The 240333-nt window shown below is 37.6% G+C and overlaps 3 protein-coding genes across 4 annotated transcripts; 1 reads left to right on the top strand and 2 right to left on the bottom strand.

Annotated features, from left to right (window-relative positions):
* Positions 1 to 7993: 7993 nt before the first annotated feature.
* PIGK (phosphatidylinositol glycan anchor biosynthesis class K) lies at positions 7994 to 72813 on the bottom strand. The gene is made up of 11 exons (XM_054165566.1): positions 72710 to 72813; positions 71022 to 71075; positions 69131 to 69222; positions 67687 to 67822; positions 66345 to 66456; positions 65952 to 66048; positions 64958 to 65075; positions 64055 to 64165; positions 59741 to 59913; positions 31232 to 31307; positions 7994 to 8212 (listed from the first exon to the last, which is right to left on the bottom strand). The coding sequence occupies exons 1-11, from the start codon at positions 72800 to 72802 to the stop codon at positions 8096 to 8098; spliced, it is 1179 nt and encodes a 392-aa protein (XP_054021541.1). The 5' UTR covers positions 72803 to 72813; the 3' UTR covers positions 7994 to 8095.
* A 15539-nt stretch (positions 72814 to 88352) lies between these two features.
* AK5 (adenylate kinase 5) lies at positions 88353 to 178879 on the top strand. The gene is made up of 14 exons (XM_054165607.1): positions 88353 to 88483; positions 90162 to 90348; positions 91292 to 91459; positions 96942 to 97111; positions 97232 to 97345; positions 112160 to 112351; positions 135999 to 136089; positions 141693 to 141769; positions 156027 to 156069; positions 156916 to 156960; positions 165738 to 165901; positions 166903 to 167019; positions 171501 to 171674; positions 178404 to 178879. The coding sequence occupies exons 1-14, from the start codon at positions 88424 to 88426 to the stop codon at positions 178512 to 178514; spliced, it is 1713 nt and encodes a 570-aa protein (XP_054021582.1). The 5' UTR covers positions 88353 to 88423; the 3' UTR covers positions 178515 to 178879.
* Positions 178880 to 182291: 3412 nt separating this feature from the next.
* On the bottom strand, positions 182292 to 239967 carry ZZZ3 (zinc finger ZZ-type containing 3). Of its 2 annotated transcripts, none has more exons than XM_054165605.1 (13): positions 239919 to 239967; positions 215912 to 216046; positions 212409 to 213967; positions 200215 to 200353; positions 198853 to 199000; positions 198652 to 198770; positions 198283 to 198354; positions 198030 to 198131; positions 196722 to 196817; positions 191347 to 191499; positions 186107 to 186241; positions 183406 to 183506; positions 182292 to 183052 (listed from the first exon to the last, which is right to left on the bottom strand). In XM_054165605.1, the coding sequence occupies exons 3-13, from the start codon at positions 213914 to 213916 to the stop codon at positions 182908 to 182910; spliced, it is 2718 nt and encodes a 905-aa protein (XP_054021580.1). In that variant the 5' UTR covers positions 213917 to 213967; positions 215912 to 216046; positions 239919 to 239967; the 3' UTR covers positions 182292 to 182907. The 2 variants fall into 2 exon arrangements, with proteins under 2 accessions (XP_054021580.1, XP_054021581.1); XM_054165606.1 differs by having other exon boundaries at positions 198652 to 198767.
* Positions 239968 to 240333: the final 366 nt, after the last annotated feature.

The following is a 240333-nucleotide window of genomic DNA, read 5'->3' as shown; positions in this document are numbered from 1 at the left end:
TAGAATGAGATTTTTTAGAGAGATTCAGGTGTGCTGACAGCTACCCCAGGCTCTAGCCAGGAGAACATTCACTGGCACTTTCATCTATATACATGACCAGTAGCATAAAGGATAACGTTCTGCAGGAGGTGCTTACCTGGGTCATGTCCTGCAGTATTTGCCAGACAGACTTAATATGAAAGTAAGCGACTTTTACTCAACTCTTAAGAGGCAAGGACACAATAATCTAAAAATAGCTGGAGAAACCATTGTGAAATGGGGTGAAGGGACTCTAAAGTGTAAGGAAGAAAGAAATGGCTTGTGCTGTCTAGATACATTCCCCTGGAATATGAAGATCAAAGTCGGGCTGGAGCTGACAGGAGTGGAAAGTTTGTGCCTCCACAGCTACAGCTGTCCTGCACAAGTCTCTTTAATATTCGACCAGCTGATCACATGCCACAAAAAACTTTGAAAATTGCTAGCAATCAACTCTGACTAATAAAAATTAATTATTTGATTTGATGCAAGGAGAGGCCATTTCCAGTTCAACTGAAAACACGGTTTAGGGATTGAAAAAAAAAAAAAAAGAGAGGAAATAAATGGTTAAAACCGTGAAAGAGTAGTGATGAGACAGGCAAGTGTAGTTCAGAACAGAAAAAAACGTACAGAAACCTTAAAGGTATCAGTACATCAGCTGTCCTGAGCCATCAGATAACACTCATCACTTTGAGTTTCCAGCTGCCTACTGCAGAAGCACACCTTGCATATCACAAGGGTAAGATTTTATAAGGAGAAAAGAAAGGAGAGGAGAAAAATGTAAGGGCTGGCTTCTTTTAAAAACACCTAGGGAATGTGAAAGGGCAAGAGTCTAAGGTGGTGAGAAATATCCGAAGCAGGATAGTATAAAACTCAAAGGGTGTTTTATAAAATGGCTGTAAAATGGCTCTGCTGATGGTAAATACCATTAAAACTGCTGAACTGTTAAATGCGTTCTACACTGAAAATTACAACAGTCTGAAATGTCAGATGATATCCTTTGGCCACCATGGGGATGGATTTTCAGTTTCACAGTGGAAAAAAGGTGGTGAGTTTTATCACAGCTAACTCTAGAACAAACTCCATGACAAACGCAGAGGCTGTGAACCGGCATTCCCTTGCCTTCAGTGGCAACCTTTGGGGGCTTCCAGAAAGAATCACCCTTGCACCCTGAGAGCAAGGGAGCACACAGCTTTCACAGGGAGACACCTGCAATGTCAGCAGAAGAGGGAGACATTTCTCTCTTTATCTGTCCTTGAACACCAGACCAAGCCAGATGATCAACTACTCAGTAGATGATAACAGTGTCTTTGTTCTCCATGGATTACTTTGACCAGGAGTTGTAAGGAAGACAGAAAAGTACAAGACAAGTAATTTCTGCAGCTCAGACAAACGGATGGAAAACTGACAACAGAATTAGCAGTCATAAACACTGGCTAAAATGTACTGCAGCTTTTGTAAGAGAAGTCATGCCTTGCAAATCTAGAGTTCTTCAGAGCAAGTGGACAAAATAAAAGATTCAAGTGATGAATCCACTTGGAGTTCCACAGCCAGTTTTGGAATGTGTCTCTTAAAATAAGACTCCCAAAGAAGCTACAGTACCATGGGATATGACACCTACAGAACTCATCTGAACAAAGGAAATAAGACTAAGAACAATTTAAGATTAGAAACAGAATCAATTCCACAGGAAAATGTCACAGTGTGTTTTCTCTGTTTTTCTGTACTCTTCCCTTGGCATCTACCATAGGCAGCTCCTAGACACAGATGCAAGAGCTACACTGTCTAAAGAAAGGCATACATTTTTAAAAAATATTAAAAAGTCTATCCAATGAACATCAGCTTGTGCCCTAAATCCCAGTTAACAGCTTGCCATACTCAGTGTGCTGAGCAGCAACAAGACACAACAACAGCAACTGCATCCTCATTTTACTGACAGTAGTTCCAAAGGATTTAGCTTAGATGGACCCTTTTTAACAGCCAAGGAAACTCATCTTAGCAATTTGGTTTCTCAGAACAGGTTTACCTCCTTTAGGGGATGCCTAGTGACGTCTACATCTGCCAGCTTCTTTACACAATCCATACAACTGTTTAAGATTACATCAGTTGGACACTAGATACTTAGTGAACTACAGCCAGGTATAAGGTTTTAGGACTTTGCTGACTTTGGCTATCAGATCAGCTGGAACCTATTAATTAGCATCCACACATAGAGCATGATGTGGGTCTGTTAATAGCAAAATGAAAGAAATTCTGAAAAGAACCATTTGGTGTGGCTGCATTTAAGGCAAGAGCTCAGGTTACGCTTATGTTTCAACAAAAAAGGCAAAAGAAGGGAACAGATTTATAACCTATGAGGATGTGTTTCTCCTCATTGCATCCCTGCTGTAACCAAGCTGCACACAAAGACAAAATTGAAAGAGGTTACTGGTATTCAGTGGGACTCTTCATTTGTGTTGGACAAAATGGGAACATTTCCCACTACAGTATTTTTTTCCTAATGTGGCTATACATCTGTAGACAAGTATTACACGAAGCACTAAAAAGCTATTCCTCATCACTCTGTTGCAAATGATACTGCAGAGGATCAGCTACAGAAATGAGCAACAAAGTGCAGAAAGCCGCCTATACACACACAAAGTAATAAAAAATGCAAAGAAAGGGACTCCAGCAGAGACGGGTATGTAAAAGAGAAGTACAAAATACAAACCTAGACTGCAGTGGTACACTGATGGCCCTATTAGCCACTCCACTTGCATTATAAAGACCAAAGGACGTAAGAAACCCTAAAAATCATCACAGTTGGAGCCACAATATTTTGAGCTACAAATTTAACCTGAACAGAAATGCCAGTACAGAATAAGTAACTTAAAAAGCAGACATTAGTATCTAATGCTTAATGATGCTCTTCATTGGCAAACCTCAAAGAATTTGGCAAAACAAGTAAGTAAGTACTGTTATACTGGAACAAAGCCTAAGTTTAAAATGCCCACTCCATACTAAAGCAGTGAACCTTGCCAATTACTTACTATATGATAGCATTATTGCAGCAAGTTCTTTTGCAAGCAAGAAAGACATTTTGTCAACTCTGATACAGGAACTACTACAGTGTGACATGAATATCCTAAACAAACCAGAGCTCAGTGGCCTAGTCTCCACAGAGATGTGTCACCAAAACTATGTAGTGGGCAGCAGTATGAAAAGACTTCATGAGAAACAGCACCTTTACTGGAGCTTTGCCAGCACTGCCCTTTACACCATGGATGCAGTCTGTTGCTGGCCTAGCACGTTTGTTCAATGGACGGCTGTAAATGCTGCCGCCGAAATAACTTTGTCTAACAACTGGCATCCCTATTAAGCCTGTTGGCCAGAGCAGCAAAACTGGCTCAGATATTTGTGCATATTAAAGAAAAAAAGTTAAATCCAAAATTTGCATGGGGGAGAAAACATGGCACAATCAAATGTTAATTGATGTACATCCTCATAAACTTTGAACTGTAACCTTAAACACCATAAATTTAAACACTAAATCAGGCAGAAATCCTCATTAAGGGAGAAAAAGTAACTAATTTTAAAGAGCTTGCAAGTGAAATCAGTGCTACGAAATGCTGCTTTCAGAGTATGTTATGCAGCCTATACAAGAAATGCATTTCTCTACAGCATGTTGGTGCGTTTTTTTAAGTTCACAGCAGAAATAGCACACAGCAGAGGATATGAGCTTCCACTAGAACCACATTTCATCATTGGTTGGGGCTTTTTTCCCCCACATTTGCCTTTCACCACTTCAGTGCAAAAGTTATTATGCTCATTATTGCACAGAAGTGTTGAAGTGATGACTGAGAAGAGTTTTTATGGTACAAGTGAACAATTCGGAGAATACCAAAAAGAAACTTCTGCAGGACAGCCATTGCTATTGAGCCACAAGTTTTCACCATCAGCCCCAGCCTAACTTTGATCTTCCTATTCCTGAGGAATACAGCTTAAGGACACACTTCCATTATCTGTGCTGCTATTTTTTGTAGTTCATAACTTCATGGATAGATTAGTCTCTTGGGTGAGATTTTTCACTCATGTCCTCAGTCCAAAGGTGAATTAGTCTGGAAGCACAGTAAAATTCTACCAGGCCCCACAGCACTCTGTGCCACAGACAGAGCTGGAAGGTCTGTACACACAGACATTGTGTTTTCTGTCCCCCCCCCACCCCCATCTTTGTCTGCAAATTGTATCATAGACAAAGGTTGTTGCTTTCCAAATGCCAGGCTCCATGAAATGCATCATCCCCGCTTTGTGAACTGCCTTCCACTTCATCTATTTTTCAAGGCCAAAAAATCCTGAACTCGCAGAAGTTCTTGTTCACACAAGAACTTGTTCACAACACAACAAATTACTGGATCAAATCTAACTTGGAACTGGCAACATCTTTTCCCCATTTATACTGAAGGGGTAATTAGCTCTGGTTTTGGAGGTTTTCAGGAGGGAATCTTCTTTTTATTCCTTCCCTGTAAGCATTCATCAGAGAAGAGAAAGTAGAAGCTCTCAAGCTTCGGAAAAAAACCAACAAAACTTGAATGGCATGCTGTTGGTGTCAGGAATGTAAGGGCTGCAGACTTTGCTTGTCTGCCTCAGTGGAACAGTTAGTCTTTCAAATCTCTCTTACAGAAATATTGTACAACACCTCTCTGTCCTTATCACTTTGCAAATCCTCTCCACCCATGATAAATTCACAGCTGAGACTGGTCTTTGTCCTTCACAAATCACTGATTTAGTACTATGTGCAACTCATCCCTGCTTTGATACCCCTCTGATGGCACATTAGACCACAAGATCTGTTTACTTCCAGTACACTTTGTGGATAGAGTACCAGAGAATGGAAATCCCCAACTGCTGAAACAAGAGATTGAAACAGACTCAATTTGCAGATGCTCAGCAACAGATTTAGAACCAGATTAAATTTGCTTTTCTGTAACCAGTAATGAAGACCAGCTTTTAGGGGGCAAACAACCAGCCAACACTCTCTACAAGAGACGCACTAATGGTATTTGCATAGATACTTTTGAATATTTTGAACAGTCTGTGATCTTTGCTTATGCCAAGAAGCAGCATTTCATGGTGATAATCACATAAATACAAAAAAAGATTCAGTTGGCACAGACCAGTGAAACACTAATTGTTTCATCACTGCTCAGGCTTCCTTCTCCATTAATTTTTGTAGGAAATGTTATGTCTGTTACGGAAGTGTAGCTTAGAGTCCTATTTGTGTAAATGTTTGCGCATGGTCATACGAAACAGTGTTCTCAAATGTACACAACGGTCCACAGACAGTGCAGAAATCAAATGAAGTGCAGAGACATGAGAGAATGTGTGTAGGAGTATAACCCTACTGCTCACTTACCGTTTCTTCAGTTCAGTAACAGTAATGCATTTCAATATGTGAGCTTGAAAGAGCTGAAAAAAATGAAATGAACCCACTCACATTTTTATCATCTATGAGTATTCTAAACAATGAAACCCACTGCAAGACCTGTCAGTTGTATCTCAGAGTACAGACAGGAACATTTCACAAGCATAGGCATGCTTGGATCACCAACCTATCTACACAGAGTTCCAAAATGCTGACATTTAATTCTGCTCTAGAAGTTTCTATGCAAAGAAAAATCAAGAAAGCATAATCTGCCTTGTTTTCTGGATTCCATTACAAAGATCACAATAGAGGAAGCATCTACACTGCTTTAGCACATTGTCTGGCCTGCAAAACAGAAATGGCGTGAGAATAACCTGGCCTGGTTCCCAGAGCCCAGATCCCAAAGTGAGTTTGAAGAGCTCTCAGGGAAATTGAGAAGACTACTATCAATAGATACCTACCTACACAAAACACATTTACAGATAATTCTGTGACACTTCCATACTTGCTTTCAGACTACAACTATTCATGAAATAAAAGTTATCACAGTATAGAAAATACTGTCTTGTAAGGATAGCAGAGACAACTTGATGATGATTCAGAACAATCTATCTCAACTTCACATTTTGATGACTCAAAAATATTAGGAATGCCCAAAGCAGTTTGCTGCATTCCAATCAAATTGTTCCCACAGGCACACTTATTGAGTGCTTGCATTCATAAATTGCATTTTAATAACCTACCTAATTGCTTCCTTTTGCCCAGGCAGATAAGACAGCATCTTTGCTATCATCTGCTACTCGGTACAGCTGAGTTGTGTAGATGTTTCTATCTATCACTTCCTGCAAAATGTGACTGAAAGTGGGGGAAAAAAAAGTATTTAATATGACCTGTTACTGCAGCTGAATCAAGGTACAAAGCTTTATCAACTTCTCTTTAGCTGCTTCTAAAGTGTGGCAAAATTTGCCAATAAATATGTGATTAAAAAATTCATTACAATTGAAAAAGAGTATCAAATGAAAGCTAAAACAAAAGCTAAGTAAATCCTCCAAGAAATTCTGAAGGATTCATTTCTATACCATGTCTGTACATATCTTGTATAATGTCTATTTCTGTACAACAGATCTTAGCTGACTCTTGCATTAGAAATACTGAGGGGTGTATCTATCACAGAAACAGAAGGACAGTGGTGTAGGAATGCTTTTGTTTTGAATACAGATTAATTCCAAGTCCTGCTGTTCACCAAAAAGCACAACAAAGAGGTGTAGCAGGCAAGTGTTTACCTACCTTTATCCTCTCCAAATCAAAAATATATAGGGGGAGGTGAAGTTTTAAAAAAAGGTTTTAATACTTAAGAGTTATACTACACTGCTGTTTTATTGTTCTCTGGCATCACACACTAAAACCAGTTGGAAGCTTCAATGCCTGCCGCCTCTGTAGCCCTTCCAGTCAGTCTTTGACAAGTACACTACCCCAACCCAAGACTAGGATGCTACAATCAATTTGAAGGACAAGAAATAAAGACAACAGCAATGTTTACGTACTCAGATTAGTAAGTTCTGTGCAATATGAAAATGCTCAATATACCTTCTATGAAAGGCACATTGGCTCTATCATTTGGATTACAGATAACTCTTCCTAACTTTCAGAGATACATTATGTAGCATTTACACCAAGCAGGCATCACAGAAGCTTTATTATAGTTAAGCTAGAGAACAGGTTCCAAAAGACTTGTTTCTATACATGCACAAATTTGCTCTTCTCTTCACTAGTATTGATATGCTATACGAACAAAAACCTTTTAGCACACATTCATCAGTAGATATCCAAGAAGACAATAGGCCAAAACAGAATTTACAAAACCTACGTGATAAAGGGCATTTCCCACGAGCTCAGAAACTACAGAACACAACAGCACAATTTATAACATTTTTCATCCTCATACCAGAATCTGTTTTCTTCTGTGCAAAAAAACAGTGCATTGAAAACCCTGAAAGTATCCAACTTCATATTGCATGGACTCGAAGTAGGACACCTAAGAAGGGTTCCACATGAACACTGGTGAAGCTGTAATTTCACTTTTTTAGGGTATTTGTTGAAGTAGATTCAGTGAGGTCATCATATATTTTTAACTTTCACCAGCTCATAGAATCCTAGACTTAAAACTGCTTAAGGTGAAGGGACTGATCTAAGGGTTGTATTTAGCGGGGAAGGAAAAAAAAAATAATCAATATATTCTAGAGTGTTTTTATTTTTGCGCAGAAAGCTTTCAATACATCATGCCAAACTCTGCAAAGTGGCTTAAGTTTTTATTGACAAAATGACATCTTAAATAACACTCTGCACAACATCTAGTTCTTCAGTGATAGTTTGGCTACTTCTAAGATTTGCATTGAAGTATGGGGAAAAGAATTTGCCCATTTACAATTCATAATCAATCTCAGAACTTCTCTTACTGTGTTTATGCCTCCTTTTTTAAAGTTTAAACAGAAAGAACTGCTCAGAACAAAACATTACAATGTTTAAAACAAGACAAAGTAATAAACAAAAAGTCTATTATAAAATCATGTTAGAACCTTTAAACCTTTTCACTAACATCCACAATACACATTTGGAGAACTCAAATGACACCAATGAATCCAAAGTAGCAGCCAATGCAATCATCCTGCTTGCTCAAATTCAGAAGATGTGTTTCATGTGCTTGATTCCATATGTTTTGAAGAAAACCATGATGATCAATGCCCAGAGTCCTAAAATAAATCCTCCAGGAGGATGCCAGTCCTTTTGTTTTGGTTTCTGAAAAAAAAAAAGATAAAGAAAACCAAAAAATTCCTACTCAATTTTCACAATAAACAGACACCGTGTTTACCAAGTGCAAAACAAAACACAGGAAAACCAACAAAAACATCCTTGCAGGAGAGAAAATACCAATAAGCTGTATTTCTTCATAAAGTAAAAGCATCTTGATGTGGAGAGGCTGATGGGAGGTGAGCTGCAACTCAAGAAGGGAGGTCAAGTACCATGAAAAGTCCACTAGAACTGTGCCTGAGACTCCACGTTGACAGCATGTATCCATGTTGTGGGACACATTCGAACTCATTTGTTTGGACAGAATTTCTCACATCTGGTCTCATGTTAATACAAGAGAATAATGTTGTGAGTATGAAAAAAAACCCACATTCCTACAAGTGATAATGTGAAAGAGAAAAAAAACAACAGAGTTGTTTTTTCCACTACGTACAATGTTTTCTACAGCTCCTTTTGTACTTAGAATTATGTGAATAAACAGGTATCTAACCACGTAAGAAGCCAAGATTATTACAGGAATATCATAAAACAAAATAGGATTGTTTTTAATGTCAATCACATTTCCCAGGGGCCTCATTGAGTCTAACTGCCTTTCCTTAATGTAGAAATATATTCTGCAATTCAAATACCAGTCCCTTCAACAATGTTTTATCTTCAGTAAAAGGCAATACACTGCAATTTGTTAAGGCCTTTTCTATCTCACAGTTAGCAGTTAAGACAAGATAAAACTTGTCTGTCCTCTTCCTCCTCTAACACAAAAAAAACCCTCAGATACTCCATATTCAGTGCAAAATGGATTGAAGAATCTAAGCGCTGCTATGTGCTCCAAGATGTTTCTCTGGGGCTAAGAATAAGGTGAACCTAGATGAGCGTTTGTTGTTTTCCCCCTCTGGTTATCATGGCCAAAGTATCGTAATTGCAGTATTTAGTATTGTAACTCAGTCCTTCATGCTTGTGCCTACTGTTCTTGCCCTCAGCAGGTATGTTTTGTAGATCTTCTAGGCAGAGAGAGATGATTTACTATTGCAATAATAAATACTGAAGTGTTTGCTGAGCTTTATTTCTGCCTTGCTGAAAGATTTGCACTATTTGTTTCCTGTATAGAGTGAGACACAAAAGGCACAGAAAGTATTTCAGTTGTTTTGCATTTAAGTCAAATTTAAATTTTCTTTTCCTGCCATGTGAATAACTATTACAAAAGGTGGCATTGTTTCAATTTATGTGGAAATCTGCGTACAGAAACTTGTCATTCTCCACTAAAAGTACCAGGTGGCTGGTGAACTTTAATGCAGTAAGAAAGCAGTTTGCGGTGTCTGTTCTTTCACAACAGCTTTCCTATCAACAAGAAAACAATATTTCTTGATTGCTCAGCTCCCATTTTCTCAGCTACAAAGTCTTAGCTTTAAGAATGTTCTTTAGATGCGGTGCTTGCAATTAAAACACGTAACAAACAGCCACATCACCTGAGACACCTGAAGAACTCTGCGCTATGAAATATTAATGATTTTACTCTGATACAGGAATCAGAGGCAGCATTAGAATTTGCATCGACAACGAAACCAAAGACACGAGCGGAAGATGGTGTCTATATATGCAAATCACTCAGTTTCCTAAGAAGCACTCATCAGCTGCAGTGTACATGCTGCTGGTAATCTGCCACCTCGCTGCTATTCACAACCACACATCTTCATCTAAATATCTCAGGAAATCAACTCCACACATTCAAAAAGGCTGCCAAAGCCACCTCGCTTCTGGAAGTAACAGCACGCGACACTTCTCCACATAAAGGAACTTTCTTGTTTAAATCCTCCTAATTAACCTGTAACTTCACATGCATATTGCAGCGCCTCTTTCATCAGTCTCTTTGTACTATCAATCTTTCTTTTCTTGGATCTCAGACAAATTCCTTACCACAAAGTGGCACCTGACCCCTTCTAGACAAATGACTTCAATTTGCAGTCGGTGACACTAAAAGCCTTTCTCTCCTATTTTGTATAGAACACGCAATTTAATTTCTTTAAAGAATTTATATGAATAAATATTTATAAGGTGATCTATGAGTATGGTTTTACATTTTGTCATGCCATCTACTGAAGCCTCCATGGAATTCCACGAGGAAATAGGCCAGTGCAGCAGTGGCTCCACATCAGGAAATCGAGGGCATGCATAGAGTTGGTTTAAAGCCATGGGATACAATGTTAAAAAGGGAAGGATTTAAAACATGAAATCAAGCAATACGTACGAGGCTGTCTATGCAAGAGTTACATAATTAGTAATAAATAAATTACCTTAACAAGGAAGATTTACAGAACCAGAAAATGAAATTTACACATAAATATTAAACCACAATAAAAGGGCAAAGAGATGCAACTCTGCTGTACATCTGTAAGTCAATAGTGAGGTTAATTGAGCACAAAATTATATTGAAATATGCCAGTATTTTCCACTAGGGGCATACAGCCATCAAAACCTTATGAATACCTAAATGGGATTACACAGAATCGTGTTTAAACCCACGCAGTATGACTGCAAGAGCTGCAAGAGATAATTTCCTTTAAATTAACTTGATCGTGGATTCCCAAGAAAGTTTGTCACTGAATTAAAAATATAATTAGCTGTCAAAGCAACAAGTTTATCCTTCTCAAATCATAACAAATACGATACAGGATACTTCAGTAACACCTCTTTGTCCAGCTGGACACAGCAGTTAATCCGCAAACAGCGCTGTGAAGTTCCTTTATGAAAAGCTGCATTTTCTGCCTGTGAATCACACCCATCTACCATGAAAGGTGGAGCTGCTGCTTCCAGAAATTATGTCAGCAAATTGTACTTGTCACACAGGCTGGCAGAGAGCTTTCAGCCAGCACCATTGTAACAGCAGACCCAACAATTCTGCCCCCTTGGCCCAGTTCTGTCAATATCAAAAGCACTGCCAGTGTACCTGTGTCAGCAAGGAAGTGTGGTATCACTCAGCCATCACAGCTACTCCAGCAGTGCTGCCTAGTGAAGTCAGGGGCCAAGGAAGGAAGCCCTTCCATCAACAGACATGAGCCTCAACTGCACTGCTGCAGAAGTTGCTTTTACTGTTTTGTGCAGGTATGTGGAGAAAAGTCATAGAAATCTCTAACTGGATAAGCCATTAGAGTAATTTCTTCAATAGCAAATGAAAGTTCCCCTAGATCCACACATTGGAAATCGGTTTAGAAAAGGCAGAAACTCTTTCTATGCTTATACCAATCCTGTGGATATAAAAAAACCCTCTAGATAAACTGTCCCTTTATATCAGTTTTAGGATTGATCAGAAAGCATTAGTGAAGATAAACTTTTTCTCATATTCCCCAAACCAGTATTTCAGTATTCATCCTATGAACCTTGCCTAGTTCAGGGTATTATTCCAGAAAATTTCTGTAAAGGGCAGTTTTTGAAAGTCAGGCATTTTCTCATTTGTGAAAAAATGCTAAATGAACAAAAAGAACCAAACCCTTAAGTGTTGCACTATTTTAATTTGCAATTAATTATGTATCATTATTATGCTGAAACTGATATGAGAATGTGTACTATTAAAAGGCTACAGATTGGTTGGTTTACTTACAAATTATGCATAACTTTCTCATATTTGCGACTGAACTGTAGAGGTGACTGCTCTTCTGGATCAAGTTATTCTGCCTTTCACTATTGTGGCTTCCACCTAAACACTCAGCACACCCAGCACTGCCTCTGGCACCCACATGTTTAGGTTTTGTCATTTACAGAATAGAATAAACCAGGTTGGAAAAGATTTTAGAGATCATCAAGTCCAACCTATCATCCAACACTATCTAATCAACTAAACCATGGCACCAAGCACCCCATCCAGTCTCTTCCTAAACACCTCCAGTGATGGTGATGCCGCCACCTCCCTGGGCTGCCCATTCCAATGGCCAATCACTCTTTCTGTGAAGAACTTCTTCCTAACATCCAGCCTAAACCTCCCCTGGCACAGCTTGAGACTGTGTCCTCATGCCACAATAGGACCCCACTATAAATGCCCTCTTTTCCCCCTACAACAACAGCAGCATATAAAACTGTACAATGTGTCATGAACAAATACATTCAGCAGCTTCAGGGCTAGTCGTTACTGAATTGCTGGAGATTCCGAATTGGAAAGATAGGTAGCTAAGCAACAGCAAGCTTCCTCCTGTGAACAGTCTTCTGTTGTAGCTCTAGTTCTGGTAGATTCATTATCCTGTGGAACTTAAAAGCAGTTAACAGAGAGTTGCTCCAAGTACTGTAATTAAGGAGAGGATAAAACAGTGTATTTTCAAACTGGATGGGTCTATAGGGACCTGAATGGAAAGTATCCAAGACTTTCAGTGAAGGTGTTTCATAAAACATACAATACTTGTTACTCTAATTTAAATTAAAGGGGGGGGGGGGGGGGGGGGGGGGAGAGACAAGAAAAAGTTATTAAAGATGAAATGGTTCTTAGATTAAGAATGGTTTCATTTAAAATGTTGCATTAGAAAAGCAGATTTAAATCACCATGTATTGACACTTCACATGGAAAATGCTTAAATATAATCTAACCAACCCTCTAAGTCCTTTTCCAACAGAACTCCCTTTGCATTAATGTAATCAATAAAGATAAAAATAACAGCACAGAAAGCTTTGAGTGAAGTTCAGAATCCACACTTGGATGGTAACAGTACATACAGTCAGGGATAGTAGTAGTTCCCTCATGGAAAAGGGATATGCAAATTCTTGTCTCCTCCAGCATCTTATTCCAAACAGGGCTTAAAGAAAGTGGGTAAAATCTTAAAAATTAACGTGCACATCATCCTTATTATGGGGGATGTTCTCCCCAAACTGAGGCAGATGGTGTGTGTTCGTACCATGAGTGCAAGATATCTATATGCAACTGCACAAACCCAAAACATTAGAAGTGCTGTGTTCCAACAAGTCCATTAAAGTGGCAGCTATCGTATTTCAATTAATCCTTCAAACTGTCTCTCCAGTGCAAAGTGCCCTACACCCAGTTTTGGCCTATTTATGGCAGCACACATGGTACAAAATATCACCCAGGATTCTGGAGCTGCCTGGCAGACAGCAGCAACTACAGTATGGGGGCAGGGGAGAAACCCTGACCACAGTCTTCTGTGGAGTTCTCCACCTCTACTACCCTTGAGGAGTCAACAAGCACTCAAAGGGAAGTGAGGCATTCTTGCTGCTTTGTCTGGCAGTGCTCACCATCATTACTACATCATTTGGGTGAATTTTGTATATTGTGGGGTGTAAATTTCCATGTTTTTTTCTTGGCTGTTCTCCATTTAAATGAACTTTTCTATTTCTCCATTGCAATAGTAAATGTTTCCTTTCTTGTTTCTCAAGATAGTTAACATTAAGCTAGGGTCTGCGTTACAGAACAGTACTGATATCTGAAAAAAAAAAAAAAAAAAAGATAGATAGATCTAAATTTCAAAACAGATCTTTGAAATCCAAGTCCAACCCCAGATCCAAACTTGAAACAACCCACTTGCTTCTCATCTCAGGAAAAAACTACTGATCTCAAACCAAAGCAAAAGAGAACTCTTTGGGAAAGCCAAATCCTGTGTAGCACACTGTGCCAAAATTATCTGCTTCCTCGAGGTGCTCCACAACAACTCAGGTTAGCGTGCAGTTAGACTTTTCAAACTGGGTAGGTATCCCTATAAATTCTTATGAAAAGGCTCACAAAGTTTAATTTCAGAATAAATTCCTATGTATCACTAGCAAATCACAGCCCGAAGTATGTCCTCAAAGCTTTTAGTGGTCACTATGTGCTTCTAATTTGTCAGTTACAGTTTGGATTTGGGGTCCTTGTGGTGGGGAAGGAAATCAAACAACTCCAGCCATCTTGTAGCAGTTTAATCTTCTTTTGTGTCTACAGCAAGATTGAAGTCATAGGAGAACTCCAACACAGATGCTGCCTGTTAATCTGCAAAAAAATTTAAAGCACCTTTGTCTAATCTCCCAGATTCTTAACTATTTTATTAATACTGGACATATTGTTAATAATTACAAAGTCCACTCATTATCAAAAAAAATTCATGAAAGATACCCAGAAAGAGAATCAATTAAACTAAATTAACATACCAATGCCAACAACTACATTTTAAAGATTTACCTTGAAACTGAATAAGCACCCTAATATAAACTATAACACTGTTAGGAGAGCTTCAGCTTTTCATTTCCTTCTCAAATATATACTCTATAATGGCTGCTTAGAAATGAACTTTGACTTGTTCTCTACTTTCAGCATTATCTCTCAGCATTACATAGCACTTTAAAGTGCTTTTAATGCATTAACAATCATTTTGAATAGGCTGCCCAGGGAGATGGTTGAGTCACCAACCCTGGAGGTGTTTAAAGGTCGTTTAGATGAGGTGCTTGGGGATATGGTTTAGGGGTGAACTTTGTTGAGTAGGGTTGACAGATGGACTTGATCCCGGCAGTCTTTTCCAACCTGAATGATTCTGTGATTCTGTGGTCTATTAATCGTCCAACCTGTGACACAATACAAATATTCTTCCACTTGTCAAAGGGAGTTTTCCCAGCACTTGGGCCCAAGTGCAATTCAATTCCCAGACAAGCCAGCACACGGATCAATGATGCCCACCTGGCAAACACAATGGGGATTGTACCAGGGGGCCTCCAAACCAAGGTGTGTGATTTGCTACTCTCAAAGCTAACAAACACAGCTCTGTACTGGCAGCTGTAACCAGTCATACCCTTATTCCACTGACTGGCACAGCACAGATCTTACCTCTTCTGAGTTCTTACATGCTCAGCCACCAGTGAGTTACATTATGGAAGTCCTGCATGCTTTAGGGTTGTATTTAGAAAAAAGCAAACCACCACCCACTACATCTATTTAAGGTATATTAAGAAAATATTTTTAATATATTTGAATCAAATTCATACTTTCATATGAAGCCATGATCATGGTTTTCCACAAAAGGGCACATATCTCCACAACAGAAGACAATGAATTACATTTGCAAACACAAAGCTTTACGCCAGTTGAGGCGTGCCAAAAACAGAAGATCAGCAGCTTAAGTAGGCTCAGTATTGAAAACGTGGCCACCACTATTCTGAGAACCACCTTTTTTATTAACGCATTTATAATCAATTAAACAAGCGGAGGATTATTAGCAACAACAAAACTAAAGGTGCCACACCACAGACAGAAAAATAAACTTCTTGAGGGCCTTACACTGCGGAAACCAAGAAAAACACAGACTAACAAGGCAGCCCTCAGTGCAGAGGACCTCAAAACTCGCTGCTACTGAAACTCTGGGTAAACCAGACATCTAGCAGCTGCAAAGAACAAAGGAGGTGAAAAGGGTATGTGGAGGCTGATAGAGAGACAAAGGTATTTTGTAGTCGCAATAATAAAATCCTGTAAATAGAGCCAAGCTATTATCAGAGCACTATTTTTCCATGCAGCATGTACTGCTCACTTTCCCCTGGGAAAAGATTATCTCAAAGTGTTCTAGAGTGCAGATCTTATTCATTCCAATATACCACATTGCTAGTGGGAGCTGAACCAAAACCAGTCTCTCAGCTCTGCAGAGACCAGGCGGTACATGCACATGTGGGCTCCTGCCTGTTTTGGTCTGGGATGATTACTCCAAGTACCAGCCTCACTCAGCCCAATCTTTCTTTGGAGCACAGAACTTCCTCCTTGGAAATCTAACTTGGATTTCCCATAGCGTATCTCTGGACCTCAATGCGAATCCATTCAAATACTTCAAAATCAATGTGCTCTCAGGTAATTTTTTTTCCCCATAATCCCCCAAAATTAATTGTGTGCCTTAGAACTTCCATTATGAAGTATAATTTTGATCATTCAAATTCAAATGAAGTTGTTCCTGTTTATATGGAGAAACCATTAAGTTCATAAATTATTATGCTATTCCTTTCAAAGTAGCAGTGATGCTTCTAACCACACAATTTTTTTCTGCATATCCCATGAGTATCTATTCATTTATTTCCAGGTGACAGGCTGTATTAACAACAGATGCTAGACAACATTAGATCTTATACTCAATATGCCATACTGAGTACAAAATCTAATCAAATACCTCAACAGCTACAAGAAACTGGATCCAAATAAATATTCCTTATTCACTTAGTTTTTACTGCTCATTTTAAAAAAATCTCTACAGCTACAATCTTAAAAGTTCTCCTTTGCCCTGAGCTGTGTGCTACATTATACATGTGTGCAGCAGAGCTCCACATTTTCTAGCTCCAGCTTGTGGAACTCGAAAACAACACCACATTCAAGAGACAAGTATGAAAAAAATGGAGGATGAAACAGAGCTAAGGCAAAAAGGTGCCTGCATCTTTATATGAGCAAGATCAAAATATGCCTGTGTTTTTATTGCAAAAAATAAATCTTCATTTTCAGTGCGAAATCAGTGTACTACAGCTGGTGATCAGATGCTCGCCACCACCACCCGGCTTTTAAAGTCAACTGTTGTATTCAGTAATTTCACAGTCAGGCCATGCAAGTATTCTCACCCAAGTTTATGTTGCATCTACTGTCTCTGTGAGTAGCAAATAAAGGAAAAGGAAAAAGGAACTTTTCTGAAATATCAGCCTAATGCTTCTGCCCACTCTAGCTGCTACACATGTACAAAAACAAATCATAAAGCACGGACATGGCAGTAATACAGACACTTATTTAGTGGTTGCACCTAACTGCAACTACACTAGAATATCACACTTGGTATGTTGAAGAACAAAGTCCCAGCCAGCAGTTCCATTCCTGCAAAAGATTTTTGCAGGCAGCTGCCATTAAGAAAGAATGGCAGATTTATGGTATCATAAACATTCACTGTTCCTACATGACATTTGCATGACACTAGGTTCATTTGTTGAATGCTACACGGGGCTCAACAAAGACCATCTTTCCGGAAGAATAAGTGAGTGCAGCTAAGTAAACACCTTCTCAGATGACCACAGGTAGAATGTATGGTATCGATGTCTTTACAAAAGAGTAAGTCTTTACACTGGATTAAACCACAGATGATCTTATCTAGTGGCCACTCAGTTGCACCTTTCCTGCCTACCATCTAAAATAAACACACGTTACTGTCATAATGATGTCACGTTGTCACTCATTCCCCTGTAAGTACTACTCCTCTGTTTGCCAGCCATATATTGGTAGATGGTCTTCCGTGATAAGAACTGCCCCCCTGAAAATCCATGACACTCAATAATTCGCTAATTCCCCACCACTGCAGCCAGGCTTTTCCAGGAACAGAGTCAGAGAAGACAGCTGTCAACGTACAGGGCCTTTCACTGTAGGGGAGGAAGTGGAGAGGAGGAGACAGCTGGCTATGGCAGGGTGCCACACACCAAGCCAGTCACTACAGAAGTAATCACTTGCACAAAGCTGAATCGCAACCTCATGCGAAGAACTGCACAGGAATGACTATACAGGATGCTGTCTTGTCTGTCCAACAGCATGAACTGCTCCATTACTGGACTCTTCATTCATTTACCTCTTCCATTCATTCTTTGAATGGAAATGATTTCATCAAATTTCAACCCTCTGAATTATTTAAGGAAAACAATTCCAGACAGTGCACTAGAGAACAGTCTGCCAATATCCCTGTCTCTGGCCATTCATCAGTCCTGTCAAGAGCTTGTGAGTTACACTGTTGTACTCCTCACAGTATGCTACTGAAGGATAAACAAAGCATAATTAACAACATTAAAAAATAATACCAATAACACTACAACTACATGGTTAAGTAGGAGCTAACTGCGCTTTCACCTGAGGAAAAGTGTTCAGAAAGGTGCCTGCCATCACAGCCCTGAAAAACATGGCAAGATAAGATTGATAACATTTATATTTTTCCCTTACCAATGTGAGCTTTTTGGTAACAGTTACTTTTTATGCTGCGTAACCTCAGAAGAAATATAGACAGAAGAAAAAACTAGCTAAATTGTTACTCCTGTTTTACCACTCACTGAAATACCACTTAAATAAACACTGTCTATCAGAGAAGCTTTCATGTGTAAACAATAAAAAATAATTATTAATAAAAACTACAAGCTTATGTGAGAAATGAAAACGTTCCACAACACTGAACTGACACCAAAAAATGAAATTAAATCTTGCATTTTGGACAACCTACTATAACATACTTCAGTAATCTGCTTTATCAAGAAAGGTCCTGATCCTGCATGTATTTAGTGGCAGTAACACAAAGTAAGTCCAGAATTTCATCGTACACTCAAACAACACATGGTGACACACACAAATGCTGTTGTTTCTAAGCCCAGTGCAATCAGTATTAAGCAGTAAGGAATAACGACTACAAAATACTTTGCCCTTTGCCTAAGGATCTAACATGCATCCCCTCCTTTCCCTCCACTCCACACACACATCCATGCACGCACTTGTCTCGCTGGCATTATTATTCCAGGGACACACACACATCTGTAAATTGGAGAACTAACTTAACAGCCAGAATGGATGCTGACCCTCCTATCCAGACTTAAGTTTACAAAACCTGCACAATGTTATTGTACTTTTAGTGGGGTAGCTCCCATTCACAGCTTTTGGGGAAAGAATCATGGCACTCAAAGCTGCATGTTAAGAGAAAGTGTGACAAAGCGACAGAAGCCATTTAGCACAACCAGGACAGGTGACAAAGCAGAATAGGGCTCATCCCTGTAATACAGCAGATCTGTCTTTTCACCAGTTTCTGCTGCAGACAAAGCCAGAAACATTCTGAACAAGTTGGGCATAATCTGGGGATGTCAAAGGCAGTTTTTCCATAGCCTAAAGAGGCTTCTGCGGAACAATCAGCTGAAATGCTAGAAGAGAGGACCATCCTCTGCATATGAGAACAAGAGTCTTACTAATCAATGACCACTGAGAAGTATTGCTTACATTTGCCAGTAAGTCTCATTCCACATGCAAAGCTTGTGCCAACAAAGGCTCCTCCTACAGAACAGCAAAATGAAAGCAACTTTGCAACAGTATGTCTTCTGTTAAATACTCCATCTACTAAAAGAAAAAGTGCTTTAATTTCCCATTAAGCGGTTTTGCTAAATCAGTTTTCCCTTAATTAGGGAAGTCCTAAAATATACCTTAGGTCAAGCATAATTTTTAAATTACTACCCTGGTACTTTATAGGCTTTTATGATACAGAAAAGATTTATAATTTTTTAATTAAATAAAGATTAACAAAATAAATGTAGCAGTAGCTCTTCCTTCCATATTTTTGGCTTTTAATTTACATTAAAATACAATGAATAAAGTTATTAAGTCATATTTTGGGGGGGATGTAGACTTTTGCTATGTAGCCTATTCGCTATAATAATAATAATAATAATGAACATGATAGTCTCTACAACCTCAAAAATCTACTGCTAGGAATTATGCTTTCTCAATAAGGCTTCTGTGGCTTAATTGTCTTACTGTAATATTAATATTTGGTACTTAGATGTAATTAAGAAGAGGGGAACCATTCTTAGAATACTATTCCAATCCATTAGGCAATTTTTCCTCACTATGATATGAACATTTTCATCTACTTAATTAGCACACCTACCTCTTCCAAGCCTAAGTGCACCTTATGTTTTATGATGGCCCAGGTTTAAACAAAAAAAAAAGAGAAACCACAACACATCAATTATGCCTCCACTCAATTGTGTAACTATTTTAAAATGTGTGAACAGTCAAGACAAAATTGAAAAATTACCATAATAGGCTTTTGATACTTCCCTGCTTAAGCAAAAATTAATTCTAACTCCCTGTTTTTATGCAAAGCCTTTATAATTTCTCTAATCTCAAGTTCCCATGAGAGAGAACACAATACTTTCAAGTACAAGAGTGTGAGCCTTGGCATCTTCCCTTTTTAGTTATGCAGTTTATTTGATGGAAGTCTAAACTGCTAAGCCTCCCTTTGTGCTTAATATAAGCCACCCTCAGTGGAAACACAAGTTAATTTAAGTAAAATTAAGTTTTAGGAAGAATGTATTCTCTTGCACAGAAAGCTTCACTAAAGCAAAGCTATTTAAAATGTAGCATCTGTTTCCTGAACTGCTCTAGAACCTGTAATAAACTAAAAAGAAGCACAATTTTTAAAAGGTACTTTTACATGTAAAACATCATAAAAATAGTCACAATGGAGTAACTTATTTATCATTTTACTGTATGTTTTTCAGTTTCATCTTGCATAGAGACACTCTATCAGTGTAACAAATTGGCCTGTTCTAAGTGTAAGACATTAAGCATCTTCTGTTTTATTAATGGTGACTATTATTAAAAACTACTGCTTATGTTACAAAAGTAAATCAGCTATATTGCTGGCATACACTTCCATACACTGTAAGGTGTATGGCTCACATACTAAATTCATTGAGTTATTTCATTTATTTCTCTGCCCTGAACAACAGTTGAAGTATTTGTACATCAGATACTCTGCTACAGCAGCACATGGTGTATTATGATGCCCACAAACCTATTAAGGTCACAGAAAGCTCGTGCATATATTTAGTGTATTCCCATGTGAGGCAGAGGTATATTATTTGCATACCATTATGCACTGAAAATCTACTCAGTTATCCCCAGTGGAGACAACTCACCACAGTGACCTAAATACTTTTTGCTTTTCCAATATTTGAAGGAATGGCAAATAAATGGGACCCAGTGCAGACAAATCCAAAAAGCCTCAGAGCATCTAAGAATCCAGGTTTGTAACTAACAAATGCAAATGAATGCAGACCCCTGTATCACACAAAATCTCACGGAAGAAAAGAATGATGAAAAAGAAGTGAATTATATGCTTAATAGAGCACTACAATGTTGGGAGTAAAAATGGCTGGAGATCATTTTAGCTAAAAAGCTCCGACATTAGCCAAGTTTATTATGACCACAAAGGAGAGCAAAGAGTCTCAAATCACAGAACTCACTTAAAAATAACCTGCTTACATGCACAACAGCAGTGGCAGCTCTAATACTTGCCCAAAACAAAGTGAGACAGTTACTGGTATTTTATCTATAGCACTCTGCAACAATTCACATGATGTCAACAATTGAGATCCATGGGACACATACATACTGCTTCATCAATAACAACTCTAATGTCCTGCATAGTTTCTGTAATCATATATATGTAGTAGTGGGTAAAATTGTTCTCATTTTTATTCTCTCCACAATTACAATATTCTGATTATACATCTACCAGCCACAACTCATTCCTTCTTTTCTAGTTACCCTGTCTGATTTCAATGCACCCACCAAGAAAGGAGAATATAAAGTATCTGTGTACTTTGTGCAGAAAGTCAGAAGAGATTAAAATAACAGTCCTTTATGACCTTTGCCTACAAATCAGAATCTCTCCCTATTAGCTTTGCTTTTAGCCAACATGCTATGTGAAGTTTACTTTCAGCTGTAAGCATTTTTGAACCTGTCTCCTTCTGTAAAGCTCTGAGCATAGCTGCAGCACAACAGAAACAGTCTTAAAAACCATAGTTACGAGCTGGTTGTAAAGCACACCAAAAGGAGATCATGGCACAGTCAGTCCAAATGCAAAACAAAGACATGGAAAGATGAATCATGCATATGTAAAGGTTTGTGCATACAGGATCTTCAAACACATGGCTGATGCAGCTGAAAAAAGAAGCACAAATCACTTTTTTGACTGTAAGAAATACAGTAATTTTCAGAGTTCATGATCATACAGCTACTACCAACCCTTCAAATGCAGCTATTTGAAGTTCAGATGAGCAAACCAGAAAGATCTACAGCACTCACTATAACACCTGACATCTTACAGTCTCTTCCTTAACCTCTTCTTCTACTTTACATCTTAGGTAGTGCTTATCAAAAAGAAATTATTACAGGAAAGACCTCTTAAGGAAGCTGCAAATAAAACATAGCACCTTTAACAATTACAGCTAATACTGAGCCAAGGCACCTTTTAATATATTTGTTCAATAATACATCTGACAATTCTATACGCTGGTGAGTATGAAACTGATGTTCTTTAATCCTTGAAATGGATGACACTACATACATAAATAATGCCTTATTTTACCAGTATTCTCAAGTGCAAACGGAGCACTCCCATATGCACTAAAGCCTTACATTTATTTCAGCTTTCCAGAGTAACCATTATTTTTACTCAACTCTCACCTGCTCTTGGGAAATATACACAAAAATTTTCAGGGAATGTACATACGTTGTACATACATTTTTAGGCTTGATTGTAGAAAGAAGTTCTTCACAGAAAGAGTGATTGCCCATTCCAATGGGAGGTGATGGGGTCAAGGTTCCTGGAGGTGGATGAGACTGGATGAGGCACTTAGTGCCATGGTCTAGTTGATTAGTTAGGGTTGGGTGATTGGTTGGACTTGATGATCTTAGAGGCCTCTTGCAACCTGGTTGATTCTGTGATTAGTTTTGGCTGATATTACCTATTCTAGTTGGCTTTAAAAATTCTGTAGTCACATAACCACTCAGCCTGAAAAGTGCTTTTTTTCTTCTTCTTTTTTTCTTTTTTTTCCTTAAGCCATATTTTTCAGCTCACTGCTGTGCTGAATGGGCATAGGGCACTCAACAGGAAGTGGGAAGAGTGGTGTGTGGGCAGCCCCTACTTAAATTACTCAAGTTGCCTGTCAAACTGATCTCCCATCCTGTGCCAAAGAAGGATGGAAATACAGTGCCTGTCTTCAAACATAAGAGTTTTCATAGGTCAGAGAAAGACACAGTTTCAGAAGAATGAATAATACGGTGCTATACTTCTTTGCCCAGGATCTGTGCAGCCTAAAATTGCCATTTTAAAAACACTGCCTCAGTTTCATACATTTCTGCTATTGCCTTTCCCCAAAGAAGTGACTGTTTTGGAAGGAGAACATGGTCCAGGGGCTACTGTCACCTTGCTGTGTGCCACTGCTGTGAAGAATTGATAAAGTCACATTCTGAGACATGACAGCAAAGACTGGACCCTGATGATTTCCAGAAACTAATAATGTACCTGCACATCAAATGGAACATTTTGGTAATTGCTCAGCTAAGTGTTCTGAACAGAACTGTGTAATAGTAAAAAAAAAAAAGAGAGCATTCTCTTATTGGTTTTGATATACACTTTTGTTTCACTTGGGAAAAAAAAAGGCAAGGAAGGAGGTAAAAATTACATGTTTTAAAGCATAAACAAGAAAAAGTCTAGACCCTGTGTGCAGCCATCCTGCATCCCATGTCTCTGGGCAGCTGGAAGAGGCCATGACAAATTTTTTTCCCTTGTCTTTCAGAAAATGTTCAGTGTGGTATTTCTAGTAGGAAATGGTTAAAAAAATAGAACCCACTCCTGACCGTTTAGGTTCCTCACACAACATACTTATCCATTTAGTTATTCAATCCCTTGTATTCCATTAAAATTGGAAGAATTTCATACTACATTCAGTTCCCCTGTGATGTTTGGTCAGAAACAAAAAGTCCTCATGCTTCTTTTCTAGCTCTGCCAAGGAGTGTTCTGTGCAGACAACAAAAGAAGAGCTTGCCAGTCATTAATTTTTCAGTCTGTCCTCACAGAAATTTAAGTTCCACATAATTATTGCTAAAGTTTTAAGATTCAAGAGACAGCATTTGAAAGAAAAATAATTCAAAGATGCTTATTTTTATTGTGTCTTGAAGACTAAGAGAGGAGCTTCCATTTAATATTTCAACTTAAAAAATAAAGAAGCAAAACCTTCCCTGTGGTTGAGAAACAGTAAAATAATGATCCTGAATAAGCAGAGAGTGATCACCCACAACAGTCCTTTAACAGAAAGACAGAAGAAAAGAGATTGCTTTACTAGGTCTGTGCTTCCAGGGAGTTTCCCCTCATGCTCAGATGAAAAACATAACAAAAAAGCAGCTGTGCCTTGTCTGTAAAAACAGATTATCACTAATTTATGCTAACTCCACACCACTGTATTTTGCAATTGGAAAGAACTAACAACACAAACAACAACAAATTTTTAAAAATGTCACTTAAATCTTTGGTAACACCACTTTATGCTACACTCAGAAACATGCTCTATTTCAGAAATGCTATGGCTTTTTTTTTTTTTAGATTCATAGGCTAACGTGCTACTTAATTTTGAATATGAAAAGAGAGAGACGACTTTACTGTTTGTGTGGACTACTAGCTTGCACACAACGGTTCTGAATGCTATCACTGACTCTGCAGTAGTTCACTTGAATGAAAAAACACTTGAAAGTGTTTCTGGTTCAATGTTTTACCAGTAAAAGATCTGTACCATCTACAACCAAGTAAAAAATGTGTGGTTTCTTGGAATGAGCCAGAGGAACAGGGGACTATTCCATTCTTAATTTATCATAGAAAACTATCAAAATCATTAAGAACCCATTCTCTAGATTTAAATGCACACATTGCATACATTACATGACTTGCACAGCAAGACTCTACTACTCTCATCTTTTTTTAATCAGTTTTATTATTAGACATAATAGGGAGTGAATCTCAAAACACCTATGTGCACCAAGCAGCACACAGTGCTGGCAGGAGTATCTTTACTGCTCTGTGACGTATTTGGATTGGTGGTTGGTAAAAATGCACAGTAATAGCTTTTCACAAAAGGCTTGGTTTGCTCCTTTTGAGCACCAAGATTTCTATTAGGTAGTATTCAATTTAAAGGAAGTTCAGAAAAATTAAAATAATTTCTAGGTTATGCAACAGTAAGAGAAACTCAATCCACATACAGTACATAATTTAGGGGAAGAAGCAAATTCTTATTTACTGGGTAACATTCAGTCCACTCGAGACAACTTCCACTAACAGTTATAAAAAGCAATCAAATGTGTTTAATACATGAAAGGAATTGGGGGGGGGGGGGGGGGGGGGGCAACCAACAAAACAACTTAGTAAAACACACTAACTTCTTTAACTCCCATACATCCCAAGTGCCCTAGATGATAAAAGGCTGGTTCAGCAAAAGGTGTGCAACACAACTGGGTTTAGCTCTGGACATGAATATCATCAGAATGCCTGAGCCCCAAGAAAGGACTTTATGTCAACTAGTGAGGAAAAGAATGTTGACAGATTTCCATGGCATGCATCAGAAACAGCTTTTCTCATCTCTAGTCTGGAACAGACATAAATGAACCTTGCCAGAACAGACTGCTGTTCTCCATGTACTCCAAAGCAGCCACAATAAGTGGCAGTGATACAGGGAAAATATTGTCTTCAGTAAGTTGCTCAGAACTGCAAAAGTAAAGCCTGACCTGGCAAGTGTCCTAATGCATGGTGACATGACAAAAGGATTTTTTGTTGGGTAGCCATGTAATGTATTTTGCTGGAATAAAACTGAATTCTGAAGTGAGAGTAATATGAAAAATCCAATTTTTCCATCATCCTGAAAAAGATCCAGTTCTGACCAAAAAAAGCATTCCCAAAAAGACCTGTGTCTGTGCTAACAGATGCAGCAAAATTTGGGTGTTTCATTGAAAGGTCGTATTTTATCTCTGACATCTAACTGAATACCATGACCAGAGTTTTAAACAGCAAGCTATGCTTTGAAGCTATTTTCAAATGCAGCTCCAGGAATGGATTTTCTGGAAATGTATAAATAGCTTTATCTAAAACTTTATACATCCAACCTGACACATCCTAAATATCACAAGTTACTTTTGAACTTTTTAACCTGTAAAGACACAGTACAATGCAAGTACCACTTTAAGTACTTAAAAACTTAATAAATTGTTACCCATAAACCAAAGCTACTGTCTGCATTAAAAAAAAATTTAAAAAAATTTAAAAAATCTGGCCTACTGCTGTGATAATAAACACCTTCCATACTTGACCAAGTTTCTAAACACCACCAATGGTTTTATATAACATAGGAACCAAGACTTCACCACCAGGACAGCTGTAGACTGAGTGCAAGAGGACCTCTTCAAATATATCAGCTGCCAAAGGGTAGCTACAAGCAATGGGCAAGGCATCAGTGTGATCCCTGAGTTTTAAAGTTATGCTTTCAAGACTGTATCAGCATGTGATGGGTTGATTTTCCTATCAAGCATTTCACAAAGACTGTAAGCCAGACAAAAACATTTTAATTTAATGTTTGTGAACACATTTAAGTCTGAGAGCTAAAATAGTTGTGCTATAGATAATCCAAAATTACTTCAAAAAAATCTATACAACATAGTGTGTGCTATTTTCTTAATACTGTTTCAACAATTTCTGCCAAATGCTGCTAAAGAAAACCTCTCTCAATTAAATCAGCGTGAAACAGGAATAACATCAACAAATGCAACAAACTAACACTTCTCTACTCTGTGAGAATGAGGTCCCAAGAATGAATAAAAACTCATCTTCAAATCAAAACTGGGGGAAAAACTCATTACAGAAGCACAGAAATTACAGAATCTAAGACCTTGTGAAACTCAATACAGAACTGCAACTCTGCAGTCATCTTTGATGATCAGCCCATGCACTTTTAAGTCTGGAGAACAGTCTCCCATCTTCTTTCTTAAATTTCTTATTTAAGCTCCCTTGTTGTGGACTGCAGTCAATACTAGACTGCATCAAACTAGACTGTATGTGGCCAACTCCCTCATGTCCTCTGGTCTAAAGTCATCAATGCTAATGGTGCTCACACAAGTTGTTGAAGCAGAATTTGGAATAGAGAGATGTATTTACTCAACAGGGTTACCATGACCTCCTAGTAATTTCCAGAGATTACAGAAGACATTTTGCACTGAGGCTCTTACAGAGAGGCTACAGAAATCTACTGGTTAAAAACGCTACAAAAAAACCAAAATCTTAAGACATGCCTCCAAAACCAACACTCAGTCTAATTTAATTAGAAACTATATGTAACATTCACCCATGCATTCCCCTACATGAGAAAACACCTAGAATCTCTTTCTTGTTAAGCAAATGTGCAACGTCAAATGTTAAGTAAACTGCAATTGCAGCTATGGGCTGGAAGTTAATTTCCTGAAAAATAAGTGCACAGGTTGATTGTGGTCTGAATTTTCCATTCCATTTTGTTTTCAATTATAGCAACATCAGGAGATCAGGCATTTATTCACTGAAATGTGCCTTTCATCAATAAAACATTCTTCCATCAGCAAGACACCTGTAACAATTTAAGTTTCTTCAATATCCTAAATCCCAGTTAGGCAAAATACGTTCAACACATAGTGACATTCAGAGCATGAGCACTGGCACTGAAGTTAGGTGCCTTTATTAAAATGCTTTGCTGAATTGGAAGGCCAGCTATGAGCGTCTTTTATGATAAATGAAAACAATTTTCTCAAACACAGCATCCCCTCTTCTTTCACCAGAGCCGTTTCGACTAAAGACAACTGCAGAATCAAAGCAGTCTCTCCTTTTTCTCCCTCCACTTCTTTTTTTTTAAACTTAGTATTCATAAATTTACTCTAAGTAGCAGCACTGCATACACAGCTGTACACAAAGAACCTCATTAACAGGTTGGCTTAGGTAGGCACCTCTGAAAGCTTAACTGCTGCCATTTTAAGACCGCATTCATTTCGCAAAAACAACTGGGTTTCTAGTTCAGTTAAAAGCATACATGTTTTCCTTTTTGTTTGTGAGAATGGAGAGCCACTTCATTTACAAAAATCTGATTTTGGTTTGTGTCTAAAAACTAGAGGCTTAAATGTAGGCATTTGCTTTCATTCTGCTATTTATTTTCATTTCTTCACATTTGTCTTTTTAATTAACCATGCTCTAATGAAATAAAAATAACACATTGCTGGGAACTGGAATTGTGAACTTTATATGGCTGTTACTTTTTCATTTTTATACTGCTATAATAATAAATAATTGCAAGTGCTATAAAGTTTAAGATCAATCCCAAAATCAAATTCCTGGTCTACTTTTGCTAAATAGTTTAGGATGTACCAAGCCTTGTGGAATTTTCTGGTGGCATAATCTGATTAGAAATCAAAAGGTACTTTCTGTTCATTAGTGCAATTATTTTTTTTAAATACCAGAGCTGAACTGCTGAAGAGAATGTTAGAAATCACATGTAAATGCACAAGGAAAACGTGGACTTTTAGTAGTGTTCAGGAGAATAAATTTACAGTTAAATTTGGATAGAATTAGCAGCCATGTTGGCTACCAACTATAATTAAAAGGTACTTTAGAGATATACTGCTTTAGGACACCTGTCTACCATTGTGAAATTGATGCCTCTATTTGATGTGAAATCACGGATGCCTTTATTTCTTCCTAAACAAAGCATTGGTTAACACAAGATAAATCCTACATTTGATGCAGAGCTGACAACAAAGGCCATACTAAAACATTTTGATAAAGAATCATGACACCACAAATACTAACCAAAATCTTAATTTCTTTTTTTTTTTCTTAATCTCTTATAATTCCTTTCTTTCTTCTAGAAGTAAGAAAAATATTTGTTCATATAAATTTAACATGGCATTTGCACTATGTGTCCCAATTGTCCCAGGCACCTCAGAAACAATACATCATAGTCTTTGCAGTACTAATGCACCAAGACACTGGTGCAGAGTGTGCTCAGCCGATTACAGCTCCCAGAGGCTCAAAAAGGGCATCACCATCATACAAAACCAGGGCACAATGCCCAGACTGCCTGACACGATAGCTAAACAATGGTCCTTTTATTCTGTTTCTCTGCATCAAAGTTATCTGCGGTTCTGTGGGGTATGTTTCCTGCCTTCTGTGGACCACAGCTCTGTACTACTGGTAAATTTGTTATAGCAAACAGATAAAGAGTACATAAAAAAACAGATTTTTGCTTTTCCACAGAGCAATATCCTATTGCACTGTAACACCACAGCCAAATGAACCCCTGTGGTTATTACCCACCTAATGTTGTAAAACTATTACTATGACATTTTGTCTGGTCAACCATCTTAAAGGTTAATTCTGTTTCCTATTTGAGATTTTCCTCCAGGTGAGCCATTCTGAGCACTTTCTATTTACTGATTCCAAACAACCCCCAAACTGTTTCATTGCTCACTCTCACAGTTAAGAACATATTGACTGGCTGCCTGCTCTGCTGTTTAATTCATTTATGCTGAGAGTCAGGCATGAAGACAGAATTTTAAATGTGACATTTGCAGGCTGTTGGGTCATTTGAAGCTCTGACAACACCGGGGAGTTCCTGACATACAAACTGGTCCTGATTTCCAATCTTCCATGTTCCGAACACATCAGAGATTCTTCCTGGAGGTGCAGATTTCAGCCAAAAGTTTTTAAATCCCTTGTGTTTACATCTCACAGAACAGACCTGTACACTTTAAAGTTTTAAAATAAAGCTTCTGTTTCCTTTAAGGGGAAACCAGTACTGCCTGCAGCGTGCAACTCAACTGCTTAAAAACATGGATAGACAAAGGTACTTGAAAAGACCTACAATAATAATAATAGGACTTTGTAAGCAACCTTGACATTTAGTGGACTTTTATTTGTTCCTGTTGATTTTTAAGCATTCAAAACCATCTCAGACTGAAACCAGTCTTACATTGTCCATCTGGTTTATTGCTACCCTGACCAACCCCAAGTCCCAGACGTGAGGTTGCAAGTTTCCATTATCTCATCTGAAGGCAGTGAATGGACTGTACCATTTTTCTGTGTCAAGCCACTTTCCATCACATTTGAGAAGTCATGAAAATCTGGTGAAGCTCCTACTGACTGGAAATGGGGAAACACAACCCCCATTTTCAAACAGGGAAAAAAGGAAGCCCCTTACAGGCCAATCAGTTTCACCTCTGCCCAGCAAGATGATGGAGCAGATCCTCCTGGAAACTCTTCTAAAACATATGAAAGACAAGGAGTGACTGGCGGCAGCCAATACAACTTCACCATGGGCAAGTAATGCCTGATAAATTTAGTGGACTTCTATGACAGGGTCACAGCACTGATGGACATGGGATGAAAAACTGATGGTGTCTACCTGGACATGTGCAAAGTATTTGATACTGTGCCCCATGACACTCTGGTCTCTAAATTGAAACACAGACATTTTATAGGTAGACTGCTCCTCAAAGGAATTCCATCAAGGAACTGGCTCGATGATAGCTCATGGAGTGACGGTCCATGACTTGATGTCTCAGTGGAGACAAGTGACAAATGGTGATCCTCAGGAGTTGGTACTGTGACTAGTGTTGTTTAACGTCATTGTCAACACCATGGACAGTGGGCTTGAGTGCACCCTCAGCAAGTTTGTGGGTGACATCAAGCTGTGTGGTACAGATGACATGCTGAAGGGAAAGGATACCATCCAGAGGGACCTTGACATGATGTTCAACAAAGCCGAGGGCAAAGTCCTACATCTGGGTCAGGGCAATCCCAAGTACACATACAGGCTGAGCAGAGAATGGACAGAGAGCAGTCCTGAGGAGGACGTGGGGGTCCTGGCTCATGAAAAGCTCAGTATGAGCTGGCAGTGTGCACTGGCAGCCCATAAAGCCAACTGAATCCTGGGCTGCGTAAAAAGAAGTGTGACCAGCAGCTCAATGGAGGTGATTCTGCCCCTTTATCCTGCTCTTTTGAGACTTCACTTGGAGTATTACATTCAGTTCCGGAGCCCCCAGCACAAGAAGGACATGAAAATATTAGACTTTAAAGATGAATGGAGACACTAAGTCTCAAAACTCACATTAAACAGTATACCACAAGTTTCATCTATGTTATTTTGGCTTTTATAAGAAAGGGGAACACTATTTTGGTCAAGATGCAAATTCAAAGAAATTAATGGAATTTTTTTTTCCTTTATCAGTAGATAAAATTTTAACAGCAACTTCTGAAGCATTAACTGTGTCACACAGCAAGCATCTTTTCATTGCCATGTTCATAATGACTTTTCTAATTTAATAGTTGTTATCTGAGTAAGAGTATGTTGGTTTTACCTACTTCCAGCATGAAGACATTGATAATGTGTGTCCCAGAAAAGCAGTTTAAATATTACAGATATTACAAAAGAAATATTTTAAATAGAAAGACATACCTGGTGTATTATTTGAGCTACAGGAAGTTGTTCTGCATATTTTAGTGGTTCTGCTGCCAACTCATCCTTTGGAAGCCTGGGAAGAAATGAAGTTCACATGTATCAAAGCTTACAACATTTTCCACGTTAAAATACTGAAATTCAAGAGTTTCAGGCACATTACTTTCAAAAAACTGTGGTATATGGGAGATTTTTTTCCTTATTATGAACAAGTGTATTTTAAAACTTAAATTGAATACTTCTTATGAAGTTGAGTGAAAGAACACACATATAGTAACAGAAATGTGTGTAACATTGTGGATTTTTTCCCTGACCAGAGCACATGAAACATAAATTTAGCACTAGAAACCTTTAAATTCTGTTTTAGGTGAATAAAGTGTTGGTGAAAGTTGGATTAAAACTCCCACACAAAGTCTCATGTGTTTACAGAGCACATTCAGGACTGCTATTGATAGAAGCTTCTTCACTCAGTTCTGCCAACATAATTCAAATATGATCATCTCAAAAGGCAGGAAGGATTATTCATCACTTCCCATTTTTGTTGCAAGTGTACATCAGTGTTCAGATGCAGTGGAAGTTCAAGACCACAAGCATTTGGGCACTTGCCAGCACAGTTGTGTGTACTACTGATTTTTAAATGTGATGAACTAGTGAGGAAGAAAAAAAAAAAGTAGACTACTTCACATGGAAAATGCATCATAACCCTTTAAACTTTGAACAAACTGTAGTTGAAACTGAAAATTCAGAATCCACAAGCAGTCTCTTAATGATAGTATATTAATATGAAAGGATTTTTTAAACCCTTCAACCATACTTCTTTCATCTACTGGAACTGCACAGTGTGCACCACATTTTCAAATATCATTCAAGATTTTCATCAGCCATTCCTCTATCTTTCTGAGAAGTCCAGAATGCAGGAATTTGAATAAGATGACAAGTAGTGTCACTTGTGCTAATAGTTTTTAACAGTTTTAAGCACTACAACCCCCTTTGAAGATGATTATATTACTATGAAAGCTCTGTAGACTCATTTTCATTTTTCAGACCAGTCATGAGTTTACTGGTTTAAACACTTGTATAGCAGGCATTAGGCAATTTCTCTCTAAAGTTCTTTTTGTTTGTTTTATCTTAACCACAAAGCCTGTTCCTTCTAACAAAGGTGAGAACGGGATGATGCAGTAAGAAATTATTATCCTATAAGCAGCGCAGAGGACAACACATTGCATGCAAAAGGCTTCCATGAAGCATCCATCCTTAAAGCTCCAAGAACAGGAGTGAAGTCCAGACTTGTGTGTTCTTAGAAAAGGCTACTGGAGCTCAAAGTCCCCTGCAAGTAGGCACAGAGACTATACTTTAAACAGTTTTATTAATAAGTACAGAAACAGCTCACTGCCAGTAAAATTAAGCAACATGACATAGCTCACAATGACATGGCTGAATTCTCTCCCCCAAAGCAGGGTCTCCATCCAAATATGACTGCTCACAGGCACATGCTATGTCCTGAATCACGCACAAACGCTGTCCAGCACTAGCTGCCATGAGCCATAACAGTATCGTGGACCATGCTAAAATTAAACATTTTGACTGCTAGACAGTACATCAGTCTGCATAGTTTACAAGCACAGAAGCAGCCTCATATTGCTTAGCCTGGAGAAGAGGAGAGTCAGGGGTGACCTTATTACTCTCTACAACTACCTGAAGGGAGGTTGTAGACAGACGGATGTTAGTCTCTTCTCCCAGGCAGCCAGTACCAGGACAAGAGGACACAGTCCCAGGCTGCGCCAGGGGAGGTTCAGGCTAGATGTTAGGAAAAAGTTCTATACAGAAAGAGTGATTGCCCATTGGAATGGGCTGCCTGGGGAGGTGGTGGAGTCGCCATCACTGGAGGTTTTCAGAAGACTTGATGGTGTGCTTGGTGCCGTGGGTTAGTTGTTTGGGTGGTGTTGGACTGGTTGATGGGTTGGACGCGATGATCTTGAAGGTCTCTTCCAACCTGGTTTATACTATGTATTCTATGTATATTCTGTCCATAAAAAAATTACATTGGTTAGCTTGGTCAGCTTTGCAAGCAGACCAAAGAAACGGCACAATCAGGACAGTTAGTACCAAGGAGAAAGAAATTTGACGCATAACTGCTATTTCATTTTACACTAGCCCTAAAACTAGTAGGTCTCTGACATTGTGCCTTCTAAATGTAATTACCTGTAAAAGGCAATCCCCTTCTAGAAAGTCTAAAGTATAAGAAGGTCACAACTAAGAAAAGAGAAAAACCTCAACACAGAAAGGGATGTTCCACTTCCTCCTCTTCTGCAGGGGTTAGGAAGTAAATAGGTCAGGAGAAAGATCACCTCCATTACAGTCATCATGACCGTGCCTCTCCCTTTCACAGAGGGACAAAAGTAAATTGGTTACTACTCTTCTTCCAGAGATAACTTCCTGGGATGGCATTCACTTTTGCTCAAAACCATCTATGTTAGAAAAAAAATCCAAATAATTAAAAAAAATAGAACTAATCTCAGTGGAATTTGTGCTCAAATCATGTGTGGCAGTTTGAAGCTGTAAGTTCAGAAAATTAGATGACCTCACTATTTCATTCATTTATATTTTGACACTTAAACCTTCATAAAATTAAAGGCATACAAATTTCTTTGTATGTTTAATTTATTTCAAAACAATTACAATACAAAACCAAAAGTAATTTTTCATTAATTAATTTCCCAGTAAGAAATGGTCCTTTCTGTCTCAGTTGAGCATGACAGCAGACTGCTGCCAACAGTGCCAAAGCAAGCTAACACAGTGGCATATCAGCATATACAGCATCACGCCTGACAGCTGGTAATGCACAGCATAAGGAGATCTTGATTTTCAGGGAGAAGACTAGAAAGAAACATTAAATCAGAAGAGAAGTGGGAAGAACTAAGAGATAGCAGAAGAGGATCTTGAAAAATTCAATTTAAAAGTTATTTTTATACTGCCACTGTGGCTGCTCTTAGATGAAGGAAAGTAAGCATGAAACAGAAACTGTGGAAAGAGGATCTAAATCCAGTAAAATGTGTCAAGATATTTAGTGAAAAATCTTATTTGTTATTTATATTTGCATGCTCGCTCTTCTGGGAGAAATCCTGAGAGACTCAATGTATACTAAAGAAAAATAAATCCTTAGCATCAAGAGGTGGCACATTATGCCCCAAGTGCTAATCCGCCCCACAATCTGATGCACAGAATAGCTGCAGTGGCTTTAGGGCAGAGATAAAATGCATCTCATGCTAGTATTACAAAAATGCAGGGGAAAAAATGAGCAATGTTGATCAGTAATTGGTTTGTTCATGGCAGAAAGGGGCTGTTAAGACAGTGAAAGAGAGAGAGGAGTCTAGATAACAGGACAGGCTGTACACCATGGGTCTCTGGGCAAATATAAACATTCACTAATTATAGATGCAAATAGGACTAAGGCTGGTAATTTTTCCTTCCTATTCAGTCTCTAGATTTGATGGTTTGCACAACTCACAAATTCTTTATGCATATGACCCATGCATAAGTAATATTGCACCGCAGAAACTACTGTTCCTTGATGATAAGTCCTAACATATAATCACCTCTCCTGGAAACTACATAAAAGCAAAGTCTGAGTGTGAACTGGAAAACAAAGAGGTAATCAGAGACAAAAATGCATTATGGAAAAAGGGGGCCGGAGATGACATAGAATAGATTAGACTAGACTAGACCAGACCAGACCAGGTTGGAAGAGACCTTCAAGATCATTGTGTCCAACCTATCATCCAACACCACCTAATCAATTAAACCATGCACCAAGCACCCTATCAAGTCTCCTCCTAAACACCTCCAATGATGGTGACTCCACCACCTCCCTGGGCAGCCCATTCCAGTGGACAATCACTCTCTCTGTGTAGAATTTCTAACATCCAGTCTGATTGACTTGCTGTAGAGGTGCAAAACACACTGCTCTGAAATGCAGTATGGTTTGTTTGACACACAACTTCTGAACACTGTGACTGAACATACGGGAACAGATTGGGCAATTTGTAAAGGGGGCTCAAAAGCAGAAATACTGCAACTGATCAGGCAGACAGTATGTGACTGAAGGATGCAAATAACATAGCAGTGGCCTAAATCAGACACTCCAAGCTGAAAGGCTGACGTTCTTAATCTAAACCCGTGTATAGCACTGATAGCTTTATTGACTGTAAATACATGAACATGTTTGCATCTGGCAATAAAAAGAAAACAAAATACCAGAGCTTTATGCACCACATCAGGAAAGTTATTAGGCTTCCTATTAAAGAGAGGCTGAAATGGGCTATGTCAGGTTTGAGTGAGTAGTTTTAAAAATTGGCCATTGAGAAATTTATCTACCATATCCATACTACAGAAGATTAAGAATTAGTCTTTGGATTAATGCCAAGTACTTGATCTATCTGCTAAATCCTAACTTCACACATATGTAAGAATACAGTATGTTTAAACATCAGAAAAACTATATGCATGGAATATGCAAGTGTTTGAGAAGAGACCACTGTTAGCTCTGTTCTTCCCCACAAAGTGTGTTAATAAATCTTTTTCTTTTTAACAGAAGGCATGATTTGCATATAAGCATGCTTACCACGTGGACAGTCATGAAGAAGAAAAGTAAACACCAGAGAGTGTATTCATTCCAGGGAACTTTCTTACAACATCCTCATAGCATCAGTTTAGTTTCTTCAGTTAAAGGGTCAAAGCAAGCCTTTTGGCAACTTAAGGAAGCATTCAGCATACGTTTTGTTGCTGCGACCTTTGCTTAGGTGATTGCGGATGTCCTCCTTCAAAAGTCTGATATATTTAATAATGCAGACAAATACACTCACTACCAAAGTACTAAGCTTTGGTAAGCTGGACAGCTGGCAACTTACCTTGGGAGACCTTGCAGGACTGTCTAGCAGAATGCTAATGTGCATCTTTTGCAGTTCATTGCTGTGCTATCAGTGCATATTCAAAGATGAGGAGGGGAGAAAGCTATGTCTACAGTAGAAATATTCAAGCATTTCACAAGTACAGCCAAGGACACCAAGACTCTTTGGTCCATGAATGCTGTGACCTCTACCTTGTCAGAACCTAGCACAGCAGTTGCCATACTATCAAAGATGGCTTAGAAAGAAGATGGCATAAAATTCAGAAATACACTATGGAGATAAAGCTGAAAAAAAAATAATCAACTGAAGGAAAAAAATAATTTTTGATCCAATGACAAACTAATCAGGCACAATCAGATTTATAAGGATCTAAAGAAGGAAGCTACTGACTTGCAACAAAAGAAAAATTATTTTCAGTGTGCTTCACATACTGAAGTAGAAATCCCTCTCTGTAGGAATCTCTCCACAGGAATATCACTCTCTAGGTTAGAAATGAAAAATACTTCCTGTAATTTGTTCATTCATTTTGAAATAAATGTGAAATATTCTGACCCAACTTAGATGCACATATTTATTTTTGTAGTTTAGAAAATACCCTAAGCCTCTGAATGCACAGTGATTTCTGTTGGAGCTGATCATAAATAGGTCTCCTGATGTTCCCAGAGTTTGCCAGACACAGAGTTATAATCTGCTGCTTCACAAGCTGGACAAACTAGACTGTAACAATTAGTTCCTCAGCTTTTCCCTAATTCACACAATTTTTTAGATGAAAGAATTTCAGATTACTTAATTATTGTCAAGACACTTGTTCTTAACCATCTCAGGATCCCAAAAAGAGGTAACAGAAGTCTGTTGAGTATTTTAACAGAAGTTGACCAATATTGTCCCTCTGCTTTTCTCTAGTCAGTAACTTTTGTCAAAGTATGTTTGCTGCTGAAGGGATTCTCTGTTCTTCCTGCTCCTATTTTATACTTAGGCAAGACACAGGAAAGGAATTAAAAAGAATATTAGCTTAAGTAAGCAGAACAGACTTTGCTGCTACTGGAAAACACATGACCTGTAGGGCTTCATTTTGTTATCTCAAATATTACACATTTTAGGTAAATTGGCAAATCTCTTTTGAATTAATTTAAACTTCAAAATGAAGATGCTGCTGAAGCACAAAATGCTAATCAAAAATTGGAGATTAAAAGACCAGCTAAGTCTCTCCTCTATCACTGAAAAATCACCAATTCACCACTTCACCACAGCTAAAAGTAGGCACTTACTGCTTCACGTTAATTCATTCTCACAGGCAGAATTTTGCAGGGGAAAAAAGAAGTAACGGTTACAAGCATCTCCATCAAATTTTCCAAACTTGTCCTATACAGACAAGACCAGCAGCATCAGAGGAGCTTCTACCTGTCGTTCAAGCCAGTCTAAAAAGAACACTACTCACCTAGCTGAGCAAATGTTAAATCTAATTTGAAGTGTATAAATGCTGTATCTAGTACCTGAGGCTTCAGATTGCCTCCTTGGATCCAGTCCTTCCTAATTGCATGGGGAAATGTTTAATAGAGTGGTTAAAGAAACCCAACCCAAGTTATTATCTATGGCTAGCAGTTTGGAAACCCACCACTGAATTTCACAGAAATCTCAGTGCCTGATCTTTACATAGACCAACTGAACACCACCTGCCAGTGCACAGAAAGTCCAAAATCAGCAAGATGATTTTAAAACAAATAAAACATGGAAACGTGCCAGGATAGCAATTCCATTATGCAGTAGCCATAATCAGTCTTTATAGCAAAGTTCACATTTGTTTAACACTACTATTCCTTCCTGCACATGCTCAAATTCAACAATGTTCACATTGTTACACTGTTCAGGAAGCCTCTTCCAAAATTCCACATAAAACACACATTTTAAGTCCCAGTATTTCTACACCTGTGGTACATATTTCTGGTTTTTTTCAGTTCATGAGTCATGTAATGTACCATCCAGCTAAATTTCTCATGAGACTGCTTAGTTCACTACAAGAATCTGTCAAAACAGCAGTGGCAAAGTCTGTTCTCTGCCCAACACTATGCTCAGACCTACTTTACCTCCTCCTACTTCAAGATTCCTACTTTATCTTTTTGCTCCTTTACTCCAACTAATCACAGAGATTTACAGAAATATTGTTTCTAAGGGTCCTTCAGATGTCATCCAGTTCAACCTCAGAACATCAGATCAAGTCAGCCATGGCTTTGTCTACCCAAGTCTTCAAAACCTCCACAGCCTCTCTGGGTAACACTCCAGTGCTACTTGACCCGTTTTTTTCAGAAATATTTCTCCTAACTTACAGTCTGAACCTTTAAAGCCACAACCTACAGGCAATGTCCCTTGTTATCAAAAGATTTTACCTTCACCCTAACTGCATTTCAAACAGTTGCAGCCTGCTGTTACATTTCCCATCTTTTCAAGGCAAAGTAAGCCCAGATGTCTCAACCACCTCTCACAGGTTGCATGCTCTGGGCCATACTTCTCCACTTTCTAAGAATCTTTCTTAAGTAGAAGGCCAAAAGCCAGACACAGTATTTCAGGTGAGCCTTCACCAGCATCAAACAGAAACAATAACAATATTGATAACACTACTGCTCAATCTGCTAATCTCATTTCTCCTCATGTAGCTCAGTAGGCAGCTTGCCTTACCAATGATGATGACACTGCTCACTCATATTTAACTTGGGTGTCCACCAGCACCTCTAGATCTGCTAATCTCCAGGGCTGCTAATCAGCCTGTCAGGTTCCAGGCATTACTGGCAGAACAAGTCACCAACTGAAATTATTTATACAAGTGTATGAAAGGCCATATATTAGTACCACTAATAGACCCAGGTTTTCTTGAAAGAACTGTGCTCTACACTGGGGGATCACAAAAATAATCATAAAAATTACTGTTCTGGGCTATTTGCAATCAAGTTTCCCCTGAAGACAAGACATTGTATTTGATCTTTTGGGATGCAACATGACCACTAAGATATCTCCATAAAGCTGACAACCAAGATACACTGAGAACTGCAAAATTCTGTACCACAAATGGTAGCCAACTGCTTTCCCTTCTTTCTCCAGTACCATTCCTCTCTATGACAGAACTGAGAAGCATTCCAATCAGGCAGCACTAAATGCTTTAAATTTCCTGCCAATACATATATCTAGGTAACACTATATTGCTAAGCACATTAAAGAGGGCTCTTTACAGAAAACTGCACAGAATGTATGCAGCTCTTCAGCTTTTTACCAGTTTTGTCTTCTGAAGCGTGATTTTGGTTATTTATAGATGACATGTGCACTTTGTCTAGATTCTGTTGTTTGTTCTTGTTAATAGCAGATGAAACCTCAAGTTCAAATACACTTAGCGAAATTATGTTCTCTAAGGCCAAGGTACTGCAGGTTACCAAGTCTACTAATGTTGAACAATGAATCTGTTATGACTGACCCTGTAAAGCAGTCATTCTTTTCCCTCATACTGATATTTCATGGCCTGCTTTTCTGTTATCAGTTATTTCACAATATTAGAACCATCTCCTGTTCACCACAGACCACTGCATATTAACCATAGTGTCCTATATTAAGGTTCAGTAATTTTACAAACTTCACAGCCTTCAAGCACGAATTATTTTAGTGGTCTGCTTCCAGGATTAGAAAAAAAAAAAGCAGCAGCAAGTCATACTTTACCTGGGTCAAGTGCACAGCACACCACTTGCCAAGTTCCCAACAGAATACAAACTAGGGAATTTCCTTGACTCTTCAGGCAAGCCACTAGGTCTGTGATCTGTGAGACAGAGACACTCTCTCTTTACACTCAAATTCAATGCTGTAGTAGTATCTGTCAGCAATACCTGTACAAGATGTATCTGGATTTGCAAGTTACTCCTGGTTGCAAAGCCAAACATTATGCTGGACAAAACAGACTTTTGGTATGTTCCAAGATGATTTCTAATCCAAATACTTGGCACAAATCCAGCATCTCAGACACCTGCCAAACCAAGATTTCCTCTTGCTGGGAAGGGACAGATGCAGTAGCTCAGAGTATGCCACAAGCTATCAATTCCTTTTCTCTCTGTAATCTCCAAGGCACAAGGCTAAAGCAGGAAGAGAAGTCTCTCTCAGGGCTACAGGTATGTCCCTCCTTAAGTTATCTTAAATTCTTTCTCAGTTACCTTAAATTCTCTGTAGAGTTTTCTTTATCTTACTGAAAGAGTGAAGATAAAATTTCTTAATAAAAGGAAGTTGGCTTTTTTACAGATGGGTCAGTTTATTTCCATACCTATGCTGATATGAATTCTGCAAAGTTTTAATCATCAACATAGTAAACACTTAAGCAAACAAAGAGCTTTATAATGTAATAAAAGCTAAAGCTACTCCTATAAAACGTCAGGTTCCTAAAATACTGAGAAGTACATTTCTCAAGAAAACTTGTATGGGTTGGAGCTTGCCCACAGTGAGAATAATTCACAAGTTAGCAGAACTATAATCCTAACAAAAATTCTAACAAAGACTAATATTAAGTAGCTATTTTTGAAAACAGGACTTTAACTTTTAAAATTAAACTTTCAGCATTCAGTCAGAACACGCCCAAATTTAAGTTGACCATGACCTTCTAAGACCGTCTTAAGGCAGTAGTATATGTACATTAAATGGGTTGATCTGATTTTACTTTCCAAAACAAACAAAAAACCCAAACAAATATCCATTGTCAGAGAATTGTTCATACATTTAAAAAACAATAATGTAAGGGTTGACATAAAAGTAATTTGTAATTTTAACTAAGAGTGAAGCCCTAGCATTATTAGCCTAACCCATCCTTAACACGATTTGAGTGGTAAATTCTTTCATTACTTAAAAGTTATTACCCGCAAACGTTCACCATCTTCAGAAAGTTGTACCAGTAACTCTGGATGCCAAGTATGCATTTTCAGTACATAGTACCACCAAAAGACTGCATAAAGTACAATGTATCACACTACCAGTTTGTCAGTCAGCTTTTTGAAACTTCAGGCTCTCAGTGCCTTACATAAAAGAACAAAATCTCCAGTGCTGCTGAGGCCCTTCACAATCCTACACATAAATATGTCTGTGTATCTGTATACACATATGCATAAAAGGCAACTATGAAACTAAGGCAAGAATTAAAATTTTCTTGGTTCATTTAGTACAGATAATGAGGTCGATTTCTCTTTCACCACCTACATATAGAATAACTATCAGTTATAGAAGCAATGGAACGACTCCAATTCCATAGCAAAAGAGCTCATGAAAATAATAACAACCAAACAGCCAGTGAGGGAAGCACAAAGACATGCAATAGCAACAAGAAGATTTCTTTCTACAAACTTTTGCAGCTACACACACTCAAATAAATGAAGTGTAGCCAAGAGTTTACATTTTGTCCTGCACCTCATGAGTGGGACTCCTATGCAGTACTGCAACAAAAGTAACCAAAACAATAGGCACCTTTTTTTTCTGTCAGAAATGTCAAAATATTTTTAAATGCATATTATGAAAACCTTCTACTTGCATCAGCACATAATTCCACTCTGCTTTTGGTGTTAATGATAATGAAAAGTATACAATGGCAATTGAGTATGCGGGTCCTCTAGGAAATGAAGGACAAAGGAAAAAACTCAACAAAAAAACAAACAAACAAACAAAAAAATTATTTCTGTGGTTTGAGCCTATGACCTCTGCAGCAATTTTTCTGCATCTACGCTACAGAGGTTATACATTTTAACAAAATCTTACAGTAAAACTCAGAGTATGTGACTACTTGTGGCTAGCATACATACTCTTTCTGGTTGCTAGTAAACTGAGATTTAGTGGGTATGGGCCTTTTATACTTGAATGTCTCCCTTCCTTATTTCCTTAAAAAAAAACCAACAACAACAACAAAAAAAAAAAAAACCACATCCACCATAACAACCCAAAACACAAACCTGAAAACCTAGTTCTACTTTATTTATCAAGACAAGGATGAATGCGGCAAGCACACTCATCTCCATCAATGAACAGGTAAGTCTTTGAAATGAAAAATTTCCCTTTCAGTTAATATACTGCACTGTAAAGTACTGAACTTCCAATGGAGAGCTGCTTAGTGATTGCAGTTGTCTTATTATGGAGTCCTGTACTCAAACATGATAATGTCATAGTTATGATGCACTATATTCATTGAGACAAAGTCCTGGAAGACAGATATAGTGGGGAAGACAGCAGTAAGAACACCACCTGCTATCTCAAGCTGACAACTAAGCAGCCAGTAACATTTGCACTGCAGCACTTGCCCTTTAGCACAGGCAGGGGTTTCATTAATATCATGGCAAAACCATGGTGCCATCACCTCTCTCTGAAGAGCTGGCAGCCTGAGACCCACTGGGAAGCCATGCCAGCTCTGGTAAAATGCAATTTATACCACAAAAATGACAGTGCTGGTGGGTCTCTGTAAGTGAAAAACCCCAGGAATTTCTATTTATCTCAAGAACACAGGGGTTTTGTTATTCAAATATTTTTTTTATGGATCCTAGGTCTATAAAAAGACACTATTGGTCACTGCATCTTTACTAAATCCATCATTATACAAGAGGTATTTTCAGTGGGGAGAAGAAGAGAAAAAAAGTTATAAAATGGGCTTCTGAGAGATTATATAGTCTGAATTCAGGACAAACTGATAATGTTATATTATAGTCAATTCCAGCCATACAATGAAGGAGTGTTCTCAGGTTTGGGGGTTTTGTTTCGTGGTTTTCTCATTTGGTGGTGATTTTTCATGGTGTCTTTTTTTCCTGTTCGTTGTTGCTGTTGTGCGTGGGTTTTTAAAAACAACAAATAATAGAACCACCAACCTATTAGACATGCTACATTATCACTTTCAGACCAACTACATGCATTATGTCTCAAGAATTATTTTCTACTGGAACTATCCTTTTATCTATCAGGACAGTAAATTGACAGTATGATGTTGCAACTTACTGTGTGAAATCTCTTTTTCTTGGAAACACAGCACTGCTGTAAAGGTAAACTCCAAAGTGAAACTGGCAGAAGATAAAGCATAAGAGAGAATTTTCCAAGCAGGTAAGTCTGAAAATGCCTCACTAAGCCCCCAGGAAGAATATTATTTCACAGCAGGCACTTCTGATAGCACAGCAAAACATAATGGAAGTCCTCTGCTACTTCCTCTGAGAGCCACCACCCCAGCTACAAATACAGCACCGTGACACCAGCCCGCACTATAACAAATGCAGACACACGAATGTAAGCCAAAAACCAGAATGCGCTTTTTTATTGCATGTGGAAAAAGTACTCCGAGTTAAGTTTTCATAACTATTGTATATGATCACAAACGAAAACACAAAGACTGTATTTTAATTTAGTGAAAGACACCCTTTCCCCAAACGTACTCATCTCAAGAGATATTTGCAAGGTGATTTATTTGCTTGCACCACCTAGTGGGCTTTACTTTAATTTACCAAAACAGTCAGAGTTCAGTGGTTTTCCTTCCTGGGACATTAGTGACAGACCACATTTTCTCACAACACGTTTAATATTTCAAGCCTGCACAACCCACTAACAGCACTACACTTCTAAACTATAAAAACATAGCACCAAAAAGAATCCCTGCCTTTCTTGCATTACATTCTGCAGGACCTTAACTGAGATGTGAAAGAAGTGTTTCACAATGTAATTAATTTCCAATTTAGAATCATAAATCATAGAACAGTTTGGGTTGGAAAGGACCTTTAAAGGTCAAGTACATATCAACAGTGCCTTGTTAGAGCACAGCACACATAATTTCAAGTGTCTTAACAGATTGTGTTATGTGATAACAAGGCCACATACTGATACTTGGAAGATACCTGCAGGGCTTTTGGATCAACCCCCTGGCAGAGGCAGGCACACAGAACAAAGGGCTCCGTCTGCAGAAAAGAGGGATCATCAGGGAGTAGCAACCACCTGTGATAAAGTGCAGCTGCAGTAGGAATGAGCACCTATGCCACCTTTCTCCTAGCAGTTCCTGCTTCACTCTGTGCATCTAAGATAGCTGCTTTAAAATGCATTGCCCCAGCACAGAACTTAACTATGTCAAGTCCAGCCACACTGGAAAAGGTCTTTTCTCAGGTCAAACCCCAACCCGGTAATAGACAAGAAATCATTAAATATACCATTTAGTGCTTGTATTTAAACATTGAACTGACCCAGAACACTTTTTTTCCTCATAGTTATTCCTCAGGAAAGACTCACGTATTGCAGTATGAAGTCTACTGCATTTACTCCAGAGCAAAAATCATCCAATAGAGGCACCATAGATTGTTTTACAGATGGGGCAAACAGGACAAAGTGCCAAAGTGCTCCCAGATCTCCCACCTGAAGTTTCTAGAGTACAAACCTTAAGCATTTACAGGAATTCACGTTGTCCTTCATTTTTACAACATTTAGCATGATTTCATCCTAATCAGTTTCAGTTCTCACTTCAAAACAGACATATATTTGTAACTCATACAGTATCAGAGAGAAAACAAAACAAAACCAACCCTGTGTTCATTTTACAATAAAGAAATCATCACAAATGTTTTATATGGATTCACTTTGGGGAATAATGCAAAACTTTCTATCCTTTTATAAACTTCTGTACAACAAAAGGAAAACATTTTCCTTTCACAATGGTTTATAAAATAACCAGTCTGTTTATTCACAAACAATGCCTTTTTTTCCCAGAAGAAACAGAAACTACTGACAACTGCACTGACATGTATGCAAAGCCCCAGGGCTACAGTACTCTCCAAGACAGTTAAGTTCTATCTACTACTACACAGTAGAATCATATTCAAACAATATAAGAAGATAACTGTGCTGCAGCCAAGCAGACACCAATACATTCTTTCAAAGAGAAGGCAAGAAGTGAGTCAGTCTGCATTTTAAAGAAAGGATAAAGTGGGTTTTGTTTCCCTTTTTGTACTCAGACTTTTAGACTGTTTCACTATCCATTCAAACCACCCTGTCAGGATAGAACATTACAGTGCATTTATCGTATTTTATTTATTTGCTTGGGCCCTTTTACTCTATGATGGCTAAGATTAAAATTTAAGACTTAAAAGACAAAAAAAAGGCAAAAAAACCCCAAATATCAAAGCTCAGCCTTTAAATTAATCACTGACAGCATACATTCAGACACAAAGGCAACTGACTATATGTGTTGTTTTATGTAAACCTGTTATGTAGGGGCAACTAAAACACCTACATAATACCAAAGCTGCTTTTTCTTGGAATCCTCATGTCCAAGCATTTGAGTATTTGGCTGCCTTTGCCACTCCTTTACTGTTACATAGTCAGCTGACCCAATGTACCATCCCATAAAGAACTCTTAGTATTCCCACTGTGGGACCATGTTTATTAGGAAGACTTTTGGTCATGTTTATACTGTGAAAGGCATTTTCAGAGCCCATTCCATCACACAGGATAAGACTGCAGTTAAAAAAAAAATCTGCAGAGAAAAAAAAAAACCAAAAACAAACCACTGCAAAACTCAAAACTTTCACCCATTTTTCACCAAATCTACTGAAGTACCTCCTTAATAGGGTCTAACAGACATGAAAACACCTTTATTAACAGTGGTTCTCATATTTTTATTCTAAAGACAATCTGCTGCTTATCAGGGATTTCCAAGTGATAAAAGACAAGTATTAATCATATTTGCTTTAACATTCCATTTTCATTTTTTTATGCTTTATTAAATGGCCCTCATATTTTGTTACATTTCTCCTCTTTTCACTTAGCTTCTGTCTAAAGCACTGGCAGTTGCTATGGTAACTTTGGCTTTTTTCCCCACTGCTCATGCAGGTTTTCATCAAACCAAATGATTTTTCTTTTAATCTCATCTGCTCTATAACAATAGTTCCTTACTAAGGTGCTGTATATTGTACCAGATAAGAATTGTAGTGTTTCACAGTAGTAACTTGAAAAAAATCTTAGTTTTGAGAATTTAGCAAAACTTAACAATTGAAGTGGGGGTTCAGAGGGGGTTCTGCTTGGTTTTTAGATGTCTGAGTACATTTCTCTCCTCTAATCTGAGTATTATTCAGGTGAGATGTACTAACTGACACACCAGCAAATGCAAGACAAAGCATTTTTTTAATAACAGAAATGCTTAAGGAACAAAAGACCTTGTGTGGCAACTTTTCCTGAAAGAAAATTAATCACCGTTGTTTCACATAGACTAATAAGCAGGACATAACTAAACAAAGTAAGAACTGAGTTTTTTTCTGCAGTACCACTGCAGATTAGCGTGGGTCACAAAAATAAATATTTCAGGTCACTCCAGTAAAGTATTTCTTAAGTTTTGCACATAGTCTGTTATCAAATTGGTCTGTAGCTTAGAGGAAACAAACTGCACATGACAAGAATCAGATGAAATATGTACAAAGGATCAAGCCATTTCCAATTACTCTTCCCTAAGATTCTATTTTAAGTTTATTTTTCCAATATTTAAGTTTAGGACTAAATTCTTCACTGCAGTTCTTCAAGTTTTCATTATCCTTGAATTAATGCAAAAGGAGATACTCTCTTCATGTTTTCTATGGGACAATGTAATCTCTTTCTGCTCCAGATAGGAAGCACCTCTCATGAGCACGTAATCACCTTTATAAACGAAAAGTAGGGAATCTATTCAAATGCAGGGATTCTGTCAGACTGAGCTGATCAAACAATTACACAAAAATCCTCCAACACACAGAATGAGCATTAAAAACATAAATCCTTAGGGAGAAACAAACAGATTAACTACTTTACTCACTAGATAAAGTCCAAAAGTAACATTCCTGGACTAGTTTTACTCAAATATGACCCCTAAAAGTTTACTCTGTAATGTATACATGCAGGGCCATTTGAAAGACAGTTTGGTCCAGTTCGGTAGAGAAGGCTACTGAAACAACCTCTGGAAAAATTAATTTACCTTAGACGCTGTCATTCTCCTAAGCAGTACCATTAACACAAGCCAAAACATAGAAAGGCTTTTAAAAAATAAGTAAATTACTATTTCATAAACTTTAACCCTGAGAATGATTTTGCATTAGTTTGGGGACGGGTTGCATTCAGTATCCATTTGCCTTAACAACAGTAAGTCACCTTTTTGCCATATGCTATGGGTATGGAAATTATCCTTACTTTCAGGTTGTATAACCAGAAATACATTATTGTTTTTAAGTTGGATAGATGACTATTACTGGTATTTCTGACCATATTGATTTGCTGATTCCCTCCTTTGCTATTAACTTTTTTCTCTCAATTTAGTTTGAAAGAAAGCATATCTAAAAATTGCTATTTTATTTGACAAGGACAATTAGCAGTGAGAATGGAAAAAAAAAAATAAATCTACAGTTTGCCTCACTTTGCTTTAGCAATTTTGTTTCTTTTCACATTTCTGGTGATGGTAGCTTTATTACAGAATTGCAATTTTTTTACAATTCTGATTACATTTAGCAAAATAATCTGATTACTAGATGAGCACAGTAGGCACAAAATGCATTAATATATTAATTATTCCCTGTTTTGAGCTTTATTGAGACTTCAGTTTGTTGCCATGTGCAGGATGCATACTCATTTGGCACATTAAAAGATGCTGGGACTTCCTCAGTAGGTGGGGTATTTTTTCTAATGGTAGCCCTATCAGTCACAGCTTCCTATAGCTTTCTCTTATGCTCGCAGCCAGATATGTGCAACAATTGCATAATGATTAGGTCTGTCCCACAGCTACATTTTATATAATCACTGACATAGAAAACAAGCTTCACCTTCCCCTCCTCTTATTTCCCCCCCCTCCAATGTGCCTTGTAAAGGCCTTCATATTACATCCATGGGATGTAATACGAAATGGGAAAGAAACAGTTAGGAACCAGTAAGAAACAATTATCTGGGGTATCTAAAAACTCAACTAAGTACCTCTTGCTTCATGTACTACCATAAATAAATTCCATATCACACTACTAATCACTATCGTTCTAAGGCATCTCTTGCACCTATTATTACCATATATAAAACTTACATATATACACACAAAATTCAATACAGTGATAATGATAATCTTCTAAGCACTGCACTGCAATTCTAAATGTTTTATATTTAGTATTAGCTGAATTTAAGAACAGCCACAATCCAGCACATAATTACCAAATTACTCATGACTCTGTCATGGTGTTAAAGAAAATTATATTTGCATAAAACACGCATAATACAATATAATTAGAATTGTGACCAGCAAGGGAAGCCCTCTGTTTGGAGAACATGTACACCATCACTACAGCTGTTTTTTCCTCACACCATCACCAAACGGGAAGCATATCACAGGGTCACAGGATGTTCGGGGTTGGAAGGGACCTCCAAAGATTGAGTCCAACCCCACTGCCAGAGCAGAACCATAGAATCTAGCACAGGTCGAACAGGAATGCATCCAAATGGGTCTTGAAAGTCTCCAGAGAAGGAGACTCCACAGCCTCTCTGAGGAGCCTGTTCCAGTGCTCTGTGACCCTCACAGTGAAGAAGTTCTTCCTCATGTTGAGGTGGAACCTCCTGTGCTGGAGTTTATATCCATTACCCTTTGTCCTATCACATGGTGCAACTGGGAGAGCCTGTCTCCTCCCTCTTGACACCCAGCCCTCAGATATTTATAAACATTTAATAAATTCCTTCCTATTCCTCTCTTCTCCAGATTAAAGAGTTCAGGTCTCTCAGCTTCTCCTCATAGGGCACATCCTCCAGACCCTCAATCACGCTGGTAGCCCTCTGTTGTACTCAAGTAGGTCCCTGTCTCTCTTGAACTGGGGAGCCCAAAACTGGATGCAATACTCCAGGTGTGGCCTCACCAGGGCAGACTAGAGGGGGAGGAAAACCTCCCTTGATCTGTCTCCCTCCACAACCTTTCAACAGCCACCAGTGCTGCAGGAAGTGCCTCTAATAATGGCAACTGAGGAAGCTGTTAACATGTTTGCTCATTAGTAATGTAACAGACAAAAACACCCCTTAAAATACAAAAATTATTACTAAAATATATGTAAAGCAAACACTGATGTAAACCACTTTGGAATCTATGGTTTGAAAAGTCTCCCTGCCACAGCTAGCATAATACCTTCTCCTGTCCTTCCTAAATTAGTTTATAAATCCACAGATTAATATGAAGTCTAATATTTTTCAATAGTAACATTAGATTCACAAGCCACATAGAAATATTCTGTTATAATGACAATTTTCCATCTAACTACATTTTGTGTGTGCATACACAGTTTCCAGTTTCAAAACATCAGAGGAGTGCAGATTTATCCATTTTACAGATACACCATATATTTTTATGGGAACTTTTGTAAAAGCTACTAAGCAACTAATAAGATAGAAGTTAGCACAGAATATTTTGTAATGCAGTTTTTACTAACAGGGACTTTATCAGAGGGAAACCACACACAAAGAAAAGGAACTAGGGCACTCTATTTGACAGCTACAGAAGAAACTGAGGTTACGTCCTTTATGGCTGAGATTTAGAGCAGTTTCACTTAGTGGCTGTTCTGCTCCAATTCCCCAGATAAAATTTAGACCTACAGCAAGAAGTCTTCATTCCTATTTTATTCTAGTAGGAAGTCATGGTTCAGATTCTTAAGTAACCAATAGGAAAAGAAAAATACTAGTCAGTAGGGAACTATGAAGCTTAAGTATTATGTTACAGTTAAAATGAGATAAACCTTACAGTATCTACAGCCCTCATTATATTCTCACAAATTAAAATGCGTCATAAATGACTAAATATGTAGAGATGTAACTTTTGTCCTACCACTGCAAACAGAAGAATATTACTGAAATCTATATCTGAGCAGCCAAAACATGCCCATGGCAATGTGTCTCACTTGCAGGTAACACAGGAGCAGAAATCATGCAGGAATACAAGTAACCCTTTCTGATTCTTTTATCTTATTTGAATTATTTAATACAATATTATATGCACTATCCCACCTGTGAAATTTAAATAGCTACTGTGAAACTACAGCAAAATATACTCTTATCTGCTTCTTTCACACAATTTACACTTAGGTAATCCTTTAGATTGCATAGAAAATGTACCCATTCCTACCCTGATTCAGAGCACTGTGCTGCTCAGGAGGAAATTCAGATGTATAATGTACAAGCCAGATTTGCCCCTAGTTTAGAATAGCTTCTGCCAGCAGAAATGTTGCCCTGGACAGCAGTTCCAGGAAGGCAGCCATGGGGAAAACATATTGGCATCAAGCAGCCCCAGCCCTCCTGTCCTTTTAAGAGCCCATATGGGGTCTGTGCAAACTGAATAGTAAGTCCTGCTGTCCAGCAGGATGCCTTCAGCCACTCTGGCTAGCCCTTCCCAGCCACAGATTAACTCTGCCACTTCCATGATACAGTGCCCTCAGTGAGGAGCTGAAAGACCATCTGTTCTCTCCTTGCAGTTAATCTCCCTTCCAGCGAGGCAGGATCTGCTATGCCTGCAGAGTACAAGTTAAACAAACTACCTGGGACCAGCTATGGTAAAAATAAGTAATGTGAGATACGCATTTTAGTGGCTCGCTCTGAAGACAGTGGGGCTTTTCTAAGCAGCCTAAAGGAGCCCTGCTTTGATTCAAGAACATGCAACATCCCAGGGTGGCAAAACTACTTTCAGTAATGCTTAACTTGCTAGGGATACTCAGATTTCTGATGTTCAATGTGAATTCAAACTTTTTTGCAGAGTAAGTACAAGAGATAGCCCACTTCCAGAAAATGCCCTTCCACACACCATCCGATGCTGTATGAATTCTTTTGTCATTTATCACTGCAAACCCAATAGTCTAATAACATTTTTAAAAGCATTTAGATAAGAAACAGTGAAAACATGCCATCAATTTAAAGATTCTAATCCCTTGAAGATTATTCTGAAATAGTTGCAGATTTTCCTTATCCTTCAATCAGAATGTCTAAAAGTGTACCAATACACAGGGAACATTACTCAGATTTTTTTTTCCTCTGCATCTGGTCCCAGCAGGATTGATTTTTTTAATTTTTTTTTTTTCTATTTTTCACACAGCAATTACACAGAAAATACTACTGTAAAATTAAAAATCCAGCAACAGGAGGCAGGAAGAAGGTGCAACATCATTAATTGTTTCCATTTCTGATCAACTATTCCCTTAGTGTTGAAACACATTTGTACATCAACTAGACTTCAGCAATACATTTTTTAACCAGCAGGACTAGAAACTTAAAATAGTTCTTATACAATTAAAGGAGCATATGCTAAAGCAACTGTGTATACCAATACTCAACATTTATTCTTCCTTTCTTCACAGGAAAGGGAACCCTAGCATCCATTGTATCACAGTATCACCAAGGTTGGAAGAGACCTCAAAGATCATCGAGTCTAACCTGTCACCACAGACCTCATGACTAGACCATGGCACCAAGTGCCATGTCCAATCCCCTCTTGAACACCTCATTGCGGTCTTGCCCTCTCATGGGAGATAATGTATTGAACTATTCGTGCCTGAACACTCAGCAGGGTTGAGGGGAGACAAACTCCTTCTCCAAATTCACTTCTAAATCTTCATTTCTGTCAGTCACCAGAATGCTACTTAGATAATACTACACCTTCACTAATTCTGTACAATAAGTACAAAATGAAAGTGGAATTACCTAAACAATACTGGTGATTTCAATTGGCATTTTTTTGGGAAGTCAAATGATTTGAACCATTTCCACATCCATAGGAAACAAAACTTAGTAATTTCAATCTGCAATGAAAATATATTTGCTCCATTTACGAAAATATGTTTGTTCCATTTATGATGTGAGAATATGCTGCTTTCAGTGGTAGTAAATTCTGGTGCTTCATTACAAAACATCAACATGCCCCTCTGCATATTTACACAGTAGAAACTTCCAGTTTATTTTACGAGATACTGCCTGTCTTTATGTTCCAAGTTAGATGTGACCTCTAGGTAAATGATCGAGATGTTCCTATGACTTTTAGTTCTTCTACAATATTATGTGAAGTCGTAGCCAATGTAGTCTTACTTTACAGCAGCAGCTGCCACAAAGGAGATGAAGTGTCACCATTTCATAAAGAGTGACCATCCAGAGTTGCCACTATATTCCCTTGCAGCTTCAGGAAACTAAGTAGTAATTGGAGCCAACTGAATTAAGTTTTCTAGGATTCAAAAGACACTACACATCCAACCCCTAAATAGCTTTACCTGTAACTCCCTTTGTATCTCTTTCCTCTTTTTCTGCTTCAAGGGATGCAAAGCACTCTATTTGTATTCCATTATTTTTTGTTTGTTTCTCTCAGTATTTACTAATACCAACCTTTTGTGCAATCGTGGTGCAATGCCTGCAGAAAATGCTGAATAAATTCCATTTTGCTGTAAGTTCTTTCTTTACAGAATTACTTTATTTTCTTGAAAGATCAATTTCACCACATAGATAATATTCTGCTGTCCTACAAATTTTTTACAATAATCTTAGCAGTAGCTTGGGCACTTTGGTAGACATATTCTGCATCTGTTATTTCCCCTCCCACAGTTTCTATAGATTTCTGATACACCTGACCAAGCATATAAAACAATCTCACTTTGTAAAGTAATATTAAACCATGTTCAGCAAGTCCTCTGTAAATCCACTTCTTTGTGATGAGGATTGTCTTTTGTAATCACCTCTAGTTTTCCTTCCATCCTTTGTTGTGACATCCTTGCTCTCCCATTGCCAGAAATTTGCACTAGTCTATTCAAACAGCTATCTGGATAGAAGAGATGCCTAGCAATAATGCAATGCTTTTTTTCAGGGGAGTTCAGCTCTTCCCAACTCACACTTCACTTTTTTGATGAAGAACTAGGCTCTTAGTACACTCACTGTAAAGCCATCTCTGAGCCTTCAGAAATCAGCAGTGCAAGGAAAGAAACATCTTACTATCTTTCAGCCCATTATGCAAATTACCAAAATCAATAATAGAGCTTCAAGGATTTAAATTTAAATAATAAATTTAGTAGCTCTACAACAAGAGCTTTGGTCCACCAAACATCTGAATTAGGAAGTCTACCCTGTTGAGAGGGCTAGGAGATGAAGATAGAGATCATTTTTATAGTCTTTCAGCCATCAGTTATATAAGTGTTACGAGGGCAGAACGGCCCTTTCTCTCTCACAGCTTTGGATAAGGCTTAAATTTTCAGTGGCAGAAATCTCTGACCATCTGGAAGGTAAACCCTCAGCCACTCAAAAAAAAGTGTAAGCTTTTTCATAATATGGAAACAGGGAAAGACTAAGAGTGTTTGCATATGCCTTAATACCACATTAAAAAAAACACAAAAACCGCCACAAAACCAACCCAGCAGTGTTGCCTGAGCCCCAGAGACTTAATAGTTATGTGCCCAGATCCATTTCTGAGGCATATGGAATGTCAGTATATGCTTGGCCATTAAATTCCAAAGACCTAACAGTCCCAGAATCTCTGCTCCAAGCTGCCTGTTTGCTCTTTGCCCTCAGTTTTTCCACCTACTATAAATCATCTTCCTAATCACACAAAAAGTGTATCCTAACAAACATCAACAGTAGCTCCTGTATTTTTGAAGGCAAGTAAATAATAGCAATAGAACATCACTGAAATGATCACGCCATCTCAAAGCATGAAAACAAAAATATTTCCTTGTCAGACTACGCCAAGCTCTTTGCACAGTCTTCTTGAGCAGCAACATTATGCAACTCCAGACATACCTCTAAGAGCAGACATTAATTTGTATTTTGCACCTGGGCAGCAAAGCAAGAAGATCAAACCTGGACCTCAATAAAAAGAGCACTAGAGATAAACAAGCACTTCAGGAGACTAGAATTACAGAGCTGTCCACTCAACTGCAAAAATAATAGCAGGTAAAGATCATACAAGGAAGAAAAGGTGAGGAAGACATAACAAGTCAAAATACGAATGCTACATAGGCAAGGTGTAAAAAGGAGTGGGTAAAGGAAAATTAATTAAAAAAAAATAGACTGGACACCCTATGATTTCTGGATATCCTCAGCTATCTAGAGGACACTAAAATCTACTAGATTTACTTAAGAGCTGCCTCTAACTTTGCTATGCAATGATTTTAAACATTGGTTATCCATTACCTAATGCTATGATGTGGACAAGTCAATCGACGTAAGCAAGTCACTTAAGAACATGCAACTTCTGTATTCAAGACCTCAAGTTAATGAAAATATTGCCACTGACTTGCTTGTGCTTCACAGCACCTCTGCAGACCAAGAGATTTGGTTTTATGTCAAAGCCTGTTAAAATTATATGCAGGAATGACTATATGTAGGCTCAGCAAAGTAGCATTCTGCTGAAAACAATGTCAAATGATAGAAACACAATCTGGCACTAATAGTTGAAAGCTGCTCGTAGAACAACTGCAGGATGCTGCACAAAACCCCACTACACGTTGATGGAAAAGAATGGGGGGGAAATTCATCCAAGACCAAAAGAAAATTTGACCCAAGAACAATAGTCTCATCCATCTTTTTAAAATTACTTCTAGGCTACTAAAATACAAATGGATCAAAAAATTCACACTTATAAATTTATTCTCTTATAATGGTAAGCCATTAGAGGAAAATACACTACATGTGTAACTGATTAGCATGCTTCATGAAAAAAAAGAATTTATTAAATTCATCTGAAGATGTTTCCAGAAAAACAACACTACCCAGAATTAACAGCTCATAATCCCACTGCCAATTCTGCACAGATTAGTAGTGCTGCTAATTTATAAGTACTTTTTCTATTTATACATTACTCTGAGACTGAAACATATAGCATCTCCACAAGGTTTCTGTCCAGTGAGAAGAGCAGAAAAGAGAAACCCCTACAAATTTACTCCAAACGAAGTTCAACTTCTCCTTTCCTTCTCTGTCTGAAGGAATTTCAAACCGATCATATAAAGGGGAGCAGGGAGCCATAGCTCCCACCACAGCCAAGCCTGCCTTTCTATGCCCAGGACGCCTGAACCCCCGCCCCGCTCTGTTCCCCTCGCTCGGGACAATGCTGACACCTGCCGGCGCCAGCCCAGTGCGGCTGACAGGCTCCGGCACCCCCGCCCGCCCGGGAGGCAGCCAGCCCTGCACACCAACACGCTCACACGTTCATTTAGTGGTTACTGGCAAGTGCTCAGCTGAAGCTGCCTCCTGATTTGTGAGAAGGGCAGCCCAAACCCACCTCTGCAGACGGAATAAATACTGCAACTTTTGTCTCTCAAAACCTTCACTTAAAGAACAGGTGGAAAATACAAAGTGGAGAGGGAGAAGAAAAAAAAAAAAGGCAACTGAAGTGAATTTATTACTAACCTAACAGCAAATCAGATTGCAAATGAGAACTGTGAATGTCTCAGAGAACAAGAGCATACAGAATTACTCCTAAAAATTATGTAAAGCACTTGTAAGAATGACAAACCTGAGGCATCAGGTGAAAAATGAATGGTGATCTCAGAACAAACTCAGCTTTTTTTTTTTTTTAAGGGAAGCACACTGAGATAACAAACTCTACTAGTCAGAAAAATTACCTATCGGTTTGCAAACAGGATCCCTGGGGATTCAGCAACACGTAACAGCAGCTTTACTTATTAAGCCCCTCAAACTGAAAATAACTGGTAGAAAAGAAAGGCCAGGAAAGAGAAAAGAGTCACAGAAAAAATAGATTGAGAGAACATTAGCTATTAATACACTGCAAATGAGCCAATTACTCACACTTAGTCTCTGTTACACAAGCATCTTTCCTAACACAAGTGGCAAATTAATTTATTTTTAGGAAAACAGTCACTGCCAGCAGTACCACAATAATTCTTAACAGAAGTTTTAAACACAAAGCCCAATTCTCAAAAGCAATGAAACTAGGATGGTTTTATATGATGCTATCTTAACTCACTCCTTACTACCCTCAAGAGAAACACTCATCCCAATTTTTACCAACACTTTCCAATGATATACATCTTTTCCTCATGATAGAAGCTGAAAAGGAGAAAGTGTTCCAACTACCTGTAGAGTTACAATCCAAGTTTAAGAGACACATGCCTAATTTATTAGATGCACTAAATTCTACAAGGCTCCTTCTCCAAGATTTCCTCTACTCCTTAAGGTTTGATTTTTTGCTTTTTCATGGGGATTTAGACAAAATATAATCAGCTGAAGTCCCAGAACCCCTGGACTGTCAGTTTTTCTACTAAAATTGGCATCTTCAAACCCAGTCAGTACTGTGGCAGCTGCAGTAAAAGCCCTTTGAAGTGAACACAGCTTAGATAAAAACTGCTATAAAGAAAGAGCAAAGGATTTTTTAAATTTTTTTTTTTTTAAGCATTTACTCACAAATATTCACCTACTGCTACATTCTTCTTTGGTTAATTAGTAGTTGTTCTTTGTACAAGTCTTAGACAAAGCCAAAGGAAGCTTCAAAGGCCTCACTCATCAAATGTCACAGCTTGTGCTCAAACATGAAACTGCCAGTTCTGATCCAGTTGCACAGCTATAGCTCACCCCAAGCTTGGGAGTGGATCTGTATCGCCAGGAATTATTCAGCAACTGGTGTAACAACAGAACAAACTTTGCTGTGGCAGAGGCCCAATACTTGTTTGGTTTTTTTAATGCCCAATTATCTGTACATATATGGCACTTGCAAGTCTAAAACAAATCAATCTAACACAGACTACTTAAAAGTGTGTCAGAGTTGAGGTCTGTATTTCATTTTTTGGTCATACTCTGTAACAGGAATATTCTGTAGCATTCTACTGCCACCAGTGTCTGAAAGGAGAAAGCTATCATGCTAACATTGAGGGATGAATAAAACAAAGGAAATGATTCATAAATGAATGAAGCCAAGAGTCTATTCAAATATTAAACCAGTAAAAAGCCCTGCAGATTATCTTTGGGGGGGGAGGGGGGAAATGGAGAAAGTAACTGGAATGCAATACAGAAAAAAAGGATTCTGCATAGATTTTCTCAGAGTTAAAAAAAGATCTGCACACTCAGTAGCAAGTGTAATACATCTAAATTTGTATTAGTGGTATATATTTGTGATCTATCATGTGTTTCCTGGTAAACACTTTCTGCAAATGCTTAAGGGGCACAAGTTCAAGTCTATATAACTTTTCTTCTTTGCAAAAGTTTTTAAAACAGTATTGGACATGAGCAAAATTATTCACAACTAATTTGGAAAGATTACAACTACCTGAAGGGAGGTTGTAGACAGGCGGATGTTGGTCTCTTCTCCCAGGCAGCCAGTACCAGGACAAGAGGACACAGTCTCAGGCTGAGCCAGGGGAGGTTTAGGCTGGATATTAGGAAGAAGTTCTATACAGAGAGAGTGACTGCCCATTGGAATGGGCTGCCCAGGGAGGTGGTGGAGTCACCATCATTGGAGGTGTTCAGGAGGAGACTTGATGGTGTGCTTGGTGCCATGGTTTAGTTGTTTAGGTGGGTTGGATGAGATGATCTTGAAGGTCTCTTCCAACCTGGTTTATTCTATTCTATTCTACTATTTATTTCAAGGAATTCATCAAGCACTTCACATTGCTGTCTACACAGCTATACTACAACTTCCCAGCATTTTTCTACAAAGACCATAATTCCTTCTTCATTAAAAACACACTCTTTATAAACTCTTCCAAAGTGGTACAAGAAAATTTCTTTTTAGAACTGTCTGAATATAGTGCAATGAATAACTTATAGTTTTACATGAGAGCACTTACAAATAGTCATACACATTACATAAGGCAGTATTCCATAAGCTGCCCCTATGTGCTTCTGTTTCTAGCTGTACATGTTCTCCAAGACTCTCAAGCTAAAAGACAGCTATTCAGCTATTAAAACCAGCACATTCCCATCCCTTCTGATTTCACAGATTTAAGTCAACTGGAATTGCCATGACAATGTAATAGAGTTTTCATTAAATGGAACATTTCACAAGGATAAATATTCCTCTCTGCATGAGTGCCTGTTTCTCAATACTGCTTCCATGTGTTCAATTCAGTAGTGTGTCAGATACCTAAAACAAACCCTTGTATATTGGCACCAAACTGGCTCAAAAATAAAAGCTGAAAAGCCCAACCAGTAATTTCCTCTTTCAGAACAGTAAAGTCACCTTAACTTATTTCTCCCCTTTGCACTGCCCACAAATTAGAAACCCACATATACGTTTTTATCATGTTTTTTGACTGGCAAAACGTGTTATTTGCTATAAGCTTTTTTCACTCTTCAGAGAAAAAGCATTTTGTATCATTTGAACTATTCTAAGCTGAAGAATCACAAACTTAGCTTAAGGTGTATGTGGTTAGCACTAATGTGCATGATAAAAATAGAAACACAGTATGAAAATGTGAAACAGACTAAATCATCCAGGATATTTTTAATTATGAGGACCAGAGTCAATACTATCTTTAGAATACACTAAACTATTTGAGTTGGAACAGACCTATGACTGTCAGCCCTGAATTGGTCAGGCAAAAAGTTAAGGACATAGTCCAAATGACTCTTAAACACCGACAGGCTTGAGGCATCAACCACCCCTCTTGAAAACCTGTTCCACTGTCTGACTATCATCTGGGCAAAGAAATACCTCCTAATGTCCAGACTACACATCACCTAACTACTTTAAAAAAAAAAAATAGACCTTCTATCCACTAACTTATTCTTTGAGCAACAGTAAAACAAGGTAGACAATAATTTACATGAACTTGAGTTGGAAAATACTTCACTTCTGGTACAGCAGACTACTAGGAGTCGTCCCTGACTATGGCATGGACTGGGAACTAGATGATCTTTAAGGTCCCTTCCAACCCAAATCTCTTCTATGACTCTATTTCAACCCATTTTATTTCTTTTCACTTTAATTTCACCCTAGAGAGCAGTACCACAAAACAGAAAAAGATGCAACAGAAATGGAAGTACAATGACAAATTCTACAGTACAAGCACATCCTCCTTTACATGTTCCCAATAGGTGGCAACAGAATACCAAAAATACAAAGTAGTTTATAGTTCTTTCTTCATCCACAAAGTAAGGGGAGATATGCTACAGCTTTTATCAATGAACGTGCAGCAACAATTTTATTCAAATGAATCACTGAATCTCAGGACAGTTCATGTAAAAAGCCAGAGAATTCACAGAATGGAAATAAAGGATTTACTAAAAACCTAGTTGTTATGAAACCAACCGACAGCTTATAGTCAGAGCTTATCTGAGGGAGTAAACCATTACAAGCAGGAATTTACTGCAACAAAATGTTTCTGCACATTAAAGAATAAATGTTAAAGCAGAAAGAAAGCTTCAGTCTAGTGTATTTGATGTTGACTTCCATAATGTGGTGTGCAGTATTTATTTACAAGACTGAATAAAGGAGTGAGAATTCTAAAATAAATAGTTTTTCAGCTGAGAACCCCCAATTTTATGAGTAGTAGCAGGTCCACACTGCTCCCTGATTCTTTGTAAGAAATGATGGGAAATAAGAGTGTTCATTTCTTGACATTTACATGACTACTTTGTTTCTGTGGCACAGAGCTATACAAATCAAGTCTAAATAATGACTACTTACTTGCTTTCAAAACCAGATAGGTTGCTCTCCAAAGAAACTGTCTCTGATGTAATCTCCACCTTTCTCACACTGCCAAAGAAATCTGTTATCAGAACATCTCGTGGGTCTCGCTGAAAGAGATCAGTTCGGTGTCCAGGTGTTGAAACGCACAAACTTTTTGGACAGACCTGAAACTTGAAATCAAGATGGACAATCATATTTCACCCCCTGTTCATCAAGTCTCCACAAATTAAATTGTTATGAAAAGACTGATAAATGCCACACAACTTGCACTAATTTTAGTACAAGCTCCACAGCTGGAATAAAAAAAAAAATTGACCAAAACCATTAAAAGTATAAACATCTTAATTATGCATTTCAGAAAACCTTTATCCTCACCATTATGCCATGGAGCTTAGAAATGTTTCCTTGAAAGCCAACCACCAATTACAGCTAACTGATTAAATGCACAAATCTATTGCTGAACACAGACACGGGAATGGTGCTGATTTTAACTCCATTGACCACCATTCCTTGGGCCTGTTTGCCCAGCCAGTGCTTTATCCAGCAGGGTGTGTTTTCATCCAAGCCATGAGTAGCCAGTTTGTCCATGAGAATTCTGTGGGGAACAACATCAAAGACTTTTCGAAAGTCTAGGTAGACAATTTCCACGGCCTTTCCCTCATCCAACAGTCAAGTCATCCTGTCATGATGAGCCTAGAAAGCTGAGTTCACATCTCAAACCATTAGAAGGCACTTCATAACCAAACGCACAACCCTACTAGACAAAGGAGCTACACACATCCCTGCTAGACAGAGTCACTAGTTCTACAGTGCTCTGGACAGGTTTTTGTCCATTCCATTATCTCATGGGAAAGTCATGGACCACAACAGTATATATTATGTAAGTCCTTCTATGTTCCAGCAACAAAGAACATCTAACAGAAGAGATTCATGTACAGGACGACAAAGGATACTGTCCACATGCAGGCTCATGTTTCTTAAATTCTTCACGCTATTTTTCACAAACAGGTCCATTAGTCACTAGATCTAGAGCTTATATACCTAATTAAAAACATAGGTCAGCTCTTCAGAGTTGCATTCCTAGGACAAAATCAGAAGTCCTAATTAGCTCAATGCAGATGCAACTTCAATTTTGCCAGATTATGACTTACAAAACCTGCAATTTTCAATGCATACTTCCTAGCAGAAATTCTGTGCTTAGACCTATATAAAATACATGCGTTTGTGTGGCTCCTTTTAGGACAACAGAGCCATACATTTAAAAGGATTCCCAGAAAGGAAACAATGTATGTGACTTTTCTATCTCCCCATTCCTCCTTTCTGCTCCATTACAGTTTCTCTTTCATACCTTATCTCTTTTGTCTAAGCCTGTAAGCATATGGCATTTGGCTGCTAGTCCTGGGAGACTTCACCTCACTTTCACCTTTACCTTAACTGAATAATACAAGCACATATATCCACTGAGCTCTTTTTTAATGATTCCCATTTCTCCTGTTGGCAGAGTATCACACAGCTGCTGAAGAAAAGATATGGTTAGATCAAATCTAACTGTTATCCTCCCTGTGAAGTGAAAACGAACTTGACTCCTGAGAATCCTGCTTCCCATACAAAGCCACCTGTCAATGCACACAAACTCTAAGTTTCAGTTTCACCACAATGCAATCAATTTCTTGAACTCTGCTCCAACTGAGAGCACAAACATAAAAACTAAGTCTCTGATGTAAGCTATAAAAGGCTAAGTATTTGTTTTAATCGCAGTATTTGATGCATAGATCTATACCTCAGTTATACCATTGTCTCCCTTCCCAGCTCTCAAGGGAGCACAAATGTCCCAAAACAACTGCATCAGCACTGAAGTTAGGAAACAGTGCACCCAACTATTTCTGATTTGTCCCACAACAATTTGCTACCATAGGAAGTTGCGATGAATCTTGAATAAAAATGCACATTGGCACTGAGAAGACTTCAGAATCTACTTATCCAGTACCAGTGTGAGAAAAGAACTGCAAAGCAATTATACCACAGCAGACTAACTAATAACTGAAGTCTTTTGACAAAAAAACAAAAGGCAAGTGCTGGCTAAATGAAAAGTACTTGTTCATGTGCCACTATTTCCAAACTGTTTTAAATAAGATACTACTCAAATAAAGCTAAACAATTGCCCCAAATTGAAACTTGATCTTGATTTTTCTTAATATTTTCAGCTGGTTTATGACAAATGATATCTCACTTTGAAATTTATTTGAATCAACTGTGTGACATTTCAATTTAGTCCTTACTTTTTTGGAACTGTGATCAAACCAAAAGTCAGTCATTTGCACAGCTTTATGCTATCCCTTAGCAACACAGATGGAGCAGGTGGGGAGTAGGTGGAGTGGATTATGAAAAAAGATGTCTCATTCTTTGCAGGAATGCAACAACCAAATCTTAGGTGCAAGTGAAGAGAAGCTGTTTTAAGAGTAGTTGGAGAAAAGTAAAGAGCTAATGGAATAGAAGTGTAACAAACACGCAGTACTTCTGAAAGAGCAGACATTTGACATATCAGAAGATCAAGTAACTAATCATTAGCTAATAATTTTAAATCTAGGTAGTGAGCCACTTAATACAGTATCCTGAGTTTGGAAAGTTTGCTGGTTTGTTTTTTTTTTAATGAGTCTTGGACAAGCAGCAGGTCTTTGTTCTTAAACCAGTACAACACTAACAGTGCATTCAGTGCCAAAGTATCCCATATGTAACATGTAATTTTGAAACTCTTAGATGAAGTCCTGAAAAGCACAGACTCAAAATCAAGAAGTGATAAAGTTTGTGTATATAACACTCAGTACATGATCATCATACATCACTATATATTTGGGTTCATTATTCTCTCTTCCCTTCTCTGAGCAACAATAAACAGATTGACATATGCTAAGATGACTTAGATGATGTATGGAACTTAACCAGTATGGGATAACTTCCCACAGAGCTTCCTGAGTATTTGGTATATCAGCAAGACCCAAGAACAGAAGGGAGAACATTTTAGATATCTTCTCCAAAAAGCTCAAAAGGTAAACTACTTGGCCAGATAACTTCACAACATCTGGATTAATATCTAATCGGCTACACCAGTTATATCATTTCCCAGGTGGTGTGTTACACAGTACAAACTACTGTTCAGGGATTTTTTTTTTTAACATAAATTCATTTGCTGGTTTACAGAACAGATTTCTAAACTGTGGCACGATAAAGAACTGGCATATTCTTCTTTAGCAAGAATTTTAAATAAGTTACCTGTATGTCACAACCAGAATGCATTAAAGGACAGAATTTCATTCTCATGGTAGTAAAAGCATCTTGAATCTTAGTCACCAAATCAATTCTGCCTCAACAAAAAAAAAATAATCTGTCAAGTGTGGGCTGTTAGAGTGAATTCTACTACACATCTAGCAGCCAGGCTAATACTATCCTCTGTAGACAGAGGGTGGCATAAAACTTTTGAGCAGCTGCTCCTTCAACAGAAATGAATCAAAGACAATGTGTTGTGTGAGTGGTAGCTCTTAGACCACCATCACAGCATGTCAGGATTTACAGCTACAAGGCACCAAAGCATAACGTATTACTACAATGAAACTAGTACTGGAACAGCTATAAAGGGTCAGTAAATCAAATACAGTTACTTTTTATACCATCTCACCAGTGTATACATCTAACAGCCACAGAAGCATTTTCATAGGTTAACTGGTGTCTTGTTGTGGTTTTTTTGGATTTAGCCTGGGGTTTTTTGTTTGGTCTTTTTTATTCATTTACTCCTGCCTCATTCCTCTAACTCCAAACACTGATGGATTTGTACATATCTTGTCCTGGAATCTAAGCAGATATACAAAGCAATCAGTCTCTGCAGGCGTTTGTAAGCACAGGGTTAGAATTTTAACTGTTTAATCATCTGTGCAAAACAATATCCACCATCTGCAAACTGCCTGCTATCCCTTTTATTGATTTTAAAAGCTTTATACGATCACTTTTCATGCACAAATACTTCATTATACTGAAAGGAATATTTAATGAGTACTTCATTCATTTTTCACTTAATTAAAAAAAAAAAATCTGCTTTATTTTGTTTGTTCAGTAAATCACTTTGACACTAAGGACAATCCTTGAAGTGTTAAACTACAACTACATTTAGTAATGGCAAAAAGACTCTTCAACAAAGGTGCTCCCAAGCAAAACAGCAGGAGAAGAGAAAGCATTTGAAGAACCCTACAGACAAAATAAATTAGTTTGGAAACTGCTGAAGTCATTAGCATATTCATGAATGTTGAGTATTCTACTTACTAGGTCATTCATGTTTGTCTGACTGGCTGGATGAATTTCTTCCAAGAACTCTAGTACATAGAATGTGTATCTGTCCATAAGATGAACGCCAATCCCAAGATCAGGTTGATGCTTAAAAAAACACAACAGTTATCGAGCATTTGCAGGAGAGAACTCAGTATTTAGGAGAGTAGGAGAGGGAACAGAGTGCAATAACATGTTACAAAAAGTTAAGCCCATTGAGTTTTCATCCTTGGGCAAATTACACAAAGAAAAAGACTAGCCATGAAGAAACATATTGATAACAAGCTGAATAATAAAGTTTACCTTTTTTTCTATTTTTCTAGACTATATTCTGTTAATCCCCATGTTTGCTAAAAATCAGGGAACTCCCTCTTAATGATCCAGTACAGATTTGGGGGCTGCCCCAAGCTTCTAAGTAATTGGAAAACAGGGCTAGAAAAGGCAGCTATCTTAGAGCACTGCACAGGTTCAGGTAATCCTGACTTGCTGCCTTTGGTCTGGCTAAGACCTATTATATGTTGTCTAATTCCTCTGGGATATAATTACAGCAGATGAAAGGTAGTGGGTTGAGGCTTTCTGTCCTCCCCGCCCCCCCCTTTTTGGGTATATCAAGTGTAAGAAGTCCTAATTGAATATTCTCCACATATCTCCCAGCAGTCTTCCCATATAAAGGCAATGCATACATTGACCAGCAAGCACATAAATTCATTGTTATCCTGGCTCTTTGGGACAGGGCACAAAAACAAAGAGGAAAATTACAACTTTTGTCAAAACTATACTTTGTAACTAAATACCTTACACATTCAGCAATTATAAATGAAAATTTTAGTTAAAACTCAACAGGACCTTTTAACTCAGGCATACTGGAAACTGTTTCAAGGATCACAAAAATATACTTACTGATAAGGAATCTTCTCCTACTTGGCTACTAGCCAAGGCCATTATATTAGGTGAGTAAAATCGTTTATACATAGATGCTCCTTGACAAGTATCAATAATAAACAACAATTCATTGTACCTGAAAGAAAGAAAACGGCTTCCTTACCCTTCTCTCTTTAGACAACAAATATATACTTTGCTTTTTAGTTACGAGGACAGCTGCTGAACCTAAGGAACACTGGTTAGGCCGCACCTCGAGTACTGTGTCCAGTTATGGGCCCCTCAGTTTAGGAAAGATGTTGACTTGCTGGAACGAGTCCAGAGAAGAGCAACAAAGCTGGTGAGGGGTTTGGAACACAAGCCCTACGAGGAGAGGCTGAGGGAGCTGGGGTTGCTTAACCTGGAGAAGAGGAGACCCAGGGGTGACTTTATTACTCTCTACAACTACCTGAAGGGAGGTTGTAGACAGACGGATGTTGGTCTCTTCTTCCAGGCAGCCAGTACCAGGACAAGAGGACACAGTCTCAGGCTGCGCCAGGGGAGGTTCAGGCTAGATGTTAGGAAAAAGTTCTATACAGAAAGAGTGATTGCCCATTGGAATGGGCTGCCTGGGAAGGTGGTGGAGTCGCCATCATTGGAGGTTTTCAGGAGACTTGATGGTGTGCTTGGTGCCATGGTTTAGTTGTTTAGGTGGTGTTGGATTGGTTGATGGGTTGGACGCAATGATCTTGAAGGTCTCTTCCAACCTGGTTTATTCTATGTATTCTATGTATTCTAAAAGTTCACACTGATAGACTGCAAGATGCAAGTTTAGTCAAAACAATACATTTGAGCAACTGTAACTGCAGGAAGCTAAACCCAAAAGTTGAAATTCCCCTGCTGTATGCAAACTTTCAAGCAACTATATGGACATCACATATTATCACTGCTGAAGTTGAGCGCTGCCTACCAGTAAGACTCAAGGCATGTTCACGAAGTATGATATTTAAGTTCTAAATAATGCTTCTTTTCATACCTTCTTTTCTGCCACATTTGTTCAAAGGCATCAGCAAGTTCTACGTTTGTGATTTCTTCAGAATCCTGGAATTTTAGGAAACCATTTCCACCATGGCCTGACAGGAAAAGTCAGAAATTAGAAAATGTAAGTTAAATGAAGATATTCAGGAAAAAAAAACATGCAAACACAACTCTCTTTCTCCAAACAGACTCCTGCAAAAGGAGTTATTAGTACAGTAATAACAGTGCACATACATAACTTTGAAATGGAAACTACTTGCTAAGTACTGCCTTACAGGATTTTTCTCAGTATGACATGCCTAAAACACACCCCAAAAAAACCCAACACAGCCTTTTATTGATCTGTTTGTTTGGACTCCTGATGGGATTATATACAGAAACTTGTAATTACCTGTCATATATATTAGAATATTGCTTCTGTCATCAGAAAGAAGACGTTTAGATCGTGGTGTACTTGGTGGGATTCTTCCTGTTAATACACGCAAGAAATTTTCAACAGTAACCTATGAATAGAAGCATAAAGTAATTTTCTGAAGAGAAAAACATTGATTATGGGTGACTAAGTAATGCAATACTAAAACATGCAGTGTAAATATTGCATGGTATAAACTGCATAAGTAGACATTTGCTGTTGAAGGTTTTACTGCAGTTTTACAATCGTATAGTGTCTTTTACTTTACTCCACTAACACCACCCTGGAGCTTTTTTACATCTAGTAAGCCTATTATCGTTATAAATACATTTTCACTGATCTGAAAACCTGCCAGAATATGGCTTTATTCTGCTAAAGCTGCTCAAGTACTCACAAAATTCTCCAACATTAGTGCGTGCTACCATGGAAAAATATGTTTTAATTCCCTCTGTAACTTAGAAAAGGAAATACAAGATCAATTTGGTCATCTAAGTTTTTGAGTTATCAGGTAAGACCCATCTGGATGGCAATTGTAAAACATCCTATAAAGCTTCCTCTTCAGACAGATGCACCCAGCTAAAATCTTAGCAATAAAACCACACTCAGCAAAAACGTAACAAAACCAGAACATCACTACATCAGTGCTTTATATTCATGCCTTTATGCAAATCTTCAGAGAAAGAAAACATCTACTATATACTTAAATATGCTCCTATAAACCTTTAATAATGATTACATAGCACAATTAAACCATGCAGTTGTCGAATTTAAGATCAACTGGTAAAGACACTGCCTGTTCTAAGGAATATCATCTGAAAAAGAAAAGGTGATAGAATACATATTTCTATACAGTAATTATTTTACAGCAATGATTAGGTTATGGGTTTTCTTTTCTTGTAATAAAAGATATGCTTGAAATGAAAAACATAAGTAGCTCTTCCTAATAAACATTTCACTTGCCTGCCAAAAGTTTCAAGTTATAATTTGTGTTTGCAAGATGAGACACTGAACAGTCATTCTCAAAGAAGAGACATTTCAGCAATGTGTTTACTCCTAATGAATGTAAGGAGCTCCATATATTAACTGTGGAGATTCCATTATTTAAAATAGCCAATACAGAACATGTGTCTAATATAATAAACATCAAATACAAACCAAACTATCAAGGGGGAAAGGGTGTGTATTTTAAACCAGTTGATAATAAAACCCCTGCCCAGTCCAGTAGTGTGAACAGAAAGACTTCCTCAGACTCCACAGATGTGTAAATCTTTAAACCAACACTCAAAACAAAGACCCAGTGATTTAATTAAAGCACAGTCACCTCATAGCTTCTGTAATCCACTTCCACATCATCACCATAGACATTTAGCTCCATGTTTTTATGACTAAAGACAGTAGCTGGTTTGGGATTTCTGGGATTACATGCCATATCATCCGCCAGCATCAGGACAATGTGGCTATGGAAAATAAGACAAAAATGTTTCAGCCTACTTTCACATAACAGTCAGAAAGAAATAACAGCAGTGTCCTATGATTACAACAGCCACATACTCCTGGAAGTCTAAATGGAACTTTGCTTAGTTACATCCCGTTTCTTTATGGACATCTTCAGTATTATAGAGATACCGCACATGGAAATGCAGCTAGCTGTTTTTTACCTAGAGGATAAAGCTAGGCCAAAGATGGGCATGGGAGTACCTGACATCAGTAACTTTGTGACACAGACTTGCCTGGATTTAGGCTAGCAGAACTCTTTATGAAAAATCTGGAGATTTTTATAGGGCACTAAATAATTTCATGCAGCTCTGTGGAAGAAATCACAGCCCATTTGCACCTCCCCAGCCAGATCAATTAAAGTCATTATGACCATTCTAAATCAAACATGAGGAGCACCTAAACACTTCTTGAATCATTATCATATAGTATATCATATACAGTATATCATCTATATCACATACTGCATCATCAGATGCAGTATAAACTGTATTAATGGAATTTTCCTGAAGAATACAAATGGGCTGACACCAGACATTTGGTTGTCTTCATAGTAGCAAGAAGAAAAAAAACAAGACCCAGCATGTTATAAAGGTATTCCAACTTCCATGCAACCAAAGATCTACATTTCACCTGGCAGGGTAAGGTTTGGGTCAAAATATAAAACAGCAAGTACTAACTGCAGGCTGTGATCACTAGAAAGAATGTGCCAGAGATCACAGAATCACAGATGTCTGGAACAAGGTAAAGTCAGATACAGTTTCTCCTGGACTGTGATCTTTGTGTTTTCCAAACAATACTTACAAAAGGAAAGCTACATATCCTGCAAAGAATGCTGCTAATTCAGACTCTCAGAATAGTTGCAGATTTGAAAGGTTTACATTTTAGTACAGTTAGGGTTCCTAAGATCTTTACACTGAAATGAAATTGAAGTACAGCAAAAGCTGTATCTTGGAATAGTAGTATTATTATTAATTTATCAATTTTCACATTATGCTTCCACCAATTTACTAAGTGGTACAGTTTAGTGGCCAGATAGCTCCTCATGTTTTTAATTTAATTAGCTAACTTCCAACTGGAAGCCTTATTATAACTTGTTGCTTTTTCTTTCAAATAACATTGCCACACTTTTCAATGCACTGCTGCAATCACTTCCTTCCTTTTTACTTTTATCTTGTTGAATTGAGAAATGCATTTTTATTCTGCTTCAAAAAATAAGGGACATTTAATAGCACATTTGCAAGGAACTGTATTCACCAAGATCCCCTTACCTATCAGGAATGCCCAGTCTCTTGACACTTCTATATACTGAAAGAGTATTTGCCACATGACGATAATTAAACCAAAATCGAGAGGTACACACCTTGTGGGGGGGAAGCCAACATATTAAATAGTGTAAAAGATGCAAACAGTCCTGGCATGCTGTATCAGAAGATTGCAATTACAGAAGTACCAACAAACTAGTAACAAATCAGAAAGAACACAGCAACACCAAGAAACTCATGATATAAGCTATATAAATCACTGTTGTGCCAAAGGAACAAATGCTGAAAATAAACATTAAAAACAATGTCCTTAAACATACTGACACAGGAAAAATATCATCAAACCCAACTAAGAAAGTGGCACCTTAAGGAATAATTCAGCAATAGTAAGTGAAAAAACTAATTCTTTTCACTTACTTTCTTCATATCAAATGGTAGAAAAATCAAAGGAAGAGTTCTCATCTCAACAGCAAACCCATTCTGGGAGCATTCTTATACAAAGGCATCAGAGAATTGATGCAGAAGCCACAGAAAGGAAAATACACTGAGGAGTATATTTTAAGGAGTCAAATTCAATAAAGTAAGAGCTAAGTGAGCTCTAACCAAAATGTGAATACAAATTGTCAGATTTCAAAAAACTTCAGGTTTCCAGCAGGCAAAGATCAGCCATTCCTGTACTTCAGTTATTCTCCACGTCAGGTATTATTTCATCTGTCCTCAAAAACTTCAAACCAAAGAGATTTCAAGAGCCTTCATAGGCAACCTGCCATAGTTTCTTACTAGCTTTATCATTGTCCTTGTGTTTCACTTCAGTTTGATACTTTGTTCCACACCAAAGACAGCAATTTTCCTTTGGAAACAGATTTCTTTCACTTTGACAAGTCTTTCAAACAGATAATGGAAAAAGCACTTTAGAAGAGGTGACTTTAAAACAAAGCAACAAAAAAAAAACCACAGAGAAACAGGAACAATCATTTAAGACATCCCAGGCTTTGAGGCGCCTGACAAGCAGTAAACCCCTCTGTATTTTACTAGTAGCAATTGTTATAGAGCTCAACCATGAACCACTGAGGGAAATATAAGCAACAGAGAAACTGAGCACAGAAAGTGTTGCTCCTTGGTCCTAATCTTCCACCTTCTTTGTGTGTTTTTATGACTACTAATAAAAGCACCTATTTAAGTAGAACTTAATGCTTAAATAGTTTCAAGTTTGCACATTGCAGAATATAGAAATTATTCTTTCTAGTTCAATTAATTACAGTTAACTTTCCTTTTATACCGTTCAGTTCTATTATCTAGAAAACAAACAGCTGCTACTGAGTAATTACAATAGTGTTCTGAAACAAACTAGTCATTAAGACCTGAATTGTGATTAAGAACCAATTGCACAGCATGATTCAAAGATAATAAAAGATTCATGGCAAATCTAAAAAAAAACAAACAAAAACCCCACCACACACTAAAAAGTGTTGATCTAAACATTATGTTGACCAAACTTATTTTATTCTAAGCCTGTTATCACAAGTTAACAGATTGAGTAAGAACAAAAATCAGATGTAAATCATACCTTTCTGGTCAAAGATACCAGAATTATTGTTTTTTCCCCCAATGTGCAGCATGGTAATTTAACTTCTTCAGTGCTGTCAGAACTTTTGTTTTATTAATCCTGCTATATATCTATACATTTTGAGTGCCTGCAATGTGGTAACACTGAAAAATCATTTTATTACAGCATAATAAATCTACAGCCACTATGTCAAATGCATTCATTTTCAAGCCTTTACCTTTCCACTTCTTTCAAATGAACAGAGTTCTTGAGGGACTGCTGCAATTATGGCCATTGATTAAAAAAAAAAAGGCAACTTTATGGGAAGAAAACAACCTGGACCATGCTTACCAAAACTGCCCAATTATTAGTGTGTCCACTTCTAAAGAACTGTTCCGCTTGATCCTGAAAGATAGAGAAAATATTACATGTTTTTCAGCAATAAGAAATGATCAGTCATATTTTTGTTGTTTCCACAAAACAACATTCAATGCATTTCTTTGCCACACTTCAGCACACAGCAAATCTACCTCTCTTCAAGTTTCTGTATTCTTGCACATTTCATGCTAATTAATTGCTTCAAATGCTTCCCTGGAACTTGCTAAATAATAAAGAAGAACTATTAGTCACTTGCAGCTTAATTAAAACAAAAAGCCCACACATCTCTAATCCAAAGAACACCTTGAGAACAAAATAATATGATTTATTGATCTATTCTTTCTTCATTAAGATAAAAGGGGCTTAGATTAATTTCTATTCTCACTGTTCCTCTCATCTTTTCAAAAGCAGGTAAGTGGATATACAATTTTAGCCCATTTTAAATCCAAAGTGGTTATAGTTCTGTTCCAAAATCAGGAGTTATGACAACCTGCTGTACAATCTGTGTTATCTACAGTTCCCATCATGCTTTGCAGAGGAGAGTGCCATTTTTAACTCATAACATAACTAAGGACACAGAATGGGGCCGAGACTTTGCAGAAGCAAGGGTACATGTCTATCACAGCCTAAGAATCCTGATTTCATGATTCTTACTCAGATTCTGTTAACTCTCAGAGGGATACTAAGAGACCTGCAGTCTCACGCAAAACATGTAAGCACAGTGTTTGTTAAAATACAAATAATGCTGTACTTCAAATAGCAAAATATCTCCAAATAATTAGTAATCCAAAGACTGTTAAAAATGTTTCTATTGGTGATTTATTTTTTTACCCTATTTCTAATTAACTCCTAGTATGAACAAAATTTTTATAAAGCAGAATTCAAATGCAAACAACGCTCCAGATGTAGTGTGGGCACTGTGGAAAGCAACATAATTACTGAAATACGAAATTACTCCCACCTGGGAAAAAAACAAAACAAAACAAAACAAAACCAGTATTGACGGCTTCGGTGTGTGAATGCTTCACAGCTGCGCCAAGTGAGGTGAAGCCGGGCAGCCTGATATCCACCCTGCTTTTTCACACACCGCTAAGCCAGCAAATGCCCGGAGAAGGAACACTGATTACTGAAAGCTGCATTTCGCAGCCAAAGAGAAATTGAGTTTCAGAAATCTGCACATGTATGAAAAGCCAGGGTTGTTTACACTCTAAACAAGTTACAGGTGCCTGAAGAGTCCCATTGTCTCCGGTATATTCTGCATATTCTGCTCAAGTCACTAGACCCCGAAGACGAGCGGGCAGCCGCCGACAGCCCCCCGCGTTACGCCCACGGGGCAGGGCGAGGCGGGGCCGGGGAAGACGAAGGACTGCCCGCCCGCAGAAGGCAGCACAGCGCGTATCACCATCTGGCCGCTTGGGACCTCTCCTTACGGGCTGTGCTCACCAAAACACAACCGTTCCCAGAGCAGCACCAGCGCCCCAGGCAGCTTCACCGACGTGACCCCCGACAGCGGCGGCGAAGCGGGCAGCCAAGGGCGGCAGGCGCGAGCTCTACTTGAGGTGGAGGGGAACCAGCAATATAGAGCCTGCGGCACAGATAAGCGCCGCTCGCTCGCTCGCCCGCCCTCTCTCCCCGCCGGCCGATCCCTCTAGCCTTCGTACCTGGACGCCGCTGGCGAGCGCTGCGCCGCAGCACCCTAGGAGCAGCGCTGCGGCGGCGCGAACCCAGCAGACGCCGGGCATCGTGGCCGCCATCTTGCCCCGCCTCCTCCGCAAGGCTGTAGCTGCCTCTACTACCGGAAGCGGGGAAGTGGCCTCTGCGCATGCTCTGTGCCACGGCCGCCGCCTTAGGTTGGGGAGAGCTGCTGAAACCTCTGCTTGGTGTTTGTGGTTCTCTTTCAACTCTTTAGCTAATAGAAGTCGTGTTCTGAGCTGTGACTAACGCCTGCTCACGTATAGGAGCTCCCTCGGCCTTGCCAGCCCCTGGAGAGCTTCTTTGAAACTCGATTTTTACAGAGCCCTGGCACTAGTGGTGGCAGACCTCACCGTTGCTTTGAGCGTACGCTCTCGGTGAGACTGCCCTGAGGTGCAATGCCAGCCCTAGCCTGACGTCCATCCGTTGGACAGGTTTGGCTGGTATTAAAAAACACTCCTGCTTGTCAGGCTCCTGAGAATGTAGTAACAGCCATGGTTTTTCAGCCGGTTACCAAAAATAAGCTCAAACTACCGCGTTTCGTTAAAGTTGCCATGAGGGCACAGTAAGGGACATGGTGAGCTGTGGGTGGCCTCTGTCCTGGTGGCTGCAGGGTAGGGATTTGGGGAGGAACCACCTTTGGTGGGGAGGAGGGAGAATGTGAAAGGCATGTCAACATGCCTTGCTATAGCATTGCCTTTGGTGCACACATCCCTCAGAGCTAATGAATCATCAGATTTTTATTTCAATCTATTGAAACACTTGATATGATTGCTTTATTTCCACTAACTCATCTTTGTCATCATCTTTGTTCAGTTGCTTGATGCCTTCCATTAGTGAAGATTCAGAATTTGCCCTGAACCATGGAAGCTATTTTGTGCTCTGTGTATTTGCCATCAGTAGTGACTTTTTCAGACAGGCGCTTATTTCCATGTATTGATGTTGGAATTTCAATGGCATTTACTGTTTGCAAGCATCACTGGTTTCCTCAATAAAAAAAAACAAAACAAAACAAAACAAACAAACAAAACCACAAAAAAAAAAAAAAACACCACCCACCACCTCTAAATAGATTGCCTTTTCTTTTTTGTGCCTAAAGCTAATAAACTCACTACCTTTTGAACATTTCAGCCACCAGCTCCTGTTGTGCCTGGATGTGTTTCCTGTCTGAGACACTTGGGAACCTACTGAGAAGTGCAGTGGGCATCTGTGTCCCTTGATGCCTGCTTGTAAGCTGCACAATTTATCTTCTTCCTCCAGAAAACTAATGAATTTAAGACTAGAGCCAAGATTTAAGCTTTTCCCTTGTCTTTTCAAATGCTTCCACTTAGGTCTCTGATCATTCTCAAGTGTGTTCAAGATGTGTCAGTGATTCCAAAGGATAGGCAGCTGTCTTGCAGAGCATGCTGATTTATACACTGATGAGTCAATTTCACACTCATTGGCTTGGATAGCTCCTCACTACCTTTCAGCCCCCACGTGGAGATGTTCAGATAGCATGTGATGGGAGGTCTCAACCTTTCAACTTTATTCTGTGATTCTGTTAAGCTAAGTTCTCTGCATATATTATAAATATTCATACTTTGGTATCATGCATTTTGGTCAACAGCTTTTCCTATAGAAATTATGTCATCAGCTGTATTCTCCTGGTGCATCTTTGAGCCAGGCATAAGTCCTGATGTTTGTACCAAATGGAAAGTTAGGTCAAATGCTAACAAATGGTAACTGAGAATGAGCATCTTCTCTATGAATGAAACTTGAAAGTTTCATGATCACATAAAAATTCCTAAATCTCGTGAAATTTGTGTCACAGGTAAACTTAATTTTGTCATTCTCTGGAAAACTTGACTTAGTAGTTTTAATAACATTCTTTATGTTTACTGTGTATTTGCTACATAATAATTTTAAAAAATCATAATTTTCTGTCATGTAGCATTGGAATGATGTAAACACAGGTTTTCACCTATGGACTGTACAAACAGGCATCTGCTACTTGTGATGAGCAATTGAAGAAGTGTAGCAAATTTTCCTTACATGAAAGATCACCTGTAGGGGATGACACCTTTAAAATACCAGGTATCACCAATACTTTAAGCATGCTTATCCAATCCATATTATTATTTTTCATGAGCTATATGTAGTTGGTTCTGCAATCTACAGGAAGGTTTAGCTGGCTCTTGATGAAAAAGCATAGCTGCAAACTCATCTGTCTTGTGTCACATGCTGTCTGCTGCAGTGTGTGAGCAATATTTGGATCAAGTACAGTCATGCTGCAGGAGTTACTCTGTGATTGTAGGTGTTCAGGTTATATTGCTGTCTTTCCATTCCAAGGCAGAGACAGTATAGAGTTAGGGCAAACTCAGTCTCACAAGCTCATTGGAATATTCCAAACCAGTGGCCATTATTCCTTCTGATTTATCTGTTGTGTAATACAGTGCGTAGTTCACTTGTTTTAGGTCTGTCTCTCGTTTGGCTTCTGGATTGCCTCAGTCTGTTTGAGTAGTAGATCTATTTCTTCTTTCGCTTTTGGCTTTTATTTCCTTACAGTCTCAGTCTTTCATGGACTTTAGTATTCATCAGACATACCTGAGTGTGCCAGTGCTTCAGGCATTATTCTTGGAGGTGGTATCACTTCTCTTCCCCCCCCCCTCCCCAGTAAGATAGTACCAAAAGCTTTGTCTTAATTTTCTTTCATCTTTATTCCCTTAGGCAGCTCTCAATACAGACTTTGTGTTTGCTTCCATGCCTGTAGAGGATTATTTTTTTGTCTAGAAATAAAGCTCTAAACTGTCTACTATCTTTTCATGCAAATCACAATGTTTTTTCATGCTCTGAGTCTCCTTAGCTTGACCTTTGCCACAGTGTTTCTTGTACCTCATGCTGAGTAATTAGAAGAACACCAAATTTGTATCCCAAAATGATTTGTAATAAAACCAACCGTTTAAAAAGCTGCTGTAACTGCAGTTGAAATTCACATTGGTGCATATCTTGGTGCCCTTCCAGATTCTTTCCTCCTCTAGCAGGTTGCTCAGGCCCTAATCCTCTAATCTATCCCCTCTAGAAATTGCCCTCTAGGAGCCATCTGTCATCTTGTTCCTGTTCCGAATGCAGCAAACAAACCTATCCTTCCTCTGAGGAGGGGTAGCAATCCCAAGTGCAACACCATAAGCTCCTAAAACAGGGATTTGTGCCTGCTAAAGTTTCCATGACACTTTTTGACCACTTTTTTGGTTACATATATATTACCTATATGTGTCATCTCTTTTATATCTTTTCTTTCATGTTCTTAATCCTTGTTCTATATTTCTTATCCTGTTTTTAATCAGCTTTGTACTGCCTGATAATTTTCTTCTGCAGAACATAAGGAAGTATCTCTTTGGCTGTATTTATCATGCTTACACAAAATCAAAAACAAAACAACAAAAGCACAAAACAACAAAAAATTAATTCTTGCAATGAAGTTAACAAGATGGATTCTTAAGGAATCATCAATAATAGCTCAACTGTACCATCTCAATACAATAGACAAACAGGCCTGCTACAGTTTGATATCTGAGCTGATAAAATGGCTCTCTTCAAATAATGAACCTGAATGAAACAACAATAATCAAATTAATGATTTACCTTCTTTGTTTGAGTATTTTTCCATTTCTGATAGTGGAAGACTGGCTTGGCTACAGAGTGTTTGTATTTTGTAAGGGTTTGCAATAGCAAGGTAATACCAATTAAAAATCAGCAAAAAGAGCATATGCTAAAAGTATGAAAAAAGGAAAATATCTCAAACAACCCAATATTTTTTACTGTTGTTAACAAAGTGAGATTTTAAACCTATTTTTTTACAGTGTCTTTTGTGGTCAAAATAAAGGACAGGCAAAAACCTTGAAACCCACAATGAAATTCAGTTGACATTTATTTGTGATGAATTAACCATCTACCTTGTCACAAGTTCTGTTCTGTCATTAATGATGCAAATATCACCAGACATGGAATTTCCATACTGTTGAATTGTGCAATAATCCAGCATTTCATCTGCAGAAGACGTGCGGTTATAGACCATTCCAACAGCTTATTCTATTGGTAAAATAAGTAAAACGTGAGAAAACAAAGTATGAAAAACCAGTAGCAGATTGTTTACATGTGTTTTTAGGTATAATGTTAGTCATGAAATATGAATGTACATCACATCTGATCTCAGTGCATCAGTATCTTTCTCAGTAGAAAACAATGCTGGAAATGTCTGTCAAAACATTCTCATTTATTAAAATAATAAAATATGTGAAAACCACAGCAGCTAAAAAAAAAAGAACAAAGAAAAGAAAAGAGAGAAAAGAAAAGAAAAGAGAAAGAAAAAGAAAAAGAAGAAAAAGAAAAAAGAAGAGAAAAGAAGAGAAAAGAAGAGAAAAGAAGAGAAAAGTAAAAAGAAAAGAAAAGAGAGAAAAGAGAAAAAGAAAGAAAAGAAAAATGCCTTCAGCTTTTAAAGCTACTCTCTCCATTTTATTTCTCTATTAATATTTCAAAAGGGTTCATTCTCAAATAGGAAATTTGTGAGCATTTTAAATAGGAGCACAATAAGAATCTTAATGAAAGTTCCCTAAATAAAGCTAAGTTTATAACCATAGTTTTAATTTCATGGAATGGATATTACACATTGTGTCTTAGAATCATTAAGAATTCATCATTTTTATTCTACTACTACTACTTCTGACATGTCCATGATATATCTGTCATGTGTCCCAAACACACCAAGTATCTGAATGTCTTATGCATGTACTCTCTGTAGAGACTGAGTTGAAGTAGTCTCAGCTCTGCTACTTGAATTAACCACTTAAATTATTTATCTCAAGTAAAGGACCATGTTGCTGATGGACATATTTTAGCTCCCAAACCATTACTTAAAGCTATTGTGTGTATACTTAAGACTTCTTCTGCAGCCTGAAGAAATATTCAATTTAATATTATGAAAATTGTACTAGAAATAAGATCTACAGTGAGCACTGAGTCAACTCTAAAAAAACTTCACTCATACACCAAGTAAAATAACATTGCTTAGCATTAAATATTTAAACAGTGACTAAAACTTTATCTAGTTCTGTAGATCACTGTGTGATGAATCCTGAAATTTTGTTAGAACTCATTAGTGGAAGACTGCACTCAAGAAGCAAAATTTAAGACAAATCCAAAACCAAGCCACTAAGAAATTTAAAGAACTATTGTGAATGGAAGAAATAATTTAATTTTTAAATGAAGTAAATATGGACAATTACTTCTGATTTTCCAGGAGTTATGGGGGAAGAGAAGATCAAAACAGCCCAAACAATTTTTTGCACAAAAGCTCACTTACATTTTTTAGGGTAGCTGCTATGCTGTGAACAAAAGTGGCAGTGGATGAGTAAACCACAATTTCCCTAACTACTCAAACTGTGTAAAGGATGATGGGTTGGACACGATGATCTTGAAGGTCTCTTCCAACCTGGTCTGGTCTATTCTATTCTATTCTATTCGCTTCTCTCTAGCTTCATTAAGCTGCTATGGCTCCAGTAGAAAATATTCATGCTGCACTAAACATGGAGTATCCTTCAACATACCATGAATACTAACTCCATGCTCTTTGAAGTTAAACATACCTATTTCTTTGGCATATTCACTGGAAACTGCTCCCAAGTAGAAATGGTGGAATGACTTCATAAATTGAAATCATAACACTTGGGAGCCAGATTTTGCTATGGTTTATAAAACTGCAGTCTTGAAATTTTCTTCTGTGTGGGCCACTAAAAGGCCTTTTTTCCATTACAGTGCTGGCACTCAGTGCAAAGTGGAATGTTTTTTTAAAAAATTAAATGGGCTATTACTAAGCAGAAGGTCTGAATGAAACAAACAACAAAAAAACCCACACCACGTTCAGCAGGAAAGTAAACTGGTGACTAGGCAGTCCCCCAGATTCTTTCTTTCTTAAAAGCCACACTGTGTGGCCTAAGTTGATAAGGATATTGTGCAAACCAAGAGGAGAAGTGCCCACACAAGAATCCATTCAGTTATGGAATCTCTGAAAGTTTTTCCATATTGTTCTGCAATTCTGTCATGAATTTAAAAAGAATCCAGATACTTTCTTCTTACTTGTCTTTATCTTTGTGCTAAGGGGTGCATCCTGACAAGATTTTTCTAGCTGACGGAGACCATAAACAAAAAATCACCTAGTGATAACAGGAACTGTCAGTACAAGAATATGTGCCTTGTTGTTTTTATGTACCTGTCCTGTTCTATGACCTAAACTAACTGCTTTAGCTGCTAAATATATATTACATGAAAATGTAAAAGGTATATTTACTGCAGTTAATGACCTTTTACATTTTAAGATAGACATTCATATTCACATGTTCATTCAAGGTGATTGATCTTTATATGGAGAAAAGGCACCAACCAGTTAGTCAGTTTCAACTCATCATGCAATTGCAAAAGTATTATCTCAGTGAAAAATCGCCTTCCTGCACTTTTAATTCTGACATTTATCAAAGATTTTCTTAAACAAAAATTCTCTGGTTATAACATTATGTAAATCCTGGGAGCACTTTAGCTGCATGTTCATATTAAATATGTGTCTCAAAAACATAATATATATATTTACCAGGTACAGAAATGTACACTGAATTTGGGGTCTGCACGAATTCTGCACTGAAGTTTCATGAACAGTACCTTAAAAAGAACAACGACATCAGAGTCATGATATGAGGTCAAGTGTACAGAAGTTTACATGTTACTTAACATTGGGGTAAAGAGGATAATCATTTGACTTTGTTATATATGAAAATAATTAATGCCTTACATCCATACACCACCTTCTACTGAATGATCTCAAAGCATCCAGTGTAATTTCGTGTCATCTGGAAACTAGGAATCTTTAAAATTTTGGGTGTTGCTACTATATACTAATTTTTCCCTCTTTCATCTGATTCAGTTTTCCTGCCTATTTCCTCAAGATAAGGAAAGTAACAGCCATTTTTTTGATTGCTATAAATTATGATGTTGTAAGAAGTGTATTTAAAACACATTATTTTCCATGGATAGATTTTTATAGTAAGATGCTAAAGGAGTATTTAAAAATAAGGAAACTGAACGCATTTTGCCTGCCTTACACCCTCATCTAGGAACCAGACCAGTGTAAACCATCTTTTTCAATTTCCTTCAGTAATTCTATATCTAGTTATGATGATCTAAAATTGCCATATTGGTTTCAAATCCTTTTGTGGAATAAATTCATCCATTTGGCTATTTATCTGCTCAGAATTCTAGAAACCAAATATATTTTCTCTCTCAGAAGAAGATAATCATATGTTCATAGGTGAAAATTTTGTTTTGGAGAGGGAGTATGTCTGTGTATTTATTAGTACTATTGAATGGTAAAATCCATCTTTTGCTAGAAATTGCTCATAACGCTCTTGCCATAAAAGAGCGCAGCTAGGAAAGCTGTGCAGTCTACCTATAAAAGTCATGATTCATTTTTCCCTAGCCCAGAGGCTGAGGGAATAAAAAGTTTCAGCAGAAAGACAGGAAAATGAAGTAGAATCTTTAACTGTCAATCAATTTATATAGAACAATAAAATGTCAGCTACATACCTGTCCAAAACTGATGCGGAGGTGATTTAGCTTTATAATGTAGAGAAAGTAGTCATTTAAGAGTTCTTTGAATATTCAAATCTTTTCCAAATAGTACCAACTCAGCTGTAAGTCAGCATGAAAAGGAACAGCAAAGACTGCCTGAATCTGATTAATTTGTTATACAGAATATAACCAATATGGAAATAATTTTTTAAAAATACTTTTTTTCTGTTATTGCTAATAAATTAATTTGTTTTATCACACACAAAGTATTAAAACACATTGTAAGTCAATAACATCTTCGCTTCTCACTGTCCCACTGCAATCTGAGATCTGTGAAAGACATTTTTAAGACTGCAAACTTAATACATCCATACTTTCAATTTTTTTAATAAATCAGGACAAGGAACATACTAGTGATTCCAGTTTTATAAGATAACTTGAATAAAAGGAAAAGGTAATGACAGGGCTTGCTTCATGAACTCACTAAGATCCTGAATATACAAGGAAAGACATTTATTAATAAATATGAAAACCACAGCCACAGAGTTTGTCACTTGCACAGCTGTGTCACTTTATAGTAACCTGCCTCTTGAGACAATGTATTCACAAAGGAGCAGAGCTTTGTAAGGAGTTCTCCTGAAAACAGCTATTCTTAACGAGCTTCTTCTGAACCCTCCTGGCACAATGACTCCACCATCCTGCCAGGGTGTATTTGCTTTCCAGAACACAATTGCCCCTTCCCTGAAGAGATATTAGTAAAATCAGGCCAAGGGTCATCCAGCTGAACAGCTATTTAGTTTTGTTGGATAGCATGGCTGGAAAGAAAGTGTCTTGCTGATGATTATTAGTAATTTCAAATGGTAAAAACTATTTGGTATGAGGATTTATCCAATATCAGGATAAACAATTTTATTCCATTTAGCCAAATATTTTCAACCCATGCTTTGCTGAAGCCAAGTTTGAGTTCAACCATCATGTGACAGTTTCATCAACTGTTCCATTTTCTTTGCTAATAAGCCATCTGGCAGGGTGTCATCTTCTACTGAAAACAGGTGTTTGATCCAGTTCTCATTTGTTCTACTGTCAAGAAAGCATTCACTGAAGTTGGTGACTAAATTCAGGCAATGTTCTCATACGTCAGCAGAAAGTCAGGATGAATTTCAAATTACATTAAAACATTTCCATGGTTAAAACATTTGCCAATTTGTCTCACGTCTCTCAGCTCAACTCATTGTATCCTAAGATGCAATTTATTTATTTTTGCCTTGTTCTGTATTCTATTCTATATTCTATTCTGTATTCTATTTTTAGCTATTTATTATGTAATGTGCATATTTTAATCCCTATATATTGCATTCTCTCCATTGCAATGCAGGAATAAAAAGTTAAGCAGGTAAGTTCAAGAACCTAAGATCATTGAAAAACTACTTACCTTAATCAAAATCTTCTCCGCAAAACCTTTGTTCCTTGCAATAGACTTGGAGTTTTGAGCTAATACCTGCTTAAGTTACAGCCTTCCTGGGTGTAGAAAAGAGGGTTTGGGCAGTCATTTCTCACTTTATTATGAAATACAAAAAAGAGACAGAGCTTTAGCTCTAAAGAAACTTAAGTTAACAACAAAATCTCAAAACAGTGGCTGACCAACATTATGACAGCTATTGCTTTGTGGTGAATACTGAACACACACTGAATATGGGAATAAGTGACCCTTCACTTTTTACTAGAACACTACAGTTGTTGCCATGATCACTCTCAACAAGAGCAACATGACATTATCCCAATGTGAATCCTAACTATTAAAAAAATAGCCATGTCACAAACCAAAATTCATTTTCTTAACATTTATTTCATATTTTGGCATACATGCACAACCTGTCCAAAATTAATAGTACTTTTGTTTGAATACAAGGGTTGTGTGTGTGGGGGGGAATCTTGTGTTTCTAAGTCTCATATGGACTTTTTCCTACATGATAAAAAAGACCAGCTGGGAATTCTTCTTGACCCTAGGTTAAAAAAAAAAGTATCAAATTAACTTTCACTTTTTCCCTAGGACTTGACATTGCAATTTACCACTGTAAAGATCCAAACAGCAAAAAATGTTGAAGGTTTCTCACTGTGAGCAGTGAGCAGACCCTTCTAAACCCTTCATACAGAAATGTTGACATTACTTTCCAATTCATTGAGCTTTCTATTACCAAAAAAAAAATAAAAAAATTAAATAATCAAGAGGTCTATAATTTCAAGAGCTATACTTTGTATCACGGTGATTCTCAAGTAGGGAAGATTTTCACTGTATGACTGAGTAACAGGTTTCAGGAATAATATCATAAGGCACTCAGCTTTTATACCACTAAGTAAAACAATAAATGGTAAGTAGCAGAGACTCACACTTTGTAACAATCTTATGCTCCATAGCACAGTTCCCAAGACAAAGTCTAATATGGTTGAATTCTTTTCTATTTCCCCTAACAATATCCACAAGTTATTACTTATCTTAAGCCTGTTTTATTAACTGAATTGTGCTGTGTTTCTTTGTGGGCAGCTACCTGAAGTTCCTTAGTTCATAAAGAGTAAAAGAGATGAACAGAAATTGCTTTATTGTCAGTACCTATTTGGCAACAATTCATGGATTGGAAGCTTAAAATCCGTGGTTGGAACCTTAGGATAAAAAGACAGGGAAATTAAAGCTTGATTGGAAAATAAAAGCACAGCATTTCTAAGTCATTTAAAATTCAGTATTGAATGATTTGGAGTGTTTATTAATTGGTTACTGAGGAAAATAAAGTAATCCTCAAAAAAAAAGTAATTTCTATAGTGGAGGGTGGGGAGAGGAGGTGGGGCCAGACAGATTTCCATTTAAGTGACATAAAATAAAAAACAAAGTCTCAGGAAGCTGTAATGGACTAAAAGTCTTTGTATGCCCCTACTCTGTGTTCTGACCAGCTGTCTTAGGGACAAAGAAAATCTCTACAGGATCTCCTGCCTCCCATCTTGCAGAAGGTTAAGCACTTCCTGAGGTGGCAACCTTGAATTTAGTAAGTTACATGATGGCTGTATAATATCCTCATACTATCTAATTCTTCTGAGCCAGATCAAGGATAAGGACTTAAATAGAAAAATATGCATGATAACTGGGAATTATTTAAGAAATGTTAACAAAATACCCAAGACATTAATAGCATACAACTGCAAAATATTTTGTTTAAGAAACCTGAATGAATCAAAATTATTGAACATATATTTGATGACTAATTGACTGGTCTCAAAAGTGTCATGTAAATGTGAAATATTAAGTGACTTTCTGGTTTAGTCCCATGGGAACTCTTTTGGCCATGTGCTGTACAACAGTTTTATTGATTGCCAAAAGGAAAAAAAAAATAGAAGCAAATCCTGGTACCACCGGCAGATAACAAAGACTAGGGAAGTTGTAACTCACAAAGGGGACAGCCCATTCATACTGACCATGATGATCTCTTGGTAAATTGACTGCAAGCAAATATATGAAGTCATGTATCAAATAGTGAGCAGGTGCTGATCCTAGAATGGAGGAATCTGTGTGAGAAAACAGAGTGGAAAGCAGAGCTGCTGGGAGTCTTCTAGATAACCAGCTAAAGATGAACCCCATTGCAACACTAAGGCCTGTGCATTTCATCAGGGTGGAAACAGAATGAGGCTTGACAGGTTGTTATAAGCAGGCTGGATCACATCAGTACCTGACACTGGTGTGACCATTTCTGGAACAGTTTGTCCTGTTTCATGTCTTCCCTGAAGATGCTACTGATAAACTGGAAAGAGTTCAGGGAAGGGTGACAAGAATGATTACACTGTAATTGGAAAATAAAAGCCATCGCTCTCTAATTTACCAAAACAAAGGTTAAAGGGTGTCATAATCACAGCATGTTTTTTTCTCAGCAGATTGAAATATACATCCACAAACTTCTAAGTGGCACAATCTTCCTTCTTCCCTCCCAGATTTTAAGAATCTTGGTGTCCTCAAAAATTATATAAAATAGCAGTTCTGGAAATCAGTGATTAGATTTTTCTAAGTAGATTTTTTACTACCTTTCAATTCGTGATTTAATTCACTGAAGCAACCAGTTTAGATATCAGTAGAAAAGAGAAGAGGGGGGAAAAAAAACCAAACCAACAACATTTAGCAAAGTGGAAAAGAAAAGGGAGAGAGAAGAGTAAATTTAAAAGGTAAAAAAAGACATGTTAGCAACACTGTAGGAAAGAGTTCAGAAAAAGGTTTCTCGTCAAAACGAAAAGACAGTCTTAGCAATCTTGGATTAATTTACACCACACTAGGCACAATATGGGGCCTGAAATAAGTTCTGCATTTACATTAAAATGCATATTATTTCTGGATCAGGGGCATATAATTCAGCATATATTATTAACAAGGCTACACTGATTGTTTTACTTAGATAATCTACAAATTGAAACCATCAACATGTCTTGCACCAGCCTGTATAAGCACATCAATCCAAGGGCATTTGGTATGATTTAATAGACATCTAGCAAAGCAGCAGCTTATGTAAAAAATACCAACCACTAGTGCTTTGACAGGCACTACACACACACAAAGTGAAGATTCTTATAAAAGACTAAGAGATTCTAAAGTGATTTTTGAAAATGTAGAGCCAAATTAAGCTTTAACTGAAGACTATGGATATTATGCAACTGGTTTATCCAAGAAGAGAGGGCCCAGAACAGCATATTCCAGCTGATCCCATACTAATTTCATACTAGTTCAGCTTCAAGTAGTTACTGGGGGAACCAACAAGAATGAGAATGGAATCAGCTAAATGGTATAGGGAATCATAAGGAGTTCTCAAGATAAATTTCCAGAAATGTTATTGTTTTGATAACAAAACTGTATTCTTTCTACTGTAGCTTTTTCTACTACTGAAGAGGTAGGAAGTGATAGAAGTATAACCAATGTGATCTTCAGCCTCACCTCCGCACCATGCAGAGCTGCCCCTCAGGAATGGGCAGTGTTTGCAGTTCAAATTTCTCAGCACCATTTTTTTTTTTTTTTTTGCATTCATCATTATTTTCTAAGGCAGTAAGACTCCATCATTTCCATCCACAATCTTGATCAGATACTGTTAAATGACAAGCATCTAACCTTCTAACAGCTGCCTTTATGTTACCTACATACCTGAAATGAAAAGTAATTCAGCTTTGTGTTTCCATTGAGCTAATATATTCTTAATCCTTTGCTGCCAATGTTCTTCAGAGCCTTTTAGAAGCATCCACCTGTGACCCTATTTCAATACAAGGATTTTGCCAAAGGCAAACACATAACAAATTACTTCTAGAAGGAGATACCATATTATTGGATCCAAAAATAGCCTTTCCAGATAGATTTGACACATTTGATCTGACAGATTTCTTAAATGGCCATTTATTTTTTTTCTGAGGTGGCCATTTCTAAAACACAGAATTTGATTTTGTGCAACAAAAATCAGATCAGCTGAAAATCACTCTTTCTTTGAACAAGAATTTTGATGTGCATAATTACAATCGAACAGTCATAATTTTACATTCTGTTAGCATTATTTGAGTAAAATGCCTGGGAGCCTACAATAAAAACAAACAAACAAAACAACTCAGACAAGTCTTTACACACACACACACACACACACAAAATCACATTCCTGAGGAAGAACCATGGAAAGCATGTGGAAAGAAATATTCTTCTTTATGCATCCAGGACACTGGATGAGATACTAATTCACCCATAAATGTTCAATATATGAAAATGCATCTGCTGAAAGGCTATCAATGGAATACATCTGTGACAGCAATAATACAAATTAACTTTATATGTGTGTGTACGTGTACACACACAACAACAAAAACCTGCAAAATGCCCAAACTACAGATCTACCTTCCTAAACAGAATGGCATCTTCCATTAGTCCTCCTTAGGAAATATTTTATCTTAAGAAAATGTCCTTTTAATTAATTCAGTTTTCCTCTTGTCAAGCTGCATTTAAGGTTTTTAGAAAGCAATTACGTCTCATATCTTTTTATAAGGACATTGGAGTCTACTCCAATTAATCAAAATGAAGATACTGTGCTTTTCAATTAATTTACATTTGGACGTATTAAAATCTTAGCAAGAGAAAGCAGGGTTAAAGCCACATCTAGATTTCATGGGACGATGAGAAAGACTGCACATATGCAGTTCCCAGTGAATAATAAGGTCTTTCTTAAACATATCACAGGTGCCAATGTAGTAACATTAATTGTAGCTTCCCGAAGTGGACACCACAGGATTCATAGAAAACAAAGTTGGAAAGGATCTTAAGCCATCTAATCCAAACTTCTTTCAAGAGATACTTCAGCTGAAGTGGAGAATAGGCCATCCATCAGTTCACTGCTATGGAGGGAGGTTAGGGGCTGCCCTTCAGATGGAACTTCTGGGAGTAATTGGATGAAGTGAAAAAACTTCCAGTCCAGTTTGTCAGAAGAAGATCGTGGGTCTGGCCCATGCGCAGTGTTTAGCAGGTTGTTGAATGAACAAGGACTGGAAGCCTGTCCGGGAGAAAGGAAAATGTTTACATAAAAAGCTGGAGGCAAGGGAGAATAAATCACTACTGAAGCAGCAAAACAAGCAACATGGTGGCAGCTGAGCTGGAGAGGTTTTTCATACTGATTTTGATCCACAAATCACACACAAAGGAGAGAAGCATCTTAAAAAAAAAATCCTCAGAAGACCTATCCTGTGTCTGAAAAATGCTGAGATATAGAAAGCACTTGCTCACTGTTGTTCAGAACTTTGCACATATGCAACCTATTTCTGTTAGGGTGTGCATCAGTGAAACTACATGGATGTTGTGTTGGAAAAGATAATTAAAAAAATGAAAATTTAATTGGAACAGCAGAGTTGACATAGGGCAATTAAGCAATTTAAAGAATCTACTCTGACTTCTGGTATGCTATGGAATATCACAGTGGCTACCCCCTATTTAGAACTCCTCAGAGCGCATCTAGAATAATAGCATTCAATTTTACCCCAGTAAAAAGAGATGTTGATGAACTGAGCTGAGTGGACAGCCACAAAGATGGTCAGGGATGAGAGCACTTTCCCTCAAGCAGAGTTTGAGGAAACTGGGCTTGTTCAGCCTGTGGCAGGCTTGGAGGGGACAGTATCACAGTATCACCAAGCCTGGACATATCAGCAGCTCTCCAGTGCTTGCTAGGAGAAGCAGATGGAGCCAGGATCTTCACAACGGTGCAATGGTGGGCAAAAGACAAACTGAAGCAAAGAGGTGCTAACCAAAGAGAAGACAATCCTTTTCACCACAAAGCCAGCCAAGGACAGGTTGCCCAGAGAGGCTATGCAGTCTCCATCCTTGCATAATTTGCAAGGTGAGAATACATAGAGCTCTAAGCAACCTGGTCTGACCTCAAGAGCTGTCAATGCTCTGAGCAGGATGTTGGACTAGAGATGTCTTCAGGTCTTTTCCTGCCACCCGATGACCACAGATCATAGATGCTTATGAATGATCATAGTTCATGGCCTTTTAGCAGCCCGAAGCGTATGAAACGCCTCTCTCTTCAACGCCAAAAGACGATGCCAAGGGCAGAGACCGCGGCACACCGGGAAGCTTCACCACCTCTGCGCTACACTCGTGCGCAGCCCCCCACCCCCCCGCACTGGCTGCCACAGCCCTCCCAGCGTGCGGGGCGCGCCTGAGGACGGTAGAAACAGACGGTGCCTCCCGGGGAGCCGGGTCCGATCTGTGCCGGGGCACCGTGCCCGCGGCTTTCAGCCAGGCACAGCCCCTCCCCGCCTCCGCACGGGTGCCTCTCCGCAGGGACCCTCTGAAACTTTCCCCGGCAGCCTGCGCACGCTCTTCGTCCCCGCCGGGGGACAACGTGCTCTCGCTCCCTCCGTGCAGCGGGGACGGGGAGGCGGGCAGTTTCTTCCCTCCTCCCCACCGTCCCCGGCTCGCCCGCCCGCGGAAGCCTCGCTGAGGCTCCCGCATTGCACCGCCGCGTCGTGCCGTGCCGTGCCCGGGTCTCGGCGCTGCCCACCGTGCCCCGCCGGCGCCGCCGGCCCCGGCTGGCGGTATGAGCTCCGGCGAGGCGAAGGAGTATCTGGCCCGGAGGGAGATCCCGCAGCTTTTCGAGGTAGGCGAGGCGGAGGGAGTGGGAGCGTTTTCCGCCCCGTCGGGGGGATGCTCCGCGCCGGGACCCCTTGGCGGGCAGCAGGCTGAAGGTGGCTGGAAGGACGGAGCCGCCAGAGGCTGCGGCACGCGTACCTTGCGCGGAGAGCCGCGCCGCGGAAGAGCTGGCCCCCACCCCGGGCCGGGAGTGCTACCGAGAGACTGTGGACTTGGGGCCGCCTGGTGGGAGCTGCCGGCCGCAGAGCTAGCGCGGGAGCCGCTGCCTCCTCCCTGAGTCTCCGCGGGTGCGCTGGCAGCCCGGCGGCCGCGCCCCTCCGAGCCTCGGCGGCCGCCGCCTCTCCCCTCCCTCCTTCAACCACCTGGGGAGGGAGCGAACTTGAATGTCTGCAGGGCAAAGGACCCCCAGGGCATCTTTGATGAGGAATTCAGATGGGGGTTATCTTTCAGGATTTGTCCAGATTTTCATCGGTCTGGGTGAAGAAATAACCCACACCTGTTCCATGAGGTTTTGTCTAGCTTTCTACAAGTTACATGCTGTTAATGGTTGATAATTACTTCTCCGTGCAGTGTGGATTGTTTTTTTCCAAATCAGACATCCTGCCTCCTATATAAAACACACCCAGGCAGACACATATGTGTTTTCCCTCGTATGTGTTGAAGCTGGACATTTTTTTAATGTATTTGAAAATTACAGGACATAGACCATGCTAATGTTTTACTAACACATTTAAAAGATGAATGGTTTCACAAGAGATGCAGACAAAACTGTTTTTCTGTAGAGGTTCAAAGCTTGAGCTATCTTTTTTGTTGTTGTTGTTAAATGGTGCATATCTTCTGCTAAAATCTATGGCTAGTTGCTGTGACCAGTTAAGTAGTGTAATAGGACATAGTTGCTGTCATGGTAGAATTTATGTCCTATTTTACAAATTCAAATCCTGAATTGGAGATACTTTGTTACTAATGCCAACTGGGACTCAGAAGTTTATTTGCACAAAGATTAGTAAAATCACAAAGGAACAGAAATCCTCCTGGAAGACATTTATTGTTAAGAGAAGGCTGGATGCAGTTGTCTTCTAGAGAGGTGAGATGATGACTTATGTATCAGTTTGTCAAGGAAAATCAATTCCCATGCGTCAGAAGAGAATCTAGCGTTCCTTCTTCCACACTCCCATAATGCTCATAGGTAGGATGGGTGCAGAATTAATGCTGTAGGCATGGGTTTTCTAGCGGCTGGGAATTTCCAGTCAGTTACATCTGGAAGCACCTCTGAACTTTGAGCTTGGGGCTTAAGATACTTGAGGATTTCTTGTGATTTTTAAAAATATTTTTTCCATTATTTGTGCATAGACTCAAGAGTATAGATAAGATACACACCAGTGCACCATCTTTCAGGAAAAGATACATTTCAGTGGTCTAGTAAGCTACACAGAATATGGAACTTCTGGGACTATCTGGCTTGTGCATTGCTTTGCATATATTTGCCAGTGATCAGTTTTCTGTCATTGGTAAACCAAAGTCATAGGATTTTTGCAGGCCTCACTCTCATGCATTTGCTTGAAATGGAGAATCGGAATATACAAGGAATAAGGAGTTTCTTTATGTAAAACAAAATTCAAAACAGAAGTGCTTGTTTTTTCCTGGAATTGATGATTATAGTGTGTATTTCTGATTGTACCTTGCAGAGTCTGTTGAACGGATTAATGTGTTACAAACCCGATGACCCAATTGAATATTTGGAAAGCTGTTTGCAGAAAGTGAAAGAGCTTGGAGGGCCAGAAAAAGTGAAATGGGACACATTTGTCAGCCCAGAAAAGAAGACCTTGCCTCCACTCAATGGAGGACAAACCAGGAGGTCTTTTTTCAGGAATGGTAATGTGTGAAGTATAAACATTACTGTGTTTCCGCTAGTGAATTATTTTCCACTTGCTTCTACAGCAAATCATGCCTCATTCTGATTTTTCTTAGGCAGAGGACTACTCAAGGATTCTGTTTCCTTGCATTTTGGCATTTGTTTTTCTCCTTCCATAATGGAGAGGAAATTGTGATCATTTTGAAGCCTCATGTTGGATGTTTGCTATGTAAATTTTTTAAGACGTTAGTGGAGATATTTCTTATATGCTGCCTACAATATTTGCAGACAGGCACAAAGTTGACTCAGTACACTTGGCATATGTTTTTATGGTCCTTATGGATGATACGAGCATGGATGACTTCAGTGCAGTTGCGCATAGGTTGTTTTTATCGTTTATATTGGATCTAGATGCTAATTTACTAAATAAAATGTAAATTATAAACTCTTAGAGAAAGAGTGTCTCATAAAATCTAAGCAAATATCATACCAATACCTGTAATTATTTTATTTGTAATGCTAACAAAGAGTAATTAGCTCATCTTTCAGTTGCCATAGTTATTCTCCCTTGCCATCCAGCATTTCATTAAACTAATTAGCAAGAATACTATTTGTGTGTACAGCATGTATCACCAAAAGAGTTCTGCTTAAGAGCACAGGTTATCTGCACCTTACAAGGCTTTTCTTCTCAGAGGCCGCAGCCAGCTCTGGGTGCTATGAGCAGATTTTTCAGAGAAGTTGACATGCCTGTAAAGAAATGCTAAGGGAAGCTGGCTGCTTGTGGTTTCCATTTAATAAATCGGCTAAACAGGCAAAGAATATTTAATGTAGCAACGGCAAGCACATTGTAAAATTCAGAGGTGTTTGAGCTGATTTATTATACCTGCTTAAATCTGTGTACACTGTAGATTTTGAGTTTTCTGTTTGTTTCCACAATTCCCAATTTATCTTACTATTTTACAGTGATGCCCGATAATTCTAACTTCCCATACCGACGGTATGACCGACTCCCTCCAATCCAACAGTTTTCCATAGAAAGTGACACTGACCTCTCTGAAACTGCTGAGCTAATTGAGGAGTATGATGTATTTGACCCTGCAAGACCTCGACCAAAAATTATCCTTGTTATAGGTATGAAGGCAGAATCATTTTGACAAGAATTTATCTTTGTTACTTTGCCTTTATATTTGTAATGAAAATATATTGAATGCCTGTGTGTATTCAAATACCGTTTTCCATCTGTTTTGGCAAATGGTGCAGCCCAGTGTGTATCAGAAAGTGAAATTGTTCATGCTGAGGATGTAGCATCCCAATTGTTACATTTTAGGAGTTACAGTGAACATCTGTGGTCATGCTCTGTAGACTGGATGCCTCTTAGCAGCTGGAGAGCTCACAGTTTGCTAATGCAGCGCACCTACATCTAAAGCAAACCTAGCTCATGCATTTCAGGACAGCTCCACCATGTGACCCACAGTGCTCTTCCAAAGCATGCTCCTGATCTGAACTAAAACAGATCAAAGCTGCTCACAGAAAAGGATATTTGAAAATACTGGATAAACCAGATTAAAAGTCATATGGAACATTTGTCTTCTCTATTTAGAACCTTGAAAACTGACCAGTATGTCCAGCTGTGAGTGTACGTGGTCACTAGTCCACTGATAAATTAATCCCTAAGTGTATTTTTCAGTCCTGTGCCAGCTACAAGGAGAGTCAGAGATCAGTTAGCATTAGTCAATTGAGCTCTCTCCCCAGGTTCCCTCCTGTGCTGTTTAGTGCCCTTTCTAAGCAGCTCATACCTTCCAGCCTCAAACAAGCATACTGTTCAGTAAGAGATATCTGCAGCTTCAGTCTAAGTCAACATCTTACTCTGTTTCTGAATTTAAGTTCTTCGAGTTACTTCCCTTGCCATGTGGGGTAGTTGTCTTTTGAAGTTTTACTGCCAGGCCTAGTTCCCTGATTCTCTGGACTAGTTAAAGAGTTAAAGCAAAGGTGCCAGGTAATGGAGAGTCACATGTTTGGTCTAAAAAGCCTTATTCATATTAAAAAGCAAGAGATTGCAGAGAATAGTATGTAGTATAGTGAAAGAGTACAGAAATGTCTTGTATTATTTGTATTATAAAGCCGGGTTTAAGAACAGTATGTCCTCTAGGCTCTGCATCCAGCTGTCCTCAGAAATGTGATACTGGAATACACTGAAAACAGGAAATCAGTCAATTTCTAGATATTTGTAGTATACCAAAATAATTGTATAGGCATCTGAATTTTTTTAATCTATTGTTTTGGAATTACAAATTTCAACATGCAAATCTCTCCATGCATTGTTGAACAATAAAGCTTGCATTAGATGGAGAAAATAACACATGCCTTCCTTTCATCTTAATTAATTAACTGGCCTTCCTTTTTATAAAGGAGAAAAATTGGCTCTGTTTCAGTGACCACAGAAAGCTCTTAATGCATTGAGACCCATGTACCTCTGTTGCAGTAAAGTGATGAATGAAGGGGTAATTTAGGTGAGATAAAGAGAGATTGGCTTTCACCTCTTTAACTGAGTGCAGGGGTATTTGAAATGAAATCCTTGAATGCCAGCATGTAGTGAGCATGGGTTTTGCTGAGCTTTTCCTTTCCTCCATTTATATAGAGAACATTGTAAACATTCCACAAAGGCTATTTCAGGTTTATTTTCCAACTGAGTTTCTCTGAATCTATTATAGTGTGATCTAAGAGAAACACAATACTGTATGTAGCTTAGCAGCTATTGCCCAATTTTTTACAGTGTCAAGGAAATTTCTCCCAAATTCAACTTTCTATTGAGAATGTACATAAAAACACACACTGGAAAGAATGAAAGAACTAACACAGTGAATAAAAGAGGAGAAAAAAAAAAAAAGAAAGAAAAAGAGTGTAATATTCATTTCCAGTTTGCATAAAATGCCAGCAAGAAACTTCACTGAGGCAAAGTATTTATGTCCAGCTAGTGATAACTAACCATACTGCCTAGCTCACATGGTACTGGTCCCATTCATTACTGGAGACCAAAATGAATAAAAGTTATAGACCTGTCATTCTGCTACACATTTTAAGTGATTTTTTTTCTTTAATAATGCATTAGTACAAGATCTTTTTAATGCTTCCATAAAGGTTTTTACAACTTCTTTGCTTTATGAAATCTATCATACTTAAAATGAACCAGGTAGCTCTGAGGCAAAAGTGAACTCACAGATGAAGGCGGGGGTTTTGTTCTTTCAGTATTTGCAGAAAAGTCTGCAGGTGAAATGTAAAGCTATAAAGCTCCAAAGTAGGTATGTGACTAGATTTTAGAAAAATCAGATGGAACCAGCCAGGAGGGCACACCTCTGAATCACCAGAAAATTAAGTTTCTAAGCCATTGTAACACTAGGAGACTAGATGGTGTGTTAAAAACGTGATTCCTAACATATTTTGACAAACACATTTTTACTATTGAAACCACCTGAATACAAAGAGCTGAAAAAACTAATTGCCTGGTGTGATTGGCCCCATAGTTTAGTATGTTTTTAAACTCTGCTTAATTAAAAATATTAGTTAATATTAAAAGAATACATCTTCCTTTTATAATTAAAGGGTAGAGCAAAGAAAGCAGGCAGCTGCCCCATGGATTTGTTAAATCCGGTCCACAGATGGACTTTAGAATCATAAGTCTTTTCACAAATATTATTATTACATTAATTTATTTTGAATTTAAAACAGTATAAGTGAAACTGAAATTTTAAGCTTCCATTGACAGAATAAGATTTTAAGCACTGCTTTAGTGAAACTTCTGGGGCATACAAATCTTGTTTTGAAACCAGTTAACAAACACAATTTTAGATGCAACAAATGTTCCCTAGTCTAGACATCTTCTAAGAAATATGTAAAATAGTCACGTTTCTTAATACATGAAAAGAATAAAAACAAAAAGTGATTTGATTTTCCTTTGTTGTGAACAGTTGCTAGTATGATTTATCAAAGAGTCGAGTGGCAAAGCAAAGCTCAGACTAACAGCAACATAAAGTCTATATGATTTTTAGAAGTTTTTTTTTCCCACTGCTTTTATAGTTTTACAGGGACTGGTAATTTTTCGAGTAACAGTTCTGTTTTCTCTGGCTTCTTTTGTATCTCTACTGGAATGCAGATACTATTTTTCTTGTCAAATTTTCTGTTTCTAATTTTCTACGCTATCATTGTATGTCTTGCATCCTTATTGCTTGTGGGATGAAACACAGTCTGTTTGAAATTTGTCTTGAATCTCCAAGGAAGAAAACCTCAATTTCCTTCCTTGGAAATTTTACATCTGCAGGAATTAAGCACAATATTCGCTCCTGCATGTTTTATAAACCCTTTGGTCCGAAGCAAGTCACAATCCACTATCACTTTTTTCAGTAGCTGTGATTAGTGCCAGCAAGTATAGCCACATAAATTTATATTGATATACACATATGTATAAAAATGTAAATAAGATACAGTTATGTGTTGTGCTCATTAGTTTGCAGTATGTGGCTTTATATATATAGAGAGAAGGTGCTTATGGAAATTTACAGAGTGAATAGACATTGCAGTTATGAGTAACAATCCTATTCATTCACCTTGCAAAATCTGTTCTGTGCAAACAGGCAGCAATCATTGAACAATTAGCTGCACTTTTGGTGCTGTTGTTTTTGTCTACATAAGAAAATAAGGCACTGGGAATCAGTTACTCCAAACCTACTGTCATTCCAGATTACCAATAGTTACCTTGTTTGAACATTTGTATCAGATACGTTTTTGACACAGGAGTGAAACACAATGTAAGGTTTGATACAATGCCTTTGTCACAGGAAATACTGAGTAGCCATCAAAGGGAGCAGCGAGCCAAAGCAAGATTGTTTTGTAGCCACTTTAGTGGAGGAGATGATTCCTAGTATATGGGATGCTGTGTATCTACAAAAGGGAAACATCTTTTACTCTAACAAAGAGGACAGCTAAACTCTCGATCAAAGAAAGCATTCCAGCTGAAAAAACTAAGCCCACCTAGGTCACCTAAAAGAACTGAAATGGATAACCTAACATAATCTGCTCAGAGAAGAGAGAAAGCTTGTTCCTTTTCAGGAGAGAAACAGCAAGTGAACTGAATGAGGGAAAAAGGTTATTCATTTGTAAACTTACTGTATAGAGATAAGATATAGCTTTTCGCTCATTTCTTGTGTGTTTTGTGAACATCTGTAGCTCTTTTGACAAGTCAGGTGTTAGAGAGAAATGCTTTCATTTGCATTTTTGTTAACCTGGCTTGATTTAAGTGTTGTTTAAGCTAAAGGGGTAATGATAAAACTTACTCTTCCCCCCCCCCCCCCCCCCCCCAAAGGGTATAACTACATTGTGGGCAGGATATGGGAACACCTTAACAATATGCAAGTTTCCCTCTGCACTATCTTCAAATGGCTCCCAATCTGAGTTGCAAAGGCATTTTGGAGAGTTACTGTCACAGCATCAGGGGTACAGAATAGTTCACAGTGACTACTGGTGACACTGAAAGCACTAACATGTAGTATTGGGGTGCAGGTTTGAACCTGGATACACAGAGAGTGTCACAACCATACATAAGCAAACACTGTAAAGCTTATCCTACAGTCAAATCTGTATTAATTACGTAAGATGCCTAAAAGCTGTTTATGGAAATAATGCTGGTAATACAGAAAGGGTTACATGATTACTAACAAGAAGCTCATTGCATTTTTTAAAGTTCACAGTATATGTATTTTTTTTTTAATAAATCTTAATTCTTTATCTGTTGAATTAAAATGCAATATTCTCACACACAGTTCCCCAAAATATAGGTATTTATCACTGGAAATTAATATAAAGACCTGTTTGTTGTTTGGGTTGTGGTTTTGTTGTTTTGGTTTGCTTTCTCATGCTATTCAGTTCACATCAGCATTCCCTGTTCTGTAATGTAGCTGAAGCCTATTCTGCCTATTAGAGATTCAGAGGTCTCTTTTTTTCTTCAAGTTGTCCAGCAAGCTGAACCCAACAAAATGCTTCTCTATCAGATGTTTCAAGCATCAATATCAAAAGTATGTGTGATTCAATAAAAGTCCTTGTACCAAATCACTATGGAAACATCTCAGCTGATTATTCAATATTCTTCTGTATTTTAAAATTAGAAAACCTCAGAAACTCATGAAAGCATATTTAGGAGCAGATTTTATTAGTTCTATTCCATGACTAGTCCACTGATTTAATTGGCTTATTTAACCAAGTATGATTCTTTCTGACATGAATATGCTTCAGACTGTCTGGCTGTCTGGATTCACAGAGTTGAAGAGATCACTTCATTAGTCTGTTCTTCTACTACAAATCAAGAAAAATTCCTTACCAGGAACAAGCCTGAAAGAGTGTGTTTGCTTTAAATTTGCAAGTAGATTTGTATTCTTTTTTTTTACTTCAGTTTACAATTGTTACCTCCATAGATGGTAGATGAGACCCATTTCTAATAGCTAGTAACAAGCCATGCAACTGCAAGATTTGCTCTAGTAATGCTTGGAAAATTGGTGTCAGTAGCAAAGATCTAATATGTGGGCATGAAACATTAATTTAACATTTTGCTTATAATTAACAATAGGTGGCCCAGGAAGTGGTAAAGGAACACAGAGTCTGAAAATAGCAGAACGTTATGGATTTAACTACATATCAGTTGGTGAATTGTTAAGGAAGAAGATCCACAGCACAAGCAGCAACAGAAAATGGAGTCTAATTGCCAAAATAATTACTACTGGAGAACTGGCCCCTCAGGTACAGTGTATCCTGTATTAATGTTTACTTTCAAAGGAGTTTTATGTGCTGCATTAATGTGCACTATCAGGAAAACCTCCTTCACAACACTGAATAAATAACTTCTTTTCTTTGTGAAAGGAAACAACTATAACTGAGATAAAACAGAGATTAATGCAGATCCCTGATGAAGAGGGTATAGTGATTGATGGATTTCCCAGAGATGTTGCCCAAGCAATCTCCTTTGAGGACCAAGTAAGAGATTGTTTTCTATTCTTACAATAACTTACATATCTCTAGAACAGTTAAGCTTCTTGAAATTCTTGGTCAGATTCCAAGTTATTTCTGACTGGGCATTGCTCTTTAAATCTTTGCAAATGAGGAGAGGCTGAGGGAGCTGGGGTTGCTTAGCCTGGAGAAGAGGAGGCTCAGGGCAGACCTTATTGCTCTCTACAACTACCTGAAGGGAAGTTGTAGACAGGCAGGGGCTGGTCTCTTCTCCCAGGCAACTGGCACCAAACCAAGAGGACACAGTCTCAAGCTGCACCAGGGGAGGTTCAGACTGGATGTTAGGAAGAAGTTCTTCATAGAAAGAGTGATTGCCCATTGGAATGGGCTGCCCAGGGAGATGGTGGAGTCACCATCGTTGGGAGTGTTTAGGAGGAGATTTGATGGGGTGCTTGGTGCCATGGTTTATTTGATTAGATGGTGTTGGATGGTGGGTTGGATGCGATGATCTTGAAGGTCTCTGCCAACCTGGTCTGGTCTATTCTATTCTATTCTATTCTATTCTTCTATAAGCATAATGTTTTGGGTTACATTATACAACCTTCTTTCTGAAGACAGAGTATTTAGTGAAAAGACAATTTGATAATACAGCTAATAACCCAAACCTCTTGTCTCAGTAGTGAAAATCCTTGCAAGATGAAGAAGACAACGTCAAATCTAAAAATTAATATTTTTTTGTATCTCAGTGATTTATAAAAGGAGAATTATATTTCCATATCTATGTGTAGGTTTGAATCAATGCATATCTTCACAGTGCTTTTAATCTCAAGTTTGCTACAGTACATTGAAAAGACTGGAATAAAATAAGGGTCTAAACTGTCCCTGTTTCACAAGCTTTTGTTACTCAGAAATTACTCACTTCTTTAAAAAAAGAAATTTAGATAATTTTGGTTATTCTAAACTACAGTTCTAAGTTTTAGTCAGCTAAAACTGTATTCCTGAGTTCTCTGCACATGTTGTTTTCATGTGTGTATTTTAAACTAATCTAAAAATAGTTAAATTCAGTGGAAAAACAAACAGCTTAAGTCATTTTCTGATCGGGTGATGTTAACGTAACAGCTATGGTCACAAGTAAAGGTTGCAGTTTCAGCGCTGAGTTTTTAGAGCACCCGTCATGCAGAGTCCTTTACTGGTGTACTACCATTTCTGTACTTTAAATTCTAAATGACATTGCCAAGACAGAAGTAACAAAAGAAAGCAGTTAATGAGACATTTCATTAGTGTGCATCTGTAAGGTATTATTCTGGGCAAAACTTAGAAGATTGAATTGAGGAAATTAAAGGAAACAGACTAAATAGTTGTTACAGAAAACCTCCAATGACTGCCAGCTACATCTCCGTATAATTAACAGAATAGAAAATTGATTATTTTATAAATGATACAGCAGAGATTTAGGCTTAATGGCCATTTCCTTTACTCATTATTTTTGTCCAGTGTGATTGTGTGACTTAATGCATTTCTTGGTGCTGTAATTTTGTGTCTGATGAAAAAATGGGTGGATGTGAAGCTGGAAGAACGTACAGGAGTTAAGTGCTTTGAGTTATCCTGGGGTCAGAGTCTCCTCGTACAAAAGAAAACCAGTTAAACAACACTGGAACACTCATCATAGGGTCCATTAGTGTAATACCACTAAGGGAAGTCCAGGAGGGGACCAGAAAAGCTCAGGCAGTACTGTCCTGTAGAAGGGGAATGTGGTAGTTTAGGCTGGGTGCCTCCTGCTGCTACCACACAAGATACACCTCTGGTGCCCCAGGTTGTCCAGCCCAGTGGGTGGACACAGGAAATAGCGTATTTCATTCCCATAACATCCCTAAATCTATCAGCAAGGTCTCACACTTCCTCTTTCTTCCCTTGCTGCTCCTGTGGGAGATGCTCCCTATCTGGTAATGGAAGGGGAGTTATCTCAAGGCCTCAGGTCTGGCTAAGCCTAATACCAGGAGGAGAAGGAGAAAGGGCAATCTCAGATCTGGCCAGCTGGGGGAAGAAGGAGCCCTGGGGGTTTTGGGTGCACCCTCGGGTAGGGAGAAGGGGTGTGCTGGGAGGTCTCTGGGTATGCTATAAGGGACTCTGTATGCTTTGGGATCTCTTTTGTCACTGTGCTTGTAGCTCTCTGTAAAACATTCATTGCTTTTCCATTTAAACTTTCTATCACTTCTGCAATCCGTTTGGTGAGTCTCTTCTTTTTTTCCTGCCCCTGGTGGGAGGCAAGGGAGGATCTGCCTCAACCTGGGACAGGGAAAAAGGTAGACACTGTGTTTCATATATATTTGAACCCTCACTTTGTACCATTCTAGCATGATTTTATAGTATTTCCTCATTTAACATGAAATATTCCCTGCTGCCATCCTGGTCAGCTCATGTTAACTATAGAAATCTACATGGAAAAAAAGGCTGAGAGAATGACAGATGATAGAAATCGTAACTTTTGCTCCTTTTCAGTATGTTCTGTTGCTTCAAGGATGCTGTAGATTGGTCTTTTTATATTTTAGAGGAAACAGAGAATGGATTTAGTTATTTTAGACCTGAGTATATTCTCAGAGAGTTCCTTCATTTCATGCCTAATGGAATCTGCTAAATCACACTCTTCAAGGCCTGATTCTGCCTGAAAGGTAGATGAAAAAAATCCTGCAGATCTTAATATAAGGCCACCTCTCAGCCTTACCATAAATATGGGAAAGGAAGGAATCCTAGAGCTTTTATAGGAGCATATGAAAGAAAATCTGATCTTTTTAGTCTCCCCCTTTTTCATTGTTCTTTGCAGCTGACCTTTTGTATGAAAACATCTAAGACCCATGCACCAGTACAGGTTAGGGGTTGACCTACTGGAAAGCAGCTCAGTGGAGAAGGACCTGGGAGTCCCAGTGGAGAAGTTAACCATGAATGAGCAGTGTGATCATGTGGCCAAGAAGCCAATGGTATCCTGGGAATCATTAAGTACAGTGTGACCAGCAGGTTGTGGGAGGTTCTCCTCCCCCTCCACTCTGCCCTAGTGAGGCTACATCTGGTGTACTGTGTCCAGTTCTGTGCTCCCCAGTTTGAGAGAGACAAGGAACTAGTGGAGAGAGTCCAGTGGAGGGCTACAAAAGTGATTAGGGGACTGGAACGTTTCTCTTACAAGGAGAGACTGAGAGACCTGGGGCTGTTTAGCCTGAAGAAGAGAAGATTGAGAAGAGATCTTATCAATGCTTATCAGTATTGAAAGGGACAGGGATCAAGAAGATGGGGTCATACTCTTGTCAGTGCTGCCCAGTGGTAGGACAAGGGGCAATGGATACAAACTAGAACACAGGAAGTTCCACCTAAATATAAGGAGAAACTTCTTTACATTGGGGGTGACCAAACACTAAACAGGCTGTCCAGAGAGGTTGTAGAGACTTTCAAAATCTAGCAGGATGTGTTCCTGTGTTGGACTAGGTGATTTCCAGAGGTCTCTTTCAACCCTTACCATTCTGTGAAAAAAATGTGCAATGTATATATTTCTACATATATCTGTTTAATCCAATGGATTATATTCAGTGTTACCTTGGATTTATATTTTATTCTAAAGACATAAGATATGCTTCTTGTTGCTTTAAATTTCTCTGTTCAGTAAGACATAATGTCAGCTACATACATAAATAGGAAGGGCTTGTGGACATTGGCAGATGTGGTACCCATCTTCCTTCAGAGGATGAGGCTGACTAATCCAAGACATGTCCTGTTATTTACATTAAACATGTTAACATTTTTAAGGCACTCAGAGATTGCTCAATGGGAAATGCAAGTGAGTTGTGGAGAATTAAGCAATTAACTGTTGTGGTAATTTGTGTAGGTCTGCAATTAAAGATGCTGCGTGTGTTTTCCACAGCTTAGAAACGTTTTAGCTTTCTTTCTAGCAGTGTGCAGAAGAACACAACAGAATTGCTCTCATGAGCCAAAAGTGAGAAGATGAGAAATAATTTGTTGAAATTTCAGCAAAGTTTTGATTAAGTACTAAGACACTTCATAATTAGAAGACCTTAAACACTGGAACACCCTTCTGAATTAAATGGAGAAATACTACCAAATGCAAATAGTCAAATCGCATTATTCTGCGATAAATATGCTTATTCTTACAAAGACATCCCCTGTTGAACACTGAGATCTGTTGTTGAAAAGGTCTGAATAAGAACTCATTCTTAGTTATCACTAATTTTGTCATGGTTGAACACTTATTTTTACAGATAGTCTCTTGACGACCATTGCATTGAAAACAGGAGAAAAGGTTGTATGACACAAGCCATTTTAAAGGTTATGTTTAGGAGAGCTGCCAAAAGATGCATGGAGTAGGAGTTACTATTTATGTACCTGTTTTCCCTCATTCATGATCCCTTCATAGCTATTAATCATTTTGACTACAAGGGTTCTAAAATGCAATTGTGTAGCTTCAAACAGTGACTGTATACATTATTATTTGTTCATAAAGCAGTTAGAACACTTTTGGATTTTATAATGTAAATTAAAACAGTGATGTTGAGTTTGCATACAGGTAAATAGATAGGCTTCTCAGTTCTTTCAGCCATATAGGATAGAGAGTAAATGCCAGTGGGAGGAATGAACAGCAGGCACAAGAGTGACTCTTCATTTATCCTTTGTCATTTGTCATTATGTTGGGATGCATATTCATCTGTAATCCCATGGAAGCTTGAAGTAAACAATGAAGCATTCATTTTTTAAAATGTCACTTTCCACTGTATAGCCTTTCTGCTTTGCCCTTCTTAATACAGAAAGAAACAAACTCCAAGAATGTATGTAGTAATGACAAAAATTAATGGGGGAAGGGGGAGAGAATGTGAAAGACAAGTTACTAAACTGAGTGGAAAGAGATGAATAATACAAGATATTGAGAGAGCTGGTAAGGCTGGGACAGAAACTGAACAAATGTGAGGAAAATAGGAGCTCTATAAACAAAACACGCTACAAAAACCTAGCATTGTTGTAGTTTAAGAAAGCATTTCTGGTCTTTATTGATCATATGAAATCAATATTGCTTTTTTACTCTGTGAGGCACAATGCTGGCGGGTCAAGAAAGTATCTGGACCCAATGCCACATACAGGGCCAGGAGGTGATAACTTGGACTAGGTGTGAGCTGTTCACAATGCCCAGGGAAAAGTGGACAAGGAGAAAACCTGTATGGTTTCTGGTCTAAGCCAAGTCATCTCCCCTTTCTCCACCAGCACACTCTGTGGACAGTAGGTGATGAACAACTGAAAAGCAAGGTACAAAGGGCGTAAAATCTGTCCTGCCCCCAAAACTAAGACTATAGTTCCCTAATTGCTATTTATTGAACCTTTTTGTGTATATTAGTGTGTGGCTTTCACCAGTAAGAGCTGTGCTGAGTTATTGTAAAAGTAAACTAATTTATACTGGAAATGGTTTACCATATTATTTGTAGAAAAAGAAAACATCAGCTAAGGTGCCTGGTTTCTCTTGCAAGTACATGTAAAATCTAACTGTGCTGTTTACAGACATTTTTATTTATGCTAAAATAATTCCTTCAGTTCCTTCTGTAACTGAGACCTGACACTATTTGAGCTTTCATGATCTCTTCACTTTGGGGGATGTGGGGGGAGAAATCAAATGGATACATGTATGTCTGAGCTCTAGTTACAGTACCTGCATAATGTTCTAATATAGAAATGATAATGAATTCTTGTTAAACTTTGCTTGTAGTTGCTCTTAGTACTACCAGCACATTTTTATCCCCTTGACTAATCCAGAAGCTGAGCTTCTATTTTTAGTGAGAAAGCCGAAGCAAAACAACTTACATACCCAAACATAGGTATAACTGAAAGATGACGATTTCTTCCTTACTATGTTGCCAGACTCTTGTGTGGACAGTAAGTTCTTAACATGTTGCTAGGCAGAATTGTAAGAAAACACATTGCATCTCAGTGACTAAAGTGCCTAAGATGAAGAAAGCTCTGTACCATTTACAGCACTCACAGTAGTTTTCTTTCTGCTTAGATCTAGAAACCAGAAGTAACAATAATGACAGTCTGGATAAGTGGATTAAAACACACTTTACACATCTGAGGAATTTTACATTTTAGTTAAAGAATTTTTTTGTTCCCTTTCTGTTTTATTGAGTTTTGTTAATATCAGTGTTCTCATCATCTTAATTTTGAGTGGGAAAGAAGTCTTTAGTGTGGTATCAGTGATGTTTTCAGATTTTTATCTGTGCTAGCCAGCAACTGCCATTCAGATCACTTACTTGCACCAGCTTAATTTCTTAATGGTCAGCTACTCATTGCAGACTCATTGCAGCCTGTGAGACCTCATAGCCATGAGCACTGCAATTTTCTCTGAGTTTCTCTTAGTTTTCTTTGAACTTCTTATCAGAGTTGAAATAAGGCCTGCATTTTTCTCTTCAAAAACTGAGTACATGACATCCAATTTATCCCATTGCAAGTCCTAGACTATTTGCCAAATCCTGACTCTCCAGTTTCTTAATTCCTGAAAAGGCTCCTTGAAACATTCTCTTCTCCAGGCTGACCAAACTTATTTGCAAGATGAAAATGGCCTTGAAGTCATGTGACCACGAGAATCTCTGCTCTCACCTTTAAAACAAAGTTCCAAGCAGTTGTGGTTGTGTAGAAAAAATGAAACATGAATTTTAATGTCTTAAAGGCAAATAGAATATCCAGTTCATATATTTGTATTAATTTGTGATTATTTCTGGATTTTGATAATTTTGAAGTTTTCCTGCACAGTAGTGCAGATTTATTACTGATTTAATTAGCCTTCCAGTTTGATCCTAGGCATAAAGCTGTCCTAAACCACAAATTTCCTAAAGTATCCATGATCTACTGAGTGCAAATAGTATAAAGGTGTTTAGATTCCAAGCACACATTTGAAAATGCCAAGGAGAAAATTGTTTATTTACCATTAACCTGTCAGCTTGAAATTCAGCAAGTCATCCACAGTATCAGCATGGTCAAGCATGCTAAGTATCTTTCTCTCCAGTAACAACTGTAATGAAATGCCTCTGACTGGTGTATTGAACTTAAATGACTCATGAAGAAAAAACTGCATTTTGACTTTCTCTGTAATCTCTCACATGGCAACAAGTTTTTACTCTTTCCAGAAGAAATAATTTCTCACTTCAATATTTTCAATTTAATTTTGATTACTGCTTTGGTTTATTTGTTGGGTTTTTTCCCACTTCCAGTCATTCATGCATGACTTTCCTTCTGATTTCAGTAATGCCTCCATTAGCCTTACTAGTTTCAATAGAGTAAGCACTGATGAAGTTTGCCTAAAATCATTAATTTAAGCAAACTTTTTTTCAAATAAATTGTATTTAATACAATTTAATTATTTTTAAGTTTTGCAATAGTGAAATGAAATGGGAAACAGGTATTAATATATAATTACTTAATACATATTCATTAATGTGTGTACTTTAATTCCTTGATAAGAGAAAAAGACTATTTTTGTAGGAATTATCTTTAAAGTATTTTTGTGTTATATGACCTGGGTGACAAGACTATATTTGATGAAATAAAATCTTAATTTAAATAACAAACAGAGGCAGTAGATTTTCTCTGATTCTTTGTTTAAAATGTCCTTAAGAATGTTCATAAATGCACTACACCTACAATGAATAGCTGCTTCATCTTGGCTGCCATTCAGGCTAGCTTTTTTAACTCCTCAAAATATTCCTTATGAAAATTGTTATGGGAAAAAATTGTGCCAAAGTAGAACAAACTGTATAGCTGGCACAATATGGGATGCTGGGGAAATCTGACATCCTCTCACAGCCTCACAGGCTAAGGACAGCAATACTATTCCTCCACGTCTGATACTTAAACCTCCAAGTAGAAATTATGCCTGCAGTCCCCTCAAAGTCTGACAGAGGTGTTTGTGTGTGGCTGATGTATGGTGGTCTGAGTGCCAAGCTCATTCTCTGCAAAGAGCTTTTCAGAGAAAACCTGCTCTTTCATGGTCCAGGAGTGTGGGCGCTAGAACAACTACAAAAATCAATGTAACCTTTCTGTGAATCTTGTTAAGGGGATCTGTTCTTTGCAGTAGATTTTTGGTCAGGTAAAGGTATTTTTCCTGTATCATGATCTATGTGTTTTCTTCATTTTATTCCCTCCCCAACCTCTATCTCTCTTTTCCCAAATCTACATGTCATTGCTCCTGGCTGAGAAGCCTCAGTCCCCTACTGGATGTATGTATCCAGTCATCGTATGTGGAATGGGAGGACTAGCACATCAGTAATCTGTATTGTTCTGGTTCATCTCATTCATTCTCTTGGGTCTTGTGTTCTTAAAGCCAAGCCTGAGCAGAAACCCTTTAGAGTGGTCTTACTGTCTTCTGCCCTGGAAGCTAGGGTGCTCTTCTGGGAAAGGCAAGGAGTGGGTAAGAGACAGACCTCAGATTTCCTGTTTTTCTGGACAAGAGCTCTTTGCTGCTAGACAAACTAGGTAAAGGAGAACTCATCCATTGCTGGCCCTTAACCATCAGAAGAGGACCTGATATTCTGAATTCAGAGTGGATGGAGGTGCCTGCTGAACAGTTCTAACTTTAGATCTTTCTTTGTAGCATTACTGTTTACAAATAGAGATTCCTGTGGGGTAGGTGCCCTACACAAGTGAAGATCTGAATCAGTTCTCCCTACAGATACCTGCCTCTCAGTCAGAGATTAGGGGTCCTAATTATGTAGTCTGGGCAATTTGCTGGAAGCTTATTTCTTGGGCAGTGTAAATATAGTTCAAAAGTAGTTACCAGGAAAATCTCCATCAGCAGAAGTCACTCCTTGAGATGATCCACGATTTTGCAAGAAAAGAATTTATGCAACCAGTCCAGTAACCCAGAAGAGATAGAAATACAGAAGGGAAATCAGTAGTTACAAGGGAGAGCACCCATACAATGTACATAAACTAACCTGTTAGTAACCTTTACCAATTAGACTAAAATGCACAGTTAAATTAATGACAATTGTTCATGAGCTGTCAGTTATGTTTTCTCAGGAGTATCTAGTAAAACATACCAGGAATTAAGAAACAGACAATTTTCATCTTTTGCCTAATGAGGAATAATGAGAGAGTGTAATTGTCTAATTTCTAGCAAACAAGCACACTACTCTCACTAACAAGAGGAGATGCAGAAAATATCCCTAGAGATATGAGACCGTCCTTCCACTTATACTGCTTTACATCAATAACACCACCAGCTTGCATGGAATTACTCTCAATTTACTCCTTCTTCCAGTTTGGGAAGGAGATTCAGACCCAGTGAGAGTAGGATTTACTTACTAGTAAATGCTATTCTGAAAAATGAGAGGATGTACCCACCAGTTTTATCTTGAGCTGATGCCATATGCTCTTTGTCTCATTTAAAATTTAGAAGGTTATGAATAACCAGAAACTTGTCTGTTCCCATAGGCAAAGATTCTCTGTTTGACTGAGTTCCAGTTAGTAGTCAGATTCACTTCCCTGAGCTCCACAGTCCTTCCTTGCGTGCATTTCTGCACAGGAACAAAACCCTCTGCCTTCAGCACAACATAGGTGTGCTATGAGAAATCAGCATGATGGAATCCAGTTGTTATATCTGTTCTGGGTCTGTACACCTTTTCTACAAGCTGAGTCTTAAAATAAAACTTCCCTACTCATAAAACTCAACAACAGTTAGTTCTGAGTTTAAAAAAAAAAAGATTTTTTTTTTTCTTTCTTTCCAAATAAGTCCTAACCCCCCTCTCCCTTTGTTAGGGAAAACACAAAAGCAATTTGTACTCATGTTTACATAGGACTAGATACATTTTTAGAGAAGCAATCCCAGATGTCCGAATGTTCACACTAGCATGTTGCATTCCAACTTAAAGTATTTATAAGCATGTCGTGCAGGTGCAGTTGAGGTTTGAGGTAAGTGAAAGCAGTGGCTCATGAAAACAGGAGTGAAATGTCAATAACATTTCAAGGGTTTACCCTGAAGGTTGTAAATGGATGTAGCAGAACTATATTAAGTGCTCTGAAGTCTGTATACCTGTGGGTATAGAAGAGAGGTTAACCTTTTGTGCGTCTCAAACCAAGCAGAGGCTTGTTTCCAGATACTTTCTGATGATAAAGATGCATATTCTGCAGGATTAATTCATAGAGACATCACATAATCGGAATCTGCTTTGTATTCTGACCTCAAATATCATGGAGTTTTCCCAAAACTTTTCAAAATTTTTATCCAAAAAAATATTTGAGACAATACTTCAGTTGAACTGAGAATTTTAAGCCACTGTTTTCATTGTTATGAGTGAAATATATTACAAAACTAGAGTGTAAGAAAAAGTAGTTTTAGTTCTTGGGATTCTGGTAGTATCTTTTGTATTGTTGTTACTAGTAAAAAAAAAAAGAACCTTCCATTTTAAAATGCAATAGGAAATAATTAAAACCAAATGAATTGATCTTCTACAGTGATTATTCCTTTGTACCTTGTTATTATCCTAATTTTACAATTAGAAAAAAATACAATAAAATAGACCCAGAGCATGGTTTCCCATATTCTTTAAAAGGAACTGACCTCAGAAGCCAGTGCAGCTTACAGTTGCTAAGCGAATATGAACCAGCATGTCTGATGGTGTTCAGATCCTTCCCTGGCTGCACTTATTCAGCCACAGTTTCTTTGAAGAACTTGGGCTATGTAAAGCTGCTCTCCCATGCCTGTGTGAAACAGGAGATCTTCCCTATGTCTCCTTCCTGGTTTTCCTTTACGGCTCATAGTCTCATGAGCAATATATATATTCTAAGTACTCTGTAAATTTTGATGCTATGTGTGAAGTTATGTGATACACAGATCTTAAGTCCTATACTGAGGAGATCTGGTATGACTTCACAGACCTGAGTACATGGTAGATGCTAGCCCTGAAGATATTTGAGGGCAGGCATTGAAAGTGAGGAGGCCAGCTACATCTTGGAGCATCTAAAGATTGTAAGAAATCTCTCTTCACTAAGATTCATGAAACGGAAATACTAAATAAAGCACCTCACTTGTATAAACTACTTTTGTTCTTCACTTAACTACATCCCTGATTTGCAGTTGTAATTTCTAAGTCTTGGTGTAATGTGTCTTAGGAAGGTCCAGTTGGATGGATAACCACAATGGTCTTTGAGGTGCCTCTGTGCTGATTTTGCTGCCACATGCATCCCTTTCATGAGATAGTGTTCTATGACCTTAGGGTTCTATGGCTTTGAAATCAGAAGCATTTTCATTCTGGATCTATCTGTGTCATAGTTTGGATTTCTTTACTACTGTATGCTCTATAAATTCCAAATTACTCATTATGCTTCTGCTTCTAATGAATCATTTAACAGAGCTACTGTTAATAATGTCCATATTGCATGAAAGCCTAGCACAGAAACTTACTTTTGCAGTCTTTCATGTGAATAATTATGTGCCTTAAAGCTGTTATGTGGTAGTAAAATTAACTGTCATAAATAATTAATCCCCTGAAAGGATGGAATAACTCTGTCAATTATGTATTTAGGATAGTCTGAAAAGGAGAGGAAAGTTACTCTATTTTTATTGACATTGAAGTAGGTGTGTTAGAGGCAAGAGAAGAGCTTCTCTCCCACTGGCAGTTGTTTTTACAAAAAAGAGATTACAAGCTTAACTATTTAAAAAAATCTATTAGATACTTATTGAAAATTACCACAATTAGTATTTTTTTGTAGTTTTTGTCCTCATGTTTCCAATCATCTACAATATATGTAAAACATAATTTGATTCTCTTTTAAATCCTATTTAATTTTCTGTAATGATAGAGTCCACCTTTCTGCTTGCTACTGCTGCTTAACAGACTGTCCTTTATTCTTTGAAAATGGCTCTGCTTTTTAGCCACTTTCTGCTTCCTAATCTCTATATCCTACTGTCAGTGAAAGGCTAATTATCATAACCCCAGTTTCGAGAAGTTGTATTTGTTTCTTTTGACTTCTTCTGGAGGAGGAGCAGTCTGCCAGGAGAAAAGGCCAGGCTGTATTCCCTCAGATGACAGAAACCCAGCTAGACAGGTGTTTGTGGGTTTTTTTTGAGCTTGGTCATTAATTTTCCAGATTGTCCATCTGTGAAGTCTTGATTATTCTAGACCCCGGAGTATTCTAGATTGTATATAATTGTCTTTAGGCAATTTAACATCTTTGGGTATAGGAGCCTAGATACAGAGAGTATTCAGGAGAATAATTGGTTTATTCTGGCTCTCTATAGCAATGTGTTAATAACAGCTGTATAATGAACATCAAAATGTAAATCACAGGATCACAGGATGTTGGGGATTGGAAGGGACCTCTGAAGATCATCAAGTCCAACCCCCTGCCAGAGCAGGACCATAGAATCTATCAGAGGTCACACAGGAATGCATCCAGATGGGTCTTGAAAGTCTCCAGAGAAGGAGACTCCGCAACATCTCTGGGGAGCCTGTTCAAGTGCTCTGTGACCTTCAAAGTGAAGTTCCTCCTCATATTGATGTGGAACCTCCTGTGCTGTAGTTTATATCCATTGCCCCTTGTCGTATCACAGGGTGTAACTGAGCAGAGCCTTGACACCCAGCCCTCAGATATTTATAAACATTTATTAAATCCCCTCTCAGTTTTCTCTTCTCCAGACTAAACAGCCCCAGGGCTCTCAGCTTCTCCTCATAGGGCAGTACTCCAATCCCTTAATCATCCTAATAGCCCTCTGTTGTACTCTCTTGAGTAGCTCCTTGTCCCTCTTGAACTGGGGAGTCCAAAACTGGATGCAATATTCCAGGTGTGGCCTCACCAGGGCAGTTTTTGTTTGTTTGATTGTTTTTTACTGTGGCTGAAACTTAAGGGGTTTGTTTGTTTGATTGTTTGTTTTTTTCCTACAAATCAATAAAAATCTTTTTAAAACGAGACCTGTGGGTTTGCCTTTGCTTCCTCAGCAAAACCAGATCCTCTCAAACCCGGACCTGAGCCCAGCTCCCAAGCCCTACAAATGGCCTCTCAACTCAATGCCTTTAATCCCAATCATTGCCTTCTTTATGCAGTAGTAGTTAGAATAAACATAGATGTTTTGGTGATGTTTCTGGATAGCTCAAATTTGACTATCAAATTTACGTAGTATCGAGCTGAACAAGGACAAAATTTTATTTTGCAGGTAAAAAACCTAACAAGAAAAATCTCAGTTTAGCATCCACCATAATTTGTAATGTAACTAGATTATGTATCTCTAGGAAAGTAAGATAATTTTTTACTAATATTAATGAAAATTAAAACTGAGCTTTTTTTGTTCAGGTCTGTAAAAGACGGCAGAAATTACTTTGTGCTTGTATGAGAAAACAAATAAACCGTTTCTAATTTGTAATCAGATAAAAACTTGCACAGTACAGTAGGGTTTATTTTTACCACAAATGTTTCTTACAGATAATTTTACTAAGCTAGTGAGAATTTTTTTTTTAAAATGAGTCTCTAAAGAGCAGTAAATTTCTTTGTAACAGCCAGGTAGTGGAAAGAACAAAATCAGTTCTTATGAATATGGTTAATATATACTTGTAACCTGATTTTAAAACCCCATTAATTCAAGTGTCTGAGCAACTTTAGCACAAGAGGAAATTACCTCAAGTTTCACCAAGGGAGGTTTAGACTGGATACTTGGAAAAAATTTCTTCATGGAAAGGTTCATCAAGCATGGAACAGGCTGCCTGGGGAAGTGATTGAGTCACTATCCCTGGAGATGTTTAAAAGATTTGTAGATGTGGCACTTAGGGACATGGTTTAATGATGGATGTGGCAGTGCTAGATTTATGGTTTACAATGATCTTGAAGGCCTTTTCCAACCTAAATGATTCTATGACTTACCATTTTTCTACTACATGCGCTAAATAGTGATGACCTCCAAAGACTGCCGGTGAAGGTGTAGCAGAATTCCAAAGGAAGTAGGGCTACCATTGCTTTCCCCCACTTTAAGCATGAGAAGTATCTCTTTTATAACTCTTTGATAGCATGAGTAACCAAAAGTTATGAAAAACACTGAAAGCTGTAAGAACAACTAGAATTTCACTGGGTAAGTGCTAATATTCTGTCCCAAAATATTCTCATTACTGTAAGGCTGTACTTCCTGAACTGTAATGCAAGTGTGGGTGTGACATAAAACAATGCTCACAACACAGGATAGAAGAAATTAAAATCCTCTTAACTGCTACACTTAACATCTTGAAAAGTGCACTGAAGCTTGGGTGGGATGTAGAGAAACAAAAGTGTTTTAAGAAACTGTGAATCTTGGAATAAGCCTGTGGTTTTACCTGTCCTAGTTAGCATCATAATGGCTGACAGATTGTAAATACCACCTCACTTAAGGGCTTTTTAAATAGAAAACATACAATCATTTTCCTGCAAAATAAGAGATATTTATATTTTGGGTTTTAAAGATGTTAATTTTGACTAGGGGAATCTTCTGGTATGCAAATGATGAACATAGTTTAAAGAAGATTTCTGGAGTGAGGCAACAATTTTTAATTAAACTTTTTCCTTGACACTCCAGATGAAATAAATTGACTAACCTGCACATAAGACAATCAATCCCCTCCTTAAGCCTACAAAATCTCCCTTAAAAACAAACAAACAAAAAACAACCTAGCAAAACAAACCCCAAACAACAAAATCAAAACACAACAGAAAATGAATGTCTTTGTCAAGTTCCAACTTATGCAAATACAGCATAGCTGAGCCTCACCAAGTAATGAAACTGCTGAGTCTTGTGGTGCTGAGTAGTCAACTTAATCACAAACTCTTGAATTTTTCTTTTGACAGATCTGTACCCCAGATTTGGTGGTGTTTCTGGCATGTTCCAATCAAAGACTGAAAGAAAGGTTACTGAAGCGTGCTGAGCAGCAAGGGAGACCTGATGATAACCTGAAAGCCACTCAAAGACGACTAATGAATTTCAAGCAGAATGTCATTCCATTGGTTAAATACTTCCAGGAAAAAGGGCTAATCATCACAGTAAGTTATTTGGCATATACCTCTGAAAACATAATCATTATTGTGGTTATACTTGGGTTGTTAGACCTTTTGCTTTAAGATAGGCCAGGCAAATCAAATTAGGGTTTTGATATACACAATGGTGACTGAAAGCAAACATTTAGTGTGCTGAGAGAGTATTCTCTGCAAAATGCAGTATCAGAGTAAAATTCATATGCATGTAGATGACATGGTAAACACCATGTCATCTCTTTGTCACAAGCATAAATTGCTTCACCACCTACCAGCAAACCCTCTGTTCAGAAATAACTTGCATGGAAGAAGTGTGTGCTTTGAAACACCGATTGCTGTCCCAAGTGCCAAAAGTTTCATCCCTTGCAAATCACCTTGTGGGTTTTTTTGGGTGGTTGTCCTGAGAGGGAATGGCAACAGAAAATAATTACATTCTAACAAAGCATTTCTTGGATTGGGTTAATGCAGTACAGGTTCTTCAGGGAATAAATGTATATGGCTGTTGACTGACTCCAGGAAATAAAATGTCCTTAGACTATCATCATTGCTTAAAAGTGTATTATTATGTGGCCTCCTACAAGCTTTACTGTTCCAGATAAAAATTTTGATGACAGGAAAAGTGCACCACTTGGATATCAGTAAGAATATGGATTTCTGCAATATTTAAGGCAAGCAAAATTACCTCTAAACACAGGACATACCAAAAGCTGCATTCACGAAGTACTTGATGGAAGAAATACTTTAGAGAAATAGGCCTAGCAAGTGCTGGTGAAGTATTTAAGTGCATAATAATGACAAATTCAATGAGCAGCTGGCAACAGTTGAATTACTGACCTGTTCTAAATGACATACTTTGTTTGGTGTTAATAGAGCATAGAACTTGGTACCATATATAGTACTGTGAAAGCACAGATGGCCTATTTTTTTTTTTCTTTTGATAGCCTAACTAACCTAGAGAGTTGACATTGGTATGTTCTCCTCAGAGCAAATATGTCTAATTTTGTGTGCTGGTCAGACTCACAATGGGCCAAAGTATGCTTAATTGTAAAGTCATCTAATAATGTTGGTAGCCTTAATACTGCCCTTCAACATCTCTCTGAATTTCAGAATTAAAATCCCATGACATTATGGCATTGTTTTCTCCAGAGAATATATGTTCTGTTTGAGAATTTTGATTAACTGCTTGGAAGGGTGAGAGGACTGGAAGGAAGTGTGTATTTTGTGACATTTCAAGTGCTCTTCCTATAGAAAACACACTTAGCTCATCAGAGAAAAATGTGCCTGTGTAGATAAAGCATGTAAAACAGAAGATGGTTTTCTTACTGAGGTTTTGTTTTCTGTTTCTTAGCGCTGTTTCTTTTGAGTTTTAAAGATAATTCAAATTGCAGTATTTAAGTTCTTTTTGGAGGAAGCAGATGTTTGTAATAGGTATAGAAATGGTAACATTATATTAGTGTCCACTACAGGACAGGGAAATAGCATATTCTTAACATACTGACAGCACCATGTAAAAAAAAGAAGTCTTTAATATGTAAATAAAAATCTGTAAGACTTGAATTTACTCCTTAACCATGTGGTATCTGCTCAAAGCATGCTAATACACAGAGATCTGGAAATTACTCTAGATTTACATTGGTGTAGAAAGTTAAGAAAATTAGACTTTGGAAGAGAGACTCTCTTGTTCAGTTGTCATTAGAGCTGCTACAGTGCAGTTGTGTTACCCTTGTTAAGAAGCCAGGATGCGTTAGTAAAGCCAAGCCCTGAGAGTTAGATGTGTGAGTCATGTCATAGCCAGTGGACAAAAGGATCACTTTCTGTAGATGATTAAGAAGGTAGATGGCAAACCTCATTTCCATAGGACTTAATTACTTGTGGAAGATAACATTTTGCACTTGCTGAAGGCAACTAAATGGGTGGGGGATGAATGAGTAAAAGGAGTAGCTGGGAAGGGAGTAATAAAAAGACATTAAGCATGCATACTCCAGAGCAAATAAGCAACTGGAGCATTTATTAAAAGCATATGACCTTGAAACAGAGGAAATGTGCTGAGTTGACACAGAAAAATATATACTACTAGAGCAAGTTATAAACTTTTAGGTGTTTTGGGTTTTTTTAATGGTAATTTTGTCACCATTTGTTCTTTTCCTTCGTGCTCGATTTACAAAGCAGTATTATCTATAGAGTTTTAACATTCTTCTGACAATGTAATTTCTTTTCATGCATTGATTTTGTTGGAAATTAATTCATCTGATGGGAAATCTAAAGATCTTTCTGCCAACTTCCTGTCCTATTTCTTCAAGGAAACATGAGTGGAGATAATGGATTCTTTTCTTACTCCAAATGGCTTTGATCCCATTGTATTCTTCACTGATGAACTTGAGCTCTCTTTTGACTTTGAAAAATGCCCCACCCTATAATTTTCATTGCTTTTCATCAGTGGAAAAGACAGTTTTTCTTAGGAAGCCATAGGATCCAAGAACTGTTGCTGTCTTTGCCACCACTTTCTCCTGGTGGAAGCCTTTTGTCTTCAACTTATCCTTACTAGTATGTATCTGTATAATGCATATGTAATATTAACACTTCTACGTATATTTGATGCACTTGTGCATGCTATTTCCTTACAGAAGGAGGAAGCAAGAAAGAAAATCATCCTGCTGATTATAACATTGAACCTGGAAAGCACTGAAATACAATGCGGAGGAGACCAGTGTAAGAAGTAGAACAGTGTAGAATTACAGTAGCCTGATTCCTAGAGGAGTGAGTCTTTGAGGCAAGGTCAGTGTTGACCAGGAGGGGAAAAAAAGGATTTGCATTTTTCCTAAATCCCTACCTGTACCTTGTTACTGCTATTCAAAGCTCAAAACCTCAGGTATTTTTACCCAGCATCATGCTTCTACTCAGGGGAAAGAAACAAACCCAGTTGTCTTATGGAGAGTTAAAATTCTGGAACTACATCTCAGATGTCACAACTCAGATTTTAAACATCTACTTAAAATATTGTTCTTCATCAACAAACAGACCCATAGGAGAAAAAAAATCACTAAAATCTAACTAAGTACAATTAATGAGCAGATATTTGATATAATTGTAGTCCAGTGTTAGACACCATATAAACAAGAAAATAAAAACCTGAATTACCAAAGAATGCTGATTTTCCTGCTACAACAGTTATTCCATACTGGTTTTTACATGTTTTGCTTAAGTTAGCAGAATTAGAAAACTCTTTGTCCATTTCAGACTTAACTGGTTAGCTTGCTTAGATGTAATATTGTTTTTTCCCCTCATGATCTTTTAATAATTTTATACACTGCAGAGCCTATGCTTGTTTGCTGCTCTGTATGCCTTAAGTATTCAGTCTGTGCATGGTATCCCTACTCTCAGTCTGATCCTGGATTCTGTTTTCAAGGGAAGAATTGAGAGCCCCACCTGCAGCACTTCTAAGAAACGGAAAGATGTATCTCTGTCCTTTCTGAAAAAGTCCTTCTTTCCAATAATGAAGTTTGAATATTCAAGATCTTGGATTGTTGTTCAGGTTGAACAGATCTGTAAACTTACTTAAGAGAAGTAAATATCTGATCTTTTCATTAATACAGTCTGTGTTTAAATTTTTTTTAGCGGTTTGTCAGCAGGTCCCACAAATGAAAACCTGATTTAAGTAAAATTTAATTTCAGCAGTTATCAAGACAATAGTAATAGATATCACAGCACTGGACATGGAGTCTATAAGTAGATGCATGTGCTAGCATTTACTGCCAAAAAATTTTAGAACATTATGTATTTTTTTATCTAGACAGTAATTAAGCCACAGATTACCAGGGGAGCAAGTTATTAGTTATATTAAATTATAAAAGGGAGGAAATGTACATGCCCAGATGATCTGCAAGTATGTTTACCAGAGGATTTCAGTTCTGTACATAGTTTAGTCCATCCCCATATCCTTCCTGCCACCTAGCAATTATTTAGATGAATATATTAGCATGTTACTGTATTTGGTCCCAGGTGCTCATGACAGTTGGTACATGTACACAGCCATGTCAAATAGAATAAGACTACTGGTCTGGTCATGGGGAGAGAACTTAAAAATAGTAAGAGTCAGTGTATGCAAACTTCCAGACAGTGTTTGCTGTCTGGGTAAAAATACCTAAGTGGTTCATATCATTCACCTTTGAAAATCATTGTTAGGTGCTGTGTCATTTTGGCAATGGTACCCCTGAACATGCAGTGTGGTGTCATTTCACTTTCTAGCACTGATCTATAAAGGTTTCCCTCTTTTTTTTTTTTTTTTTTTTTTTTAAATAATAATGAAAAAGTAAGGTGAAGAAAGAAAAAAGCCTAATCTCAAGGTAACTAAAGTCCCTTAAAATACTAGCTGGCTTTGAAAAAATGTGCCATGAGTTTCAAATAGTGAAGAGTTAATCCTTCTCCCTACCCTCTTACCTAGCACCCCAGCCTAGATAAACTGTGTTTCAGGAGAAAACTGGGCTGTGCTAGCTGAAGGTCTAGTCCAGCACATAGTTATTGTCTGGTTAGAACTTGCTGTTAAAAAAAGATTACTGTTAAGAGAATGACTTAAGAACCAGCTGAAAAATAAAACTGAAAACTTTTATATTGCTTTGTCAATTTCAAGATATATTTCTCTTTTGGACACTGTATTGATTCTTCATCATTATAGACCTGTTCGTATGAACTACCTAGCCTTTAACAGCTGTAGGGTAAGGCTTGAGGAAATGGCATTCACTGACCTTTGAATAAATTACTGTGATATAAAATTATTCTAAGTAGAAAACTCTTTTATTTATTTCCCACCAATGCAGGGAAGTTTAGAGAACACTAAACTATAGCATGGCAGACCATAATGAATAAACCGTTGTAGTATTTGTAATGTTATGTGCCTAACTCAAAGTCACAATCAAAATCTCCCACAGAATAAAGCCCCTTTGCCTAGAAAAAAATGTTGCATTGTCTTTCCCCCTCTACTGACTCTGTAAAATTGTTCTCTGTCATAGGGATGAGGTATATTCTTGAGAGAAAGGAATGAGAATTTAAAGGATAGTAGATAATGCTGACATAGTGAAAAATGACAGCGCTGTACCTTTTTCTTTTGCTGCTTATATGCAAGAAAAGAAAAGGTACCTATTTTTATAAAATGAATCCACCATTAGCAATCAGCCATGCTCAGTAAAGTAAAAATTTTGACTGTGCAATGTTTTTTGCTGTTATGTTTTTATCAGATGAAAAAATCACCAGAGATGAGAAAGGCAAGATAATAACCACTGTATATATTTCCAGATAATCTATATTTCAGAAACTAGTTATTTGTATCAAATCAAAATCAATTTTTGGAAGATAGTAGGATAGAGTAGAGGTTGGCTAGAAAGGGAAAAGAAATTGTACTGCAAGTCTATGCTGTGCCTTATTCAAACAGAATTTAAATCTCTACTATTCCCACCCCAGTGATACCCACTGCCCAAATATTGGTTGTTTTGAAAAAGATCTTTAGATCTCTACTTCATCTGAACTTACCTGGTATGGATACTGGTGTAGTCAGTGGAGAAGCAATCATTGGGTTACAAAAAATCTTTCAGTCACAGTTATTAAAGCTGTTCTCAGAGAGCTTAGCTGTTCTTTGTAGAATATATCTGTTGGTCTAGAAAGAAAAAAAAATATTTAGAGAGCTCATCATCATAGCAGTGGAAGTTTCTCTTACTAGAGACACAATTAGGCCAGTTTGCCTTATTTACAATAATTCTATGCAAACATAGTGCTTCAGTGTCAACCTTGTTATGTTGATAAGTCTGTGTGTATTTCATAAAAACCAACAAACTACACTTAGCAAGACAAAAATGCTAAATGTTAAAAGAAGGCTCTGGACCTTATTTAAACAGCCAGAATGGGACAACATCTTGTGGCATAAAATGCTGATTTCACTGGTGTCTTCGTTGTCTCACTTTTCCTTTTAGGGAATTTACCATGCCTATGCAAAACATTAAAATGGTCCTCAGATTAGTCAGAGAATTAAAGAGAACCCAGAAAATGCAGCTGAAATTGGAAATGGATTTTGAGCAAAAATTTTGATGTTAAATAGTCACGGGTGAGGGAAGTATCTTACATAGCTGTCTGCAATCATCAGCATCAAGCAAGCCTAATGGCTGTCAACTGTCACAGAAAAATTCCCCGTGGAACTGTGTTATATAAACTTTTCTCTTGATTTGGCTAAAAAAGGGGGTTTGCTATAGCCTTGCACACTGAAGTGAACCTTGACTACAAGCTGTGACTTACCAATCCAGTGATGAAAACATGTTATAATCCATTCCTAAAGTTTCTCCACTTCAATAGCTGCCCACATCAATGTTTTGAGTTAGGCTTTTTATTTATTTATTCAGCTGTGAATGCAGATTCCAAAGGACTTTCAAGTACTCACTTATTCTTTAATCCCAGGCTATTCCCCAGTCTTTTCAGCAACTCTCAAGTTCAGCCAGACATTATGAATAGCAAACTGTTACACAGAAGCATGATCTGAACCTCCACTCTGTTTCCATGTCCCAATGGCAGCCACTGCCAGGCACCTCTCCGAAACCAGACTCCAAGATTCCAAGAATCTTCTCCTACGTGAAGGAATGTGCTTCTGGTTTGGTAGAATGAGGGATGACTAGCTGCTCTTGGTTTCATGGTGGTGGTACTTGCTTTCATTAAACAACCCTTAAAAAGAAAATTAAAAACTCCCACATCTCCTTCCCTGAAGTAGCGCTAGGAATAGAGGCTGTTAGCCACCACCTCCCCCACGTGCTCTCACTTCTCTTCTGCAGGCTCAGGATCTCGTTTACATGACATCTGATGTCTTGGATCTTGCAATTTTGGCTGCAAAGTGATACAGACTTGCCAGGAATGGTTTCACCTAGCCTTGTCTGTATCTGAACATAACCTTTCTCCCCACAAGTCATAGATGTGGGTTGGAACTTGCTTTGCTTTCTAGAGGGTACTGAACTGAGATCTTCCATTGATTGGCCTGGTGCTGCCAGTATGTTTTCAAATGCCTCAGTTGTTCTAACAATGTAGCAGTCACGAGCAGAGTCTTGTAGGAACATATTATGTGTGCTTTTAGCAGGTCTACTACATTAGCTTTTCAGGATACTTCTGATTTCTTGGGCATGACCAAGTGAGGGTGCAAAGAGGAACACAGGTAGCTTTGGATATCAGCTGGAGCAAAATGTCAGTGCTTTAGGAACTTTTCATATCAGACAAGGAATGTGAACAGCTATTTCTGGGAACCTCGAGAACAGAGGTTTCGTTTGAGATTCAGGAGTCTTCCTCCACTTTTCTCTGCATGGTTCCTAAATCTTGATCTGGCTTCATGAATGTATATGCTTATATAATCAAAAAAAAATCCTCTGTACAGGGAAAATGAGATGTGGGATGAGAAACAATTGCTATCCTTTTTTTTTTTTTTTTGGTGACTCAAAGCAAGGAAAAGTAAGTTGAAGCCTTGAACAAGTAATCAGATCTCTGCAGACCCTGCAAGTCAGCTACCTGTCATTGCAAATAAAGAGTTTCTGTGTCTCTTCCATGTTTGGTAGTATATTAGAACTGAGATAGGAGAAAGAACCTGGGACTGTTTCCTGTGGATCTGCTGACTTAGTGAAAGTTTATGCATGCTGTCCTCACTGCTAGGTTTTACACTGTGGCTCAACACTATTTATGTGCTATTGCTTTGTGTGATATTTTGAAGAACATACAAAATAAGGTACATAAATGACATCTATGTAGAAACGTGTCTCACCAGTTTGTGTGTGCACATTTAATAGGGGAAAGGTAGGTGAATAACTTGTGCAGACATGGAAGTATGTGCACCACATACACTTTCCAAGTATTAAAATATTTTCAGCCTCTGATTATGTGACTTATGGCAACAAGTTAAGTATATCAGAAGTACCAATATCTGCCAGGAAATGACCAAGCTTGAACACTTGCCATCTGTGTACATGCAAGAGGGCAAAGGAACCTTGAGGGTAGAAATTCTTTGCTGAAGTGCAACACTCTGTTTTGTTTTGTTTTTTCTCACTTTGGAAGCATAATGATTTAAATAAACAGCAGCTTTTAGAAATCAACCCTTCCCCCTGTATACCCAGTAGCATGCATGAAGAAGCAGACTTTGGGAAAAAACAACAACAACAATAACAACAAACAACACCAAACCAAACTTTGACAGGTCTGTCTATGGAATTAGCTTCTGGTGAGTGGATGGGCCAAACCAAATTCAAACCTCCAGAAGGTGAGAGGGAATGCTGTTTCTGACAGCCATACTATCACAGATTTTATCCATTTCTGGTACTATGAAAGCCGATACATGCTTAAAATTAACAGAAGTTTTTTTACAGATCTGAAGCTGAAGCTGAGATAAGTAATTAAGCCAAGTTATCATGCAGAGAAATGAACTGCAAGAGATACTTAGAGTAACATGCCCTACATATTCTTCAGGTTATTTTAAATGGTTCATCTTAAGGTAATTATGCTGTGTCCTTTGGGTAAATATTAGCTTCTAGCTTCTTTTTTGTAGTTAAAGTGATGCTAAAAGAAGATTAATTTTTCTTATTTAGAGGAGACATATGAAGAAAACAGCTTGGAAAAAATTCCTTGTCTCTGGCAAGTCTTTTTGTAGTGAATCAGCAATATTTGACACCCACATGCAAACTTTCCTATTCTAAACCATACCAGATTTTGTAAGCAGAACTACAGTTGCATTTCAGTCATGCCTTGCTGTAAATGTTAAAATACCACTTTCTTACCAACATTTCTATTAATGATTTCCAGTTCTGATTACTGGATCTACCAGCTCTAGTGAATCTTCTTAGTGAAAAGTTTATAGTCAGTTGACTTTCCAGTTTTATGACAGAATCATTTTGCTGCCATTTGGTCAGGAAAAAAAATTAATGGATATCAGCTCATGCAAGTTGCTGTATAAGCAGAATCAAGATGATATTTCAGCCTTCAATCTCACAGTCCTATTATAATGTTACTACCTCTGGTGACTTGTGCCCTGCAATTCCAGTATAACCTTTCAGCCTTCACTCTCATGGTCATATTAAAGTGTTACTGCATCTGGTGGCTTGCTCCCTGCAGTTGCAGTATTTAACAACCTTATTTCCTGAATCTTGAGCTGGTATAACTCCTTATACATATGGCACCTGAATGTTTGTTCTGATATCAACCATACTAAACTATGATTCAAATGGATGAAATGAGATTGACTGGACAGGCATCCAGTCATACAATCTAGTATCATTCTGTAAGTATTGAAGCTTTTGCTTCTGTTCCTCCTTTCTTGCAGATGCACTGCACAAATGAGAGGGGAGACATTAAAAATTACATTTTCTTAGTTTTTAATGCATCATAAAGATAAATGTATTCACATACATGAATGCTCAGGTATTGTAATGATGGAAGCCATTTGAGTGTCAAAATGAAGAAGATGCTCAGAATGTCAGCAGAAAGTCTGATGTAGTTAATCTTCTGGACCTATTCTGGCATATTTCTCTAGCTTTCTGAAGTCATAATTTGGATTTAGGCTCAAGAAAACAGGGCCAGATGCAGCTGCAGTGTTGGTGAAGAAAGCTGAGAAGCTGCTCAGGGAACACACTACACTAGACAGTACCAGTGGGAACTGGTGTTTTCCTCTAGTATGTCTTCTCCTTTACAGAATATCCTTTTGAATCTTTCTAATACTTCATTGGAGAATTATATTTTTGTCTAAAAGTATCTGAAAAATGTCTACCATGTAGTGCTTTGAAGAAATGTATGAAATATTTCAGAATTAGGAAAGCCCACTCTTGTGTTAACTCAGCACTTCAGTGAAGTAGTGCATCCCTGCTTCTTAAATTCATTGATACACACTAGATCAGGTAGCCACTAAGCCATTTTGTTCCTTGTTACTGTGGTACATCATTTAATGTTAGCACAAACATCTCTGCACAGGTTATATCACACAGATATAACCTAAAATTCATGGCAAAGATTCTCTTGTCAGTCCTCTGAGGTTTGTCTTTGCTGTAGCTAAACATGTTTCCTTTATCCTCTTGTGCAGTTATCATCCCTCCTGCTCCCAAGTTTAACATATTTACCTTTACATCTGATGCAGGACCGTGGTTTGTTTCATTAATACCCAGTAAATATAACTATCTGTTCACTTTGTTGTCATCATATCGTGTTCTGCTTTTCAGTGGTCTAATAAAGTGGGAAAAGGAGCCTCACAAGACATGACTATAGCACTGCAATCACAATTATCATTGTAATTCTTTGTGAAGAACTGTTGTGTGGTTAATCACCTTTTATGACAACGTAGTCATTCACGCCAGTCATAATATAGCAAATAAAGGACTTAATGTGTAAAATGTGCCTATGAACAGTTATTTGTAGATCTAGAATTGTTAATACATATGTTACCTCTTAATCCATTTTGCTACAAATATAATTGCTAAAATCATGGTGGGTTTACGTTAGTTTCATTATGACCTCCACCGGATTTTAACTCCTGTCTTTATAATCAGAATGTCAAATATAAGCTACATGTTCACATTTTCCATACTACTGCTTCAAAATTCTCTACTCTGTCTAGATTCTCGGATCTTATCTTTTCTTGGATTCTACAATCCATTGTGTCTTGGTAACAATACAGTTTTTGTAATGCCAAGGTCATCTTCCTCTCCTGCCACTGCAAGATACCAATTAGGCAGTATAAAAACATACTTTTCACTAGTTTCCTACTGTGTCCTGCCTCCTGTGTGTTTTTGGTCTGCTCTACTGAAAAGAACTGACTTATGCATAAATGCAGATTCCTTACTAAAAGGGAACTTGTGAGCAACAGAGATTTTAGTCAAGTTGCTTATTAATTTTTTTCAGGCCTTAATACACCAAAACCAAACAAAAAACTGAATTCTTTTTATATCTGCACCTGATTGCAAGAATTTCACTGTATAGATTCTGTTCAATATAGATTGAGATAAACCCAGGCAGCTGATTTCTGTTTCTTTTACAAGACATTATCTCTGCCATCCTTCAGGCTATGTATGTCACCTCAGTCTATTTTAACGGTCATTAAAGGCTTTGTGGGTACAATAGCTTTCATCTCTGACCCTGTTCATGGGGTGCAGGACACAAATGAAATCAATTCCACTACTGGGAAGAGAAGCTTTTCTTCATTTATGGGATTCATATTCTCTCATATCTCTTGAACTTCAGAAAGAGCCATGTGCATTGTAAAATGAGTTTCATTGTAATAACTATTTGTTATATCTTTCAACTAAAGCCAGAGGACCACTCCTTAGAAAAATCACTAAATGTAATCAGATGAGTGTAACACAGAATGAGTTAAGCGCAGGTGGATATTTTCTCATAGTCTAGGTTAGGACCATGTCAGTGTTTTGTGGAAAGATGTGTCTTCTAAAAGCAATAGCTTAACAATGAGTTACATTACAGAGAACTTTAATTTAGTGGACAGCTGCACAACAATTTTTTTATAACTCCATTCTGGTAACATACTTCATAAATATTAATTATTCCTTAAGTTAAAGGTTACACTTGCTCTTTTTACATTGAGCAAAGTTTAAGAAATAGTGCAAAATTCCTTTTTTCCCCATGAATTGCACAAGAATGGTGAACTTTGCTGATTTAAAAAACAAGTGCCCTGATAAGACATTTGCTAGGAAATGACTGACATTTAAGGTGTGACACAAGACTAAATCTGATCTTTTCTGAGTGCATGTTTTACCTGGAGGATGAAAAAGCATGAATAAAAAATTTAAGCAGGGGTAGAAGCTTGTCATTATTGACTGGAGTAAGGATGTGACACAAGTATGTGTAAGAGTCACTATACCTAAATTGCTATTTCTTTATCTACAAGTTGTACAGCTTTAAGAGATATGTATGTAGAAAACCTTTTGCAAATTAAATCACAGACATGTACTCAGGATCTTCATTACATGAGGTAAGAGACTGTGGAGTTCACAGGGAATCAGTTAAAACAATAGCTGCTGGTGCAAACCCAATAGCTTGCAGAACCAGCTTATCTAAATGGGCTCTCTGTAGACTCTAACTTGATGCACTGGAGGAAGGAGAAAGTCAACAGCATCCCAAGACCCAGTGGAAGGCTTTTAGTGGAAATGGAATCTGGTTTGTTCAGTGTAGACTGGTCCACATGTTTGCTTGGTGGGGTGTTTGTATATACTTAGTTCCTTTACTCCCTTGGCATAATGCTAATACAGACTAACCATTGCAAATAATTAGGATCTGTCTCTTTTTCAATAGAGAGTACTCTCCAAAACTTGGCAATAATGACTGTATGGAAAGCAGTAATTTTTTCAACTTAAGACTTTGAAAGGTAGTTTTAAGAACTAGCATATCTGAAATGTCTTGTAAACTCTGCAGATCTTTTCTTTATTCTGTTAATTGTCACAAGTCCACTCAGAGTGAGTCTGAGTATTGTTACTTCTTGCTTAACATTTACTGATGGGAAAGACTGTGTCTCTTAGAATGAAAAGAAAAAAAACCCAACCAAAACCACGACATAACAAACCTCTCCTATAATACTCCATAAAAGTTGTAAGAATTGGAATTGTATTAATAAACAAATACTTGATGGAACACACAAACTGAATTTGGTGCAATGCTATATATTTTATTAACTAAAAATGGAGCAGACAGCCAAAGAATGCCAGAAAAAAGAGGGGAAAAAAACCCCAGTGTTTTCTTCTAACACCTATCCCGAATTCAAAATAAACCTGTTTTCCAGGGTCTGTAAGCATATCAGAGCCTAAGCCATTCACTCTGTCTGGATAACATGAATTATTTTAATACTAATTTAATCAATACTAAAATTTTAGTGACAAGAAAGATAAACACTAACATACACTATATTAAGGTAAACAAAAAGCAACAGATAATTGATAAGTGCTATAAATAGCTATTATTCTAGTAACCATTTGAGTTCTAGTAAGTACTACAGTGCTGGTAAAGGTTGAAAGAAAGAGGTACACCTTCTGTACACCTTGACTTATATTACAAAAGCCAATACTTCATTTTATGATTTGCTGACCATGTTTCCACAGAATCCCAGTAAAAATTAGTATCACTGTACAGCTGTAAGGTTATGCTTGTTCTGCTAAAATGATCAAGGCATGAAACAAAAATCCACTGTACTAGCACAAGGCAGGTAACTAAAAGGTAGAAGCTTCACAGGTATTTGTCTGTCATTTCATAAGGTGACATTGAAAACAACAGTAGTGTGAGAAATGCCGTGGTGCAATCCCAGAACAGAAGAATAAGCAATGGTGAAGGAGCTACAACACTGGAGAATACTAGCCAGAAGCTACTTTAATACAGATACCACCACCCCAGTTTATAAAATAACTACTGTTCAGTAAGTGAGAAGTAGTGGATTCTAATTAAGTATATTAAGAGTTATAATTTTCTGAGTAAGTTGAAGCAATGGTTATTCCTAGCAGCCTTTACATATGATATATAAACAGTATAGCTCTTTAAGCTTGCATTTGCAGTAAACCATTGTCATCTCAACAATGTATTAATGCTATGGTATTAGACCACAGGTGTTCAGAATGTTAGTCTGTAATTCAGTTAGCTCAAAAGAGCAATTAGTGGACAGCCAAAGCTAAAGTTATGAAATATTAAAAGAAATAATGTGGTGGCTTCATTTTGATCTTTCTTGTTTGGGTTTTTTTTTCCACCCTTCTCCTGCAACACACTGTTGTCACATTGCATGCTTGACAATATCCCTATCCCTTCTGAGACTTCATTTCCCTAGTGAGGCTAAATGAGCTGCTCTAATCTTCTGATTTGTACTTTCTATTTCCTTGATCAATATAGTGGCCACTCTCTTTATTACTTGTTGACGACACATCCCTTGGACATTACTCATGCTTTGGGTTGGTGTTTTTTGGTTTTGCTTGTTTGTTTGTTTTCCAATAAACCCATTATGTTATTTAGCACTTCCATGAAGTGTTTATTAGCCCCTGGATAGAAATATTGTCAACAGCTTTTGAAGAGTTAAATAAGTTATGTCCAATCGGCTCCACTTCATCTTTTTTTTTCTTTTTGGTTGTGATACATAAAAAAACGCTTTCAGCCTGCATAATCACGTGGGATTTTGTCCTACATTTGTTTCCAAAAACTACATCCTAGATGCAAGAATGTCGTATTTCATGATGACTAAAGCAATAGTTTCTGTCAGTATCTCCTTAGCTTGCCAGCTTTCATTTAAAAATCAGATAGTCTTCTTTGTGCTCTGAAACAACATGTTCCAATAATTCAGGCAGCTAAACAGAACTTTTTGGTACAGAAATTAAAATAGCAGTATGCTCACTTCTTGCTGCAGGAAACAAATTCACGTCCTTCCCGAGGCAATGCAATTGGAAGTTGGTTTTATGAGACCATCCTGAACTCAAACTGACATTTACTGAGTATTATCCTAAGTTTGGTATGAGTCATGCTTCTAGAGATAAATAATTTATTTCATAGAAATTTAGCACACTTTAGCTCAAGGTGTCCAAGGGAGGGCTGATTGTCAGGAATTCCTGTGCTGTTTACAAGGTTTGTCACATTGCATGCTTGACAATATCCCTATCCCTTCTGAGACTTCATTTCCCTAGTGAGGCTAAATGAGCTGCTCTAATCTTCTGATTTGTACTTTCTATTTCCTTGACCAATATAGTGGCCACTCTCTTTATTACTTGTTGAGACCACCAGTGGAAACACTGCTTATCTTGGGTCAGAATTTATTTAAATACAAAGGAACTGTTTAGCTGGGAAGTAAAATTAATTTTTCTCTTGCAAAGAAAATAGGAAAGTTAATAAATTTCATGTTCTAAAACTTACAGTCTGAAATTTCACATTGAGTAACTTGAACTACTGCTGACGAAATGATTTATATTGCTAAGGTCTTGCACATACAAATGTCAATTTATTTCCTGAATTAAATGAACATTTTTCATGGGGTAACACCAGAGCAGCTATGTATAAGTACTGTGTGCTTGCTCTTGCATCTGAGTCATGAGTTCTTGTGCTTTATTTAGTTATATTGGCAGTTGAAATTCAGGCAGGACGTTGCTTGTTATCTTTTAGTTTGAAGCAAAATGCAAACTACCACTGAAAGAAAGGAGCATTTACAGGAAGGAATGGCTTTTATTTCCCAGTGTTTCTAAATCTTTGTTTCAGTGCCCATTTGAACTACAGTTATTGCTTGGCCAGACCTTTTTGGGGAAAGAGTGCTTCTGTATATTTATTTGGGGTGCCTGTCTGCAATCTGCATGTGCTGTGGGAGCTGGTGCCAGAAAACCATTTAGGTTTATTTTAAACAAAAGGGACAGTGACACAGGGGCTCCAGAAGCACTACAGGTAAGGGAAAACATGTATTTTTAAAATGCCATTCAGGAAAAAGAATCTCTGTGCAAACAAACATATTGGTTAGTGTCCTGTAGCTTTAGGGCTCATTCCCTCTGAGAAGCACTGTTACCCTCAATATTTAAAATTAAACATTTATTTGAGCATATTAATAATCAGAGCTGTTTCACTGAACGGGGTGCTCTGGAAATGGGGACATTCCCGTACTTGTCTCCTGTGGTACTGGGTGAAACAAGGGAATTAAGCTGTAGCAACTGGGCCTTCACTTTTTCCCAAAGAGTGTCTTGGATTATATGAAATAGGCTAAGCTCCCAGGAATTTAAGGAAAAGAGGGACACATCCAACCCTTGTCTTCCAGTATTAAGGTGGAAGAAAAGCTGCTGAAGGACAAGCATTGCTGCTGTAGAATGAAGAAAACAAAGGCATTTGAGAAAGAGTTGGGTAGTTCTAGATTCCTGTAAGAGCAAAGTGATAACCACAGCTGTTACTGACTGAGCTTGATACAACTTGTTTACACTGCTTTTTGTCTAGGTTTCAAGATGCTGAATTAATGTTCATACTTGGCAACATCACTGTGAGCTCCAGTAATGTAAGAAGAAAGAAAGGCTATTGCATGCTAAGACATAGAGAGGTGTTAAAGCTCTATAAGGATACAGCCATACCTGACTGTAATCAGAAATGTCTTTCCCCTTCCTTTAGGGTTAGGTGCACTGAAGTAAAAATCAAATTATTTAATCTAGAACTAGTGGAGGTCAGAGTAAGATCACCTCTCCTTCAGGCTGAATGTTTTCCTGGTTTCTACAGAAACAGAATAACAAATCGTGAAGAATCTCCTAACTCAGACTGTAATTCAGTTTTCTATTCAAGCTCTTCAGTACTGATCTGTCTTGATGCTTGACACCACTGTTGTGTTTCTTTAAAATGCCATTTGCCTCTTTGAAGGCACTTGCCTATAAAAGGTAAATGCATGGTGAAAATTACTCCAACAGTGGAATGCATATTCTTTAAAGTAAGAAAAAGTAACTGTTTGTGCTTTCAGGGTAGAAAAGGACTATATATGTGCATGTGCTAAAAACATATCTTTGGTTTTACTTTATCTTCAAAATAATATAGTTGACTTTGCTACAGAAGCAGCTGGACAGATGCTGTGCATTCAAGCTGTAAATTTTCAATCATTTGCAAAAGGAATATGCACATAGAAAATTTACACATAGAGGTGTTGGCTATATTTCTGGCTTGAAAAGTTACTTCTAGAAGTCAACAAATTAGATAACCCAGAACAAACACAGCTCATGTCCCTTAAATACTATGTAAATTAACGCGTGCACTGCCTAATTCAGTTCCGATTCCTGATGACAACTTCAGAGAGAAATGCCATATTTATTTGCAGGGGCTATACAAACCTAGAGAAATGACTAACATTTTGAGTTGCTACTGACTGTGTAAAACTGATTTCAGCTTACAAAAGTTAAAGAGATACAAATACAGTGGAGGACAAGGCCTATCAGAAGCTCAGAACCCACTGAGGAAATGGAAAACACAATGCAAAAATTATTTCAGAAAAAAAAGCAGCAGACATCCAGATGAATATCCTTATTGGGGGAAAAATAAACAGCCAAGGCTCTCAAATATCTGACTAGATGGAAAGGCTTTGTGTCTTAGTATTATGAAAAGTATGCATGCTCCAAAACCACTCTGTGGCACCACTCCCTGCCTCTATCAGCTACTCTGCCAAACAAGTAATTGCTTTCCCTTATTTGTTGATTTTCCACCTACCATATCAACATATTACTGACTTCTCCCCTCACCCTTAATCAAACCTAACTCTCCTTCAATTTGTTAATTTTCTACTCCAAAAGGGCCCATAATTGTGTGGTGTCCTTCCCATCAACTGTCATCACCACATTGCCTGAAGCATTCATTTTTAACATTGGAAAACTGATATAAAGAAGGGGGTTGCTCAACATGATCTCAGCGTAAAGATAGAGCCTCTCCTCTTTCTGCCTATCAAAAGCTATTACTCAAAATAAACCTAGAAAGACAGGCTATTACTTTTGCTTACTGTTAGTTGTTTCTTCAGATGTAATGTCTACTTGATGCCATACTCTTCTGTATTACAAATATGAATGTTGGCTTAAGAGAGTTTTACCATGTTCTGTCAGAACATCACTACATTTGTGTGCCATGGCACTCTAAGTTCTTAGTTTAGCATGAAATAATTGAAAATTACTTTTAAGAACTAAGAAAAACAAAAGATTCTCTTTGGTAATAACTGCATTGTTTGTGTACTGGGAAATCATTAACAATAGAATTGCAAGTGTCCCAAGGTATCATAATATGGGAATAGGCCAGCATCTGACAATTTTTTGCATTTCATACCAGCTGTGCTGTATGTAAAATAGAATTGTTCTGGGGGAAGGAAAATTTTGAAAGATAAAATACACAAATCTGGTGAAAGACTGACATTACCATTTCAGCTGTTATTCAGCCCAATCTAGTTAAACATGTACCTGCTTGCTGCAGTGTGGTTGGACAAGATGACCTCCAAGGGTCCCTTCCAACCCAATACATTCTATGATTGTAACTATAACAAAATCCCCCCTATCTGTTCAGGATCCATGTCTTTTTTCCAGAGGAGCAATGTAGGTTTGATCTGTCTGTGTGCATGGATGTGCATGTTTGTATTTGCATATTTTGTGGTATAAGGCAGTTAAATTAGATGATAGATTCCATTGTAACTCTGTATTTACCCTTTTTGAGGGTCATTTCAATTCCCACTGACATTACTGGAAGATGTTATTTAAATTTAATAGTTTGGGGTTTTTTTCTTACCATACTAGATTATATCTGCATGCCTAATCTGTTCAAAAATTACATTAGTTGATAGCTTCAAATTACACCTATTTTGAGCAAATGAATTTGAGATACACAAAAGCTAGCAGCAGCTCCTGCAAAACTGTCAGCTCCACTCAGGGCTGGTGAGCATTCACCTTCATGCTTGTTTACAAGTAGCACTTACAGCAATAGACACTTGGATGGCAAGTGGAACTCGAAAAACACTAATGATAGAGGTGTAGGGGCTCTGCAATGATTTATGAATCCTCTGTGGAACTCTTGTGCTAAAAAAAAAAAATAATCAGTGGATGATTGTAGATAACCCAGAGTATTCCTTAGGATTTTAATAATGGTGATGAAACCTCCCAGTTTCTTTTCTAAATTTTTGCCTGGTGACAATTTATGATCTCTGCTAATTGCATAACTTTTTGTAAACCACTGGCAAGCCCTAGTGCATGAAAATTTCACTTGTAGTCTTTCTTCTGTGCAGAATATGGTCTTGTATTAAAAAAATACATTTAAAAAATGAGATTTTAGAGTATTTGATAATAGAGATACAAACTATTAGAACTAGGGAATGGATTACAGAGAAATCTCTCTCTCTTCCAAATTTTGTAGTGCTTTAGAAGTTTTTAATTTGTAGACTTCTGGAAAGAGTACCATTAAAAGTATTTTGTAATGGGTAAATGTACCCTGAGCTCCCAGTGTGCACATTCCTGCTTCATTGCTCTGTTCCTCTGCTTATTATTTTTCCTATACAACACTTCAACTCTTCTTTCCTGTCCTCCCTTCTCAATGGTTATCATCACACCATACTGAGTTTTTCTCATGCTGCTTTTTAACAGAAGGAAACTAGGGATGGAACAATGATAAAAGAGACTTCTGTGTGGGTGTCCAAAAACTGTACAGCAGCACCTATGCATTCACTTCACCTTTTAGTATTACCAAGGGTAAAATAAAACTAGTTCTGACTTATTTCCACTCTGTCAGAAGCAGCTCCCAGTCTGAAAAAAAATGACCGAGTTCTTCTTATCGTAGTTGCAGCCTCTGACACCTGACCGTCATTATAACTTGCTCAGTCTTTATGCTACTAACTGAAGGATTGTTAGCTTTTCAAACAAAATAAAATTCCAACACTTCAAGGACAGTGCTAACATCCTCTGAATTAGGCATCTCTTTTAAAAGCATGGGATAAATGTGATGCAAAAAGCCATGTTCACCTTTTTGTGGCTTACCTTCATGTTTTTAATTTAAAAATAAATAAATAAAATATTTCTCTATTGCAGGTGATAATATATGGATGATTTGTCCACTTCCTAAATAATGATTGTGTTCCATTTCCAGGGCTAGGTGATTAACGGGTTATAAAGCCAGAAGTGACAGCTGTGGCTATGTAATGCAATTTTTCGTCCCCAGACGTTCTTGAGTGAATTCCTATTTGAATGTGAATGTATTACTATTTCTCTTTCTAGGAACAATCTTTACATTTTTTGAATCATGGGGAATCCATTGCAAATTATGATTAATTATAAGTAAAGAAATTGGGGTGAGAATAAAATTTGCTTACTTTTTTTTATGATCTCCCCTTATTCATTTGGGCTGTCACTTTAATCAGAACACCTGCAAAGACCAGCAGTGTCCTTGGGGATGAATAAGTCCATAGAAGGCAGTGCCAGGCTGAATGACTTCACGCTCACCTAAAATTCTAGTTAGCTGCACTCTCCTTGATGCTTGCCCCAGTAGATGTGAGGAAGTAGATATGCACTTTCTTTTTTAACTCAATACATGGTATTACCAAAACTCCTGTTTATGATCATGGACCAGTAATCATAGCAACATTCAACAACTCCAACAACTTTTCTGAGAGGCTCCTTGCGTTGGCAGGATTTTTTGGGTGCTTGTTTAGAAACACTAACCGTTTTCTCTCTGATGGCAGCAAGTACGACCTGGTTTCCCTAGACAATTACTTGCAATGCAGAAGACCTAGAAAATATTTTCCAGCATTTTTATATGTAACACTGTGCCAGCATCAAATCCTCCAATGCAGTAATGTTTGTGTGAAGCTGGGATAAACTTTCAAAATATTAATCATTATGCAAGTCATATTTTTCTAAAACATAATAGGTATAAAAAGAATCAAGTTATAGTAAGGTACGTGACTTCTACCAGTCATTTATTTCCTGAATCATAATGTCAGAGCAAAGCAAAACTATCTGAAACTCAACTAAAATGAACCCCTGGAGACATCAGAGAACTGCTCTTGTTCCTCCATTAATCCTTGGGGTGTGCTCCCCCAAACAAGGTGGGAGCAGAACAGCATGCAGTGCACCCACAGTGTGTTGGTGTGGTAAATTCACATTCAAATTATGCTATATTACCAATTTGTCCCACAGAAGCTGAGGAAAGTAGATAGCAAAATTCTCTCGTGCTTTTCTTTGTCAATGGGAAATAAATCTTGGGAGCAGGACCATTTGTAGAAATGATGTGGAGATTGCTGCTGCACAGCTTCCACATGTGTGTGTCGGGACAGAGAAGGACTTTACTGGATTCTTACCAAGCATAGCCCACAAATATACTTCAGAAGGGTTTCTGAATCTCCTTGGCTCAGAGATTTAGGCTGTCTTCTTGTTCTCTGAGGTCCTCCCTCACCTTTTCCTGCCTCAACAAAACAGAAGGTACAAAAATCCCATTAGTGCCTCCTTGAAGGAAACACTGTAGAGTTCAGACCTCAACCCCCCCTGACCTCTCAGGGAAGAGTACTTCTTCCTGCATCACTGGGGTAAAGATTAACTATATTATTAACCAAATTGATATAATGTGTCCTGTGTATTGCAAATGTTTTTAGTGCCACATTTAATCCGTTTCTCTATAAAACATAAGCCTTGACTATGATTAAACTGAGCCATCCATAAAAACACCAGCAGATAATAGTTGCAAAGAGATGTATTTTGAAGCGAGTATGGATTTATTTTCACTAGAGAATGCAATCTATTGATTCAGACATGTCTGCTAAAAAGATGAAGTTTTCTGCTCTTTCTTCTTTGTGGTTGAAGTTGCTTAAGTACCTTTTCTGTTTTATTCAAGCCTCCAATAATTACCAAAGGATTTAATTTTAAAATGTTTAGCAATGCAGTGAAGTACAGAACTCATGCAGTTACTTAGTTTCTCTCAAAAATAATTTCTCTGTGAATGCTACCTTGCCTTCCTGCAGCTCAGGGTATTAGAATTCTCATTTTGTGAGGGGAAAACGGAGTCCATGTGCAAGCTTCAAATAATTCATTTTCTCTGGCTGACAATATAGGCTTTCATTACAAAAGCCAGATTTTTCACAGTACTGAAGCACAGCTGGTGTTCTTTGAGTGAAGGAAGTTGATGTTTCAAATTCTTTGAAGGTTCAGAACAGTTTGAGATTGATCATGTGTTTTTTCATGGTAAACTGGATTATTCACAGGAAGGCTACTAATGAGAAAGCAAGCTTGTCATGTCTCCAAGTGTGGTGTGACCTACACAGTGACAATTAGACACAACTTGAATTGAGTGGGTTTTACGCATACCCACAAACATCATACTACGTGTGTCTTCCCTAGCATATCTAGTGAAACATGTACTTTTTTTTTTAACCAAGAAATGGCAGGGGGAGACTTTATCCCCCAGATTCCTGAGACACAGACCAGTGCAGAAGCATTCAGGGATCAATACTCTTATTTTTTAATCAACAAGAAAATTTCAAAGCTGCTCTTTGTACATGGACAATAAATTGCCCAACAGTAGCCCAGCAGCTTCATTTTAGGCACATCCTTCCACAAGCCTCAGTTTTGACAGAAGTTCCTAACAGATACATGCACTGAAAAGCAACAGAACTCCTCAAAAATAGATAAATGTCTGCCCAGACAGATGGACAGCTGTGCTGCATCACATCAGGAACTTCTGAGTGGCCCTCAGGGTCAGAGCCAACAACTCCATTTCTAGAACAAACCAGGAAACTCCATGTATTGATAATTATAGCAGGTTTAGCAACATTGGAAATGAACTTTAGGACCAAGCTAATCATAAAGCCTAGCAGCCTTAAAGATTTAAATCTGGATTAATACCAATTAAGATTTGAGCACTTGGACAGGTGTTGTTGGCAGCAAGCTTTCCACAATGGTTGCTGTTTTCTGCTATGCTCTGGCTTCCCACAAGTTTCCATATTTTTTCATTTACACAGAATCATTCTTTGGTGTTCTTTCCATAGTTTTGAACAATTTCTGACATCTACCACTCAAAATAACTATTCTTGGGCTGATACTTGCTTCCGAGTTTACTTTGAGGTGCTGATGGAAAATTCCATAAGCAAATTCCATTACCAGTGACAGGACAGCTTAAGTAACACATACATAAGTGATCACGAGTCATAACGAAAAGAGTGATACTGATTTTGCCATGGTGGGTGCTAAGTAAACAATTCAGGGTCTCTCTAAAATGAATTCATTAAGTATCCTGCTCTATTCTTAGCTACATGAAAATCAACTTTGTATCTGAAATGTTGGCTTCTGCAACAAGTTCCCAGTAGGATCCAGACTCTCCAAAGCTTTTTCTTGTCTATTGTTTTTACCATGAGACAGGAAGGTATTAGCAAGACACCTGGAATGGTCTTGGACATGAAAGAAAGAGCCCATTAGTATAGTACTTTTCACCCCGAGATTCATGCTGCATCCTACACTCATTACACTTAAGGTGCAGAATGATTGAAAACAGTGACTCTTAAACCAGGAGGCATGCACTGAATGACAGCCATCTGATGTGCCTGTTATTTACGTGCTCCTGTAATCTAAGGTTACAGTATTCCTTTTATCCATGCTAATGTACCTGGCCTCAATCCAAGAAATAAGGGGGGGGGGGGGGGGGGGGGGGGGGGGAGAGGGGGAAAAGACAACAAATCCAGAGTTTTGCTCAGCTACTGGAAGAAATTGTACACACATACATATCACAAAAAAAATTGGTTTCAGTCAATTCAGAAGCTGCTGAAAATTTTTCACTTGCAAATCAAGGAGTTAATTATGCTAATTACTGAAAAGTGGCAATAAACACATTTTTTTATCCCTACATTGTCATTTTTTTCAACCATCCAATGATTGAAAGAGTGATATGCATTACTAGTTTCTGCTTTGAAACTTCATTCTCTGAGAGCAAGTCAGTTTTCCTGTAGCTTCCATTTCTGACAGGCTATTAAAAACAGGCAAAACAGCTTACCAAATTAGTTTAGTTTTCAAGCAAAATGAAAATTATTCACACCTAAAGCAACAGGCAAGGCACGGAAGTGTAGAAGCGTTCCTATCCAGAAGTCTTGGGGTGAGAAGTCATATTACACATTGACGTTCAACCAAGTACTAAGCAATGTCTAATAGACAACTTTTTTTTTTTTTTTTTTAAACAGTTTGATGCAGACAGAGATGAAGAAGAAGTGTTCTTTGACATAAGTTCAGCAGTTGACAATAAACTATTTGCAAACAAAGAGGCTACAGCAGGTGAGTTAATGTAAGATTTTCAAAACCCATATTTTTTACACTGCATTTGACATTGGGGGAAAATACCTTTCACATCTCTACCTGAGGAACATGAATGTACTGTAGCGAAGTCTTGACTGACCTCAAACATTTCCACAACCATGGGCAAATAAAATCTCTTTACACTTCAGAAGTTCATCCAGCCCACCTAACATCTTGTTTATCTACAAGCTCACCTTAAAATACTATGGATAGTTGACTTAACAATTCTACTATTAATACAAAACACTTCATGAGTTGATTCATTCCTGTCAGCTATTTCAGTTCCAGATGATACCTCAGTATTCACCACTGATTAATGGTCATACTTCCTCCCTAATAATTGGTACTAATTCTGAAATTGTGTGTGAATGTAACTCAGACATTTGAGGATTTTATTTATTTATATATTTAATATTACTGGTTACTGTAGCTTGAATTTCTTCAAAGAGAGAGCCTTTGAGGGACAAAGGACTGCAGAGGAATCAAGGCTAAAAATCAAAGCAATGAAAATCCATAACATCTGCCAGAAAAAAATTTGCTTGAGGGGAACAGGAAAGTGTTCCTTGGTAACCTCATAACTTTCCCCTTTTATAGATGGTATCTCTGGCTGCCTTCCTAGTAGACCATGAGGATTACATAGGTTCATTAGGTCACGAATGTTTTGTGACACAGAACACACAGAAAAAAAATGAAAATACTAGGTGAAATATTTTCCTGCAAAATTTACTAGCTTTAGTAATATGAAGACTAGCAGATTTGTACAGTAGAGAAGATGGTGTATCTGATTTCTTCTCTCTTCAAGGGAAAACTCATCTGCCATAAAGCATTAGGGTAGGCTTCAGTTATCTGTAATTGTGAGCAATCACCTGGGGGCTTCCAAGGAAGGAGGAAATGATGAAGCACAGTGAAATCTAGTAGTAGCAATACACCTGTCATCAATTCTTTGACAGAGGGGGGATTACTTTTTTCCTATTAGCAAGACATTTGCAGAAAGCAGCGCTTATGACAGATTAGATCATATTCTGAAGATTCCAAAGCGAGGGCCAAGCTAGCTAGCATACAAAAGCCACCTGCAAAGCTATTTTTGTAATGTTCAAAACAAGATTAAATGAATTACCAAGGTGGGAGTGAATAGGGGTGGGGCAGGGGTGTGGGTTTGAGAATGATAAAAAGTGCATTAGCTCAAACAACAGGCTTCTAATGGTCAACTTTTCACATAAGCACACAAGAACAAAGACTAAGCTTTTTCTATTAAGTGGCATAGTTACATCTTTTGAGCTTATTGATTCTAAACATAAAATAACATTTGCAGTATATAGCATTGTAATGATAATTACCTGTGGATTCCCTAATTAAGTGAGCTAACTACTGAAGAAGAGGAAAGAGGTGTCATAAGGTGCTAGCTCTGACAAAGAGACTTACAAAAGCTAAACAATTTGTACAAATTTGTACAGTTAGGTCCTTGAAAATCTAACCTACTTACTAAATTCCTCACCAAAATAATTGTAGAGCTGCGAGCTTTATCAGTAGCCACACCATGATTGTCTAATTGGTCTAACCTGAGCACCAATAATAGTAAAGAGATTTGAAATAGGATTTCTAGAGGTCCTATGAGGCCAACTATTTCTAAAAGTCTCAATTCCAGCATTGCCTTGATCTCACTTTTTGTCGTTTAACCTTATTAGTGATGTTGCAATATATTTTGTTTCCTAGTGGCTAAGATAAACAGAGTATTTCTAATATTTTCATGCCTCCACATCAGTCTAATTTAGATGTTAGATAACACCTGTAAAATCCAGTTGCAGCAACATATGGAAAGAAAACAACTGAATGTTTTTATAGATTAAAATACAATTTTCTCATTGTTGCCTTCTACAATATATTAAGACTGTTGCTAAGAGCAACAACCTGTCATGAAATTCAATGGAGCATAGCTGCAATAACATTTGTATTAGAAGCATCTTACTGCAAGCACAATTAAAATGTAATTGTTCAAATGCTAGTCAGTCCTCCAGTAAATTATTTCTATTATATTCCATTCAAAATTTATCTTCTAAGCATTTGTCTTGCCCAAGTGCTTATAAGTAGCATGTATTAATTGAATTACTAGACAGTGCTTCAGAGAATGTTCCAAGACATATGATGTTTTTATTTTACTGAGCTTAAACATGCTGTTTAGAGAAGTAACATGCTTTACAGGGTAGTCTTAAATTCCTTTTAGGACAGTCAGTGTTGAATGGTTCAAACACTAGTTGTTAAAATATGAGTTTGGACATATTTGAGCCAAGGAGCCATACTGAATAGAACTGCTACCAGGATTTGGAATAACAGATTTAAACGAGGACTTGAAATACATTAGCCGATATGCCAAAACACAAGTGGTCCAAGGAGCAGACTTAATTAACTCATGTGATGAGGTATAGCTATCTTGTTATGGGAAGATAAATCAGAACTATTTAGTTTTGTTGTATAAATAAGTGTAGTGAACTGTGCAAAAGCAATTTTTGACAATTCGTACTTCAGGGTGCACACGCTTTTGGAGAAAGCGACACGCACCCAGGCTCAGAACACTGAAATATTTTGTAGTACCAGAGACATTTACAGCCATGATGCTCCTGTGTTCTAGAGTGCATTTCTGTGGCAGGAATTGCAAGCTGACATGTAACAGCTCTCAGCTTTCCATGACCAGTCCTATGCAATTAATCTTAGGAGGACAAAACCAACCAAACAAAAAAAGGCATGAAATATAGCATAACATTTAAAATTACAGCTTCATGGTGAGAGAAGCAACTGAGCACAGCCCCACACCCCAGAAGAGTCATTTTCCCTGACTGCTAGACCTGGTAGTAGTGGCTCCTGGCTCCTGTCAGCACGTCCTTGTACAACTGCAACCACACATTAACTCAACTTGTCCCTCACTGGATCCTCTTGGGTTCCTAGTGAGACTTTATGAATGATGCCTTCAGTATCAAGATACAAAGCCTAGTAAAAATGAAAATGGAATGCATTGTAGCTGATCTGCTGTTTCTTTTTAAGGCAGCCTGCACTTCCCTGGGGAGCTGATTATTCACTTAATAGAGATTTAATTAAAAAAAAAAAAACCCAAATGATTTATCTTTTAATTATGCAGTGATGTACCAAATAAAACCCTAAAGAAAAAAACCAGAGCACATAAAAATGACCAGGTGTCCTCTACCTCAACTTTATGCATGCACTGAAATTGAGGAAGTGTATTCTAAGTCACAAGATCAGGTGCTTGCAAGCTATTTCTCCATGGCAGTAAAGCTTTCACACACGTTCTTAATTTTGGTTGGTTGGTGCTTTGTTTGGTTGTTTGTTTTTTCTGTAAGCTGTTATATTTCCTCTTTTGAAATTGACACAGTTATTCAGATTGTTTGCCATAGGAAAGGCTCTAAGTTAACCAGGAGCTGAGATCATTTGATGGAATGGGGGCATCCCTTGAAAACAAATTCAGAAAACAATTGAGACAGTGGAAAACAAATTAGGGTTTTTACAGCCTGGTTCTCTGGGGAAAACCCAATGCAATTTGCTCAGAAAAGGCAATGAAACTTAGGATCAGTTGTTTTGTTATTGGAGCACAAGACATGCAGCCTGCAGATTCTCTGAAAGCAGCAGGATGGGTCTGCTTCCAAATGCTTTAACCAGTCCTGCTCTTTTCCTTAAGCCAACATTTCATGTTTCTGCCTTGACAGCTAAATGTTGCCACAAGTTTTACACACTATGTTGCCAACTAAAATTTATGCTTAGAATACCTGATCTGTGTTTTGAATTATCCACACTTTCTACCATTCTTCTCTTGGCTCTGTCAGTAGCTTTGCCTATCACTGGGATCACTGATTACCAGCATGCTGAAAAGTGGTGATCTGGTACGCTTACGCCACCACGCATACTAGTGGATTAGTTAGTGGGCCTGTTGTCCTCATCTAGAAGACCTGTTTCAGCAAGATTTAATCCAAAAGCCAGCAAAATATGCTCCCTACAACAAACTGTGCTGCAGGATAGCAAACTACTCATTCTGCTCTTATATGTCCCCTCACAACTTTGTCTTGTCCTGACAGTTGCTATTTGCTTCAATTTATTTCTGGTAGGTTTGTCCTTAGGTAATTTGAGAAGAATAGAGAAGTCTGTTTACTGTGCAGTTATAGATGGTTAGGGATTATGTTAGTTTTCATTGAGCTGATAAAGAAAGGAAAATAAATTTTCCTGAATATACCCTAGGAAGGAGTTACACTTCCCCAAGGAAGCTGGTATTCTAGTTATAGAAAAAAAGGCATCTTAAGATGTTTGACCATATAAAAATTGTATAACTATTATGGCTTTTATCACTTAGGATATACTATGCATGAGATTTCATTTTCAGCCTGACCTTTACATTAAAGATTGTGGCACCATATTTCATACTTACGTTTCTAGCTAAGGATATGTTCTGCTCTTTGTAGCAAAGTGACAGTTAATCAAAATACTTGCACACAAATGGCTGTAAAAGTTATTAATGTGTCACCGTAGGCCAGTGCTTGTGACTGAGGCTTTAGTTAAAATACATTATCAGTAATGACATGGTGTTTGGAGTGAAATATTAGCTAAATAAAATACATCTTAAAAATTAAGTATCTCAGCAGTTGTGAGTCTATGTGGTATCTTTCACAGACTTTTTCAAACACAAGTGTACATGCTAGAGATCATGTTGCATATATATATATATGGCATTCTATGGGAAAAAGTGTAACCCCTTTCTGTTATTTTTTTAAAATAGCAATCTGCCAAAGTATACATGAATAGTGGGAGGTAGGGGGCAGGGGAATGATCCCCAAACACCAGTAAGTGGGTAGACCTGTGCTAGATTCTATGGTCCTGCTCTGGCAGGGGGGTTGATCTCTGGAGGTCCCTTCCAACCCCTAACATCCTACGATCCTGTGGTCCAAGCATGTCACCGATCTCTCTTATGTACTCCAAAGAACTGCATCAAAGATTAATTTGGCAGCAATTGTAATATTAATTGCAAACTTAGACACCTTGGAATTAACATCTCTAGCAGGCAATTAGGTTTTAGTTGTCATGACATTCAGTTCTTCTACTCTCTTTTCTCTCTTACTGATACTTAGATTACCACCTACATGGATTATCAGTAAGTAAATTTCAAAAGCAAACAAAACCAGATAATATGTAAATTCAAATGACACAAATTGAACTGCAAAATCTGTTATTGATTGAGCTTGTTACAGAAATCCAACCATACAAATATTTCTGATAGAGAGATAATAATTCTAGGCCAACAGTAGTTTTAAAACTGTATATCGTCTAGCACTTGCAAGAACATCATACCAGGTAAAGAGAGAGAGACATGAAACCCAGAAAGGAGTGAATTCTATTCTCTTCCTCATCAATGATCTTGTCTGACTCAGGACATGCAAACACAAACCAATACCATTCACCTGGGTGCCCTAGCGTAACTTAGTGGTTCCTTGCATCCCAGTTTTTGTATACAGTCATTGGAAATATCTATCACATAAAGTGAAAATCTCCAATCTATTTCTGAAATGTAATTTTCTTTCCTATTTTAGGGTCAAATGAACTTGATTGCAGTCTGATTATGGACTCTGGAGATACTGTTTATACAGAATTTGACTTTGAGGACCAGGTAATTTTATGTATTGATATATGATCTCCCTCTGGACAGTTTTCTAGTTTATGGGTGCACTGGGCTATACAATTTGTCTGAATAAGGTGGTGGAACTTTAAGGGTACCTGAACCAAAGGATTTGCAATTCATGATACACAAGGTTACTTTCTGGTTATGAGGAAATAATTGTGGTAATTAAGAGCCCATGTCTTCCATTACTGTACACTGCTGCATCTCCTCCACAAATTTTAAAATGTCAGTGAATGTGGCAAATAAAATTGTTGGAATACACCATAAATCTACAGTATGTTTAAGAAGAAGGTGTAGAGTATTTTTCAAGAGAGAGACATGAAAATACAAAGTGTGAGATGTAACTAAAACCAAATCTGTCTCTCCTTGAAAAAAAGAAAACTGTTTTAAAGAATAAATCAACAAGGAATGCTTACAGTGTGTTGAAATCAGCCTAATGATACTGTTCTATCCACATCTAAAAAACAAATTTTGATAATGTTTACTTGTACACAGGAAGAAATAAGGATAGAAAAGGGCAAAATGTTGTATACAACTTTCCCCTCTAATCACATCAGCACTAGTAAAGCCACATCTGGAGCACTGTGTTCTTGGCTTACTGGTACAACATATAGAGCTACTTAAGAGAGTCCAGCAAAGGGTCACTAGGATGATCAAGAGGCTGGGCCATCTCTCCTACAAGGGAAAGCTGAGAGAGCTGGGAGTATTCAGCCTGGAAAAGAAAGGCTCAGCGAGATCTTGTCGAAGCATATGGAAATCTGAAGGAAAGGCACAAAGAAGGTGGAACCAGGCTCTTTTCAGTGGTGCCCAGTGACAGGACAAGAGGCAAAGGGCACAAACTGAAACACAGGAGGTTCCTGTGGCTTTGCTATTGTGCTAAGCATTATCATTCTTGTTACCATGCTGTGAATAAGCATTAAGAGAATCATAATTTAAAAAAACCTCACTATTATTGGTGCTGTGGGTTAGTTGTTTGGGTGGTGTTGGATTGGTTGATGGGTTGGACGCGATGATCTTGAAGGTCTCTTCCAACCTGGTTTATTTTATGTATATTCTATTCAAGCCATATGCCATACCACCATACTTAAGGGTCGTGGTTTTGTATGGTTTTTTCCTTCTGCCATTCACTTTTGTATGACTTGACTTGTATTATCTTCACAAATACCATAAACATTTCTCTAGATCTGGCAAAGAACGTTATTTTGTGCTTCTGTTATCATTCAGCAAAATACAGTTGAGTGTTCTCACCTCTTTCTTCATCATTCACAAAAGACAACCTTTTCTTAGCTTTTTTTCTTTTAAAGCTAATGACAAAAATCAGGGTGAACAAAACTGAATTTTCATTCACAATCATCTGCTCTTTCACAGTATTCAATGCTCACTTTGTCCTCACCTGCAACACCTGCTGTGGCCTAGTGCCCTTTTTATTTAATTTATGATCTTACAGTTCTTTTAGGCTCTTTTGGCTTTTTTTTTTTCCCATTTTGTTTTATGGGTTTTATGGTTTTGTTTGGGTTGAGATTTTTTTGTGTGGGTTTGGGGGTTTTGTTTGTTTGGGAGTTTGTGGTTTTGTTTGTTTGTTTGTAAGGAGACAGCTCACCAGTCTCTCCAAATTGCATTTTAAATGCCATTCTTTCATACATACTTCTTAAAACATTCTCTGCTCCAGGAAACTCTCTTAAATTTCTCATCATCTTTAGCTTGACTATGCTACTACTTAATTGTAGAGTTTAGAACTTTGTGCTCTTTAAAGCAGAGTTCATATTTATAACATGCTTGGATTATGTTGTATGTTAAATTTTGCATTTTAATTACATTCTAAATATATTCTTTTGGCAGAGTACAACCATCAAAGAAATAGTATTATTGGTTCCTGATGTTTGAAATGCTTTTCAAATAATAAGCACAAGGTTTATAGATGCAAAATAAAACTAACAGAAATAAGTAGATTAAAATTACACCAATTTATAATTTTAAACTATATGATTCACTGATAATACTTTGCACAGTCCATAAAATCACCAACTGTAGTTTTGAATGATGTTGCGTGTGAATCTTGCATGAGAATGAACAAGAAGTCTGTGATGGAACCTTATTGTCACTGCCACTAATAAATATTCTTCAAGCCAGATGTGGTAGTTAACAGTTAGTTCTCTCATTATTTTGCCAAACCAACACACTGCCATTCTGGCAAGAGTGCACTTCTGTTATCAAACAGAGAAGGAGGAAAACAGTGCTAAAACCCCTTCAAAGAGAGGTAGATAAATATGAAGAGACTGACAATGATCATCTTCAACTGCAAGGTGATATTTTTCATGCTTATTACTGAAATAAAAAAAAAATATATAAATATTACCATTATTAGTGAATTCTTTAATAGCCATTCATTTGAGATGCCTTATACAAATAATAAAAAACCACACACACAAAAACAAACAGCAAAACAAAATTTAGGTGGTAAAGACGTTTGTTGAATTGCTGGAAGGAAGTGTTCTATATAGGAGCAAAGAAGGGAGCAGAGATTACCATAAAGTCATAATACCATCTAGCTACCCAGTCTGAAGAACAAAATTAGGAATTACTCTCAGGAGAGAAGAGGAGATCGATATCTCAGGAGTAAGGAATTGCTTGCATTCAAAAGTTGAGCTCATTTTTACTGGAGCAGAGATTTAATACTCTGGTGATTTACCACATGCTGTTTATGAAATGTGTGAAGCACCAACAACCTTTACTCAAAGAATCTCAAGTGGAAAAGGAACTCGTGTCTGGATACAAATGTGTCATGCAGTGATGTTATTGCATAGGAAATCTGTCATGAGAATGTGGGGGATGAGAAGGCTTGTTTCTAAGCAACCTTACACAGCTGAGCTACTAAAAATGGCTGAATTTTTAGCAGAACATCTTGGTAGTCTCTGAACAAGAGGTGTTGGAGGTCAGAGCAGTACATAACGTGTACTAAAGACAAAGCCACAGCTGGAGATGAGTATCATTTGGCACAGCTGAAATGGACATACACAGATACCTTTGAATGTCACCATTCTTGGAATGAGCCAGGAAAACCTGCAGTGCAAACTAAGCCAACAAAGAAGTTATCAGAGTTCTTCAGATGTACACTACTCATTCCAGAGGAACCTCTTACTGGCAGGCAGGAAAAAGGATAATGAGTGGTGTGGTCCCAACTGCCACTGTAGCCATCAGCTCTTCTAGGAGTACTCCAAAAGGCAGTGAAATGCCTTGAGAAACATTTGGAACCTATTGTTCAAACAGAAGCAATACTAATGCAGGTTAAGATCTGGCTCTTCAAGAGAAAAACACAGGGGAAATGGAATTCAAATTAACTCAGAAATAGCTTGAGCTTTGTGTTACACGTTTGGTAAATTAACATTCAATTAAATTCATGTAACTAGAGTAAAGACAAGATGATTGTTTTCTACTGGCTATGCATGAATGCTTCAAGAACAGAACACTTGTAATCACAAGGCCCTGCAGCACTGAAAGGCAAGAGGCAAACACCCACTTTTGGAAATAATTTTTTTCTTCAAATCACTAATAACTATTTTTCTGCTCTTTCTCAGATCTGTGGCTGTCAGACCCTGTATTACAGAAAGAATAATCTAGGTTTTTAGAATGACTGCCCAAAATACATTCTTTCAAAAAAACCCAAAAAACCCACCCCTAAACATTAGACAGTGCCTCTCATCAAGAATGCCTTGTGGAAGAATCAGTGGGGTAGAAATCTCTATAGCCTTTTCTGGCTTAATGATTACACTACTCATGACTTGACTGAAAACCATTGTAAAACTGATATTTTCATCCATATAAAAGTGTCAGGAATACGTTTCTGGCCATGCATTTTTGGGTGCAACAACATAGCTTCCAATGAGGGAAGACTTGTGTTTTAAAGAACATTCTCAGTTTGCAGAATTCACTGTCATGACTCGCGTCTGGTTTAATAAGGATCGTCTTTTGCTTCTGGAACGCTCTCAAGTGTGATACAGGTTTTCACTGCTTAGTGCGTTCATTTATACTTGCCATTCAATTTCTCAACTGTGCCAAAGAGTCTTGTCAATATAATGCTGCTTATTTCCAGAAAGCAGGGAAGTTTTATATTTAAGAATTGGGGGTTTTAATTAGAAACCTGCCATTTGGCTTATTTCAAGTGCATTCAGGCCAAAAGGAAGTGTTGGAAAATTGGCAGTAGTGAATCTTATCCAAAAGTTGCATTAGAAAAGAGCATGCAATTATTTTCTTGTGAAAACAAGGCTTTCAAGACAGTCTTAGCTAAGTCTGGAGAATATTTATACTAATTATTTTTAAAAAGTTAAAACATGCAGGAAGATAACTGTGGAGTGAATATACTCCCGAATAAGTGCTTGTAGACAACTTCAGAATTCAGAAAAACATGAAAATCAGGGAACTTCAACTAAAACCCCTGAAAATATACTTAGTCTCTTTTAATGTTTGGAATGAGGAGTAGGAGAATTTTACATCGAGAAAGGAAGGAAATAGTTTTTTATGCCTCAAAGGAAGTTACCAGTTCATTGGTGATGCATTTCCATGTCCTTCAAGTGTCAGACTGCATTTAATTATGCATTTAGTTAAATGCAATGGCACATGCAAAGGAGAGACTGCCTTTTATTTGTCCCCAAGTATCAAAGACCTAAGAAAGCTACATGTAAAAAAAGACTGAAAGATAATAAAAGGTTTTCTGTTCAGAAGTGACAAGCAATCTATTGAATTAAGAAAACTGCATAACTCAATCTTTACTGCAAGTGCAGAATGTTTTATAATTAGAGAATGTGACAGCTCACTTGAAAAGCCACAAGCAAAACCAAAATTAAGTGGAGGTAAAAGGCCCTCAAAGAGACCTACTCTTATTCTAATGAGAGGAAACAAGCTCTTGGTTAAAAGTTGTTGCCATATAGTGACAATTCTTGGAGCTCACTGTCATTTCCCACCCTGAGCACATCCAGGCCTTAGGGAAGGAAAAGAAAACCTTTAAGATAATGAGTGAAAACCAGACTCTGTTGCTACCAAGGTTATAACAACATTTCTAGCCGGTCTTCATTATCATAGCTTGAAACCTAAATACTCAAGAAAGAAAATGAAAAGACCCTGCAGAAGTGGAACAAATATTCCTAAAACAAATGGGCAACACTCCATGGATTAAACCAAAGACAATTTCTCTCCATTTACTTCATTTCATATCAGTTATCACCATGTTTTCATTCCATTTTCTCTACATCAAAGATTCAATCCAAGTAATGTGTTTAACCCTTAAGACAGTACTCCAGGGCTTGACATTTCAGTACAATAAAGAACAAATGGAATATCTCCTTTAGTGGGAGAATTTTTCATTAGAACTTCTAAATTAGATCAACATTGAATAAATTATGAAAGGGGTCAGATCTAGTGTAATCACATGCCTTCTCTTTACTTGAGAAGATAAGGAACTTCTGGTGTTACAGCAGCTTCATTCATATATGCTGTGCAGCATTAACTGTTTCAGGGCTTAGTGAAATAACCAAGAATATCCAGAAGACATTTGGGCTTTTAATGTTGAACATTTCTGCAGTATCAATTTGAACTACAAATTCTAGGTCTGCAAGGAAACTGATTAAAACAGTAGTATGCAATAGAAAAGAAAATGGACTCTAGGAAACTCAACATTCCTTCAACATTTGTTTTTCTTGAAGAGCACAAAAAGATGGAGTCCAATATACTGTAAGGATCTCTGCAAAAACATACAATGAATAAGCATCTAAAGAAATTAAAAAGCTGGAGAGGCGGGCTTAACTATAGAGAAAAGATGTTTAATAGAAATGTACTGAAGTCAATGAACAATCTGTTCGGTTCAAGTTGCCATGGAAACTATCCTATTAAATGCTTTAAAAAAAAAATCATTTCTAGAAACAAAGTACTACAGTTTGCCTGATACAAAGTGCTCCCTTAATAAGCTGAAACCAAGTTTATTTTGGTGCTTCTGTATCATTTTGTAAGCTTGAACAATTATTCTCTTTTTTCAAAGTCACCAGGCATGTGAAAGAAAGCCTACTGTTCTATTTTACCCCATGCAAACCATGGGGAAGTGGGCAAGAAAAATTGTTGTGTACTCAATCTGCGTTTTTTCTTCGGAAAAAACAGTGGTTTGCTTCATCTTTCAGAATGTTAGCAGAATTTACTTTGTGGGGGTACATATATTTGGTGGAGTCACCATCATTGGAGGTGTTTAGCAGGAGGGTTGATGGAGTGCTTGGTGCTATGGTTTAGTTGATTAGATGGTGTTGGATGATGTGTTGGATGCCATGATCTTGAAGATCTCTTCCAACCTGGTTTATTGTTGCAGAAAAAATATTAGAGGGGACTGAACTGCTAAGGTTAATGGAAGTCTTTGCATCCCTATTTTTCTCCTGATTTTGAACCAAAAATTGGCTGCCTGCACCTCTGGTGGGCAGTACAGGGCATGAGGGTGTAAACAAAAATGACAGCATCATTCTTCAAGGTGAGCAGCATTTATATTCTACTGACTACTTTCATGGTAACTTAGGAGGCTCCTCTCTGTGGCTCATGGAAAGCATCTGTAGAAAAAAAAAAATTACCATTTACAGTGTCTTACCCTCATTTTTCTGGGTAATAGCACTAGAACAGCATACCTCTTTTCTTCACCTGGCCCCTCTGCTGGCAAACCAAGGCATTACCCTTTCAGACACAAAGTACAACTTTACAGCTAAATTTATGACTTCTGGTTTACTTTTGCAATCCAGAGAGTCTACCTTTGGAAGCCAGAGAACCTGCATAATTGTTGGGGAATTTCAGGCTTCCCACAGAGTTGATGCAAATAGGATCCACATCAGAACATTTCATATTGCACCTAAAGCTGATAAAGAAGTGCAAGGTGTATTTTAAAGCCACCCCTTCTGCCTCCTTGGTTTAGAGACTTGACTTGTGACTGTGGATGGGTTTTGTTCACATAGTCCAGCACCTCTAAAGACACCTACCAAAGCCTTTTCTTAAAAATATTTGTGGCAGCAAATCCTATATTTTCGTGTACTGAAGAAGAAATAGCTTTTTATAAAACATAATAATATTTCTTAATCACTGTTCAAGTACACACTAGAGATTTTTGCTTGTATCTATTAAACTGCAGTGATTACAAGGATGCTATTGTAGTAAATGGGATACAAAACTACTCTTCAGCTAAAACATACTGAAGTGCAAGAGTGGCTTTTCTGGGTGCATTTGAAACACTTCAGATTTTTTTTCTTCCCTTAAATCCTGTATGTATTTTCAGGAAACCATATGTTTCCTATTTGGTGTCTTACTTTTTATGTATCCCGTGATTGTGCAGTCAGCTTCCGTCAATTTGGGCTTAAATACCAGTCATAAGGAGTGAGAAGTGACCTATTTTTAGCATTCCTTCACAGTAGTGCATCTCAGTGAACTGGTTCCTCCCATAGTTAAATTCTCTCTTAACAGAGATGTTCTTGAAAAATACTGTAAAAGTTCCTTATTGGAAGTTATAGAATGCAAATAGGTGTTTTAGTAAACCTAGAATATATTTGATCAAATGTTAAGACGAGAAGACCTTTTTAGAGGTAAATTTTGAGTGCAGCGATCAACTTTTATCATAATATCAATAAATTGTATTATCTGAGGCTACATGCTGGTCTTATTTTTACAACACCCTACTCTGTGCCAAGTTCTTTTTGGAAATCAAATTGAGACCGGCTTGAAGAAAAGCCTTTTTCATTGGAAGTTAAAAACAAACATACAAACATAAACCCACCACCAAACCACTAAATTCCAACTCTCAGAAGCCAATTTTAACAGTTCTGGGCGGAGAGATTCTTCATATAGTGCCCATGGTGCATGATTTGAGAGATTCATTCATTAGGATTGTCATTAGCAGTCTGAAAAAAAAGGGACCTAAGCAGTGCTGAGTTTGCAGTTCAAATGTACTTGAAGATCTCCTGCTCCATTTCTCTGCTGCAGTCACTTTATGTAACCAACCCCCCCAGGAGAATTTATACCAAGAAACAAATACTCCACAGTGAGGAAAATCATTTAAGAAATGATGGAGATTTACAGAAAAGAAGAATGCTGAAGGAGAAATAGTGATAACTTCTGGGAATAATTCTGTAGGCACTAGTAGGTTTCTATTAATATAGATCTATTGAAAAGTAACTCAATACTGTATGTGACAGCAGTGTTTTAAAATGAGCAATAGATAATAACTATGCACAGGCAACACGGATATGGAGTGTCTCACGTGTCCTTGTTTATATAATACGCATATGGAGTGTCTCACATGTCCTCAAAACACAAAGATATTTAAAAATCAAGCCCCAGTTCTTCTTCAAATTAGATATAACACTGTTTCCTCTAGTTCAGACTTTGAAATCTAATATAAAAGTTGCAAATGAAGTGGTTGGTTTACTAGAACACTCTTATATTGCTCTGATCACACTATCCTGCTGGGAAGGGTGTTCTTATTGCATAACCTGATTGGGGAATGTGCCCTTTAAAATTAATTTCTACACACACACCCCTGCATCCAGAAATAAATATAAAATTACATTAATTTTGCTTTCATTTTCATACTTTATAATCACATAACAGGTTTTGGTGTGTGATTTTTGTTCACAACAAACACCCCTACAGAAGTTAAAACACACAAGCAAACAGAAAACACAAAAAACCCAACCAAACCAGCCAAACAAACAACAACAAGTAAAAACACCATCCCCCACCCCCCCAACTAGAATCCAAACTACATGTACTATAGCAAACAGATTGTGATTTTCCCCCCTCCAAACTACTGATAGATATTCTTCTTTATGCTGTCGAGGGACCAGAATGAATACTGTGAAATAAATCTGGTATAGCTTTGAAAGCCAGATTAATCAGTTTGGTCTACAAGTGGGAAAAATTGATTACTATCTATGTCTGTAAAGGTGTGCATTTGCTTTGTTTTCAGAATTGATATATTTTATTTAAAAAAAAAAGGGGGGGGGGGCATAGAATTTCTTGTCTTTGCTAAAAAACCCAAAGTAAAAAGGAATCATAGCAATCTAATACCAGAGTTTATCATTTCATCTACAAAATGCTGACTTTTTTTTTCCCCACTTTCTAGTTGTAGACACTCCAAAGTCACCTCATTTAGTGTTAGCATGCTGTTCTCTTATCACAATTACTGTTAGTACCTTTTGACTCTAATAACTCCACTCTGCTGAGCAGTATGAGTTGTATAAGATATGCCTTTCAGGGCAAAACAAACAACTTAAAGTTTGAATGCATTCATACTGCATCGTATTTGGTTTGCACATATTCATTAGTTCTGGTCCAGAGGAGGCCAGAGCATTGCCACCACAGCTTTCCCGAGGCATATTTTGACCCTCAGGTTGCAGAAAGCAGCTCAGCCTCAAAAAGTGATTTGAATCATAAATCAGTTTTAATGGCAAGCAACTATATAGCTCATAAAATTCATTCCCAGGGACCAATGCTCATACATAAAACCTGCAACTAACCTAGCATACCTCATAAAAACTAAATATTCATTCTTACAAGAAGAAAACAGGAATTTAGAATAGAAATTCCATAGCTGATATCTGACTAATCCAAATTTCCTCTGGCAATTGACTCTGCTCATATAAAGTTTACTCAGGCCCTTTACATTTTGCAATACATGTAAGGGCATCACTCAGTGATAATTACATTCTTATAAATAGAGGTTGTGTACATCTGATCTGAAAGACCATCCTCTGTGATTAAGTAGAAGCCTATTAAATCCAGTTGCAAGCTAAACACATCAAAGTAAAACCACGCAGACTGGACAGCCCAGACTGTACTGAAGCAAATAAATTTAATATCCAGGTGGGGCTCAACAGATTATCTCATATTGCCTTTTAATTCCTTAAACTGTTCTTAATCAGTGAAAGAATTTGAGAGTTCAAGTTGATTTCAAGGATACTAGATGTAGAAGCATCATCTGCAGTCATATGGAGATTTCATTTAATATTACTATATTAAGGCCTGAGTATTCAAATTAAATAGGCTAAAGAGGTGAAAGGAAAAAAATAAAATAAATCTAAGTACTAAACCTAGCTCTTCCATATATCTCTGGGTTTACACTGACAGGGGACCCAGCCTCTCTGCTAAAATGGAAATAATACTCTTGCCTCTCATTCCCAGAGGAAGTACAGGAATGATCTATATGGAAATGTAGTGTTTTCTGAAGAAATAAGAAATAAAATGCTGCAGGAGTATGAGTGTTTTGAATACCTAAGAAAAGCAAAGGGAGAATTCAATAACTATAGAGTGCTGAGAGATGTATAGTTAGATAGATACATTCCCAACAAAGGGATGCTGATGAGATCACCATGAGAAGACTACATAGTCAGTTCTTGCCTCTGTTTTCTCCCGTATACATTATGTCATTCTGTATTGAAGTTATGTTTGTCTGTGCTGCATTTTTTTGTTTTCTCTTGCTTACACATTAAGTTCAATTCTCAACAAATATATCTAGGCCAGACAAATAAGTAGGTTTTATTTGCTTAAATAATTTGTGCCTGACAGGTTCCTTTGGATATTAACATTCTTAAATTCAATCCTGATAAATTGAATGCAATTTTAGGCAACAATCGCGTTGTATTTTAAAGTCAGTCTCACTTTACTCCCTCTTTTCTCCCTAATCCGTGATTATTTATCCTCCTCAATAAAATTCTAGGAGGATCTCTTGTTGTATCTGTCAGATATCTGAATAAAATATATCAGGCACTTCTCACTGATATTTTTAAGAAGTATTTAAGCAACAATTCTTTTCCATGTCATGAAAAAAAATCTTACCAAGGACTGGAAAAGAGTCCTTATGGTAAGACAAAAGCTTTCTCAAGTCATCAGGTGTGGTAGTTTTAGGGTAACAAACATTCACAATAGTTGTTGCTAAATCCTAATGAAGAAAATGTCCCATCATTAGGAAAAAAAAAAAATCTTTTAAAATTATAGGTCTTAAGAGTCCTAATTCATTAGTAGCAAAGTTCAAAGACCTGGAGACTTCTGTATTAGTTTGGTATTATTTGCTGTGAATTACTGTCAGAGGTTTTTTAATGATGGAAATTACTTCACAACCTGGCAATGACAGGCAGTAAGTTAAACTCATTAACCTATGAAGCACCTAGTACTAGAGAGATATTTGCTAATAATGAGCTAAATTAAGTCAGAATAAAGTCAGAAGCCTCCATTTTCCAATTCTAAATGCAAGTGTCAGATAAGGCATTGTTTACAGTTTGCAAATTTCCACATAGCAATTATTTTAATATACTATTGATAGTGTTTATTGATCATTTACACAACTATGACCCACTAATTGGTTTCCAGATAGAATTTATAGATATATCCTGGCTCTAATAGCATCTAAGTCACAGACAACCCTTTCTTCAGAGCTCAATACATGAAAGACTATAATCTTCCTTACCTTGCTTTCAGCTAAATAGAAACAGCTATAACAAGAACACTGAAACCATTCTGCTACTGTTTTCCTGATGGCAATGTGATGTAAAGTATGACTATCAATCTAGTAACTGGTGGGAAATTTCCTTATGCAATCACTTGTTAAATCTAAAGTTATTTTCCAAAGCAATTTAGTAACTCGGCAGAACAATGCTTTCGGCTGATAGAGGTTAAAAATCATTCACAGTTGTAGAGATCTGCACAATAGAAAGACACAATCAGAAATAGGTATTGTCAAATGTATATGTGAGGGACCAGTCTCTGCTATTCTCTACCAGGGACTGCAAACTGAACAGCAAATCTACCCAGATCAGCAGAAAAATTGTCTGTAGTTTTGAGAAGACTGGGAGGAAAGTGGTGAAGGGAAATGGTTCTGTGATGAGTTTGAGCATAAAAGAATAAAGATTCTGTAAGAACACCTTGTCATCAAAGCCAAATTAATTGCAGCTCAGGTCTTCTAATTTACTCCTTCTAACTTTTCTTGCAATTCCCTAGAGATCAGGGGTTGAAACTAGATACTCCTTTGAGGTCCCTTCCAACCATAACAATTCTATGTATTCTATGACATATGGAAAAGATCCCCTCTCTCAGTCTTCTCTTATCAATGCTTATAAATGCATAAAAGGAGAGGGGTCAAGAAGGTGAGGCTCATTCCAGCGGTGTCCAGTGACAGGACAAGGGGCACAAACTAGTACGCAGGAAAACACACTTAAATACAAGTTAAAACTTCACTTCAAGGGTAACAGAACACCAAACAGGCTGTCCAAAGAGGTTGTGGAGTCTCCTTCTCTGGAGACTTTCAAAACCCACCTGGATGCATTCCTGTGCTAAGGACTCTGGGTGACCCTTCTTTAACAGGGCGGGGGTGGACCAGATCATCTCCACAGGTCCCTTCCAACCCCCACCATTCTCTAATTCTGTGGTATTTCAGCTGTTCCCGACTTAAACTGACCTTTATTATCACCTACTGTTCTGAGCAGCCCACCAGGGTTATGGAGGCAGTTTCATTCTGTAATTACAGGGGAAAACAAAGAGCAGTACTTGCAAGAAGTACTGCTTCTTTCATTTAATTGTAAACTTGCAACTGTGATCTTGATGTTTAGAGAAACAATTCTGGGTTTCATGTCTAAAATTATTGTGATCCATAAACCTACAAAGGCATGATAAAAAGCGGACTCTAAACCTACACCTTTTTTATGTAATAGATCCTGTTATTACATAGGAGGAAAAACACGTAGGGTTAATACTGTCACCTGAATCCCAGGAAAGAGATTCACCTCTTACTTTCAATTTCAATTCAACTGCTTCTTTCAATAGCTTAAGAATTTCTGTAAATTAAAAAGTAAAAAAAAGAAGAAGAAAAAGAAAGAAAAGAAATAGTTCCATATAGCCAACATAATGACACTTCAGCCTAATGAAGAGTACTTGTGCTTCAGTGCTGATTGGAACACAAGGACAAACGTGCAAGGGTAGTTAGTCCAAGAACCTTGCAAATTATAATGTCCAGCAGTTTACCTGCTCTGCTCACCACGCAGCTACACAAATCTCTAGCAGTGGCTATTTCTGACAGTATACTGAAGCAACTAAAATAGAACTGTAAGAAACTACAGCTTGGTAACACTGCATTGTTTTGAGAGGACTAGCAAAATGTATTCCATGCTGATGTTACACACTGGCGATGTAATATGAACATATTACTTTCCATTACTATTATTGGTGTTTTATAGTCTAGATTAAAGCACTGATGTTATGAGTACATTGACACTACATAACTTATGCTACGTCCAGCACACATACAATTCTGATCTGTAGAACAACAAAGAATTCCAGCTCTAACACTCTTGCTGACCAGGATTTGTAGTTCCTCATTCATTGTACTATGCTGTATGTAAAGAATCTTAAGTGGTCAAGCATTCAGTACTGCCCCACACAACATTCTTGCCTCCAGATTGAAAACTGAGGAGACATGGGTTTGATAGGTGGACCACTCGGAGGATAAGGATTTGGTTGGATTCTTGCAAAGACTTGAAGTCAGTGGCTCAGAATCCAAGTGCAGACCTCAGGGGTTTGCACTGAGACCAGTGCTGTTTAACACCTTTGTTCTGGTGTGGACAGTGGGCCTGAATGCACTCTTAGCCTTCCCCTCAACTGCATTCCGGCAAGACCTCACTTTGGGTACTATGTTCAGCTCTGGTGCCTGCAGCGTAAGACATGGATCTACTCAAGCAGGTCCAGAGGAGGGACACAAAGATGATAAGGGGGCTGAAGAACTCCCCTAGGAGGATAACATTCAGAGAGACTTGAAGTTGTTTAGCCTGGAGAAGAGAAGGTTCCAGGGAGTTCCTTATTGTGGCCTTACAGTATTTAAAGGGGTCCTACAGGAATGATTGGGGGGGATCACTGTCAGAGAGCATAGTGACAGGATGAGGGGTAGCAGTTTTAAACTGAAAGAGGGTAGATTTAGGTTAGCCATTAGGAAGAAGTTCTTGAATGCGAGGGTGGTGAGACACTGGAACAGATTGCTCAGAGAAGTTGTGGATGCCCCATCCCTGGAAGTGTTCAAGGACAACTGAAACAGTACTGAGTATTTCTGTGATATTTTTAACTGTATCTTGACACAGATTAAAGCTGAGAGGTCAGAATATGGAGAAGATACCAAGATATACAGATAAGCAGATATAAGAAGCACAAACTATGCAGAATATCCACTCCAATTTGTCAATTTCTTAATTAACAGGATGAAGATCAGTCAAGTTTTTCTGGTTATGAGAGCACAGGAGGTGAGTTTCTTTTTCAGTGTCACTTGCCATTTGATTTTCAAATCTTTGATTGTCCCTTATAATTAAATACATTTCCTTAGAAGGTAAAAGTGAATTCAGACTGTTTATGTTGTGAAAGTTATCTTTCAAATGATTTTATAATGCAAGTTCTCTTTGAATACAAACGTAAATGATTACATCAAAGGCATAATAAAATTCCAGCAGGGTCAGATGGTGCAAGATCACCTTCTGTACTGGTGTAATCAGGTTAATGAATGGGAGGGAACTAGACCAGAAGGAACTGTTTTTTAAAAGAAACACTGTTTCAGCAAAAGGCAAACCTGCAATACACAGAGTATTTTTGGTTCTAAAATGACAGCAACAATAATAATCTTCAGTGAAATCCAGGTATTTGGCTGAATTTGAGACTAAGGGGAATTTAAGACTATATCTCAGATGCAGTAAATAACAAAATCTGAATGCATGTGGACAAACTTCTGAAGAGATTATGGCATAACAGACATAATATATTCAGAGAACAATGCAATGGCTCAGGAAGCAAGTTATTACAGCAAGATACATGTGTGTCTCTTTTTCTTGTTTTCTAAAGAACTTATATGTATGTTCAAGATCTAATTTTTGTGTCAATTATTTTTATCATATCTGCAGTGAGAACTATGAAACCAGGAGGTAAATAGGCTTGTGGATAATAGCTCCTTTTGGAATGCAGAACATTATAGAAGAAAGTAAATCTAGGGGAAAAATAGCAGCCCACCTTACATGAGTGTTCCCCAATTTGATGCAGAAAGTGTCTAAGATTAAAAACAGTAGCTCTTGTCAACTAGAATGTTTTTATTTTCACATTAGACTTCTCAGAAGATCTGAGGAAATCACACATAATTTTTGTTATTGGTAAGTAGGATTCCTAATTTAACACTTGAAAATCTGCATGTTAATTAGTTTTAATTATAATTTCTTTTAAAGTCTAGCAGAACAGTTTGGCTGGTAGTATAGACTAGACTCTTCGTCTTGGCTCCAGGAGATCTTATCAGTATGTATAAATGTCTGATGGGAGGGAAAGAAGATGGAGGAGGCAGGATCTTCTCAGCAGTGTCCAGTGACAGAACAAGAGAAAATGGCTACAAGTTCACTGAAAAACTTCTGAACACAAGATGACACTTTTTTACTGTGAGAGTGGTCAAACATTGGGCAGTGGTCAAACACCAGAACAGGTTTCCCAAAGTGACTGCAGAATCTCCATCCCTAAAGGTGTTCAAAACCAAGGACAGTCCCGAACGACCTGTTTTGGCAGATCCCGGTGTAACAGAGTTGTTGGACTAAATGATCCCAAGAAGTTCCTTCCAACCTAAAGGATTCTGTGAAAAGATAGCAAGTTTATGTGCTGTTCCTTTATCTCATCCTATCTTACACCAAATCCAAGCTGATTCTTTATTGCAAACCTAGGGTGGATGTAATGTGTTATAGTAAAATTAGGTTACCAATGAGTTCATTGGAAGACTTTTAAGAGAAACAGGGACAGTGCTTCATATTCAGTTTTTAAGCAAACTGAATTACATCTTTCTGCTGTTCAGTAGTGACAAATTTTTGTTTGCTCTGCCTCATGTATTGGAACATTATACGCAGACATTTTGTTAAAAAGGTGAATTTTGCCTAGGAAATCATCCATGGTCAGACACAGTTTCCATTTAACTCTGTACTGATTTCTCTTTTTATAGAGTGGGGTTTAATTTTATTTTACAACTTTTTATAAGCCATCTACTAGCCATCTTCCAGATTAAAGCTGAATACACACCTTTCCCCTATTTATTTCTGCTCCTAAATCCATCCCAGACTAATACATGCATTCTAGAAACAGGAGAATTCTGCTGAATCAAAAGTCAAAGGGTTCCTTTGTTGAAAACGTTCTGATGAAAAGTTTGGCTTATTTTTTCAACAAATTATGTAGAACGATTTATACTCTTTCCCAAAAATACACTTGTCTCCACTGCCCATCCTCCCCATCCTGAAAAAGTTCCTTGAAGTCTGATGTGAAGAGAGAGGGCTACGTTTTTTTCCCCCTGAGTTTTTACTGTTGTTTGGTTTTGGTAGCCAACATGAGATTTTCATGATTGCTCATTTGGCTGCAAAATACTGATTTTACTCCATGTATGTATGAATGTAAATGGTATTTCCCAGAGACAGGTTTCTTGCTGATTGGAGTGGCCACAAACTGTTTTTCCTTATGGCCTTTTCAGGCTGGTTAATATGCTCTAATCACTAGTTGATGTACTTGCACTCCAGGTTTACCATTCTACACACTAGCCAAATGCATACCATTTGCCTAGGCAGGAAGGTAACCTTACATGTCATTCAAAGGAATGAAATCTGACCAGAAAGGCAAAATAAAAAATAAAGAAGTAAAAAAAAAATAAATCACCACATATTCTCAGTGGCTAAGTACTGTACCACAGTGGACAGTAGAAATGTTCAGCCTAGGATACCTTGACTAGAAAGAAAGCAGAGAAGATGGGTTAGAGCACACTGTTGTAGAGAACTGAATGGGAAAAGCGGCCTCAGGTGTCTCTAGGAATGTTTACTCATTATATAGGCCTGTCATGAGGAGATAATAAGATGGTTATATAGATATCTTAGAACTAGAGTTCTAAAGATGTGCATTTGAGGTACTTCATAAGCTAATTGAAATAAATACACCATCTGCTATAGCCGAGGAGGTGCTGTTTATAAGACAAAAGGGAAAACAGCAGACAATTCTCCCCTCCACCACTAATTTACCTTGAAAATTGTCCAAAAAGGGAAATAAAAAAAAAAGAAATCTAATTAGCAAAGATTTACATTAGAACTAATGTAGGGATTAATTGGAATAACGATCAACTCTGAGTAATTAAGCGACAGAAGCTTTTATCCAGACAGCAAACAGAGGCATCAAATTGGGCAATAACAGCAGGGTAAAAAAAAAAAGTAGTAAAGCCAAGTAACATTTATCCTGTAAAGTAAAATTCAAGACAAAAATAATAAAAAGAAAAAAGCATCTCCTAAAATTATACATTTAACATTCAAAACTTATGTAATTATTGCCAGTCACTACAAAAAGATCACAATAAAGCAAACAGGAAAAAAAAACACCACCAACAACAGGAAAAAAAATCCACAAATGCAATCTTAACCATAATGAACAATGCATGATTTTGTCATTTGTAAGCAATGTGAGACTCTGGATCACATCCAGAAAATTATTGTGCATAACAAAGTCACCAGAGCATTATCCTCCCCTATCTCTGCATAGCCGTATTTGACTTTGGTTGAGGTTGAAACTGAAGCAGCAAGTTTTCAGGAATCTTTCTGCACTTTATGCCACAAACAAACTCTCTGCTTACTTGTAAATGTAATGTTTAAAACTCAGTCAGTGCAACCAATTTCCTCTGCAACTCTTGCTGATGAGCCAAAGCCAATAATGGTTTAAGCTCAATGTAACACCAGCTTTTCAGCTGACACTCTGGAGATATTCTCACCACCTACAGTTACATGTAGAATGTCATCAGCTGCAGGCACTAGTTTCTTGGGCATACAAAAAAAAATGGCAACCCCCCCCAAACACACCAAACCAAACCCAAACAAAATATAACCCAAAACACCAAACCAACCAACCAAAGAATCTCAACCCCCAACCTCATTATTTGTCTCAAGTATGTCAGACCTTGAATGAGCTTGGAGCAGAGAGTTTTACCACATGAGGTCCCTTCCAACCTAAATTATGCTACAACACTTGTATTACACCTTCTTGTACAGTCAGACAGGTATAGGATGAGCAGCATGGATAATGAAAACCCCAGTTAGTGCAAGCATTAATTGTAGAAGCTGATGAAAGTTGCTTTCCCCAACTTGCAATAAAAATGAACATATAAAAAAATAAACATTTTCTTCAGAGGGATGAAAATTCAGTAATGTCCCAAGACATCACAACACTGTGCTAACATGTGGTCCTGGTTGTTTTCTAATTAAAATTGTCTTTCAGAAGAGGGGAGGGAAAAAAAAAAAAAAAAGGAGAGTTTGTTGTAATTTTTAACAGCATTATTCTTTATGGTTTCACTTAGTCTAAAACCATATGAAGTGATATTGAGAAGCCTTTGAATACTGTATTCTAAAGCTAAGAATAGAGTAATAGAATTGCTAAACTGATCTAGTCCTCCAAAATCATAGCTTGAATATAAGGATAGCTTGACTGGGATTATTTCTATTTCTTTTCTGAAGTCTCACTCTCCTTTGTGCAGCTAGGCTTCCCCTGCAAGCACTTTTCCATGTAACAGGGATGACAGTCATTATGAAAATAAGGTCTGGAAACTGAAACATATTAAAGTGAGCGGTGGGACCCTCCTGTAAAACCTGCTGCTGGCATTTTTTGTGAGTGTTCATGGTGTTTTGGTATATGATAAAAGAGAGACATCCCATTCTGTCTGTGTGACACTTCTGCTTTATTAATAGTTTTAGCAGCAAAGATGGTTCATGAGCTGCTCATATTGCTTATTCCTGTTCCTGCTCACTCATGGTGGCAGCCTCAGTTCACTCTGGCATCATTAATTCATCTGCCTGTAGGCTGGAATGTTACAATTGAATCACATGTCTGAGGTTGCTGGAGTCTTTCATAATCCAGGGGGAATTGGGGCATGAGGAAGAGCAGGTGTAAAAGTCTTGATTTCTTAACTTGAGATCTTTCACTGATCTAAGGCAAGCTGCACTTAAACATTCAGAAGTGCTGCTTGGCCAGTTGCAATTTCGCCCTACCCACAGAGACCACTGTTTTTCCTCCCCCTGAAGTGCTCTCTGTGAAGAACTTCCACAGTCAGTAACAGAATGAGGAAAGGTGACTACTTAAGTCAGCAGTGCTGCCAGAAAGTTCATTATCAGAAGGTCCCCTTACACAGTTTCATAGGTAGCTGAATCAGCATAATGGAAGCGAAAACTGTACAGAGGAAATGCACAGGCCTTCTAACCCAGTCTTTCTTACAGGAAAGCAATACACAGAACTGCATTTTATTTCTATACTTGGCATAGCAGCCTGATTGCAGATACTTGCTTACTGTTTGTATCAGAAAGCACAAAGGGACACATAAGGGATTCAGCTGACAAGAACAGTCTTGCTGGCTGATACAACCTGCTTAACCTGCAACCTTTTTATCATGTTAATGAATGAGCTTTAAAGCAAAATACACTGCACTGACACAAAACCATGCTAACATTTAATAATTCCCCTGGCCATTTTATAGGCTTTATCTCATTATCTTCACATCACACATGAAAAATAGAAGACAACATGATTAATCTGAATAGCAAATGACCGTGAATCAGTCATTCACTTTTTCCCCCCTCCCTCAAAAATATCTGTAAGCAGAGTAAAAGAAGAAAGCATATGGGGGGGAAAAAATGCACCAGCATTCACAAAGAATCTTATGCTTTCAGAACAACCGATCCACTTGGAAAACTCCACTAACTTTTTCAATCCCACTATATTTTTACTGTTTAAAAAACAGCATAGCAAGTTGGAGTGAAGCCTTCCTGAAAATATTGTTGTGCTAGCTTTTGTTAGCCATCATATGCAGCAGTAGTAAATGATTCCAATTTTCTCTTTCTTTTTTTTTTTTTTTAATTTTTTTTTTAAAGAAAGGGACCCTGTAAAAGGCCAAAATACCATTTTTGCAACATTATGAAGTGACAGTACACCTCGTAACTGCAGGGTCAATTTGCTGTTAGAGCTGCTTTTGCAGCACTCCTCTAAGTATATACCCTGAGCAGGAAGGAATTATCTAATTAGTAAGCAAATGCACTTTAACATTCTTTCCCACCTAAATAGCCCCTTTCCCATCATATTAAATACTGGCCTTCAGAGTGAGACAAGACATTAACTAATACTTGAACTTCAGGCAAGTAAATTGATACTGGTATAAATATCAATATGCATTCAGCTCTCAATGATGAATTTTATGGGGGTGTTCAGCCTCTTCTCAGATCAGGCCAAGAAGGAACTTCACTCCCATTCTTTAATAAGAATGTATGAGGCCCATAGAGTGAGTCATATACATTTGTCAAGCAGTAGGATGCTTTGCCTGCTTATCAAATGATACTAAATTAATAGCAGTGGCCATAAAAATTACCATTTTCAGCACATAACTGTTATTTAATTATGTCTTTTCCTCTTTAAAGAGGACAGTATTTTAATCTCAGTTTTGTTGGAACCCTTCTACAATAAAAATAAAAAATAGCAATTGCAGTTAATGTTTTGGAGGCATAATAGCTTTCATTATGGTATATGCTCTGCATACCAGTCTGACAGCATTCTCTTTTAAAATGCTAAAACATATAGGTGTTATGGAAACGCATCCACTTTTATGAATATTTATTTACTGCACAACCAAAAAATGTCCTTGTATTGTTATTTCTAAAAAGAGATCTAGTTTCTTTAGTGTATGGTGGAACGTTACAAAATTCATTTCAGCTCTACATGCAGAAGAGAAACAGTTATATAGAAATAGAATGAATTGATCTTTATACACACTGCAAATTAAGATAAAATTACTGCACTGCTAATACATTCAAGAGCAGGAGACAACATGAAAAGAAGTCCATGCACACACAAACTTACTAATACAGAAAAAAATTCAGAAACAAAAATAATTGCCACTACATATATTTAACAGTCTTATTATGGATAATTTGCCTATAATTTCTCTGCATTCATTTTTCTGTAGCCGCTCTTATTGTTTTCTGTCAATCAACACTTTCATGAAAGAATAATGCTCCTCTTATTAAACAACCTGCAACCCATATTGTCAAGAAAATGAGTCTGGGACAAAGATATTTCTGGTTCAAATTTTCGCACCAGTGTGATTCTCTCACCATGGGCTTATAATTGTCTTTGTGAAGCTGAAAGCAAAAGATTCCAGATTACTGTAGACAAAACCGTTCCTTTGGTGCTTCTGCCTCTTGACCCAATTTTTATTCACAGCTACAGTACTGTAACTTCTCTGAAAATTATATGTTCAGAGCAATTCTTTCTTAAACTGAATGCAAAGGTCAGAAGGAATTTCAGCTCGGGAGGAGATGGTGCCAAATTCACTCTATCGTGAATGTATTATTCCTATACTTGTTCACAGAAGGGTAAACAAAAAGGACAATCATGCATTTTCTAGAACCTTAAATCCACATAATAGAGCTGTGTCGTCATACTTGCAAGTCCCAACAGCTGATAAATACACAAGCCACGTGCTTAAAAAACTTTATTGAAAAGAGGTGGTTTTCAAATCTTGACCTTGCTTCTTTTGATTTTTGAACATTGTCTCCCTACAAGGATATAATTATCTCCTACTGAAGCAGAGCTTCTGAATATATTCAAAGATTGAAAAAGTGGTGCTACACGCTTTGAAATTTCTCCCTGAATCGTGATATTGTCACAATAGAAATGTGTTTTCCCAACTTCCCCCACCCCTGGCACCAATATGGCACCAACACAGCCCCTCAGCCTTCCCTACCCTGCCAAGCACCCTGGGTCATCAAAGGAATGATTTTGCCTACTGCAACCTGGAATCTTTTGCTTCAGCTTCACAAAGAGCAGCCCATGGTGCGAGAATCACATTTGTGCTAAAATTTTAGCTAGAAATACCTTTGTCACAGACTCATGGTCTTGATAATGTGGGTTGCAGGTTGTCTTTCTATCGCTTTAATGAGAATATTATTATTTTGTAAAAGTGTTGATTGAAAGAAAACAAATAATAAGTATGAGTGGCTACAGACAAATAGATGGCAGATCCACCAGCAGTTCTAGAACTCACAGTCACAGGAGCAGGATCCCCAAGAAATAGCTTCTAGAAATTTCTGTGGACTGCTTACCTCTCCAGCCATGTTGCGGTGGCTGCTGCTGCTGCTGCTGCTTTGGTATTTCACAAGGTTGGACTTCAGAGTAAGGAAGGAAAAGGAGCCAGCTTCATTGAGGGACAGGGAAAGTCAGTACCTGCAGAACTAGGAAGCGTCCCAAGTTTGTCAGAGAGGCATCCAAGACAGGCAGAATCTATCCAGTTGAAGAATACAGAGGCTTGAGATGCTGCTTCTGAGAGGAGAATGTTTACAGCATTCACCAGAGTCACTGCCCTTTGTGTCCTACTCTCACTGTCTCCTTGAGACACAGCTGCAGCTGTGGTTAGCTGAGGGGCCAGCCTTCCCTTCAGCCTGTGCAAAAATCAACTTGAGCAGCTTCACCTGAGCAACCTGCTTGTTGACACTGAGACTGCCCTTCACCCCCCTGGTTGATTGGCTCTCATGTTGGTGGATGAGAAGCTCAACATGAGCCCCCAATATGCACTTGCAGCCCAGAAAGCCAATCTCATACTTGGCTGCATCAAGAGAAGCATAGGCAGCAGGTCAAGGGAGGTTATTCTCCCCCTCTACTCCATTCTGGTGAGACCCCACCTAGAGTACTGCATCCTGTTCTGGAGCCCCTATTACAGGAAGGGTCTGGAGGTTCTGGATTGTGTCCAGAGAAGGGCCACGAGGACGACTAGAGGGCTGGAGCACCTCTCATGTGAGGACAGACTGAGGGAGTTGGGGCTATTCAGTCTGGAGAAGAGAAGACTCCAAGGAGCCTTCCAGTATCTTAAAGGGACCTACAAGAAAACTGGTGAGGGACTTTTTAGGGTGTCATGTAGTGATAGGACTAGGGGGAATGGAAACAAAATAGAAATGGGTAGATTCAGACTGGATGTTAGGAAGAAATTCCTCACCTTGAGGGTTGTGAGACACTGGAACAGATTGTCCAGGGGGGTGGAAGAAGCCCCATCCCTGGGGGTTTTTAAGGCCAGGCTGGAAGTGACTCTGAGCAACCTGATCTACCATGAGCTGTCCCTGCCCATGGCAGGGGGGTTGGAACTAGATGATCCTTGAGGTCCCTTCCACCCCTTACAAATCTATGCTTCAGAGGTGGCTTTCCAGCTACTGCAGATGTAGAAGAGCAGGGGAAACGTGCCCTTTGTTGCTGGGGACTTTACTCTTACACTTCCTTGCAATATGCATGAAGAACACGGCAGTACTACAGCTAGAGAGCAGCACGACTCAGCCCTCAGCAGCATTTGGCAGCTTCAGTTCCTTCGCTCTGTTTCCAGCAGACGTGCCCACATGTGAGAGCTTTTCAGCTCAAAGGGAAAAGGGACAAGCACAGTGATGTTTTGCTCTTCCCTTTACCATGGTACAGAAGAGTTTAGTGCATCCAAAATAACAGAGGCAGGTTGCCTGTATCTTTCCATTCCGTCAAAGGGGGCAAAAGATTTTCCCCACAAGGATGCAGTGAATGTTAGTCTGCTGTTTGTTGCAGCTATCAAGCTGAATGTATACTGAGTCAAATAACCATCCCCACTGGCTGTTTCATGTTTTTCCTTTACATGGTAATGGTGGGTTTGAAACACGTTCTCTTCTGCAAGAGACTGCAAACTGTTGTGACTCCTTGACTTTGGTACACATTTTTGATTCAGCAGTGTAGTAAATCAGAGGGGAAGTACATGACTTGTTGTACTGCATTGAGTATATTTTAAAATAGGCAGTCTTATCAATTTGCTCCAGTTTTCTTGGTTGATATAGTTTGAGAAAAGACATTATTCTTTTCTAATTCTAGATATTTTTCCCTCACAAAGGTGGGCCTGGCTCTCGCATATGTAGCCAGTGTGAACAGCTAGCCAAGAAATACGGATTTACTCACCTGTCCACTGGTGACCTTCTCCAAAATGAGTTGTCATCATTATCAGAGAGAAGTAAATTGATCAAAGACATCATGGAATGTGGCGAACCTGTGCCTGGTGTAAGCAACAGTTTTATTTGAGACCCTAATGGTTACAAAGAGGCAGTGGTAGGTAGATTTCCTTAAAAGGGTGGACATAAGACACTAGAGTAGATGATTCACATTTATCTGCAACTTGAGTGAGAATTTTCCTCCTTGCCAGATGTGTGGTACTCCTTTCCCCTTTCTATGCCAATATTTCTTTACAGACTCACACAGGCAATGAATTAGTCATGAAATACAGTGAGAGAGATGCTGCGCTGTGCATTGCAAATTGTAAGAGTAAGTACAGGAACCAGAAACTTTATGTCCCTTTTATAGTTTCACATTTCAGATTCAGAGCTGGTCCTCCTGGCAGATCTTCTCATTTACAATACCTGTGGCAGCTCCCTACAGAGTTGGCTGACGTCCCAGAGCAGCTGGACTGCAGTTTAATGGAGACTATGAAGTCAGAGTGTGTTATTCTCAGCTGGGCTTGACTTTTCACAGGTCCACAGCCTCAGCTCACAGTGGGTCTTCAGCAAATGCAGTTAGATCATAGGATGGGTTTGTTAATGAAAGATACTGGGAAGTGCTGCTCAGGGAAAACTAAAAGTGGTACTGAGGCTTCGTTTTGATTGCTTTGCTCTTCTGTGTCTTTGGTCAGACATGGTCTCATCACTTTCCATGTGATATATCAATGATATAGCAAAATGCAATCAGAGTGGAAAATGCTGTGGCAGTACTCTTAACGTTTCACAGGTATTAACATTAATTTTGAAATTATGAAATATTCCCAGGTATGTAAAGGACTTTAACTCTTGGATGGGTTGCAACACTAGATTTGTATAGCACAGCTGATCTTCAGAGAAGAAAAAATAAGGTGCCCTGATACCTGCAGGACAAGAAAAACATCTGCATTAACAGGACCTGCTTTTAGGAAAACAAGACAGTTCTCAAGGATATAGGACTAAAGTCAGTGTAGCAGAGGTATCAATCTTTCTTATTAATTAACCAAGCTATTATCTTTATTTCCAATGCAGGATATTGTTCTAGAGCTACTAAAGGAAGCCATGGTTTCCAAGTTAGGGGACACAAAAGGATTCCTGATTGATGGGTATCCCCAGGACCTGAAAGAAGCAGAAGAGTTTGAGAGCAAGGTGACCATATAATCATTATGCTCTTTGTTATAACTCCTGTCAAGATATGACTGTACTCCTGCTTCTGCTTTAGTCTCCATCTTTAGCTGATTGCAAAAGGGATGTATAAAGAACCAATCCAACAGCACTATGATGACCACAACTGAAAGTTTGGGACCACATAAATATAGCAGCTCAAGTTTTTGCCCTCACCTACACAGACTCTAAGCTGAGACGTAAAGCTGATTTTACCCAAATTGAATATAACACAGAAACAATTTTTAGAATCAGTTTTCGAATCAGTTTTCTCCTTCCAGCAGGTGGCTGCTGTACTTAATCATAAAAATATCAAGCACGTATTTGATGTAGGTCCATATATCTTCACAGTTAATATCTCTTACCATTGCTAAAGCTTGCTGCCACTTTGAAAGAGCAAAACACAGATTTAATTTTTATGATGAGTAACAGGTGGCATAACCATAAAAAGAGCATTTCACAAGTGACTGTGTGGCAGTTCAGAGAGTTATCAATTTCCTCAGTGTGTGCTAAGACCTACTGAGAAGTCTCAGCTGTACATTTCTCAATCTGCGAAAAAAACCCCAAACAAACAAACAGTGCTCCATGTAAGCCCTATGAATAAATTGCCAGGGTTTAGGAGAAGCAAAGTGGTGAACTAGGGGAAATAATTAAGTATCTATTCTATCATTTTACACTCCACAAATGCCCTATTATGAGTCTGAAAGGTAATAAAACTTCAGTGAATCATCTGTTTTCTCCCTGAACCTTTAGCTGCTTTATGTATTTGATTCCCACATAAGCCTGGCAAGATTTAGGCATCAGAAGCTGAACAAAGTAATGAGCAATAGAATTTGTTGTAGAAGTCGTGCACAGAAATGTTGATCTGATTCTTCCTTTACTGCAACACCACAGCCTATTAAAAAGGGCTTGGAGATTTCTTTCTTTTTGTGTAGGAGGAACTATTTCAGCCGTGCTGTTTTTCTGGCAGGTAGATGTGTCATGTCCAGTGAACACTAGTGTATGCTACAAAGTATATAAAGGACTTTGAGGTTGGAGTGCCCTGGATCAAGGCATTACTAGGTAAACAAGCCTTGATGCAAGAGCAGAGCCTCTTTCAGTTCCCGTAGACAGTGTAGTGGCAAAAGATCCTGTAATCCTGAGCTACTTTTGACATTTGGAGTGAAACACAAGGACCCCAAGTGATAATTTTGAATGTGTTATGTCATCCCTGGTGTATCCACGTATCCACTTCAGTGTTCTCAGTGTGAACTCACCTGGGCTCTAAGCTGCTCAGTAAGTCTGTGAAGTTTTTCAAAATGAGTCATTACTGAGATAATGTTTTGCATTTCTTTCTAAAGGGTGATGAGAAGTTCTTCCTACATTATAATTGAAGGAAAAGAGGTAGACATCAGGCTTTATTAATTAATGGCTGCAACGTGCAAATGAATAATGCTACATATCTAGATGATGTGTGAAAAGCTTTATAGTTGTTAACAAAGGGCTGCTCTGCTTAGAAGACATGGGGAATAGTGCTTATGCTTGAAAGGTTGACAGCCCCAAATAGAATTAGCTATGCAGAAACAGCTTATTCTTCAGCCAGTTTTGCCCAATTCCTGTCTATCATAGAAAGGTGCTTTTACCTAGCCATAATTCTAGAGACTCACACATCCCTGTTTGCTCCTTGATCTTTCAGCTAGGTGAGACGTAGAAAACAAATTGTAAGTTCTGCATCAGCTGGTGGAGTATAACCAATAAGACAAAATAAAGACCAATACGTTACACTTGATGGATTCCTACAAATGTCTCCATCGCATGCATTGTTTAAGCTAAATTTTATCAGGAAAACAGTAATCTGAAAACAAACAAACAAACAAAATATCAACCAAACAGCTGAAGTAAAAATTGCTGTCATATCTGGTAGGGGCATTACTTTTACTTTTTGTAGTTTTTAACTTGGAAAAATAACATTTCTGTAACATTTTGAGTTCTAGAGAACAGCAACAATTTGAATTTTTAAGAGAACTATTAAGATTGTCAAAAGCAAATCAGACCAAGTCTATCAAATAAGATGCTACCAGGCCATGAAAATGATCAGGAGGCTGGAACATCTCTCCTATGAGGACAAGCTGGGGGAGCTGGGGTTGTTCATCCTGGAGAGGAGAAGGTTCTGGGAAGACCTAATAGAAGCCTTCCAGTACCTGAAGGGGGGCTACAAGAAGGCTGGAAAGGGGATGATTATAAAACCCTGTAGTGTTAGGATGAGGGGCAATGGTTGTAAATTAGTGAAGAGTAGATTTATGTTGGGCATTAGGAGGAAGTTCTTTACCATGAGGGTAGTGAAACACTGAGACAGGTTGCCCAGGGAAGTGGTTGAGGCTCCATCCTTGGAGATATTTAAGGTCAGGCTCTGGGCAGCCTGATTTAATGTAGAATGTCCCTGGTCACTGTAGAGGCATTGGACTAGATGACCTTTGGAGGTCACTTCCAACCCAAACCATTCTATGATTCTATGATTCTGTGATCAACAGACTCCTTTATATTGTCTCTGCGAGGTAATGATATGACTCCGACAGACAGAAAGGAATCATTCCCTGTTTATGCTGTTACAATTCAGAACAGACCATGAAATTCCTCATGTGGTTTTGGGAGGAAATAACTTGTCACCATCCTAGTCCAATTAAACAAAAAAAGGACATGTGTTTAAATCATTGATTAAGCTGACATATTTTTTAACTTCTTGATCTAAGTTTCTTGTACTGCTGAAACTGCCTTGTTGGTTTTTTTAATCTTGGAACTCAGTACTGCCGCTGCTAATAGCATTAATTCTCTCTGAGCTGTGTGGAAAAAAAGAATGGATAAAGGACTGTCATTGAACTGTCCGACATAATCCCTTTGGCTTCAGCTGTCTCTTAGAAAGTCATTAAGGTAGTAGAAAGGTCAATATAATCCAGACATCCTCAGTCAAATGCAGAAGGCCTAATATGAATTATTTACTTTTACAATAATTCTTCCTTTGAGGGCTGCAAACAAAGGTAGTAAAGGCAATTTCCATATATCAGTCATTTAGACTTTGCTGTAGCCATGGTAAAAGCATGAATTTGTAATGACCACTAGTGTGAAGAACAGTCATCTTTTCTCAGAATTTCTCACTTTCCAAACTCCTGCTAGAAAGGGAAGGAATGAGAAAGAACCTGAGATCATTGGAGGGTTTACTGCATAACAGCATGGAAAAATTATCACATTACTTTTCAGCATCTCAGGGAAAGAACAATGGGGAGTTGTGTTTAGAACTTCTGGGTCTCTCCTCAAATAAGGAATCTTTTGCTCTTTCTTGCCAGTTATCACCCACAAAGTACTGCAAAACCTACAATTAAATGTAGATAGCAACAATTATTTGCTAAGTTTGCCAAGGCTTGGGAATAAAAATAAATGAATCTGTATTTATTTTCTTTATTAAAACAGGCAGAGTATCCCTTACAAGTGGTTTGGCACTAGCCAAAAAAAGCACAAAATGGTGAACTTCTGATAGAATTTGGAAATTATTCACCAACCAGGGGGAATGGCTTTAAACTGGAGCAAGGTAGATTTAGGTTAGACATAAGGAGGAAGTTCTTTACAACAAGAGCGGTAAAATACTGGAACAGGTTGCCCAAGGGTGTGATCGAAATCACATCCCTGGAGACATTCAAAATCAGACTTGATGTGGCCCTGGGCAGCCTGATCTAGCTGAATGTGTTCCTGCTCTGTGCGGGGAGGGGGCTGCACGAGATGGCCTTTGAGGGTCCCTTCCTACCCAATGCAATCTGTGCATCTGGGAACTTGAAAATGCACAGGAGTATATCACATCCTTCCTTTATGCTATGGGTAGTAATGATCTAGTTATACTGCAAATAATGACATAAAAGAGTGCATGATATAAAATAATGCACGGGATGCACTCCTATGAATACATCCAATAACAAACATTTGATGGTGTCCCTGAACCTGTCTGTTGCTACTCATTTCTGTTTCAAGTGGGTGCACTTTAATTTGGACATTTTCTTCTGTTGCTTCTTGAAAATCTAAGCTACAGTTTGTCGCTCCCTGAATAAAAATATACTTTTCACAGACTGAACAAAGCAAGAAAAATAACTGTCAGATACTCCATGAGTCCAGGGCTGGGTGAATCAACCTTTTATCAAACAGTTTCATATAATGAACAGATGATCTTTAGTCCAAGTAACCAGAATTTCTCAGTCCCTTTTTTGATGTATTTGTAGAGCCCAGTCAAGCACAGCCTTGATCCTGAATACTGGGAACTGTGCTGCTACAAAAGAGGTGTTTGTTAGAAAGCATGATTTCTGCATAGACCAATACAAAGAGGATTTGTCAATACGTTTCTTGACAACACTTTTGGTAGCATTTCTTTTTCAAATGATCCAAACAAAATCATTTTGCCAGGCCAGTGGTTTGAATATCTATTCTTTTTCTTTCTTTGTCTCTAGATTGGGGAACCAAAACTTGTATTCTGCCTGGACTGCTCTGAAGAAACCATGATGGGAAATGAGAGCAGTCGGCATTCTGATAGCACCGAAACAATCAAGGAAGGAATTGAAAGCTATTACCAAGCATCAAAACCTGTGATTGCATACTATGAAAGGAAGACACGGTTATGCAAGGTAAAATGCTCGACCTTTTAAATTATACTATTGCTTTTTACTTTCATTATGTGATCAATATTTGGAAAATACTGGCATCATACCATTTATGAACTGTATTATAAATTTCTGCACTTTCCGGTTTGTTTTATCTTACACTTCCCTGGTTTGTTTGCAACTTCTACAGACTTCTGAGTTTCACAGTACAATCTGAGGGAATAAACCCACAGATTTATCTTGAATCTGGGAACATGTCCTGAATCACTACCTCATCTCTACAGAATCTCTTATTCAACATTAATGCTAGAAAGCTTTTCTTTAAGTATTAGGATTTATTTCTCTATAAGGGCTTTGAGAATTAGGATAAAAGATTATGGTAATCCAAACCCTTTTAGTTAAATGTACAAAACTGACAGTTATAGCCTAAATAAAACAGACTTGCAGACAGGACAGATCTTTCTGCTTGAATAAATGACATAGTTGTATTAATTTCAATGCATTACCTCTGTTTGCACCTGCTCAGCATGTGATATTTAAAGCAATTTTTTTTATTATCTAGTCAATAGTTTACTTAAAAGCAAGAAAAAATTCCATCTGTGCAATTAGCTGATGTCTATGCTAGTACAGCTATAAACTCCTTTACATAAGATGTTTATATTTCTTTTTATATGTTTCCCTGTTCTGTCATGGCAATCTGTACCTTATGTTCAGCTAAATACACAGTCCTGCTGATCCTTCATGCTTCTTGTCCTAAAAGGGAAAGAATCCAATAATAAATACAATAAATTTGCATGTAGCAAACATGCAAATCAAAATCGCAAAACTTCCTTCTCTGCAAAGTTCCTAGAAGAGAAATATGCAACTAATTTCTGCACAGATATCCTGACCTGAGAATAGAGTAAATTACATAGTCCTGGGAGAAATTATACTCAATACTTTTACAATGAAAAAAACCACAATTGAAGTCTTGATTGACAGCTGTTTTGAAACAAAGAGAGCTAGATAACACAAAATGTGTAACTGCTAGCTATGTGGGAAAACAAGAAAAAGAAGACATTTAGGTTTACAGTTTTAAAACTATTTTAGCAGTGAATATATTTGGGTTGCATGTGTTGAAGAAAGCGGAGAGAAATTTTGGAATTCCCAGGACACAGGGTTAGTTTCTTATTTATAGCGACATATTTTACAGACTGCTAAGCATTGACATTAACAGCCACTCTGATGTTCTCCAACTGAAACAAAAAAGGAAGTTCAGGTGGAAAGCAGGAAAACTATCAGTAATACTTCGGACTGCAGCTTTTTTTGTGGGGCCTCAAATGTGCTTTTTGGTTTTTTGTGATATCCTATAGATACACAGAAGATCTAGAGGCAGACTAGCATAGTTTAATATTTTTCTTCCTGATTTTAATTATAACACCACATGTTTTCAGCCTGGAGAATCTCTTCATTCAGTAATGTGTTTTTTTTACTCTCCAGCACTGGCCAGTGCTGGCAGCTAAAGCATTAAGTTTCTAAACCATGTTCTGGGAGGTAAAGTAGCTGTAATCATATGTTCAAAATGTTTCTTTCTTTTTATTTATTTTTTTTTTTTAAATCATGTTTTGGGAAAGTAGTTTCATATTCTATAAATTCTTTCATATTCAGTTACAGAACACCCACCAGCCACTAAGGGCAGCAAGTAGGTGCTCTTAAACGAAGGCCTCATACTGGAAATGCAAGGACTGAAAGTGGTTTCTCAGTGGTTTCCAAGGCAGCTGGACAGAAAAATGTGTCTTAACATTTAGTAGGTACATACTTGTGTTTTAATGTGGCTAACTGGAAATACCCTTGAATTGGGCATATGGTATGTAGCCTTCTGCCAACTGAGAAGAAAAAGAGGAACAAAGACTGATTGTTTTTAATACCTGACTCATCCTTTAAAGCTTTTTTCAAGTGACAGTATGTAGAAGGGTAATAAGTAATAGAGAAGAGCAGTGCATTAGCTGTCAAACAAGACAAAACTGGTCCTACTTATCTGACATAAGACACTCAGTTAGTGTCTTAAATACAAATTCCCTATTCAAAGTCATCTAAGGAAGAAGGGTGTGAATATAACAAATAAGGTAGGCAGGCCAGAGCAGAGAATTTTCAAGGATGCTCAAAACCCTTCACTATTTCAGATCACACGTTATGGAAACTACAGTAAAGTTCAACTAATTTAATTTTTATTTTTATTTCTAATTTGGTTTTGGTCGTCCGTCCCCCCCCATGTTATTCTACTGTTGCTTATTTCCTAAAATCATCTGAAGCCACATGATGAGTAAGCAGTATTTACTAGATTCTTATCACAAACGTTTTCCATAACCATTATGAAAGAACAAGCCACCACCCACTCTCTCAGTCTTCCATTTCTGAGCCTTCTCATGCTGATGCTGTTAGGAGTGTCTCTGGAGAGAGGGAAATGTCCTTCTGCCATTAGAGAAGTGATACTCAATGGTAATAGTGATAGCAGGTGTGCCATTTATTTCCATCTTTTGACTGGTTGTCAGAGAATCATTAACCCTGGTAGATAAGTAGATGGGGAACAAACACTGTCACTCCACTTCGTGGCTTGTGACCCATTAGATGAAACATCAATCTACAAGGATACATCGGGAACATTAGCAAGGGATTGTAGACAAACACAGCAGTAAATTCATACCAAATGTAAACGTATTTGGGCAGCATGTTTCAGCTGCATTTCCAGACAGCTTGATCTATTTCACTGAGAACCAGGTCCTGCATTGTCTCAGAGAGGTGTTTAACACTCTTTTTGATGACAAAGATATGAATGTTGGTGACTACATAGCTGAGCTTGATGGATGTTCGGTAAACAATTTCTAACTAGTAAGTTTATTCCAGAGTCGCAGTCTGTCTTTCTGAAAAGGTGGTCCTCAGCCATCCTCTCTATAGACAGTCAGGTTTTTCACTGGCAGTGTACAAAGCATACAACAAATGGTGATTTGATGGCAGAAAACTTAATTTACTGATTTTAATGCCAAAAGGAGCAACATTGTACTATGGAGATGATTGCTGCAGTCATTTTTAAAAATGAGCTTTTTATATTTTGATGCATTTGAAGCTACCTAAAGCCATTGTGACATTTCAAAATTGAAAGTAGCATGGAAAACTGCATCTGGATCTTGCTTTTGTGAGGCAACAATAGCCTTGAATAACCTTGAAAACAGTCCTAATTTATGAGGTTTGTTACGATCTGAGCAAGAGCAATACAGAGGTTTCTCTCCTGGTGCTGCAGAGAGCATCATTGAATTAGTGTGGTACTAGCTGTGAAAGCTATGAAAGCTGTGAATTATTGTCACGTTGAGTTAGTTTTGTGGCACCATGTTAAGTTAGTTTTATGAATTGGACCTTCGTTATTTAGGATGCTAGTGTGTGAAGCACTGGGGCTGTTATTAGTCACACACATCCATATTTTACTGCGCCTGTTAGGAAGTCAGCATTCCAGCCAGTCATAAAGGGTAGCAATCGCCATGCTTACAGATCTAATTATTCATCAAAACTGTCTAGATCTAGACTAGAGTATCAGTCCTAGTTGTAGAAAAGGTTGCTAAAATGCCAATGGCAATAAGCAATGCTGATTAGGTTAGATCAGTTAGCCAGTGCAGATATATTTATGGAATAAACAGGTAATGAAAATGTCTGCTAAGACAAGGGAGTTTTGAAATGGCTGTGGCCTTCACCCTGTGTAAAGTGTTTCCTGTGAGATAGCTGTATGAAAATAAGTGTCTTGGCCTCTGAGACAGACAAAACAAGCTCTTATGTAACTGGGAAGATAGCCATTTGGTCCAGAATGGTATACCATTCCACTTTTCTCTTTGGTATTAGTAAGTACCCCCCTCTTAAACCCTTTATTCATGGCATGGAAAGCTTCCGAAAGACATGTAGCCCTTGTTTCAGAAAGGGCTAGAAATGGCATTTTAAAAGGTGGAGAAAGGAGGACCTCAGGAACTGCTGACCTCTCAGCCTCAACTCTGTGCCTCAGAAGGTCATGGAGCAGATTCTCCTAGAAGCTGCTTTTAAGGTACATGGAGGACAGGGATGTGATTTGAGATGACTAGTGTGGCTTCTCCAAGAGCAAGCCCTGCCTGACCAACCTACTGACCAACCTTATATGATGGAGTGATTACATCAGTGAACAAGGATGGAGCTATCGATGTCATCTATCTGGACTTCTGTAAAGTACCCCATGACATCCTTCTCTCAGAATTAGAGAGGTATTGATTGGATGGGTAGACTGTTTGGTGGATGAGGAATTGATTGGATGGTTGCATCTGGAGGGTAGTGAACATCAGCTTGATGTCAAGATGGAAATCAGTGAGAAGTGGTGTCCCTCATGGGTCTGTACTGGGACCACTGCTCTTTAATATTTTCAACAATGATACAAGACAGTGGGACTGAACGCACCCTCAACAAGCTCACAGATTACAGCAAGCTGATTGGTGCAGTTGATATACTTGAGTGACAGGATGCCATCCAGAGGGACCTGGGTGAGCTTCAGAAGTGCATCTGTGTGAACTTTATAAGATTCAATGAGGCCAAGTGCAAGACCCTACATACAGGTTGGGGCAATCCTCGGTATCATTACAGGCTGGGACATGATGGGCTTGAGACCAGAGTTGTGAGGAAGGACTTGGGGCTACTGGTGAGTGAAAAGCTGGACATCAGCTGGCAATGAGCACTCACAGCCCAGAAGATATTGCAATTGTATCCTGGGCTGCATCAGAAGTAGGACCAGCAGGTCAAGGAAAGTGATTTTCTCCCTCTGCTCAAGTGAAACTTCACCTGTAGTAATGTATCCATCTTCGGAGTCCTCAGCACAAAGAACAACATGGAGCTGTTGGAGTGGGTCCAGAGCAGACCACAATTGTCAGAGAGCAAGAGCTCCTTTCCTATGAGAAAAGGCATAGAGACTCAGAGTTGTTCAGCCTGGCAAAGGCTCCAGGGAGAGCCTTTATTGCAGCTTTTAGGTGCTTCAAGGAGGCATATAAGAAAGATGGGGATAATCTTTTTAGCAGGGCCTATTGCAGTTGGACAAGGGGCATACACCAGCATGAGGGAGAGAGCAAGGGAAGCAAGGTTGCCATGAAAGCACAGAGTAGTTGAGCTCAGACTGTAAGATACCCTTGCTCTGAGTTCAAGCAGTCTGGTCAGGTACAGCTCCTTAAAGGTTGTCCAGGCTGGCCATTTCCAGTGCTGGAACAGTTGTGTGTGGAGGTAGATGGGCTGGATGGGCCAGCACTTCCCACATGATGCAACAGGGGACCAAACTTTGCAGTTTCTGTGGAGGCCACCAAGAGCAAAACCAAGCTATGGAGAGTGAATGCAATCCCTTGCTGGATCTCTGAAAGGAGCAGCTGCTGACTCCCACACAAAACTTAGCATTGAGGGACTTAAAAGCACATTGAGTGCAGTCAGACTGTACAGGAGCTGGCTGCAAGCCAAGATTGTATCTGAGAGGAATTCATGGCCTATTTCAAAAATACATTATTTTGAGTTTGAAACTTGTATTCTCCAACAGAACGAAGAGGTGGCAGAATGTATGGTGGTCAGGAATGCCTCTTTCAAACATTACAAGTGTCTGGCATTCTAGTCAGAAACTTGGAGATCAGTATGCAGCACAGCTCAAATAAACAGGCTTTAGTAAAGCTGATATGTGTCTGCTTAAATATATGCAACCCCCATGCCATGCATGCATGAAAGACTAAGCCTGGAGAAGCAGAGAGGAAGCTTGCTTTTGAGCAGAGAACCAAGACTCTCACCAGACATTTGAGAGGAGCTGATAATCAGCAGCTGCAGTCTGTGTGGTTTACGCAGCCAGGATGAAGGCTTTCTGTCGCTACTGTGAAGGCAAAAGACAGCTATCAAGTAATTCAAGATATCCCTCAAGTGATAATACGCATGGCAATCCATGCTTGGGATCAACATGAATTCATTGCTCAGAAAAGCTTAGTGCTACTTTATGTTTTCTAGAGGACTTACAGAATTCTGGCTACAAACATCATTCCTCTTTGCTAAAATGCAGCTCTCTCTTCTTCAGCATAGAATAAATTGGTCTTGGTTTTGTTGAAGTCCACTCATGAAAAGTAACTTAACAGTTTGGACAGCCTCTTACTGAAACAGAATCTTTGGAGTGTTAAAGAAAATAATTTCCTCAATTAAAACCAGGGCCACTATAAAACATGTGTTCCCCAAAGGTTGTCATAAAACCAGGACAAATTGAGCAGGCTTGCAAATACAAATGCACAGAAACACATAACCTGGCTGAGTTACTGCCATTGTAAAGCTTTCAGGTCAGTCACTACATGCTGATACAGTAGATTACAAGGAATAAATTAATCCAATCTCATTAGCAGTAGGATATTGAAGTTATTCTAGTAGCTTTCTTGTGGAGGGTATTAAATATTAAAAGTTTCTGAAAAAAATCTTTGGAAACTGTTCTGTATATCGAAAGTGTAATTTTACTTTAAAAGATGAGTACTTAGAAAAGTAATTTGATCAATGTACTTTGCCACAGAACCTTCTCACACAAAGCTGTGGAAACACAGCAAATAGTCTGGTTTATGGAGGCTGCTCCTCTGCATTAGAATGCTTATGACATTAAACAGAGTGACTTTTATTTCATATTGGACCTTTTTTTTGTTCCAGTGTTTAGATTCTGAGATAATTCTTCATAACCGAGTTGAAACTAATGGTCTTTTGCCTGCTTCACAGATTGATGCAGAAGGAACACAGGAGGATGTTTTTCTGGAAGTCTGCAAGACAATTGACTCTTTCCTGCAAAAGGAAGAGGCAGCATGTTCTTTTTCAACAGAAACGCAGTAATGGTGTGTACACAACCTCACCTCATGTGCACTTGACAGTCACTGTTGAAATGCTGTTCAAAGCAATACTGCTTTCTTGAGAGGTATCTGGAGTTTGTGCATGTGGTATGTTATTCTAGGTGAAATCCTTTTTCTCTGTTCCACCAAAGTGGTCTGTATGCTAACTCTGCACTAAGAATTGTATATTGTTTTGTTGGTTGTTTGCTCTTCATGGGTTAAAAGCAGCATGGTGAACAGCAGCTGATTTCTATTTCATGATCTCATGTCTGATGGAAATTAAGACAGTGCCTGGCCAGCAGTGACAGCAGTGAGCTCTTCAACCACATCATTCAGCATTTGGCATGTTAAGATTGCTGCATAGTTTTCTCATTGACTATTTTCTTTGAATTAACAGTATTAATTTTTGTGGTGTCACATAGCTTGTTCTTGGGCTTTAGTGACTAAAATCTGTTCTCTGTTACAAGCAGCTGTAAGAGAGATGGAATTAGTCAAGTGAGAAGTTAACTTTTCACATGGCCCCAGAACACTGTTAGAAGGAGAAGGAGAAAAATAAATGGAATATGAAGATGTGGTTGAGTATTTTGAAAGTCTGTCAATCCATTACTGTGGAGCAGACACCATTTTTCAGAGCCTTGTCTTCTGCTGGGAGTTGTAGGATATTATAAAATACAACTTCTCAGTTTTGTGAGATTAGATGATGATTGTATTGTATAGTTGAATGTGCAATCCAGTAATTATCCCTATTAAGAACAGTTTCACTATGTTAATTAAAGTCTACATATAAAGTTGAATATGCACCCGAATGTATCAAGATACTTTTACAAGTCATACTTTTGAAGTATTTCAAGTGCAAAATTCTGATCATCATCTGTTGTCTTGTACTGGCATCAACAAAACTTTGGTGGGTGAGAAAGAATGAAGGGGAGGAAAAAGCAAAAAGAAAATGCCAGGGATTATTTGACTCTCATTGCGTGACTCTCATTTCAAATAAGCCATTTATCCATAACACCTGCAAAAAACTGTAAAAATCCAATCACATTTCCTTTAGGTTAACCAAAATATTGTGGAGTTTCTTTGGTATTCTCATAGCTAAACAAAAGCTGTCTGCCATTCCTGTAAAGTAATTGCATCCTCTTACAGAAACTACTGGGTGAATTCACAGTTGAAGTGGGTTGCATGATTGTTCTTACTGTCAAAAGTTGTACTTTATGCAGCAGATTTGTATTTTTTAAGTTACCTTTCTTGTAATGAAGACATAAGACAAATAAAACATGTACAAAAATGAGGAGTAATGATTTCTGTTACAGTATAGGTGGGTTTAATCCTTTTTAAAGCACAGTACATGACATGACTTGAAAATATAGCTCAAATCAGCATGCTTACATAGTATGTCCTTTTTTCATTCAGGGCAGATTCTTCTGTTTTCTTTTTCTTCCTTGGCATTTGCCCTGTAACTGATATTTCAATTATTTTAAGGGACTGTTTTAGATACGCTCTTATCCTTCATATGCTGGATGTTCCTTCTTTCCTGGGTCCTTGTATAGCCTACATTTTACCTTTGATGCTCTAGGAAGTGCTTCTCCAGCTCCAGACCAGTGCCATTAACTGCCAGTAACATCTGCAGTACCACAGCTTTAAGCAAGAGACTTTCAGAATGCGTCAGCTCCAGAAGGCAGGGTTTTCTAAACGGAGCCTAGGAGCATTAGCAGCCATCTGGTGTGGTATTTGTCCCCCCCAAAAGTAAAATATTCTGGAGTTATCATGAAGTTGCACATTCTTCTGGGTAGGTTTTCTGGAGTACTTTTAAAAATTACTTCTAATTACAGTGTAAGTCTAAAGTGTGGAATATCACACTGTGCAGGATGGGAACAAAAGCAACAATCAGCTGTTAACTTTGTTGGGTTTTTTTAGAAAAAGTCAAATTACAAAAATTATTTAACATACAGTTTCAGTTTAATTTTCTTTCTCCTTTTTCTCTAGCCTTTTCTGTGGAATGAAACAAAAAAAAAAATAATCCCATGCTTGATTTGGTGTATGTGCATTAGATATCTATTTGCCTATGTTTATAGTGTATGCAAGAGAACTAGCTGTATATGCATGCATATGGAAATATAAATATTTATACATATTCAATAAAAAGAGGATTTATCCAAGACACTTATTTCTTGGGTGACTCAGACTCAAAATTCTCTTTCTGTTTCCAATCTTATCCAAATTAGACCATGGCTTTTTGTCCTTCCCAAGCTATCCTAAATTGATGACTGAGTATTTTCACTGATGTATTTTTGCTATTTTCTTCCACGACTTTGTTCAGGCTATGAGCAGAAAATAAATAGTACCACAGATTCTCTCCCTGATATCACACCTTCATCAAGTCTACCTTCCTATCAACAGCATGAATGATGTGTCAAGCACATTTTTTACAGTATCAGAGCCTCTCAGAGCAGTATTTTCCAATTAAAAACTAAAATACACTATGTGAATTTCATTAAAGTTGTCTAAGTATACTAGACAGGTGAGATATGTATACATATGATACTTGCTCAGTGTTTTAGTAACTGTACTGTATTAACTTCTAAACAGATTAAATAGGTAAAATTAGTTTTTTCTCTGAAGCAAAAAATAAGTACACCTAAAGTTATTGCAAAACTTAATACTGATGAGTTTATCATTGAAGTTATTAGGTACAGCCAGCCAATTATCCTTATTGCCAACTTTTTAAATCAAATTAGTTTCTCTTCTACGTAATGACTCTTTAGTGTTCAAGTTTCAAAGCAACTGGAAGTCTATTACAGTTATAAAATAATCAAGTGTTTCTCAATCACAAGCTATACAGTTCAATAGAAAATATATTAAGTAAAATATGTCACAATAATTACAAAGCTCCTCAGTCAATGGTATACAGTGCACCAAGGCTAGTAAAATCTGACTTTCCTGCTGCCTGAAAAGGAACAGTCTAGGCGTGAGAGATGAGAAAACTAAGATGCTAATCCTGCAAAAGGCGAAGCATGTTTGAGTGGGCGCTGAGCACCATCAGTTCCCATTGAAATGGACAGCAGAGGAAGGCGCTGGGCATCTTGCAGGTCTGCATAGTGAGTATTAAAATGTCCTTTTAATGTTTTCCATCTTGATTAAAAAGTCAGAACTACACAGAAAGGAAGTCACAGCAAGCATTCTATATATAAACAGACTGTATCCACATAGTTTATTTCTCACAGTTCTCCTGACAATTGAACATTATTTAAGAACATACTGTATACACAGATAAGAAGAAACATACAAAATGTTTTAAATGATGCACAACAAAATCCAGCAGTATAAAAGAATGCATGTGAACCCTTGCTCACTGCTCAGGCTAAATTTAATCACTGTTTAAATAGTAATAAAAATACAATCTTTCATGGATCTTGTGCAGACTACAAAAGAGGAAAAATTATTACCATATATATGATTTATATTAGGCAGTTTTCTTTGATGAGTTGCACGAACAACTCCAAATACAGAGGCAGAAGGCTGTGTATTTTATTTTCAAGGAGTTAATGTTGAGTATTAGAGACTTTACACAGTTACTACCACTGGCACTTTTCACCATATTTTGTACACATCACACGATCATTTTATATAACATTACATTTAAAAAATATATCTGAGTGACAATTTTATAACATTCACACACCATGAGCTGGTTAAGGAAGCAATGCCACAGTTGCCCCCTGTAGTGCTTCACTGTTGGTAAATAATAGTTCATCGTGGTTTTAAAAAAAAAAAAAAATTAAAAAAAAAAATAAAAAAAAAAAATAAAAATTGAAAGTTGATGTGATTAAGCAGCTCCAATTTAATAAAGGCCTGTAACCAACCATCACTGAGACAGTGAGCAGTTTTTAGAGTACATCCTAGAAGCAAACACTGTCATTGGTTAAAACCTTGCCTAAAGAAGTCAGTTACTGTGCTGAAAACTATTTCACAACAAAACTGCAAGCTACTAAACTGTTTTTATATAAATACTTCATCTCCTCTGGATCTCATTATCACCAAGTTCTTCAAAGCCTTTGGAATTTACTCTATCTTTAATGTGTGCTCTCATTTCTGGCTCACCCTTTTGTATGTTTTTCTTTTGTGTTTAGACTCACCACCTAAAAATGACTAATGTGGTGAAAGAAAAGTCTCCCAGTGAAACCTTCTGCACACTAGGAATGTTCAGCTGCTGTTCAGTGATCTAGAACCATGACAGCTCAAAGCTGTAGTTTGACAAGTACACCCAGGAAGCTGTCATGCTCTGAGTGACATTTCAGGGAAAGCAGAGTCTTTCCAAAATGTGCACAGAATTAACAATGGTGCCATTGTTATTTTTCAAAGAAGATAGTAAGCCCAAGATGGTAGATCTGCTTCCCATGTCATCTATTTGCTGGAAAGTAGTTTGGGTCAAGATAATTGTAACTGGTGCCCTGGGACATGCAGTAGTCTCTGTCTAAAAATGTCTCTGCTCTGTAAATAGGTTCTAACTGATGATCTTCCTTATGAATCTCTGTTTCATGCAGACTGCAAGGGAAAGAAAAAGATAACAGTTTAAAAGTCAAATATTTTTCCTTAACTTTCACAAACAGCAATAATATTACCATTCCTACCTACCAAATTTGATATAAATTGATTATCACTATTTAACAGTACCAAATGTATCTGTCCACTATTAAAAAGAACCAAAACAAATTGTATGCATTCAAAATACGCTTACAGAATATATCTCCCACAAATATATGCTCAGGTATTTTCCACTTGACCCAACACAGAATGTGTCCCCTATTCTGGGGCAAACATTTCAAACATATACAGCAATTAAGCCACATAGAGAGATCGAATCTAGTGACAAGTAAGTAGAAGCATGTGCTGCTCACCAGTCAGAACAAGAGTCACAGAAATCCAAGGACATTTCTTGAGGGCAGTCTTGGCAGTGCCACCGAACACCCTGGATAGGTTCAGTTCCACAGTTGTCACACTGGAAGCAGAAGGAAGAGCATTAAAAAAAGAGCAGCTGCAGCCACTTGCATTACCAACAGTACACACTGGAACACCCTATGGAACTACACCTATGTAGGTTGGTCACTGCTGGCCCACACAACTGATTTTGTCTCACCACAGACCATAATGTATTCATGGATAATGAAGTCCTTGTACTCTACGACAGGCCCTCATGAGGACTGATCAATCTTTCTTTTCTCTTTCCACTTCCCTAAATGCTCCATATTGACATTATCCTCCTGCTCAACAAAAACAGACCCAGTCCGGCCTACAGTCACTGCTTAACCTCACATGGCTGTAGCTTAAAACCAACCATATGAAATATCTAAATATACATGCACTTTCCATAGCAGATGAAAGCAGTAAGACTTGACCAGTAGAGATTTCTGGGAGCCTGTTGATGGGCTGCAGATTTCAGACTGATAATGCACTTTCAAATTCAGGAAATGTAACAATATTTTATGTAAGTGGGGCTGGAACTAAAAGCCAGGTGGCTGGGCAGAAAGTGGGACAGCATCTTCAGGAAGGGAGTAGAAGTCTAAAACTAAAGCTGAGAAAGACAAGAACTAATCCCCTCAGAAAAATCAGGGAGAACACAACAGCAGCTGAGAAAAGTATGGCATGAAGAAGAGGAAACAAAGCACAACTGAAATGCCAACACTGGATGAAAAATTCACAATGGTAGAGAAGAAGGGCAGAAATGCAAAACTGTTTGATAAAATATAGGGAATGTGGAAAATGGGACTTCACAGCCAGGGGAACTTTCAAAAATGTCAAGAGCGTTTCAGAGGCAGGAAAAAAATAGGAGAAACAAGCCTGTGCTTATCCTTCAGAACCTGAAATTCTCTTACAGTGAAAACCACTCACAAAGCAGCTCACTTCTGGCCACAACTAATCCATTCAGTGTTTCAAATACTTTACACCTTATGAACAGCTTTGCCACAGCTGTATCACTTCATTGCACAGATGGCTTTCAGAGTTTGAGGACTGATAATGAGGAGGGACTAAGCATACTCATACTCATTATGTTTATGAAAACATAAAATTCAGAATAATGCTAAATCACACACACACACACACAAAATTGGTTCCAGTTATCTTAATTTGAGAACTAACACAGTGGAAACCCTTGACCTTCATTTCTGTGCTCCAGCTTCCCAGGACTTTCATTTCCTCAGGTAGGAAAAAAAAAAAGAGAAGTATTTGCAAATTGCTGTAATATTATAGCAGTGAAAATCCTAAAAAGCCCATAAGGGATTACATAATTTGATATTCAAAGAAGAGTTTGAATAATGTGTAGTAAATGAGGCTGAAAGCCATGTAGAACCAAAAATGTTCAGAACGGTTGCTTATTAGGTGAGCTCTGTCCGGTGCATGCACTGAGCAAGGCAGCACTCCTGAGGGAAAAATAGTACCTAATCATGTAATTTCATAGCTTACTATAATGATAATAAGATCACATACAGACTGCAAAGAAACTTTGAATGCTTGACATTGCATAATTCTGTCTTACTTTTCAGAGTGATTTTATGTAGAAAACCCGACTAGTTTCTTACCCAGAATGTCTGGTCTGCCTGATCAAAGTTTTTATTTTTGGGGGGGAAGAAAATGCTGACTTGAAAAAAAAAAGACCAAAACCCAATCAACCAACCAACCAACCCACCCACAAAAAAAACAAAACACACCAACAAAACCCAAACACACCACACTTTAAAAAAATAATGGCAAAAAGAAAAAGCACCTTGGTTGTCTGATAGCAATGATTAAGTCTGCCACTGTCAATTGATGAGGCTGTCTTAATTTCCCAGTCATTCTGAACTGAACTTTAAACTTTGCAGTCCTATGTAAATAGGGTTAGAAAATAAACCTAGCTGCTTAACACTAAACATGGGGAAGAAACTGTTCCAACATAGTAACCAGTTACACAGAAAATTCCCTGCAAACCAGAAAATCTAATTTAGAGTATGTCCGTTCTTTGGTATCACCTATTCATGGCTGGTAGCTGGAGAACATGGGTTTAATTTAATGTCTGTTTTCTTAATTTCATGTAACAATTGTTTTGTGTTTTTGCTTCAACTTCTACAAGTTATTACTTGATAGGGTTGGGAAGTTACTACAAAACAAAAAACAAAAACCAAAATTGATCTATGACTGTTCTCATTCCAAAATCTTTATCCCTTATTTGGCATCAGGTAGAGGTAAAATTACTCCATATTAATAATCTGACAATTATTATGCCTGAATCGCTGTCAAAAGAGATAGTAATGTCAAATGGAAATCTAGAATGATTTAACAAGGCTCTGGAGCTAGGTTTTCTCATCCTATGTGTGAGGAAAAGACTGTATGCTTATTAATTTTCATGCAGTATCAGTATTCAGTGAAACCTGAGCTACAGGATTGGTTTTATTCTTGTTATTTTCTTTGGAAAATGAGGGAAAGTTGACACTGTTTGGAACTGAAGTAAGGAAACCCAAACTTGCTATATTAAACAATACCTTTTTTAAGAAATCCAAGCCATGGTAACTTGGAAAACTTCTACAGTCCACTGAGTAACAGAAGAATATCTCTTAAACTCACCTTGAATCCCACATGCTGCACAAACCCACTTTCTGCATGCATCTGCTGGAGTTTTTGTTTCTTCAATTTTTTAAACTCTAACAGTTCTTTGTATTCAGGTAGCTCTCGATATGTTATTGGAATACTCTCTTCATCCTGTTCATGGTTAAGAAAGAAGAGAAACATTCTTTATTTTAGGAATATAACTGGTAAGACACATATTCCGTAAGTCAGTATGTATGATTAATGATCTTTCAGAAAATGCTGGCTGTGTTTTCTGGCTAAGAAATAAAACGAGAAACTATTTTTAAAAGCACATACAGCTAACCTGCATTTTATTTTTGTATTGTTTATACTATATTATTTGCATTAAAACAAACCCTGTATTTTCCAACAAAAAGTTTCTTCCTGTTAAGAGCTCAACTCTAGTAAAAAGGAGAGAGCAGTGCCCAGCTTTAATGCCTAGGTTTTTCTATGATCTTGGATGCCTAACTGCAGTTAGCATATAATTTGCTTGTCACATGCTGTGGCCAAGATGGCTTTTCTTTAAGACAAAGCTAGCTTATTTTAATTTTAAATCCTTGGCAACAGATATACTTAATGGCAATTTTTATTTCAGTTTTATCAAGTTACTTGATCCATCTCTTTACTACTCTGTGGATGGTACAGAATACTATATTCGAAGGATAGCTACAATTACTGCTCTGAAGTACTTCCAAAGCTGTGAACATAATACAAACAAGTGACACCAAAAAACTTTTTACAGTGTTACAAATTTTTGCACAAACTCGGATTTTTAAAGGACCCATAAATCAAAACAGTAGCAAGGATTCCATTATATGTATTTTTACATGCATTAATGCATCATATATGTTTTTTTATTTGAAGATAGTCAATCTAAACTTCTCACCTTTATCCATACAAATAAAAAGTAATGAAAACCATCATTCCATGACTGAAGAGTAGAAGATTTGGAATTATCCTTATTCTTTGCCTCAATTTTTACTAGCAGGACAGAATGTCTTCCAGACAGCTGGCCTGCAGAGCTGGCAGAAGGAGCCAGGGAGCTGCATAGTTTCCCTCTGTTCCAGGGTGGGGTAGATAGAGATCTACTCAGCCACTTGGATCCCCACAAGTCCATGGGACCAGATGGGATCCATCCCAGGGTGCTGAGAGAGCTGGCAGATGAGCTGGCCAAGCCACTCTCCATAATTTTTCAGCAGTCCTGGCTCACTGGAGATGTCTCAGAAGACTGGAAGCTGGCCAACGTGGCGCCCATCCACAAGAAGGGCCGGTTGGATGAGCCAGGGAATTATAGACCTGTCAGCCTGACCTCAGTGCCAGGCAAGATCATGGAACAGGTCATCTTGAGTGCAATCACACAGCACTTACAGGATGGCCAAGGGATCAGGCCCAGCCAGCATGGGTTTAGGAAGGGCAGGTCCTGCCTGACCAACCTGATCTCCTTCTATGATCAGGTGACTGCCTGGTGGATGTGGGGAGGCCTGTGGATGTAGTCTACCCGGACTTCAGCAAGGCCTTTGACACTGTCCCCCACAGCAAACTCCTGGCCAAGCTGTCAGCCCATGGCTTGGATGGGAGCACACTGCGATGGGTTAAGAACTGGCTGGAGGGCCGAGCCCAGAGAGTGGTGGTGAATGGTGCTACATCCAGCTGGCAGCCAGTCACTAGTGGTGTGCCCCAAGGATCACTGCTGGGCCCTGTGCTCTTTAACATCTTTATTGATGATCTGGACGTGGGGATTGAGTCCATCATCAGTAAATTTGTGGATGACACCAAGCTGGGGGCAGAAGTTGATCTGCTGGAGGGTAGAGAAGCTTTGCAGAGGGACCTCGACAGGCTGGACTGATGGGCAGAATCCAACAGCATGAGATTTAACACATCCAAGTGCCGGGTTCTGCACATTGGCCACAACAACCCCATGCAGAGCTACAGGCTGGGGTCAGAATGGCTGGAGAGCAGCCAGGCACGGAGGGACCTGGGGGTGCTGGTTGATGGCAGGATGAACATGAGCCTGCAGTGTGCCCAGGCAGCCAGAAGGGCCAATGGCATCCTGGCCTGTATCAGGAACAGTGTAGCCAGCAGGAACAGGGAGGTCATTCTGCCCCTGTACACTGCACTGGTTAGGCCACACCTTGAGTACTGTGTCCAGTTCTGGGCCCCTCAGTTCAGGAAGGATGTTGACTTGCTGGAATGTGTCCAGAGAAGGGCAACAAAGTTGGTGAGGGGCTTGGAACACAAGCCCTGTGAGGAGAGACTGAGGGAGCTGGGGTTGCTTAGCCTGGAGAAGAGGAGACTCAGGGGTGACCTTATTGCTCTCTACAAGTACCTGAAGGGAGGTTGTAGACAGGCAGAGGTTGTTCTCTTCTCCCAGGCAACCAGCACCAGAACAAGAGGACACACTCTCAGGCTGCGCCAGGGGAGGTTTAGGCTGGAGGTTAGGAGGAAGTTTTACACAGAGAGAGTGATTGCCCATTGGAATGGGCTGCCTGAGGAGGTGGTGGAGTCACCATCACTGGAGGTGTTCAGGAGGAGACTTGATAGGGTGCTTGGTTGCATGGTTTAGTTGATTAGGTGGTGTTAGATGATAGATTGGACATGATGATCTCAAACGTCTCTTCCAACCTGGTCTGGTCTCGTCTATTCTATTCTATTCTATTCTATTCTATTCTATTCTATTCTATTCTATTCTATTCCATTCCATTCCATTCCATTCCATTCCATTCCATTCCACTCCTTCAGTCCTTTACTTCATGCTGTCTCAATAGCTTAAGAAAATCGATTGCAGGGCTTTTTCTAAATTATGGAATCGTTTGTCTCCATACAGGTTGGTGCATACTTTGCCATAGATTTACAACAAATGGTTCTCTCTTTAAAAAAAACCACCACAACACACCACATCTGCTTTTTTCTCATCCAATTGTGCTCAACAAAGGCTGAGGACCTAATATGTTCTAAGAAGCCAGAAGTTCTTGTTCCAGTCCAGAAGCCTGTTTTAAGATGGTTATTTAATTGTAGCAGCTATACCTGATAGGTATCGGCTGTTTTCAAAGATGACATGTCTTTATTGATGTAGAGCAGTTCTCAGATCCCATACTGATAGGAATGTTCAGTTATGGAAAACAACTAAAAGATAGTAATCAAAATTCTTTGAATGTAACTTACATTATTTTAATTTGTTTTTACAAATCAGTGAAGATTAAAGAATCTCTACTGCTTAGTGAGCTTATTACAGGAAGTGAGGGAAAGAGGCTTGCTCTTTAGCGTTCAATTTCTAAAGGTCTTACCAATTATTTAACTGTAATTATGGACCTATATAAAGGACTAGACTACAAATGTTCATTCACTTCATTCTGGCATAGTAAGTAGCTGTACTTTAGGAAAATTAGACTGCTGACAAAATGAAGTAATTGTAACTGAAAAGTAAATTCATTCTGTTGGGAATAGAAGGTCTTTACTTGGGAATAAACTCTTCTATACTAAGACAATTTTTCAGGAATGTTTATGCCAGTCAAGCTGACTGGTTATACCCAGACAAAATCTTTTGTTTTTACAAGGGAACAGCACCTGATACTTCCATTGTAAAGAAGTCAAAGAAAACCTTTCTTACAAATTTCTTGCTACACTGGATCCCTTCTCCATTATGCTGATGCAAAGTATTTTTCTCCACCACAGTGAATGTCACTGAGACCTGACTTTTAACATTAGAGCAGAATCCTGTACGTTCATTTTGAATACAGTTAATGATGTCTTTTTTTCTTCCAAATTGCTTCTGTTTTGCATTGATAATGGGGATCTCTTTGGTAACAGAGCTCACCTGTGTCTTTCTACATTACTGCAAGCAGAAATATATCCATCTGGAAATGCTGCACTAGTGAAGAAAGAAAAGATTAAGCTAATTGCTTTGGTTTTTTTTCCAAAAAAAAAAAAAGAGGGGAGAGAGCACAAATCCACCATTATCACTGCAAAAACATAAACCAGCAACTTTGACCCAAATTATAATAAATCCCAGTTGATTTACAGTGCCCATAGGAAATCATGGCAAAACCAATGTATTTTAGGAAAATATTTCTAAGTTAGAAAACATGTATTTAAAATCAATACAGAAGAAAAGAAAGTTTGCTCAAAATCAGTTCTAATGTCCAATAATCATAATCTGAATCTTTTCTAATATGCATTTTTCTTTTCAGGTCTTTTTAGGTTCTTATTGGGACATGCAAAGTTATGAGGAATGTCTGTAGACAAACCAAAAGACTGTCACTGAGAGAATACAAAACATGAGTGAAGATGGGATTTAAGACTGAGTAAAAGATGACCAATTAAACATTTAAGGAAGATTGTGTAGAGCATGTAGAAAAGTTTATAAAGAAAATGAACGGGTGGCCTACATACTTCTGTAATGCAACAAGCTTTTCAACAGGCTCACAAATCCCAACAGCAACAACAACAAAAAAAAAAAAAATCAGTAACAATAACCCCCAAACAAACCAGAAATTTAACAATCAGGTTTTTCAGGCTAAGGCAGTAAAGACACAATGATTCACACCAGCTGTGAAACCTGCCCAGCATCTTGGTGGTAGGATATAGTCCCTCTATGATTCTATGACTCTGTATAGAAGAGAGACAGACATGTGTCTAAATTCTTGTAGTTTTATTGCATGTGCTAAATTAGGAAAGTGGAATACTGCATGCAATAATACATTGGGTTAGGATGTCCAATAGGATTTGCGCCTGAAAGCACATAAATTTGCTTGTTGATTGACAGTTCAGTCTGTTACTTCGTGCTCTGAAGCGTATTTTTAAAAACTCCATAATTAATTCAGCCAATGAATGAAGAAAAAAAGCAAAATGACACCACAAACATTCAAATGTTACCAGAGTTCTATGTAACTTTTCTACAACACATCTTTAACCAGAGTCACAACTATGTAGTTTATGATTTTCAAACTCATGTCAGATCACTTTTTGAAAATATACAACTAAAACTTTTTTAGATCTATTTCAGGACAAAACTATTTATTACTTCTTTTACATATTCCCTTTCTCATATGGCCTAAATTTTCTGCAGTTGGAGGTCTTTTTATTAATGATGTGTTTTTAACTCAAAATTGCTCATGAATCTTACCACAATTTAATAGTTATTTATTTTACAGCAAAGATGCTTACTCCTCATATTATTCATTAAACAAGGTTAAAATGACAGCAAACAAGGCATTCTCTGACAAATTTAGATAACATACCGATACTTCTTCTTCTGCTGCAGTATCCATATGGCTGTGAAAACTGGATCTGTCATCATCTTCATCCATATAAACTGGAGGTTCATGAGATGTCATGAAAGTTGAAGGTTTGAAAAGATGTTTATTTAAAGGATGCTGCCGTCTACTTGATGACTATAGTGAAAAAATGATATATTTTTAAAAACATTCCTTGGCTATTATTTAAGTAATCCTCATCAATAAAATCTGGCCAGAAATTTGCTCTTTTGCAGTGAACAGTCTATATCGTATTTCCAATTATTTTTACTGGAATTCTGTATCAGAGTCTTAATTTTTCTTCCCCATAGCAAGTGAAATCAGATGAACAGTGCAACGCTTCTTTCGTAAAAATGCAGTAAGAAAGAGTCCTCACCATAAAAACCCAACTGTCTAAACAGATGAGACGGGTAACAGTAGAAAACCAGAAAGTAATGCTGTCACAGTTTTGAAAACTGAGAACCAAAGTGCATAGATTTCCAAGAGTCATGAATGGTGGGAGACTAAGCAAGGAAGTAGTTTTGCACAGGTCCAAAATCCAAGAGACCAGTTCATGCTTGGCACTTATCATCAACTTTTTGCTTTATCTTCTGCCTTAGAAAATCTGTCTAGGCTAATTGTCCAGAATTCTTTCCCAGTCCAGGGAGAGAAAAGGCACTTCACCATAAAAAGGGATTATAGTAGTTAGAAAGAATTGCTTTCTGAAAGTGTGGTGTGTTTTTTTTTCATTGCCACTGACTGAAAAAGGAACCTAAAAAGTGTTCGATAAGATAAATTACAGTGTTAATGTGTATCTAAAACCTTTCAACTGTAATGGTGTCTGAAGGTGTAGAATGTATGGCAGTTTTAAAATAGATTACTTGAAGGCACTCAGCCTCTATTACTTATTCCCCATGGAAGAATATTACATATATATATATACTAAAAAAAAAAAGGGTGAATGAAACTGAGTCAACTTTTTACTTCTCTACTTTCAAGACTAGCATTTTGACATCTTCAATGTCATTCCTCAATTTAAATGAAACAGTGTGAATCAAAACCCAGAAGTATGAAAAGTGATTTCTTTAATAATCAAAAGAAAGAATTGTCTTGCACTGACTAGCTTCAGTCATATATATAAATCATGAGGAATATTTGCAACCATCAATACTTCCGTTGTATGTAAGACATGCCAAAGATTCCTACACATCTTAGTCTGTGTCATGGAGAGTAGGTTTGAGTGAACCCTCAACAAGTCTGCTGACAGCACCAAGCTGCATGTTGCAGTCAAAATGCTGGAGGGAAGGGGTGCCATCCAGAGGGACCTGTATAAGCTTGAGAAGTGGGCCTCTGTGAACCTTGTAAGGATCAACAAGGCCAAGCACAAGGTCCTGCATCTTGGTCAAGGCAATCCCCAGTATCAGTACAGGTTGGAGGATGATGCAATTGAGGGTAGCCCTGCAGAGAAGAACATGTGGGTACTGCTAGATGAAAAGATGGACATAAGCCAGCAATGTGCACTTGCAGACCAGGCCAATTATATCCTGGGCTCATCAAAAGAAGTGGCCAGCAGAGGAAGGTGATTCTCCCCCTCTACTTCACTCAGGTGACAGTTCACCTGAGTACTGAGTCCAGCTCTGGAGTTCTCAGCACAAGAAAGAGGTGGAGCTTGGCAGAGAGGGTCCTGAGTAGGACAGTGAAGACAATCAGAAGGCTGGAAGGCTCCCCTATGAGGGCATGTTGAGATACCTGAGGTTTTTTAGCCTAGAGAAGAGAAGGCTCCAGGGAGACTTTATTGCAGCCTGACAGGCTACAGGAAAGATGAGGAGGGGACTCTATCAAGTAGTGATAGGACAAGGGGTAACACTTTTAAACTGAAAGAAGGCAGATTTAGATTAAATATTAGGAAGAAATTCTTTGCCATGTAGGCAGTGAAACACTGAAACAGGCTGCCCAGAGGGGTTGTGAATGCCCCCTCCCTGGAAGTGTTCAATGGCAGGTTGGATGGGGCATTTAGCCAGTTGAAGGTGTGCCTGCCCAAGGCAGAAGGGGCTGGAACTAAACCACCTTTAACATTCTTTCCAACCCAAACCATTCTATGATTCTGTATCAGTTACAAACCCACAATATTATAATACAACTATTTATCTCTACAGAGGAATTCAACCTCAAAAGGATCTAGTATGACTTTACAGTTGTGCACAGTTTTAAAATACAGTTGCACTTTAAAAAGTAAAGGCAAAGATCACACACATTATCTTAGATGGAACGTAGCTGTGCACACAGAAGTATAACATGGAATTGAGGCTAGCTCCATTCACTCAAGGGAAGTGATGAAGTCTGTAGTAACGACTGGAAGATGGTATCTCAGATCTGCAGAACTACAGTGTGCAAAATAAAAACATTTTGTTCTAAGATTAATGTACTACCCATTATGTTGAATTTTTACACCTTCTGCCTTGTGATCACTGACTTCCTGTGTTTTTCTAGGATTTTTCCCCTTAAGATTTGAAACCTCCCCCAGTAACTTCCATTTATAAGGTTAGACAGTACTTCAGCTTGAGCTGGCAGTGATTTAAATTTTCTGCTCATAGAAAACAGATTTGTATTCAGTACTAGGTCTGAAAATCAAGAAAGGAAAACTGTGTCTACACTTAAATAGTAGCACAGTTATGACTTAGGAATTTAACTGAGGATTTCAATTATCTTTTTAACAAGATTCTACTTCTGGTGAAGAAGGAACTAAAATGCTACTTAAAAGCAGACAGTTTTAAAAATCATTTTTCCTGTGAGAAATATATCTTCTGGATTAAGCTTAAAAGCAGGTGCACTAATGACATTATATAAGCATTAAACTGAAAATGATAAGCCATTGAAGAATTGCATTTCGGAGTTCTAAATCTCTAAATTCAGTTTTATTTTCACCAGTAGTAGATAATGTTTATTCAGGAAAATACACTGATGCATCCTGTTTAATTTTCTGTGTCACTTTTGAGAAGAGACATTATGTCATATGAAGAGAAATATACAGTAATATCAGTAAGATAGCCAAGAACTGAATAGTCTTCTCACCTCCCCAGTAGCCATTTGAACAACTAGCATCTGGAGCAAAGCCCATGAAGAAATGCAAGTACCATCTTCTGAAGAATCTCTCTGACACAATTATTTACATTAAATATATTTACATTTTTTATTCTTCCACAGATATGTGCTTTAAGTATTAGCACCCATTTTTCATACTTTAATTACAGGCAACAAAACCTAATGATACTGCAGTTGACAGTGTTATGTGCACACTCAGTATCAAAGTAGGGATGAGCACAGCATAAGCGTGACCCAGGTTTCCAATATCCCTTGCATTTCCTTTCTGCAATGTTATGTTATCTCCAACAGAGACCTGGCAGTAACTGCAGTCTGGTGCACTGCTGTCAATTGATGCTCTAAGTAGACAGCTCTATTAGCAGACTGAGAGCTCAATCCCCTCACATATGCTATTTGTTTGATTTTTTTCATCTGCTGTGTTTCTTATGTGGGATACGAACATAAAATTAAAACGCTGCTTTAATACAAATCAGGGCACAATGACCCTACTCTCATGACTTGTTAATAAGGATATGAATCATACTGTGAAAAGAGACATTAAGTATTAGATTTGTTCTAAATAAAAGCTTAAGAAAAATCTGCAAGATGGTAGCATTATCATTGTAGTATGAAAATGTTAAGAATTTTACATAAATAAATATGTTTCGCTCTTGTTTATACTGTATTTGTATGCAGGGCAATGGGGTTAAAGAACTTTTGGATTGCTGTTTGAATTAGTCAAATATATGACTAACATATTACACATGTACTGGTTAAGTATTTCCACTATTTATCAAATACAGTGATCTGCTGCCTGGCAGCATTGTACACATTCTGCAGTAACAGTCTTTCCAAACAAAAGTAAGAGGAAAGAAGAAAAGACATCTGAATAAGGTAATTTAAAATAGTATGGTGACATAAAGAACTCAAAGGATTGTAAGTTTCAGAACTAAATTTTCAACCCCTTTTGAAATTAGCCGTATAGTATGGTTAACTGTGTAATTTAGAGTTCTGATAGATGAATCTCACCACAATATTTAAAGCAATAACCTTTCCAACCATTTGGGTTTTTTTTGTTCTTCTGCCAGAAAGTGCTTTTCCAATATATAAAGTGGCAGAGTCATGTCTGCGCCTTCCTTGCCTCTGTTTTATAGAGCAGAATAGCAGATTAAAATCCTGGTGGAAATAAATGGCATTACCATGATGGATGGCAAACTGGAAGGCCTCTGATATGAGCCTTTATTGTTTGCAGTAACTTCATAGAATACTAGGAGACAGATGGGGGGGTGTAACATTTTAAATCATTACAGATGAGCTGTGGTAGATCTTCCTATCAGGCCCCTCTGGCAGTAACTTTTGTTCCCAGCCTTTCAAGGGACTAATTTGCCTTTTCACAGAATTAATGTGAGGCTTACTCTGTTCTTAATCAGCAAACATCATGGACACCTGGATGCAAAAGAAGTATTGTTATGCTACAAAAAGCCACTGTAACACGTTTTAAAGAACTTCTGTAAACACAATGGTAAGAACAAAACAAACCCAAAAAATCAAACACAACAAACAAAACTCCCACAAAACCTGAGATTGCCCTCTTCAAATGTCTAGGGTCCTCACTAGTACCTAAGAGTACCACATTTTAAAAATCAAAGTATTTGATTGGTCTGCAGAGTAGCGCAATTCTTTTTCTTTTGCAAATTAAGATTTCTAAGGACCATATTCTTTTCTCATTCATTTCAAGATCAGAAAAAGCATTGTATTTTAATGGTCATTTATATGACCACTCTATTTCAACAGTCATGTATGCCACAGATAAAAATAAAACATGACATTTCAGTCTTAAGCCTTTGCTCGTGACAGTTTTATGCTTAGTTATACATAATTTTCTATGGTTTTGTAAATTAGAAGATGCCTGTGCAGCATGAATTCCAGAGCTCCTTATCCTTGTATTAGAATAAATAACAGGGTTCTCGTTATCCTTTTCTAGATCAATTATGGTAAACTTTTAAATGAGAAAGTATCCCAAGACCAATAATTGAACCCTGTTTGTTCAGCCTGCAACGTGACAACTACATCCTCTTTTCTGACACTTCCATGTCCCAGAGATTATCCTGATAGAGATGTAATCAATAAAAGTTGATGTGAAACTAGAATAACACCATCTTACTCTATAGTGCTAATGACAAGAAAAAGATTAAGTAAGAAACAGATGCACGGTGGAACTGTTTAGTAAGAAAGCACTGTTGAAAATAGTAATGATTTTCCATGTAAATGCAAACAGAAATACAGAACTTTTGTCTTACCTTTTTGGAATATAAATATAAGTTTGGAGTTCTTCCTGGTACTGGAATACCAGCTTTAGTTAACTTAATAAAATATTTTTGCACTCTGCTGGCAACCTAGAAAAAAATCCATGCCACAATAAAATGTTAAATGAAATGTAATGGGCCTTGGCTTCAAAATTTTGCCAGCATTGCTAAATTGGTTCAGAATATAAGAACAAGAAATCCTCATTTTTCTACTTTGTGACAACTACTCTAACCATTACCTATAACACAATGCTGCATTTGTAATAATTTTAGATACCAAAGGCTTTCAGAGGAAAAAAAATCTATTGCAAAGAAGTACACAGGAAATCAAGCAAAAACTGTTAAGAGAAAGGAAAGAATTTTAGCAGTTTCTTACATGCCGAAGCTAAATTTAATCTTTCTTAACAATGACAGATAAATTAAGCAGTATTAGCATACAGAAAGTGTTTCTACATTTCATTTATGAAATAAGCAAGAACAGATTTTACTTTTTTGAGGTAATCTTATATACTGAAATACTGAAGCATGCTTCCACACACAACTGAAATAGAAGAAATCAAAATACTGTAACTCAGAACATCAGCATTTTTCACTGCTGGTCAAAGTTGAGAAATTATGTTATTTTAGGGGAAAAATCCTAAAAAGATAGATGCAGAAATACATCCTTTTGTGGATCCCGCACAGAACTAACTCTTCTGGTCGTGAGTGTCCACATCAGGCCATTCTACAGTATTAAAGAGCAGGAAACCCTGCACTCCAATGTAACTCAGTCTGGGAACAGTTGGTGTCACTATACCTGCTACCCAGAATTAAATTATCAAAATCTAATGAACAACTAAATCTGTCAGCTTGGGCACAGGCTTTGGGGCACTTCTAATGTTCTGTATTTCAGAGCGAGTCATATTGTTATCAGTGAAATGTAGGCCCTGCATTTTTAAGAAAAAGTGATTACTGAAAAGATGCTAGATTTTATTTATTGGTATTTCAAACAAAAATAAATAAGTGTTTCAATTGCTGCAAATAATACTTCTGTGAATTTGTAGCAACTGCTAGGATGCAGTGACTGACATCACCTACTACCACAGCAGAAGCACTCAAACAATGGCTGAGAAGTCAAAATTTCTTCCTAACAAAATTAATTTAATTGCTTTCATTATGAATATGATAGAAAATACACCTTTTAAAAAGATATTTAAACTCCTCAAATTAGAAACAGATTAATGAAGTATTGAAAAGAAATCTGGACACAATCTCTTATCGGTGCTTCCTAAAAGGCTTAAAACTCCATGTTTTACTTGTTACCTGCTTTGCTGTTCTGTTTCCTAGCTCATCAGCTATCTTCTGCCACCGTCGGGACTCAACTTCCTCTGGTGGGTACTTCAAAAGCAATTGCTCAAGTTTTTTCTAAATCAACAGGGGAGAAAAAAATACATCCTTTCCAGTAGAGGTATGAGTTATCAGTATCTACCTACATGTGACTCTGAAATTCTAAGTGCTTTAAATACTATTACAGAATTTACTTTTATTCTCATGTATGTTACCACAGCTTCATTACCTGTTCCTCTACAGTCCACAGCTGGTTAAAAGTTTCAGGTTTGGTCTCATCACAAAGTCGCCCTCTTATCATCTGCTCAAAAACGGTGTATGAAAAGGAATATGTGTTTAGAAAAAGTACAGTTAGGATAACTCCATTCTAACCCATTTCCTACCCAAGTTAAAACACAACCAAATAAATGCATGAAAAATTTAAATAAAATTTGCTTAACCCAAAAGTAAGTTTTCAGATTGAGTACATGAATGACATGTCATTACCAGCATCAGTATTTAAAGAAACAGTTAAGATTATCCACACACCCACATAAAAAAAAAATTTTACAAAAATTACTATTTTTTAAAATTTTATCTTCCCTTTTGTAGTAACTACCTGCGGACGACTGTTTGTAGAACCTTCTGGACCATCACTTAAAGGCAAGACAGAGTATGAAATAGACTCTCCATCCTTCTTGGGATCCAAAGGACTTTTTGGTCTTGCAGGTATACCTACTGTAAGCAATACAAATAAGGAATCATTAAACCTCCAGAGCTATCATTTCTTTTTTGTCACATTTGTCCGCTTCCCATTTACCTTTGTCAAAAATCAGCTTCACTCTCCTACTGTTACGTTTTCGGTTTTTGAATTCTCTCTCAAAGTTTCCAAGACTAGTGGTGTATTGGTCCCAGGCTATCTCAGGAAGCTGAACAACCCTCTGAGGATACGGAAGACCCATATCAACCTGAAAAAAACAAGAACAAAAAGTGAAAAGCAGTATTTAATACAATTTCTGTACATTCCAACAAAAAATTACAACTCCTGAGGAGTTATGAAAAACCTGATACTGCTTCTTAGCTAACAGCAGTATTCAAAACCAGAATGTTTAAAGTGCCATGCAACACAGTCTTTTTAAGGAGAACAAATATTTCAGGAATAATACACAGTGGTGCATATAAAATATGCAGCAGCATGGTCAGTGATGGCTTATTGAGCTTAAAACTTGTGTAGCACGTTTCACACTTGAAATCAGGTGTTTCTGACTTCAAAATCCTGTTACCACCTATCTTTATTTTGTTTCAGAGTGTTGTAATCTGATAAATCTGAATTTTTCCCCTCCCAAAAAGTATTTTACACTGATTTTGCTGTCTTCTGCCTAGAACACAACTGCAGCAAAGCTCGCTGTTTTATTTAGAAATCAACCTTAAGAGTACCATCCCTTTGGCTTGGAGACAAAAATACGGCAGATACTTTCAGCTACCAGTAGTATTTTCCCATAAAATGATTATCAATTGCAACATCATACACATTAACTCATGATTAACTCTAATGGAAAGACAACTACCAAAACTAACGGGGCTTGTATCAGGCCTCTCTTTAAACCTAGGCTCTACAAAACTAGTCAAAAAGCACCATAAAATGCCTACTTCATTCTTCACACAACATGTTGCTACCAGACTGAAGGTCAGCCCTCCATCAGACAACATTCCACTTTGTTATCCAGAACTCAGATAAGTTTTCTAGCAGTCATTTTTGGTTTAGTCTATGAACTACATTTCCCCCTGTTTAAAAAGTACACTACCAAATTCACTCATAGCAAAACATTTACTTTCTCTAATGAGGGAAGGTTCTGAATTGTTGATTTGATGCCTTACTACAAATGACTTCCAGTCACTTTTAGGTTGTCTTAAAATAATAAAATTACAATTAGAAATTTAAAGATCACAATTGTAGATACCAATAAAGAGGAAAAAAGGCATACTTAATAAAATCATTGAAGACCTGTGTCTTACAGATTTAATGAGTAAACAAAGGGCCATTTTCACTCAGCAGATAAAGGATTTTAAACTCAGTGTTTACACAAGTACATATAGAATTCTCTGATTTCTATAGAGGATAAATTACTAGTCATTTAAAAAAATGAATCATGTAAGACTTAAGTAAAGCCCATCGCAATACCTTCTTCTGGAGTCTTTCCACAAATCCAATAGGATCTTTCAGTGCTTCTCTCTGGTGTCTGCCTAAACTTTCAAGGTCTTGAACTGCTTGAGTACGTTGAGCCTCAAGTACAGCAATCGTCTGTAACAGTCTCTGATAACTACAAAGAAAAATATCTCACTAAATTTGTCTTTAAAGGTGACACCCACTCTACCTAAATACTAGCCATGATTCTCTACTAGTATGTACCAGGTTTCATAGCTTGTTTGAGACACTTCATAGACATTTTTACTGAATTAGATAAAAAAATTAAATCAAATGTATTTTAAGTAGAATAATTTATATAAACCCATTAACCCTCCCCACAGTTTAAATCCTCAGTGATTTGCTTTAAATGTAATTTCTATACTAGCTAAAATAATATGATAGCAGGGACAATCTATTCACAGCTCAACAGCTGTGACCAAAGGCTTTTGTTCACCAAGTTAAACAAAACCAAACAAAATGCCTAATTTCTCTTCCACTTCAAAAGCAGATCCCATATACCCCCCAGCACAAATGACTACTATACAATTTTGACATTCTGTTCAACCACTCATGAGATGGACATGAATGGCTTAGAAACTGTATCTAAACATTTCAGATGCCTCATCTTAGAGTAGAATATGAGAATCATTTATGAAAACTAACAGTAAACCAATAAATAAATAAATATTTTGCAAAATACATACATATAAACCAGACTCCTCTAATATGTAAGTTGTGTGAAAATTAATGAAAATATGCCATCACAGATTCACACACAATTCTGACTATTTAACAGATATATTTGAGAGTCAATGATGTGCGTTTTTTAGTTTAAAACCATTACCCCTTGTCCAACTGCAACTTTGTCATGTAGTTATCCATGGCCTCTATTGCTGCAAATTATGCATCAACTTAACTATTTTCAATAATGTGTTTTCTGACATTTAATACTAAAACTGCATTTAAGTTCAGCATAAAATGCAGTTCAATGTATATCAAAGTTAGGTAAGGTCTACTACACCATTTCAGTAAGCTTTCTGTCTATTTCCTCATTTCTAAATCAAAGGCAAACCTAACACAAAGATCTATGAGTAATTATCTTGTATCTTCTGCCCAAACAAAGCAAACTCATACAACTATAAATGCATAATCTGAGTAAACTCACACTCAGTCATATCCCCTACACTAACTAAGGTTACGCATTCCTCAGTTCTAATTACCAAATTGTTAGAAGATACAAAATCCAAAGCGTTTTTCTTTGCATTCTACAGAATGTAATACGGTGCTTCCAAAACTCCAGTATTGAAACACTCTTGCAATTTATTCAATCATGTCAACTGCCAAGAGTCTACCAGATGAAGACTTGAATAATTCAGTTTAGTACAGAAACAGTCTCAATATTTCTAAGCTGAAAAATTTAGATTGACATGGATTTTTTACAGGCTAATATTTTAAAAAGAAGTAACTTCGTAAACACTGATACTGATCAGCAGGGATTCTTGCTGATTCAGTTTTTCTTCTACAGTGATAATTACTCCACTCTTTTGAATTGCTCCATAAAATAATTTTCATGTATTAGGGCTGTATTTCTGGAAGTCATGCCATAAGCTGTTAGTTATTACTCTACTTATTTCCATGAACCTTGATTTAATAGTGATAAAGGATAGAGCAGCTTCCTCTCTTGTCTCTGACAAAGCTTGACAACAACAGACAGAAAAGTTGCGGTTGGTAACATTCAAACACCTCAAAAATGTCAAGCCTCCTCTAAAAACAAGCCCCCTACAAAGTCTTAATGCTCAAACATTTAAGAACTTGTGAGAAAATTTTCTGCCACTGCTCGTAAAAAAGAATTCTCATCCTAAAGTGTCTTTATCCAAAGTAAACTTACACACAAATTTGAAATCAGCAAGAGCTATGTATCTCAAACACTGTTTTTTTTGACTCTCCTTATCTACTATTCTAACACATTTACAATGCATGTACTCACTTTTTTAAACTAGGCTTCAAAATAGCAGTATTACTTTTACTCTACCCTCAAATGTAATTACGTAGAAGAAGCTCCTTGCCAGTCTGAAATGCAGTCCTTACCTTTTTGAACCTTAGATAATCACCTCTTAAGTAATGATGCAGTGAGTATTCTCATATTTACTTGTACATATTTTGCAACTTTGACAGGTAGTGTTCAGACAATCTTACAGACACACAGCTAAGTTTTTTACTTGCTTTTAGCATGAAGCATATACGGATGTAAACCCCTTGCACTGTTATCACAATAAGAACATTTTCCCTTACTTAAATACTTATCATTGCGAGTTCACTAATGGAACTCTGTTCAGTAATTTTTTTAAAAAGATAACAATATATAAAAGTTTTATAAAGCTAGCAGATGACAAAGGTGACACTTATCAACAAGGAGAAACTGTAGCAGAAATTATTTCTAATTTATATAATAAAATCAGCAGAGAGAGCCCCCTGAAATTGTCTTGATGGGTCACAAAAAGTTGTTACTTTGCCAGCTATATTTGACTTACAGCATTTGTTTAGTACCTTGCAAAGATGTATTCTTTGATACCTAATTAAAAAGAACTGACATCCTCTTGACTGATAAAATGCCATACAGCTGGTAGTCATCACTTTCCACTACCAAGACTAACTGCACTTGTATAGTTCTTCAGAACTATAGTTCACAATGTTAAAAACCACGGTAACATCAAATTTGGAGACTAGAAGGTAAAAACATGCACTGTAAATTAAATTTTATATTATAAATACTGATTCTTATGCAGATAGGTCTTGTTTTAAGCAAAGTATACACTTCTCGTAATAAAACATGGCTAAAATAGTTTAAAGTAAATGTGTACTTTGTATGACCAAGAGCTGCAACACAAAATTGGTACTTATCAGCAATCATGATTTGAGCAAGTCTTTGTTTTATTGCCATCTGCTGGCACTCCAGCAAAGTACAGATTAAAACCTTATCTCCCATAGCAAAGTCATTTTATCATGTTCATCACTCTGGATTTTGATCTACTAACAGCAATCCAGAAAAAAACAAAATCAAAACCAACCAACCAAATAAAACCCCCAAACAACCAAAACCAACCTTACAAGATGCTAAGCTAAGAAAGTATTGGGTATTAAACATGTTACAGTCTAAGACTGCAAATTACTGCAGGAAAAGGGAAACATATACTGCATTTAGCATTTCCAAGTTAACCCAAGACATTGGCTTCCTGGAGAAATCTTCAAGACAGATCAAACACAATCCTCTCAGTTCAAAGAAGTGTGTGTTTTGTTTGGGATTTTTGCTTGTTTGGGCTTTGGGGTTTTTGGTTGTTTGGTTTGGTTTTTTGCTTGTTTCAGTTCAGAAATATCAATGCTCCTAGCTTTCAGTCTTGGCCTGAAATTTTACTGGTGTCATGATTCAGTAATTTTGACACTGTAGAGTTTTTCCACAAATTATTTTTAAAAATCTGTTACTGCACTAGGAAAGAGTGATGAGATTCAGTGCTAGACTTGTAGAATGCACATGACAGCAATGAGGAAGCCAAAGACACTGATGAAGAGCAGTCCTTCTTTGATCTCCCATCAGAAACAGAAAAGAGTTTAAGGACATAATCAGTAAGAGCATATATGAACTCCTGTCAGGACTTATAAAAGCCCTTTTTCCTGGAGAAAGCAGCATATGATAGGTTTTTACTTAGCTAATGCTTAGATGTTATGACCAAGGTAATCCACTTATGGTCTGTTCTGCAACTCATTATGAAACCTTTTTCAACTCTAGCATAATCTTTTTACATGTACTGTAATTTACTGTACTTTCTCTATCCGTATTTAATTATTTGTACTCCAGACTTTTTAGAAGACTTCCAGGATAACTAAATAATTAAACTACATCTCCATTTTATACATAACCAAAAAAAAAGTATACATTAAGTAACAGACTATTTCTGAATGACAGCATCAGGCTACTTTTTTTAAAAGGACACTTAAAAAAAAACACCCACCACCACAACAAACCCTAAATCAAAAGAGGAAACCCTACTGCAGCCTTCTACCTAGATGCAAAAGCCATTTTTCACTCTATTTTCACCTTCCTTCCAACTTTCACAACTTGCAGTGCAACTTGACTTTGCACTTCAAACATCTAAACAGTTATGAACTTGTGATGTCCCTTTATTAAATCTTGTTAAATCTTTAACTCTGTCCCAGAAACAGAACACCCACTCATACATTTCTACAGGCTTCATTTTTGTCAAGACCTGTCCACCACACTCAGAGGCAGTTAATATTAGCTGTATGAAAGCACCTTTATCCACATTTTCAGGAAGTTTTCAAAATCTTTAGTAGCAATTGGATGTCTGGACCTCTAAACAAACATGTAACTTTTTTCAGTCTTGTCAAAATGAAAGGTTAAAACATCCTCCATTGGTCCTCCTGCAGCTAACACATTTTAATACAGCCTTTTGATCTTTCTTTAACAGCACTATCTAAAGTGTTTTCCTGCAGAACAGTGATATTTAGTAGGAACAATCTAGGTCCCTGTCTTTCCTTTATTTTCAAGGCTTAGACTGACATGAAGAAATGGCAGCAACATGCTTTTCTTCACAAGTAGCATAGAAAGACTGGACAGTATATCCCCAACTCCTTCTGTTTCCTCGTCATCTCTAAGAACAGTCCCAGTTCCTGTACTGACAGAAAAGACCAGACAGACTCCTCCAGTATCTCCATTTTGATATGCTTCTCTAAACGGATGCTGGGGAAAACAACCATTCATAAGGGGGTTTCTTCCAGAGAGAAAATAGGAGCAACGTGTGTTACCACAAACCTGACCCAATTGTACAGAAATCCTCTGAAGGAAAAAAAAGGAGAAAGTTGACAGTACTGATTACTGAATTCCTTCAACTCACTCTGCATTAGCTTATGCAGTTTTTCACTAATATCCAAGGAAGAATCGCCCACCTATTCACATCTATATTCTTGTAGTAGGTGCCAATTAACATATTCCTTCAACTATATTGTTAAGAGTCGTATCTGAAGACCATAACTTGGATTTCAAGATTGTGATCTGCAATCATGAGAAACTGCATGTTCTAACAGCAAATAGTAATTTTTTTAAATATTTTTTTTTTAATTTTTTTTTTTTGGCTACAGAAGGGGAAGACAATTAGTAAAAGGTATATTTTTATTAGTTCTCCCTATGATAATAAATCAAGGACACAGTTGGTCCTTGGCTTCAGAAGCATCAGATTTTCAAAGGCTGTTATACAAAACAACTCGCTGAGCAAAGTAAAAATGGGCAATACTGGAAAGTTATGTATCAGCTGGCTAGTCCTACCAAGAACAAAATTTAAAGGACACCAAAAGGTAGGATCTTTCCTCCTCTCAAAATAGCACGTTAAGTACTTGCCAATACCAAGGAAACATCTATCTTGATTAGAACTTACAACTGAGACTAAAGCATGCTTTACTGCATAATGTTCGTACATCTCCTTTCTAAAATACTGCCAGACAGGTTTGTATTTCATGATGAAGACACTGTCAAAACTTCTATATGACCAGAATTAACACTGGTAGTGGAGTTCTTTCAAGCTACATTAGATAAAACAGGAAAGTAGAGATACCCGCATTCTCACAGCGTATGCTAGTCACTATGTTCTTGTTTTCTTGGTGGCATAACTATGCTTATTGGTATTTTACTGAAATACCTGTACATCCCTACCCAGTAGGCAATTATGATAATATAATTTATTCCTTGTCCCACCAGATGCATTTTCACTGTTGTAAGTGGCTTAAGAACAATGTTAACACTTCTGCTTAAGTATTCCTTGTGTGCACAACCAAAGACACAGGCAGAGCAAACTCCACAGAGTTGTGCTGGGTGAACTACCTCAACCTTTCTTGTTTTTTTTGGGTTTTTGTTTGTTTGTTTTAAATCAGGACCATGAATTTCCTATGGCATTTGATCCAACTGATATTTCCTATATACACCTCAAACCCATTTTTATTATTCACTAATACTTAATATGCAAGTTAGATTAATTTACTAGTAAGAATCCTTAGAAATGTTAAGCATTTCTAAATGAAAACACAGAAAATAAGTTTCCACCTTTTTCTGCATTAAAACATTAACACACCACCAAGCCAGCTATCAGGGAAGCAGCTCTGCACTAGATAGCTCAAGCTCTCTCTTCCAGGCAAGGATGCTGCAAAAGACAGCTCTTGGAGGTGAGAGTGTAGGCAAAAGCAGAAAAGCAAGTACCAGGCAAATCAGGAGAGAAGAGAATTCTAAGGACACAAATCCAAAAGAAATCCAGCTTTGCCCTTTGCATTATTCACATGAGGACTGCTATGCATGTTTGATGGTGCTGTTCACTAGGATTGTGCTGTGGGCGACAGCAAGGTAACGAAGTTCAGAGAAAGAAAAAAAAGTTTGACAAATGTACTTGACATGTGCTCCAAGGGTAAGCCTGTTAAAACAGATGCAGCACATGCCCAAGGCATTATCTCTTGCAAATTAAGAACTCTATTATTTACCATTTATTGAATTGTTTATGCAATTATTGAACATGATTCTATTATTACAAAAATGCTCTTAACTAAGCCTTAATCTTTATCTCCACAATAATTTTGTGTTACTTTAACTTTTCCATTGGTAAGTATCTGTAGCTAGAAAATAAAACGTGATAAAATAATAACGCTACCAGGAAAAGAAAATATAAAAATACTACTATTTTCAGTTGGTGTGAAATATAATGAGCATTTCATTAATAAATGTAGTTGTATGGCTGTTAAATTAGCATATTTTAATAACACAATTATCTGCCATACTAAACAGCAGTTGACCAGAAACTGATATTGGAAGTTTCTAATTGATTTCTGTTACATTGCTATTTTGTAGATGAACTAGTTGTAGCATTGAACTTGTACATGAAAGGAGATTTCTCCTTAAAGCTGATATAAGTTTTTGTTCTATACTAAGAACACAAACCAATCTACCAGACAGTAGAAACTACTCTCTGAACAAGAGTAACAGTTTTTGTATGTTTATTCTACATCAATTAGTAGTTTAAGAAAATTGTCACTGAACTCACAAAAGTTCAGCCACTCTTGGGTTGAACAAAGGATGAATTACAGCACTATGTAATCTATGTAATCGATACCTGAATGGTATATATGCATTTTAAAAAAAAGTAAAAATTAACTTCTATTATTCCTCAACACTAAAAGTGCATACTTTATCCATTCATCTACATTCATGATATATTCTATGGAGTACTCAGAGTTTACATGCTTACAAAGTAGTCATCTCATGAAAATCTTGACCCCAGTAAGGATTAAAACTACTACTATAAGATGTAATTGATCTACTTTATATCAATTCCCTTTATTCTTTAAGATGAAACAACATAAAATCAAATCTCCTCAAATGAAAACAGTATGTGCCATAGGAAAATGAGAAGAGTCCTTAAAATTAATATAGGAGGCTAATTTATTCCATAGTAGTAGCTGCTTACAGCTACATGACATTACTACAGAACAATGATTACCCGATATATCTGTGCATTGTGTGATAAATTTGACTTTAAGCCTGAGACACATCTGAAAACATCAATTAGAAAACTGATGTAATGTTTTTACTCTTACCCAATATGTACAAAGATAGACATGGAGATTTTATCTTAAAATACATTAATGAAAAGTAGTTGAATTTTTAGTACTAATTATCACCCAGTTAAGGAAAAAACACAGTGCAGGTAAAATTGGAAGTTCACCATAGTGAAAAAGACTGTTACAGGATTATGTTAAGAGTTACACTTTAGGAAGATTCTGCTTAGAACAGTTCTGAAACAACTACTATGGCAAGGTGCACCAGATCCTACTTGAACAGGTCAAGTGAACTTTATAGAGAACTATTTCAATCTGATTCATTAGGCAGAAGCATTCATGACTGAATAAACCACAAAAACTCTATCACGCAAAATTCCACAGATGCTGCTTTTCTTTTCCACATTCATGTAATATTAAAAGTGCATCAAAAGACATTAAAAGTATTACTATGAATTGTCAATTATATATTCAATCTGATCTTATGATCCTACATGGTCCTCTGTCTTTCCAAGGCCTCTGCAACAATACAATCCATAGTAGGTAAGAAATCATCAACCTGGGTTTCAAGAGATGTACTAAAATATTTCAATTTTATCTGCCTTCAGTTTAAATGTCAGTACAATTGTTACGATTTTAAATAGTAGGAAAAATTTAATTACATCCAAGACAGATTAAAACACCTCTTCAGCAAAGAAATAGAAGGTCCTAACTCTTGCAACCGAAAACTTGTAGGCTCACGCAGGATTCTTGTATTTCAAATGAACAAGCTTACAGGCCTAAGTGGTTCCTATAAAACTAACCACCATTTACAGGATCCTAAAAATACCCTATAAAATGCATTATATGCATATGAAAACTCAGTTCCCCAGTTACATTTTCATCTAGAACTCAAGATGCAAGCATTAAACAAAAATTCTCCCTCATGCAACCTATTACCTGCCAAACACTGCAGATCTCCAAACAGAGTAGAGAGGAAGAAGGGAAAAAAAAGGGCACTAAATGAAACACAGGGCAAAGGGTAAAATGAGGATAAAATATTGCATAAGATAGAAAATGCAATCAAGCCACTGCACTGTAAGAAAGAATTAAACTGTAACAAGATACAGCAAAGAGATATGAGAAACTCCTGAGGAGTAATATATGCAAAATACTAAGCACAGCATATAGTATTAAGCCCTGCAAAAATATTTAAACCAACAAATTCAGTTTTGATTAAAATATCTCAATAGAAACTGCAAAGGTTTCTGAGCTAGAACATAAAAGCAAATTTCTCAAATGTGCACCAAATGACATTTTTCTGAGATGAATCATAATACACAAAAAATTCAAATTTCTGTGTATTGTAACAGAAAAATCAACAATAACAATACTTTACAATTATACACCTCCCTAGACCAGTTTGTTATTATCTACACCAATATCTATGTTGTGATAAAATTTCTGTTTACAGATCTTGGATCTGTCTTTGCAGGACAGACCTAATTTTATTAATGTGGTTGTAGAACATCCATCATTTCAGCCTTCTCTCTAAATAATAGTATTCCATTATTTGCTTTCTGCAATGATTTTTTTCCTATAAGAACATCCACCTTTCCCAGAAGTACCAATATATGAATGTTTTTTAAACATGGTAACATTCATACAAAAATACCACAATACATAACTGGTGGTTTTACTTATATCAGCCCATATCAACAGTTGTTGAATGTTTCAATACACATTTTCCAATGTTGCAATAATTCGACAGCGCGTGAAAATCAGCTGCATTAATGTGTATGTCATCAAGCTATGTAATACAACAAGAACTAGTCTAAGTTTACAGACATAACAAATTGATTATACAACACAGAGAAATACAGCTTTTATGTCTGCTGTGGAACATTCAAAGAAGGATATTTATGTCTTCCTGGAGAAATCTGCCTCCTGAAACTAGCCAGGATGCTAATGTCCTCTTAGAGGACAACAGAAATACCAATCAGAGAAAAACTAATCCATAAATCCAAGTTTAATCACAAACTGATGGACAGAAAACCAAAGCTGTGTACCATCTAAAGCTCTGATAAGCAGAAGACCAGCATACTCTGCTTAGGCAGAAATGCCAAAGGCAATGGGAATAGGCTTTACCTGACAGCACAGGAACCCTGACATCCTTTGCAAGTCACTGATCAGTGAAAACACTTCTGCTGAAAACCTTTTTTTCAGTGTAAGACTTTAGAAAATAAACACCAAATTAGATTAAAGAAGGCTACAATTAAGACACTATTCAAGAACTGTATAAATTAAGAGTATCCTATCATGAACTTAGGCATTTTTAAAATCTGAAAAAGGATGTATTGTAGTGCATTTGATTAACTCTTGAACATCAACATTTCAGCTAAAGAACTGCATTCAAGTATCAAAATACAGACTTAAGTTCTTTAGAAGAATCCTATTACCACGGAGAATCATCATAATACTAATTTATTTTCTTGCAAATCTGGACAACAACAACAAAAGACTGCCCATCATTTTCCAATTATATCAGCATTTTTTAAAAGGGAAAGAAACCCCATCCAGCTAACATTTCCTTCAGTAGCATTCAGGCAGCATGTTAGTAACAAACTACCAAGTTCCAGCTGCAACTTCAAAAGCTCTCCAACAAGCTCTCCCAAACAGGCTGCCAATGTAAACAGCAACTAGATGCAATTGTGCATACTCGAAAGCCAAGACTAAAGCATGTTCCTAAAATTTAGTAACTTTTATCTGTGTTTTATTGTAAGAACAGAAGAAAATACTGTTATTTTTACAGTATTCACATCCACTTGCAGATTCTGATTTTTAAAAACTGTATTTCAGACATGTTTAATTTGAAAGCAGTAAAAATTGAGGCTACATCTAAAAAGCTGATGTGAGCATTATCATTCTTTTCCTAATAAATGCAAAAAGACCTATTACTAATGTATCTTTGCACTAACTACTAAAGTCATCCTACATACAGACACAAAACCATCCAAAAATTACTGAAAGACAACAGCCCATATTCAGCATTTATAATTTAGGAAACAGCACTCTTCTATCTACCAGGAAATGTGTCCTAGCAATTTGGGCTGCTGTCAGAATCTGTAGATATTTGACTGTTATTCTGAAATCATACTTTGTCTCAGCCATGCTCTATGTCACAACTTTATCTGAATAAAATAATTTATTCATATCTAATATTGAACAAAATATATCATTATTATTATAAACAGATGCAGAATCATTGGAAGGTACCTCATGTCCCCTGCCAAAGCAGGATCACCTAGTGCAGGTCACACAGGAATGCATCTTCCAGATGTGCCTTGGAAGTCTCTAGAAAACAGACTAGCACCTTCTTCTTGACACCCACCCCTGCCCAGAGACTTTGCAGAGTCTCCTTCTCTGGACACGTTCAAAACCAGCCCAGATGCGTTCCTGTGTAGTTTACTCTAGGTGATCCTGTTCCGGTGGTGGGGGTTGGACTAGATGATTTTTCAAGGTCCCTTCCAACCCCTAATATTCTGTGATTCTGTGTGATTCTATGATTTACAAACATTAAGAAAACATTAATAAATTATAATAAATTATCCTTACAGAAATAATGTAGGTCTAACACCAAAAAACCCAGTCAGAGTTCTGCTGGATAAAACATCTGTGCCTTGTGCCCCGTATTCATAACAATTGTGCTGTGATCATTCACAGAAGCTTCTAGTAGTGCTTTAACTATTTATATGAACCAAACTGAAGATCATCTGCATTTGGCTTTTTGGTACTCACACCAAAATGTAGAACATCTACTAAACAGCAAACCACTCCAGTCAAAATAGCACTACAGACTGTGCAACAAAAACTGTGGTCCAATCTATCATCTGAAGCTGAGTTTCTCCATGGAAACTTTCATCATGGAGAAAATTGCTCTTTTGTTTCAAGATCCTCTTTCATAGTGACCATGAATGTATGATTACTACAGTACTACTAACAGATGAGAAATATAAAACAAGTTAGTGTTTGTTTCTAATGATATTTAGAATATACAGATATATTTACATTTAGTGAATATAAACACCAGTGTAGTAGACTTAATCGACTCTGGGGAAAATTCTCAAATGGCTGCACTGGATCAATTTATCTTCTTTAATACAATAATGATAAGCTATTCCCATGGCATTCTCAAAACAGATATCTAACCTTAAATTTTATGTAAAAAAAAGGTAATGATAATTTCATAAGCTGTATGTGCTATGCCTGTTGGGTATGCTGATAAATAACTGAACCCTAATTAAGGGTTATAATTTAAATAAACCATATCTGGTTTATTTAAAAAAAAAGAAAACCCAACAAGCTCTGGCTAAAGAATTCATATTACTAGAAATGTATAAACCACATTGCTGTACCATGCTGCATATAAAATAGAGCTTAATTTTTTTTTTATGTAGAAATGAGGAGCAAAAATGAAGACTGAAGAGTATGAAAATTCTAAAGCACTGAAATTTTTGTGAAAGTAGTTTCAGTATGTATTAATTTATATATTTTTTGTAAGAAACAAAAGCAGAATTCATGGTTACCATAGTTACACATACTCTTTGTTGTGTTTCAATGCCACATGATCTGACTCAAAGTAATACACATCGGGCTCTTCCTCATCATCCTCTGCAGTGTGGATGTTGGCACTCTCTTTGGCAGATGGTACATATCCAGCAACAAGCCTATTCTCAGAAAGAGGCTTTCTTAGTCCATCACTCCCATGATCTCCCGTATTACAGTTTCTCTCTTTTTCATTCTGTTTAATTTCTTCGGACTTTTTGGGAGATCCGTTGATATTATTAATACCTACAGGTACATTCTTTTCAGTGGGACTAAGATTATTTTCCTCAACCTGTCCATTTTCTCTACAAGGAGAGTTATTTTTAGTAGGGCTACTTCTGGCAGGTGCAGCCCTTCGTGGTGAAGTTCTCAAAGTATATCTGTGTTCTTGAAGTTCCGACATAGATGTCATTTGAGCTGAAACACAGTCAAGCACTGAAGAATGTGGTTCAGGTTCACCTGAGATTGATGTACTGTCATGAGTATTCGGGTTGCTATTGGTGTTTTCAGCACACTGTTCCTTAGAGGCACTACTATCTCCTACGACATCTACCTCCTCCTCCGAATCCCTTAACAAAGATGACTGGATCTCAGAAAAGGACCCCGTAGCTGGCTCATGTGCCTGATTAGCATGCTCCTCAGGCAAGCAGTCATTTATTATTTTGTGGTCCTCTAACTTTACCTGTTCTTGAGAGTTTGTGCAAGGCACATAATGGTCTACAACACTGTCCTCCTTGCTGCTACTAAGCAACAATGAAGAATGGGCAAATGAGTTTCCATTTTCTGCTACTGTTTTGTCCTTGAGCATACAGGAACCAGCACTGTTTTGCTTAGTGTTCCCATCAAGCTGACAGTCATCACAGTTAAGAGAATTTGCGTCTCTCTCACCAACTCCATTGACAGTCTGATAGTCTGCGACCTCGTCGACTATTGCAGAATTATTAAATCCTTCTGCACAGGCATTCACCTTTTTAACCTCCCTTTTGTCACAATCATCCAATATAAGACATCGACAAGCTCGCTTAGTCCCTGTGGAGACTGCATCATTGTCCGACACTAAGCTTTTATGCTCCAATGGTTCCTTCTCTGTTTTACTAGGCAAGTCTTCTTCTGAACTGTTGGGTGCCTCTGAACGCAGACAGCGCTTAATTCTTTTCAAAACTGGTGAAACAGATTCTGCTTGTTTTTTTTCACAATTTTCCACAGTTTGTTTATCAACATTATCTTTTTCTGAAGTAGACAGCCCTCTCTTTCTAGGGCTTACCCATGATTCCCGGGCACTCTGCTGTTTCAGATCAGTAGTTCTTCCACCGTTACTTCCCTTCTGACTTTGCACAGACTCTGGCCTCTTCTTTGGTGACCTTGATCGTATTGGAGGATGGGGTGAAACTTCCTCTGGATGAGCAATACTACGGTTTCTTAAAGTTCTACCACAAAAGTTTTCATCTAAACCATTTAAACCCACTGTAGATCTTGTAACACGAGTAGATCGAGAAGTAGCCATACTATGGCAAGTCCCTAAAGTAGGTTCATTGTGATCCACTCATTGGGAAACCTTTAAAAAAAAGCAAACAAACAAAACAGTCAGGAGAAAAATATTTTAAAACACTTAAAAGACTGAGCAAATCTGAAAAATATATTGTCACAAATGTACCTAACATAAAACTGAAAACGCCTATGCAATAAATTAATATGACTTCTTTCTGTTTTAGTTCTCTAGGGCATTGAAACAGTTTTCCATCTAAGTCAAAAAGTTGACTATATGGCATTAGCAGCTGTTCTAGCTTTAGTACTTGTGTGTGAATGTTGTTCATACTTATGCCCTATGTAAGGTTAGAATGCTTCAGTTAGGCTCCAGTTAATAAAATACACTATTTTCATATACTATACCTGTAATATAATGTATTGGTACTACAATTTAAGTCTGTCTGATCAAATGAAAGGTATAAAATCAAATTCTTGATATCCCACAGTTACATGGTTTCTCATACTAAGGCAAAAGCAATTAAAATTGTATTTGGTTGCTCACCGGTTGTTTAACGTAAAACCAAACTGCTCACAAATAACAGAATTGCAATTCTAATTTATCAGGGGATTAAAAAAATAAACCACACCAGTAAAACCCAGTTAGTTATATTGCATTTAAGTAAATTCAGATTCAAAGCTAAGTTTCAAACATTCCCTTTCAGAGTGTCTTTATTTCAGACTTCAGGATGAAATGCAGGAGTAGTCAGTTTGCCCAATGTCATTTGATACATTTTTAATAAAAATCAGTTCGACTTTATCCTTCTGTTAATTTCATCTTTAAAAATTCATTGTGTTGAACTGCATGTCACCACAAACATGTTGTGATATCCAAGATAATGAATAGATTCACATTTGTATACAATGGCATAATCTACCCAAATTCCAGATTACACAAATGTGTTCAACTAACATATAAAGACCTAAAATTTTAACTATGGAATCAAATCTTTTCCATGTTATTTAGGAAGGTTAAAAATGACAAATGGAGGAAAATTATTTCAATGGGCATTTTTGATATTCAGCAAAGAGGGAAAAAAACAGCAAAAACTCTCACAAAACTACTATTTAGGTGTCAGATGGTCCTAGAGCAGAATAGAGAGCATGAAACAAGACCAGTACACCTTCTAAGAGATAAAATTTTGTTTGACAATTAACAGTAATTACTATGTTGTCTCTAACTATTCATAAAGGATGTAGTATTTCTTAATGAAAGTAACTTATCCTTAAAGTATTCCTTAGAATAGTTCTGGATGTAACTGTCTAAGATAGCATAGCATTTTGGATAACAAACAAATTACAAAGTGGAAGTTTCAAACGTTCTCAAAACTGTGTTGCATTTATGTTGCCTCTTGCTTGTTAGCTATTCCTACTTGCCTTACATGAATGCCTGGAAAAATAACATGGTTTTTGTTCCTGGAGATACAGGTAAAGAACTTGTACCATACTAAATTCTATTATGTTCACTCGGAAGTCCTGACAAAGCATGAAGTATTTAATGAACACATGAACAAACAGCAAATGGGCAAAACATCAGTAGCTGTGTTGAAAAGAGAAAAAAAACATCTAATGGTGTGTTGTCTGTAATGATTGTTTATACCAATTTTCCACATGGATAAAGTTGCCTGTGTATTATCCCCTTTTACAGATAAGCTCAATAACTTCTGAAGAGTGATCCATTTTGGGGTTGAACTCAAACAAGAAAAACAGGGTCATTTATATACTCCATTTCACCTCAGCTGCTGTAAGTAAGGCTAACACACATTAAGGATGTGGAATTGACATTGCAAATGGATACTAATAAAACAAATCAAAGCAAATTCCGGTGGTAAGCAACCACCACCGAACTCAATAGATAGTAGAAGTAATATGGAAGACTGAAAATTTTACTGATTTGCTGGTATGCCACTTTCTAAAGAAATACCTTGTATAGTTTATAAAGTTATTATTTACTCAGCACAAAACATAAACTTACCATTGTAAAATTAGAAGAAATATAAACTTCAGATATTTCATACAGCAGACTCTTAATGTGCCACTCAACCTTAATCACCATCGCTGATATTCATGATGTAATCCAAATGCTTTTTTACTAATAAGACTTTGAAAACTGTTGAGAAAGAGATAAAAGCATCAATTTAAACTATTTCATTTAAAAGGAAGAATGCAACAGGATATATAGATTAAGCTTTTTAAAGAAGCAATTACCCATTTTACAAGTGTCCTATACATAAACAGTATGCTATAAAGTAATTAAGAATGCAACATGCTAATTTAGGTTTCAAATGAGAAGTATCTTTCCTGGTTATTTAAGTGATTCTCTGTACCACAGTAAGGATGTGCAAGCAAATGAATTCATAACACAGTCACGTGTTAGGTTGTTCAACCCTGAGAAAATATTTGATAAGACACAAGAAAACAAATAGTGAAAGATACTGCCACAATTAATGAATTCTGAAGTGCACTGTCAAATATATTTTATAATTAGATACAGAGTGAAACCAATGATTTCTGCTATTTCATTTTAATCAAATGACCAGAACTCAAAACTTATAGGCTCCAAATCCCTAAGCAACCTTCACCTACACAACAGGAATGAAATCTCTCCAGTGCTCACATGAAAACCCAAGGAAAACAACATACACTACCTTGTTTACAATGTAAGTGAACCTATCGTCATATGGAAAGACAAAAATAAATCTATGGATCCAAAAGCCACACAATACTTTCAGGTAACTCCAGAGTTTGGGCATCAGTGCCAATGCCCATTACTTGAAAAAAACAAATCAGGAATCACATTTAATTTAAGATCATCTAGTACTATGGGGGAACCATAAATCACTATAGGTAGTGATTACTGAATCCTTCTTCATATTTGGTTGATGTCATAATGCAAAACACAAGCTGACTGGTTTCTCCACATTTTTCTTTATACACAGTTATTACGAGTATGTACTGTTGAAAGCCTTTGGAAACTGTCTTCACTTTCAACCTGCTTATAGTTTCATACTGGTAAGAGCAGAAAATGAATTCCCCATTAAGCAGACAACTGAAAATACAAACTGAAACAAATAAGAGGAGAAGAGATTAATTATGTTTTGTTACAGTAAAATTCAATAATGTACAGTGATGTTATATGAAGTGTCATAAATTCTATTATAGAATAAGTAAATCAAATTAGATTTAAATTATTCAATGGAATTTCTTAATTTAACAAACAACAGAGAACTGCTGCAATAAAAAGCCGCAAGGAAAACCATTTGAAAATGCAAGAGAATGGAACCAGAGACTGTGAGAGATGAATTCTATAAGGAATTTCAATATCAAGGGACTTCAGCCTGTGACCCCCATGCCTGCCTTTCCTACAGATCCATTTAACTGACAGGAAAGACACATTGGTAGATACCAACACTGACAGATTTTTGCAGAACCAAATGTACTCCAACAAAAGTCCCATAGCTAAGTAACTATGATAGAATACAAAATAGAGTAAAAAAGCCTGAAACAAAATATAATGGTCAAGCAGGCAGGAGGCCTAATCTCAATATTTTTAATTACTTGACCAGTTCATAAGTAAAAAACATTTGCATAAGTTGTTTCAGGAACACAGACTTTCAGATACGATCATAGAATGCATCGGTTTTGAAGAGACCCGGGAAGGTAATATTGTCCAATCCCCCTGAAATGAGCAGATTCATCTTTAATTAGATCAGGTTAAGTAACACCTGAAATGGTAACATCAGTCCCTAAGATTCATGTATTTTATCTCATAATTTTCATTATCCATGGGACAGCAACGTGCCCTTGTGGACAAGACAGCCAATGGGATCCTGGGGTGCATTAAGACGAATCCGGCCAGCAGATCAAGGGAGGTTCTCCTCCCCCTCTTTCTGCCCTCATGAGGCCCCATCTGGAATACTGCATCCAGTTTTGGGCATCCCAGTTCAAGAGGTACAGGAATCTACTTGAGAGAATCCAACAGAGGGCTACAAGGATGATTAAGGGACTGAAACACTGCCTTATGAGGAAAGGCTGAGAGACCTGGGGCTTTTTAGTCTGGAGAGAAGATTGCGAGGGGATCTAATTAATGTATCTAAATATCTGAGGACTGGGTGTTAAGAAGGAAGTGACAGCCTCTGCTCACTTGCACCTTGTGATAGGACATAGGGCAACAGATGTTAACTACAGCACGGGAAGCTCCACCTCAACATGAAGAAGAACTTCTTTACTGTAAGGGTCACAGAGCACTGGAGTATATTCCCCAGAGGGCTTGTGGAGTCTCCTTCTCTGGAGACTTTTAAGACCTGTCTGGATGTGTTCCTGTGCAACCGGTGCCAGATTCTATGGTCCTGCTCAGGCAGGGAGGTTAGACTCAAAGATCTCCAGAGGTCCCTTCCAATCACTGTGATCCTGTGACGCCATTCATTTCAGAAGATATTAATGAGTTGGAACACCTGAGTTTGTCCTGAACCTCTCTATATAACTCAGTCTTCTACTTTGAAGTGGTTTAACAAAGAAAAAGCATAACATTTATCAGGAATCTCCTGTTTGTCATTACCTTCTATTATGAGCATGTAATAATTTTTTTAACCAATTACTGTATCCATACACTAAGCATGTGTGGATACAATCTTTAACAATTAACAGGATCCTGTACATGCTTCATGCTAGGGCCCTTTAGTGGAGGTGGGCATGAAAGATTACATCTTCTGTTTTTGCATTTTCCACAACGAATTATATCAAAGGTATCTTGAATAATCTTTTGTGTTCTAATTGCCTAAAGGCATCCTGATCATTACACCATGATCTTTTTTCTTATAAGCTATACACTCCACACTACATCACTTCAGTGACACAGAAAAGAAACCCAATTAGACTCTACACTTTAAGCATGCATAGTACTACTTAAGTATGTATCTCAAAAGAAAAGAATATTCATCAATGACTGAAACTAAAAAATAAAACTTGTGTTATCTCTGTGGTATAAAACACTGATTCTTAAATGCTCTGCAGAGCAGCAGCATGTTATCTCTAACAGTATATATTTATTTTTTTTAAATGGAGAGTTTGTTGTATAAAATGAAGACCATGTAAAATAATTATGTAAGCAGTATCTAATCCCTTACAGAAGTATTTGCCCAAACCAAACAAAAGAACTGCATCTTTGAACAGAAAATAACCTGCACAGAGAATTATCAGGACTTTGGTTTATCTCCACATATAAACATAACACTTCCTAGCAAAGTGGTATTACTAAATTAGGAATGAATTCCATGTAACAAATTATATTCAGCAGTCTATCACATCTAGAGCATGCCAGCATCTCTTCCCACACATACTGAGCTTAGCATAACTACATTAGCAAGAAATTAAGTTTTCTGGAGAAGACACTATATTTTTCTGATTTTACATTACATCAAAATAAGCAACATTTTCAAAAGATAGCTAATGTACACCAAAACACATTACAAAGATCTTACTTGAAATAATAAAGTGTTATTTAAGCAGCTTAAAACTATAACGAAAGTTTAAATGCAATAAAAGTAAAAAAACTCCATGGTCTGGGATTACTCTGACATTTTAGCCTTCTCTGACACATGGATCAGATACAGTCAAAATACAGTTTGTCAGAACGGGACTACTTATGTTTATCTTTTACATAAGGAACACAGGATTAAACAGAGGGAAAAAACAAACACTTATAGTAGGAAAAAATTGTCAACAGGTTTTAAAAGCTAGCAAACTAGCAAGGGACATAATTTACCAAAAACTAAAACTGGCAAAGAACCAGGATGAATATTTCAATATGTTCATATGCTCATTTTCTTCCTTAAAATAGATGGGTTCACCATATCAGAATAACCCATTTTTACATGAGAGGGGGAAAAAAAATTTCAAAAGAATCTGCTTATGGAAAATATTTTTCTAGTTCTTTTGGAGGGGAAGGGGGTGTGTGGAGGGGGAGGAAAAAGTAATGGATGAGTGAGTAAGATGAATCTGGTACTTAAATAATATGATATCTGTAAACAAACTAAAGCTTAACCTCCTCTCCAACAGTCTTACATAGACTCCTCTTTCTCAAAACCCACAAAACAAAGGTCAAATCTGCAAGTTATATGTCAGTGATTAGTAATGCACATCTGGTTCCTCTGTATACCTTCAGTCAGCAACAGGTTATCAAAGAGCTGACTGCATTGATATTCTCACTTTTGCTAGGCTACCTATGTAACAAAATTTATTGGGAGGATAGATATAATGGAGGCGTAACTCCTTGTCCAGCCAAACTTTCCAAGATAAGGTTGCAAAATTAATTCATACAAAATTAGATATGAATTACACAAGTGTAACTGTAAAGCAGAACTGCAGAAAAGTAGCCATTCTCTGAAATTTCTTCCCCTAACAGACAAACCCTTAGCTGCTTTCAGATTCTTGTATCTTGGCCAAATTCAACTTTGCACTGAAATCATACATGGAAGCACCTGCCTCAGACTGATATTCCTGCTGCCTCTCCCCTCAATTCTCAGTCAAAATAATTAGTCATTTCTGGGTGCAAATATGGATTTATTTAAAAAAAACTCTTACTGCTTAAGACATCTCTAACTTTATTCAAGAAGTTTTTCTACTTCCACATTTTGAAACAGGAAATTGGAATTTGGTACAGACAGATATTTTCCTAAGAATAAAATTCCAGTGGAGCTGTGATGAAGGCAAGCTAAGGGAAATGCCAAGCATGAATGGATAGGTTAGGAGAGCAGCTACACTAGTAAAATGAGTGAATGCTGACTGGAAAGAGGGACAGACTGGAAATCCTGAACAATTGCCAGGAGACATAAAGATTACTTGGCCACAAACAAAGGTGAAGATGTGAACTTTGTAAAGTGGTACCACAGCCATAGGAACAATAAACTACATTCCACACTTCAACACACCATCTCATACTGCTTCATCTTATCAGGAAAAAATAAAAAGTATAAATTACTGTGACATAATTTAATATAAATTGTAGTTAACATGAATAAAGGCAATAGCCTTAACTAAACACCTTTACTGAACTTATGAATCAATTAATAAAGTACCAGTCACCTAATACAATTGATTTACCAAGAAATCTTAATACAGACTACAAGATTTTCATGACCCATTTAAAAAAAAAAAAAAGTGCTTAATGCAACTTATTCATCATCACTCTGTGTCTTTCTCATCTTACCCACCTACTCCTCTATATCATGTTAGGTGAAAGTCTCACTTTAAACTGTAATATGATTTTTTCATGTGAAATCATTTAGCTGTTAAATAGTTTCTCTGTTACCCAAAGAACATCTCCTGTGTAGGATTATCAGAACATGTGACTAACATCTTTGAGATCCATTAAATTACACAGGTTTTAAAAAAGCTCATTATAAAATCAATTACACTAACTTGATTACAGCAACCATTTATTGAAATGCTATTCTAGCAGAATAGACTTCAACATTATTTAATCTCTTAGCTACAGCTAAAAGACAGGTTTATACCAATAAATAGAAAAATATCATTCATTTCCTAATGAAGTTATTGTTGCAATACGCAAAAAATATCAAACACAAAAAGATCTTTCCCCCCCCCTACAGGTAGGCTGGAACTGCAAGTAATTAATAACCCTACTAACGGCTTACAGATGAGAAGGGAGCTGGTAAAGAAAACCAGGGCTCCTTTACTTTATTAAAAGCCCCAATGTTAACCAGTCTGCTCATTTTTGTAGACTTCTACACTGGAAACACCTACTTGGATTTACTTTTGGAACAGCTACTGCCAACATGCTACCCCTATGAATCATCCTGTAACATATACATTGTATCCAATATTCTATAGAATATTTAGCCCAGATGATTTTCAAAGGCATGCATCTGAATCACACCAATTAATATATTTTTATATGCAAAATTATAGCACACAACCACGCATTCTACATGCACTTTCAAGGTGCTTACAAGTGCTGTTGCATAGGTATTAAGGCAAGCACCAGACCAGAGTTTAGAAAATGGGAGCATGAGGCATGTAACCATTTCTGTAAAATATTTTGAGTATTGTATCAGAATTAAAATATTTTTGTTCTCAGATTTCCATCAAAATTTAAAATATCCACTCTGTCCCCAAAGGGAGAAAAAAGGAAGAAAAAAAAAAAAGAGAAGGCAATCAAGTGAGAAGGAAGGATGTTTTTCCAATTATCTCAATGAAAAATGTTTTAACCACTTATCTTCCATCTGATTTTTTTTTTTTTTTTTTTTTTTACTCTGCCTAGGAGATAAGTATTTTGCTAAACTGCTAATGTATGAGCTGGCTCTTTGCAGTCTTGCATGAAATCTAGTTCTGCCAGACATGCCGCTTGCCCTCCATCTTTGTTCCTCCCTCTGACCATTTCCAAAAATCAAGGGCAGTGTGGCAAATTACTAGTAAATCATGTACAGCAGGTAATTGCTGGGCTCAAATTGAATCCTCCTTAGAAATCCTCCAACATTCATGAAAGCTACAAACTTTCTACACTTCCAAGATCTTCACTCCCACCTAATTTTAGGGGAGCTGCTAAGTTTGCCAAGGGGTTAAAATCTTTCTTAGTGATAACAGTAAACAGAGGGGCACCTTCTTGTCTAAGCTGAAGGGGTTGGTCTAAATTATAGTTCTAAATGCTTAAAACATGTTCTGAAAACACTGGGGACTGGGAGGGAATCCAGAACTATCCCAGCATCTATGAAGAAAAGAAACTCAATTTTTCACTAGCTATGGTTCTGCTGTATCTTCCCATGTGATGCATGTTCATGATCCCAGAATTACAGGCATCCCTTGCCACACTAGCTGATACTGCAGGTAGCACCACTCATCCTGTAACCAGATGTGTTCACACACTCTAGAGGCTCTGGAAAGCAACAGACTACCTTATAAAATTTCAATACTGCTACAACAGAATCATAGAATGAATTAGGTTGGAAAAGGCCCTTAAGATCACTGAGTCCAACTGTACATGACTTGGCCTTTATGAATGGCACTTGTTTTTAAGAGTCATAGCTCTGTTAAATGCTCATGCGGCTGTGCTCCACGACTGACTTTGATATATTAATAAAACTGCATAGAGCAACTGACTTTGTACACATGGAGCCAAGTCTGGTGCACAGCCAGCAGAGGAGTGTGTATTTTCTGCAGAAACACTGTGAGGTGCTACAGCTGTTGAAACGTTTCACTATTATACCTCTATTCTAGAATCTCAACATGACTGCAGTTCTCAAAATAGTCATTTGTAGAAGGAAGACCCACTCCTAATTTTTGTTCCAGTCTTCCATACATGATAGTGTTTATTTTCATTTTCTCTACTACTATCTACATGTAGCCATACATGATAGCTGAGCCGCTGCAGATAGTCTTTCAAAGCAGAGCACATTCCTGCCCTGTGAGCTCGATGTCAGCATCACCTACACCAAGAATGCGCTTGTTTCCCCAGGAGTACTTGAAAGCAGACAGAAATTTTCTCCCAGCAACTGGGCATTCTGACAGAACCACTGGCATCAGCACTTACAAACAATGTCTTATGCAATTTATTCTTAGATTCTTTCCAAATTCCGCTTTGCAACTGACACTGAGCTTGTTAAGTAGAAAGGTTTCACACTCCTCTACAGTTCGATGTTCTCATTCTTTGTTCAGCCTGTATTTAAATGTTCTGAATAAGATGACCTTCATGCATATTTCAGTCTACTTGGATGCCTGAAGGTTCAACTGGCAAGTACTGAAGGTGATTTAAGTGCATTAGCAACTGCATTTAAAAAAACCTCTTAAAGTAACAGTGACCAGCCACTGTCTGCTTAGAGAAGTTTTTCTGCTGTATTGTCCCCAGGCACAGGAAACATGAACATTATTGCATACCATTTTGTTTTAGTGACTTCATACCTGGTAATAGAAGCCCTGATTTACAGAAAAAAAAGCTTTATTGTAAGAGTGACCCCAGTTTAACTCATACATTATTTTTTCTTTACATTCAACTCCTCCCAAATAGGACAGCCAGCCAGAATTTCCTTGACATAACAGTACAATTGTAGCGTATTTTCCTTTTTTTATTCTTATATACATAATTAAAATAGCACTAGGCTTGCATATATGTAATTTTGTTTTACTTGATTGTTATTTTGCTTTCTTCTCTCCCTCTGCTCAGGTCTTTATAGGCCAGTATACCCACTGACAAACAATATGTTGCATTTAATTTCCTGGATTTTCTGTGTTCTGTCTTGCCTATGCTTACAGTACTAACAGGAAATAGAAAGTTCTTCTTGGCCTGAATATACATTTAAAATCTCAGCCTTTTAGTTACTGCTTATTTTCTTAATATGAACAAATGGTTTTTTTCTGTTTGAACACTTTGGCATAAAATACCATATTCTGGGTAAAACACTCAGAAGAGTAATTTTTCTCCCGCCATAACCACATGTCTTTGCTTTTCTTGTGATCATTGACAAATAATCTTCAGGCTTGCTCCACTTACATTTTTCATCTATATGCATACTTGCTCATCATTTGTGCAGTTTCTATAGCCCTTGGCACAGTTAAAAACTCAGACTAATCCAATTCACGTTTTCATAATGTTTTGAAGTCACTAATCAATTTACCTTGAGAGATCCAGTTGGAAGAGTAAAACTTTCCATGCAGCACAACTACACATCAGCTGCTCTTCTCCAGCCGTTCTTCTGTCTTATTAACTTATTGAATATATCTTACATACCTTTAAAAGGCATTTAAAAAATTTTTGAGATTTTACACTGTTCCTCTAAACCCACCATTAACCCGTCAATACAGTGCTGAAACACAATTAGTTTACCCTTTGTATGTTTTTTGCTTCTTTTACTCAACTTTGTGATGTAAGGAATATCCAGGAATTTTGCTTTGATTACTATTGTTCTTCAGAGCTGTTTCATTTGCAATACTCGGTTTATTTCCTGCAACCACATGAGACAGCTTGCTTTCAAAAGTATTCTCACTATTCAAGTATAAAATCAAAGAATGCCAATAGTTAAAAATTCATTCCATTACTCCTTCCCACTTCCTGAATACTTTATCAAGCACTTTCTAAATATGTTCCATGCTCCACATACTGAGATGCTGCCATTACATTTGAAGTGCAGAAGGGACTTGCCTATTACCAAGTACATAAATGCGTATGTTACCTATGCACATATGCACTCAATTCCTACTGTATGTTGACAATCTATTTTCAAAACTTCTTCCTCATTAACTATAAAAGCAAACCAATTATTTTAAGCTTTGTTAAAGTCAAACCTCTCTTCTGAGAGTCAGACCAAAGATCTATTGAGTCAGTACTCTGTCTCCAACAGCAGCCATAAGCAGATGGCTAGGGAAGAGATGCATTATACAATTTCCAGTTTTCAAGTATTTCTGTCTCAGGGTCCTTTTACAGTCACATGTGATTTCTATCTATTTGCTAAACTTCAATGTGTTTCACTTCTACAAATTTCCCCTGTCTTCCCTTGAGATTTAACATTCAAGCTATCTCACTGATGTGTTTATAAATGAGAATTCTAACCATAACCTGGCAAAGAGTAAAGGCTGCAAGGATGGATATCCAATGCAACTCTTACAACAACTACAGTTTTAACTTTCTCCCTTACTGTTTCTTTGTTGTTGTTGTTTTTACTGGTAGAATAAAAATTTTGTGTTTTATTCAGAGCTGCCTTTTCTGCTTCACTTTTTATGACTTTGTCTATAGACATTTTCCCAGGAAGAAAGAAGTTCCATAGTATCATCAATGGTGGAAAGCTACTGATAAATAAAGTATGCTTTTTGAACTGCAATGCCATGTATGTTTCAAACGGATACACACAGTACTAATAACCTAGGCATATGTTTGCAGTTTCATATACTCCAGCAGAACATACAAAACTGCAAAAGTTTTAAAAATCATATTGAATTTCTCATTTTTATTTTCTGAAATGGAAGTAATTTCTGACAGTGCTGACTTTCAACCTTTTTGCATGATAGTATTCATGACTAAAATAATAATTCACTAATTTAATACTTTATCAGTTATCAATTCAACAATGCAGTACAAACTATGACATTTAAAAAATAACAAGGCATTTAGCCTTTTATATTAAAAATCTGTGTGGCTATGGTATCTAAAATTCTTAATAATACCTATTTTCAAAAATAAAAATGAGATGCTCATCCTACCATTTCTCACAATTACTCTGGAACAGCAGGTAAAAGCACTGAAGAAACATTTAAAGGTTATTCAAGATCTGGGTTCGGCCACTACATAATTTCTCAAAGCACAAAAACTACCATCTATCTTCAGCATATTTTATCACAGATTCAAGCAACCGGAAGGAGCTGTCAGAAGCGCTGTCAGAGTGTTAATTATACGGCTTCTATAGCTATCCTAAGCAAACATGAGCAAACAGCCAGAGCTCAGACAGTTTTCTAAACGGCTAACACATCATAGCAGTACAAAATCTGCACCTACAGTAAAGTTCTTGCTCTCCACAGACATGGGCTTCACCTCTGAAATTCACACCACATAGCCCACACAATGTATCAACTGACAACACATTTTAAAACTTCTAATTTGAAGATATTAGATAATGGTTAGACTAAATATCTAAGTTATATACTATGGACTTACATGCTGGCTTACTTGAATGTACTATAAAATGATTTTTTTACTGATTTTTATCACTCAGAAACATTCAGGTATAAAGCTCTAATTAGTCCAAATATTTCTTACATGACCAAAATGAATTTTACCAGTAGCTTTTAGAGTTTGCCACAGATAGAGTTTAGATTTTAAAATAATCAGTAAAAGCAGTTACAAATCTAGAGATCATTTATTCATGTTGATGGTCATATGCAAATTTGCATTTATAAAAATATAAAGAAGATGACTCTGTATCTTTTTGAAAGAATTAATCACTTAGTTTGCCAGTGATATCCTAAAAAGCCCTTAGTGACCCTTTCTAAGGCCGTTATTGTCAAAATATTCCAAGGAATTTAACAGCCCCATGTCAAACTAAGTGCTATGCTTACTCCTTAGTACCTCTGAAGAGTATTAAGTAAGGATTAACTTGACAAATGTAATTTACAAGCCATCCATAAAATGGCTTAACCATTTAAAAAATATTACTAAAAAATAACAGATTGTCAGTTCTCATAGAGAGTATCTGCAATTTCTGCATAAAAATAAGAAATTATCCAGCTATGAGCAACTGCATTACCCACAGCATAATGCTGTACTTACAGGGGGGAAAAAAAAAAAACAGTAAAAATATAGGTCTTTTGTTATTCCTTGAATATACAAAGCCCTCATAGTTCAATGACATATTATCTCTCCTAGAGCAGTAAGAAATTAAATGCATTCCTTCCTTGATAACAGGAGAAAAAAATACTGTATGTAAACTCCCTCACACCTTTAAAAATTAGTTTCACTATATCTAGAGTAAGAAAGTACTGAAATACAGTGGCAGGGTAGACCTGAGGACATGCCTTTGCTGTACATTCTCAGAACTAATAGATATTTAATTTTGCTTATTTCCTTTGTGTTTCACAGACAGAAGCTATCCCAAACCTTTGATTATTTTTGTTGCCTTGTTCTGTTCTAAGTCTAGCAGACAGTGCAGGACAATCACATTCAAAGTATATATGTCATGGATTTTTACCACAGAATACTCATGTTCTATGTTATGACCTCTTCTAATAATCCTTAAGTCTATTAGTCTATTTACTTATTTTTTTCTTGGACAGGCAATGAAAACAAACTTGATGTTTTTTAGAGATATACTTATTGGAACACTTTCCTGAGCTGTAAAATCTGGTTTAAAGTCAGCATTGGGTTTTTTCTGCATAAAGTTATTTCATTCTCAAGTATTGCTTCACAGTACTTTCTGACAATGAGTTTCTGATTCTGTTTTATCACCCATTCACTCAGTTTTGTGAGACTCTTTTACAACAGTGACTGAAGATGAAGCAATGAAATCAAGTCATCAGATTTGTATCATCTCTAGACTATTTTCAGAGGGTTTTTTGCTGCAATCACTGAAATTATTTTATTAAAATATCATTAATCTGTAAGTATTTAACAGAAAATAACAACTCTGACCATATTCTGACATTTGAAACAGCTGCTTGACTGAAAATCTCCTTTTTAAAATCATGTGCCAACTAAGGCAGACACTACTTCCTTTCTGAAGTTCTATATGCATATGGCCAGATTATCCTTGCTCAATTGAGGAAAACATTAAAACCATTTTTTAATTCACTCTCAGTGGTGAGGAAGAGCAACTTTTGTTTTGTTTTGTGTATTTAAACAGACACCAAGGAAACAGAAGTGTAAATCCATTTGTCAGTTAACAATAATTAAAAGTATGTTGTGTTAGTCCAGGAGCCTATGTTGAAGGTTACATACTCATTACAATGGCAAACACCTTTTTCAGTGATTGAACTTCCTTTCAGCACTTGGCTTGGTTTAAAAAGGTTTCCACTGTTAGCCCAGGCAGATAACTCTTACAAGGATCTCATAATTTTGCATCATAATTACTGAAGTGTTCTTTTCTCTACCCCTACTCCACTTAAATCCATTTAGATACTTATCCAAAGAGCATTTTCTTAGTTTATTTTGTCCAAGGCACCACTTTTCCTATCTCTTTCTAATACAGCAAACAAAGCTACACCCATCTATCATCACACTCCTTATCCACACAGTTGACTCATACTGTAGTGAGCCTTGAATCATTCTCTAATTTTGAAACAAAACTTTCAAGAAGAGGTTTCATTTTCCTCTTAAGTGAATTATTTCATCTACAGAAGGAGCAATCCCACTCCTCAGTAACTCACAGGTGCATCGTTCTGATTTTTCCCATGCATTTGCTTTACAGTATTTAATCCAATCCCACAAAGAGTTGATTTAGAAAATATAAACCCCTACAAAAGAGCCATTATCTTTCTGTTGTTTTAGCTCCCTAAACAAGCGTACTGTAATGGCCAAATGAGCACAAGTGCCAGTGAAAAGCAAGGGTCACAACTACGTATTTTGGTGACAGATACCCATTGGATCAGGTTAGCTGTAACATGAAGCCTTACTCTCAGCCTCTCCCTCGTGCATTGTAAGCATAAGAAGCACAGTTACTTCTTTTAACTTAGAACTCTTATCTTCCATGATGAGGATGCAATTGATGCACAGGAAATAACTCAATAATCTTACTGTTTACATCTACCTCTATTGCCCAGCTATAATCTGTATTACACACAAAATCAACATAATGAGTTGCAAGAGACCTCTGAAGATCAACTCTTCCAAGTCCCCTGCTATAGCTTTATCACCTACGGTGAATCACCTAGGAACACATTCAGGTGGGTGTTGGATGCCTCCTGAGACAGTGACTCTACAACCTCCATGGGCAGCTCATTCCAGTGGTCTGCCACCCTCAAAATGAATATTTTTTTTCCTTATGTTTACATGGAAACTCCTGTGTTCCAATTTGTGTCCACTGCCCCTTGTCCTGTCACTGGACACCACTGAGAAGAGTCTGGCTCCATCCTACTGATACTTGCCTTTTAGGTATTTATAAGCATTAATGAAATAGCCCCCTCAGTGTACTCTCCTCCAGGCCCAGCTCTCTCAGACCTTCAGATCTACATACAGTAGATGTTCTGTCCCCTAATTATCTTAGCGGCTCTCTGCTGGACTCTCTCCAGTAGTTCATTGTCCTATTACACTAGACTTGCAGGAAATGTTCTTTACATCTGCCTCTTCAAAGCAGAGGGCATAGCAACTTCTGGTTTACTGTTCACTTTAACATAAACCTCTTAAAATTCTGTTGAAAATTTCACTGAAATCCAGTTGACAAAGTCTCCTGACGTAACTTGTGGCACAAAAAAGGCATCAGAGGAATAAAAATTGCAGACCTTCTATATCATGATTTGTTATTGATTCAAATCCTTAGTCTCATTTTGACATCTTCTCAGTTAATGAAGGTCAAAATGAAACAGCCATGCAGACTTCAAGAGAATTTAATTTCTAAGAAAAGCAAATTTTTGTTTCAAAGTAGCAGCAAGAGTTAACAAAGTAACAAGCCATAGCTATAGCCCGTACATTGTAGAGGATGCATTTAAGAGAGGATAAGCATGCAGAACATAAATTCCAGTTCATGCCACTTCTGCAAATCAGACCTACTGACAGAACTGATAGGATGAGAAGAAACATCCACATGATTATTTGGTACAAGTCATATAACAAAGCTATAGTGACACATGAATCAAAATAGAAAGTGGTACCAATAATATTACACTGTAAGCTTCACCTGAACAATCCTGTTTCTCATGAAGAACCTTCTGAGATGGTTTCTTTGGGAGAATTTCCTGGACCAAGACATAGAGACATACAATAACCTAACAAGTTTATTTAAAAGGCAGTTGTATCCAACTGCAACTGAATTCAATTATAAGCTATATTCTAAAAGCAGGACACAAAAGTCTTATCACCAGTTACCTCTCAAATGGAAAATCAATGGGGCATGAGTCACACTGGATGAAATTATGTTAACTGGCCCATCTTTACCTCTATATCCCTGTAAAAGATTCCTTCTCTACACTCAGAATTTTGATATGAGAGAAAAAAAACAAACAACCCTTCATACAATATAGGAAGTTTCAATAAAAATGCTTTGGGGATGTAATTAACCTGGGATATTTTTCAGATCATGAGTGACATAACTGAAATTGACTAATATTAACTAGAAAACAATTACCTAGAGATTACTGGGGTGTGAGATTTTTTGTGGGGCAGTCATAAAACAACAACAAAAACAGCTGTCTGCACCTTAATATCAAGACAGCTGATGATAATTTGCATGGTCCTGACAACAAACTGTGCCACATAAAACAAACCTAAAATATAGAAGACTCCTGAGAATTTGGAAAAATTCTCTGTAGTTCAACAAGAAATAAGACCTTAAAATAATTACATGTCAAGAACCATATTGAGATAAGACATAAAATCTAAAAAGTCTTGAAATAAACTGCAAAGTAGGAAAAGAGATCTGAAAAAGACAAACTTCACTTTGGGTGGGGGAGTGGCATAGGCGGGCAACTGGTGGCTGGGATGCTTTATTAGGACTAAGCCATCATATAAAAAGTTAAATGTTTCTCATAGTCCTTTTTAGCATTGGCTGGAAGATCGAAGGTATGTGAAGAGCCTTTTCCATCTGAAGTATCTTAGGAATCCTCTTAACAGTGGATCAGTGGATTCCCAATTATAAGATCCAGAGAAACTCTAAGCTGACCTCAGTGAAATGATGGAACTACACTTTGTTGTTAGAAATCACTTCCTCATAGATGGATTTAAAACTACGCAAGCATGTATGAAAGGCAATTGCATTACTGCAGCCTCTACAACAATACGCTGAATAATTATTTTTGCAGCCTTTCTGTATTTATCGAAATACACTGGATAAAGCAGAATTTCCAGAAGACGGACACAACAAATACCATGATTCTACTAAACCCAGAAAATTAGTTTTTAACAATAATAAGATTGTAAGCTTCAGGGGCTTTCTATTTTGCCTATTTTTCCTAAATAAATAAATAGCCAGAAAAACTACAGATGGAGGACTCAAAAGACCATAGAATAGAATAGAATAGAATAGACCAGGTTGGCAGAGACCTTCAAGATCATCACATCCAACCGATCATCCAACACCATCTAATCAAATAAACCATGGCACCAAGCACCCCATCAAGTTTCCTCCTAAACACCCTCAATGATGGCGACTCACCACCTCCCCGGGCAGCCCATTCCAGTGAGCAATCACTCTTTCTATGAAGAATTTCTTCCTAACATCCAGTCTAAACCTCCCCTGGCACAGCCTGAGACTGTGTCCTCTTGTTCTGGTGCTGGACCCCTGGGAGAAGAGACTACCTCCGGCCTGTCTACAACCTCCCTTCAGGTAGTTGTAGAGTGCAATAAGGTCTCCCCTGAGCCTCCTCTTCTCCAGGCTAAGCAACCCCAGCTCCCTCAGTCTTTCCTCAGAGGCTTGTGCTCCAAACCCTTCACGAACTTCATTGCCCTTCTCTGGACACGTTCCAGCAAGTCAACATCTTTCCTAAACTGAGGGGCCCAGAACTGGACACGGGACTCAAGGTATAGCCTAACCAGTGCAGTGTACAGGGGCAGAATGACCTCCCTGCTCCTGCTGGCCACACTGTTCCTGATACAGGCCAGGATGCCACTGGCCTTCTTGTCTACCTGGGCACACTACAGGCTCATGTTCAGCCTCCTGTCAACCAGTACCCCCAGGTCCCTTTCTGCCTGGCTGCTCTCCAGCCACTCTGATCCCAGCCTGTAGCACTGCATGGGGTTGTTGTGGCCAATGTGTAGAACCCGGCACTTGGATGTGTTAAATCTCAACCAGAACATCTGGTTAGCTTCCCTTTTCCTGAAGCCTAGCTTTTGAGGAAATACCCAAAGAACACTGCTGGTGGCATAGCAAAGCACAGAAACATTGTCACATCTTTTCAAATAACAATAGAGTAGGTTACTAACAAAACCAATATAAGCATATACACCTAACCAGCAAAACTCACTGCTAGCCATACTCTGCCTTTCAGAGACACTTAAAGAGAAAGCACATGTAAATGAAAAGAAGGTAGTGGGTGGAAGAGGAAACATGTACAAATACATTTTAACTTTTTTGAATGGTTAATAAAATACAATTTTTCAGGTTGCCACAAAAATTCTATACGCTTGGAAACAGACAAAACCAAACAAACCCCGGTATCTACTGTAACGTTAACAGATTTCCATTCCAACTCTTTTAGTCAGTCACTGCCTATACACTCCCCTTGTTCACTCCACACAGAACACTTCTCCAAACTTCAGGTTAAATCAGTCTTTCCCACACAGTTCTGCCTGATAATTTCTTCTCAGTTACAGCTCTTCAGGTGGAGCTTAGGGAATAGGTGCCTCTTTCTCTGCCTAGTACTTAAGCCTTTGTACCCTGCATGAGATACTATGACCCTTTATAATGCTCTACAAAAAAAAAAAAGCCTCTGTACTGCAGTGACACATGTAAGGAAAATCCCTGGAAGACTAAAAATATTTGAGAAAACACTAGTTTTCTGACATCACTCTAATACAGTGAGTTAAGTGTGTGCATTCTTCCTTTACTGATTTTTAGAAATATGATTAACAGCTTTGATATTGTATTTATTTAACCAAAATAAAGTATATCAAATCATCAGCACAAACTTCCACCATGTCCTGCTGCAGTTGCAACTGTATGTAAGCAAACATTGCACCAGGAACCAAAACCAGTGCCATGCCAGTTGCCAACAGTTTGTTTCTCAATGGTTTAGTGACCAATTTCCCATAAAATACAGCAAACAGAAAGATGATACCTTGTGAAGTTAAAAGTACATAGGAAGTTAAATCCATGTCATTGGTGAGATGAAAAAAATGCCTAATTACAGTTAGGCAATAATAGACTGAAAACATTATTTTATCTAAATCATCTACTCTTTTCAAGCATTGAGAATGTTACTGTAATTTCACTTTAGCCCTTTCCCTAATCAGAGAGCACCTACATAAGGGACAGAGTCTATCTTTCATTCATTCATAAGCCCAAAGCAGCTTTGTCAAATTTAAAAAATCAGAAATGCTTGAAAAAAGTCACAGGAAATGTAGGCACTTGGTTTTTAATAAAAAAGTATAGAATAATTAATTAAAATTACTTTGGTTCAAAACACAGTTTTAACAAACTGTCCAGCACTTCTAACTCTAAAAGCCTTATTTCTGTCAAGGTTAGTTCTTCCAATTTAATAAAATATTATTAAATCACCTAAAAAAAATCTCAAAGGAGAAATTTTGTTTTAAACTAGTATAGAATGGATTCATTTCTATTCGGGCTTTTCCATATTGTGACTATTATGCCGCACTGGGCATGAAAGACTGAAATCTATTTTACAATTCATGGAATACAGACCATTTTAAAATAACATCCTATTTATGTAACACTCTTCAGGACCCTGAAAATACTTTTGAAGTGACGATAACCCCTCAAAATACATCTCTCAGATAATAACTGTTATCACTGTTTCACAGAAAGGTGAAGTTGCATGATTTGTTCTGTTTCAGAGCCTGGAATGTTCCTGATTCCCAGCACCTAGTCTTAATCTTTTGAACAGCTCTTCAACAAAGTCTTCTGAAAGACTTTGACTCTAGCTCAGTTTATTTCTGTTGGATCATAAGAACACATAATGGTAAGTCAAAGATATTAAATCTACAAGGAAGACTCTATTATAAAGTAATTTTCAACATAACATCACAGAAGAGTTTAATAAATGTGCTATTAAAGAGAACTTTAATATTTTGATAATTTATTTTTTGATAATTTATTTTTTAGACTAAATCTTATACTGTCACATCATTGATTTCATGGACATTTGTGCTCCACCATTAAGTCTTGTTTTAAATCACATCCACTAAAATTTTAAAAAATGATAAAAATTCAGAGACATCTAGTGCTGACAAGTCATCCTAACTCTTGTGCCAAGGACACATTAACTATACCTAAATCACACCTAATAGGAGGTCATTTAACCTTTTCTAGAGACCTTTTAGCCATTATCACCCTAAGATACTTAACCCTGTGATTATCTACCCACACACCTGGAAAGTTTCTCCTAACATCAAAATTTCCTCTTGTGCTCTTTAGGACTATTCTTTCTTATCCTACCCAGACACAATAGTTTACTACATTCTTCTCTAAAGCAATCTTTAACATATTAGCAGCCTATTATTATGTCTCCCCATCTGTTCTATAAACTAAACAAGAGCAATTCTTTCAGCCTTCCTTAATGGTCATTATTACAACTCTTCTTTAAATACTCTTCAACTGGTCCAAATCTGAGGCCTCACAGTGAGTATTACAGAAGAATTTCATATCTTAACACTCAAAACCAATCCTCTTCATATATCCCAGTATGACTCATTTTTTTATAGAACTGTCATGACTCCTTTGTGTTCATTTTGTGATACAGCTGCATATTTGCAGAACTGTTGCCCAGCCAGCTGTTTCTCATACTTATTGCTGCTACCCAAACGTACTATTTTGTGTTTCTCTTTAATGAACTGCATCCCATAATAGTTCAAGTTATTCATCCAATTTGTGAAGACCATTTCACACTCTAGTGCCTGCATTCCCTCCCAGATTTATACTGTCCAGGCAGTTAGTAAATCTGCTTTGTTTCTATCATCCAGGTCACAAAGCAAAAATACTAAAAATAGGATCACATTTGGAAAACACACCTGCACAATTCCACTCAATGCATATCTTCAATTTGAGATTCCTTAAAGCATTTAATTAATAACTAACTAAGCAGCATGGGAAATCATCTCTGACAGTATCTACTTTTGGTGTTTCTAGAGTCTTTAGCTGTGGAGATAAGACTCTTAACTTTGATGCTACTTGTACAGGCAGAGTATTATCCAAACACAAATATACAGGGGAGACTCTTGGTGCCATGGTCTAGTCATGAGGTCTGTGGTGACAGGTTGGGCTTGATGATCTTTGAGGTCTCTTCCAACCTTGGTGATACTGTGACTCCACCACTCACCTCTCCCCTTCACGTAATTTGTACTGCATTGAGCTGCACAGCTCCTTCAATTTTGAATATAGGCTACATCCCTGGGTTTTTTCCCTATACTACAGATAGTAGAGAGACACTTCAGTACACAAAACAAACTCACTAGCTCTGCAAAATTCAGATCTCATGTATATACATATGTGTATGTACATGAGATCTGAATATATATATATACATATATATATCTACAAACACCAATAAAATAAAAGCAGCAAAAAGCAGGATGTACCATTTTTGTACCAACAGGCAAACTCTCAAGAACACTCACTCCATTTTGACTTTTGCACTTTTGTATTTTCTAACTAAAACAAGTCTAAACAATGTCAAAATCACTATACTTTTGGGACACAAACCAGGTGTTTCTCATGACAAAGCTGTAAGAGTCTGACAAAAACCCACTGCACTACTAATGACACATTCTTTTCAAGGTAAGCTTTTACCATTCTTATTACTAGTTGGTTTGGCACATGTACACCCACTAATCAAAACAAATACTTGTGCTGAAATACTGTATTTAAATCTGAGCTAGTAAAAACATCTTTAAAATCTTGGACAATCAAATTGTCTATCCTGCCAGCATTCATATTCCTGTGTCCTACGATGAGGCTCAACAGACCAGAAAAAATGGAGTGCAGCTAACGGCAATCTCATCATCAAGGGAAAAAGAAAAAATCAGGTAAAACTTTAACCATGAGTTGCTGAAACAAGCAACACAGAGAGGAACTTCATCATCAGAGGTTAAGGGCAGAAGACTGGACAAACTGACCTTTCTGTATTTCTACATTTAACTGAATTCACTATAAGTATTAACAGTTACTTAAGTTACTAAGCTTTTTGTCTGATGATATTAAAACCCCTATTGTTATTGGCAATTTGTCTGCATAAGGAAAAGTAGTTAAATGGAAACTGTTAACTAATATTCAATTTTCAGCACAAACTGTAAAAATTGTCAACCTATGCTACAAACTCAAACCCAAGTATTTTGATTACTAAGCTGAACTTAGTGAGAATCTTGTTTTTAAGTCTTTTTTGGGGAAAAAAGTGTCCAATAAGAAAGTCAACACACTACTTAATGTGCAGCTCTGCATTTAACTGTGGTTTACAAGTTACTCAAACAGAAAGCTCTTCACAAAATGAAAATAAACTCTCATGATGGATCTTCTACAATCATGCAGTTTTTGAAGTGGAAGTTGTGTTTACAATGTTCTTAAATCTAGAACAATACACCCTGAAGTGTTAGAGTGTAAAGTTCTTATAATCATCATCTTGACTTACAGTAAAGAATACTTAATTTGGAAACTAAAAGAACCAAACCAAAACAAAATCAACCACTTCCTCACTACATAAGTGAGAAATTTTCCCACTTTGCTCCCTCCTACAGAGGTGGCAGAAAATTTTCTTGTTTGAGGTTTTTAAGGACAAATTCTACAAGTATCTGTCTGGAATAATTGAAGTATGTTTAAACCAACGCTAAGGAAAGGGAACAATAGGTCTTACAGTGCTCCATTTCTAATTGTGAATGCAATGTAAATTTATGGATAGAAGCAAGTGCTGAATACCTGAAATATAAGTTCTCTTGCAAAGCTGGTTCTTTATGACCAGAGACCTATATCAGTGGTTCCCACACAATATAAAGATTTCCATCTGTGGGGAAACCAAAACAAAGCAATACCCAATAGATTAGCCCTAAAGACCTTAAAGAGAGCTTTTCAAACGCAAAGGACATTAAAACAAGAACAACACTGCAAATGGAAGTAGGGCAGACTGAAAAGTCTTCTGTTCCAACTTCCAGAGAACTTTTAGAAACATTAAGAAAACATTTATTTCCCTTATCCAACAAGGTGGTAAAAGAACAGTCTTTCTATCAACCAGAAAAATTTTACTAAGTAGAAGTCAGCCTAATCAAAGTACCTAGAATGATCTGGAATTACCAGAAACAAAGGTCTTTCCCTTTCTTAAAAATACAGGGAGCAAGGTCTTCATTTTGCGTAAGACTATGGACAGCAGACTGAAATCTCACTATGTAAGTACATTAGAAACACCACTATTTATCAGAGCAGTCACATGACATTGCACTGTAGAACAAAAGCCCATACTAGGATGTATTCCCCAATTTTGTGAAATAGAGATCCAGTTATTTTTGCACGTTGAATTTGTAACAGCACTGAGATCAAAAGCCCTATTCACTATTTCTCTTTTTCCAGAAATGTTAAAAATTATGAGGCAAAGCATACAATTGACCTTCAAGTAAATGAGATTTTTAAAACAAACTCATAGGAATTATACATTTAAGAATATGTAAAGCACAGGAAAAATAATTTCAGTTAATAATGGTACAACTGAGAATTGCAACTACCTATACTGGACTAAACAACTAGATGCATAAATTATCAACAGTATTTCAATTTAAGGTCATAGCTACTGCTCCTTAGTGGCATACAGCATGCACTGTGGAAAAGTCCATCACAAAAAGCATTATTACAAATTCAAGTCATAGAATGTTTTTATGAAAAGACTATGAAGATGCTGAAGAAAGCCTGCAATCAAAGTTTTTCAGGTTCTGAATAACTTGCTAGAAGTCATGTTAAAGTAAATTACTAACTTTTAACCCCTTCTATGGCAATGGGAGTTTCATGAGTGACTTCAATTGGGTGAAAATTTCACCCAACAGATATTTTTAAAAACATTTCAGCACACACTTTTAAAAGAACTGCATTTTTCTGCCCTGCTGTTTAACACACCATCTTTTTCTTCGTTAAACAAACTTTTCTCCACTTCTGATTAAGCAAACATTAATGTTATTAATCTATAACTACTGTAAAAGATACTTGAAAACAAATTGCAACTGTAACTTCTCAACTTGTTTTCTGAAGTTACTATACTTGGTTATGACAATAAGCAAACTTTGCTAATCCCAAACCTAACAGTCCCTACTGGATAATCACTCCCTGTAGCATCTGGAGGGATGTGGGGGACAACATAATACAGCCCAAAAGAATATTCTGAAAAGGTAGCACAAGTTAGTATCTAATATGAAGTTTAGTGTGCACTTGAAGTGTCACCTTAAAACCCTCAGTAAATTGTCTCTATGTTATTAGTACAATAACTGTATCAATGGAAATCATGCAAATACACTTGCACCACTGAAGAGCCACTACAATTTGTTTAACAACAACTGTGAATGTATTTCCAAAATAAAGATTGGAACATCAAAGCCTTAGGAACATATTCTTTTGTAAAAATTTAATATTGCTTATGTAGCAGCCTAAACCCTGAGTAGTAAAATGCAGAGTTTGTTACAAGATTACAAAAACTGACAATGTTCCTGGATAATCAGGGACAGAAGAGAAGACACCATAAGGAGATGGAGAACCATATGCTCCCCCTAAGAGAGATCAGGACTATGAGACAAAGGGGATATTGCTGAGTTGGGATGTCTGAATACTAATGGATTTTTTCTCCACATACAAGAGAAAACCAAATTATATTTCACAAGTTTAGGATATAATGGGACAGATAGCCTCGAGATCTGATTTGTGATGTTTTACGTGTCTTTGGATCCCTATATCCTTTAGCATCAGTGTTCCCACAGGGTTGGCACAGTTTAGGTTCAACGGCAGAAACCTGGTAAGTGCAGAAGTAATAACATGGGACAACTGTGAAAAGCAAGCCGAAACAACACCACCACCATTAAGTGCTTGTAGGGGTCTAAGGGCACAGCCCAAGACTGCACCTTGTAGAGGAAGGGCCACAGGACCTGTGGATGTGAACACAGACTGGAAGCTGTGAGAGTAGTACTTAGAGGCACTGCCAAGTTATCTCTGTGAAGTTGAGCACCCTGTCCAGCAGGGGATATGGCGAGCAGCGGGGGACACAATCGAGGGGGACACGCCGCCAACCCCGAGACGACGCCAGTAGCACTGCCCGCAAACCCAGCACCCGCGACTGAAGGGCCACGGACGGAAGGGCAGCGGTGGTGCCGCGGCAGGGGCGGGGAGATGCACGGAGCGAGCAAGCAATGGGCCCCGGCACGGGCCACGACGCTGCAGCTCGCACTCCTGTAGAGAGCCACAAGCGGAGGGGCGGGAGGGAACAACCGCCGCGCGGCCCGGGTACTACGAGGGGCAGGCGTGAGGTGATCTGAGGTGAGGCGGGGCAGGGCCGGGGCGAGGGGGGAGGAGGAAGCAGAGCGGAGCCAGTCGCGCTTCCCCGGGGCTCCCAACCCCGCCCCGCTCCCCGTGTGGCCCGGGGCGCGATAGCGGGGAGGAGGCTGGTCCCAGGGTCCCCGCCCCCCGGGCCCCCGTTACCATTACCCAGCACACCCAGCGCTGCGCCGCCATCCCGCAGCCGACCCGCTCCCACAGGGACCGCGCGATCTCGCGAGATTTCGCTTTCCACCACCACCACCACCCCTTCGCACACCACCCCTCCCGCCTCGCGACCCGACGCGGCCCCGCGCGCGCGCACGCGCACCGCCTGCACTCAGCTCAGACCCAACATGGCGGCCGCGGCGCCGCGCACGTGCCCACAGCTCCGTCGTGTCAGGCCGGGCGCGCGCATGGCGACACGCGCACACGTAACGCTCAGGCGGGGGAGGGCGGGGCCGCCGCGCAGGCGTACGAGGCGCCACTGCGGGCCAGCTGATTCGAAAAGGGCGCGCGAGATGCCACCTCCTCCCCGCACGCGCTGGTCACGTGGGGGCTTCCCCCTCATTCCCTCCTCCTCCTC

Source organism: Dryobates pubescens, chromosome 11 (genome assembly GCF_014839835.1).
Source record: "Dryobates pubescens isolate bDryPub1 chromosome 11, bDryPub1.pri, whole genome shotgun sequence".
NCBI lineage: Eukaryota > Metazoa > Chordata > Aves > Piciformes > Picidae > Dryobates > Dryobates pubescens.
This window is presented reverse-complemented; position numbering and strand designations above follow the sequence as displayed.

What these genes read in the sequence shown, in the direction of transcription:
- AK5 (XM_054165607.1), top strand. Translation starts at nt 88,424, where the DNA reads ATGAGCTCCGGCGAGGCGAAGGAGTATCTGGCCCGGAGGGAGATCCCG. An exon ending in CTGGAGAACTGGCCCCTCAG is followed by an intron (nt 97,112 to 97,231) that starts GTACAGTGTATC and finishes TCTTTGTGAAAG; the next exon opens with GAAACAACTATAACTGAGAT. An exon ending in AATTTGACTTTGAGGACCAG is followed by an intron (nt 141,770 to 156,026) that starts GTAATTTTATGT and finishes CTTAATTAACAG; the next exon opens with GATGAAGATCAGTCAAGTTT.
- PIGK (XM_054165566.1), bottom strand. Translation starts at nt 72,802, where the DNA reads ATGGCGGCCACGATGCCCGGCGTCTGCTGGGTTCGCGCCGCCGCAGCG. An exon ending in CTAATAATTGGGCAGTTTTG is followed by an intron (nt 69,223 to 71,021) that starts GTAAGCATGGTC and finishes CCCCCCCACAAG; the next exon opens with GTGTGTACCTCTCGATTTTG. An exon ending in TATTCTAATATATATGACAG is followed by an intron (nt 66,049 to 66,344) that starts GTAATTACAAGT and finishes TTTTCCTGTCAG; the next exon opens with GCCATGGTGGAAATGGTTTC.
- ZZZ3 (XM_054165605.1), bottom strand. Translation starts at nt 213,916, where the DNA reads ATGGCTACTTCTCGATCTACTCGTGTTACAAGATCTACAGTGGGTTTA. An exon ending in GCATTGAAACACAACAAAGA is followed by an intron (nt 200,354 to 212,408) that starts GTATGTGTAACT and finishes TTTTCTTTGTAG; the next exon opens with TTATCAGAGACTGTTACAGA. An exon ending in GAAGCTGATTTTTGACAAAG is followed by an intron (nt 198,771 to 198,852) that starts GTAAATGGGAAG and finishes TATTGCTTACAG; the next exon opens with TAGGTATACCTGCAAGACCA.